The 288,358-nt window shown below is 45.2% G+C and overlaps 1 protein-coding gene across 1 annotated transcript; it reads right to left on the minus strand.

Moving 5' to 3' along the window:
• Positions 1–48,948: 48,948 nt before the first annotated feature.
• Positions 48,949–175,404, minus strand: LOC137375640 (organic cation/carnitine transporter 2-like). Its single transcript, XM_068043021.1, has 9 exons — positions 175,015–175,404; positions 166,219–166,322; positions 138,593–138,747; positions 128,964–129,135; positions 91,773–91,899; positions 85,171–85,271; positions 70,251–70,465; positions 63,824–64,006; positions 48,949–49,088 (listed from the first exon to the last, which is right to left on the minus strand). Exons 1-9 carry the CDS (start codon positions 175,402–175,404, stop codon positions 48,949–48,951), a joined length of 1,587 nt encoding a protein of 528 aa, XP_067899122.1.
• Positions 175,405–288,358: the final 112,954 nt, after the last annotated feature.

A 288,358-nucleotide genomic window follows, 5' to 3' on the forward strand; every position in this document is an offset into this window, starting at 1 on the left:
ACTGCTGGAATGTGCGTATGTGTGTGAATGTGAGGTAAGAACAAGACCAGACTTGACATAATGGATGAAAACATCACATGATGTGATACTTACCCATACAAAAGACTGATTTTTAATCTGTGCTGAATTAGTTGATTGGATAAAATTGGAACACATATAGTCGTTCAGAATATTGACCATTACTAGTTAATCATCTTCCCATCAGAACATTCCTGGGGAGTTGTAAGAAAGGGCATGGCAACCATTAACGTGAAGTGCTCTAAAATTTCCTGGATGTCCATGTGAAAAGTTGTGTGAATTATAGAATCATAGAAACAGTGCCTGTTTGGAAAAGCAGTCATGCTTAGTTCCATAACGCACTTTTTGTCCATACCCCTGAAAGTTCCTCATCCTCATATACCTGTCCAACTCCCATTTAAAATTATTTATGGAATCAGCTTCCACCACTTTTTCTGGTAGAGCATTCCAAATTCCAACAATTCTCTGAGTGAAAGAAATTCTCCTCATCTCGCCTCTCAATCTTTTGCCAATTATTTTAAATCTATGACTTCTGGTTTTTGACCTACTTGCCAGAGTGAATAATTTTTCTCTATCTACTCTGTCAGAACCTCTTGTTATACATTGGGAGAAACTAGTAAATAAAGACAGACAGCAAGACGGCCAGATCACTTGTTTAATGACATCATCACTCACTGGGCATGCTCGCAGTCATCATGTAATCTATAATGAACACTTTCAATTTTCCATCTATTCCTATTGTGAAGATTGCACCTCCACAGCCCACTTCATGTGACAAATGTGCAATGTGTCAGCAATAGCAGTCTCCTTTGAACTACAATATTCAATGTTGTAGTAGTTGTACTGTGAGAGAAAAATAATCCACCACTGAATCCTTGATGCTGCCATTATCAGCATTGCAGACTTTGGTCCCAGAATAGCTAATAGGGGTATATGATGGGTTACTGGCGCAAAGTTTCCACCCAACAAAAACAGGTGAAACTTTTTGATTCCGAAGATGATTCCATCTTCTGATTTTGGGGCATTGACTATAGCCCCTATCTTCTCTTTCACTGGCTGTATTCCTTTTTCATTGATTTTCAAGTCAAGGTACACTACCTCAGATCACACAAAAGCACACTTGCTCCTTTTCAACTTCACATTATGATCATTGAACCTTTTAAAACTTCATCCAATACTTGAAGATTCTCTTCATCTGTTGCGCTCGCGATCAACGCATCATCCTGATTACAGAAGCAATGCGGCACTTCTTGCAAAATCTTATCCATTGTAGCATGGAAGGTTTTGGAGATAATTTCCTACTTTAGGGCAGCTTTGTGTCGGAGTATAACCCCATGTGTGTTTATCGTGAGATACTATTGACTCAATCCACATTGAGCTGTGCATAATTATAGGACAAATCCAACTTCATGATGAGCTTGTATCCCATTAACTCCATTTACAAATCTTGAGAAGTCAGTAGTGGCTACTATTCATCATTCTCTGCCTGGTTGATTGTGTCTTTGTAGTTCGTACATAGTCTTATGGTTTTGTCTGACTTGGGTACTACTACAACTGCATACAGTTCTGGGCACCACACTATAGGAAGGATGTCATTGCACTGGAGAGGGTGCAGAGGAGATTCACCAGTATGTTGCCTGGGCTGGAGCGTTTCAGCTATGAAGAGAGACTGAAAAGGCTAGGGTTTTTACCTTAGAGCAGAGAAGGCTGAGGGGGGACATGATTGAGGTATACAAAATTATGAGGGGCATTGATAGATTAGATAAGAAGAAACTTTTTCCCTTAGCGGAGGGGTCAATAACCAGGGGATATAGATTTAATGTAAGGGGCAGGAAGTTTAGAGGGGATTTGAGGAAAAAAAATTTCACCCAGAGGGTGGTTGGAATATGGAACGCACTGCCTGAAGAGGTGGTAGAGGCAGGAACCCTCACAACATTTTAGAAGTATTTAGATGACCACTTGAAATGCCATAGCATACAAGGCTATGGACCAAGTGCTGGAAAATGGGATTAGAATAGGTAGGTGCTTGATGGCCGGCACAGACACGATGGGCCAAAGGGTCTGTTTCTGTGCTGTATGACTCTATGACAATAATGTCGCCCAATCACTGTGATCACTAGCACACCATTCCTCTCTAGCTTCTCTAATTCCTCTTCCTATGAGAGTGTAAAGAACTGGCCGAGCCTTGCAATATATTGGTCTTGCATCAGGCCTGATTTGGATGTGCACTTTCGCATCGATTATACCTTCATAACTATCCTCGAAAATGGTGCTGTAACTATTCAATAGTTGATCAAGCTTCTTGGTCGTCTCATCTTGGAAAACATACTCGCAGTCTAACTTCAGCTTGTGAAGCTAGTCTTTTCGATTAATGTTGGTTAGTAGACATATATACAACAATGAGTACTTGTCCTTATATTGGGCATTGCACTTCATTTGTCCACATGTTTCTAATACCTCACCAGAGTAGGTTTTCAACTGAATTGTGCTCTCAGAGCTATGTTGCTGAATTTGCTCTCATATGTATTTCCACTCATAATGGAGCCATTTGCAGCTGTATTGATGTGAATGTGGATGTACTGTTGATTTACCAACACCTTTAGACAAAAGTCTCCGGCTTGTGTGATTGCTAGTAGTATAAATGCCGTAAAACCCTAGCTCCTCTTTGCTTAAGCACTCTTGATTCACTTCAAGATTGTGAACTCCACCCTTATTACATCGCTGCTTTACATTACTACGAGAAAGAGTTACCTTTCCTGCTTTGGCCTTCACTCAGCAAGCAGTTCCAATATGGCCTTTCTTTTGGCAATTAAAGTATTTGGCATTTCTGTACTGACATACCTGTGCTGCGTGGGTGCCATTACAGTGATCACAAGTCACTAAACTTTTATCAACAGCACTCTCCTGATCAGGAATCCCCACTTTAATCTTGGGAGATGCCTTCTGACAGTGGGCAGAAGCTGTATTAGTCACTTGTAAAGGATGGCATTCCCCAGCATTCTTTGATGTCATCTCCATTGCAGATTTTGTGTATTTTGTAACTTTAACTGGATTCTTTAATCCACCAGTCCACATATGAAGCTGACTCGTAATCCACATCTAAGAATGTACCAAAGTTGTAATGTAATGATATATTCTTCAGTGGCACAATGTACCTGCCAATTGTTTCGAACTTTTCTGGTTTCTGGTTCCAAATTTGTAGCTTTCTGCTATCTCTTGTAGTTTAGGATTACAATTTGGTGATAATTATTTTGCCTTGCTGGGATCAAGACAATTTGTTAGCAGTCCATAAAAATGGGAGGTAGAGAGAAAACAGGGAATTATAGACCAGTCAGCCTGACGTCGGTAGTGGGGAAAATTCTAGAGTCCATTATCAGAAGTTTTATAGCAGAGCACTTGGAGAACAGTGGTAGAATCGGACAGAGTCAGCATGGATTTACAAAAGGGAAATCATGCTTGACAAATCTACTAGAATTCTTCGAGGATGTAACTAGTAGAGTTGATGAGGGGGAGCCAGTGGATGTGTTTTATTTTGACTTTCCGAAGGCTTTCAACAAAGTCCCACATAAGAGATTAGCATGTAAAATTAAAGCGCATGGGATTGGGGGTAGTGTATTGCGATAGATAGAAAATTGGTTGGCAAAAAGGAAACAAAGAGTAGGAATAAATGGGTCTTTTTCCGAATGGCAGGCAGTGACGAGTGGGGTATCGCAGGGATTGGTGCTAGGACCCCAGCTATTCACTATATACATTAATGATTTAGGTGAGGGAACTAAATGTAAAATCTCCAAATTTGCAGATGACACAAAACTGGGTGGGAGGGCGAGTTGTGAGGAGGATGCAGAGAGGCTTCAGGGTCATTTGTACAAGTTGAGTGAGTGGGCTAATGCATGGCAGATGCAGTATAATATGAATAAATGTGAGGTTATCCACTTTGGTAACAAAAACAGGAAGGCAGATTATTATCTGAATGGCTATAAACTGAGAGAGGGGAATATGCACTGAGACCTGGGTGTTCTCGTACACAAATCGCTGAAGGTAAGCATGCAGGTGCAACAGGCGGTAAAAAAGGCAAATGGTATGTTGGCCTTCATAGCGAGAGGATTCGAGTACAGGAGCAGGGATGTCTTGCTGCAATTATACAGGGCCTTGTTGAGGCCACACCTGGAATATTGTGTGCAGTTTTGGTCTCCTTATCTGAGGTAGGATGTTCTTGCTATAGAGGGAGTGCAGCGAAGGTTTACCAGACTGATTCCTGCGATGGCGGGACTGACGTATGAGGAGAGACTGAGTCGGTTAGGATTATATTTGCTCGAGTTCAGAAGAGTGAGGGGGGATCTCATAGAAACCTATAAAATTCTAACAGGACTTGATAGGGTAGATGCAGGAAGGATGTTCCCGATGGTGGGGGAGTCCAGAACCAGGGGTCATAGTCTAAGGATATGGGGTAAACCTTTCAGGACTGAGATGAGGAGAAATTACATCACCCAGAGAGTGCTGAGCCTGTGGAATTTGTTACCACAGAAAGCAGTTGAGGCCAAAACATTGAAGGTTTTCAAAAAGGAGTTAGATATAGCTCTTGGGTTTAAAGGGATCAAAGGGTATGGGGCGAAAGCTGGAACAGGCTACTGAGTTGGATGATCAGCCATGATCATAATGAATGGCGGAGCAGGCTCAAAGGGTCAAATGGCCTACTCCTGCTCCTATTTTCTATGTTTCGATATACTTCCAGGCATATCGTCGTTCCCAAAATTGCTTTCTTGCCCTCAAGAAATGCTTTATTCTGAGTCTGGGCCTCTTCACTTTCACCTTTGAGTTCTAATATATTATTAGTTCTGAAGAACATGTCCATTCTTTCAATGTATGAACAGAATGGTTCTCGAACTCTATCATACATTCCTAGCCTTCTGATGTACACTTTGGTTGCAGCTATTTTGTCCCATTTTCAAATGTAACAGTGACTCAGTAAACACATTACTATGGCTGTCTGTAACAGTGATACAGAAGCTCAGTCAGACTAATTAGAACGGACTCACCAAAGTCAGTGTAGTTGATGGTTGAATTAGATGGACACGAGGACCCTGCAGAATCTATTCAACTAAGTGCAACCACACGTTTTCAGAAGCAATGATGTGCAACATAATCTAGTTGAAAATCTTCACCATCCTCCCAGGGAGGTCACTGGGAGCTAGCTTATTTTGTTCATCATGATCTCTACTACCATTTGCTGAAAACTTTTGCTCTTTAATCCCATTTTGTCGCCAAAATCTGTCATCTACTGGGAGGAACTTGTAAAACAAAACAGGCACCAAGATGGCCAGATCACATGCTTAATGATGTCATCACTCGGTAGGCATGCTCATAATATAGGACTATATTACACCTCTCATTATCTTGAAAATCTCTATTAGGTCACGTCTGAGCTTTCTAATTTTTCCAAGTTCTCCTTATTGCTTAGTTCCTGGTAATATCCTGATAAACCTCCTTGTACCCTTTCTAAGGCCTTTACATCTTTCCTGAAGTGTGGTGCCCATAATTGTCCAAAACACTGCAGCTGAAGCTTAACTAATGATTCATAAAGTTTTAGCATGTTCTCAAGTAACCCATCTCCTTTTTTAAACACCTTATCCACTTGCCTCGCCACTTCTAAGAATTTGAGTATATGGACACTGAAGTCTTTCTGCTCATCAACACTTCTCAAAATGATGTCAGTTATGGAATACTAATTTCCATATTAATCCTCTCAAAGTACATCATTTCACACTTGTCTGCATTAAATTGCATCTGTCATGCTGCTGACCTTGCAGGGGAAGAGTGCCCACAGTTCCAGGAAGACATTGAGAACTGGGAGTAGCCCTGCAGTCATAGGCACCTTGACCACTTTGGAGGAGGAGATCTTCAGGCATTGGCGATCGGCAGAGTAGCAAGTTGCATGGCCTTTGGCATTGGAGAGATGGGCATTTCCCAAATACTGCTGACAGAATTAGAAATCACTCTGCCACTGAGCAAATAACAATCACTAATGTCGATTTGTTGTCACCAGTTACTGAAATGTGAACATCAGCACACTGGTGACTTTTTACCCTTTTCCCATGTAAGTTCTAATTCAGGCATTTCAACTCCCGCAGGTCAAACAAGAGTGACAGGAGGGTGGACACCTGCCTCATCAGCCTGGACCAGGAGAAGGCTTTTGACAGGATATCGCACACCTACATGATGGACGTGCTTTCCAAAATGGGGTTTGGGGAGGGAATCTGCAATTGGATCCAACTGCTCTACACAAACATCAGTAGCGCAGTCTCAATCAACGGGTGGGAATCTGAAAGTTTCCCGATCAAATCTGGAGTCAGACAGGGCTGTCCTCTGTCCCCGGTCTTGTTTGTTTGCTGTATTGAACCCTTTGCTGAGTCTATTAGGAAGGATGCGAGCATAAGAGGGGTGACAATCCCAGGCAGCGGAGGCACTCAGGTCAAAACCTCCCTGTACATGGATGACGTCGCCGTCTTCTGCTCGGATCCGCTGTCCGTGCGCAGACTGATGAGCATCTGCGACCAGTTCGAACTGGCCTCGGGAGCCAAAGTTAACCACGGCAAGAGCGAGGCCATGTTCTTTGGGAACTGGGCTGACCGATCCTTTGTCCCCTTCACCGTCAGGTCAGATTACCTGAAGGTGCTGGGGATATGGTTCGGAAGTGCCGGGGCGTGCACCAAAACATGGGAGGAGCGAGTAGCCAAGGTACGACAAAAGTTGGGCATGTGGGGGCAGCGATCTCTCTCCATTGTGGGTAAGAACCTGGTCATCAGGTGCGAGGCGCTCACGTTGTTGCTCTACGTGGCGCAGGTCTGGCCCATACCCCACTCCTGCGCCGTGGCAGTCACCCGAGCCATTTTCCGCTTCGTCTGGGGATCTAAAATGGACCGGGTCCGGAGGGACACGATGTTCAAATCTCTGGACAAGGGCGGGAAAAATGTACCCAACGTGGCCCTCATCCTGATGACCACCTTCGTGTGCGGCTGCATCAAGCTGTGTGTAGATCTCCAGTACGCAAACTCCAAGTGTCACTACGTGCTGAGGTTCTATCTGTCCCCGGTGTTGCGAAGGATGGGCCTGGTCACATTGCCGTGGAACGCTCCATGCAGTTGGGCCGTGCCGTACCACCTATCCTTCGTGGAGCAGTTTCTGCGGGAAAACACCTTCGACCACCGGTCCATCAGGCAGTGGTCTGCACGGAATGTCCTCAAGGCCCTACGGGTAAAGGAAACGGTGGATCCTGTCGGATGGTTCCCCGAGCAGACCGTCAGAGTCATTTGGCGGAATGCCTCATCACCAGAACTTTCAAACAAGCACTAAGACGTAGCTTGGCTGGTGGTGAGAAGGGCCCTCCCCGTCAGATCCTTCATGCACACCCGAAGTCTCGCCCCCTCCACACAGTGCCCCCGCGTTGGCTGTGGTGGGGAAGAGACGGTCGCCCACCTCCTCCTGGAATGTGCCTTTGCAAAGCAGGTGTGGAAAGAGATGCAGTGGTTTTTGTCAAGGTTCATCCCAAGCAGCTCTGTAACACAGGAGTCTGTGCTCTACGGGCTGTTCCCAGGGACGCACACCGAGACAAACATCAACTGCTGCTGGAGGACTATCAATTCGGTGAAAGACGCCCTTTGGTCTGCCCGAAACTTGCTGGTCTTCCAGCGCAAAGAGTTGTCCACCAACGAAGGTTGCAGACTGGCACATTCCAAGGTCCAGGACTACGTGCTGAGGGACGCACTAAAGCTTGGGGCAGCCGCAGCAAAGGCTCAATGGGGAAAGACCACAGTGTAAGGTTCCCCCACCAAGCTAGACTGAGGGGCTGGATCCATGGGAAACCCCTCGAACTGTATCGTTAATATTCTCAATTGATGCAAATGTAAAACTGTAATTGACATGACAATTGTGAAACAGAAGGGTTGGGAAGAAACTCATGACAGTATTGAAGGAAACTGATCTCCCTTGCAATGTTTGTATTTTCTGGTGCTGTTTGGAAAGTGTTTGGCAATGTAATTTTTACAGATTTTTATGAATAAAGTATATTTTGGAAAAAAAAACAAGAGTGACTCAGGAGCTGGAGCAGGAGGAAGGCAAGGAGTCCTCAAAGGAGGTTGAGCACTCTGAGGAAGCACTGTCACAGGACTCATGGGCACCCTCCACCAGCTCAGCTACACATACTGCCGGGGGGGTGGGGGTCTCCAAGAGGAGATCTAGGTTTTCGCATGTTGAGGCACACATTAAAAGTGAGCAGGAGCAGGTGCTGGAGATAGGGACAGCAGTGGAGAGACCCCATTGGAAGGTGCAGAACAGTCCAAGCTCTGTTCAGTTGGACGCAGATGCTGAACCTTGGGTGTCACCAACAAAGAAGGTAGTTCTAGAGCAGCAGCAGAAAATGTGCGAGACTCTATCGAAAGACCCAGTGGCAGTGCGCAACCTTCGAGAGAAATTGGAGGAGTTTGTGTCAAGCATGAGTACCATGATATCTCAGGTCTTTACACTGATGTCTACCTCCATAGAAAGAGTGGCCACCTGCAGGAAGCATCAGACACAGCAATCAACCTAGTGCATGCTTGCCATGATCAGTGGTCCTGCATACTTAGTCTGCCACTAACGACAGGTTGGAGGAAAACCTCACATTGGCCATTCAGTACCTCACTGAAGAGTAGTGAAGTATTTTCCAGCTCTTGGCCAACAGGGAAGTGTGGGTGGGGCATGAGAGGGAAGATGGAGAAGGGGAACATGGCAGTGGGGACTCTGCTTGAAGACGCTCCCACTTTTCATTCCTTGCCCTTCAGTCAGAGGCCGGCATGCCGCCTTCTGCTCCGATGACTGTCCCTGTACAGATGCAGGTGGTTAAGTCTTTGGTGGGGCCCTCATGACCCCCAAATCCCAGAGGCCATACACCATCGGTATCTCAGTTGGCAGGGAAATGAACAGCCTGCCTCTAGCTTTGTTGAAGCCAGAGGGTTAGAAGCACAGAGAAGTAATAGTTGCACAAGGGAATTCATTTGGATGATTATAAAAATGTCAGTGTTTTAATCTATTTCAAAATGTAAATGAATCCTGCACTTTATTTCAAGTCTCCATTGTCCAGTCATCTCAATTATTACTCCCACTTTATAAATGAACATTAACCTTCAGGAGAATCGTATAACCAGAGTGGAAGATGAGCAAAGGGTGTGATTGAGTTGGAGGGATTAATGACCATGGGATTGATTTGTGTTTGTTGGGGGTGGGGTTGGGGGCTGTGGGGGGGTGGGGGGGAGGAAGTGTATTCAGCATTGCTGTGCCGTAAGTGAACCAGGCCTGGATGAACTCATCGTGAGCTTCTCTTGCAGCTAGTTGAGTGACGACAGGTATCCCGGACACATTAGTCTCCTCTTTCTGCTCCTCTGAGGATGCACAGTGTATCCTCACCCTGCTCCAGCAGCTCTTTGCAGAACAATGTTGTGCACGGCACAGCAGACCACTCCCATGCTAGACACCATTGCTGGTGTACACTGAAGAACACCCCCAGACCTGTTCAGATGCCTGAATTGCATTTTCAGCAACCCAATGGCTTTCTCTAAGAGCACCCTTGTGTTCATGTAGCTCCATTTGTATTTTCCCTCTGCATCAGTTGTAAGGCTCCTCACTGGTGTGATCAGCCAGGTCCTGAGAGGGAAGCTCTCATCTCCAAAGAGCCAACTGCTGGCTCTGCTTGGCAGTCAAAGACATGTGGGAGATGTGGCCAGTACAGAATGAAGACATCATGGCATCTTCCACGATATTTTGCACAGACATGCATGAAAATTTCTAGTGGTCAATCGACGAAGACTATTGGTTGACCTCAGAGTGTCTTGATTCCCGTGCACGTGCAGTCTATGACTCCCCGTACCTGTGAGAATCCAGCCACTGCAGCAAATGCCAGAGCCCTCTGGTTCTGACTCGTTTCATCAATAGCCAATTGGACATAAGTGGCTGCCCTGGCGAACACGGCGTCAGTTACCTGGGAGTTGTGGTTGTAGGCAGCAGAATGTGAAATCCTGCAGGTGTTACCAGCAGATCCCTGGAAGTAATGAAAAGTGAAGAAATTCAGGGCTGCGGTGACTGTTATGGCCACTGGCAATGCGTAACCACCTGGCCCACTTATTCCAGGAGCATATAGATGTCAGCAATAACCTGTTATGAATACTCGAGCCTCCTGATGCACTGTTGCTCCATCATGTCGAGAAAGCTGGTCCTCTGCATGTATACCTTGTGCCAGGTGTATCACCTCCTTGAAGCTGGTGCTCTGTGTCCATCCCCTCTGTCCTGTGAAGCAACCTGTAGCTGAGGAAAAGCAGCTTCTCCTGCTGTTGGTGTTGTTCCTGCTGCAGCTGATGCTGATGATGTTGGTGCTGCTGCTCCTCTTGTTCCTCATTGGCAGTCCAAGATAGAGCTGCATAAACTGCTGCCATGCTGCAGTGACGATTGACAGCAGGGAAGTTCAGATCAAGGTGAGTAAAGAGCAAGATAGATGAAATTAGTTCCAAAAAGTTGGAAATCAACTGCAAAGTAGTGAAAGAACACTCTCAGAAGAAGTCCAGTGAGCACAAGCCTTTTCACATAGGCAGAGAACAGTTGCAGAGGATTGCTGAAGCACCATCCCAAAAAAAGTGGCAGTGATCCCAAAGAATATGAATATGCTGTCTTATCTTGTGATGACAGCATTCGTGCTCCCATTACTGCTACTCCACCATTCCAGACTGCTACTCCCCATGTCAAGGTGATGGAGTCGAAACCAAGCCTTCTAGGTCCAACGCTGCCCATGATGCAATGCCATCTACAGTCTTCCCGCTGAGTGTTAGCATCCTTCCACCTTGTTGTACCCAATGTGCAGCTGCACTAAGTGTAGAATTACACTGCATAGGAGCATTAGGACAGGCTATTCAAGAAAGGAGAAAGTGAGAGAAAGCAACGAACTACAAACCAGTTGTTCTGTCATCAGTCAGCAGGAAAATGCTGGAATCTATTATTAAGGAAGTCTTAACAATGCACTTAAAAAAAAGCACAGTATGATCAAACAAAGCCAACATTGTTTTACAAATGGGAAATAGTGTTTGAAAAATGTATTAGAGTTTTTTGAGGATGTGACTGATCGGGTAGATAAAGAGGAACCAGTAGATGCAGTGCATTTGGATTTTCAAAAGGCATTCGATAAGATGCCACACAAAAAGTTAATATGCAAGTTAAAGGCTCATGGAGTTGGAGGTAATATATTAGCGTGAATGGAGGATTGGTTATTGGACAAGAAGCAGAGAGTAGGAGTAAACGGGGTATTTTCAAGTTGGCAAGCTGGAACTAGTGCAGTGCGGCAAGAATCAGTGCTGGAGCCTCAGCTATTTACAATTTATATTGACTTAGATGAAGAGACCGAGAGTAATATATCTAAGTTCGCTGACATTACAAAGTTAGGTGGGAATGTAAGCTGTGAGGAGGACACAAAGATGCTGCAAAGAGATATAGACAGGTTAAGTGAATGGGCAACAAGATGTCAGGTGGAGTATAATGTGGGAAAGTTATTCACTTTGATAGTGAGAATAGGAAAGAGGAACATTTTTTAAAAGGTATGAAAACTTGTAAATATTGATGTTCAGAGAGATTTGGGTGTACTCAGATAAGGAACACAGAAAGTTAGCATGCAGGTACAGCAAGCAATTAGCAAATGGCATGTTGGCCTTTATTGCAATGGGATTGGAGTACAAGAGTAAGGAAGTCATGCTGCAATTGTACAGGGTTTTGGTGAGACCATGCTTGGAGTACTGTGCACAGTTTTGATCTCCATATCTAAGGAAGGATATACTTGCCTTGGAGGCAGTACAGTGAAGCTTCATTAGATTGATTCCTGGGATGAGAGTGTTGTCCTTTGATGAGAGGCTGAGTAAATTGGACGTATACTCTCTGGAGTTTAGAAGGATGAGAGGTGATCTCCATGAAACATACAGGATTCTGAAGGAGTTTGATAGAGTAGACACTGAGAGGTTGTTTCCCTTGGCTGGGGAATCTAGAACATCTGCCAGCGAATGAAGGCATCATGATTGCTGACAGCATACTAGGCATTGATCTGCATGATGTACACCAGCTGGACATTGAGGGGTGGAATCCTTTCCAGTTGTGGTATATCTCAAAATTTACATGTGACATCCGCAAAGTGGCATTTGTGTGCAATCAATAGCACTCTATACCATGGGGAAATCTACAATCCTAGTAAAGCTATGAACGCACACTACCTACTTGACTCTGGCAAGAGACAATGTTGTGTATTCAGCTCTCTTTTCATACAGAGTCTCAGTGACCTTTCTTATGCAAGAGTGGATTGCAAACTGTGAGATGTTGCAAACATTTCTGGCTCCAGCCTGGAAGGGCCACAGTCACCTTCATAGCCATTGACAATGCCGTCCTTGCCCTGCTCTGAGGCTGCAATCCGGGCTGTAACAGGTGGCAGATTTCAGTAAGTGCCTTATTGGTGAGGCAAGGGTGTCCAGTGCACAGTTCTTTGCTGAGGTTGCGATAGGAGACTTCATCCCTGAAGACTCTGGGTAGATATGGCTTCCTGCTGACAGCCCTTCTCTCCCTCTTGCTCCACCCTCTTTAAGCAGCTTGTCCTCCTCTGTGTCACCTCTGCTGATTCTCCCTGTTATGCTGCAGGTTAAAGGTGATAGAAATGACTGTACCCATGTCTGGGAGCAAGTGATCTGAATGGAACTCTTGAAGTCGGAACCAAGGCGTTCACAACCTACCAAATCACTCCCTGTAGACTTCAGTGACTCCAAATAGCAGTACAAACCACCAATCACTTTTGCTAACTCAGCAGCAGACAGTAGAAATCAATCAGCCACTAAGCTGTAAGGAGTTGATGAACCCTTTAAATAGCTCTGGTGGTGAGTTCTTGTTGCTCCTGAACACAATTTCAGCTGTGAAAGGTTAAGAGAGGGAATTAACTGGAGCGTTGAGAACAAAAATGGCTCCACTATAGTCTAATAAACTTTATATGGTGACTGATCTACCTACTCTGCTTACTTGCGATGCATGCTCCCTGCACCCATGCTAACGTCCTTACCAAAATGGTGTTGGTGTAGCCAGCACCAGAAGTAGACACACTCAGTGTGGACTCCATTTTGGACCCAAAATGACACCTGTAGTACTTAAAATAAGGGTGCTAAACAACCAAATTTTTCAGCCTATGTTTTTATCTCCTGAAACAATACAGCTAAAATTCTGCTCCTCTTGTCATAGCACCGAGGGAGTAGAAAATCGGGGACTGAGGATTTGTATTTATTCAAGGTTTTGTGATGTTCGTGCATTGTGAGAGTGAGAGGGTTCAGCTGCAAGGTGATGCAAGCCTCATTAGTACCTTTGCATTTGTGGAATTTGCAGGATGTTCTTGCTGCCTTGGAAGTTCCAATGCATTGCATCACTGGCACAATGCTAGCGCTGTGCATCTTTAAAACCTGAAGCAGAGCACAGTACTGCAGGTCCAGAGCCAATGGGAATACTCTTAAAAAAACTATACTTGCAAACCTTTTGCAGTAGTTTAGGAGAGATTGATTTTGGGTCTTCTACTTTTACTCTCACAATTTCACAACATGGGATCTTTTCTTCACACTGGATCTTTAACCTTTGTCACAGAACTGTATTTTTTCCTCCTCTGTTTGAAACAGTGTGCCACAGCTGCACTTGTTACCTCGGCAACAACAGGAGAGCGAGGAGGTCACATGGTAGAGACACCAGTGAAGCATGCTTATTGGAGGAAGGAGCTGCCTATTTCTCTCAGCAGAAATTCTACAATAAGCTACAGGCCATATTAATTACCAAAGGAGGAAAAAAACCCTTTGAAGAGACCATTTGTATTGCTGGAGTAAAGCTTCGACTGAGAAACTGCTGGTTTTAAAATCCAAGGGGACCCATTGCTATACTCCTTGTTTAAAAAACTGTGATGCTTGCTGCAGCCGAAGTGCTTTGAATGCCTATCTACTAAAAGACTGTTCATCAAATTCACATGGAGACTTTGAGTGGCATCTGATTATTTTCACACAAGAGTACCTCACCCATTAGGGACATAACCCACAAAGACTTTTAACCCAGTTATTTATTGATTCTTAAGGAACAGCTAAATTTTTTTAAAACATAATTTTTAAAAAACGGTTAACTGTTGATTTTTGAGTCTATGTGTGTGAATGGGGGAGTTAGGTTAAAATAAGAAGTTATAAGGTTTTTAGACATTATCTTAATAGTGTTTAAGATTTAGTTTTTATGAAATAGTTAATTAGTTGTTACCTAAAGATACCTGGTTTGGTCTGTTTTATTCTGGGGGCGGGGGTTGGGGGTGGGGTGGATGATTGCTCGAGTGGTTAATTTGGCTGTTTTCCGGTTGGGTGGGAAAACTTTAATAATATGCTGTGACCTGTGGAGTGATGGGACTGAATTGACAGTGCATTGCTCCCGCCTTGGTCATGACATTTTAATTGGGCATCTCGTCCAGGATCAGATTAATTGGAGGGCTTGCATTTGGATTCATATTCATTACTCATCTCTGGGATAACATATAAATTGGGGGTCTTGCATCTGGCATCATATTAATTGCTCTTGCATCTGGCATTGGGGTGCTTGATTGTTGGGATCCAACTCTAACGCCAATTACAAAAAAAATTAAAAGGAACCAGGTTTCATGTATGATAAGGTACAGTCTATACCATTGGAATGGCATTAGCAGTTGCTGAAGAGTTTCTGGGAAAGGAGAATGTGTCCCTCAGTGACTTGACAACTTTAACTAAGAATAAACTAAGAGAATTGGTGGCAAAATTGGGGTCAGAATTGAAATCAGGTGCCAAAAAAGCAGTGATAATTGACCTATCGCGAGGGTGAAGCAAATTCATTTTTGACCGTTGGATAAGGGGATTAAACCACAGATGAGAACCTTGGAGAATTGATTCTCTTGGGAGAGTTCAGAAATTCCATTCCTTCAATAGTGAGAACTCATGTAGATAACCTGAATGTTTTGAAAGCTAGGCAAGCAGTGGAAATTGGTGATGATTTTGAGCTTGTGAATAAGTCAAATGCTTTTATTTGTCACCCCCATAAACCCGAGAAGGATGGATAGTGGGAGAGTGAAAGGAAGGCAAGTAGCTGGAGACAAGAAGGAATAGCTGGGAATGCCCCAGATCACCTCCTCAGGCCAGAAAGGAAGGTGCTGAGGGGAGAAGAGAGGTTCGCAAGCCGAAGTGTTATCATTGCAACAAAACGGGTCATCTTCGTTCAGAGTGCTGGAAATTGTGAGGTAAACCCATAGGACTTGTTGGGGTACGCAAAGCTAATGCAGAGGAAATGACTCTGACTGAGAGTATAGCAGACCAGGCTATAGCTTTAATGGCAGCTCTAAAACCAGAAAAAAACTAAGGTGAGGATAGAGGTTAAGAATAAGATACCCAGAAGTTACAATGAATTTTTGTCAAAGGGGAAAGTAACTCCATATCCTTTAAGTGAGGCAGGAAAACCTATCATTATACTCAGGGATACAGGAGGAATCCAAACCCTCTTGCTGGGGAAAGATATGAAGTTTCCACCAGAGAGCACCTTGAACGCTAAAGTTTAGTTAATGGAATTGGCAGGGTGTATATACACGTACCTTTAGAGAAAGTACACCTAGAGAGTGAATTAATATCTGGGATGGTAACTGTAAGAGTTGTCCACAGTTTTCCAGCAGAGGAAATTGATCTACTCATAGGAAATAATTTGGCTGGATCAAAAGTATCAGTTTCTCCTATAGTTACAGAGGAACCAAGTGAAGTTAGGGAAATAGAACAATTACAGGAACAAGTTCTAGGAATACTTCTTGCGTGTGTAGTCACCCAAGCAATGGCTAAACAAGATCCATTGTCGGAGATAAAAGTGGCACCATAAACAGATAGCCGAGTATCTGAAACCTTATTTGGGAATTTAGATAATCCAAATAAGATGTTGAACAGATCTTCTATAATTGCAGCACAGCAAGTTGACCCAGAGATATACTGAATAGCACAGATGGCTCTGACAGAAGCAGAGGCGATAGGAGTTCCACAAGGTTATTGTCTGGCCAACGGGGATTTGAGGAGGAAATGGAGACCACCTCATAGACCTGTGGACGAAGACTGCACAGTTGTTAAACAAGTAGTGGTACCACCTAAATATCGCCAGGGATTATTAAGGATAGCACATGGCATTCCTTTTGCAGGACATAGGGGAATTCGGAAGACCAAATCACATATAAGCCAACATTATTACTGGCCAGGTCTTACAAAGGATGTGAGACAACTCTGTAGGACATGCCATACATGACAAATGGTGGGAAAACCGCAACCTACCATAACACAGACAGCACTAGTTCCCATACCAGTGATTGAGGAACCAATTAGCAGGGTATTGGTGGACTGTGTAGGATTCTTGCCAAAAACAAAAGCAGGACATCAATACATACTTTTATAAGTATAATAAGGGTAAGAGGAAAACTAGGGAAAGAGTAGGGCCCATTAGGGACCAAAGTGGCAATCTGTGTGTGGAGCCAGTGGATGTAGGAGAAGGGCAATGTAGGTGTAGAGATCAGGGAGGGGGATTGTGATATACTCGAACAAATTAGCATTGAAAGGGAGGAGGTATTAGTAGTTTTAGCGCGCTTAAAAGTGGATAAATCCACAGGCTTAGATGAGATGTAACCCAGGCTGTTATGTGAGGCAAGAGAGGAGGTAGCAGGGGCTCTGACACAAATTTTCAAATCCTCTCTGGCCACAGGAGAGGTGCCAGAGGACTGGAGGACAGCGAATGTGGTACCAATATACAAGAAGGGGAGCAGGGATAAACCAGGTAATTACAGGTTGGTGAGTCTAACAACAGTGGTTGGGAAACTATTGGAAAAAATTCTGAGGGACAGGATCAATCTCCACTTGGAGAGGCAGGGATTAGAGGAAGTGACTAGATGTGTAGATTAGGGTAAAGCAGTTGATGTAGTCTACATGGACTTCAGTAAGGCTTTTGATAAGGTCCTGCATCAGATATTGGCTAAGAAGGTAAGAGTCCAGGGCAATTTGGCAAATTGGATCCAAAATTGGCTCAGTGGCAGGAGGCAGAGGGTGATGATCAAGGGTAGTTTTTGTGATTGGAAGCCTGTGACCAGTGGTGTACCACAGGGATCGGTGCTGGGATCCTTGCTGTTTGTAGTGTACATTAATGATTTAGACATGAATATAGGCGGTACGATCAGTAAATTCGCAGCTGACACGAAAATTGGTGGTATCGTAAATAGTGAAGAGAAAAGCCTTAGATTACAGGACGATATAGATGGGCTGGTAAGATGGGCAGAGCAGTGGCAAATGGATTTTAATCCTGAGATGTGAGGTGATGCATTTTGGGAGGACTAACAAGGCAGAGGAATATACAATGGATGGTAGGACCATGGGAAATACAGAGGGTCAGAGGGACCTTGGTATACTTGTCTATAGATCACTGAAGGCAGCAGCACAGGTAGATAAGGTGATTAGGAAGGCATATGGGATATCTGCCTTTATTAGCTGAGGCATAGAATATAAGAGCATAGAGGTTATGATGGAACTGTATAAAACACTAGTTAGGCCACAGCTGGAGTACTGTGTACAGTTTTGGTCGCTACACTATAGGATGTGATTGCACTGGAGAGGGTGCAGAGGAGATTCACCAGGATATTGCCTGGGCTGGAGAATTTCAGCTATGAAGAGAGACTGGATATGCTAGGGTTGTTTGGCATACTTACTATCATGGATATGGCTACTCGATATCTAGAGGCCATTCCTTTGAGGACAATTACTGCTAAAATAGTAGTCGAAAAGTTAGCCCAATTCTTTATCAGATATGTGTTACCACTTGAAGTTCAATTGCATCAAGGTTCTAATTTCATGTCTAAGATATTTCAAGTAGTCATCGGCAATTTGGACATTAGACAGTTGAAATCTTCAGCATATCACCGACAGTCACAGGGAGCTTTAGAGAGATACCACCAAACTCTCAAAACAGTGATTAGAATATATTGTCATGAATATCTGCACAATTTTTACACAAGGATATCTCACCCATCAGGAACGGAACCCACAAAGATGTATAACCCAATTACATCACAGCTAATTTTTTAAGTATATCATTTAAAAAAAAATGGTTAACTATTGATTTTTGAGTGTACATGTGTGAATGGGGGAGTTAGGTTAAAATAAGAAATTATAAGGCCTTTAGACATAAGTTTATCTTAATGGTATTTAAGATTTAGTTTTTAATGAATAGTTAATTTGTTGTCTGAAGATACCTGGTTTGTTCCTTTAAATTCTGGAGGGACGGGGGTGGGGGCGGGGGCAGTTACAAGAGTGGTTAATTTGGCTGTTTTTCAGTTGGGTGGGATGACTTTAATAATATGCTGCGACCTGTGGGGTAATGGGACTGAATTGACTGTGCAATGCTCCTGCCTTATTCGTAACATTGATGCATTTTGAGTATTGCTGAAAATAGACAGGCTGTCAAAGCTTTTAGTCTTGCACTCATCAGGACCAACCGCAAGAATACCAATGTAAGGCAAAACAACAACATTATACTGTATGAGAAGAGAGTGCTGATTGGTTGGCAAGTGAGCTCTGATTGGTAGAGGCGTTGCCATGGAGAATGCACCAGTTTATGGTGACTGACAGTTAACTGCCAAGCTTTGTTTGAAATTTAAAGAAGGCAGCTTGACTCCGATTGTTCAAGGCATTGCCCTGAGGAATGAATCAGTGAATGGCTATCACCTATTTTGTTTAGCTGGAACAGGCACAATGTGTGTACATGTTCTTTCTGTCTACAAAGTGCAGGGCCCTGTGTATAAATATATGTAACTTCCAGTACATGCAAATGCGCCACACTGTGAGCCGTACTGACAATCTTAAATTGGTTGTCAGCGTAATTCTTAGTATACTGAGGATTATTTAGCAAATGTTGTCCAATCGCAGAATCACATCTCATGTCGAACACTGTGTTTTGAATTTTGCAATCATGGTCTGGTTGGTTATGGCCTGTACCTTGCCTGCTGCGAACAGCAGAAGGGACATATTGTTTGATATGATCCACCAGTCTTTGGGACGTACAGCCTATATACCTATCATCGTTGAATTGAATGAATTGAAATTTATATATCACATTACTCATTTGTGTGATAGGCAGGACATCTTTTTGGCTCGATGGCAGCATCCTGTTACTGGCGAACACCACATTGGTATACATTGACATTCTTGCAGATTGTCCTGATGAGTGCAAGATGAAAAGCTTCGACTGCGTATCTCTATTTTCAGCAATACTCGAGTTGATGCATTTATTTCTTAAAGTTTTTGCTTTCTTCCCTAGCATTTATGTTAGTTTGACAGAGCTAAGCACTAGCGCCTTGGGAATTGTATGTGCATTTCCCTGAGAATTCTCCTTGCCTTTTGGAATGTTTTTACTGCATTAAAGATGCTATATAAATATAAGTTGTTGTTCTGGTTGATGAAGGATGAGGAGTTTTATATCCATTTGCCTGACCCTTTTCTAATGTAAAACATGCAGTACTGGCCCATTGTGTCCACTGCCATTTCTTCCATGCATATCAAAGCTACTTTCAATCACAAAAACATTGTTGAGAAGCTAACTATTTCCTGAGGTTTGCCATAGCAATTGGCTACTCTGCTTCCCAAGTATAAAATGTAATGATTAAGCATATAAATGGGTTTTGAGGCCCTACCTTTCAGTGAAGGATTACTTGGGAGGCTGAAATGGCTAGTGGCTACTTACCTTAATCCTGTGTGTGGCATAACTAGCAAGAAAGAATCTGATTAAAAACAAATTGAATAAAGGCAAATGTGCTTATTTTATGTCAAAATGGTTCCTTTTTCTTTCTTGTCATATACAGAGCTTTACAGCCTTATTATTTTGATTTGAAGCTTGAGACAAACTCCCTGATTTGAATGATAACGGTTGATAAATATCTGAAAAAAAGGTGATCGGGATGAAGCAGATTTAAATACTTGTCTGTTAATTTCAAAAAAGCAGACAATGAAACACCTATTTGAACAAATCCAACGGGATGTTTGTATTCAAATTGAATGCCAACCTCTTCCTCTGGCACCAAGCACAAATAAACTGACTAAAACTTTAACAGTTCCATCAAATTAAGCTGAAACAAAAAAAGTATGAGCGAAGCTGCAGATTTTTAGCTCCATGTGTGCTGTGAGAATTAAAGAAGCCAATCCATGCTAGGTCTCAGGGTATAGGTTTCATTTTGTTATCGGGTTGGATAGAAAAGTAAAGAATGAGGTTGAATCTGTATAAAGAGGTGATTCTCATTTTGGGTTAACTAATTTCAACTAAGGAACCAAATTAATTTTCCCCTCTTCTGGCTCCATCTGATTCTCCATAAATGATGAGACCCGCCTTTGGGCCTGAAATTGATTGTCTGCCACCAGGGCAGCTGTCCCTATTAGGGATGTCCACCTGACCCGAGAGCTGCCGGCCAATTGGAGGGCTGGCAGCTTTGCTGCCTCAGCAGTACCACTGGGAACGGGGGCCACAGCTGGGACTGCACCTGGAAGAATAGGAAGCAATGTATGGATGGCACGCTCACAACCAGGTAAATGGGGTCTGGGGGTGATAGGGCCAGTCAGTCAGGCCCTGGCATGCAAGTGTTGGTGAGGGCAGACAGTACCATTGCTATGAGGGTGGCCATTGCTGCTAATGGGTCTCTCCGTGGGTCAAGGTGTGCCTGAATAGGGGGGCTATCTCCTCCCGAGACTGTTGGGAGACTGCCAGGTCGTACCTGGTAGTCTCCTCATGCAGTGGAGTGCCCCCCCCCATCACCTCCCCGCCACCTCACATCTGGTAAAACATCTGGGGCAATGGGACGAGGCCTGTAATTGGCCACTTAAGTGCTTCAATTGGACTCTGGGCAGGAGACCTGTCCACCACCTTCCTCATTACAGGCATGATGGCATGGGGGCAGGTCGATGAATGGGCACACTATCCCCACATTCCCATGCCATTTTACATGCCTCCACTGCCTTGCAACCTGTTCCCAGAGAGCTGGTAAAATCCAGCTCCAGATAAAGTAAACTGTAATAAGTTGTAGCGCAAGGTCTGTAAAGCCTCAGTCAAAGCTTTTGTGATGACAGCTACATCTGAGCTTCGGAAATCTGCAATGGAATACTTCACTGCAGAGAGCCGAAGAGTGGCTGTGCTCTCCATGGTAAATTATAGACTTAGATGATTCTTCGACTCATACTTTGATGTTCTGTCTAGTCCTCGTAATCACTAAGGTTCTTGAAACATTGCATTTACAGATTTATTAAGTACTATTTTAATTATTATTCTTAATTGTATATTGATTGTGTGTTTAATTGTATGCAGGTGCTGGCCATTAACTGGGAATTCACTTGTGTTCCTACACATAGGAACAGACTGAAATTGTGGTGTTTGGGCGAGGAGGTCCATGTTTGCAATGTGTTTCTCTGTAAATGGCAGCTTATAAAGATTAGGCTCAGTTCTATCCTTTACTGCCTGACTTAATTGAATAGAACATGGTAGCAGACGACGGTTGCCTGTAGGTGAAGGTTAGAAACTAAGAAAAATCTTTCAGATGTGAATCCTACTTGCCATTATGGAAAATGGCAGAAAGCAAGTGTAAATTGTTGGGGTATGATTACAACAACAACTTATATTTATATAGCACCTTTAATGTAATAAAACCTTCCAAAGCGCTTTACAGGAGCATTCTAAAGCAAAGTATGACACGGAGCCACAAAAGGAGATTTTATGTCAGATGACCAAAATCAATGAGTTAGATTTCAAGAGTGTCTTAAAGGAGGAAAGCAAGGTGGAGAGACGGAGGGGTGTAGAGTGGGTATTCCAAAGCTTGGAACCAAGGCACATGAAGGCTTGGCCACCAATGGCGGAGTGATTAAAATTAGGAATGCACAAAAGGTCAGAATTAGAGGAGCGGTTGTGAGGCTTGTAGGACGTGAGAGTCCCTTGCAGAGCCTCATTTAGGTTTGGGGCCGTACTCTGGACGTAACAGGAATGAGTGACTCAATATGTGTTAAAGAAATAATTTTTATTAAATAATTATTAAACAATTATTAATGATAAAAATAGGAAAGAAAGATAATTTTATTAAAAAGAAAGGAAGGAAAGGAGTATAGAAAGACAATAATCTTATAGCACAACTGCTATAACCCCAAATTAGCCTGTTCAAGCCAGCTCCCTAAAATGGTATCGTTACCCCTTGGTATGTACATCACCAAGTCTCCGGAGAACCTTGTGCAGGAGTGGACTCTCAGGTCAGTCCGTCAACATCCCTTCCTCCTTAGTCTTCAGTGGTTGACCAGTCCACTCCGGCTGCAGCCCCGAATGTTGGATGCTGTGCCCCTTTACATCCAATTTCTGGCTCCATTCCAGCTTTCTGAGGCCTCCATTAGACTTTATCAAAACAAGAGTCTGAGAGCCTTGAGTCCTTACCGAATTCTTCTCACAGGCATTGCAAAGCTGTTCAGGCTGTTTACACATCCTTTGATGGTGTCTCCCACCTGCCATCAATTAGGTTATACTGTCCATCAATTAAACTTCATCTTCTGACTTCTCACCGTAGTGGACCACCCCATGTGCAAGGCTATCCATTATCCTGCTTGTAGTTCAAGGGTCATCAAATATCATACGAATGGACTTTTGTTTAAACAATGGGAAACAACCATTATTTTCAAGAAGAGAAAAACAATAGTTTAGAAAAAAAACCCAGCTGTGAACATGGCCTGCTTTGACCAGCACGAAAACAAAAGGAAAAATTTCTTGGGGAAAAACAAGTTCACAGTTAATAATATTACTAAATCAATGTCTACAAAGTAACTTTTAAAAATTCACTAATTTTAATACAGGTTTTTTTTTAAAATCCAAAGGAAAGAAAAAGCAAAAACATAGTGGCTGCAGGCCTATGATTTTTTTGGAGACTGAACCAAATGATCAGTGGGAGAATGAAGTGAGTATGTAGAGATGAGTTATGACTCTACCAAACATAAAACAAGATATGGGGCTGAATTTTACCAGCCTCTCGATGCCGTGGGTCACGGTGGGGAGGCCCGTAGAATTCTGCAGGGAGAGGCCTGCCTCGATCCCCAAAGTCGAGAAGGGCCCACCACATATTACGGGCAGCAGGGGGACCTCGGTGCAGCTCCCCCACCCCACCACTGGGCGGCAGGGCCTTCATCTAAATATATAAATTAACAATAATAAGATATAAATTAACTCACCTGCAGGCGGCAGCCGTCCCATGCCGAATTTATGGCCACCGAACGCGGCTCGCGCGCCTTCGGAACTCCAAACGGAGTTGTCGGGGACAAGGCAGCCGCCCCCTCTACGGCAACAGGGGAGGTCACAGGGGATATCACGGGGGCTGTGCGGCGGCACTTTCATGTCGGAAGGCCGGCGAGTTCAAAATCCATCCCATAGCCTTGGCGTTGTCGGTTCCTACAAGGAGTAAAATCAGAAGTAAAGTATTTTATGATATGGATGCCTGTCAGTTGGATAATGATGATGTTTTGGAGCTTCTAATAGAGTTCTCGGATGAAATCCACAAGTAAGATAATCTGTTACTTGCCTATGAGGCATGGTCAGAATTTGACAGATTTCAGAAAACAATGGAAGAATATATCATGGACTTTGAAAAATTGTAGACAAGATTGGATTGACAAAGCTCAATTTTGGGATCCCTGGATCAGTATTAGCATTTAAATGACTGGATTGTGCTAAGGTGTCTCATACGAACAAGCAACTGGTTCTAATTCTCGGAGGAGGAAACTCTGTTGGATCAGATGTCAGCTGACTACAAATAATTCCTGGGGAAACTGTCTTTTCCTTCGGGCTTCGTGGATCAAATGAAACATTTGGCAGTGACACAATGAACAGAGGACTCAATGATTGCCAGTTTTCAAAACGTCCAGATACCAGATGCAGGCATCAATACATTGGAAGGGTTAATGACAGGCAGAATGAGGATGGAAGCACCTTTAGCAAATTTGGCTATTACAGCAGAAGACAAAATTAGGACAAGGATAATGGGCAAATGAATTCCAAGAATGTCTAAAGAACAGTGCTTCAGGTGTGTCTCAAAGGGCTGGATTTACCAAGCCCACAACGTCGGGCTCCGTGGTGGGGATGGGGAGGAGGTGGCCGGAAGATGGTGCCAGCAGCGGCCCGCCATGGAGGCTGATGCTGGGAGGGCCTGGAACGATCCTCCTAGCAGTGGCGAGGTTCCATGGCGGACCCCTGCCGCTGGGCGACGGGACCTAGATTTAAATATTTAAATTAATGACATACATAAATGTAAATCAACTTACCTTCACTCTTCTGGGCCCTCCCATACCTTCAAATGCCCGTCCGGGAAAGGCGACATGACATTAGTGGGGAGGAGGGTGGAGTTAAGGATTTTCAGTGCTGGGTGTGGGGGGGAAACGGGGTCAAATAAATGTGATGAGTGTAGGGGATGGAGGGAAGGAGTGAACTTTAAACTTTGTGCAGTCGGGGTGGGGGGGAAGGTAAGTGTTTTGGGGGCGGAAGGCAAATTGTTAATATAATTGCTATTGGGGAGTTGGAAAGGGCTATTAGAAATTTATTTGATAAATTTTGGGGGATATTGCTTTAAAAATTAAAATTGATTGGCAGGGCTGGCCGCCCTTTAAAAATGGTGTCACGGCTGTGCACAGGTAGCTGATGTTATTGCCGGCGACGGACAGCCCACGCCCTTCATGTGATTGGGGGGGGATGCGGGCTGTCACGTCTATTTAAATGAGCCGCCGCATGGGAGATTGTGGCAGCTCTTTGGCGTGCGGCCCGCCATTTCTTGAGCTCGCCAGCTCTTAAAATCCAGCCCAAAGCATCATCATGCAGTGAACTGCCCAAAGCAAAGAGGCTGGATTCTTGAAATGACACACGATGAACCAAATTCTGAAGAAGAGGATGAAGGTAATGTTGAATCTGAACAAATAATACTGGTCACAAGGAGATTTAGCCTTGTGATGTTAGTTGCAGACTCCTTTAATTGTGCAGTATTCGATAGTGCTTGGGTTTAACAGAGGTGGGACAGTTAAAATGGTATCTTGATTAGCTAAGTTGTGAAGGTCGATGCAAGGTGAAGGAATATAGAAGTACTGCTTGCCTTCACTTTGGTGATGACAACACCTTGAGGTCACAAAAGAGAGTTGTAATGCCATGTAAAATCAGCTGAAGCAAACCATTTTATAAGAATTGATGTAATTTCCAGTGATACCTATGCTGTTGAGTAAGCCTTCAATGAAAGAGATACAAATGAAACTTGAAATAGAGCATGATTTGACAAGGCAATTATTTTTGGAAAGTCAATTGATCTGCAGTTTACCCAGTCGGACTCTGAGCAGCTGATTGAGGTAAATTAGGCACTTTGTATCTCAAATGCTCATGGGCTTTGAGATGAAAGTCCTGAGGAACAGAATGCAGTAGATCAAAGGCTGGATAGTGGTAATGGGAGGCATGACAAAGCTATCACATCCACAGGAAAATTGCCCAGTGTGGTTACCCAGGATACATATATTCCAGAGGGCTCTAATAAATGGAGGGATGCGCCAATTGTGGGATGTGCAGGAAAAGCTACTGGCAACTTTTAATATTGGTTGAATGTTCAGGATGATGTCCAAGAAGCAAGGCCCATGGACTGGCAGAATGGGGTGAAAGAGTGGAGAGTAATAATGAGTACAGAAATGACCCTAATGTCAGAAACTAAACACGAGCCAAAGAAAGATCATCTGATTGAGAAATTTCAGTCGTAGCCTTGACAGATGTAAAAGTGGAAGTAGAGACCGTAGGTTGAATATATTAGATAACGAAATAAAGGCTACAGAACAGTCTTGTAACAGAACTAGATGGCTTCATAATCGTGAAGTTTTGGTAGTTGCTAATAAACTTGAGGATAAACTAATAAGAGAGGCAAAATAAAGGGTGTTAGATAGTTGGAGAGAGTTGGGAGTTTATTCTGAAGTACCAGATAAGTGGCAAGCAGCTGTGTAACATAGGTGGATTTGTACTGAAAAAGTCCTTGCAGATGGGACTTTGAAGGCTAAAGCGAGGCTAGTTGCTAGGGGTTTTGAAGAGAGTCTGGGTGATACAGATGTTAAAGTGGACTCTCCCATAACTGGAAAACTAATCTTAACAATCTTTTTATTACTTTTTGCCACAGAATCATGGGAGTGTAGGTCAATCGGCATAAAAGCTGTTTTTCTGAAGGGTGATACTTTTCGGAAAGAAGTGTTTTTGAAACTTCCTAAAGAGGCAGCAGATGCAGAAGGAAAACTGAAAATTAAACAAATATGTCCATGGTCTGAATGTTTCCTCCAGGGTGTGGTATTTTTTGGTGGTATCCATTTCTCTGAAAATAGGTTGTGTTCAACTGTAAGCAGATTCTGCAATATTTTATTGGTACCATAAAGGGAAATGCCAGGCAACTTCATGGTGCATGTTGATAATTTCTTATGAGATGGTACTGCAGAATTTGAGAAATGTGTTATTAATAAGATTAGAGAAGAATTTAAAATTGGGAGTCAGGCTTGTCGAGCATTTAAATATATTGGTTTAGATATTAAGCAAATTAGCTCTGGAATAACTTTGAATAAACAATCCTATTTAGAGAGTGTTACTCCCATCCCAATTAATCATACTAGGCCATCACAGAACGATGATATTATATCTAAAAATGAGAAAGAGCAATTGCAAAGTTTGATTGATCAGTTGAACTAGTGTGCACTCAGAGTAGACCAGATACTAGTTTTGATGTGTTGGAGTTAAGTGCAACAATGAAACACCCTAAAGTAGGGAAGATTTTAAGGGAAAATACAACATTACGAAAAGTGAATACAAAAAGTGTTGTAAATACTCAGCACATCTGGCAGCATGTGTGGAAAGACAAACAGAGTTAACATATAGAGTCGGGTATGACTTCTTCAGAACCAAAGGAAGGTGGAAATTTCCATCACATCAACTTTGTTTTTCTTTCCACAAATGCTGCCAGACCTGTAGAGTATTTCCAGCACTTGCTGTTTTTTTATTTCATATTTCCAGCATCCATATTAAGTAAATAAAGTAAACTTAAGTTACCATCCTTAGGTGACCCAAATAACTTGAAGCTAGTCATTTTTACCATAACTTCACATGCCATCTTCCTGATGGTTATTCTAGTGCAGCTGGTTTCATAATATTTCTGATGGGTGAGAATGTGAAATGTTGCCCTTTAGCTTGGGAAGGTAAGAAAATAAAAAGGGTTCTTAAAAGTACTCTGCCTGCTGCAACACCATCTCTTGGGGAAGCTGTGTATATGGAATTCTATTTGTCAAGAGCCCTTTCCTATCCTGAGTGGTGTGAAACAGGGCTATGTTCTCGCACCCACACTTTTTGGGATTTTCTTCTCCCTGCTGCTTTCACATGCGTTCAAATCCTCTGAAGAAGGAATTTTCCTCCACACAAGATCAGGGGGCAGGTTGTTCGACCTTGCCCATCTAAGAGCGAAGTCCAAAGTACGGAAAGTCCTCATCAGAGAACTCCTCTTTGCTGACGATGCTGCTTTAACATCTCACACTGAAGAGTGCCTGCAGAGTCTCATCGATAGGTTTGCGGCTGCCTGCAATGAATTTGGCCTAACCATCAGCCTCAAGAAAACGAACATCATGGGGCAGGACGTCAGAAATGCTCCATCCATCAATATTGGCGACCACGCTCTGGAAGTGGTTCAAGAGTTCACCTACCTAGGCTCAACTATCACCAGTAACCTGTCTCTAGATGCAGAAATCAACAAGCGCATGGGTAAGGCTTCCACTGCTATGTCCAGACTGGCCAAGAGAGTGTGGGAAAATGGCGCACTGACACGGAACACAAAAGTCCGAGTGTATCAGGCCTGTGTCCTCAGTACCTTGCTCGATGGCAGCGAGGCCTGGACAACGTATGCCAGCCAAGAGCGACATCTCAATTCATTCCATCTTCGCTGCCTTCGGAGAATACTTGGCATCAGGTGGCAGGACTATATCTCCAACACAGAAGTCCTTGAAGAGGCCAACACCCCCAGCTTATACACACTACTGAGTCAGCGGCGCATGAGATGGCTTGGCCATGTGAGCCGCATGGAAGATGGCAGGATCCCCAAAGACACATTGTACAGCGAGCTCGCCACTGGTATCAGACCCACCGGCCGTCCATGTCTCCGCTATAAAGACGTCTGCAAACGCGACATGAAATCGTGTGACATTGATCACAAGTTGTGGGAGTCAGTTGCCAGCATTCGCCAGAGCTTGCGGGCAACCATAAAGACAGGGCTAAATTGTGGCGAGTCGAAGAGCCTTAGTAGTTGGCAGGAAAAAAGACAGAGGCGCAAGGGGAGAGCCAACTGTGCAACAGCCCCGACAAACAAATTTCTCTGCAGCACCTGTGGAAGAGCCTGTCACTCCAGACTTGGCCTTTATAGCCACTCCAGGCGCTGCTTCACAAACCACTGACCACCTCCAGGCGCGTATCCATTGTCTCTCGAGATAAGGAGGCCCAAAAGAAAGAAAGAAAGAAAGAAAAGAATTTGTCAAATATTTTAACTGAGATTCTGTATGATGGCCAGAAAGAAATACAGGTGTGAAGAAATTGTTAGGAGTCCTGAGGATTGGCTGTTTGCAATGTAATGCTTTGTACAAAATATGGAAGTCTTTGACTTAACTTGTTTTGAAATTTTGGTTGTACAAAAAAGGTCTATTTTTTATTTGAGAGAAGGGAATCTGTTAATTGTATGTATTTGTGTGTTTAATTGTATGCCGGTGGTGGGCATTAACTGGAGATTCATTTGTGTTCCTACACAAAGAAACAGACTGAAACTTTAGGGGCTGGGTGAGGAGATGCATATTTGTAATGTGCATTTCTGTCAATAAAAGCTTATAAAGGTGTGTAAAGAGTAGACTCCAGTTCTATACTTCACCGCCTAGCTGACTGGAATAGAACAACTATTTAATCATGTAATACTGTTACTACTGAGGCGGGAGGAGTGCACTGTCTTTTCTAGTTTCATTTCTTCACAGGCCACAACATATATTTAAATATTTACCCAGTTACCGATACTGTCAACCATATATTCTACTCTTTATCACAGAATAAAATAAACCAACCAGGTTTCTTTAATAAACAACAAAATTATCAGTTTATTAGAAAACTAGGCTTATCCAGTAATGAAGCAAACCATTAACACACAATTGAAATATGAAAGTTCCCTTTTTAAATACTTGCACCTCCACTCTCCATGCCCAACACACACACACACACACACTGGTTAAAGAAAAATAAAGACATTTTCTCTGCAGAGCTCTTTTACAAAAAAAAAGACAAAAAGTAATACTTTGGCCAAATACTTGCTAATTCTTGAAGACGAAAAAGAAAATATGGAAGGATTTTGGTTGCCCCTTTTGGTCTGGTGTCTGGGAGTACGGAAACGGGTCACAGGGATCTTTTCAGAAGCAGTTCATTCTGGAGATGTTGAGAAATAGACTGATAGGCTTTCCAGGAGAAATATGGCATCAGAGGTTTCAGTTATCACACTCTGGATTCTCAGGGTTTTTCAAACAGGTAGAGAAAGAGGAACTAACACACTGGATTTCTCCGGGTCTCTTAGAGAGCTGCAGGAAAAATGAGCTGGGGGTTTCCTTTTATCAGGCTACAAAACCAACTGCTTTTCAACACTGTCCACACTCCAACTGAACCAAAACAATATCTCAGAAGCTAAACTAATTCCTGACCTTCATAAATCTTGACATGTCACTTCTCTGGAAACATCTCCCCCAAGTCACCAAGGTTTCTGTTCTTTATTTATCGTAAGGCATGTGATATCCAGTAATGGTTGTTTTCAAACACATCTCAAGTGTCCTTTCAGTGAATTTGCAACAACAAAACAAAGTCCAGCATCTATGAAATCTTCAGGCTTCCAGAATGAATCCATTTCCACAATTTAAACGTGAGCCCTCAAAAAATATTTAACAAAAAAATGGAAGCACTTTCATAGCAATACAGAACAATTGAAATCACACAAAGCCCCCAGAATGGGTTGCATTTTCTTCCCGGTCCAATGCCAGGTTCCATTGCAGGGGCCGGCGGGTGGGCCAGAGGATTGGAGTGGCAGCAGCTGCCATGGAAACCGATGCCGGGATTGCCGGGCTCAATCTTCCCTGTGGCAGGGAAGCTCCATTGTGGCCCCTCCAGCACTCTGTGATGGGACCTGTTAGAATATTTAAATTACATATTTTCATGAATTAAAATGCAAACTGCAGTGATCTTACCTTTAGTTCCCGATCTTCAGCATGATGTGCAGCACTCACGTGCCTTCACTTTCCTGTCCAAGGAAAGCTGGCTGCACCGAGGTGGGGAAGGGGTGAACTCTGCACTCTGATGGGGTATGGGGGGGGAAGGGATGAACTCTGCACTCTGTTGGGTATGGGGTGGGGAAAGGGTGAACACTGCACCCTGATGAATGGGGGAAAGTGGTGAACCCTGCAGTCTGGTGGGGTATGGGGAGATGAACTCTGCACTCTGATGGGTATAGAGGAAAGGGGTGAACTCTGCACTCTGATGGGTATGGGGAAGGGATGACCTCTGCACTCTGAAGGATATGGGGGGAAGGGGCGAACTCTGCTCTCTGATGGGTATGGGGGGAAAGTGTGAACTCTTCACTCTGATGGGTATGGGGGGAAGGGGTGAACTCTGCACTCTGATGGATATGGGGGGTAGGGGATGAACTCTGCACTCTGTTCAGTATGGGGTGGGGAAGGAGTAAACTCTGCATTCTGATGGGTGTGGTGGGGGGGGGGGGGGTGCGGTGAAGGGGTGAACTCGGTGTTATGGCATACTGTTTGCAGGGTTGGCAGCCTGTTAAAAATGGTGCCAACACCTGCTCCCTCAACAGATGGCGCTGTAAACGGCATCGTCAAGACCATTCCGCCACATGATTTGGTGGGGGGGGGGGGGGAAGGCCGCCATCAACATGTAAACTGGCTGTCGCATAATCATGGCAGCATGGGCCCCTTGGGGTACAGCAGCCATGTTCCGTGCCCGCTGCAGTTTCTGGTAGCGGGAGTACAAAATTCAGCCCAATATGTGGGATTTCAGCTAAAGTCTATAAACAGGGAGGAAATGTGATCCTTGATAGGCTTACAGTCTGTTTATAGCATGCTGGGAGAAAGGAATAGTGCCTCAGGGGCTTCAAATGCAGTGATTGTCTTCCTGCACAAAACCAAGGGAGAGAAATCTGACTGTTGTTATGATCCTCGTGGAGATCACCAACAAACCAAAAGAATCAAATCCACTGACTAAACCCAATTTAGGAAAAGAAACCACAAATCCACAAGACTTCACTTTTAAAAATTTTACTTTAACATTCAAACCAAAACCAGCATAAATTAAACATGAACTAGCAGTTAAGTCATGGTCTATAAATACATATATATATATATATATATATCTTAAAGGTTATATGTTAATAACAAAGATAGTTCTCACAATTCCTCTGGCCAGTCTTATCAGAAAGATGACAATGAACCGTCACAAGGTTCTTCAAAGTCAAGAACTTCCTCAAGTAGTTTTCCAAGTCCTGTCCTCCAGGGTGCCGACACAGAAATAATTATGCCCCATTGATGGAAAATGATGCAAACTTCCCTTAAATAGTTCAGTCTTGTCACCTCTTCAATAAACCTGGCATCACCCACAGCAGTCTTGATGGCATGATTCCACTGATAAGTCGTATTCGCCAATGGTCACCTCTCACCATCCAACTTCCTCAGTCTACAGCCTGTCTTTTTTTAAAACAACCTACAGCTCTCAGCTTGTCTTTGTTTCCACCCACTGTATTCTCCTAAACTGAAACCTGAGCTCCAGTCATATATCTCTGGTCAACCTTTGATCATAAGACTGTTTGTTTTAAACTGGTTAGAACCAGTTTTGTCTCCCCCAGAACCCTCTGGAGCTTTCAGTTTCCTTTCCCAGTAAATGACTGTCTCAGGAAAAATACAAGCTTTGAATCTAAAGTCATAGTACCTAAAGTTCATTTTACAAGTCATCTCTTCCATCACACTGTTCAAACTACAGAGGCATCACCTTACTCTCCATTGCATTCAAAATCTTGGCTGGTGTGCTTCTAAACAGACTTGTTCTGACAATTGCTTAAGAAAACCTCTCTGAAAGTCAGTGTAGTTTCAGACCCAACAGGGGAATTACAGAGATTACTTTTGTGCTGAGACAGATCCAGGAGAAACATAGAGAACAAAACTTGGGCCTGTACACTACTTTTGCAAGGTGTTTCACACAGTCAACTGGGATGGACTACTATCTAGATGGGGGTACCTCCAAAGTTCCTCATCATTTTCCGTCAACTGCATGAAGGCCAGGAAGGTCAGATCAAGCATAATGAAGCCCTCTCAGACAGCTTTCCTTTCTCCACTGGTGCTAAGCAAGCATGTGTTCTGGCACTAACTCTTTTCTCTATTTTCTTCAGTATGATGCTTCAAGAGGCAAAGGCAGGCTTGACAGAGGACACATACATCTGCTTCTGAACAGACAGCAGCCTTTTCAGCCTGAGATGACTACTGGCACGATAAGAAATGTGGATGCTGTCATTTTTACCAGCCTTTTTTGCATTTTATGTACTTTCATATATATGTTTTATATAAGCTTTTGGTAAATGAAAAGTTAATTTTAGCTGTGTACCTCACGAACAAAGTGCTGCCTAAACAGTTTGTGTCAATCAGAATTACATTGTGATGCAGACTAATAACAAACAGATAAAGGGAAAGAAAAGGAAAAATATTTAAAACTATATAACAAATTATGATCAAAATGGAACAGAAAAGCAGGATGGAACTCACTGGAAATGCAAGATCTAATGGACTTCAAGGTTACAATGGACTGTTTGTACACATTGCACATTAATCATGATCACATGTGCAAAACAAATGGAAGAGCTGACAAACGAAATGGCAGGATTAATCGAAACAGTGATATGTGTGAACCAATCAATAAGTGCACAGGAGGAGCCACTAGCTAGAAACAATAAAAGAACAGATCTGGAGGGGTTTGGTGCACAGATCTGAAGATGACAAAGGGAGAGACAAGAGATGAGGAGTTATGAGCCGTCTGTGCCACTACAGCCAGTGGACAGTAAAGGCCTACTGGACTAGGATTTCGACTGCCCTGGATTTGTTAAGTATTGCTTTTGGCCTTAATAAATCATCCTGATACCACTACATCAGGTGTCTTCTTGTATGAATTCTTATTGTCTGGACCAAGAACAAATTATAAGTAAAATAGCAAAACTACAGAACAGTTTATCGTGGAGCTTAAGTTTGCTGACTATTGTGCCCTTCTGGCACACATGGAGGAGGCAATGCAACTCATTGTAAACTCTTTCTTTGAGGCAGAAAATACCTTTTGCCTTACTATTAGCCAAAAGAAAACAGAAGTGCTGGACCAACCATGGCCCCAAGAAAATTACAGTCCACTGCAGATCAGCATTGACAGTAACAACCTCAATACAGTGGAACAGTTTACCTATCTAGGTAGCATTATCTCAAATGATGCCACTGTAAACAAGGACATAGATAATAGACTGTCCAAGGCCAACAGCTCCTTTGGCCACCTCTCAAAGCAGTTCTGGCGAAACCATTCACGACACATCTCTATCAAATTTCAGGTAAAAAGAGCGATTGTCATCACCACCCTCTTGTATGGGTCTCAATCATAGGTTCTGTACAGAAAATAAATGCGACTGCTGGAGCATTTCCATCAATGCTGTTTTCAATCCATCATGAACATCAGATGGCGGGACTACATCACAAACAATGAAGTCCTCAACAGAGCCAATCTTACCAGCATTGAATGCATTCTACTACAACACCAATTGTGCTGGACAGGACATGTGTCGCGCATGGAAAATTCCAGAATGCCAAAAGCAGTTTATGGTGAACTATGCTCCAGTAAGTGAGATCGTGGTGCAGCCTGCAAACTTTTCAAAGACCAGCTGAAAAGGCAACTCTCTCTGGCTAACATCGACCAATGGGTGTAGAAGTAGGAGGCTTCCAACAGAGATAGCTTAGCTGGCACACAACAACCAGTAAAGCAGCCTATAAGTTTGAAACAACAAGACACAAGGCTGTGGAAGAAAGGCACAGACTATGGAAGGAGTCTGTTTATACCAGAACCCTTCCAGACCAGGAGTTCTTGTGCCCCAACTGCTCAAGAGCCTGCCAATCAAGAATTGGCCTCTTCAGTCACCAACGATCATGCGAACTACCACAGAGACAAGCCTTCGCATGATCTTCACCTGTGAAGAATCTGCCATATCATCATTTACAATTACACCTGATGATTTGGGATTCAAACATGTTACAGTTCTGAGCTCAGTATTCAGGCAGATCAAACCTTTGAATCCAAGTCCTTGTTGCAATTTATTACTTTTTATATCTTAGTCTTACCCATCCTATGTGGCAGTCAGAATATCTCTACACAGAAAATTAAAAAATCTACACAAGAAACTAACAAGGAATTTAGATCTGATCAATAGCTCAGTCACCAAGTCTCTCACTAACTCGCTCCTTTCCACTGAGTTAACAAAATCTGTGCACCTCCTTATTTTTGTTATCTCATCACGTCTTTCTTTCCCTTTATGTTTAATGGCTGTTGAACCCTGATTTTAACTCGGGGACTGAACGTGGGGTGCAGAGGTCAAACTGGATGATGAACTGACTGGCTCCCCAAAACGTGAAGCTTTAACTCCAGAGACTCATTTGCATGCCTCAACACTAACTGTCGTCGGAAGCCAGCAGGAATTAAGTCAATCCAGGACAGTTGTAAGAGCTGTTGCATCCTTTATTTCACTCCTGACCCTTATAGCCTCCCAGTATGTTGTGTATTATGTGCCAGGAGCAGGAAGATATATAAATGAGGTGACCTTGCATTATAGCACAAGGCCACCTCATGGTAGTGCAGGTGCATGCAGCGTCTGAACAGCATTGGGACCACGATCAGAACAGGGGTTCAACACTAACAGCTTGGAAGATTCCCAAAGGTATGTTTGTCTATCAACAAATAGAGAATTGTATGGAAATGAATAAGGTGAGTGAGTGAGTGAGTGAGCGCACAGTTAACCAGCAACCTGAGCAATAACTTAGCATAGGTGGAATAAAGACAGAAATGTCACTGTGCAGAACTTAATTTCATTTGAATCAGAAGAGACTTCATTTATTAGTAAACCATATTTATTTGAATTGAACAGCATTTCAATTTCTATTCACACAGAAGGTAAATTCACTCACGACCTCATATTCACACAGATGATTTGGAGTGAACTGTATTTTGGTCATATGGGCCTGATAATATTGCTTCAAAATGATAATATGTTAGGAACAGGGCTAGGCAAAACAGCTCCTTGAACCTATTCTATCATTCAATTATATTGTGGCTGATCTGTATCTTACCTCCATTTACCCACGTTGGTTCCACATGCTTTAATAACCTCACCAAACAAAATTATATAAATCTCAGTTTTGAAATTTCAATTGCCCTAACCTCAACAGCATTTACTGGGAGGGGGGCAAGGGGTGGGGTGGGGAAATGTTGTAGATTTCCTCTACTTTTGTGTAAAGAAGTGCATCCTGATATCACCACTGAACAGCCTTGCTCTAATTTTAAGGTGATGCGCCCTTATTCTGGACTCCCCAGCCAGAAGAATTTGTTTCTTTCTGTCTATCCTATCAAATTATTTAGTCTTTTTGAACATCTCAATTTGATTACCCTCTTCATCTTCTGTATGTGAGGGAATGCAAGCCTAGGCTATGCAACCTGTCCTTATAATTTAACACTTGGTTCCTATATCATGGATCTGCACTCCATGCCCTCTAAGGCCCATATATACTTCCTGAGCTGTCCAGAAAGGAGCTCAGTCCTATAGATGGAGTCGAACCACAGGTTCATACAACCGTAGCATAGGTTCCACCACTTTGTAATACCAGCCTCCTTGGAATAAAAGCGAATATTCCATTTGTCTTTTTGATTATTTTTCTACCTGTCCACTCATTTTTTAAGTGTTTCTGTACTTGGAACCCTAAATTTCTTTGTTCCTCCACAGTTCTCACTGGCTTTTAGAAAATACTCTGATCAATCTCTCTTGGGTCGAAAGTGAATGATCTCACACTTTCACACACTGAACTACGTCTCTTTCATTTTTCCCACTCACGTAATATATCAATGTACCTTTGCAACTTTCTGCCCCCTTCTACAGTACTTACTGTGCCACATAACTTAGTGTCATTAGCCAAGTGGGACATATGGCTGTCTATTCCTTATAAACATGAAAAGGCTATTCGGCCCAAGAATCCTGCTCCATCATTTAGAGCTGCTTTGCACCAACTTGTGAATTATCTGACAGCATAAAATTAATAATTCTATGAGGTCTTCCATTAATTGTCATTAGCATGTTTTTGAAACCAGGTTAATAAAGGAAGTTAGATTCAAAATAAAATTAAGGGGTTTCAATTAATTCCATGAACACTCAGATCTAAATCCAACAATTTAGATTTACAGCCACAGCCCTCATTACAACCATATTATCCACATTCAATAATCCATAACTGTAGATTTAATAATCATGCTTCTTAACAAGCAAAATAATTGTAATCCTGAGATCAACAAGTAAAATGAATCATTTCAGGAAAATAATGTTGCAGTAGAACTGAACTGAACATCATCAATAACTGCATTGACAATTCATAATCAAACAATGATTGCAGACAAAAACAAGAAATGCTGGAATCACTCAGCAGGTCTGGCAGCATCTGTGGAAAGAGAAGCAGAGTTAACGTTTCGGGTCAGTGACCCTTCGGAACATTTCTTGTTTTTGTTTCAGATTTCCAGCATCCGCAGTATTTTGCTTTTATTTTAATGATTGCAGACATATGTTCACCTCTTGCTCCAGAGTATGATTTATGTTCAAAGAAGGCACCGTAAATACGTGATAAGAATTTGCACCATGTGTAAAACAATCCATAAATTTACACCCAAATGGAGGCTATATTATCATGCTTCCGCTCCACCAAAAGTCTTACCTACATTTCTTTAGTTACGAAAACAGTATTTTTATCACATTTTTTATCCTCTATTACTCCATTTGTCCAATATTGTGCGATTTAAAGGATAACTATCTCTCTCAAATTTAGTCCTGGCCCCCACTGCTGATTTTAAATCTTTTCTCCCTGTATCTATCCGAGGATCTATTTCTGATTTTATACCAGCAGTGGCAGTTTGGACTCAAGTTAGAGGAATGGAGTCGGGGTAACGGTTGACAGGAATAGCTAACAGTATCAGCTAAAAGGAAAGCAGTGGCCTGGTGCTGCAGTTTGTTTCATGGTCTTTGGAAAATTGCTCTCCTGGGAGAGAATTCACAGAGAGGATATGATTCATATAGGGTCAATTTTCACTTCTATTGCCAGGTACTAACAAGGTAGTGATGGCCTCAAAATGAGGTTTGTAGCTTTACTGCCCCATTAACACCAAAGAAGAAGCCAGAGATATTTTGAAATGATCTTATTATTGGGCGCCCAAATCTACTGCCTATTTTTGGCAGTAGGCTCCGCTTAATACATAAATCGGCAGCCTTAGGACCACGATTGCTATTTTGGGTTGGAACTGGTCAGAGCATGTGCTATGCTCATACAACCACCAGTTCCAGGTGAGATGGGAGCCAATGAGATACAGCCAAGGTAAGTCTGCCAATATTTTTGTCAGGTGTCCAGGAGCAGGAATACTCCTCCCGGTTCCAGAACAATAATCTGAGCTGCTACTGTGCTGGAACCCCACACTCTGTGATTGTGACCTTTGCTGCAGGTATGGGTGATTGGCCGGTCAGCACGCTTCATTGCTCTGTTGTCCAAATGTCAAAATCAACCCCATAATACACTTTTAACCCAAACTGTGACACAAAGTTTTGTGTTACATGAGAATACATTGTTGATTCAAAATGAAATTGTGAAAATGAAGAGAATATAAAATGGTGCAATATCCTGTTGATCTGAGTATTTGACAATGGTCCCTGAGTATCTTGGTTGCATTGCTAATTATATTTCAATAACGGATAATGTTAGTCTGTGACATAAACTGGAAAGAAATGACTGATTGTCCATTTCTCCATTACTGATGATCTGTGGCCAGGGCTGTGTTAACTTTCCTCCTTTTTATTGGCAACCATATTGTTTTCTCCAGTTGTTCCACTTTTATGAAATTGGATGTGATTTCTGTCCTTCCTTCTACATTTGAACCTACAATTGAATAAAAACAGCACCGTTATAAAGAATACACATTGACTGAATTTTTCCTGTCACATTTCATTGGATAGGTGCAGTCACTTATTTCATATCAATATTTCAATAATTCAAAAAGGTTTAGTGTCCGGTGATATAATAATGGAGTTTGTTAATGCACCAATGTATTACTGTGCCAAAGATTGTTAATAAAAGAACATGCTAGGATGCCAGGGAAGATGGTAATGCAAACTTTGTACGAGTGGGACTGGCACCTTTCAATCAAGCTCAGGTTGATAAGAAAAATCAATCTCAACTTAATGGGCAGGTGGCACAAGCACAAACTACCTACTTTCAATACTAAAATAAAAGCAAATTACTGCAGATTCTGGAAATCTGAAATAAAAACAAGAAATTCTGGAAATACTCAGCAGGTCTGGCAGCATCTGTGGAGAGAGAAGAGAGTTAACATTTCAGGTCAGTGACCCTTCTTCAGAATCCTGAAGAAGGGTCACTGACCTGAAACGTTAACTCTGCTTCTCTCTCCGCAGATACTGCCAGACCTGCTGAGTATTTCCAGCATTTCCTGTTTTTATTTTACTTTCAATACTAAATGTGCCAGCTACATATGGCGTGACCATGGACCTCTTGCTTGACATCACAGTCCCCTCCCTCATCCTAACCTTCCTCTCCTGATTTTATTCTTTCAGGCACCCAACAACTGCCACCTGTACAGTCACAGCACACCCAGGAGGAAGCCAGAGAGCAACCCCACATCAGTGCTGAGGATGCACTGTCACTTGGATCAGAAACTCGCAGACACCAGCTCAGATACTGGCACTGCATCCATCTTAGAAGCTAGTATAGAGTCGAGATTATGTGGTGAGTCATCGGGCATGAGTGGGCTGCAGTCAGAGCAGGGGGTAAGGGTAGCTCGTGTACCAGCTCCGCAGAAGGCAAGATCATAGATGAGTTCTGTTAGAGCAGACTCAGATGAGGACTTCTATGGGTCAGCATATGGGACAATGTTTCTGACGCTGCACACCGAGGTGCTTGGAGCATTGGTAGGACTGCCAGACAGCCTCCTCTCACTGTCAAGGAGCATAGAGGAATCTGGCTCCAACATGGCACAGGGCATCGTGCAGAGCCCATCCTTTCCACTGTAGAAGTGGTGGCCAACTCCATGACAGCACTGGCAGACCCACCTGTGATGGAGTGTCCAGTGACTGCTGCCTCAGCTTCAAATGCAGCACAGGTAGAAGGCATCCAATATCTCAACTGTCTGAGATGCACCATCACAGCGTCTCCTTGACTACCATCCAACCATAAGGCCACTCACAAAAACCTTCTCAATAACATTTTATCATACAAATAGGATGGCCACTGATGGAGCTCATGAATACAGGACACTCTCCTGCCAACCCCCACGCTATCTCTCTTCCAGGACGCGGCCCCTTTAAGATTGAGAAACTGACTTTTTTCTCCATTCCCATGATGTAAACTGGGGCAGGGCTTGTGTCGGGGTCAGAGTATGGGGCAGATTGGAGCTTCTCTCTGGCTCAGAGCGGGATGGCAGTGGCAACGGTGCTGGCATGTGGACTGAGGCTGATCCTGGGGCCAGGGCTGGGGCGAGGGCTCAGACAGGTACAGGTGTAGGCCAGGGGTTAATCAGTCATGGAGGGAATCACAATCACCAAGCTCAACAGCTATGGGAGAAATTCACCTCACTCCATAGGAGATAAATATTTGTGGCTCTAAGAGGCATTTCAAAATAAAAATACTGGACATAAAGGTGCCCAATGCTACACAGGTGACAGACCAGCTGGAATCAGGACTGTCCAGTCCAAAGCCGGAATAGCCACCCTACCAACAACATATCCAATTATACATGCCAAAATGAACAATTCATCTGTTGTACGTTCCGTTAGAGCCTGTCTAGTGGGTGCCCTTGCCTGGCCTTGTGCTTTTGTGCAGTGTTACCCCTGTGGCTGCAGCATGGCTGGTGAAAGGTTGCTGAATTTTACTGTTGGAAACTGCAGATAGCCTTGTTGGATGTGCTCGAGCACTGCAGCACAGGCAGAAGCCACTTATCATTATCATGCTGCAGTGGAAGCTCAGGCAGATGTCAACAGATCCAAGCTCACTGTCATCAGACTCAGATTGCTGCCGTCACGGCTGTGGCTCCATGCTCAAAGGGGAATGCAGGCTATCACAGCAGGCCAGCAACATGTCCTCTAATAGATTATAAGAATTACTGAAGCATCACCCGATGGGGATGGCAGTGGCTCCGTGTTCAATGAACCTGTTGTCCTCTCTCAGGATGACAGCATTCATGGTTCCATCACTGCCAGTGCTCTTGCAGTTGCCTCTCAGCCAGCCCAAACTGCTGCTGCCCATTCTGAGCTACCGCTGCCTGAAGCCAGGCCTTGTAGGCCCAGAGTTGCTCGAGGGCGTCCTGCAAGGCCATTTTCAGTGTCCCCGACTGAAAGTCAGCAGCCTTCCACCAACCATGCTGCAGCCACTGTAGATGCAATGTATAAGGAGCTCTAGGACAGGCAAGGGCACCCGCAAGATACACATTAAGGGAATAGGCAAGGGTTGAATAGTTCATTTTTGCTTGTATAATTGGATCTGTTGTTAGATAAAGATGTTAATGAGAAGGTTTTTGTATGTGACCTTTATTGTTGGATGATTGCCAAGGGGCTGTTTAGGGCATCTCAGATGGATGTGACAGTGGTGACTGGTGGATCCAAGGCAGTCAAAGAAAGCCATTTCATTGAAAGTGGTCAGGAGTGAAGGGGACCAGGATGCATCCTCCCTTCTTCCTCTTTCTCTTCCTTCTTCTCCTCCTCTTCCTCCTCCCAAGGTGTTCTTCAGATTCCTGGAGGCAATGGCTACGCTCTCAGGGACAATATTACCACAAACTTCGGAACCTGTTCTGGTGTATACTTTAGTTTTCCCCCAGGCAATCAAGGCAGCAGAACCATTACTTGAGCAGGCCAATTGTCTGCTCCATGATGTTTCTTGTGGTTCTCATTATAGGCCTGCTGTCCTCAAATGGTCAGGTGGCAGAGTGCAGTGGGTGGCGGGAGGCGGGAGGTGTTGGTGGTCATCTGCCACTTGTAGAGGGGTAGCCTTTGTCCCTGAGCAGCCAGCCTCGGTTCTCCATGGAGCCCCAAAGATGGTGGGTATGGCTGAATGGCGTAGGATAAATGTGCATCATGACTGCTTCCAGGATAGTGTGCTTTCGCCGATAGATAGAGGGAGTGGTCGCACAACAACTGCATGTTTATAGAATGGTAACCCTTGTGTTTCCTGTATCTTTCCATGTTGTCGTGGGGGGCGGTGGGGGGGGGGGGGGGGGCCTCACAGAGCCACGTGCATTCAGTTGATGGTGCATCATCAGGAATTCTGCTATCCAGGTGAAGCCACATGCCCTCTCATCTTGCTTGTCCCTGCCGAGGGAGAAGACAATACACTCGTCCTCTGGAAAAGATGGGCTCTGTGATCTCCCAGATGCTCCGATGGACAGAGTACTGGGATATGTTCAAGATGTTGCTCACTCGTACCTGGGAAGACCCAGAGGCATAAAAACTCAATGCCACTGTGACCTTGACAGCCATTAGAAGGGCTGTCCTCTTCCTGATGGGAGGCTTGAGATCTGGTCATAACTGAACAGTGTCACCTCCTTGTTGAACCTTAGTCACCTCAGGCATTGCTTCTGGGTAATTGCTGAGTCAATGAATAAACTCAAGACTATAGAGTTAACTAAAACTAAAAAACTAAAACTAAAAACTATAGAGGAGTCAAGGGCTATGGAGAACAGGTAGGAAAGTGGAGTTGAAGCCAGGATCAGATCAGCCATGATCTTATTGAATGGCAGAGCAGGATCAAGGGGCTGTATGGTCTACTCCTGCTCCAATTTCTTATGTTTTTATGTAAGGTTGAGGTAGAAGAAGTGCTTTCAAAACGCCCTTGATGGGTAGGGCCTTGTGAAGGGCCCTCTTCCTTCCCACATAGCTTTCCCTTTCTCCAGCCTTCGATCAATTTAATGGTCATTTTGCAGACCAAGAGGCATTGCAACCACAGCCCCCATACCTCAGTCACCAAATCCTGTGTCCTTGCTAATTTTAAAAACAAGCTCTCCAAAACAGTACTTCCAAAAAGTCAACCAAAGCAGAGGTAATTCAAAAGCACCTCAAAAGCAGTGGAAGCAGGACCATTGCATATATTCAAGGCTGAGTTAGACAGATTGTTGATCAACAAGGGAGTAAAGGGTTACATGGGGCAGGCAGGAAAGTGGAGTTAAGGCACAATCAGATCAGCCATGATCTTATTGAATGGAGAGCAGGCTCAAGGGGCCAAATGGCCTACTCCTGCTTCTATTTCTTGTGTTCTTGTGTTCTTATAGTCAGTGTCTGGCCCATTAGTTAATTCTAGTGGGGGGGCCCTTGTGCTGCTGCGAGTGATCAGCACAGGCATTTATTGGACATGCACAGATGAAGTTCCTGAAGCTAACATCAGATGAGCAGTGGATGGGGTGCCGATCAAGTGAGCTGCTTTGTTCCAGGTAGTATTGAGCTTCTTGAATGTTGTTGGTGAGTGAGGACGGTGGAGAGTATTCCATCACACTCCTGACTTATGCCTTGTAGATGGTGGACAGGCTTTGGGCAGTCAGGAGGTGAGTTACTCACTGCAGAATTCCCAGCCTCTGTAGGCACAGTATTTATACGGCTGGTCCAGTTAAGTTTCTGGCCAATGATAATCCCCAGGATGTTGATGGTGGAGCATTCAGCAATAGCAATGCCGTGGAATGTCAAGGAGAGAAGATTAGATTCTATTGTGTTGGCGATGGTCATTGCTGGCACTTGTGTGGCACGAATGTTACTTGCAATTTATCAGCTCAAGCCTGAATGTTGTCCAGCTCTTGCTGCATGCAGGTATGGACTGCTTCAGTATCTAAGTATTTGTGAATGGTACTGAACACTGTGCAAAAATCAGTGAACATCCCGCCATTCTTCTGACTCAGAGATGAGAGTGCTACCAACTGAGCCACATGTGACACTTTAAAAAAAATAATTATAAAAACATTGGAGACAGGGGTAAAAAGGCTGGTTGACTGAACAAGGCAGATGGAAGAAAAGGTGACATGATGAAACTTCCAGGAATACCTTTCACCAGAATTGGCACCTAGTGGTCCCTGGAAGGTGGTGTGAGAGAGAATGGTTTTGGGAATCTTGGTGGGGGAGGGGTGGGGGTAGCGGGTGTGTTGGTGGTCATGTGTGTGCATACAAACTCAGGGTCTCCACAGATCTCTGCTGCAAAGTGAGGTGTGGAACTTGAATGAGTCAAACATTCCATCATCACTCACTGTCTTGGTCACTTAACTCTGAAACTAGAGATAAAGAGTCATAGAGTCATTTATAGTATTAGAATGAGGCTATTCTTTCCATCGAGTCCTTGCAGGCTCTCTGCGGAGCAATCCAGTCAGTCACACTCCCCTGCTCGATCCCCGTAGTCCTGCAAGTTTGTTTCCTTCACATGCCCATCCAATTTCCTTTTGAAATCATTGATTGTCTTCACTTCTACCACCTTCGTGAGCAGTGAGTTCCAGGTCATTACTACTCGCTGTGTAAAAAAGTTCTTCCTCACATTCTCCCTGCATCACTTGCCTAAAACCTTCAATCTGTATTCTCCTAGTCCTTGCACTATCAGTTAATGGGAACTGTTTTCCTTGTCTAAATTATCTAAGCCTGTCATAATCTTGTACACTTCTATCAAATCTCCTCTCAATCTCCTTTTCTCGAAGGAAAACAACCACAGATTCTCCAACCTAATCTTGTAACTAAAATCCCCCATCCCTGGAACCATTTTGGTAAATCTCCTCTGTACCCTCTCAAGGACCTTCACATCCATCCTAAAGTGTGGTGACCAGACTAGAAGCAGTCCTCCAGTTGGGGCTTAACCAGAGCTTTATAAAGGTCCAGCATAACATCCCTGCTGAAGCCCAAGATTCCATATGTGTTGTTAACCACTCTCTCAATATGTGCTGCCACCTTCAAAGATCAATGCACGTGCACCCCAGGTCCCACTGTTCCATTACACTATTTAGAACTGCACCATTAAGTCTATATTGCCTCACCCTACCTCTTCTGCCAAAATGCATCACCTCACCCTTGTCTGTATTAAATTCCATCTGCCACTTGTCTGCCCATTCTGCTAGCCTATGGATGTCCTGTTCCAGCTGGTATGTATCATCCTCACCTTTTGCCGCTCCTCCAAGTTTGATATCATCTGCAAATTTTGAAATTGTACTCTGTATTCCAAGATCCAAATCATTTTTAAAAAAGCAGTGGTCTTAGCAATGACCCGTGGGGAACACCACTGTCTACCATCCTCCAGTCCGAAAAATAACCAATTACCACAACTTGCCATTTTCTGTCCTTAAGCCAATGATTTACTCCACTTAGATACTAACCTCCATGAGACTCAATTTTGGTAACCAGCCTTTTATGTAATAATTGATCAAACACTTTCTTAAAATCCATATAGACATCATATGCATTCCTTTTGTCAACCTTCTCTGTTACATCACTGAAAAATTCAATTATATTAGTTAAGCATGATCTGCATTTTACAAATCTGAGCTGGCTCTCCTTAATTAACTCAAACCTCTTCAAGTTGATTCTTTTGCCTGATTATTGTTTCTAAAGCCTTACCACCAGTGATCTTAAACTAAATGGCCTGTAGTTGCTAGGACTGTTCTTACACCCATTCTTGAATAAGGGTGTCACATTTGCCACTCTCCAAGCTTTTGGCAACTCCCCCGTATCCAGGGAAGATTGGAAGATTATTGCAAGCCCTTCCACTATCTCCACCCCCACTTCCTTTAGCAACTTATGCAAGCCATCCGGACCAGGTGACTTGTCTACCCTATGTATAGCCAGTCTTTCCAGTACCTCCTCCCTCTCAATTTTTACCCGATCCATTGCCTCTACTCTCTTTGCTTCCACCAATTTTTTTTCAGATTCCTCTTCCTCAGTAAACACTCGTACAAAGTACTCATGAATATTCTAGCCTTGCCCTGTGCCTCTATACATATATTACCCCCTTTGTCCCTAATCGGCCCCACTCCTCTCTTGCTTCCCAATTACTGGGCTGAATTTTTCCAACTCGCCTTCGATCTCAGTTGGCTCCTAGTTAATATGGAGCTACTTCCTCCTCTAGTACTGTCCAACACTCTCACATTATGCACCTTATTCCTCTTTCATACTTCTATATTCTGGTGCCCATTCCCTGCCAATTTAGCTTAAACCCCACCCCCCCAACTACACTAGAAAGAAAGACTGCATTTATATCGCACTTTTCATGACCACCAGCCATCTCAAAGCACTTTACAGCTAATGAAGTACTTTTGAAGTGTAGTCGCTGTTGCAATGTAGGAAATGCAGCAGCCAATTTGTGCATAACAAGTTCCCACAAACAGCATTGTGATAGGGACTAGAGAATCTGTTTTTGTGATGTTGATTAAGTGCTAAATATTGGTCAGGACACTGGGGATATCTCAAAATGGTGCCATGGGATCATTTACATCCACCTGAGAGAGCAGACAGGGCTTCAGTTTAATAGTTCATCCCAAAAACTGCACCCCCGACACTGCAGCACTCCTTTGGAGTGAGCCTTGATTTTTGTGCTCAAGTCCTGCAGGAGGACTTAAATCTACAGCCTTGTGATTCACAAGCAAGAGTGCTACCAACTGAGCCAGGCTGACACACAACCTATAGTCAAATGCGCTAACAGGAGTTAGAATGACATGGGTCTCACAGAGGCTTAGCCCTGCTGTAAGACCCATCTCCCCACTTCTTGATCATCTTTTCACTCTGCTTCTGATCACCACCTTTCCTGGCGCCAGTGCTTATCGACATTGTAATAGCTTGCTCTGTTCACATAATGCCCATTTAAAAACACCATCACAAAATACTGAGCTTTGATCTCTCTGTCTCCTCTCAACCCCTACTCAACTTCTGAGCTGGAAATCCCCTTGAATATGTCACCCTCATCCAGTAATAGTGGTCACCTTTCCCACAATTCCCTATTTGATTCCGTTCAGTATGTTTCTGTGCTACCCCCAGCATTATAAACACCCCGGTCAAAGGCATTGCCTCTGTGACTGTGATCATGGGGCATTATCCTTCCCTGTCCTCCTCGACCTCACTGCAGGAATTGACATGACGAATCATGTCATTTTCTTAATTATCTTCCCTCCATGTCCCACCTATGGTTCATTCTCCAGGGTTTGCACTCCTATCTGTCCTATCACAATCAATTCATCTTCACCTACCACACAGTCACCTTCAGAATTCATGAGAATGCAGCCTCAGCTCTCTCCTCTTCCTTATCAATAACTTTCCCTTCATTTGTATCTTCAAGAACATGGAATCAGCTTCCACGTGCATGTTGATAACATCCAGTTTTACTCCTCAACCATTTCTCATAGTCCTATGGCTTCTGCAATGCACTGTCATATTAAGTCCAATTATATACTGGGATGACTCAATCCATTGTTTCCATCTCCCAAAAATTTTGAGCTCCTGCCAACGAGTTCATTCCTCCTTGGCTACTTACTCAGGTTGAACCAGACCGCACTCAACTGAAACATAATTTAATGCTGAACCAAGTTTCCGATACTATAACCTGCCCATTATTAATGCAGGAGAAGCCTCTTTACCCAAAGAGTGGTAAGAATGCGGAACTCACTACCACAAGGAATAGTTGACGTGAATAGCATAGATGCATTTAATAGGAAGCTAGATAAACACAAGAGGGAGAAAGGTATAGAAGGATATGCCGATGGGGTTAGACGAAGAGGGGTGGGAGGAAGCTTATATGAATCATAAATGTCAGCATAGGGCTGAATGCCCTGCATCTGTGCTCTAGAGTACAGTTCTATGTGTGTGTATTTCCATCTTTTTTTTATTAATTCATGGGAGGTGGGCTTAGCTGGCTGGCCCAGCATTTATTGCCCATCCCAAATTCTCTTGAGAAGGTGGTGGTGAGCCGCCTTATTGAATCACTGCAGTCCATGTGGGGTAGGTACACCCACAGTGCTGTTAGGAAAGGAGTTCCAGGATTTTGACCCAGCAACAGTGAAGAAATTGCAATATAGTTCCAAGTCAGTGTGGTGTGTGACTTGGAGGGGAATTTGCAAGTGGTGGTGTTCCTATGCATCTGTTGTCCTTGTCCTTCTAGGTGGTAGACGTCACGGGTTTGGAAGATGCTGTCTAAGGAGCCTTGGAGTGTTGCTGCAGTGCATCTTGTAGACGGTACACACTGCTGCCACTGTGCGTGGAGGGAGTGAATGTTTGTGGATGGGGTGCCAATCAAGCTTGCTGCTTTGTCCTGGATGGTGTCGAGCTTCTTGAGTGTTGTTGGAGCTGCACCCATCCAGGAAAGTGGAGAGTGTTCCATCACACTCCTGATTTGTGCCTTGTAGAAGACGGACAGGGTTTGGAGAGTCAAGAGGTGAGTTACTCACTGCAGGATTCCCAGCATCTGACCTGCTTTTGTAGCCATGGTATTTATATGACTACTCCAGTTCAGTTTCTGGTCAATGGTAACCCCCCAGGATGTTGATAGTGGTGGATTCAGTTATCGTAATGCCATTGAATGTCAAGGGGAGATGGTTATATTCTCTCTTGTTTGAGATAGTTATTGCCTGGCAATTGTGTCGCATGAATGTTACTTGCCAGTTATCAGCCCAAGCCCGGATATTGTCCAGGTTTTGCTGCATGTTTACATGGACGGCTTTAGTATCTGAGGAGTCGTGAATGGTGCTGAACATTGTGCAATCAGTGAACATCCCTACTTCTGACCTTATGATTGAAGGAAGGTCATCTCCACAGCATTGTGTGCTTTCACCCATATTTCACGAATATAATTTTGTTTTTTCTACACTCGAGTTTCCCGATGCCCTCCTTGCCAGCCTTTCATCCTCCATAAACTCCAAATCATCTGAAGCTCTGTCATTCACATCTTGTCCTACACTAAATTCCATTCACCCAGCACCTCCCATCCTTGCCGAGCTCCTTGTCTCCCAATGGATTGGATGTAAAATTCTCATTCTTGTCCATAAATCTCTCCACAGCCTCAGTTCACCTTATCTCTGCAACATTCTCCAATCCATTGTCATTTTCTTCCTCTCCAGTCCTTTGAACCTGGCCTCCTCGACATTCCCCACACTCCCATGCTCCATCTTCTATGGCAGAGCCTTCAGCTACCACAATAGTGTTCTTCGGAATTCCATCTCCAAATAGCCCCACTCTCTGCCTCTCTCCCTATATTTAAAACATATCTTCTACCAGGCTTTTGATCACCTCTTTTAACTCTCTCAAAAAGGACAAATTGTTCCTCCTTTTCTCCTATGTGAAGCACCTTTGGCACACTTTCTACATTCGAAACATTATATAAATGTAAGTTGCTGTTCAGAGCAGAAAATTTTAAAACAATGAATCATAAAGATTCAACACACTTACCCTTTAATTTTCTGTATCTGTCCAATGGTTTCTGGGAGAGGAACATTCATTGTTTCGGGCAGAAACAAGACCACAATTGCTGAAAATACTAAAAAACTCCCCATCAGAATAAAAGGCAGAAACTCATGGTAAACATCTGTGAAAATAACAATATATGAAAAATAAATGATCTGTAATGTGAAGACCAGTACATCAACATAAAGCCACAGGCAGCACATATAACACAGGTCTTGTGGTCAAGAACCAACATAGATCGACTTGGAATTTATTTCATGATTGCAGGATTAAACCCATGATCTGTCATCTGTGTAACAGTGTAGTGGGCCACCAACATACTGTGCTATGGTTTCAGATATTTTGTGTTTATTACAGAATGCCCTACAAAACATGAGAAATGCAGCTTGAGCTCATCCAAAACTCTGTTATCCACAACTTAACTCACACCACATCCTGTTCTTAATTTCATTCTTGGAACAAAGTGAGGAACATCCAGAAACACATTGTCAGGTTGTCATGATGCCACCCAGGTCTACCTCGCCAGGTGGTGACAGAACCAACAAGAGGGAAAAACATACCTGACCTCATCCTCACCAATCTACTGTCAGAGATGCATCTGCCCATGACAATATTGGTCGGAGTGAACACTGCACAGACCTTGTGGAAATGAGGTCCTGTCTTTACACTGAAACACCATCCATCGTGTTGTTTCGTACTTGTTCTTTGGCCTCCTTATCTCGAGAGACAATGGGTATGCACCTGGAGGTGGTCAGTGGAGTGTGGAGCAGTGCCTGGAGTGGCTATAAAGGCCAATTCTAGAGTGACAGGCTCTTCCACAGGTGCTGCAGAAAAACTTGTTTGTTGGGGCTGTTACACAGTTGGCTCTCCCCTTGCGCTTCTGTCTTTTTTCCTGCCAACTGCCAAGTGTCTTCGACTTGCCACACTTTAGCCCCGCCTTTATGGCTGCCCGCCAGCTCGGGCGAACGCTGGCAACTGACTCCCACGACTTGTGATCAATGTCACAGGACTTCATGTCGCGTTTGCAGACGTCTTTAAAGCGGAGACATGGACGGCTGGTGGGTCTGATACCAGTGGCGAGCTCGCTGTACAATGTGTCTTTGGGGATCCTGCCATCTTCCATGCGGCTCACATGGCCAAGCCATCTCAAGCGCCGCTGACTCAGTAGTGCGTATAAGCTGGGAGTGTTGGCCGTCTCGAGGACTTCTGTGTTGGAAATACGGTCCTGCCACCTGATGCCAAGTATCCTCCGGAGGCAGCGAAGATGGAATGAGTTGAGACGTCGCTCTTGGCTGACATACGTTTTCCAGGCCTCATAGAGCAAGGTAGTGAGGACACAGGCTTGATACACTCGGACTTTTGTGTTCCGTGTCAGTGCGCCATTTTCCCACACTCTCTTGGCCGGTCTGGACATAGCAGTGGAAGCCTTTCCCATGCGCTTGTTGATTTCTGCATCTAGAGACAGGTTACTGGTGATAGTTGAGCCTAGGTAGGTGAACTCTTGAACCACTTCCAGAGCGTGGTCGCCAATATTGATGGATGGAGCATTTCTGACGTCCTGTCACATGATGTTCATTTTCTTGAGGCTGATGGTTAGGCCAAATTCGTTGCAGGCAGCCGCAAACCTGTCGATGAGACTCTGCAGACACTCTTCAGTGTGAGATGTTAAAGCAGCATCGTCAGCAAAGAGGAGTTCCCTGATGAGGACTTTCCGTACTTTGGACTTCGCTCTTAGATGGGCAAGGTTGAACAACCTGCCCCCTGATCTTGTGTGGAGGAAAATTCCTTCTTCTGAAGATTTGAACGCATGTGAGAGCAGCAGGGAGAAGAAAATCCCAAAGAGTGTGGGTGCGAGAACACAGCCCTGTTAGACGCCACTCAGGATAGGAAAGGGGTCTGATGAGGTGTCGCTATGTTGAATTGTGCCTTTCATATTGTCATGGAATGAGGTGATGATACTTACTAGCTTTGGTGGACATCCAATCTTATGGAGTAGTCTGAAGAGACCACGTCTGCTGACGAGGTCAAAGGCTTTGATGAGATCAATGAAAGCAATGTAGAGGGGCATCTGTCGTTCGCGGCATTTCTCCTGTATCTGAAGAAGAGAGAACAGCATGTCAATGGTCAATCTCTCTGCACGAAAGCCGCACTGTGCCTCAGGGTAGACGCACTCGGCCAGCTTCTGGAGCCTGTTTAAAGCGACTCGAGCAAAGACTTTCCCCACTATGCTGAGCAGGGAGATTCCACGGTAGTTGTTGCAGTCACCGCGGTCACCTTTGTTTTTATAGAGGGTGATGATATTGGCATTGCACATGTCCTGAGGTACAGCTCCCTCGTCTCAGCACAGGCATAGCAGTTCATGTCGTGCTGAGAGTATAGCAGGCTTGGCACTCTTGATTATTTCAGGGGTAATGATGTCCTTCCCAGGGGCTTTTCCGCTGGCAAGAGAATCAATGGCATCACTGAGTTCCGATTTTGTTGGCTGTATGTCCAGCTCATCCATGACTGGTAGAGGCTGGGCTGCATTGAGGGCAGTCTCAGTGACAACATTCTCCCTGGAGTACAGTTCTAGGTAGTGCTCAACCCAGTGGTCCATTTGCTTGCGTTGGTCAGTGATTATGCCCCCTGATTTAGATTTGAGGGGGGCGATCTTCTTGATGGTTGGCCCAAAAGCTCTCTTAATGCCATCATACATTCCTCTGATGTTTCCGGTGTCGGAAGCCAGCTGAATATGACTGCATAGGTGTTGCCAGTAGTCATTTGCACAGCGCCTGGCTGTTCTTTGTGCAGTGCTTCTGGCTGCTTTAAGTGCTATGGATGTTAACTCGCTGGGGGCTTTCTTGTAGTTCAAAAGTGCAATGCGCTTAGCGGCTATGACAGGTTCCAGCTCTTCATTATGAGATTGAAACCAGTCTGCATTTCTCTTCGCACGTTTGCCGTAGGTGGTCAAAGCTGACTCATAGATGGCGTCTCTGATGTGGGCCCACTTGGTTTCAGCATCCCCTGTGGGAGTGTATTGAAGGGCTGTTACAAGTGAATTTAGAAATTTTTGTAACAGCTGTGGATGAGAAATTCTGCTCGTGTTGATGCGCGGGTGGCCCTTCTGCTTGGGATGATGCAACTTCTTTGGTCTGAGTACTACCACAGTGCTAAATGGGATAGATTCAGACCTGATTGAGCAGCTCAAATCTGGACATCTATGAGGCCCTGTGGGCCATCAGCAGCAGCCGAATTTTATTCAACCACAATCTGTAACATCATGGCTCGACATATCCCCACTCTATTATTACCATCAAGTCAAGGACCAACTGTGGTTCAACAAGGAGTGCAGGGGAGCATGCAAGGAGCAGCACCAGGCATACCTAAAAATGAGATGTCAACATGGTGAAGGTACAACACAGGACATGCATGCTAATCAGTGGAAGTTGCATGCTATAGAAAGAGTTAAGTGATCCCACAACCAACGGATCAGATCAAATCTCATGAATGGTGGCAGACAATTTAAGCAATTAACGGGAGGTGGAGGTTTCACAAATATCCCCATCCTCAATGATGGTGGAGCCCAGCACATTAGTGCAAAAGCATTTGCAACCATCTTCAGCCAGAAGTGCCGAGTACATGATCCATCTTGGCTCCTCCTGAGGTCCCCAGCATCATAGATGCCAGTCTTCAGACAATTTGATTCACTCCGCCTGATATCGAGAAATGGCTGAAGGCACTGTATACAGCAGAGGCTATGAGGCATAACATCCCAGCTGCAGTATTGAAGACCAGTGCTCCAAAACTAGCCACATTCCTAGCCAGCTGTTCCAGTACTGCTATAACACTGGCATCTACCTGACAACGTGGAAAATTGCCCAGGTATGTGCTGCCCATAAAAACCAGGACAAATACAATCCAGCTGCTGAGGCAAATGAGGAGATTGCATGGGTTCTGACACAAATTTTCAAATTCTCTCTGGCCACAAGAGGAGTGCCAGAGGACTGGAGGACAAACGTGGTAACATTATTCATTGTGCCAGAAAAAACAACAGGCCTGAGGATTGGGACCAGTTTAGAATTCAACAAAGGAGGACCAAGGGATTGATTAAGATGGGGAAAATAGAGTACGAAAGTAAACTTGCGGGGAACATAAAAACTGACTGTAAAAGTTTCTGTAGGTATTGGTGAAGACAAATATAGGTCCCTTACAGTCAGAAACAGGGGAATTTATAATGGGGAACAAAGAAATGGCTGACCAACTAAATGCATGCTTTGGTTCTTTCTTCACAAAGGAGGACACAAATATCATATCAGAAATGTTGGGGAACACAGGGTTCAGTGAGAGAGAGGAACAGAAGGAAATCAGTGTTCGGAGAGAAATGGTGTTGGGAAAATTGATGGGATTGAAGGCCAATAAATCCCCAGGGTCTGATGGTATGCATCCCTGAGTACTTAAGGAAGTGGCCCGAGAAATGGTGGATGCATTGGCAGTCATCTTCCAAGATTCTAGACTCTGGAACAGTTCCTACAGATTGGAGGGTAGCTAATGTAACCCCACTATTTAAAAAGGGAGGTGGAGAGAAAACAGGAAATTATCGACCAGTCAGCCTGACGTCAGCAGTGGGAAAAATTCTAGAATCCATTATCAAAGATTTTATAGCAGAGCACTTGGAGAACAGTGGTAGAATCGGACAGAGTCAGCATGGATTTATGAAAGGGAAATCATGCTTGACAAATCTACTAGAATTCTTTGAGGATGTAACTAGTGGAGTTGATGAGGGGGAGCCAGTGGATGTGATTTGGTTGGACTTTCAGAAAGCTTTCGACAAAGTCCCACATAAGAGATTAGCATGTAAAATTAAAGCCCGTGGGATTGGGGGTCGTGTAGAAGAGTGAGGGGCGATCTCATAGAAACCTATAAAATTCAAACAGAACTTGACAGGGTAGATGCAGGAAGGATGTTCCCGATGGTGGGGGAGTCCAGAACCAGGGGTCATAGTCTATGGATATGGGGTAAACCTCTCAGTACTGAGATGAGGAGAAATTACATCACCCAGAGAGTGCTGAGCCTGTGGAATTTGTTACCACAGAAAGCAGTTGAGGCCAAAACATTGTATGTTTTCAAGAAGGAGCTAGAGATAGCTCTTGGGGCGAAAGGGATCAAAGGATATGGGGCGAAAGCAGGAATAGGCTACGGAGTTGGATGATCAGCCATAATTGTAATGAATGGCGGCGCAGGCTCGAAGGGCTGAATGGCCTACTCCTGCTCCTATTTTCTATGTTTCTATTCAAGAAGGTTTGTAAGGATAAACAGATAATTACAGGCCAGTGTGTCCAACATCAGTGGTAGGGAAACTATTGGAAAAAATTCTGAGGGACAGGATTAATCTCCACTTGGAGAAGCAGGGATTAATCAAGGATTGTCAGCATGGCTTTGTCAGGGGGAGATCATGTCTCACCAATTTGATTGAATTTTTCCAGGTGGTGACTGGATGTGTAGATAAGGGTAATGCAGTTGATGTAGTCTACATGGACTTCAGTAAGGCTTTTGATAAGTACCCGCATGGGAGATTGGTTAAGAAAGTAAGAGCCCATGGGATCCAGGGCAATTTGACAAATTGGATTCAAAAGTGGCCGAGTGACAGGAGGCAGAGGGTGATGGTCGAGGGTTGTTTTTGCGAGTGGAAGCCTGTGACCAGTGGTGTACCACAGGGATTGGTGATGGGACCCTTGCTGGTACCTTTGCTTTGTAGTGTTGTTTGTAGTGTACATTAATGATTTGGATGAGAATATAGGAGGTATGATCAGTAAATTCGCAGATGACATGAAAATTGGTGGTGTCAGAAATCGTGAGGAGGAAAGCCTTAGATCACAGGATGAAAAAGATGGGCTGGTAAGATGGGCAGAGCAGTGGCAAATGGAATTTAACACTGATAAATGTGAGATGATGCATTTTGGGAGGACTAACAAGGCAAGGGAATATACAATGGATGGTAGGATCACAGGAAGTACAGAGGGTCAGAGGGACCTTGGTGTACCTGTCCATAGATCACTGAAGGCAGCAGAACAGGTAGATAAGATGTTTAGGAAGGCATATGGGATACTTGCCTTTATTAGCCGAGGCACAGAATATAAGAGCAGAGAGGTTATGATGGAGCTGTACAAATCCCTAGTTAGTCACTGAAGTTGAACAATCTCCATCAGGAGAGAAATCAGAAAACTGCCTGGGTGATATCAATGATGCGATTCAGGCATTTTGGTCTGCAGATATATATGTCAACGGACATATCACCAATTTTAAACTAATCACTGGAGCAAGTGTAACAGTTTGATCAGACAATGAACCATGGTTATCAATGCATTACCTGCAACCAACAGAAACTCAGTTGCGTGGGCGAGGAGGGATTGAACTGAAAGTCAAGGGAAAGCTACAGGCAACACTCCAGTCCAAAGGAAAGCAGCTATTGAAAACACTATATATTCCACGGAATCAGAAACTCTCTCTCTTTTAAGTAGAAGAGCTTGTATTGACCTTCATCTTATAAAAAAAAGTGGAACAAGTTAAGCATCAAGAATCCAGGAGTCATGTCCAAAAAGAGTTTCCAGAATTATTTACTGGTCTAGGAAGACTTAAGACTGAATACATTACATTGAGAAAATATGCTAAACCTGTATGTCTTTTCATGCTTAGGAAGATACCACACCCCCGAATGACGCAAGTCCAACATTAGTTAGAAGAGATGATGAGGATGGAAGTCAGTTCTCCTGTCACTGACCATAAACAGTGGTGCACTGGAATGGTTCCAGCTCCTAAACCTAACAGTACTCTTTGCATCTGTCCAGACTTAACTGAATAAGACTGTGGCAAGAGAAGTGCATCCGATGTCCTCAGTAGATGAAAGCTTGGCAAAGTTATCCAAAAGTAACATGTTCACAAAGCTTAACACAAATGGTGGCTTTTGACAAGTTCCATTGGATAAGAAGTCAAGGTTATTGACAACTTCATTACTCTGTTTGGAAGATTTTCTTTTAATTGTTCACCATTTTGTATAATATTCCAAAAAACTATGTTGAACATTCTACAGGGCCTTAAAGGAGTAATATACAGAGACTTGGTTGAGGAAAGGACAGGATTGGCAGCTAAATGTTCCAGGATTAAGAAGCTTCAGGCGGGATAGAGGGGGATGTAAAAGGGGTGGGGGAGTTGCATTACTTGTTAAGGAGAATATCACAGCTGTACTGCAGGAGGACACCTCGGAGGGGTCGTGCAGCGAGGCAATATGGGTGGAGCTCAGGAATAGGAAGGGTGCAGTCACGATGTTGGGGGTTTACGACAGGCCTCCCAACAGCCAGCGGGAGTCAGAGGAGCAGGTTTGTAGACAGATTTTGGAAAGATGTAAAGGGAACAGGTTTGTAGTGATGGGTGATTTTAACTTCCCCTATATTGACTGGGACTCACTTAGTGCTAGGGGCTTGGATGGGGCAGAATTTGTAAGGAGCATCCAGGAGGGCTTCTTGAAACAATATGTAGATAGTTCAACTAGGGATAGGGCTGTACTGGACCTGGTATTGGGGAATGAGCCTGGCCAGGTGGTCGAAGTTTCAGTAGGGGAGAATTTCGGGAACAGTGACCATAATTCCGTAAGTTTTAAGATACTTGTGGATAAGGATAAGAGTAGTCCATGGGTGAAGGTGCTAAATTGGGGGAAGGCAAATTATAACAATATTAGGCAGGAACTGAAGAATTTAGATTGGGGGCGGCTGTTTGAGGCTAAATCAACATCTGACATGTGGGAGTCGTTCAAATGTCAGTTGATTAGAATCCAGGACCAGTATGTTCCTGTGAGGAAGAAGGATAAGTTTGGCAATTTTTGGGAACCTTAGATAACGCGGGATATTGTGAGCCTAGTCAAAAAGAAAAAGGAAGCATTCGTAAGGCTGGAAGGCTAGGAACAGACGAATCCCCTGAGGAATATAAAGACAGTCCGAAGGAACTTAAGCAAGGAGTCAGGAGGGCTAAAAAGGGTCATAAAAAGTCATTGGCAAACAGGATTAAGGAAAATCCCAAGGCTTTTTATACGTATGTAAAGAGCAAGAGGGTAACTAGGGAAAGGGTTGGCCCACTCAAGGACAGAGAAGGGAATCTACGTGTGGAGCCAGAGGAAGTGGGTGAGGTACTAAATGAGTACTTTGCATCAGTATTTACCAAAGAGAAGGACTTGGTGGATGATGAGCCTCGGGAAGGGAGTGTCGATAGTCTCAGTCATCTCAGTATCAAAAAGGAGGAGGTGTTGGGTGTCTTGCAAAGCATTAAGGTAGATAAGTCCCCAGGGCCTGATGGGATCTACCCCAGAATACTGAGGGAGGCAAGGGAAAAAATTGCTGGGGCCTTGTCAGAAATCTTTGCATCCTCATTGGCTACAGGTGAGGTCCCAGAGGACTGGAGAATAGCCAATGTTGTTCCTTTGTTTAAGAAGGGTAGCAAGGATAATCCAGGAAATTATAGGCCGGTGAGCCTTATGTCAGTGGTAGGGAAATTATTAGAGAGGATTCTTCGGGACAGGATTTACCCCCATTTGGAAACAAACAAATTTATTAGCGAGAGGCAGCATGGTTTTGTGAAGGGGAAGTCATGTCTAACTAATTTGATTGAGTTTTTTGAGGAAGTGACAAAGATGATTGATGATGGAAGGGCAGTGGATGTTATCTATATGGACTTCAGTAAAGCCTTTGACAAGGTCCCTCATGGCAGACTGGCACAAAAGGTGAAGTCACACGGGATCAGAGGTGAGCTGGCAAGATGGATACAGAACTGGCTCAGTCATAGAAGACAGAGGGTAGCAGTGGAAGGATGTTTTTCTGAATGGAGGGCTGTGACTAGTGGTGTTCCACAGGGATCAGTGCTGGGACCTTTGCTGTTTGTGGTATATATTAATGATTTGGAGGAAAATGTAGCTGGTCTGATTAGTAAGTTTGCGGACGACACAAAGGTTGGTGGAGTTGCGGATAGTGTTGAGGATTGTCAGAGGATACAGCAGGATATAAATCGGTTGGAGACTTGGGCGGAGAAATGGCAGATGGAGTTTAATCTGGACAAATGTGAGGTAATGCATTTTGGAAGGTCTAATGCAGATGGGAAGTATACAGTAAATGGCAGAACCCTTAGGAGTATTGACAGGCAGAGAGATCTGGGCGTACAGGTCCACAGGTCACTGAAAGTGGCAATGCAGGTGGATAAGGTAGTCAAGAAGGCATATGGCATGCTTGCCTTCATCGGTCGGGGCATAGAGTATAAAAATTGGCAAGTCATGCTGCAGCTGTACAGAACTTTAGTTCAGCCACACTTAGAATATTGTGTGCAATTCTGGTCGCCATACTCCCAGAAGGACGTGGAGGCTTTGGAGAGGGTACAGAAGAGGTTTACCAGGATGTTGACTGGTCTGGAGGGCATTAGCTATGAGGAGAGGTTGGATAAACTCGGATTGTTTTCACTGGAACGACGGAGGTGGAGGGGCGACATGATCGAGGTTTCCAAAGTTATGAGTGGCATGAACAGAGTGGATAGTCAGAAGCTTTTTCCCAGGGTGGAAGAGTCAGTTACTCGGGGACATAGGTTTAAGGTGAGAGGGGCAAAGTTTAGAGGGGATGTGCGAGGCAAATTCTTTACACGGAGGGTGGTGAGTGCCTGGAACTTGCTGCTGCGGGAGGTGGTGGAAGCAGGTACAATAGCAACGTTTAAGAGGTATCTTGACAAATACATGAATAGGATGGGAATACAGGGATACGGTTGCCGGAAGTGCAGAAGGTTTTAGTTTAGGCAGGCATCAAGATCGGTGCAGGCTTGGAGGGCCGAATGGCCTGTTCCTGTGTCGTACTGTTCTTTGTTCTTTATACCATTTGGACAACATCTTAGTCCATGGTGAGTTCATAGAAGAACATGACCTGTGGGTTACAGCGGTTTTGAATCATCTGCAAGAAGGGGGCCTGACACGTCATGAAAAGTGAGAATTCTCAAAAACGTCTATTCATTTCTTAGGACACATTTTATTTCATTTAGAGATACAACACTGAAACAGACCCTCCAGCCCACTGAGTCTGTGCCGACCACAACCACCCATTTATACTAACCCTACAGTAATCCCATATTCCCTACCACCTACCTACACTAGCGGCAATTTACAATGGCCAATTTACCTATTAACCTGCAAGTCTTTGGCTGTGGGAATAAACCGGAGCACCCAACGAAAACCCACACCGTCACAGGGAGAACTTGCAAACTCCGCACAGGCGGTACCCAGAATCAAACCCGGGTCCCTGGTGCTGTGAGGCTGCGGTGCTAACCACTGCGCCACTGTGCCTCCCTATTGGTAGCAATGGCATAATGGCAGATCCGCAAAAGACGAGAGCCATTGGTGAATTCCCGCTTCCTACCTCTGTTCAAGATCTTCAACGATTCCTTGGAATGGTTAATTAGTTGGCAACATTCTTCCCCATTCTAGCACACGTTACTGAACCTTTATGACAAATATTAAGGAAACTTCAAGCATGGGACTAGAATGCACCTCAGGAGCAAGCATATCAAAGAATGAAGGAGAAGCTGATTTCACCGGACATCTTAGCACATTATACCCCCTCACTGCCAACCAGAATTGCAGAAGATGCCTCATCTACAGGAATAGGGGCATTCCTTTTCCAAGAACAGCCAGGTGGATGTTGAAGACTGGTTTATTATGCATCACAAGCATTACTTGAGACTGAGACGAGGTATGTTGTCATAGAGAAAGAAGCTCTTGCAGTCACATGAGTTTGTGAGAAGTTCTCAGATTATATTATCAGCTTAAAGGTTGTCATAGAGACAGACCACAAACCCCTAGTTTCCTTACTTGATGAAAAGGTAATCGCTCGATGCTTCCATGAATCCAGAGATTCCAGTTGAGGCTAATGAGGTCCACGTATGAAACAGCATACATGCAGGGCAAGCAACAAATGACAACAGATGCATTGTCCAGAGCTTCTACTGACTATCCTACACAACAGGATGTTAACTTTAGTAATGAAATTGAGCCATATTTTCAGTGCACTGCATCACAATGGCTGACAAGTTCAAAAAAGCTCCAAGAAATTTGTCACAGACTCAAGATGAAGAATGCATCTATATCAACCAATATTGAAAGGCTGGCTGCAGCAGCATCCCAGTGGCAAGAGGATGAAACTCTTCCTCGAACACAGAAGACATTTTACGATTGTGGATGATTTGCTGGTATATGATGAGACGCTGGTGATTTGGGACTCAGAATCTTGGAGAAAATACATAAGGGCCACATGGGTATAATGAAATGTAGAGCACAGGCTCAGTTTTCCATGTGGTGACCAGGAATATTGAGAGATATCTGTTACGACCAGGTGAAATATGGGTCTAGGGTTTCCCTCTCAGCCTTTGCCCGGTCTAACCGTAACAGGGTTTAATTTTAAAACACCGTGTTTTTAGCTCCCCCTCAGTGAATCCTTGTTCACTGCTTTCCAATTGCAAGGAAAGAAATCAAATCAGACAGGTTTTCTTAGATTTAAACAAGAAAGATGGAAGTTTATTAATCTTAAATTCTTAATTCGGTTAACGCCTAGGAATACACGATGCGACCACGCTAGCATGCATACGTGATAAACACACACAGAGATAAAGACAGAAAAAGTAGAAAGAATAAAGGGGAAATGTTTGAGGCAATAGCTGGGTTGTAATTACAGTCCCTTGAGTTCAATGTGGAGTCTTTGATTGCTGGGAACTCTTGCTGTTCGTTGGGGCCCATGGCACGCTTTAACTTGTTTCGATGTAGGAGTCTTTTCTCTCTTGAGGTTTAAGCAACTTCAGTGGGTCTGGAGGTTTGTGAGAAAGTGAGAGAGAGACAGCCAGAAGAGAGGCTGTTGTGTTCCAGGTTCAGTTGCAATCTGCAGTCTGATCAAACTGTCCTGTGAGCACAATTCAAAACTCTATGTTGGCCAGTGGGTTAGTCATGTGACCAGTTAGTTTAACTACTCCAGCGTTATGGATTCTATCATCATAGCAGACCCTGGAATGTGAGCTTCCTTGCACCTTCAATGACTAGTGATAAAAATCCATTTGGGCTCATTGGACCAGGGAGTAGTTGCTTTGTCTCCACAAGGACTGTCTCTTAGTATGCAAATATCCTCCAGTCAAATGTCTGGTGATCTCTTTAAACAAGTCATTTCTTCACTCCAAATACAGCTTAAAATTAAAGTTCATATGGCCCCTTCCATCACTTTGCTGATGATCAGGAGTAGACTGATAGGGCAGTAATTGGCTGGGTTGGATTTGTCCTGATTTTTGTGCACAGGACATACCTGGGCAATTTTCCACATTGCCGAATAGATGCCAGTTTGTATCTGTACTTTAACAGCTTGGGTAGGGGTGCGGCGAGTTCTGGAGAGAAGTCTTCAGTACTGTTGCCAGAATGTTGTCAGAGCCCATAGCCTTTGCAGTATCCAGTGTCTTCAGCAGTTTCTTGATATCATGTGGAGTGAATCGGATTGGCTGAAGACTGACATCTGTGACGTTGGGGACCTCAGGAGGAGACAAAGATAGATCATCCACTCAACACCTCTGGCTGAAGATGGCTGCAAATGCTTCAGCCTTGTTTTTGCACTTGCAAGCTGGGCTCCCCTATCATTGAGGATGGGTATGTTCGTGGAGCCCCCTCCTCATGTCAGTTGTTTAATTGTCCACCATCATTTACGTCTGGATGCGGCAGGACCCCAGAGCTTAGATCTGATCCGTTGGTTGAGGGATCGCTTTGCTCTGTCTATTGCATGCTGCTTATGCTGTTTGACCTGCAAGTAGTGATGCGTTGTAGCTTCACCGGGCTGACACCTCATTTTTAGATATGCCTGTTGCCGCTCCTGGCATGTCCTCTTACACTCTTCATTGAATCAGTGTTGGTTCCCCAGCTCAATGGTAATGGTAGAGTGGGGGATATGCTGGGCCATAGATTGTGGTTGAATACAATTCTGCTGCTGCTGATGGCCCACAGTTTTGAGTTGCTAGATCTATTTGAAATCTATCCCATTTAGCATGGTGGTAGTGCCACACAACATGATGGAGGGTATCCTCAATGTGAAGGCAAGACTTTGTCTCCACAAGGACGGTGTGGTGGTCACTCCTATCAATACTGTCATGGACAGATGCATCTGTGACAGGTAGATTGGTGAGGACAAGGTCAAGTAAGTTCTTCCCTCTTGTTGGTTCCCTCACCACCTGCCGCAGATCCAGTCTATCAGCTCTGTCCTTTAGGACTCAGCCAGCTCTGTCAGTAGTGGTGCTACTGAGCCATGCTTGGTGATGGACATTGAAGTCCCCCACCCAGGGTACATTTTGTGCCCTTGTTACCCTCAGTGCTTCTTCCAATTGGTGTTCAACTTGGAGAAGCACTGATTCATCAGCTGAGGGGGTGGGGGGGTGGTGGTGGTGGCGGTGGAGGTAGTTGGTAATCAGCAGGTGATTTCCTTGCCCAAGGTTGATCTGATGTCATGAGACTTCATGGGGTCCGGAGTCAATGTTGAGGACTCCCAGGGCAACTCCCTCCCGACTGTATACCACTGTGCTATCCCCTCTGGTGGGTCTGTCCAGATGGTAGGACAGGACATACCCAGGGATGGTGATTGTGTTTGGGACATTGTCTGCAAGGTATGATTCTGTGAGTATGACTATGCCAGGCTGTTGCTTGCCTAGTCTGTGGGACCACTTTCCAAATTTTGGCACAAGCCCCCAGATGTTAGTAAGGAGGACTTGGCAGGGGCGACAGGGCTGTGTTTTCTGTTGTCATTTCTGTTTCTGATCTCATTTAGTACAAACTTCAGAAGGTACTATCAGAAGAAACTGGAGAAATCTAATTTCTGTTCATCAAAGACATCAATCATTCATACATTTGGAAGAACCAGATATTGAACTTGAAATTCAGAAAGCATTGAATACAAACCTCAGTGAAGGCCGTCCAAGACAAGAAACGACAGTTCAGAGAAAAAATACTGATCTTCCGAGTCGGACAACGACACAATCAGGGAGAGTTGTGAAGCCTCCTGACAGATTGAACCTATGATGTCAGAGTCTTGGGGGGAGATGGTGTAGTATGTAAAAACAAAATAAAAATTTAATGTGTATATATGGATAAAGACTTGGGGGGGGGGGGGGGGTGGGGGAGATGTAGTTAAAGGGTTTTAAAGAGTTAATGTTTGAGACAGTGTAAGGAATACCTCCCACCATGATGATGTAAGAGATCACATGTGAGAGAGATTGGAGGGAGATGCAGCATGGATTCAGAGAAGTTATGCAGACTTGTGTAAAGCTGTATATAGTTAGAATGTGATAAAAGAGGTAATGTTCAAATTACTGACGGCTCTCTCAGCTGGACTAACCAAATATACTGAGGTGGCAGCAGACTAACCAAACATACAACAATGACCTGCAGTATGGTGAATGGCTACATTCTTGAAACATCCTGATTAATTGAAATGACTCCTATTATTGCTTAGTCACTTCTTCTTAATTACAACATGAAGATACCATTTTAAATATTTCACCCAGGTTTCTCAGACATTCATCATGATAATACTTTCACTCAAACACCACCACCCTTGGTCTCAGACAGTGGGATAAAGAACATTGGATGGTGGGAGAGAGATAAGTGGCTCTGAGGAGGGAGGGTCTGGTTAGGTATCTTGTGCATATTTATTGCTTCATTCATCTCTTCATTTACACCATGTGAACATGAATGGTGTGGATTTGGTAATGGTCTTTGGGTGTCAGGATAATGCAAGAAATGTCGTTATATTCTACTTTCATACCGGAATTAAACTGTTATCTTACCAAGATGAAAAATGTAAGGTGAGATGATGCTGCCCAGCCTGGCACATGTTGAGCTCACTCCGACACCCATGTTTCTTACTGCAGTTGGATACAGCTCAGCAGTGTAAACATAAACTATTGAGAAGGCACATGATATCCCTAATTTTCCAATCATCACCAGCACTGTGGCAAGTACTGAAAGATCTAGAAAAAATACACAGAACCATAAACTTAGCGGAAGGTGCACTGGTTTACAAGCGTCCATCTGTATAATCCTGTTACACACTCAACACAAAGGTTTATTTTCCAAAAATGTGCTTCTAGCATGGCCCCTCACCAACTAGGAGCACATATTGGGAACTCATTGTGGTGCTCTCCATCCATCAAAATTAATAGATGGAAAAATATGCATCCACCATTTCCTGACATATATTCCTAATGGACGAGATTCTGCACTGTATACTGCAGCTGTGTGAAAGTTGAAAATTGCTGTCAAAATAACGGCAAGGCTATTTTACAGTGCAAATACCACAACAGCATCAGGTCAGGGCAGATACATGATTAAGTACAGAAATGAGAATTTGCTGTTGGACATGTGTCATTCCACTGTTAACTTTGCAAGAATGGTATCTCTCTGTCTGGCTCCAGATTCAAATGCATTGAACATCATCAAGATTTTTCCTTTGTCTTTCTGCCTCTTTATTTATCTCTGTTAATCCAGTTTTTCTTTCCCTTGCTTTATTTCTCTTTCTGCACCTAATTTGGCATTGAATTCATCATTCTTACACTTGCTTGTTCAGACCTTGCACTAGTCATTTCAGAATCCTTCAATCTGATTGGTGAAGGAGATACACAATTGTTCATTAAGGTTCCAGATGCCCTGGAGAGGTTGCTGCATCATTTAAGTCTCCCACTTACAGCAACTTGTACACAAAATATCATGAAGATTAAACGAGCAAGGGCTCGTCCAACTAATGGCAGGCTCTGTAAGCTAACAGGTTACAGCTGCTTATGGGCCAATAATCCATAATATTTTAAAACAGCTAATGAATGTTTTGGAATATCTGAACAGATGTTCTGTGTAAGAACGTAGCCTGTAGCAATAAGTAAGATGTTATAGAAATACCCTTGCAATTACTGAGGCTTGCAAGGCTCCTAGAGTTCAATGGCTTTCAGAAAGGGAAAGCATATATGTCAAAAGTACTTGATATTTACTAGTGCTGATTGTAAGGACATCAACAGCCAACTGTTCAGACCAGTGTAATAAGACTCATGTAAAAGCTGTGAAATAAAAGGGAGTTACAGCTGAGTTGTCACAAAGCAGTGATAAGAAATGGTATAAAGGGAAACAGTCCACAGCTTGATAGGAGTTTCAACAAATCGTTCACAGAAGAAGACAACCGTGGCTGGCGTAGCTCCTGAAACAAAGATAATTCCTGTATGCTGTTGGTAATTTTGCCCCATCGCACAAAATGTAGTGTCTTGCTCTCATACAGCTAAGGTCATGACGCTAATTTGCTGGTACTTGAAGTTGGTAATAAACAAAGGTGATTTTTAAAAATGTTTAGTCATGTCTTAATTCAATGGCAAAACTCATTTTAATTAATATCCCCTGGAGCTGGTTGACAGAGGAGAGGTGTTGGAGGAAGATGATGTGTTGACGTTGTCAAAGGTTTTTTTAAAATGCATTCATGGGATGTGAGCATTGCTGGCTAGGACAGCATTTATTGCCCATCCCTAATTGCCCTTGAGAAAGTGGTGGTGAGTGACCTACTTGAACCTCTGCAGTCCATGTGGGGTAGGTAAACCCACAGTGCTGTGAGGAAGGGAATTCCAGGATTTTGACCCAGTGACAGTGAAGGAACGGCGATATAATTTCAAGTCAGGATCATGTGTGGCTTGGAGGGTAACTTGCACGTGGTGGTCTTCCCATACAACTGGGTGGCACAGTGGCGCAGTGGTTAGCACCGCAGCCTCACAGCTCCTGCGACCCGGGTTCAATTCTGGGTACTGCCTATGTGGAGTTTGCAAGTTCTCCCTGTGTCTGCGTGGGTTTTCGCCGGGTACTCCGGTTTCCTCCCACCACAAAAAGACTTGCAGTTGATAGGTAAATTGGCCATTATAAATTGCCCCCAGTAGAGGGAGGTGGTAGGGAAATATAGGGACAGGTGGGGATGGTGTAGGAATATGGGAATAGTGTAGGATTAACATAAATGGGTGGTTGATGGTCGGCACAGACTCGGTGGGCCGAAGGGCCTGTTTCAGTGCTGTATCTCTAAATAAAAAAAAACTGGGTTTGTGGTTTGGAAGGTGCTGTCTAAGGAGCCTTGCTGCTTGGCTGCAGTGCATCTTGTAGATGGTACACACTGCTGCCACTGTGTGTCGGTGGTGGAGGAAGTGAATGTTTGTGGATAGGGTGCCAATTAAGTGGGCTACTTTGCCCTGGATGGTGTCGAGCTTCTTGAGTGTTGTTGGAGCTGCACCCATGCAGGTAAGTGGAGAGAATTCCATCACACTCCTGCCTTGTAGATGGTGGACAGGCTTTGGGGAGTCAGGAGGTGATTTACTCGCTGCAGGATTCCTAGCCTCTGACCTGCACTTGTAGCAACTGTACTTATAGGGCTCCTCCAATTCAGTTTCTGGTTCATGGTAACCCCCAGGATGTTGATAGTGGGGGTGTCAGCGATCATAATGCCATTGAATGTCAAGGGGAGATGGTTAGATTCTCTTTTGTTCGAGATAGTCATTGCCTGGTACTTGTGTGCGTGAATGTTACTTGCCACTTAACAGCCCAAGCCTGGATATTGTTCAGGTCTTGCTACATTTCTACATGGACTGCTTCAGTATCTGAGGAGTTACAAGTTGTGCTGAACATTGTGCAATCATTAGCGAACATCCCCAGTTCTTACCTTATGATGGAAGGAAGGTCACTGATGAAGCAGCTGAAGATGGTTGGGCCTAGGACACTACCCTGAGGAACTCCTGCAGTGATGTCCTGGAGCTGAGATGATTGACCTCCGACGATCACAACCATCTTCCTTTGTGCTAGGTATGACTCCAACCAGCGGAGAGTTTTCCCCCTGACTCCCATTGATTACAGTTTTGCTAGGGCTTCTTGATGCCAGACTCAGTCAAATTCTGCCTTGATGTCAAGGGCAGTCACTCTCACCTCACCTCTTGAGTTCAGCTCGTTCGTCCATGTTTAACCCAAGGCTGTAATGAGGTCAGGAGCTGAGTGGCCCTGGCAGAACCCAAACTGAGTGTCACTGAGCAGGTTATTGCTCAGCAAATGCCCCTTGATAGCACTGTCAATGACACCTTCCATCACTTTACTGTTGATCAAGAGTAGACTGATGGGGCAGTAATTGGCCAGGCTGGATTTACTGCTTTTTGTGTGCAAGACATACCTGGGCAATTTTCCACATTGCTGGGTAGATGCCAGTGTTGTAGCTGTACTGGAACAGCTTGGCCAGGGGTGCGGCAAGTACTGGAACACAGGTGTTCAGTGCTCTTGCTGGAAAGTTGTTACGGCCCATAGCCTTTGCAATCTCCAGTGCCTTCAGTTGTTTCTTGATATCACGTGAAGTGAATCGAATTGGCTGAAGACTGGCATCTGTGATGCTGAGACCTCAGGAGGAGGCCGAGATGAATCATCCACTCGGCACTTCTGGCTGAAGATTGTTGCAAATGCTTCAGTCTTATCTTTTGCACTGATATGCTGGGCTCCCCCATCATTGAGGATGGCCCCACCACCACTCACGACTAGATGTGGCAGGACTGCAGAGCTTAGATCTGATCTGTTGGTTATGGGATCGCTTCGCTCTGTCTATCGCATGCTGCTTATGCTGTTTGGCATGCAAGTAGTCCAGTATTATAGCTTCACCAGGTTGACAGCTCATTTTGAGGTATGCCTGGTGCTGCTCTTGGCATGTCCTCCTGTACTCTTCATTGAACCAGGGTTGATCCCTTGGCTTGATGGTAATGATAGAGTGGGGGATATGCCGAGCCATGAGGTTATGGATTGTGGTTGAGTACAATTCTGTGCTGCTGATGGCCCACAGCGCCTCATGTATGCCCAGTTTTGAATTGCTAGATCTTTTGGAAATCTATCTCTTTTAGCATGGTGGTAGTGCCACACAACATGTTGGAGGGTATCCTCAATGTGAAGATGGGACTTCGTCCTACGGGACTGTGTGGTGGTCACTCCCACTAATGCTGTCATGGACAGATGTATCTGCGAAAGGAAGATTGGTGAAGACAAGGTCAAATATGTTTTTCCCTCTTGGTTCCCTCACCACTTGTCACAGACCCAGTCTAGCAGCAATGTCCTTTAGGACTCGGCCAGCTCAGTCAGTAATGGTGCTACCGAGCCACTCTTGGTGACGGACATTGAAGTCGCCCACCCAGAGTACATTCTGCACCCTTACCACCCTCAGTGCTTCCTCTAAGTCGTGTTCAACATGGAGGAGTACTGATTCGTCAGCTGAGGGCGGGGGAGGGGGTGGTGTTGGCAGCAGGTGGTAATCAGCACGAGGTTTCCTTGTCCATGTTTGACCTGATGCCATGAGACTTCATGGGGTCCAGAGTCGATGTTGAGGACTCCCAGGGCAACTCCCTCACAACTGCAGACCACTGTGCCTCCACCTCTGCTCAGTGATGGTGAATGGGACATTGTCTTTAAGGATGACTATGTGGGGCTGTTGCTTGACTAGTCTGTGGGACAACTCTCCCAACTTTGGCACAAGCTCCCAGGTATTAGTAAGGAGGACTTTGCAGGGCCAGGTTTGTCGTTGTTGTTTCCAGTGCCATGTGTTCCATCCGGTTTCATTCCTTATTGACTTTGTAGTGATTTAATACAACTGAATGGCTTGCTAGGCCATTTCAAAGGTCATTTAAGAGTCAACCACATTGCTGTGGGTTTGGAGTCACATGTAGGCCAGACCAGGTAAGGAAAGCAGATTTCCTTCCCTAAAGGGAATTAGTGAAGCAGATAGGTTTTTATGACAATCGGCAATGGTTTCATGGCCATCATTAGATGAGTTTTTTTTCCTCTTAAATTCCAGATTTATTAATTGAATTCAAATTCCACCTTCTGCTGTGGTGGGATTCAAACCCATGTCCCCAGAGCTATACCCTAGGTCTCTGGGTTACTAATCCAGTGACAATACCATGACGCCACCACCACCCCTTGCATAGCTGTTGAGCAGGATGAGGAAGGATAATGCATCAGGGTCATAATCACATGAACGTTGGTCGTGACTTTGGTAAAGGCAGTTTTAGGCAGGGTGAAAGCTTTACTGGAGGGATTTAAACACAGCACAGCAGGAGAAATGGGCTTGGAACTGGAAGGCCACAATAAATTCAAAGATTTGGGGGAGGAAAGAGATTGAACATTGGGTGGAAATTTGATTGTGGGTATTTTTGATGTAGAGGATAATGATGGCAATTTTGAAGGGAAGAGGAACAGTGCTTAGTAAGGGGGAATAAAATCAGAAAATGTTGCAGCTACTCAGCAGGTCTGGCAGTATTGATGGAGAGTTAAAATTCAGATTTGTGACCTTTCCTCAATGTACCAGACCTGAAATGTTAACTCTCTCTCTCCACAGGTGCTGTCAGACATGCTGAGTATCTCCAGCATTTTCTGTTTTTATTGTCAATTTTGAGCATCTGCAGTATTTTACTTTTGTCTTACTGAGAAGGATCCACTTACAGTGTCAGCTGACATGGGGACCAAGATTCAAAGCTGGGTAATCAGGTCACTGTGTGTGAATTTATGACAGACAGGGCTTCTCACCAGTATTATACATCTCATGGCAGTGCCTGTGATTATGCATTGGCATTCTGACACTCAATGGAAACCAAAGCACATTGTGTGTGGGACTTTATTCTCCCAAGATAACAAATGCCACGACTACTTATTTATTATGAGTCAACAGCATGGGTTGGGCGGGGGTGGGGAGGGGCTGCGGGGTGGTCAGCTGTAGATTTGCCATTAAGTACATACTGGACAGATTTAATGCACAACATAATGTATTTCATATTCTAAGATTGTTTTTACTGGAATTGTGGCATTTGATTGCAATGAAATTAAAGTAAATTTCAGATGTTCCTGTTAAGGTTCTTGGGTAAGTAGGAATGAAAAGGTGTTTCGTCATTTAAGTTCTTCTGCCAATGCTCATGTTGAGTAAAGTATGAGGTATACAAGAGTAGCCTGTGGTGAGTTACCCACTAATTTTCCTTCTGTCACTGTTCTCCTCTCAGCACCTTATCCTTACAACAGAGCTAAGATCAGTGAAATTGTGATGGGGCTTTATAGTTGGTGGAACAGTGTGCCAAAATGCCAAAATCCATTACACCATATATATATTTTGATTTATCATGAAATGCTTCTTTAAAATGTTTAACAAAGACAAGTTATGATCATTTTAGTTGCACTGTAAAAATTTACTTGAAGGTATGAGCTGGATGAAGAAAAGGACTAATCCACCAAGAAAAAGTGTGCCTGACATGCTGAACCTGCGAGAACACCTCTCAAGAAAAAGCCAAGCTCCTGCATAGGCCGGAACTTCGATGGCAGCAGTGAAGAAACAGTTCAAATAGTCATCACCATGGAGATTGGGCGTGTTCAAGGACAAGCCAAAGTATCCAACTGCCAGAATAAACCTGCAACAAAATGATAAAATCTGCTTTTAAAACAATTTTTTAAACTTTACTCTCCCATCCCTCCTTTTCCATTTTAGTTTTACTCGGATTTCCTTTCTCTCTCACCTGTGTTCCTTGTTCAACCTATCATTTCCCATCAAGGGGACAGACAGCAGATCTGCTCTCCATACTCTGTATTAATGCCAAATATTATAAGATGGACAGGAACATTCCCTGCAGGCAATTAGCCACCTATATTTGCTCACCTCTCCATTGAGAAACAGCAACATCTGTACTGGAATTTGTTTGGGAAATCAAATGCTGTACAGAATATCTGTATGCATGATTCCATTCCATTATGATGGGTCACAATCAAGCACAACAGGGCAGGCCTACAGCATTTGAGTGCCATAGTCAAATGAGATAACAATGCAAGTTACAATTGTCTGCGATGTGGTATTGTTATCAGGAGAAACTTTACAGGGCCAAGTTGTGATGGCTCTTCATAGTTTGTGGAACAGTGTGTCAGAATGCTAAAATCTATTAAGGACTACACCATATGCATATTTCAATTTATTATGAAATGCTGCTTTAAAATGTTTAACAAAGACAGGTCATGATAACTTTAGCTACAATGTAAAAATTTACTTGAAGATATGAGCTGCATGAAGAAAAGAACAACTCCAAGAAAAAGTTTAAAAAAAAATCTGGGTTAAGTTAATTATCCAGTTATTGCAATGTGTTCTCATTTGTCATCATAATTGCCATTAGTTGCAATTTACCAATGAATACAAACAATTCTGACAAATCAGCTATTAATAATATGAACTATTCTAACCAAGCAATCGAACAGTCGGTAAAAAGAGGTTGAGCTTGCTTTGAGCTTCATTGGAACAGTGTTGGAGTCCACTGACAGAGAGATCAAAGTGTGATGGAAAATTAAAGTGGCAAGCGACCAGAAACTCAGGGTCACCCTTGCAGACTGAAGGGAGGGGTTCAGCAAGGTGATCACCCAATCTGTGTTTGGGGTGCTCAATTCATTGTGAGCAGCAAATAAAGTATAGTAAGTTGTAAGAAGTACAAGTGAATCACTATGTGTTCGGGGCTCTGGATAGTGGGGAGGGAGGAGCTGAAGGTGCAGATGTTGCATCTTCTGTGTTTGATTAGGAAGGAGTCGGAGGAAGGGGAATCACATAGTGATTCACTTGTACTTCTTATAACTTACTATACTTTATTTGCGGCTCACAATGAATTGAGAATCCCAAACACAGATTGGGTGATCGCCTTGTTGAACCCCTCTCTTCAAGCGTGACCCGGAGTTTCTGGTCGCTTGCCACTTTAATTTTCCATCACACTCTGATCTTTCTGTCCTTGGACTCCAACACTGTTCCAATGACGCTCAAGACAAGCTCAACCTCTTTTTACCGACTGTTCTACTGTTTGGTTAAATTGCGGACCCTTCATGCCTACAGATTGCTACAGGCAAAGACACCAGGGGAAGAGAGCCTCCTAGAAGTCTGCCTCCAAGAAAACCCTCAGCCAAGTGAGCCAGCCACAAAGTGTACTTTGACTTGCCAAAGACTTCAAGAATACAACCCCAGCCGGAAGACCACGGAATCATCCAACCTCACAGACTGTGCATTAATTTTTATGTATTCTGGACTCTAATCCAAGCACAAATTTATTTCTCACTCTGTAAACTATTTGTGTGTGTGATTCTCATGTGAGTATGTGCGTGAATGTGTAGTTTTTTTTATTGTTTTATTTAGATTAGGTTTAGATTGTTAAGTATAATAAATTCACCTCTTTCTTGTTTAAATTCAAGAAAACCTGTCCAATTGGTTCTTTCATGATCACAACAAAGGTAAAAGATAAAATACTTGCTGAGATGGTAAGCACATCCACTGTTTAAAAAGGAAAAAACTCTGTTGCAGTCAAATAAGAGGAAGGACAAGAGGGGAACCTGTTTCCCCCTCCTCACCTGGCCGTAACAGTAAAGCAAATAGCATTTGGCCTTTATTGCAAAGAGATTGGAGTACAAGAATAAGGAAGTCTTGCTACAATTGTACAGGGCTTTGGTGAGACCACACCTGGAGTAATGTGTACAGTTTTGGCTCCATATCTAAGGAAGGATAGACAGGCCTTGGAGGTGGTACAGCAAAGGTCCACTAGATTAGCTCCTGAGATAAGAGTGTTGTCCTATGATAAAAAATTGTGTAAATTGAGCTTATATTCTTTGGAGTTTAGAAGAATGAGAGGTGATCTCATTGAAACATACATAACTCTGAAAGAGCTTGACAGGGCAGATACTGAGAGGTTGTTTCCCCTGGCTGGGGAATCTAGAACACAGGGACACAGTCTCAGGATAAGGGGCCGATCATTTAGGACTGAGATGAGAAGAAGTTTTTTCACTCAATGTGTTGTGGATCTTTGGAATTCTCTACCCCAGAGAGTTGTGGATGCTCCATCATTAAATATACTTGAGGCTGAGAGAGACAGGCTTTTGGGCTCTCAGGGAATCAAGGGATATTGGGAACAGGCTGGAAAGTGAATTTGAGACAGAAGATCAGCCATGATCATATTGAATGGCAGAGCAGGCTCGAGGGGCCATATGGCCGCTCTGCACCTATTTCTTATGTTATGTACAGGCAGAGGCAAGTCCATGAAGCATTTGAAAACAGGGAGAATAATGTTAAATTGGATACATTGCTGGAACTGGGAGCCATGTACATATGAACATACGAACATATGAATTAGGAGCAGAAGTAAGCCGTTCAGCCCCTCTAGCCTGGTCCGCTATTCATTCAGATCATGGCTGATCTGTTTGTGTCTCGAATTCCACATTCCCACCTACCCCTGATAATCTTTGATACCCTTGCCTAACAAGAATCTATCTACCTCTGCCTTAAAAATATTCAATGACCCCGCCTCCACATTTTCTGAGGCAGAGAGTTCCAAAGTCACACAACCCTCTGATAGAAAAAAATTCTCCTCATCTCTGTCCTAAAAGGGTGACCCCTAATTTTAAAACAGTGCCCCCTAGTTCTGGACTCACACACAAGAGGAAACATCCTTTCCACGTCCACCTTGTCAAGACCATTCAGGATCTTATATACTTCAATCAAGTCTCCCCTCACTCTTCTAAACTCCAGCGAAAACCCACCCAGTCTGTCCAAACTTTCCTCATAAGACAACCTGCTCATTCCAGGTATCAATCTAGTAAACATCCTCTGAACCCCCTCCATTTACATCCTTCCTTAATTAAGGAGACCAAAACTGCACACAGTATTCAAGATGTGGTGTCACCAATGACTTGTATAACTGAAGCATAACATCCTTACTTTTATTTTCAATTCCTCTCGTAATAAAGGATAGCGTTCCATAGCATTTTTTATTACATGCTGTATCTGCATTCTAACTTTTTGTGACTCATGCACTGGAACACCGAGATCCCTCTGCACCTCGGAATTCTGCAGTCATTTTCCGTTTAAATAATACTCTGCTTTTTTATTCATCCTGCCAAAGTGAATAACTTCACATTTTTCCCACATTATACTCCATTTGCCAGATTTTTTCCCACTCACTCAACCTATTTATATCAGTCTGCAAACTCCTTATGTCCTCTTCAAAACATACTTTCCTAACTATCTGTCATCTGCATATTTAGCTACCATGCCATCACTCCCCTCCTCTCAGTCATTGTTATAAATTGTAAAAAGTTGAGGCCCCAGTGTTAGAGAAACTAATCAATTAACACCCAACACCTGTTCATCCTATTATCTTGAATTACCAGGTATTTATCATCGATCAACAGAACTTCAGACCCTAACAACCAGCACAGACCTCTGCGGGACTCCACTTGTCACATCCTGCCAATCTGAAAAGGACCCAGTTATACATACTCTCTGTTTTCTGCCAGCCAGCCAATCTTCTATCCATCCTAATATGTTACCCCCTACACCATGAGCTCCTGTACATCAGCGAGCAAAGGGAAATGGGTGAATAGGACTTGCACAAAACTCAGACAGTTGGCATCTTCTTATCATATTCATTTGTAGGATGTGGGCATCACTGGCAAGGCCAGGATGTATTGTCCATCCTTAATTGTCCGTGAACAGGTGATGGTAAGCTACCTTCATGAATACAACTTGAGTGGCTTGCTAGACCATTTAAGAGTCAGCCACATTGTTGTGGACCTGGAGTCATATATAGGCCAGACCAGGTAATGATGGTAGATTTCATTCCCGAAAGGATTTTAGGGAAACAGATGGGTTTTTACAATAATGCAGTTGTCATATGATCATCATTACTGATACTAACTTTCTATCCTAGATTTTTATTTAATTAATTGAATTTAAATTTCCCAGCTGCCATGATGGGATCTGAGTTCATGCCTCAGGAACCAGGCCTCTGAATTACTTGTTGAGTAACATAAACGCTATGCTACTGTACCCTACCTATCTACAATATAATGTCACTGAATGTTGTTGTTGGGAGTTCAGAAAGGAAGTATACCTTTTAGGCTACCTTCCTGTAAAAGAGATACAATCATATCTGACCTGTAGAAAAAGAGATGGATACTGCAGACCAGTTATGCCGCAAAACTTCTAATGGACTCATTAGATCAATTGCAGGCTCAGATTTATTTGATAAGCAAGTCTGAGGATTTTTCTCAGCCCACATGCCAAATGAAATTCCAGAGAAGTGTGAGGTGATACATTGTGGTAGGAAGAATCAGGAGAGCCAAGAAAATGTTATAATTTAAAGGGGGTGCAAGAACAGAGAGAGCTAGGGTGTTTGTACACAAATCTTTGAAGATTGCAGGAGAGCTTAACAAAGCATTTAATAAAACATGTTGTGTCCTGGGCTTTCTATAGATAAGGTGGACGTCAGTGCCTGTGGCAGGTTAAAACATCAAAAAATGTTGGTGTGTCAGTAAGCCAGTAGGAAACCACTAACTTCACATTTAACTGGAAAACATTCGTGAGTGCAAGTGAAACCCCCACTCAGAGCCAACTGGCTGCACCTTTAAACATGGATTCTGGCTTTAACTGCCAGTGCATGGGTTTCCCAGGATTCCTGGAATTCGCCAGGTTGAACAAGGTGAGAGGACAGTGGGGATTCATGGTGCTGGGCAAAAGACAGACTGGAAAGCCTTTAAATACAGACATAGGACAGCTGCTTCTTTGCAGGTGAAAGGCTTTTGCTCACAGAACTTGTTCTGAGAGTGTAATTTCACTACTTTGGAGGTGATTTCCAATACTTTGGAGGTAATTTCTGCAACCTTTTAGTTTTTTGGCTTTGATTTGCACTTCACAGCATCACAGAATTGTTACAGAACTGAAGGAGGCCATTTGGCCCATTGTGTCATCACTGGCTCTCTGAATGAGCAATTCATCTAGTGCCATTCCCTCTGCTCCCACCCCCACGCTCCGCCTTCACCCAGTAACCCTGCACATTTTCTTTTTCAGATAACCATCCAATTCTCTTTTGAATGCCTCGATTCAACCTGCCTCCGCCACAATCGCAGGCAGTGCATTCCAGACCATAACCACTCGCTGCATGAAAATGTTTTTCCTCATGTCATTTTTGCTTCCTTTGCCAATTACTTTAAATTTGTGCCTTCTCGTTCTCAAACATTTCATAAATGGGAACAGTTTCTCCCTATTTACTCTGTCCAGAGCCCTCATGATGTTGAATATTTCTATCAAGTCTCTTCTCAGACTTCTCTTCTCTAAGGAAAACAGTCCCAACTTCTCCAGTCTATCTTTATAACTAAAGCAACGCACCAAGGTTCCTTAGACAGCACCTTCCAAACTCATAACCTCTACCACCTAGAAGGATAAGGGCAGCTAATGCAAGGGAACACCACCACCTGCAAGTTCCCCTCCAAGCCACACACCATCTTGATCTGGAATTGTATCACCGTTCCTTCACTGTCGCTGGGTCAAAATCCTGGAACTCCTTTCCTAACAGCACTGTGTGTGTACCTACCCCACATTGTCGCAATACTGGTTTTTTTTTCTCTCTGGGAAATATGTGGTGTGTCTTTAAGACAGCAACAGATCAGTACTGACTTAAGATCCAGCAAGCCTCTGGAGACAGAGAAAGTGCATTTTGGTTGCCGTTAGATACAACCATATGGAGAAGGAAACAACCAGCTTCAAAGAATGCATCCTGGTTACCCGGCAACAGCCATTCAGAAACCCAGAACCAGGTATACAATGTTGCAATTATCTTTTGAAATGGATTTTTAGTTGAGACAGTCTGTTCTAACAGAGGACACAGACAGCCAGCTATGTGTTAGCACCTGAAAGAAGAGCTCTCAGACCATTTCAACTGAAGGAAGAGAATTTAGTCTGTTTATTTATTATCTCTCAAAATTCTAAAAAAGTCAAGCTAAAGCAGCGATCTCTGATAATTTAAACTGAAGGAAGGGAAGTTAGACTGTGATAATATTTTATCCCTCAAAAATTCTAAAGCCAAATTGATTCATTTAAAAAGTGTTTGCAAGTCGTTAATTGCTGAAACTCATCGCTGGAAAAGAAAAGCATCACTTACTGCTGGAATTAGACTACGGACTGTTCTACTGTTGAAGAACCATTTTTTCCCATCGGACAGCTGTGAGGACTTCAAGCAACATTGGACTGTAAATTTGCAAGGACTCTAATTTTGTTTTCTATTTTAAATGTTGTTTATGTCCTAGTAGTGCTTAAGAATTTAGTTTTTCTAATTAAACAGTTAATTTGTTGATTTAAAGACACCTGGTTTGGTTAGCCTCATTCGTGGGTTAATAGATGGTACAATTTGGCTGGGTCTTTCTTTAATTTGGAAAGTTTAAAATTATATGTTTGGCGATCTGTGGAGGGATGGGATTGAATTAACAGTGTATTTCTCCCACCACAATCAGAATCGTATATTTTGATTGGGGGCTTTGACTGGAGCGGTCAGTTATAACATATTAATTGGGGGCTCGTTTGAGACTTGAATCATATATTAATTGGGATTCTGGATTTGAATCATATTTAATTCAGTGGCTCGCTTCTGGGATCAGAATCAGTATAATTTGGTGGGCTCGCATTTGGAATCATATTAATTGCTCTCAAGTCTGGGATCATATCAATTGGAAACTCGATTGTTGGGATCTAAATTTAACACCAATTACAAAGAAATTAAAAGAACCAGGTCTCTTCTGCAATACAGTCTATACCATTGATATGGCATTAGTGGTTGTAGCAGAGTTTTTGGGAAAGAAGAATGTTTCCCTGAGTGACTTGATTACTTTAACTATCTACAAATTTAAATAATTGGCAGTAAAATTGGGGTTGGAATTGAAATTTGGTGCCAAAACAGCAGAGATAATTGACAATAGCCAAACATCTGGAATTAGTAGAAGATGATGATGATAATGATGCAGATGAAGGGTAATACGAGGAACAAGAAAGGGAATGCGAGGGACAAGAAGGTAGTAGGTGCAACAGTGATGCAGTGAAATTGGCCAGGATTCAGTTAGAAATGAAAAAAAAAACTGGAGTTTCAACAGGAAGAAGAATTAAGAAAACTTGAACTTGAAAAAGAAAGTAAAAGAGGAGAGTGAATTTAAGTTAAAAAGGATGGAACTAAGACAAAAGGGTAGTCTTGAATCCAGGGACAATTCAGGTCAGGAAGAATCTGAGTTTAGATCAGGACCCAGTGAGAGGTTGTTTAAATTTATACAGCTCTTCCTAAGTTCAAGGCATTTTTCATATCTTTTGAAAAAATAGCCAAACAGATGAGATGGCCGAAAGAAAGCTGGACATTGCTTATTCAGGGCACGCTGGCAGGTAGAGCTCATGAAGCTTATGCCATGCTTTCTGAAGAGGTTTCTGCAGATTATGAGATGGCAAAAAAGGCTATTTTCGCTGTATGAGTTAGTCCCTGAAGTTAACCATCAGAAGTTTAGGAATTTATGGAGATTGGCTGGGCAGACATATTTAGAATTTGAGAGGGTGAAGCAAATGACTTTTGACTGTTGCATAAGGGCATTAAAGATAGAAAGCACATATGGGAACCTTCGAGAAAAGATTCTCTTAGAAGAGTTTAAAAACCCCATTCCTTCAGTCGTGAGAACTCATAAAGATAACCTGAACATTTTGAAAGCTAGACAAGCAGCAGAAATTGCTGATAATTTTGAGCTTGTGAATAAGCCAACCTATTTTGTACATCACCCCCATAAATCTGAGAAGGACAGAAAGTGGGAGAGTGAAAGGAACGCAAGTAGCTGGGGACAAGGAGGAACTGCTGGAAATGCCCCAGGATCACCTCCTAAGGTCAGAAAGGAAGGTGGTGAGGGGAGAAGTGAGGTTCGCAAGCCAAAGTGTTATCATTGCAACAAAACAGGTTATCTTCGTTCAGAGTGCTGGAAATTGTGAGGGAAACCCATAAGACTTGTTGGGGTACGTAAAGTTAGTGCAGAGGAAAAGACTCTGACTGAGAGTATAGCAGACCAAGCTATAGCTTTAGCGACCGATGTGAATGTGAAACCAGATAGTAAAACTAAAAGGAGTGTCGAGGTTAAGAATAAAATACCTGAGAATTATAATGAATTTTTTGTCAAAGGGGAGAGTAACTCCGTATCCTGTAAGTGAGGCAGCAAAACCAATCATTATACTCAGAGACACAGGAGCAATCTAAACACTCTTGCTGGGGCAAGATATTAAGTTTCCACCAGAGAGCTCCTTGAATGCTAAAGTTTTAGCTAATGGAATTGGCGGGGTGTATATACCCATACCTTTGTATAAAGTACGCCTAGAGAGTGACTTAATATCTGGGATAGTAACTGTGTAGGTGTTGTCCACAGTTTACCAGTAAAGGGAATTGATCTACTCCTAGGAAATGATTTGGCTGGATCAAAAGTATCAGTTTCCCTGAGAGTTACAGAGGAATCAAGTGAAATTAAGGAAATGGAGAAATTACAGGAAGAAGTTCTGGGAATATTTCCTGCATATTTCCCACCCGAGCAATGGCTAAACAGGATCCATTGTCAGAGGTGAAAGGGGCACCACAAATAGATAGCCAGGCATCTGAAACCTTATTTGGGGATTTAGATAATCCAAATGAGATGTTTAACAAATCGTATATCGTTGCAGCACAGCAAGCTGATCCAGAGATATACCGAAAAGCACAGACTGCTCTGTTAGAAGCTAAGGCAAAAGGAATTCTGGAAGGCTATTATATGGCAAACGGGGTTTTGAGGAGGAAATGGAGATCTCGTTATAGACCTGCCGACGAAGACTGGACAGTTGTTGAACAGATAGTGGTAGCACCTAAATATTGACCAGGATTATTAAAGTTAGCACACGACATTCCTTTTTCAGGACATCGGGGAATTCAGAAGACCAAATCACACATAAGCAAACATTATTACTGGCCAGGTCTTACAAAGGATATGAGACAATTTTGTAGGGCATGCCATACCTGTCAAATGGTGGGAAAACCACAATCTACCATAAAACCAGGGGATAAAGTATTAGTGTTGTTACCATCACAAAGATGACCATTAAAAGCACGGTTCAGCGACCCATATAGAGTGATCAAAAGAGTGGGTAAGGTAGATTACTTGATTGACACCCCTGATCACCGGAAGAAGAACCAGTTGTGTCACATTAATATGCTCAAACAATATTACCGCAGGGAGGAGGAGAAGCCAGTGCAGGTATGTCAGGTAATCGGGACTGTTGGGAAGGAAAAGGATAGTGAGGGTGAGGCAGAAGCAGGCCCAGGAATTTCTCAGATTGAACCTCCAACTATCAGATCAGTAAATACAGAATGGCTAGGAAAGTTAAATAATAGGCTTTTACACTTAGGGGCAAAGCAGCGTGAAGTCCTAACCAGGGTTTTCACAACATTTCAAAATGTTTGTAGGGTTAAGCGGGATGTACAACCTTAGCCATGCATGATATGGGTATAGGAGGAGCCATTCCTTTAAAACAACATCCTTGTCGCTTAGGTCCAGACAGACAGGCCCAAGCGGAAGCAGAGGTCCAATGCATGCTGAAGGGCAGCTTAGTTGAACCTAGTCAGGACAGCTGGAATTCGCAGATGGTCTTGCTGTCTAAACCTGGTGGGTCGACTCAAACTTGCACAGACTCTAGAAAAGTCACTAAGATAAAGAAGGCAGACTCCAACCCAAATTCTCATTTAAAGGTCTGTAAAGATAGAGTAGGCAACACAATGTGTCTTAAAGAGACTGATCTGTTGGAAGGATACTGTCAAATTCCTTTGACACCCCAGGGTATGAAAAAATCAGCTTCTTTTACACTGGACAGGGTTTTCTAGTGTCAAGTGATGCCACACAGGTTAAGGGGTACTCGAGAAACTTCTCAGAGAATAGTAAACCCAGTAGTGGTCAGTGCTCCTAGCTGTGCAGTTCACCTGGCTGAGGTGATGGACAATAGGGACAATAGGAAGGAAAACACAAAACAATTGAAAGATTATGCTTGGAAATTTAAGAATGGGTTAATTGGGACAACCTTTTGAAAATTTAAAGCCAAAATGCTCTGGTGGAACTTGTTGCTGAAGTCTTAACATTCTTAGCAAAGTGTATGCCTGTAAATGCGAAAAAGAATTGTGGTCGTGTTTTTTCAATTTGCTTTATTTTGACCCATTGCCATGGAATGCATTTCAGGAATGGCATTTCATTCCGCTAGGGGCGGAGGTGTCATGATCCTGTTTTTTTTTTCTCTGGGAAATATGTGGTGTGTCTTGAAGACAGAAAAGGATCAAGACTGCCTTCAGAACCCAGAGTTAGAGAAAGTGCATTTTGGTTGCCATTGAATATGACCATATGGAGAGGGAACCAACCAGCTTCAAAGAATGCATCCTGGTTACCCAGCAACAGCCATTCAGAGACCTAGAACTGGATATACAATGTTGCAATTATCTTTTGAAATTGATTTTTAGTTGAGACAGTCTGTTCTAACAGAGGACACAAACAGCCAGCTGTGTGTTAGCACCTGAAAGAAGAGCTCTCAGACCATTTCAACTGAAGGAAGAGAATTTATTCTGTTTATTTATTATCGCTCAAAATTCTAAAAAGTCAAGCCTCAACAGTGATCTCCGATAATTTTAACTGAAGGGAGGGAAGTTAGACTGTGATAATATTTTATCCCTCAAAAATTCTAAAGCCAAATTGATTCATTTAAAAAGTGTTTGCAAGTTGTTAATTGTTGAAATTCATCACTGGAGAAGGAAAGCATCACTTACTGCTGGAATTAGACTACGGACTGTTCCACTGTTGAAGAACTTTTACTCCCCATCGGATGGCTGTGAGAACTTCAAGCAACATTGGACAGTTAATTTGCAAGGACTCTATTTTTTCAAATGTTGTTTATGTCTTAGTAGTGTTTAAGAATTTAGTTTTTCTAATTAAACAGCTAATTTGTTGATTTAAAGACATCTGGTTTGGTTAGCTGCATTTGGGGGTTAATAGATGGTACAATTTGGCTGGATCTTTCTTTAATTTGGAAAGTTTAAAAATGATATGTTAGGCAATCTGTGGAGGGACGGGATTGAATTAAAAGTGTGTTTCTCCCACCACAATCAGAATCATATATTTTGACTGAAGCAGTCGGTCATAACAACATGGACTGCAGCGGTTCAAGAAGGCATCTCAAGGCATCTCATCACCTTCTCAAGGGCAATTAGGGATGAGCAATAAATGCTGGCCTAGCCAGCAACCCCTACATCCTATGAACAAACAAAAAAGAGTTCCTCATCCCTGGAACCATTCTTGTGAATCTTCCCAACTGTTGGCCTTCAGATCAAAATGGGAGAAGTTTACGCAGCTGTACCTTGGACCTTTGATGAGGAACGGGAGGAGCAGCACCAGCAACACCACCAGCAGTAGGAGTAGCACTAGCAGGAGCAGCAGCAGCCTGCTCCTCAGCTACCTGCCACTCCACAGGACAGAGTGGATGGACACAGAGCTCCAGCTTGCTCCAAGAGGAGATATCCTGAGCACAGGATATACAGTCAGAGGATGGCCTTTCTGGACCTAACTGAGCATGAGGTTCAGACTCTCATGTCAGGTCATTGCTGACATTTACAGCCTCCTCGAAAAGTGGGCTAGGTGGGCTTGCATTGCCAGTGACAGTCAAGATAACCACAACCTTGATTTTCATTGCCTCTGGCTCCTTCCAGTGATCTCTTGGTGGCATCTGTAGAATCTCACAACCTGCTAGGCACAAGTGCATCTCCTAGCTGACCAATGCCGAGTTTTCCAGGACAGCTATTTGCATCCACTTTACTAACATAAGAAACAGGAGCAGGAGTAGACCATTTTCCCCTCAAGCCTGCTCCACCATTCAATAAGTTCATGGCTGATCTGATCATGGCCTTAACTCCACTTTCCTGCCTACCCCCATAAAGCCTTGATTCCCTTGTAGATCAAAAATCTGTCTAATTCGGCCTTGAATATATTCAATGACTCAGCCTGCACTGCTCTCTGGGGTAGAGAATTCCAAAGATTAACAACCTTCTGAGAGAAGAAATTCCTCCTCATTTCCATCCTAAACTGGTGAGCCCCTTATTCTGAAACTATGCTCCCTCATTCTAGATTCCCCCATGAAGGGAAAAATCCTCTCAGAATCTACCCCGTCAAGCCCCCTCAGAACCTTATATGTTTCAATTAGATCACCTCTCATTCTTCTAAATTCCAATAAGTGAATTCCAATTCCAATAAATGAGCACAACGTGCTTAACCTTTCCTCATAAGACAGCTCCTTCAACTCAGGAATCAACCGAGTGAACGTTCTCTGAACTGCCTCCAATGCAAGTATATTCTTCCTTAAATAAAGCCAGTCAGAATGAGTGTGTCCTCAGATTTGCTGTTCTGGCTGGATTCCCACAGGTACAGAGAGTCACAGATTGCACACATGTGGCAATTAAAATGCCTTCATATCAATCAGCAGTCTTCATCAATCGACAGGGATTCCATTCCCTTAACAATCAGCTGTATGTAACACTGAAATATTATCATGCATGTATGTGCAAAATACCAAGGAAACTGCCAGTCAAGTCTCCTACAGGTATCTGCATCTTGAAGCAGAATCAGAACTAAGGGCTATCCTCTACAGACATGGCTGATGACCTCTGTGAGCAGTCCTACCACTGATGCACAAGAAAGGTACAACAGAAGACACATGAACAGAAGTGTGATCAATGAGCAGGCCATCGAGATGCTGAAGATGCAAATCCAGTGCCTGGACAAATCTGGGACGCTTTTCAGTATGCCCCTGGAAGGATCTACAGAATGGTAGTGGTATGCTGCGCCTTTAACAACATCACACAGCAGCGAGGACTGGAGCTGCAGGAGGAGGAAGGTGATGATCAGTCTGCATGGGTGGAGGAGGAGAAGGAAGAAGAGGAGCCAAAGGGGAAGGAGGAGTAGCCTGATGTGGCCAAGGTTCCTGCAGCCTCAAACTAAGCTGCCAGGAATGCATGGAACAGATTCATACTGGCATGCTTCAGCAATGCTGAACCCACTGTGTCCATCCCCAGCACAAAGCAGGGCCACAGTTAACAACTCATTCCTCTCACCAACATCCATTGCTCCTCTTCTACTCTTGTCATAGCACTTACCGCTAGGCTGAACGCCACTGGGCAGGTGACAGGCAACAATAGCGATAACTGGACAATGGAATTTTGAAATAAAGTTTATGGTAAATAAGCATTGACAATAAAAGTGACAGTTTAATAAACTGAAACAACCAAGTAATTTCACTTGTGAAACTACAATGTCTTTCTCTTCCTTTTCCTATTACTCCTACTTGTTGTTGCACCTGCAACTTCAGCAGAGCTACAGGCAGAATGCTTGCATCCCTGCTCTGCCTGCTCAGGGGTTTGTGGCTGACGTACTCTCGGTTTTGGAGCCTGTGAGGCCCCACCGAAGACTGCTCCACTTGTACCTGTGCAGGGACAGAGTCTGCCATCAGGAGAGGCAACAAGTGGGGCTCTGTCTGTGGATGGGGCAGGTCAAGGGAGTGGGGAGGAATGGGAGTGATTTGAGCAGAGTGTCTATTTCTATGTCCCCTTTCTCCATCTTTGCTCTCATGGCCCATCTGCACTTTCCTGCTAGCCAAGAGCTGGAGAGAACTTTGTTGCACCTCAATGAGGTGCTGAATGGCCAAAGGGAGCCTTTTCTCTATCCTATTAAAACACTAGTTCAGCTCAAACTTGAGCATGGTTACCACACTTCATGAAGGACATGAAGGCTTTGGAAATGGTACAGAAGAGATTTACGAGGATAGTTCCAGGAATGAGGCAATTACAGTTATGTGAGTAAACTGGAGAAACTGGGATCATTTTCCTTCGAACAGAGAAGGCTCAGAGGGGGTTTAAGAGACGTTTATAAAATCAAGACAGGTTTAGATAGAGTAAATGAGGAAAACTGTTTCCAATGCCTGAAGGATTGATAACTAGAGGGCACAGATTTAAGGTGATTAGCAAAAGGAGATATGAGAAAGAACTATTTTATACAATGAGTGGTGAAGATTTGGAATGCACTGCCTGAGAGGCTTGTGGATGCTGATTAAGCTTTTAAAAGAGAATTAGATAAATATTTGAAGGAGAAAAAGTTGCAGGGATATGGTGAAAGAGCAGGGGTGCAGGAGAAACTGGATTGTTCTTCAAAGAGCTGTCGCAGAGTGGATAAGCTGTACAATTCTATGATTCTGTGAAGTACTCACCACACCAGAAGGTTTATGATAGTGATGGCTCGGATATTACGGGTTTTAACCAAGTGAATAAGTGCATGAGATTGTTCACTTTTAGTCTTCATATCTTTGAGCTGGAAGCAAAACAGGGAGGATTCAGTATTATCGCTAATTATTAGAAAATGTTGGTATTATTACCTATTTATTACTCTCAATTCAAATTGGGAATGGATGATCCAGAAAACTTATTTGAAAACAGTGCAGTATAAACGATCACATTTTCTGCTTCTTTCTTTCTCCTCCCTTGTCTCTTATTTTGTTGAGCCTGTACCACCTGCAGACAAGAAAAGTGGGGCTCAATGTAAACATAATAAAACCCCTTTTTATTGATGCAGTGCCATGTAACAGTTCATGAGATTGTCTAATTCCCAAAGAGGAATATTGCTCACATCATTACTCTCAGTCTGTGTTTGGATAGGTAAAATTATTTTGTGGATTAGGGGTATGCTTTGCATGATACATATATTTTTAAATAGAAATTGTAATGTTACAGCTCTTCCTCTAATCTCCTTCAGAGCTGAGTATGTGGAGAGTAGTGGGCAGGACTTAACATTTTGTGTATTTTAAGCACAATAAATTCTTCCATACTGCAATAAAAATAGGAATGTTTCAAACACTATGGCCTTGATTTTATGCTGGCGAGGGGGGGGGTTTGAGTGCAAAAAAAGCGACGCTGGGAACCCTGTATCGCCTTTTCTCTGGAAGGCCCGCCGAATCTAGTGCCAATCAAGCACTTAAGTGGACAGAGGCAGGCCTTCCAGGGGATCAAGGATCCTGGCGCCAGAAGTCCCACCTCAGAGAGCTGCTGGCCAATCAGACGCCGGTAGCTTATCCACTGAACAGTGCCACCGCAGAGGTGGTGGCTGCTGCTGTTGGAGCAACTATGTGAGGCCCAGGAGCAGTGCTAAACCCAGGCCACAGGTAGGTCAGGACAGGAGTACTCTCACGGGGTGGGGGTCACGGGGGAGGGGGCATCCAGAAGGGTTGCTAGCATGGGCAGTGAGGTGGTTCTCAGCAGCACCCCCCTTCCCGATGCCGGGCCCCTCCTTCAGGCACTAAGTGCTTTTTGACAAGGGACCCGGAGCTGGTTTTTCATGCTATGCTTCCTGTGCGATGACAGGGCTGCCCGCTGCATGGCTAATTGCAGTGGCGGCAGGATGAGGCCCTTAATTGGGGATTATTTTCCCAGTTAAGGGCCTCAATTGGCAATGAGACGGGAAGGCCATTCACAGGCTTTCCTGCCTCGGATTAAATTTTGGCGGAGGCGGGAAGGTGGCAGGTACCCCTCCCCCGCCACCCTCCCACCTGATTTTATGTTCTCCCCGCCTCCAAACCCGCCGTGGGGGAGAGCTTAAATATCCACCCTACGTTTGTTTAAAGTGTTCTGTTATTATGATATCTTTTCTAAGCGCTTAGCCAGAACTGTGTAAGATACAAGAATACAGTGGCAAGATCAGTGACACAAATGCAATAACATGTAACACTATGATTTTTTAAATGATAGTTTTCATAAAAATGGGGGAGGGAACACATTGCAAATGAATGTGGCAAGAAAGATATTGAAGCTGCTGACTTGCAGTGACAGCAACTTTGCAGCATTGTGTTCTTTGTGGACTGTTCAGCCATCAAACTGAAAAACTTCAGATCTGTCAATTTTTCTAAATGAACTAAAGAGGTTGAAATAAATATTAGATTACATTTTCTTGTCTTCTGTTTTTTAAAACCTCTATATAAAGCTCCTCAATGGCTATGTGCATAAATACAACACCAGGTGCAAGATTGAGACTCAAGGATTGAAAGTTTCATGGTTTTAAGTTGAATAAGGTGACCCACATAAATGGACTAGCACTCCGAAACTCTATGTTTTTATGACAGTATGTCAACAGAAATAGTACTAATTGCATCAAGTAACTTTCATCATGCTCATTGTTCTTAATGTTTATCTATTGTTGAATAAAACAGCTTGGGGGTAATTTTAACTTCTGGCAAAAGTGTAAAATGAATGATATTGAGTTAGTTGCTCATTTCACACTGGGCTTGTTTTTCCTGTCTGTTAATTTCAATGCAAATAAAAATCAAGAGAAGTGTAAAATGAATGGTTGATCCGAAATTACCCATGTTACACTATTGCAAAATTACCCATCTTATGTTTCAAGTCAAACTTTGAATTAACCTAATATTAATTCAGACCACCTTCAGAGAGATTAACAGAGTACACATGCATAAGAAATAAAAATCCTGACAGGATCACACAAGAGTTTTACTGTTGTACTCCAGGGAGCTGAACTTTACGGAGCCTGCAAGAACGGGCTGTGAGGCAGTGGGGGAGTTGGGCGGGTGGGCGGGGGATAGGGGTGTGGGGAGTGGAGTGCTTGTCGCCTTCCCGCTGCTAATGCATTTTACAAACAGTAGGGAAGGTGGAGGATGGACCCCTTCCCAGGGGCCAATTGAGCCACTTAAGTGGCCAATTAAGGGTTTCTTCCCACTGCCACTGGCATTTTATCAGCAGCAGGTGGGCCCTCCGCTGTGGGGAGATTGCCTGGTGAAACCTGGTAGCCTCCCTGTGGGCTCAGGAGAGTGGCCCTCCTTAGTGGGCACTTTATGGTCCACAGAGGGGCCCACAGTGGCAATGGTCCGCCCATGCAGCAACACCCTAACCCCCTCCCCTGCCCACATACCAAACACCACCACGCCCACCCCCTCCCCTCACCAGCCTGCCTGACTGGCCTCAGTGATTCCCGACTCCACCTTCTTTGATGTGAGGCTGGTGTTCATCGATGAGTCTCGCAGCTGGCTACAGTCCCTGCAGTGGATGCTGCTTCCAATGGGACTATTGGCACTGAACAGCTTCTGGCTCTCTGATTGACCAGCAGCTCTGGGAGGTGGGTGCCTGCCCTTAAAGGGACAGGAGCCTCAACAGCAGCTCATTAGCTGCTAGATTGGCAAAAAATCTGGCCGAGGCTCCCAAGAATGGCCCAAGCAGGGTTGTCCCCTGCTTTGCTGCCCGTCGTTGGGGCCACTGCCATCCCAACAAAATCCAGCCCCTGGAGCCCAATGCTGCACAAGCAGATCTATGGCAGTGGGAGTCAAGTTTCACAACAAATAGGCTCAGAATGTTTAAGGGAATGACTGACCCCATCAAACACAAGAAGGTATTCACAGCAGACCCATTATGTACAAATGAATCGAAGCTGTACCTTTCTCATTGCTTTTACATCTTTCCTATAAAAGGATGTCCAAAGCTACACGCAATACTTCAACTGGAGCCTAATTAAAGTCTTGTACAACATTACTCCCTTGCTCTTGTTTTCTATGCATCTCGATAGAAAACCAAGGATTCTATTTGTTTTTCTCAAGGTCTTCTCCACTTTTGCTGCCACCTTTAATGATCTATGTATCTGAACAGTAATACCTCTCCACCTCATCTATCACCTCTTGCAGTCTTTCTCACTATAATTTCCCATTTCTACCAACTTGGTCTTATCAGCAAATTTCAATATTGTTCCCAAAATTCCTATATTTGCATCATTTATGTACATATAGGCCCTGGAATATCACAGAAGTTTTCCCAATCTCCCACAACTCTTTTTATCGGCATATGCTATTTTTCTGTGGGTTCTTCTGCAGAAGTTACAGTGTGAAACTGGGAAAACCCTCATGGAATTTCAGGGCCAGAGTAAATAAAAGCAATCCCAACACAGAAACCTACAGAATATCACTTGCTACATCTTTCCAATATCTTTCACTCCGACCCTTTGTTTTTTGTCTTCTGACCATTTCATTGTCCACATGTTCAAATCCCCTTTATTTCATGTGCTTTCTTTTTGCCTCAAGCCTCTTACAGAGTACCTGGTACCTTAACAAATGGTTTTAGAAATCTATATAAGCTACTTGCACAGTATTTCATTCATTTCTTCAAAGAAAGATCAGTCAAGCACAACTGATCTTTAAGAAATCCATGCAAATTGTTTGTTATGATTCACATGTTTCCAAGTGCTCAGCAATTTCGTCCTGTATTAGTGACTATTAGTTTACCAACAATGAAACTGATTGGCCTACAATTTTCCTTGTTACCCCTGATTTGTTTTGAAGAAACATGACAAATTTGCCAACTAGCAGTTTCATTCTGAATTTTGTAAAATTATAAAGCGATGATTTCAATCCTGGCCATTTGAAAGGAACTGTGTGGGCAGGTAGTTAACTTCATGGTAGAGTATTTACTGACGCATTCCTGCCTTCCGCCATCTTTACCATACAGTTTTATGAAATGGCAGAGGCATCTCAAGCCTAAACAATATAGCAGCAGCTACTTGCATTTATATAGTGCCTTTAATATAGTGAAATGTCCCAAAGCATTTCACAGGAGTGTTATCAGACAAGATTTGGCACTGAGCCCCATAAACAGGTATTAAGACAGAGCACTATCACAAACAAAGCTGTTTATTTCCATTATTTTCATGGTGTACATTTCACTAATATCATGGATATTGAGGAAAAAGCCTAGAGGAAATTGCAAGAATTGAAGTGGAAGGAAAGAATAGTATAAACAAAGAACCTAATCATCATCAGGCGGTACTCTAATACATCTCTGGCATGGGGGTATGGGGAGAAATTGTTCAATGGTAGTTTTAAGGTCCAGTGTAAACATTTAACTATTTTTCTCTCATTTAAAAAAAAATTATTAACTTTTCATTGTGCTTGTGTGTAAAGAAAAATGGTTAGGATGCTTACTGGTGGATATTTGTTCTTCCTGTTCTATTTTCCAAATGCAAGAGCGTAGCCCAGGATGCACCAGCAAGTTTGTCCTGGAGGAATGGTCTCTGTGTCATTTGATCACCAACGACCCCTCAATCCACTCTTACAACTTTCTAGTGTGGGTGGGAGATCACCATGGAGAACTTATCCTTGTCCAAGCTATTTGGAACTGGCAGAGTTACCTGACGTAATGCACTGTCCAGGAAGAGGAGACCATCACCAGCACTAACCTGGTCTTTGGCCTGGAGAAGCGAGACAAGCTGTCGATGCTGGTGGTTTCCTGAGAGCACTAGTTTCCTGGCAGGAGATAGAGTTACGAGGTCTGGAGGCAGTGGCAGGGGTGGTCAACTGGGCCAGCCTGCTGACCTCAACCGTTGACCATGGGCTTTGGAAGATTCCCATATCTCCAGGCTGGCTTATCCAAGAATGGAGGATTGGCTTGTCTGCCCCTGCGTGGAGTATCTTATGCCCCAAGAGGAGCCTGCTTCCTTTGGGATCATGCTTGGCGAAGGATGCCGATGGGTTTACCAAGGCTCAGCATTGCGACCATTGCCTTTCCTGTTATATATAAATGGCCCTGGACTTTGTATGGCCTCCTTCTGTGCTGTAAGTTTTTATAATTCCAAGTGAGTGTTGTGTATGGCTGCCACTTTCATTTTTAACTGCCCTACCGCATGCCATACAAGAATAAAAGATAGTGAAAGGGTATTCCAATGGTCAGACCATTGACAACAATTCAAAAAACAGTGACTGAAAGAAGTTAAAGAGAAGGGAATTTTGGGGACTGGATGTGTGGCCTCAAGTGCAGAGGGGTAAGAGGGTTAACAAAAGTATTGTTCACCCAAGTGTGCAGTGAACAAAATAATTGTTATGCTTCAGCATTCAATTTACTGAGCAATCTAAGATTCAAGCTATCACCTATCATTCCAAAACTTTTGCGCCATTCCTGAACAAACAACCTCATCCTTCACATTAAAGGCAAGTAGCACTATTATGGCATTATTTAAGTTGTATATGTGTGTTCAAATCTATATATTTTATACAATGCTTGGGCATTAAAGGAGTTAAAATATTAAGCCTGTGTGCTGGTAAGGGTACTCGGGCAACTGGTAGCTCTGAAATTGGGTATGTAATAGGCAAAGTTTAGGAAGCTCTGCTCCAACATAATGCACATCTTTATGAACTGATGGAGCAATTCAAATGTGACCTCATTGCTAAATCCTTTAAAATTAAGAAAAGGTTCCCCACAAGATCAATGATTTTAACTAATCAGTTGTTGAGACATACAGTTCAACCCCAGGGCTAACCTGAATTAGTGGCAGTTGGAATAAAACAATTAGCTTCCATGAGAAAAAGAATGCAAAATGGCTTAATGAGTCAATGCAGCATGTACTGTGGTAATTCAGCCATATAAACCATGTTTGATTTCTTGTTTGTGCAGTTGGTAGTACTCCAGTTGTCTGAAGAATCCCAGAGAAACAAAACCACATCAGCCAGGATTCTCATCCCTAATTGTTATGCGATGAATCCTGCTGCAAACTGCATGTGGGTTTGTTTTTAGGCGAAGACAGAATCAGACATGGCTGTGAGATTCTTGGTGGCCAAATCACCTGATAACACTCACTATCTTGACTCCTATATGAAAAGGAATAGTCATTTGTCCAAGGAAGGTGACTGACATCCATGGAACCATACCAGAGGAAAAAGTCAATGCCTTCTGAAGAGAAGGGTGATGACAAAAATTGGCAACAGAAGAGCAGGCCTGTATTAAAGGGCTGAGCAACCACACAGGAAACAAATGCCATATTGTGTGCCAGTACCTCAAGATCATTGAAGATCGCCTCTGGTGGAGTGACACCATTTCTCTTTGCAATGTGTCGGAGTATTGCTTCAGCCTCCTGTACCCTTCCCTTTAACAGCAGCCAGCGTGGAGACTCGGGAATAAACCTGGGATTAAAAGTATTTTATTTTCAGTAAAGAGCACTAAAATCATACAAAGTAATTGAGCAGTTATTAATCATAAGAAAATACTCCTTAATGGCAGATAATAACATATAACCTTATTCAAATCAAGGAGTGGGTTCAGAAATGGCAATGGCAGAGGATGGTATGAGAGATGAAGTTTAATAAAAAATTTGACATGATGACGGAAATGCCTGGATTATGAGTGCCATTGGCAAAGATCTCTCACCTTGATATTGTGCATAATTCAAGGACACTTAAAGAGAAAGAAGAATACGGGATAGATGTTTGTCTTTATCATCATGCGGAATGGAAAATCTAGTGGGAAAGATAACTCATCTCTTCCTCTTCACAGATTTTCATTTCATTCATTTGACCAGAAGGAAAATCAGGTTATGTTCTGTATCCAGCATGCAATCTTCCCTGACAGATTTTCCTCTCTGCACTTTGCTCAGGCAATGTGTAATAACCCATGTTATAATGATGAACATCTGTCCCACTGATTTTAAAACAAATTCCTGTTGGAAATGAACATTACAACTGATTAGAAGAGCCACAGGAATGTTATTTTTTCCAAGGCAAACTAATAAAGTCATTAAGCTGTGTACTTGTTTTGTGAAATACTGCAATAAGTGATGGAGACAGATTCTGGAATATCTGATTAAACAATCATCATCAGAAAATCTAGCTGACACTTTTCAAACCATTTTAAGAGTGAATACAGTTTTTCGTATTGGTTCATGGGATGTGCGTGTTGCTGGCAATGCCAGCATTTATTGTTCATCCCTAATTGTCCTTGAGAAGGTGGTGGTGAGCCGCCTTCTTGAACAATTAAAGTCCATCTGGCGCAGGTACACTCACAATGCTTTTAGGGAGGGAGTTCCAGGAATTTGACCCAGCGACAGTGGAGGAACGGTGATATAGTTCCAATCAGGATGGTGTGTGATTTGGATGGGAACTTGCAGGTGGTGATATTCCCATGGGCTGGATTTTTCCTGCTTGCTGCCATTCTGAGCAGTGAGCTTCAAAGAAGGTGCGGCGCACGCACAAGATGTGTGCTGCGGAGCCGCTGCAATGCTTAGCGCGGTGGCTTATTTACATGGAGGCACCGGAGAGTCCACCCCCGATGACATAGAGGAGGCGGGAGCTCCATCCCCCGCCACGGTGTCCGGCGCCACTGCGCAAGCTTCGGCACCATTTTTAAAGGGCTGCAAAGGCCTTCAGTGAGATTTTAATTTTTAAAGGTCACGCTGTCCAAAAAATAAAAGTAAACTTTGAATTGCACCTTGAATCCCCTCTCCCACTCCCCCCCACAATGAGTAATCAATGTGTAAATTGCCCTATCGTCCCAAAAAAGACTTTGTCTCAGATCTCGAACTTCCCCCCCGAATTTTACTAACCTTGACCCTCTACACCTTCCCACCATCCCCGCAACCAATAGGAGGAGTTTTCCCCACACACCCCCCCCGCACCCGATGAAATTCACTCCTCCCTGATCCCCACCACTGTTATGCCTCGGATCTCTGAACAGAAATCCGAAGGCGCGGGAGTTCCAGCAACCGGCAGGAATATTGGTGCAGGACGGCCGTCGCTACAAGATGTCATTTATCATTAATTAACATTTATTTTAATATTTAAATTACATCTCTGTTGCCGTACAGGGGAGGGGGTGGGTGCCATGAGGCCTCGCCACCGGCAGCAAAATGGAACGGGACCTTCCCAGCATTGAGGCCTCTCCTGGAGGTATTCTCCGGGCCCCCGCGCCACGACCCCCAACGTCGGAGGGCTGGTAAAATCCAGCCCCATGTGTCTGCTGCCCTTGCCCTTTCAGGTGGTTGAGCTCGTGGGTTTGGAGGGTGCTGAAGAAACCTTGGCAAGTTGCTACAGTGCATCTTGTACATGGTACATATTGCTGCCACCGTGCATTGGTGGTGGACGGAGTGAATGTTTAAGGTGGATGATGGGGTGCTGATCAAGTGGGCTGCATGGTCCTGGAATGTCGAGCTTCTTGAGTGTTATTGGATCTGCACTCATCCGGGCAAGTGGAGAGTATTCCATCACAATCCTATCTTGCACCTTGTAGATGGTGGACAGGCTTTGGGGAGTGAGGAAGTGAATTACTCACTCCAGAACTCCCAGCCTTTAACCTGCTTGTATAGCCACAGTATTTATATGGCTGGTCCAGTTTCTGGTCAATGGTGCCCCCAGGATGTTGATGGTGGGTGACTCAGCAATGATAATGCCATTGACCATCAAGAGGAGATGGTTAGATTCTCTCTTGTTCAAGATGGTCATTGCCTGGCACTTGTGTGGTGCAAATGTTACTTCCCACTTATCAGCCCAAGCCTGAATGCTGTCCAGGTCTTGCTGTATGTTGTGAATATATTGAAAACTGTGCAAATCATCAGTGAACATTCTGACTTCTGACTTCATGATGGAGGGAAGACTGTTGATGAAGAGGCTGAAGATGGTTGGGCCTAGGACTCTACCCTGAGGAACAACTGAAGCAATGTCCTGGGGCTGAGATGATTTGTCTCCAACAGCCACAACCACCTTCCTTTGTGCTAGGCATGACTCCAACCAGTGCAGAGTTTTGCCTCGATTCCCATTGACTTCAATTTTGCTAGGGGTCCTTGCTTTCATACTTGGTCAAATGCTGTATTGACGTCAAGTGCAGTCGCTCTTACCTCACCTCTGGGGTCCATAATTAGACCAAAGGCCGTAATGAGGTCAGGAGCCGAGTAGCCCTGGCAGAACACAGGGCGGCACAGTGGCGCAGTGGTTAGCACTGCAGCCTCACAGCTCCAGCGACCCAGGTTCAATTCTGGGTCCTGCCTGTGTGGAGTTTGCAAGTTCTCCCTGTGTCTGTGTGGGTTTTCTCCGGGTGCTCCAGTTTCCTCCCACAAGCCAAAAGACTTGCAGGTTGGTAGGTAAATTGGTCTTTATAAATTGCCCCTAGCATAGGTAGGTGGTAGGGAAATATAGGGACAGGTGGGGATGTGGTAGGAATATGGGATTAGTGTAGGATTAGTATAAAATGGGTGGTTGATGGTCGGCACAGACTCAGTGGGCCGAAGGGCCTGTTTCAGTGCTGTATCTCTAAAACTAAAAACCCAAACTGAGCACCAGTGAGCAGGTTATTACTGTGTAAGTGCCACTTGATAGCACTGTCGCCAACTGCTTCCATCAGTTTGCTGATGATTGAGAGTAGACTGATGGGGCGGTAATTGCCCAGATTGGATTTTCCCTCTGTTTTTTGTGGACAGGACATACCTGGGCAATTCCCCACATTGCCTGGTAGATGCCAGTGTTGGAGCTGTACTGGAACAGCTTGGCTAGGGGTGCGACTAGTTCTGGAGCAAAGAGAGATCTTTGGCACTAGATCTGGGATGTTGTCAGTGCCCAAAGTGTTTTCTGTATCCAGGCTTGATGGTATTGCTAGAGTGAGGAATATATACACCCATGAGGTTGCAGAAGGTCTGAGGTTTAGGACTGAGATGAGAAGAACTTTCTTCACTCAAAGGATTGTGAATCTTTGCAATTCTGTACTCGCAAGAGTTGTGGATGCTCAATCATTGAGTATATTGATTGACAGTAGACTGATGGGGCAATAATTGGCTGGATTGAGATCAATATGTTTTTGGATGCTAAGTCAATCAACAGATATGAGGATTGGGCGTGAAGGTAGAGTTGAGGTAGATGATCAACCATGATCTTATTAAATGGCAGAGAAGGATCAAAGGGCAAATGGCCTACTCTGGCTCCTTATGTTTAGTCATAGAGTGATACAGCACTGAAACAGGCCCTTCGGCCCACCGAGTCTGTGCTGACTAACAACCACCCATTTATACTAATCCTACATTCATCCCATATTCCCACCATTCTCCTACAACATACCTACACTAGGGGCAATTTACAATGACCAATTTACCTATCAACCTGCAAGTCTTTGGCTGTGGGAGGAAACCAGATCACCCGGTGGAAACCATGCGGTCACAGGGAGAACTTGCAAACTCCACACAGGCAGTACCCAGAACCGAACCCGGGTCGCTGGAGCTGTGAGGCTGCAGTGCTAACCACTGCGCCGCCCCGTTTATTTTCTTATATCTTATTGTTGTGTGTGTACACCTTTAAGAGGTGTGGCTAAAAGATCATGTTAGTCATGATGTAACATACCATGGGCAGCACAGTGGTTAGCACCGCAGCCTCATAGCTCCAGTGACCTGGGTTCAGTTCTGGGTACTGCCGATGTGGAGTTTGCAAATTCTCCCTGTGACTGTGTGGGTTTCTTCCCACATGCCAAATACTTGCGGGTTGATAGGTAAATTGGCCATTGTAAAAATTGCCCCTAGTGTAGTTTGGTGGTAGGAGAATTGTGGGGATGTGGTAGGGAATGTGGGATTAGTGTAAATGGGTGGTTGATGGTTGGTATGGACTCGGTGGGCCAAAGGGCCTGTTTCAGTGCTGTAGCTCTCTAGTGATTCTCAATGTTAGTGAGTCTTTAAAGTACACCTGTACAGTAACTGATCCCATGTTGAGTGATCAGTCTTTGTGTACTGATCTTTGTACTTTGTGTACCTGTACTTTGTGTACAGTCTGTCTAAACATGAAGGGCTGGATTTTACCTTAGGCAGATGGGAATTCGCCAACAATGTGATAGTCAGTGGTGAACACGTTTCCACCTAGCCCGGGATCCGTCCTACATTTTATGGGTCCCCGGGCTTTAACTGTCCCGAGGTGGGACTTCCATCCACTTGAGGGAGGAGGTTCCGACTCAGTGAGCTGTCAGCCAATCAGTGGGCTGGCAGCTCTTAGTCCAGCAGCGTCACTGGGAGCGGTGGCCACTGCTGGGACTGCAGCCCAGCTGACGCCAGGGAGCCTGGAGGGAAGGTAAGTTGGGGAGCCTCACCAGGAGGATCAGTCCTTCCCTGGAGAGGCTGGAGTGGTCGTTTGGGGGGAGGTGGGTGCGTCATGGGTTCCGGGGATGGGTTGGGAGGCGGGGTAGCCCTCAATCGGGTACTCTGTGCCTGACTGCCATAACCCCCCCCCACCCCCCGGGGCCCGGAAAGGCTGGCAGCTATTGCTGGGCAGCCTTTCACGTCCCCAGCATGCCCGCTTGCCATGCGTAAAATACCCGTGAAGGCGGGCAAGGGCCCTTAAGTGGCCGTTAAGTGGGGCCGTTTCCCACCCCCACCCGATGCCGTAAACTTGACCGGAGGCGGAAGGGGCAGGATAGGCCTCCTGGAGCCTCCTGCTCAATTTTACGCTGCTCCCACGCCACCATCAAACACGCTGGGGCAGCGTAAAATTCAGCCCAAAGCTTCAAGGTGGGGCAAGGGGAGACCAAACAGGAGGCAGAGATTTGTAATGTTGCAATCTGTGAATAAACCAACCATCAAGAAAAGTATCTATGTAAAGCTTCATTCTTTACCATTTGCTTGGGATTCACTTAACATGGTAGCAGATGATGGTTGCCTAAAAGTGAAGATTGGAGATTAAGAAGTTTTTACCTGAGTTACTTTTGAAAAGAATGGCTGAAACCAAGTATAAAATGTTAGGGTATGATTTCCCACTGACGTTCTCTGAATCTAATCATTGTGACCTAAGGAAAAATGAAGCAGATAAATGGGCATGTGTTACCTCCTTACCGAAGAGAAAGCAAGGTATGGCCTTGGCACTTTCGTTTCCTAACAAAAGCAAGATCAGGTGCAAAGGACTTAGTGAGATGGATGCCCATCAGTTGGACACTGAGGAAGGTCTGTAGCAGCCTTGAGCTTAATGTGGGGCGGCACAGTGGCGCAGTGGTTAGCACTGCAGCCTCACAGCTCCAAGAACCCGGGTTCGATTCTGGGTACTGTCTGTGCGGAGTTTGCAAGTTCTCCCTGTGACCGTGTGGGTTTTTTGCCGGGTGCTCCGGTTTACTCCCACTGCCAAAGACTTGTAGGTGATTGGTAAATTGGCTGTTGTAAATTGCCCCTAGTGTAGGTAGGTGGTAGGGAATATGGGATTACTGTAGGGTTAGTATAAATGGGTGGTTGCTGGTCGGCACAGACTCGGTGGGCCGAAGGGCCTGTTTCAGTGCTGTATCTCTAAATAAAAAATAAAAAGATGATCTATTAAATGCATATGAGGCATGGTCAGCCTTTGATAAGTTTAGAAAAATGGATGATTATTCCACAGAGGAATATATCATGGAATTTAACACACTATATAAAAGACTGCAGAAACTGAAACAGGCCCTTCGGCCCACCGAGTCTGTGCCGACCAACAACCACCCATTTATACTAATCCTACATTAACCCAAAGTCAGAGGCTTGTGAGAAAGCGATGAGAGCAAACATGAGAGAGATCTTCTCAGTTCAGGAGCAAACAGACATAGAAACATCGAAAATAGGCACAGGAGTAGGCTATCCGGCCCTTCGGGCCTGCTCCGCCATGCAAAACAGGTCATGGCTGATTATCTAATTCAGAACCCTGTTCCTGCTTTCTTCCCATACTCCTTGATCCCTTTGGCATTAAGAACTATATCTATCTCCTTCTTGAATATATTCAATGACTTAGCCTCCACTGCCTTCTGCGGTAGAGAATTCCACAGGTTCACCCACCTTCTGAGTGAAGAAATTTCTCCTCATCTCAGTTCTAAATGGCATACCCCATATCCTGAGACTGTGAGCCCTGGTTCTGGACTCCCCAGCCATCGGGAACATCATTCCTGAATCTGGCCTGTCTAGTTCTGTTAGAATTTTATAGGTTTCTATGAGATCCCCTCTCATTCTTCTAAACTCTAGTTAATATAGGCCTAGTCGGCCCAATCTCTCCTCATACGTCAATCCTGCCATCCCAGGAATCAGCATAGTAAATCTTCTTTGCGCTCCCTCCATGGCAAGAACATCCTTCCTCAGATAAGGAGACCAAAACTACATACAATACTCCAGATGTGGTCTCACCAGGGCCCTATATAACTGCAGTAAGACATCCATGCTCTTGTACTCAAATCCTCTTGCACTGAAAGTCAACATACCATTCGCCTTCCTAACTGCTTACTGCACCTGAATGCTTGCTTTCAGCAACTGGTGTACAAGGACTCCCAGGTCTCGTTGCACCTCCTTCTTTCCCAAACTATCACCATTCAGATAACCTGACTTTCTGTTTTTACAACCAAAGTGGATAACCTCACATTTATCCATGTTATACTGCATCTGCCATGCATTTGCCCACTCACTCAACTTGTCCAAATCACATTGGAGCCTCTTTGCATCCTCTTCACAGCTCACATTCCACCCCCGCCCGCCCCCACCCAGCTTTGTGTTGTCTGCAAACTTGTAAATTTGACATTTTGTTGCATCACCTAAGTCATTAATATATATTGTGAATAGCCGGGGCCCAAGCACTGATCCCTGCAGTACCCCACTAGTCACTGCCTGCCACCCAGAGAAAGACCCATTTATTGCTACTCTGTTTCCTGTCTGTTAGCCAATTCTCTATCCGTGCCAGTATATTACCCCCAATTCCATGTGCTTTAATTTTGCACACTAACCTCTTATGTGGGATTTTCTCAAAAGCCTTCTGAAAACCCAAATACACCACGTCCACTGGTTCTCCCTTATCTATTCTACTAGTTACATCCTCAAAAAACTCCAGTAGATTTTTTAAGCATGATTTCCCTTTCGTAAACCCATGCTGACATTGTCCAAACCCATTTGTGTTTTCCAGGTGTTCTGCTATCACATCCTTTCTAATAGACTCTAGCATTTTCCCCACTACTGATGTAAGGCAGACTGGTCGGTAATTCCCTGTTTTTTCTCTCCCTCCTTTTTTAAATAGTGGGGTTACATTTGTCAGCCTTTAATCTGTAGGAACTGCTCCACAGTCTATAGAATTTTGGAAGATGACCACCAATGCATCCACTATTTCCAGGGCCACTTCCTTCAGTACTCTGGGATGTAGATTATCAGGCTCTGGGGATCTGTCTGCCTTTAACCCATTAATTTCCCTGGCACTAATTTTTTACTAATACTGATTTCTTTCGGTTCCTCCCTCTCATTAGACCCTTGATTTCCTAACATTTCTGGGAGGTTATCTGTGTCCTCCTTTGTGAGGACAGAACCAAAGTATGTGCTTACTTGTTCTGCCATTTCTTTGTTCCCCATTATAACTTCCCCGTTTCTGACTGCAAGGGACCTACATTTGTCTTCACTAATCTTTTTCTCTTCACATATTTATAGAAGCTTTTACAGTCAGTTTTTACGTTCCCCGCAAATTTACTCTCATACTCTATTTTCCTCTGTTTAATCAACCTCTTTGTCCTCCTTTGCTGAATTCTAAACAGCTCCCAATCCTCAGACTTGCTGCTTTTTCTGGAAATTTTATATGCTGCCTCTTTGGATCTAATACTATCCCTAATTTTATTTGTAAGCCATGGTTGAGCCACCTTTCCAGTTTTATTTTTGCGCCAGACAGGAATGAATAATTGTTGTATAACACTCTGCCCAAACTTTTTGTACAAATTCAAAAAATTCAGGTTGCCCAGCAGGTTAGTCATGTGACTAGCTGATTTGACCATGTCCGTTTGTGTATTCAGCCATCTTAGCAGTCAACCTGGAATGTGAGCACCCCCACCTTCAACATCTGGTGATCAAAGGGGAGGCGGTGACAAGTAACCCAGAGACCCAGGGTATTGCTCTGGGGACATGGCTTCAAATCCCACCACAGCAGAAGGTGGAATTTGAATTCAATTAATAAATCTGGAATTAAAAGCTAGTCTAATGATAGCCATGAAACCATTGTCGATTGTTGCAAAAACCCATCTGGTTCACTAATGTCCTTTAGCGAAGGAAATCCGCTGCCTTTACCTGGTCTGGCCTACATATGACTCCAGACCCACAGCAATGTGGTTGACTCTTACAGGCCCTCTGAAATGGCCTAGCAAGTCACTCAGTTGTATTGAACTGCTACAAACTCAATAAAAAAAAAAGAATGAAAGCGGACGGACCACTCGGCATCAACCTAGGCACAGAAAACGACAACGGCAAACCCAGCCCTGTTAATCCTGCAAAGTCCTCCTTACTAACATCTGGGGGCTTGCACCAAAGTTGGGAGAGCTGTCCCACAGACTAGTCAAGCAACAGCCTGACATAATCATACTCACGGAATCATACCTGACAATGTCCCAGACACTGCCATCACCATCCCTGCGTATGTCCTGTCCCACCAGCAGGACAGACCCAGCAGAGGTGGCGGCACAGTGGTATACAGTCGGGAGGGAGTTGCCCTGGGAGTCCTCAACATCGACTCTGGACCCCATGAAGTCTCATGTCATCAGGTCAAACACAGACAAGGAAACCTCCTGCTGATTACCACCTACCGCCTTCCCTCAGCTGATGAGTCAGTATTCCTCCAAGTTGAAAAACACTTGGAGGCAGCACTGAGGGTGGCAAGGGCACAGAATGTACTCTGGGTGGGGTATTTCAATGTCCATCACCAAGAGTGGCTCGGTAGCACCACTGCTGGCCGAGTCCTAAAGGACATAGCTGCTTGACTGTGTATGCAGCAGGTGGTGAGGGAACCAACAAGAGGGAAAAACAGACTTGACCTCGTCCTCACCAATCTGCCTGCCGCAGCACCAGGCATACCTCAAAATGAGGTGTCAACCTAGTGAAGCTACAACACAGGATTATGTGCGTGCCTAACTGCGTAAGCAGCATGCGATAGACAGAGCTAAGCAATCCCATAACCAAAGGATCAGATCTAAGTTCTGCAGTCCTGCCACATCCAGCCATGAATGGTGGTGGACAATTAAACAACTAACCGGAGGAGGTGGCTCCACAAATATCCCCATCCTCAATGATGGGGGAGCCCAGCACATCAGTGCAAAAGATAAGGCAGAAGCATTTGCAACAATCTTCAGCCAGAAGTGCCACCTCCTCCAGTTAGTTGTTTAATTGTATATCGCTGTCATGATATTCTATGTTGTTGGTAGTATAGTTATGGGGTTCTTCACAAAGTTCTCGCAGTCTCTTTAATTATATTTACATTCTGTTTACTCTCTCTATGAGGATCTCTAGCTAACACTTCTCATGGTGCTTCTAGCTCCTTCCAAGCCTACTGCCAATGTGACTACTACCATGTAATACTACAGTGGGAGGTGTTACTCTCAATGTCTCAACCATTAGCCCTTTCAGACCCTTATACTACATCTGTCTCTACCACCATTTCAGTCAGTGAGTTCCAGACTCCCAACATCCTCTGGGTGAAAAGATTTTTCCTCAACTCCTCCATAATCCTCCTGCCAATTACTTTAAATCTTGCCCCCTAGTTATTGACCTATTTGCTAAGGGAAACAGAAAATTCCTATCAACCCTTCTAGGCGCCTCATTATATTAAATACCTCAATAAAATCTCCCCTTAGCGTGCTCTATTCCAAAGAAAACAACCCCAGTCTATCTGATCTTTCCTCACAGCTAAATTTCACTTGTCCTGCAGTCCTGACCAGATCCTTTTAAATCTTCTTTGTATCCTCTCTAGTGGTATCACCTCCGTCCTGCAATGCAGTGACTAGAATTGTATGCAGTACTCTAACTGTGACCTAACAAGTATTCAACACATCCATCAACCATTATCCTTTGCCTCCTGCCACTGAGCCAATTTTGGATCCAACTTACCACTTTCCCTTGGATCTCATGGGCTTCTACTTTTCTGAGAACTATGTCATGTGGGATATTGTCAAAGGCCTTGCTAAAATCCACGTCGACTACATCAAATGTGCTACCCTCATCGATCCTCCTTGTTACCTCCTCAAAAAGTGGAATCAGGTTGGTCAGATACAATCTTTCCTTAATAAATCCATGCTGATTGTCCTTAATTAATTTGCACCTTATTAAATGATGATTTATGCTGTCCCTAATAACTTTTTTTCTAATAACTTTCCCACCCTGTAATTACTCAATTTAACCCTTCACCCTTTTTAAACAAGAATACAATACTAGAAGTGTCCTAGTCCTCCAGCACTATGCCTGTAGCCAGAGAGGATTAGAAAATAATGGTCAGAGACTCTGCTATTTCTACTCTTGCTTCCCTTAGCAGCCTGGGCTACATTTCATTCAGGCCTGGCAATCTATCTACTTTCAAAAATGCTAAGCTCATTAATATTTCCTCTCATGCTATATTTATCCAATCCAATATTTCACATATCTCCTCCTTAACTACAATGTCTATATCATTCCCCTCTTTTGTGAAGACAGAAACAAAGTATTCATTAAGAACCATACCCATGCCTCCTGTCTCCAAACATGGGTTTACTTTTTGGTCTCTAATGGTCCACATTCTTTCCTTAGTTATCCTCTTGGTCTTTAGATATTTATAAAGCACATTTGGGTTTTCCTTGATTTAACTTGCCATTTTTTATATCCTCTCTTTGCTGTCCTGATTCCCTTTCTTAATTTCCCTGCACTTTCTGTAGTTCTCTTGGCTTTCTGTAGTATTGAGCTCTCGGTATCTGACATAAACTTCCCTTTTTTGCCTTATCCTATCCTATCCAGGGGAGTTTAGATTTGGGAGTCTCAACCTCTTTCAGAGAAGATTTGGAGAGCTCTGAGGCATTGTATAAGACCATCAGAAGCAGAATTTAATTCCGGAGATCTATTATATGATGAAAGAGAGGGTCATAGGGAATGGAAAGGCCCTGGTAATTCAAGAACTGCTAAAAATAAAAAGGTCTGCTCATCAGGCTCACCTGGCTTAGCTGTCCAGTCAAGAGAAAAAGACAGCCTACCGTCAAGCATGCAGTACCCTTCAATGTAAACTGAAGAACATCCAAAATGACTGGTGGATTGCACTTGCAGAAAAAAACTCAACTGTACGCTGATACTGGCGACATAAGAAATTTCTATAAAGCACTAAAATCTGTCTATGGACCAGCATATCAAACCCAAAACCCCCTGAGGAGCGCCGATGGCAAGACTCTACACACCAACAAGGAGTCAGTCTTGGATCGCTGGTCGGAGCACTTTGAAACTCTCTTCAGCGCCAAGTGCACAGTACATGATACTGCCATCAATTGCATCCAACAACAGCCTGTCAAAGAAGAACTGGATGACAGCCAACTCTGGAGGAAACTGTGACCACCAGATGAACAGCGACAAAGCCCCTGAAGCCGATGGAATTCCACCCAAAGTCTTGAAGCATGGTGGCCCTGCCCTATACACTAAGCTCCATGAGTTTTTCTCTGCCTGCTGGGAACAGGGTTTTTTGTGATGCCATTATCATCACCTTGTACAAAAACAAAGCAGAAAAATCAAACTGCTTCAATACTTTTGAACATGCTTGTGCCTACCATTGCAGAAGAAAACCTCCCAGACAGCCAGTGTGGTTTCAGAGCAAACAGAGGCACTGCAGACATGATACTTGCACTCATACAATTACGAGAAAAGTGTTGTGAGCAAAACAAAACCAAGGCATTCGACACTGTGAGCAGAGATGGACTTTTGAAAATCCTTGAAAAACTTGGATACCCACCAAGGTTCCTGGCCATGGTGAAGTAGTTTCATGAAAATCAGTATGGACAAGTCAAGCAAAACAGCGACCTCTCAAGTCCCTTCTGTACCTCCAATGGCGGGAAGCAGGGATGTGTGCTGGCCCCGATCCTATTCGCCATCTTTTTCAGCATGATGCTGCAGTAGGCAACGGAAGACCTTAAGGAGGGAGTTTACTACACTTCTGGACTGATGGAGGCCTTCAACCTCAGGCATCTTCAGGCTCACACAAAGACACAAGAAAAACTCATCTGTGAACTTCTTTTTGCCGATGACTGTGCTCTCCTGTCCACAGTCAGTCAGACCTGCAACATATAACAACATATTTTTCCGAGGCGGTACAACTCTATGGACTGAAAAACAGTTTAAAGAAAACTGAAGTCCTGCATCAGCCTGCACCCCAAGAAGAATATAGACCACCAAGCATTATCATTGAGTGAACCAAGCTGAATGCCGTCAAGCAATTTACTTATTTGGGGACCGTCATCTCGTTTAATGCCATCATAGACAAGGAAGTGGACAACAGGCTTTCAAAAGCAAACAGAACATTCAGCAGACTGTACAATCATGTGTGGAGCAACCACAGCCTCCGAGCACAGACCAAATTCAAGGTGTAGAAAGCCACAGTCCTCACCACCCTTCTGTATGGCACTGAGTCATGGGTTCTATACTGCTGTCATGTATGTCTTCTGGAGCACTTCCATCAGCGCTGCCTCCACAGCATCCTCAAGATCGGCTGGCACGACTGCATCACAAACATTGAAGTCCTAGAAACAGCCAACCTCACCAGCATTGAGGCCATCCTCCTGCAAAGCCAACTGCGTTGGGCGGGTCACATTGCCTGAATGGACGACAGTCTCCTGCCCAAGATCATGTTGTATGGAGAGCTGACCACGAGTAAATGGAACAGAGGGGCCCCACTCCCTAAAGAAGTCCCTCTCTGTGTGCCACATCGACCATCACCAGTGAGAAGCACAGGCCATAGATCGTGATGCCTGGAGATGCTACATCAGGAGGGCTACAGCCACCTTTGAGACTGAGCGAAGAACCAGCATGAAAGAGAAAAGGAGAAGGATAGCTCCAATTGCTCCCAGCAGTGACTACACCTTCACTTGGATCCACTGTGGGAGAATTTGTCAGTCACAGATAGGCCTGACTAGCCACCAGTGAGCCTGCAACCAATGACTACAACCTTCCCAAAATCTTAGTCTGCGAAAAAATGCCAAGAGAGAGAGAATAGAAGTAAGGTAATAGGTCATAATGTTAAGATAGTACTTGTTAAACATGGCAATCAAACCACTAAGGTACATTCTCCATAATTAATCAGGATTAATTTCAAAATCGCAGACTCTGAGCAGCTGATAGAAGTAAACTAGGCACTTCGTGTACCTCAACTGCTCATGTGTTTTGTGATAAAGATCCTCAGGAACAGAATATAATATCAAGGGCTGGATAGTAGTAATGTGAGTTCCACGGCACACAGGACAGCACTATCACATCCAAAGGCTAAATTCCCAGAGTGGGTACTTGGGTGACATATATTCAACAGGGGTATAATGATTGAAGGGAAGGGATGTGGCAATTATGTGTCGTGAATGAAAAGCTACCAGCAAGTTTAAGTATTGGTTGAATGCTCAAGATAATGGCCACAATGCGAGGTCCAGGGACTGGCAGAATGGGGTGAAAGAGTGGAAAGTAAGAAAGCACAGTACAAGTTCTAACAGTGGGTGCTGAAGTGAATCTTGTGTCAAAAAATTATCACTAACTGGAGAAACACCCAATAGTCCGAGAGGGAGATCTCACTGCAATAGTTCCAACGGAAAGACATTTATTGCATACTAGCAGACAGTGTTGGAACAACGGAACCAGTCCATGCTCCCAATACACAGAACTGACGTGGTCAGACCAGTTTAGTCACATGAATAGCTGCCTGTTGCAGAGTTTTGAACCGAGAGTTTAAATTGGAGAAACTGTGTTTGAAGACAGAAAGCTCCTGGCTCCTGGATTGAGAACATCTCTCTCCTGTCGGCTTCCACCTCTTTCTCACCAGCTTCGGAGTCCATTGAAGACACATGAACCCCAAGAGAGAAAAGTCTCCTACAATGAACAAGGTTTAAGAAGAATACTGGGCCCCAACAAAAAGCAAGATCTACCTGCAAGCAAGGACTACAGCAAGCTCAAAGCACAGTAACAAAAACCCTCTTCAGAGATTGCCTCAAACCTTTCCACTTTATTTTTCTTCTGCACTTATCGGTCTCTATTTGCATGTGTGTATTGCGTATGCATGCCAGCATGGGTGCGGCATGTATCTGCAGGCGTTAACCAAATTAAAGTTTTAAGTTTAAGTTGAATAAAATTTCACATTTCTTCTTTAAACCTACGTCATAGAGTCATAGAGTTATACAGCACAGAAACAGGCCCTTCGGCCCATCGTGTCCATGCCAGCCATCAGGCACCTATCTATTCTAATCCCATTTTCCAGCAGTTGGCCTGTAGCCTTGTATGCTATGGCGTTTCAAGTGCTCATCTGGATACTTCTTAAATGTTGTGAGGGTTCCTGCCTCTACCACCCCTTTAGGCAGTGTGTTCCAGATTCCAACCACCCTCTGGGTGAAAACATTTTTCCTCAAATCGCCTCTAAACCTCCTGCCCCTTACCTTAAATCTATGCACCCTGGTTATTGACACATCTGCTAAGGGAAAAAGTTTCTTCCTTTCTACCCTATCTATGCCCCTCATAACTTTGTATACCTCAATCAGGTCTCTCCTCAGCCTTCTCTGTTCTCAGGAAAATAACTCTAGCCTATCCAGTCTCTCTTCATAGCTGTTTTTCAGATTGGAGGCCGGTGATCAGTGGTGTGCCGCAGGGATCGGTGCTGGGCCCTCTGTTTTTTGTCATATATATTAATGACTTGGCTGTGAATGTAAGGGGCATGATTAGTAAGTTTGCAGATGACACCAAAATTGGTGGCATAGTGGACAGTGAAGAAGGTTGTCTAAGGTTACAACAAGATATAGATCAACTGGGAAAGTGGGCAACGGATTGGCAAATGGAATTTAATGCAGACAAATGTGTAGTGATGCATTTTGGCAAGTTAAACCAGGGCAGGACATATACAGTGAATGGCAGGGCCTTGGGGAGTGTTGTTGAGCAGAGAGACCTTGGGTGCAGGTACATAGTTCCCTGAAAGTGGCAACACAGGTAGACAGGGTGGTGAAGAAGGCGTATGGCATGCTTGCCTTCATCGGCCGAGGCACTGAGTACAAGAGTTGGGACGTCATGTTACAGTTGTACATAACGTTGGTTAGGCTGCATTTGGAGTACTGTGTGCAGTTCTGGTCACCACACTACAGGAAAGAGGTGATTAAGCTAGAGAGGGTGCAGAAAAGATTCACAAGGATGTTGCCTGGTTTGGAGGGCTTGAGTTATAAAGAGAGATTGGATAGGCTGGGTCTGTTTTCCCTGGAGCGAAGGACGCTGAGAGGGGACATGATAGAGGTATATAAAATTATGAGAGGCATAGATAAGGTAGATAGCCAGAGTCTTTTTCCCATGGTAGGGGTGACTAAAACTGAAGGGCATAGAATTAAGGTGAGAGGGAGGAGATTTAAAGGGGATCAAAGGGGTAAATTTTTCACACAAAGAATAGTGGGTATCTGGAATGAGGTGGTGGAGGCAGGAACAGTAGCAACATTTAAGAGGCATCTGGACAGGTACTTGAATGAGCAAGGCATAGAGGGATATGGAATTAATGCAGGCAGGTGGGATTAGTATAGATAGGCATTATGGTCGGCATGGATGCAGTGGGCCGAAGGGCCTGTTTCTATGCTGTACGACTCTATGACTCTATAAATTAATTAATTAAATAGAATAGAGATGGCTGGGCAGGCTATGTGTTGCAGCTGTAGTATGTGGGAGCTGGTGGACGTCGGTGCAATCCACAGTGGCCACATCTGCAGCAAGTGTTTGCTGCTCGAGGACATTCGGTTCAGAATTGATGCGCTGGAGTCTGAGCTGCGGACACTGCGACACATCAGGGAGGGGGAGAGTTACCTGGACACTGTGTTTCAGGAGACAGTCACACCCCTTAGATTAATTGCATCAAATTTGGACCGTGGTCAGGGACAGGAGGGTTTGACTGCGAGTGAGGCAGGTATGGGGATCCTGAATTTAGCTTTGGAGGAGCCTCGGCCAGTGCACTTATCCAATAGGTACGATGTTCTTGCTCCCAGTGTGGACAAGGGCACAGGCTGCAGGGAGGATAAGCGAACTGACCACAGCACCGTGGTTCAGTGCACCAGTCAAGTGGGAGGAGAAAAGAGAAATGTAGTAGTAATAGGGGATAGCATAGTTCGGGGAATAGATACTGTTCTCTGAAGCAAAGACAGGGAGTCCCGAAGGCTGTGTTGCCTGCCTGGTGCCAAGATTGAGGACATTGGAGAGAAACCCGAGTCGGAGGGGAAGGATCCAGTTGTTGTGGTCCATGTAGGTACCAACGACATAGGTAGGACTAGGAAAGAGGTTCTGCTGAGGGACTATGAGCAGCTCGGGGCTAAATTAAAAAGCAGAACCACAAAAGTATTAATCTCTGGATTACTACACGAGCCACATTCAAATTGCCGTAGGGTAAATAAGATTAGAAAGGTAAACATGTGGCTCAAAGATTGGCGTGGGAGAAATGAGTTCTGATTCATGGGGCACTGGCACCAGTACTGGGGAAGAAGACAGCTGTTCCATTGGGACGGGCTCCATTTGAACCATACTGGGACCAGTGTCCTGGCGAATCATATAACTAGGTTTGTAGATAGGACTTTAAACTAATAATTGGTGGGGGGGGGGGTGCGGGGAGGGTGGCGTTCACATGAAGGGAAGTTTAAAAAATCAAAAAGAAACAAGAGAGCAAGAGGTGTTGGGTAGTGAAGAGGCGAATGGAAATCAAAGTGTGACAGGAAGGGGCAGAAAATATAAGCAGAAGACTGCAGCAGAAATTACAACCAGAATGAGTAATAATGGCAAAAAGTCAAAGTTTAAGGCTCTTTATCTGAGTGCACACAGCATTTGTAACAAGATAGATGAGTTGACGGCACAAACAGAAATTAATGAGTATGACTTGATAGCTATTACAGAGAAGTGGTTGCAGGGTGACCAAGACTGGGAACTCAATATTCAAGGGCATTCAACATTCTGGAAAAATAGGCAAAAAAGAAAAGGAGGTGGGATAGCTTTGTTAATAAAGGAAGATACCAGTGTGGTGGTGAGTAGTGATATGGGTGCAATAGATCGTGATGTGGAATCAGTTTGGGTGAAAATAAGGAATAGCAAGGGGAAGAAGTCACGGGTGGGAGTTGTCTATAGACCCCCGAAGAGTTGCCTCACTGTCGGACAAAGTATAAATCCGGAAATAATGGAGGCATGTAAGAAGGGCGCTACAATTGTCATGGGTGATTTTAATCTGCGTATTGACTGGACAACTCAAAATGGCAGAGGTAACATGGAAGACGAATTTATAGAGTGCATCAGGGATTTTTACTTAGAGCTATACATTGCAGAACCTACCAGGGAACAGGCTATTTTAGATCTAGTCATGTGTCATGAGGTAGGATTAATAAGAGAGATCGTAGTTAAGGATCCTCTAGCGGGTAGCGATCAGAACATGGTAGAATTTCAAATACAGTTTGAGGGCGAGCAACTCGGGTTTCAAACCAGTGTCCTCAACTTAAACAAGGGCAATTACAAAGGTATGAAGAAAGAGTTTCTAAAGCGGGCTGGGAAAATAGACTAAGGGGAAGGTTAGTGGATGAGCAGTGGCAGATATTTAAGCAGATATTTCATAACACTCAGCAAAAATTTATCCCGGTCAAAAAGGACTCGATGAGAAGGATGAACCACCCCTGGTTAACAAAGGTGGTCAAGGAGAGTGTCCAATCAAAAACTAAGACATACAAAGCGGTGAAAACTAGTAGTAGGCCAGAGGATTGGCATTTTTTTAAGAACCAGCAGCGGATGACTAAAAAGCTAATAAAGAGGGAGAAAGTTGATTATGAAAGTAAATTGGCAAGAAATATAAAAACAAACTGCAAAAGCTTCAATGGGTATATAAAAAAAGAGTAGCTAGAGTAAGCGTGGGACCCTTGGAGGATGCAACTGGAGAATTGATAACGAGGAACAGGGCAGATAATTTAAACCAATATTTCACATTGGGCTTCACGGTGGAAGATACTATAAACATCTCCCAGATATCAGATAAGCAAAGAGCTAATGGGAGGAAAGATCTTGTAACAATCTCTATCATGAGGGACAAAGTATTTGACAAACTAATGGGACTAAAGGCAGACAAGTCGCCAGGACCTGATGGCCTACATCCAAGGGTTTTAAAGGAAGTGGCTGCAGAGACAGCGGAGGCATTAGTCGAAATATTCCAGAACTTACTGGATTCCGGGAGGGTCCCAGCGGATTGGAAAACCGCTAATGTGATGCTCCTGTTTAAGAAGGGAGGGAGACAAAAAACAGGAAACTATAGGCCAGTCAGCCTGATATCAGTCATTGGGAAAATGCTAGAGTCTATTATTAAGGAAGAAACAGCAGGACATTTAGAAAAGCTTAATCCAATCAAACAGAGGCAACATGGTTTTGTGAAAGGGAAATCATGTTTAACAAGTTTGCTCGACTTCTTTGAGGATACAACAAGCAGAATTGATAAAGGGGAACTGGTAGATGTAGTGTATTTAGATTTCCAGAATGCATTGGATAAGGTGCCACACAAAAGATTATTGCACAAGATAGGAGCTCACGGTATTGGGGGTAATGTATTAGTATGGATTGAGGATTAGTTAACTCACAGAAGACAGAGAGTCGGGATTAATGGGTCTTTTTCAGATTGAAAAGACATAACTAGTGGAGTGCCACAAGGATCAGTCCTACGACCTCAATTATTTACGATCTATATTAATGACTTGGAGGAGGGGGCAGAGTGTAATATATCCAAATTTGTTGATGATACTAAAATAGGTGGGAGGGCATGTTGTGATAAGGACAGAAGGAATCTGCAAGGGGATATAGATTGGTTGAGTGAATGGGCAAAAACTTGGCAAATGGAATTTAATGTAGGAAAGTGTGAGGTCATGCACTTTGGTAGGAAGAATCAAAAGGCAGACTATTATTTAAATGGAGAGAGACTTCAAAAAAGTGCAGCACAGAGGGATCAGGGTGTTCTTGTGCATGAAACACAAAAAGCTAGCATGCAGGTGCAGCAAGTAATTAAGAAGGCAAATGGAACTTTGGCCTTTATTGCCAGGGGGTTGGAGTTTAAAAATAGGGAAGTCTTGTTACAACTATAGAGGGTGTTGGTATGGCTGCACCTGAAGTACTGTGTACAGTTTTGGTCCCCGTATTTAAGAAAGGATATTGGAGGCAGTTCAAAAGAGATTCACTCGGCTGATTTCTGGGATGAAGGGGTTGACTTATCAAGAATGGCTAAACAGGTTAGGCCTTTATTCATTAGAGTTTAGAAGAATGAGGGGGTGATCTTGTAGAAACATACAAGATTCTGAGGGGGCTTGAAAGGGTAGATGTTGAGAAGATATTTCCACTCGTGGGGGAATCTCGAACTAGGGGACATAGTTACAGAATAAGAGGACACTCATTTAAAACTGAGATAAGAAGGAATTTCTTCTCTCAGAGGATAGTGAATGTCTGGAATTCTCTCCCCAGAGGTTGTGGAGGCGAGATCACTGATCGTATTTAAAGAGGAGATGGATAGATTTTTGAAATATCGGGGAGTTGAGGGCTATGAGGAGTTGGCATGAAAGAGGAGTTGAGGTCTGGGGCAGATCAACCATGATCTTATTGAATGGCGGGGCAGGCATGAGGGGCCAAATGGCCTACTCCTGCTCCTATTTCTTATGTTCTTATCTTCATAGACAAACAGGAGAAATTGGAAGTAAGAAGCCAAATTGTTCCCAATCAAAAAAAGAGCAAGATTAATCCAGGTTTTCTTGTGGTTGTGTGTGATTGAATACTAACATGTCTGCACCTGAAGCTAGCAGGTCTCCAAGCCAGAGTGAAGTAACTAGGGATAAGTTAAAAGCACTGTCTATGGAGGAGTTGAGGAAAATGGCTGAGCAGTGTGGTATCACTGTACGTGGCAAGGCTAGGAAGTCTGAACTCCTTAGGCGAGTGGCCAACCATCTTTTCCTTGAATCTAAAGAGGCAGAAACAGTGTTAGAAGCAGACTCTGACAGGGTAGTGCTAGCAAAGATAAAATTGGAACAGAGGAAACCTGAATTTGAGGAACGAAAGAGGGAGAATGAGAGATCCTTCCAGAAGGAGAATGAAGAAAATTAAAGGCAGAAGAGAGAAAGACAGTAGAAGGAACGAGAGAGAGGGGAGAGAGAGAGAAAGAATATTCCAGAAAGAATCCAAAGAAAGAGAGCTGAAGTGGTTTGAGTTAACTCGGGGGCAACAGTGTAACCCCAGTGAAAGCATGGCCAATATGGAGGAGCATAATTCAGAGCAGGGTACAAAATTGCTAAAATGCACTCAACTAATTCCAAAATTCATTGAGGAAGATGTGGAGGCCTTTTTTGTGTCTTTTGAGAAACTGGCAAGGCACCCAAAATGGCCAGCTGAGACCTGGTCTGTTTTACTACAAAGCAAGCTAACTGGAAAAGCCCATGATGTTTATTCCCTATTGCCAGATGAGAGTTCATCATATTATGAACTGACCAAAAATGCTATCCTCGGGGCATATGAATTAGTACCCGAAGCCTATCGACAAAAGTTTAGAACCCTCAAAAAGCAAACTAATCAAACTTATCTGGAATTTGAAAGGAGTAAGCAGCTAGCTTTTGACCAGTGGATGAGGGCCCTCAAAGTACAGCTCAGCTATGAGAATCTCAGAGAAATAGTTCTGTTAGAGGAATTTAAAAACTCTCTCCCACTCTCAATAAAGACCCATGTAGAGGAGCAGCAGATCCAGAGAGCCCGGCAAGTGGCCGTTTTGGCCAATGAGTTTGCTTTAAATTAGAAGTCGGTTTCCCAGGGGAGACCCTTTCCTAATCACCCCCAGAAATCTGAAAGTGACAAAGGGTGAGAAGGTGATCTCTGCCCAGGCAGTCCTGGGAGAGAAAGGAAAGCAGGAGACACAGGGGGCCATCCTCTAACCAAAAAGGAAGGTGCTGTGAGCAAGAGTGGGACCCAGAGATCTGTGTGCTTCCATTGTAATAAAGCAGGGCATTTAAAAGATAACTGCTAGAGACTAAAGGGAAAACAGGTAGGGTTAATCAGGGCACACCCGCTCAGTGAAGATGGGACCCTGATGGAAAGCACAGCAGAACAAGCTGTGGCTTTAACTGCAGTCAGGTATAACCCAGGAAGCTTACTACGGCCAGTGCAGGAAAAGCTAATAGGATTCCTGAAGGTTATCAGGGTTTTGTGTTTGATGGGAAAGTAACCCCATGCTCCTCGAGTGGGGCCAGCAAGCCCATAGTGATTCTCAGGGTCCCAGGGGCCACTAAATCCCTTTTACTAGGAAAAGGCCTGGCCTTTCCCCCAGAGAGTGCAGTGAACACCAAAATGGTGGTGAATGGTATAGGAGGGCAGTGCATGCATGTACCTGTGTACTGGGTGCACCTGGAGTGTGACCTAGTTTCGGGACCGGTGACCGTTGGGATTGTTCCTAGGTTGCCTGTGGACGTGGTTGACCTGTTCCTAGGTGATGATCTGTCAGGAGACAAGATGGTAGCCCTCCAACAGAGAAAGAAAGACCGCAGGAGGTCCCTTGCAGTGGCAGGAGATGGTCTCCTGCAGTTTCCCTGAATGTGTAGTGGATCAGGCCATGATCAAAACCGCTCCCCCAGAGGAGACTGCATTGGCACTTCTGGCAGATGACCATGAGATCTGCCTGTCCAAGACTTTCTTTGGAAAGTTAGGAGGCCCAAGGAATGAGTTAAATGGATTTTACCTTGCTGCGGCCCGGCGAACCGACCCAGTATTGTGAGAGTTAGCACAGGCTGCCTAGTCTGAAAGTGAAGCCGAGGGAGTCCCTGATTGCTACTATTTAAAGAATGAGGTACTGATGAGAAAATGGAGCTCTCCGCAGAGACCTGAGAGCAAGGAGTGGACAGTAGCTCACTAGTTAGTGATGCTGCAGAGGTACCGGGGAGAAATATTTCGAGGGCCCACAAGACTACAGTGGCTGTATAAACCAGTATACAAAAGACCAAAGCCCACATAAAACATTACTTTTACTGACCAAAACTCCACAAGGATGTGGTGGAGTACTGCAGGAATTGCCACATGTGCCAGGTTGAGGGGAAACCCCAACCTACAGTGAAACCTGCACCCCTAAGTCCTGTACCAGTGTTAGAAGGTCCCCCCAGCAGAGGGCCGGTGAACTGTAAGGGAACCCCTGCCGAGAACAAAAGGGGACAGGCAGGCACAAGGCTGGCAAAAGTTTTGAAAGAGATGGGGAGAAAGTGACAAAGAGGGCAGGCTAAAGGAAATCTGGGAAGTATCCTGGATGAAAAACCATACTGTCCAGTCAGCCAACCCCGAAAAATTTGAAAAGTTAGACCCCACATCCTCCTATGTAAATACAGACACTAGAAGCACCCCACCAGAGTTGCTAACAGCATTTACAGGAACCTGCAGAGACAAAGAGAGACTTTTAGGGGGCACAGAAACCGTGAGGATGATGCCTCACCTAGTCAAAATGCCACAGGAGAGTGCAGTCAAGGCTGCACAAATATATACAGGTAGGGGTGTCCCAGAGAACAAAGGGGAGATTAACAAAGAATCCTCCCCCACAGTCAGAGAAAAAGGGAACCACCCATCCCCTGAAGTCAAAAGCCTTTGCATGACTCAGCAAAGCACTGAGAGTTCAGGATAGACACATCCACCACTAAGTCTTCTAAAAAAAAATTACCTCAGCAGGAACCAAGATCCTAGGCAGTCATGGCAATGGGCAAACTGAAGAAAAGCTTCCCCAAAGAACCACATGTTTACTGGGATGCTAAAAAGGGGGAATTAAAGCAGCACTAGAACCCAGAAAAGACAATTTTAATAAGCTTTAAGATTTACGAATGAATGGAAATTAATAAAAGAAATGCATGGTTTTCTGTATCTTGTATATACATTTCTCAAACCTTTTAATGAAATGCACCTTTTTTTCAAATCGCATTTCATTCACCTGGGTGTGGAGGTGGCAAGCAGTCCAGTCCCCCACCTGCCAAGAATGAGGCACATTAATTTCACCAAATGGACATTAAACTTCAAATTGTTGCTGGGAAGAAAAGAGGGGCTATTAAAAGGAATCGCCAGGCCCCTCGCCGGAAAGACATTTTTTGCTTACTAGCAGACAGTGTTGGAACAAAAGAACCAGTCCGTGCTCCCAATACACAGAATGGACGTAGTCAGACCAGTTTAGTCACATGATTAACTGGCTGTTGCAGAGTTTTGAACTGAGAGTTTAAATTGGAGAAACACTGTTTGAAGACAGAAAGCTCCTGGCTCCTGCATTGAGAACATTTCTCGCCTGTCGGCTTCCATCGCTTTCTCACCAGCTTCAGAATCCATTGAAGACACATGAACCCCAAGAGAGAAAGGTCTCCTAAAATGAACAAGGTTTAAGAAGAATACTGGGCCCCAACGAAAAGCAAGATCTACCTCTAGCAAGGACTACAGCAAGCTCAAAGCACAGTAACAAAAAACCCTCTTCAGAGATTGCCTCAAACATCTCCATTTTACTTTTCTTCTGCTCTTTTCTGTCTCCACTTGCATGTGTGTATTGCGTATGCATGCTAACGTGGGCATGGCATGTATCTGTCGGCATTAACCGAATTAGGGTTTTAAGTTTAAGTTTAATAAAATTTCACCTTTCTTCTTTAATCCTAAGAAAGCCTGTTTGTGCTGGTTTCTTTGCCTTATAATTAGAAAAAGGATTCACCAAGGGGGAGTTCAAAACATGGTGTGTTTGGAATTAAACCCTGTTACAGTAAGACCAGGTAAAGGCTGAGAGGGACCCCTAGACACCTTTCTCACCTGGTCATAACAAAAGGAATTAGTTAGTTGGACAGAGTTTGGAGCTTATTCTTGAGGTACCAAATAAGAGACAGTTAGTCTTGTCACATTGATGGATCTGTACTGAAAAAGCCCATGTAGATGGGACTTATAAGGCTAAAGCAAGGCTAGTTGCTCGGGGTTTTGAAGAGCAACTGGCTGATACAGATGTTGCAGTGGACTCTTCTACAGCTGCAAAATAATCATGGAAACCTATTTAGTTCCTTTGGTCACATATTCATGGGAGTGTAGATCAAGTGACATAATACTCACATTTCTGCAGGATGATAAATTTCAGAGAAACAGTGCTTATGAAACTGCCCAAAGAGGAAGCAGATGCAGAAGGAAAAGTATGGAAACTAAACAAATGTGTCTATGGCCTGAATGATGCTTCCAGGGTGTGGTTTTTTTGTCGGATCTGTTTTGTTGAAAATAGGTTGTGTTCAACTATAAAAGCAGAACCCTCAATGTTTTATTGGCATCATAAAGGGAACCTTTCAGATATTTTCATGAATAATGTTGATGATTTCTTATGGGGTGATACTGTTAAATTTGAGAAATGTGTTATTAATAAGATTAGAGTAGAATTTAAGATTGGGAGACAGGCTTCTGGGCTTTTAAATATATTGGTTTAGCTATCAAGCAGAGTAGGTTTGGAATAACTTTAATTCAGCAATCCTATTTCGAGAGTGTTACTCCCATCCTGATTATGCGAGGTCATCACAGAAAGATGATGCCCTTTCAAAGGGCAGCACAGTGGCACAGTGATCTCCCAGCTCCAGTGACCTAGGTTCGGTTCTGGGTACTGCCTGTGTGGAGTTTGTAAGTTCTCCTGTGACCACGTGGGTTTCTGCCGGGTGCTCCAGTTTCTTCCCACAGCCAAAGACTTGCAGGCTGATAGGTAAATTGGTCATTGTAAATTGCCCCTAGTGTAGGTAGGTGGTAGGAGAATTGAGGGAAGGTGGGGATGTGGTAGGGAATATGGGATTAATGTAGGATTAGTATAAATGGGTGGTTGATGGTCAGCACAGATTTGGTGGGCCAAAGGGCCTGTTTCAGTGTTGTATCACGCTATGTCTAAAGAGATAGAGCAATTGTGAAGTTTGATTGGTCAGTTGAACTGGTTGTGCACTCAGACTGGACCTGATGCGAGTTTTAATGTGTTGTTATTAAGTACTACAATTAAATACCATAAAGTTGAGAATGTTTTAAGGGCAAATAAAAGATCGAAAACATTAAATCTGGAGAAATGAGCACTTAAATTCCCATCCATAGATGACCCAAAGAAGATGAAACTCGTCATTTTTAGCACCACTTTACATACTAATCTTCTTGGTGGGTATTGCAACTTCATAGACATGGACAAAGAATTCATCTGTCAGATCATTGTGACCTGCCAATCACCAAGCCTAAGAAGACAAGCTCTTAGACAGGGCGAATCTTATAACCTTCAAAGGGTACTCGAAATTGGCAAAATGCTGGAAGCCTGTGAAAGACAAGTCAAAGTCTTAGAAGAGAAGAAGCAAATAATATAAGATGGGAATCCCCTGAGGCCAGGCCAGGATTGTTGACAGAATCCATGAATGGCACAAGAGGAAGGTTTCACCAGAGAAACACACAAAAAACAAAGGCACAGAGGAAACCCAGAGAAAGATCCAAGGCACATCAAGGAAGATCAAGACAGAGGACACATTCAGCTCACGTTCAAAAATGTAATCATTGTGGTGGTGCATATCCTCATGACCAAACTTGTCCTGCGAGGAGAAAGAAGTGTAAAGCCTGCAGAAAAATGGGACATTTCACAAGAGTATGTCGATCCAAGTCGTCATTAATAGAGTTGAATACCAGAAGGAAGATTACATCTTCACAGCACTTGAAAAGATCTTTGTTGCTTGTTACCACAAGTATCGACATCTGCCCATGTGTGGTGTGTTCAGAGGCAATTTGATAATCTCTGTAGTAATTGACTCAGGAGCAATGGTCAACATAATGGATGCCCCGATATTCTATGAGTTACAGAGAAAACAGAAACTGCAATTGAGCAAGCAGATACCTAAAATCTTCTTCTACGGTTCAGAATCCCCTCTACCAGTCCTAGGGATGATCCAAGTTACTCTCAAATCCTCTCATGTGTCCACATGTCAGACTGAGTTCCATGTTGTAGACTCAAGCAAGGGAAATCTGCTAAGTTTTGAAACTGCCAGCGAATTGAAGCTGTCCTTGATCAACCTCTTCAGAGAACTGAACTACTTGATGAAAGAAGACATCTTGTATAAGTATCACTGCCACAATTCACACCCACACAACCTTACACGCACACAATGGAAAGTTTGAGGGATAGAGATGGGAGTTAAAAACAAAGGCTAAAGACGCATGCAAACCGATGGATGCATGCAAAAGATAGCGAGATAAAAGAAGCCGACAAAATCCTGGTTCGGCAAGAGAAAACATCAAAACTTAGCTCACCATTTGACCCAAGAGTACTTATGGTAGTTCAGAGAAAAGGAAGCATGATCATAGAAAAAAAAAGAAACTACATTGTGAAGAGAAATGTAATGTTCTTCAAAACAGTCAATAACAAAACACTTCCAGAAGACAGTGACGAAGCCGACTTTGATGACTTCACGCCTGTAACAACTCAGAATGCAGCCCAGCCAAATCAAATGCAGCTGAGATTGATACCGCAAGATCCACAGAGAAGATCATCAAGACTTCATTGATTACCTGTCCAATTTAATGTCAATGTTGAAAGGAGTCAGCCGGAAAAAAGTTTGGTAATGAGAGTGATGTGCCTGAAACCTTTCCCTTCCAAGTTTTTCATACTTCACTCCAACTGAGTTATGTTCAATATAATTTTGCATGATCAAGCAGCGAGAGAGCAATTGATACTCTTTAAAGAAAGGGGGGAAACTTTAAAAATTTAAAAGGGGGTAATTAATGAAGTGTAGTAGTGACTTCACCCTTAAGAAACATCACCTTTAAAAGACCAGGCCACTGATGTAACTGATGACATCATTATACATATATAAGGAGGACACACCATTTTGAGACACACACTGCACACATCGCTGGCAGACAGAGCATGCACACCAGCGACCTGAGCAATATATATAGCTAATGGAATGTATATAAGTAAGACAATAAATAGCGTTTGTGTCGAATCTGAATATAAAGCCTGCAGCCATCGTTTCAGAAGACATAAAAAAAAACACAGCACAACACTACACACTCCTGGCTGGTTCCACGTTCTACCCTCCATAAACTTGAGGTCATCCAAAACTCTGCTGCCCATGTCTTAACTTGCACCAAGACCCATTTATCAATCACCGCTGTGCTCACTGACCTACGTTGACTTCTGGTCAAGCAACATCTTGAGTTTAAAATTCTTATGCTTGTTTTCAAATCTCACCATGGCCTCGCCTCTCCCTATTTTTGTACACTCCTCCAGCCCCACAACTCTCTGAGATATCTGCACTCTTCTAATCTTGGCCTCTTGAGCATCCATGATTTTAATCGCTCCACCACTGGTGGCTGCGCCTCAGTTGCTAGGTCCTAATCGCTGGAATACCCTCCAAACATCTCTTCACCTCTCTACCTCGCTTTTCTCCTTTAAGACATTCCTTAAAACCTACCTCTTTGACCAATCTTTTGGTGATCTGACATAATATCTCCTTATGTGGCTTGGTGTCATATTTTGTTTTAAAAATCTCCTGTGAGTGCCTTGGGACATTTTATTACATTGCAGGCGCTATCACCACCATCACCATCCCTGGGCCCACCAGCAGGTCAGACCACCAAAGGTGGTGGCACAGTGGTATACAGTCGGAAGGGAATTGTCCTGAGAGTCCTTAACATTGACTCCAGACCCCATGAGGTCTCATGGCATCAGGTCAAGCATGGGCATGGAAACCTTCTGCTCCCTCCCCCCCTCAGCTGATGAATCAGTACTCCTCCATGTTGAGCACCACTTCGGTAGCATCACTACTGAGATAGCTGGCCAAGTCCTAAAGGACAGAGCTGCTAGACTGGCAGGTGGTGAGGGAGCCAACAAGAGGGACAAACCTACTTGACCTCGTCCTCACCAATCTACCTGTCACAGATGCATCTGTCCATAACAGTATTGGTAGGAGTGACCACTGCTTGTCCTTGTGGAGACAAAGTCCTGTCTTCACATTGAGGATACCCTCCATCGTGTTGTGTGGCACTACCACCATGCTAAATGGAATAGATTTTGAACAGATCTAGCAACTCAAAACTGGACATCCATGAGATGCTGGGGGCCATCAGCAGTAGCAGAATTGTATTCAATCACAATCTGTAATGGCATGGCACAGCATATTCCCCCACTCTACCATTACCATCAAGCCAGTGGATCAACCCTGGTTCAATGAAAGGTGCAGGAGGGCATGCCATGGGCAGCACCACGCATACCTAAAAAATGAGGTGTCAACCTGGTGAAGCTTCAACACAGGACTACAAGCATGCCAAACAGTGGAAGAATCATGCAATAGACAGAACTAAGCGATCCCACAACCAATGGATCAGATCTAAGCTCTGCAGTCCCGCCATATCCAGTTGTGAATGGTGGTGGACAATTAAACAACCAACAAGAGGAGGAGGGTCCACAAATATCCCCATCCTCAATGATGGGGGAGCTCAGCACATCAGTGCAAAAGATAAGGCTGAAGCATTTGTAACATCTTCAGCCAGAAATACCAAGTGGATGATTCATCTTTGTCTCCTCTTGAAGTCCCCAGCATCACAGATGCCAGTCTTCAGCCAATTCAATTCACTTCACTGATATCAAGAAATGACTGAAGGTACTGGATACTGAAAAGGCTATGGGCCCTTACAACATTCTGGCAACAGTACGGAAGACTTGTGCTTCAGAACTTGTCGCGCCCCGAGCCAAGTATACCTACAACACTGGCATCTACCCAACAATGTGGAAATTTTCTCAGGTATGTCCTGTCCACAAGAAGCAGGAAAAATCCATCCTAGCTAATTACTGCCCCAGCAGACTAGTCTTGATCATCAGCAAAATGATGGAAGGTGTTGTCAACAGTGTTATCAAGTGGCACTTACTCAGCAATAACCTGCTCACTGACACTCAGTTTGGTTTCCACCAGGGCCACTTGGCTCCTGACCTCATTACAGTCTTGGTCCAAACATGGACAAAAGAGCTGAACTCAAGAGGTGAGGTGAGGCTGCCTTGACATCAAGGCAGCATTTAACCGAGTATGGCATCAAGGAGCCCTAGCAAAACAGGAATCAATGGAAATCGGGGAAAAACTCTTTGGTGGTTGGAGTCATATCTAGCACAATTGAAGATGGTTGTGGATGTTGGAGGTCAATCATATCAGTCCCAGGACATCATTGCAGGGGTTTCTCAGGGTAGTGTCCCAGGCCAAACCATCTTCAGCTGCTTGATCAAAGACCTGCCCTCCATCATAAGGTGAGAAGTGGTGATGTTCGCTGATGATTGCACGATGTTCAGAACCATTCATGACTCCTCAGATACTGAGACAGTCCGTATCCATATGCAGCAAGACCTGGATAACATTCAGGCTTGGGCAGATAAGAGGCAAGTAACATTCGTGCCACACAAGTACCAGGCAATGACCAACAGGAGAGAATCCAGCCATCTCCCCTTGTCATTCAATGGCATTCCCATCGCTGAATCCCCCACTATCAACATCCTGGGGGTTACCATTGACCAGAAACTAAACTGGACCAGCCATATAAGTAATGTGGCTACAATAGCAGGTCAGAGGCTGGGAATTCTGCGGCAAGTAGCTCACCTCCTGACTGCCCAAAGCCTGCGCACCAACTACAAGGCACAAGTCAGTGATGGAATACTCTTCATTTGCCTGGATCAGTGCAGGTCCAACAATACTCAAGAAGCTCGACACTATCCAGGACAAAGCAGCCTGCTTGACTGGCACCCCTTCCGCCACCTTCAACATTCACTCCCTCCACCAGCGACGCACAGTGGTAGCAGTGTGTACCATTTACAATATGCACTGCTGCAACTCACCAAGGCTCCTTCGATAGCACCTTCCAAACCCACGACCTCTACCACCTAGAAGGACAAGAGCAGCGGATGTATAGGAACACCACCACCTGCATGTTCCTCTCCAAGCTACACACAATCCTGACTTGGAACTATATCACTGTTCTTTCACTGTCGCTGGGTCAAAATCCTGGAACTCCCTCCCTAACAGCACATGGGTGTACCTACCCCTCATGGACTGCAGCAGTTCAAGAAGGCAGCTCACAACCACCTTCTCAAGGGCAATTAGGGATGGGCAATAAATGCTGTCCTAGGCAGCAATGGCCAAATTTCGTGAAAGAACAAAAAATTATAAGTTGCTGTTGTTGTTCCCTTGTACAGAGATTTTGTCCTCTTCCTCTGCTGTGAAAATGGATGCGAGCTACTCATTTAGCAAGTCTGCCACTTCCTTATTTTCAATTCCAGTATCACCTACTTTAATGGGTCTACATTCCCCTTTAGAATTTTTGTCTTAATATATTTATAGAAGTCTTTACTATTAGCTTTGATATTCCTTTCAAGCTTTTTCATATTTCCCTTTTTGCACTTCAGTATTTTTTATATTTCTGCCAATCTGTCAGATTATGACTGTTGTTGCATTTGTGTCAGCCCTTTCTTTTTAGATTGATCCTCTATACTTGAGAAAAGAAGAATCAAATTTTGCTTTTTCAAAGATACGTTTTCATGCCATTCTCTTGACAAAGGGGCTGTGGGGAATATGGGGGAGTGGAGAAGAAAAATCCTCTCTCTTGGGTAGTCACTAACATCTCTTCAAATGGCCCAACTCCACCAGATCTTCCTGCTTGTGCAGCTGCCAAAGCCAGGCCATGATTAGGGATCTCCCAGGAATTTTCCATAGCGTACTTTTTTAAGAAACTGCATTTAAACATTATATTTGCCTGTTCATTAAATGCCTCATCTATCCCCAGGGAAGTGGGGAGAATTCTACCACACAGTTGACTTGTGCTTTGTAGATGGTGGACAGGCTTTGGGGGAGTCAGGAGGTGACTACTCACCTCAGAATTCACAGCCTCTGACCTGCTCTTATAGCCACAATATTTATGTGGCTTGTTCAGTTAAGTTTCTGGTCAATAGTAACCCTTAGGATGTTTTTTGACAGTGGGGGAGGGGAATTCAGCAATGGTAATGCCATTTAATGTAAAGGGGACATGGTTAGATTCTCTCTTGTTGGAGATGGTCATTGCCTGGCACTTGTGTTTCAAATGTTACGTGACACTTATCAGCTCAAGCCTGAATGTTATCCAGATCTTACTGCATGTGGCATGGAGTGCTTCAGTATCTGAGGAATCTCTAATAGTATTGAACACTGTAAAATCATCAGCAAACATCCCCACTTCTGATCTTATGATGCACTGAAGAGCAATAATGAAGCAGTTAAAGATAGTTGGGCCTAGGACACTGCCCTGAAGAACTCTGAAAGTGATGTTCTGGGGCTGAGATGATTGGCCTCCAGCAACCACAACCATCTTCCTTTGTGCTAGTTATGAATCCAGCTCGTGGAGAGTTTTCCCCCGATCCCTATTGGCTTCAATTTTACTTGGGCTCCTTGATGCTACACTCAGTCAAATGCTATCTGATATCACGGGCAATCACTCTCACCTTATTCCTGGAATTCAATTCTTTTGTCAATGTTTCAATTACAATATCAGCTACTTTAATAAGTCTACATTCCCCTTTAGAATTTTGAGGAAAGGTTGGACAGACTGGGCTTGTTTACACTGGAGTTTAGAAGAGTGAGGGGAGACTTGATCGAAGTCTATAAGATCCTGACAAGATGGATGTGGAAAGGATGTTTCCTCTTGTGGGTGAGTCCAGAACTAGGGGGCAATGTTTTAAAATTAGGGGTTGCCCTTTTAGGACAGAGACGAGGACATTTTTTTTTTCTCAGAGGCTTGTGTGATTTTGGAATTCTTTGCCTCAGAAGGTGGTGGAGGTGTGGTCATTGAATATTTTTAAGGCGGAGGTAGATGGATTCTTGATAGGCAAGGGAATCAAAGGTTATCGGAAGTAGATGTGAGTGTGGAATTCGAGACAGAAACAGATCAGCCATGATCTTATTGAATGGCGGAGCAGGCTCAATGGGCCAAATGGCCTACTTCTGCTCCTAATTCACATGGTCATATGTTTGGGCCAAGGCTATAATGAGATCTGGAACTGTGTGATCCTGGCAGAAGCCAAATTGAGCATCAGTGAGCTGATTATTGCTGAGTAAGAGCCACTTGATAGCACTGTCAATGACACCTTCGGTCAATTTTCTGATGCTTGAGAACAGACTGATGAGGTGGTATTTGAATGGAACATATTTGTCCTGTTTTTGTGGACAGGACATACCTGGGAAATTTTCCACAATATTGCTTACATACATCTGGCTCATACAAATGAGGAGCCCTTCTGCTGATCTTACAAACTCCAGTGGGTCAGCCCTGGAAGGCATCATCAGGCAGGTATCACCTAGAACATTGTTGGATGTGTGGATCAAATTAATGGTAGGCATGCATTGCACGTTCCAAATAATTGCATATTGGACAGATGGAGTATTCGCAGAAAAGGACAGCACAGGAAATGAGACAGGTAACCAAGAATGAAGACAGGAACATGGCAATTTTTTTTTTATTCATTCATGGGATGTGGTCATCACTGGCTAGGCCAGCATTTATTGCTCATCCCTAATTGCCCTTGAGAAGGTGGTGGTGAGCTGCCTTCTTGAACTGCTGCAGTCCATGTGAGGTAGGTACACCCACAATGCTGTTAGGAAGGGAGTTCCAGGATTTTGACCCAGCGACAGTGAAGGAACGGCAATATAGTTCCAAGTCAGGATGGTGTGTGACATGGATGGGAACTTGCAAGTGGTGGTGTTCCCATGCATCTGCTGCTCTTGTCCTTCGAGGTGGTAAAGGTAGTGGGTTTGGAAGGTGCTGTCTAAGGAGCTTTGGTGCATTGCTACAATCACGCCAGCCAACTTTCTTTGCGAGCATTGTTCTGCACTTGTTTGTAACCTTTCACCTTCAACCCCTTCCCATCATCCTCTCCACCAATTGCAATGGTTTTCCCTGCTCCCCCCTGCCCTGAAAACTTACCTGCATCCCCCTCCCAGCCAGTGTTCCACCTTGTGCTCCGAACAGAGATCCGAAGGCACGGGAGCTCTGGCAACCGGCTGAAATATCGCAGTGGGACAGCCGGCGCGACGAGGTAAGTAATTATTAATTAATTTTAATACATTAACATATTTTGATGATGTTCCCATGGCTAAGCGGCGGGGGGTGGCGGGGGAACCATCACTGCCTGCCGGTAATATGGAGCGGGGCCTTCCCAGGGTCGGGCCCGTGGCGGCCCTCTCCCGGAGGTATTTTCCGGGCCCCCGCGCCATGACCCCTCCGTTGGGGGCTCAGTAAAATTCGGGCAATTATCTTCGACTAAATGAAGAAGGTTCTTTAATTGATAGTGGCAGGACCTTTGTGTTCTTGTTTTCAACAAAATAAACAGTTCTGGTGTGCAGGGCAAACACTTTCAGATTTGTGAACAGCTAGTTAAGGCAAGTTCATATTGCCTCTCCTCATTCTTCCTCCTTCTCCCCCAACCCTGAGTTCCTGCCCTTCACCACCCCCCTGCACCATGTTCCTGACTTTCTGACTTTCCTTGCGTGTTCATGACCTCCCTCCCCCAACTCCAAATTCATGACCTTCCCCTCCTGAGTTCCTGACCAACCTCCCAACCGAGTTACAGGTTCCTCCCACACAGAGTTACAGGCCTCCTCCCACCATAATTTCCATGCTTTCTCCCTGCCCCGAGCGCAAGGCTTGCTCCTGAACAATAGCAGGGATTTTCTACTTCAACATTCCCAATCCCCTCTCCTGCCATCCCCTAGCAGGCACCCTGGCAAAGGTGGAAATGCAGCCAGAAATATTTAAATTCGGATGAATACCAGAAGATTCGCTGGGTTCAGAGGTGTGATTCTAGGGTGGATGGAATTCTTGTCCTTCCACACGGTCTTTCACCATTGCTGTATAAGAAGAAAATTATAGGCCCAGCTATAATCTGTCTAATACAACAGTTTGTAAATTTGACTGGTCCTGTTGACAGGAAGGTGCCATCTAACTATCCATTATGATGGGATAAAACATTGATTAAAATTCTAACTTTAGCCAACAAACTCAACAAAACAATCAGCTGGGAGCCAGGATCTGCTGACAAAATTCTTTCCTCTTCATTGCCGTGGAGTTTTATAAATACCACCACCATCAGATGAGGTGTCAATTGACATTGACATTGCAGTGACTTATTCTCCAGTTAGTTGCTTCTCACTCCAGGTTTCAAGTTTACACACAATGCCAGGAAAACATCCACAAATTCAAAATTAATTAGCATTTGAAAGTTTTTACAACTTAAAATTTCAGGCAATACACACAAGAGCAGTCGGCAAGTGAAAATGCCATCTCTTTTTTAATTGGTTGCACGAGAATTCTGTGCAAATTGTTTTAGTTCAGAAAAAGGATTTATTCTCAAGGGGCAGTCATTTGTAACTATGGCAACATAACTTAATAAATTAGAGAAAGCAATTACCGCTGTTTAAAAGCTCACTGCTGCAAAAACCATTGATCTATTTTTAACAGAGCAATGTGATTCCTTATATCTCTGCTGCTCCATTCCAATAGCAGAGTTTCTAATTTATTTCTGGTTTAATTTCCAGGATTTGTGTTATGTGAACACATGATACTGACATCAGAAAATTCCAATATGGAATATTATCATTCAAATGTCCAGCAAGTAGCGAATTTATACTCGTAATGGTAAGTTTAGAACATATGGTCATGTGATTTTATTGTATTCGCTCCCTATCTCCCTTCATGACTGTTCCTCTCTCCCTCCTTCATCAATTCTGCTTCATTCTGTTCCTCCTCACTCATTTCTGTTTCTCTTTACATTAATTTATGTTTTTCTCTCCTCCTCCACCACTATTCCCTCTCTCTTTTCACTTCTGTTTTTCTTCCTCTGCACCTTAATTCCTGCCTCACAATCCTCTTGTTTTTCTCTCTCCTCCACTTTTGCCTCTCTTCCTTAAGTTATATGTTTCTCTTCTCAATTTCTATCTCTATTTCCTTTGCTTTCCTATCTCATCCTACACTCCTATCTTATGCTCTTTGACTTCTATTTGTTTATTTTCTCCTCTCATGTATCTTTTCCACTTTCCCTTTCTCTTGTCTCACTTTGCTCTTTTACATCTTATCACTTTTGATTTCTTTCCTTCCTTCCGTCTTCCATTTTTAAACTTACCTTTCCCAACTGTCTCTGCAACACTTTTTAACACCTATTTTCTGTGGCATTCACACAACTACACAGGGAAACTGGTGCAAAGAGGCAGAAAACTTGTTGTTATAAGTGAACTATTTTTAATTGCCTCGGAACGATCCTACTTAATCTTATGAAGTAATGGGTAAAGCCTGGCTCGGGTATAAAATTAAAACCCGACCCGACTACAGCCAACTCAAACCCGAACTGAGCCCTTTAGTTTTTTTTCACGCCCAACCTGCCTCGACACGAATCTCCTTCATCTGTTCTGGCAGCAGGCTATTCCTGCAGCTGGAGTTGTAGGGAATCATGGGTAAGCCTGATCTCGTGACTTCCCAGAAGCAGTGTCCAGCCCAACCCGACCCGAGCCTGAATGCTGGACTCAGAATTTCGACCCGACCCGAACCCAACACATGTTGTCGGGTCTAGTTGGGTTCGGGTTGGGTAGCCAGGCTTTAGTAATGGGTATCAAAACTGTCTAAAAATATCCAAAAACACTTTGATAGTATTGTTTTACAATATACGTGTAATGGCATAAAAAGTAGTGATTTTCATGATTGTTGTGGACACTATCCAATTGAAAGGCACCATTTAAAGGGCAGTGCATTAACACATTGACAATCCAGACCTGACCATAGGCCAATGAGTTGAATGGATACGACAGTAATATACTGATTATTCACAAGTTATTACAAGTCAATGAGTTACAATTCACTTGAGGTAATGTTCACTTTCACCATCTGGGCAGTAATCTGATGGAGCAGGTCATCTGGTTATTGTAGAACCCACCTGATTTTCAACCCACTGATTTCAATCTGGTTAAATTGGGTGGTTATTACCATAGGTTGTGATCGATTCCACTTGATTACCTCCTAGGTAATGAAGATGAAAATTACCCCTACTGACCATTCAGCCTCTCATCACAGTCAAAGGAGACATTACTACACCTCTTAAATACACAGCCAATGCTAATCTTCAACCCTACCCTCATCCAAGAAGGACTCTCATTTTCTTTATCTTGATGGGAATCAGTGGCGGAAGTTAACAGCAATAAAAGTTCTTACCTACTGATGAGATAGGTTAAGGTTCTCATTCCTACTTACCACCACAAAGGAATACAGAGCAGGCTAGTGAGAGACAGGGCCAAATTCAACATCCGCCAGCTTCTTATGAAGTATGCAACCAAAGGCAGGAACATATAGCCGAATGCATAAAAAACGCCAATTCCCATTGTAGAGAAGCTTAGCCGAATGGATTTCCCAAGAATTTCTGATCCTGTAAGAAGAGAATAATCACGTTTAAGGACAGCAGTGAATGTGATTTATTTCCTAATTTGATTTCACTGCCTATTATGGCCACATTGAAAGAAATTTTACTTTTTGCTCAGTTAAAAAAAGCTTTCAGAAATTCTCCAAACATAATCCACAAACCAATCTGTGTGAAGGATCCTGACTGCAGATATGTAGCCTTAGCCCATCTTATGCACCTCCCAGAGGCCAGTGATTGAGTAACATAAACAACGGAGTGGAATACATTTGAAAAGCAATTAAAAACTTAAGTAAAATTGAAAAAGGAAAAAAGAAATCAGTAACATTGGGACTGGAGATTATGGGCTGGATTTTACCAAGCTCCCGACATCGGGCTCCGCGGCTGGGGGGCGGGGGCCAGAAGGCCAGAAGATCATTTTTGCAGAGGCCTGCTACGGAGCCCGATGCCAGGAGGGCCAGGCCCGATTCTCCTGGCTGTGGCGAGGCTCCATGGTGGACCCCAAGCCGCTGGGTGACGGGACCTGCATCTACATATGTAAATGAATAAAATGAATACAATTAGATACACTCATCTTGAATGTTCTCAGCCTGCTGCGATCCTCGGTACAGCGGTCGGCACTCTGGCACCTTCACTTCCCCATCTGGAGAAAGCAGGTGTGACACTGGTGGGGAAGGGGTGGTGTTAAGATTTTTAGTGCAGCGGTGGAAATGGGGTCAAATAATCATAATGAGTGTAGGGGATGGTGGGAAGGGGTGAACTTTAAACTTTCAACGTGGCCATAATAGGCAGTGAAACTTTTAACTTTGTACAGTCTGCGGGGGAAAGGTCACATTTCAAAGGTAAGTGTTTTGGGAGGGGAAGGGCAAATACTTAATGTAATTGTTATTGGGGGTGTGAAAGGGGCATTATAATTTTATTTGATACATTTTGGGGCAGATAATTCTTTAAAAATTCAAATTGACCAGTGGGGCTAGCTGCCCTTTAAAAATGGTGCCAACGCACAGGCAGCTGACGCCATTGCTGGCGTCGGACAGTCCGCCCCCCCTCCAAATGTTTGGCGGAGTGGGCCGACCCAGGTATTGAGATGAGCCGCCAAGCGGGAGATCATGGCAGCTCTGTGGCGTGCGGCGCGCACCATTTTTTTTTTACCACTACTGGGCGTGGCAGCGGGCTCTTAAAATCCAGCCCAATGACAGTCTCTAAATGCAAGAACAGCCAGAGATGACAACAGACCATCAGCCCATGAAAGCTTATCACTCTAGTATTCTGACTCTCATCCTCTCCAGTTTGAACAACCCTAATATTTTTGTCTTTTCTATCCCACCTGGCAGCGATTTCAAACATAGGTCATTACTTCAGTAAAGGCGCTCTTCATGAATTATCTAGTTATGTTCTCTGGCTTTACCTTCCAGGATTTTTTTGAAATAATAGTCTATGTGTGCATTATCACTTATCATTCAAGATTTTAGATATAACAGGAGATCCCTTCATAATAGCCTTCTTTCCAAACTCTAAAAGGAAAGTTGGCTAACCTTTCCTTTTTTTATTTGTTCATGGGACGTGAGCGTCACTGGCAAGGTCAGTATTTGTTGCCACATCCCTAATTACATACATACGAACCCTCGGAACAGGAGTAGGCCATTTAGCCCCTTGAGCCTGCTCCATCATTCTGTAAGATCATGGCTGATCTGTTTGTGGACTCAATTCCACTTTCCTGCTTACCCCCAATACTCTGTGACTCCCTTTTTGTCAAGAATCTGTCTACCTCTGCCTTAAAAACATTCAATGACCCTGCCTCCACCGCTGTCTGGGAAAGAGAGGTCCACAGACTCACGAGAGTAAAGAATTTCTCCTCATCTCTGTCTTAAATGGAAGCCCCCTTATTTTTGAACTGTGTCCCCTAGTTTTAGTCTCTCCCACAAGGGAAAACATTCTTTTAACATCCACCCTATCAAGTCCCCTCAGGATCTTACATGTTTCAATAAGATCACCTCACATAGTTCTAAACTCCAATGAATACAAACCCAACCTGTCCAACCTTTCCTCATAAGATAACCCTCTCATCCCAGGAATCAGTCGAGTGAACCTTCTCTGAAATGTTTCCAATGCAATTATATACTTTCTTAAGTAAGGAGACCAAAACTGTACAGAACACTCTAGATGTGGTGTCACCAAAGCCCCGTACAACTGTAGCAAAACATCTCTACTTTTATATTCCATTCCCCTTGCAATAAATTACAACATTGCTTTTGCCTTCTTCATCACTTGCTGTACCTGCAAACTAACTTTTTGTGATTCGTGTACTGGAACACCCAGATCCGTCCGCATCAGAGTTCTGCAATCTATCTCTATTTAAATAATATGTTGCTTTTCTATTTTTCTGGCCAAAGTGGACAAGTTCACACTTTCCCACATTATACTCTATCTGCCAAAGCTTTTCCCACTCACTTAACCTATCTATATCTGTTTGTAGACTCCTTATGTCATCTTCACAACTTACTCTCCTACCTATCTTTGTGTCATCAGCAAATTTAGCAACCACACATTCAGTCCCTTCTTCCAAGTTGTATATAGATTGTAAATAGTTGAGGCCCAGCACCAATCTCTGTGGCACTCCACTATTTATATTTGCCAACCTGAAAATGACCCATTTATGCCTATTCTCTGTTTCTTGTTAGCCAACCAATCCTCTATCCATGTTAATATGTTACCCCCTACACCATGGTATTTTATTTTGTTTAGTAACCTTTGATGTGGCACCTTGCCAAATGCCTTCTGGAAATCCAAGTACACCACACCCACCGGTTTCCACTTTATCCACATTTCTTGTTACTTCCTCAAAGAACTCTGTTGAATTAGTCAAACACGATTTCCCTTTCACAAAACCTTGTTGACTCTGCTTGATTGCACTGCGATTTTCTAAATGACCTACTATAATGTCCTTAGTAATAGATTCCTGCATTTTCCCTGTGACAGAAGTTAAGCTAACTGGCCTGTAGTTTCCTCTTTTCTGTTTTCCCCGTTTCTTGAATAGCAGAGTTACATTTGCTATTTTCCAATCCGATGGGATCTTTCCAGAATCTAGGGAATTTTGGAAAATTGAAATCAATGCTTCTTTTAAGACCTTAGGATGAAGTCTATCAGGACCTGGGGGCTTGGCAGCTTTTAGTTCTAATACTTTTCTCAGTACCTTTTCACTGGTAATGATAATTGTTTTAAGTTTCTCCCTTCCTTTCAACTCTTGATTCATGATTATTTCTAGGATGTTATTTGTATCCTCTACAGTGAAAACAGCTGCAAAAGATCTGTTCAATTCCTCTGCCATTTCTTTATTTTCCATTATTAACTCACCAGACTCACTCTCTAGAGGACCAACATTCACTTTACTTACTGTTTTCCTTTTTAAATACCTGTAGAAACTCTTACGATCCATTTTTATATTTCTAGCTAGCTTTCTGTTGTACTCTAATTTCTCTCATTATTATTTTAGTCATTCTTTGCTGTTTTTTATATTCTGTCCAAACTTCTGACCTGCCACTACTCTTTGGTGAATTGTACTCTTTTTCTTTCAATTTGATACTATTTTTAACTTGCTTCGTTAGCTACAGATGGTGAGACCTTCCATTGGAGTCTTTTCTTTCTCACTGGAATGTAGCTTTGCTGAATGTTATGAAATATCTCCTTAAATGTCTGCCACTGCATCTGCCACTGACCTATTCCTTGACCTTATTTCCCAGTTTACAGCTCTGTCTTCAAACCTTCATAATTACCCTTATTAAAGTTTAAAACACAAGTCTTAGATCCACACCTCTCACCCTCAAACTGAAAGTCAATCATGTTGTGATCACTGCTACCTAGGGTGCCTTTATTATGAGGTCATTAATTAATCCTGTCTCGTTACACATTACCAGATCTAGAGTAGCCTGCTCTCTGGTTGGCTCTAGAACGTGCTGCTCTAAGAAACTATACCGAAAACATTCCATGAACTCATCATCCAGGTTACCTTTGCCAATCAGATTTGTCCAATCTATCTGTAGATTAAAATTACCCATGATTATCACCGTACCTTTCTCACAAGCCCCTATTATTTCTTCCTGTATACCTTGTCCTATAGTGTGGTGACTATTAGGGACCTATAAACTACTCCCACAAGTGACTTTCTACCTTAACTATTTCTTATCTCTACCCAAACTGATTCTACATCTTGATTTTTGGAACTAAGGTCACCTCTCTCTATCGTAATAATGTCATCCTTAATTAACAGAGCTACCCCTCCACCTTTTCCTAGTTTCCTGTCCTTCCAAAATGTCATGTACCCTTGAATATTCAGTTCTCAGCCTTTGTCATCTTGCAGCCATGTCTCTGTAATGGCGATCAGATCATACATATTTATTTCTATTTGAGCTATTAATTCATTTGTTTTGTTATGAATGCTACGTGCATTCAGATACAGAGCCTTTAGTTCTGTCTTTTTACTATTTATGCAAACTCTAGCCTTGGCTGCTTGCACACTCTTACTTTTGTACATTCTGTCCCTTCCTGCCACACTCTGATTATTATTTCCCTTATTGCTACCTTGCTGTCTTGCCTTGTCCTCTCGTTTTAACTTATCATATCTTCTCTCACTTGATCCCTCACCCCCACAATTTAGTTTAAAGCCCTCTCCACTGCCCTAGTTATACGACTCACCAGAACACTGGTTGCAGAATGGTTCAAGTGAAGACCATCCCAACGGTACAGCTCCCACTTTTCCCAATACTGGTGCCAGGGTCCCATGAATCGAAACCCATTTCTCCCATACCAATCTTTCAGCCACAGATTTAACCCTAATCCAATTTGTTCGTGCCTCAGGTAATAATCCAGAGTTTATTACCTTTGAGGTTCTGCTTTTTAATTTAGCCCCTAGGTGCTCATACCCTCTATGCAGAAGCTCTTTCCTAGTCCTATCTATGTCAGTGGTACCCATGTGGACCACAACAACTGGATCCTCCCCCTCCCACTGCAAGTTCCTTTCTAGCCCGAAGCAGATATCCCAATCCTTGGTACCGGGCAGGCAACACAGCCTTCTGGACTCTTGATCTTGGCTGCAGAGAGCGCTATTTATTCCCCTGACTGTACTGTCCCCTACTACCACTCCATTCCTATTTACTCCCTCTGCCCTGTTTCCTGTACCACGGTGCCATAGTCAGTTTGCACATCCATCCTGCAGCCTCCGCTCTCATCCATACAAGCTGAAAGAACCTCAAACCTGTTGGACAGTTGCAAGGGCTGAGGCTCCTCCACTTCTGCCTTCTTGATTCCCATACCTGCCTCACTTGTTGTCATGTCCGCCTGTCCCTGACCATTGACCAAATCAGAATACCTTCTGAAACAAAGTGAACAGGTAACTTTCCCCCTCCCTGATGCATCATAGTGTCTGTAACTCAGCTTCCAGCTCATCTACTTTGAGACAAAGCTCGTCAAGCTGTAAACACTTACTACACCCCTGGTTGCTGTGAATCATACTGGTGTCATAGAACCATAGAAAAATTATGGCACAGAAAGAGGCCATTCAGCCCATCGTGTCTGTGCTGGCTGAAAAAACTAGATGTCCATTCTAATCCCACCTTCCAGCACCTGGTCCATAGTCTTGCAGGTTAACAGACTTGCAGGTGTCCCTGAGCTCCCACATACTGCAGCTGCAACACGTCACCTGCCCTGTCATCCTTATTATGTTTTAAAAAGCTAATTAATTACTTACTTAATACATTTTTTAATTAATGCCTCTCTTCAATACTGCATTAATTTAAACCTTGGTAATACAATAAACCTTACCGCTTAAGAATAAAAAAGAACAGTAGACTCACCAGCTTCTTACTTCCCTTCTGCTTGCCTGTCATAATTAATTATAAGATAGCTACATAAATTTTAATTGAACATTTTTCTAATTTCCAGCTATTTACACACACACCCTATTAGTAGTGTACTAACCTAGCTATTTACAGATACTCCCTAACAGCAGTTACTCACCAGCCAATGACCTTACAGCTTTCCTGTGATGTCACTGTTTGAATTTTTTTTCAAACTCAGTCAGCGCGCACCAACTCCTGAAGCTGTTTAGCTGCTCCCACACAGGTTCGGCTCCTCCACTCTCCCTGAAGGTAAGTGAAGGCCCCGAGCCTCACGCTGTATTTATCCGCTCCCCCTTTTAGGTGCTCCCATGCAGATCCGGCTCCTGTCCTCTCCCAGAATGTTTTCAGAGATAGTTCCTGTGCTTCCAGCACTACTCACTTTTTCTCAACATTGCTGGCAAGCTCTGCACGCAGCAGCATGCTCCACCAGTGTTGTTTGCTGATCACGTGGTACAGGCAGCCTGCTCTTCTTAAAGGCCAGCTACTTCTTAAAGGGAAGCTGGACAAAAAGATTGCTACAAGGTAAATTTATATAAACTGAACACCGGGGAGACAGAGGAATCCAGACTGATGGATTTGACACTGGAGGCATTAGTAGAGCAGGTGAGCATGAGGAGAGACACCATGGTCCTACAGGAGCCTGGAGGCCCTCATGACCCACCTTCAGAAGCGAGTGGGAGCAGAAGGTCTGGTAGGTCAACTCCCGAAGTCTGAATTCAAGGCTCTGCCTCATGCAGCTGGTCAACATCAGTGAATGCACCTTCACATGACATCTCCTACCTGCCGTTCCACCACCCTCACGTGGACCGCTTCCTTCCCACGCTACACCCTTTCTTTCATACCAACCTTCCCCTCTGAGCTCGTGCTTTCAGACACCCGAGAACTACTGTCTGGCCAGCCACAATACACCCAGTAACAGGAAATCACTTGATCTGACGCTCGCAGCCACCAGTTCAGAGACTGGCACTGCACTTAACTTGGAGGCTAGCACACAGTCGGGACAGTGAGTCACCAGGAATGAGTGGGTTGCAACCAGACCAGGATCATTTGTTTGCCAGCTCACCAGAGGGCAAGGGGGAAGACAAGTACTACAGCAGAGGACTCAGATGAGGACCTCAATGAGTGCTGAAAGCACATGCATACTGAGATGCTCGGTACATTGGCATGCTTGCCAGATAACCTTCTGACACTATCAAAGAGTCCAGCAGAGGGCATGATGGGGAGCTTGCCCTCTCTACAGCCTCTGCTTCATCTCCCTGTCATGCTGCAGACCCAGAAGCACTGGCACTGCTGCCCCAATCCCCCACCCACCCTCCCCCAACATCTTTGTGCCTTTGTGTGCTCAAATTACCCAGTCCTCTGCGTCCCTTTGACAATGCAGCAACACCTTCTGGCAAATACACCAAAATACCTCCAAAAACAGTTGAGTAATTTTGGATATTTTACAATAAAAAGGTCCAAAAATTTAACTTATCTGCAGTTAGGATGCCTGACCCTTTAAATAACGCTACTACATGACCCACCTTGTTGTTTCATGCTTCTTTTTTTCAGGAATGGATAACAGAAGCATTGCCAGGACCTGCGTTGCCCAAATCTGGAATTCTGGCATCTCATCATTCAGCTCGGCTGTGTGACATTAGGATAGCACCAATTAAACATATTCAGGCACACGCAGGTACATCCCCTGAGTGGTACCATATCAATGGAGAATTCTGCATGGGCCACGCAGGTAACGGCCTGCAGTGCCGTCTGCTTCTGGAGAAGCAAGGCAGACATTCACAGTGCTGCTTCTATGATTCATTTTCGCACCGCATGAGTTTTACAAGGGTTAAATGTCATGCAATGAAGGAGCAATTATAGCAGATAAAATTATAGAAATCATTCAACAATATTTCAGTAAAGTCAAGCACATCTTTAAAATAATAGTCCTAAATACTGCAGGATAAATTTATTGCCACAAACAATGTGCTCAATGATGCAAACACAACGTGAATTGAATTAACAGTAGTATTTAACATAAAATAAAGACGAAAAACTGTTTGTAAAAATCCTGCAGGAGGGAAAAATGCACAGGGATTAATACTTAAAAATGCAGCGATATGTTAAAAGGTTGATCAGAGGCACAAACAGAGATCTGGAAAAAGGTTCAGCATCTGAGCCTAAGGATAACAAGAAAAAATAATTTCAATGCCACAACAGCAACAGGGCAGTCAGATAAAAGGTGAAACAATAATAAAAGCAAAACGTGCTGGAAATAATCAGCAGGTCTGGCAGCATCTGTGGAGAGAGCAGCAGAGATAATGTTTCAGATCAGTGACCTGGCAAATGTTAGAAATGTAATAGGTTTTAAGCAAATAATGCAGCAGTGGGGCAAAAGAGAAGAAAAGGGCAGATATTGATAGGAAAAAGGAAAGAATAACTGGAAAGGAAGTCATGGGGCAAAGGCAAAGGCAAAGAGAGTGTGTTAATGATGTAGTGAAAGACAAAGTGTTCGTGTAGAGAGGGTGTTAAATGACAGAATAATGAAAGCCCTAGCCAAACCGATTAGGCACGCTACAGCCTACCAGAGTGAACATTGTGTTCAATAATTTCAGAGCATGACTGGTCCCTCTTTTTTATTTTTAGTTTTATTTTTTATTTTATTTTCTTTCAGTTTTTCACCGTGTGCCTGCCCACTGTTTTTTTCATGTTTGTGCTTTTGGCTAGGGCTTTCATTATTCTGTCACTTAACACCCTCTCTACATTAACACTTTGACTTTCACTACACTTTTAACCCATTCTCTTTGCCTTTGCCTTTGCCCCATGACCTCCTTTTCAATTATTCTCTGTGAGCCTCTGACCTAGCAACACCTTCCCATTTGTTCTCTTTTGCCCCACGCCCAACTTTATTTGCTTAAAACCTATTACATTTCTAACCCTTGCCAGTTCTGATAAAAAAATCACTGACCTGAAACGTTAACTCCGCTTCTCTCTCCACAGATGCTGCCAGACTTGCTGAGTATTTCCAGCACTTTTTGCTTTTATTTCAGATTTCCAGCATCTGCAGTATTTTGCTTTTGTAATAAAATATGTAAATGGGTTTGAAATGAACAATGAGCACAAAGCAGTAAACATTCTGAATAACTCCAAGACATGAGAAAAATACTTAGAAACTTCTGTTCTAGGATAGGACCCAGTGTAACTATGTCTCAACTGAGTTTGCACCCTTCCACTGCATTCCTGCCAGAGATACAGCATGTGTGTCAGAAGCGCCAAGAATTTTCAGGTGCCTGGTTTGTAATACTTAGGATTATTTTTGTGGTTTTGTTGTCATACTAAATTTTTTGAATCATAGCAATCGTCTGGTTCACACTTCCTGTCTTGTTGCCTGGGCATGTTTCAGAATTTTTTTGAACATTTTTCCACAGTAAGGAATTGGAAAGAAGTGAGGCCTCAAAATTTACATGGGTCCTCTACCAGTCTTCAGGGCCATCATGTAATGGCCAGAACTTAGTGTCATACTGATAGCCACAGAATCATCAAATGTAGTGAGGAAAGGGCTAATAAAATTACTAAATGGTGTAGGGACTTACCAAGAACAAAGGAAGTCACATGATTTGAAATCTGTCCAAGACCCATCAAGAAATTCAGAAAGCAAAATATTTCCCAGTTTGGTGAGAACATTTGAAGAATGCTGAAAACAGTCCGTACAACCATAGTTCCAAGCAGAACTAGCTTCCTCCCAGACCTTCAAAGCAGAAGTAAATGAAAGTTGATACACTATATATACTATATACACTACTACATACTTACTAACATAAAAATAATCTCATGCATGTAGTCATACACATGCTAAATCATGTACACATTTGTAAATACATCTACATGTACACTGGTGTACATGCCATATCTATGTTCTTTCAGTTACATAGCAGTCATATACATAAACACAGACTTCTCCACTTACACTCAGATTCACATAAAAATCACATGGAGATCGAAAATCTGTGATTCAGCTGGCACGCAACTGCCATAACTTTGGTGAGGTTGCACCAGAAGAGTTAGAAATTAAGTTGGGTCCCAGAATATGTAAGATCACACTCTTACCTCTGGGATTGTGGGATGGGTTGTTGGGGGGTCTAACCTCTGCTTGCTTCAAAAAATAGCTACTGGTATGAGAGAGAGAAAGCCTGGAGTTGGAGTCAGGAGTTCTCACATCTCTGGCCCTCAAAAAGACCCAGTGTAAGATCAGTAGAGACACGTTTGGTGAGATCATGCATACCTACCTGCCAATCAGTGGAGCTGGGACTCACCTGTGGAGAGGGAATTCTTGTTTGTACTGTGAAGAAAAGGATTTCCAATTTTTTTTTTAAATGCTCTGTGTCCCTTTAAAAGGGGACCACGGCAGCAATAGGAATTTTTTTTTACTTCGTCAGAGCCCAGAGCCGCTCCCTAACCAACCACTTCAGGTAGAAAGAGGGATGAGGGCCTGCAGGCAGAGTTAGGGAGCTAGGGAAGAAAGTAGCAAGCAGCAGCTCAAAGGTAGTAATCTCCAGATTACTCCCAGTACCATGCACTTGTGAATATAGAAATAGGAGGATATAGCTGATAAATGAGTGCCTGGAGAGATCATACTGGAGGGAAGGCTTTAGGTTCCTGGGACACGGGACCAGTTCTGGGTAGATGGGACCTGTATATGCTAGACGGGTTGTACCTAAACAGAGAGAGGATCAATGTCCTTACGGGTCAATTGGGCAGGGTTTAAACTAACTTGGCAGAGGTATGGGAACCAGAAGGCAATATGAGAGGAAAACACAGATGCACAGAGAATTGGGAGAGACAGATGGCACTGCAGTAGAAAAAAGTAAGGTATTAGGTGGGGTCAGAGTAAGAGGGAATGTAATAAGTTCTAGGTTAGGTTTAATGTGCATGTATATGAACGCACAAAGTGTGATAAATAAGGTAGGTGAGCTGCAGACACAGATAGCTATGTGGAAATATGATGTTGTGGCGATAACAGAGACCTGGTTCAGAAAAGGGCAGGACTGGGCACTAAATATTCCTGGATACAACGTGTTCAGGAAACATAGGGAAGGAAGGGCTGGGGGAGTAGTAGCAGTATTAATTAAAGAGAACATTACAGTGCTGGAGAGAGACAGAGGATTTCCTAGAGGGGGCAAGGATAGAATTCATTTAGTTCGAGCTAAGAAACAAAAGAAGTACCATTACATTGCTGGGGGTATTCTATAGGCCACCAACTAGTGGCAAGGATATAGAGGAATAAATTTGCAAGGAAATTACAGAGGTGCAAAAATTAAAGTGTAGTTATAATGGGGGACCTTAATTATCCAAATATAGACTGGGGTAGTAATAGTGTAAAGGGCAGAGAGGGGAAAGAGTTTCTAGAGCATGTTCAGGAGAATTTTCTATGCTAGTATGTTTCCAGTCCAACGAGGAAGGAGAAATTTAAATAAAAGCAAAATACTGTGGAAACTGGAAATCTTAAATAAAATCATAAAGTATTGGAAATACTCAGCAGGTCTGGCAACATGTATGGAGTGAGAAACAGAGTTAATATTTTAGGTCTGTGACCTCTCATCAGAACTTCATCAAAAAGGTCAATGAGACCTTTCATGAGGAAGGAGGCGTTATAGAGTCATACAGCACAGAAACAGGCCCTTTGGCCCATCGTGTCTGTGCTGGACATCAAGCACCTACCTATTCTAATCCCATTTTCCAGAACTTGGCCCGCAGCCTTGTATTCTATTGCGTTTCAAGTGCTCATCTAAATACTTCTTAAATGTTGTGATGGCTCCTGCCTCTGCCGCCTCTTCAGGCAGTGTGTTCCAGATTCCAACCACCCACTGGGTGAGAACATTTTTCCTCAAATCCCCTCTAAACCTCCTGCCCCTTACCTTAAATCTATGTCCCCTGGTTATTGATCCCTCCGCTGAGGGAAATGTTTCTTCCTATCTAATCTATCAGTGCCCCTCATAATTTTGTATACCTCAATCATGTCCCCCCTCAGCCTTCTCTGCTCTAAGGAAAACAACCCTAGCCTATTCAGTCTCTCTTCATAGCTGAAACACTCCAGCCCAGGTAACATCCTGGTGAATCTCCTCTGCACCCTCTCCAGTGCAATCACATCCTTCCCACAGTGTTGTGCCCAGAACTATACACAGTACTCCAGCTGTGGCCTCACTAGTGTTTTATACAGCTCCATCATAACCTTCCTGCTCTTATATTCTATGCCTCAGCTAATAAAGGCAAGTATCCTATATGCTTTCATAACCATCTTATCTACCCGTGCTGCTGCCTTCAGTGATCTATGGACTAGTACACCAAGGTCCCTATGACCTTCTGTACTTCCTAGGGTCCTACCATCCATTGTATATTCCCTTGCTTTGTTAGTTCACCCAAAATGCATCACCTCACACTTCTCAGGATTAAATTCCATTTGCAACTCCTCCGTCCATCTTACCAGCCCATCTATATCATCCTGTAATCTAAGACTTTCCTCCTCACTATTTACGACACCACCAATTTTCGTGTCATCTGCGAACTTACTGATCATACCTCCTATATTCATGTCTAAATCATTAATGTACACTACAAACAGCAAGGGTTCCAGCACCGATCCCTGCGATACACCACTGGTCACAGGCTTCCACTCGCAAAATCAACCCTCGGCCATCACCCTCTGCCTCCTGCCACTAGGCCAATTTTGGATCCAATTTGCCAAATTGCCCTGGATTCCATGGGCTCTGACCTTCTTAACCAATCTCCCATGCCGGACCTTATCAAAAGCCTTACTGAAGTCCATGTAGACTACATCAACTGCTTTCCCCTCATCTAGTCACCTCCTTGAAAAGTTCAATCAAGTTAGTTAGACATGATCTCCCTCGACAAAGCCATGCTGACTATCCCATTGCTTGATTTGGTTCTGGGGAATGAGGTGGATCATATGAATCAAGTGACAGTAGGGAAGCATTTAGGGGACAGTGACCATCACATCATAAGGTTTAGGTTAGCTATGGAAAAGGACAAGGAACAATCCAGGATAAGAATAATAAACTGGAGGAAAGCCAACTTCAAAAATGTGGTAAGAATGGATCTGACCCAGATAAATTGGAAACAAAGATTGGCGCGCAAAATTTTATCTGAACAATGGGCTGCCGTTAAGGGAGAGATAGTTCTGCCACAGTCAAGGCATATTCCCACGAAAGGGAAAGGTAAGGCAAAAAAATACAGAGCTCCCTGGATGACGAAAGAGATAGAGATTAAGATGAAGACGAAAATGTGTGCAAGTGACAGATGTCAGGTGAATAACACAATGGAGAACTAGGTGGAATATAAAAGGTTCAGCGGGGACCTAAAAGGGGATTTTTGCATGGAATCAGGGGACATGGTTGAGGTACTGAATGAGTACTTTTCATCTGTTTTTACTGAAGAAGAAGGTGCTGCCTAAGTCCTGGTGAAGCAGGAGTTAGTAGACACTGGATGGGCTAAAAATTGATAAAGAGGAGCTACTAGAAAGGTTGGCTTTATTAAAAACTGATAAATCACCAGGACCGCATGAGATGCATCCAATGACACTGAAAGAAGTAAGGGTAGAAATTGCAGAAGCACTGGTCATAATCTTCCAATCCTCCTTAGATACACGGATGGTGCCAGAGGAATAGAAAACTGCAAATGTTATACCTTTGTTCAAAAAAGGGTGTAAGGACAAGCCCAGCAACTACAGGCCAGTCAGTTTAACCTCGGTGGTGGGAAAGCTTTTAGAAACAATAATTCAGGACAAAATTAACAGTCATTTGGACAAATGTGGATAAATTAAGGAAAGACAGCATGGATTTGTTAAGGGCAAATCATGTTTATCTAACTTGTTGGAGTTTTTGATGAGGTACAGAGTGGGTTGATGAGGGTAATGTGGTTGATGTGGTGTGCATGGACTTCCAAAAGGCATTTGATAAAGTGCCGCATAACTGACTTGTCAGCAAAGTTGAAGCCCATGAAATAAAAAGGACAGTAGCAACATGAATACATAATTGGCTGAGTGACAGGAAACAGAGAGTAGTGGTGAACGATTGTTTTTCAGACTGGAGGAAGGGGTTCCCCAGGGGTCAGTGCTTGGATGCCTGCTTTTCTTAATATATATTAATGACCTATACTTGGGTGTACAGGGCAGAGTTTCAACATTTGTGGATGACACAGAACTTGGAAGTATTGTGAACTGTGAGGAGGATAGCGATAAACTTCAAGAAGACATAGATAGGCTGGTGGAATGGGCAAACGAGTGGCAGATGAAACTTAATGCAAAAAAGTGTAAAGTGACACATTTTGGTAGGAAGAATGAGGAGATGCAATATAAATTAAAGGGTACAATTCTAAAGGGGGTGCAGGAACAGAGGTACCTAGCGGTATATGTACACAGACCATTGAAGGTTGCAGGGCAGGTTGCGAAAGCGGTTAATAAAGCATACATATCCTGGTCTTTATTAATAGGGGCATAGAGAACAAGGAAACTATGATAAATCTTTATTAAACACTGGTTCAGCCTCAACTAGAGTATTGTGTCCAGTTCTGGACATCACACTTTAAGAAGGATGTTAAGGCATAAGAGAGAGTGCAGAAAGGATTCTCGGGAATTTTTCCAATGACTAGGAACCTCAGTTACATGGACAGGTTGGACAGGCTGGGCCTATTCTCCTTGGAAAAGAGAAGATTAAGTGCAGATTTAATAGAGATGTTCAAAATCATGAGGGGTCAGGACAGAATAGATAGGGAGAAACTGTTCCCATTGGCTGAAGGATCCAGAACCAAAGGACACCGATTTAAGGTAATTGACAAAAGTGCCAGGGGTGACATGAGAAAAAACAGCAATCTTGTTTCCCAAGAACTTCAGAAGGAACGATATGAAGAAACAAAAGGAATCTTATTTCCTTACATCAAAGATGTCAATTAGTCATATATATGGATGAATCAGATGTTGAAGCAAGTGGTTAGGATCTGGAATGATCTGCTTGAGATTGTGGTGGAGGCAGATTCAATTGAGGCCTTCAAAAGAGAATTGGACTATTATCTGAAGAGTAAAAAATTGTAGGGTTAGGGAAAAAGGCTGAGTAGCGGGATTAGTTGCAGAAAGCCAGCACAGACACAGCGGGCCAATGGCCTCCTGTGCTGTAACCATTCTATGACTCTAAAGTGTCAGATAATGATGAGCTGGAACAAGAGAAAACCCAAGCATTTTCCCTTGAGCTCGTGCTGGTGTTGCAGTGTGAGCCCCGTTATTAACATCTTGACAGCAACCATTGATCAGAGGTTTAAGTGAACTGGTCATGTCAACACCGTGGCTACAAGCCGAACAGAGCTTGGGTATTCTATGATAAGTTGCTCACCTTCTAACGTCTCAAAACCTTTCAATAAGTCTCAAGTCAGGAGTAAGATGGAATACTCATCGCTTACCTGGATGGATGCATCCCCAACAACACTATAGAAGCTCAACAACATTCAGGCAGAACAGCTCCTTTGATTAGCATCAATGGACTGTACCCACTGTATATATGATCACCATCACTGGTGTACTGTAGCTGCAGTATGTATGATGTATAAGATGCACTCCAGCAACTCAAGAAGGTTATTTTAACAGCTTCTCCCTCCCCTTCAACCTCTACCATCAAGAAGAACAAAAGCAATAATGTCGTAGGAATGCCATCACCTCCAAATTCTCCAAATAACATGCCTAATTTGGATATATATTGTAATATTACTTGTTCCCTTGGTATGTGAACTATTATAAGATTCACAGGACTGCATATAATATCCAAAGAAAACATAGGTTTTTATTATAATGTGGCGCAGTGGTTAGCACCGCAGCCTCACAGCTCCAGTGACTCGGGTTCAATTCCGGGTACTGCCTGTGTGGAGTTTGCAGGTTCTCCCTGTGTTTGCGTGGGTTTCCTCCGGGTGCTCCGGTTTCCTCCCACATGCCAAAGACTTGCAGGTTGATAGGTAAATTGGCCATTAGCAATTGCCCCTAGTATAGGTAGGTGGTAGGGAAATATAAGGACAGGTGGGGATGTGGTAGGAATATAGCATTAGTGTAGGATTAGTATAAATGGGTGGTTGATGGTCGGCATAGACTCGGTGGGCCGAAGGGCCTGTTTCAGTGCTGTATCTCTAAAACTAAAACTAAACTGAAACTAGACAGTTACTGCATGAGCCACAACTTAACAGTCCTGACAACTCCTGGGTCATGTGTGACACAACATCACAGAATAAGGGTCTGAAATGGTTAATCTTGAGAAAGTATAAAAGATCAAAGTGGGAGCGACTTGAAGCTAGATGCAGCATGGCTTTGGAGGAGTTACAGACTTGTGTGAAGATGTACATAGTTCTATTGTAATAAATGTTAATATTCTAACTACTCCAGACTAAATTATCTCTCCAAGCTGGACTAACTAAGGTGGCAGTGTACCAACAAACATACAATATGGTGGCAGTGGTGGGATCGAGAACAAAGGGGGTTCTTACCATGCTACACCCAGAAAAAGAATTTGAAGAGGGTTGACCTGACAAAAGTGCCAAAACTACAGGACTTGAGAGGAGGCTGTAGAAAAGTTCTAGAGGTCCAGACACAGAGAGTCGTGAAATCGGTGGTAGAAATCCGGTCCGGCGAGTGCAGACTTCGAGTTGGAGAACCAAGCAAAGTTTGAGGATCTGGTGAGCAACCCTGAAAGAGGGTTAAATATCCGTCCCTAATGGCAGGCAGCACCGGGAAAATCCTTAGTGAGGGCTGATCTGAGATCGGTGCCATTACATGCGGCACCCGGAGCAAAAAAAGAAGCAAGCAATGAGGCTGCAAATACTCAATTCTCTATGAGAAGGGTGTTAAAGCAGTATAGCAGTAACACTATAAAACAGAGGAAAGTAATCCTTAGTCTAGCGGTGAGATTTTAAAGGCAGTATCGTTGGCCATAGCAGGAATCAGCGCAAAGCTGAAAAAGCATGGGAAACTTCCGATACTGGAGGGAAAAACCCAAAAGTGAAAGTAAAACAAATTGAAGCAATGGAGGTTAAATTCCCAATTTCAGAGAGCTTTGGGCATATGGAGGAACAAATCAAATCCAAAATTGGTGACTCTGGTGAAAAAGATTTCTCAGATGCAGAATTGTTTCCAAATTAGACAGCCAGTCTGAAACAGAGCAAATTAACGCTTTATTATATTTTATTGGGGATATTATAGGTGATGTTATTTCAATACAAGGTCTTAATGAGACATTGCCAAATTCGATGATGTTTTAAAAGCTTTTGATTCTTATTTCAACTTGTGGAGCAATAAGATTTTATAAAGAGCAAGATTCAACAGAAGGGTCCAGAAACCAAGCAAAACAGTTGATGCTTTCAATGACCTATACAAGCTTGCTGTAGGATGTGAATATGGAGACTTTAAAGCAGAATTGATAAGACACTGAATTCTAGTAGGTATTGCTGATGAATCCCTATCAGATTTATTGCAGTCTGAAGAAGACCTTACCCTGGACAAAGCTATTCAGCTGGTGAGACAAGCAGAGGTCCATAAGGACAACAGAGCAATCCTGAGAGGTGAAGAAAGAGCTTGGTTCAGGAAACCTCCAGCGACTGTATAGTTCCTTAAACTAGAGGGCTGTGAAAGAGGCACAAGAAACAAAGGTACTGGGAGGTGGGGGGATCAGTGGGGGAGGGGGAAACGAAAGACGCCATTAAACCCTGCCAGCAATATGACACCAAAAGCACCCACTGGCGCAAACAGTATTCTGCAAACAAAGCAGAATGCTTCCACTGTAAGAAAATAGGGCATTTTGACAAAAAGTGCCAAAGTAAAATCTCTACTCCCACAAGTTCAAAATAAAAGCATTCAAGCATAGAGTGGTTAATGAAGTTAAACAACCTTCTTCAGAAGAGCAACCAAAACACTTCCTTGGTGAGATCAATGATCATAATCAGGCATTTTGGTCTGCAGATATATATGTCAATGGACAAATCACTAATTTTAAACTGGACACCGCAGCAAGTATAACAATCTTATTAGACAAAGAGCCGTGGTGATCAACACATTTTCTGCAACCAACAGAAACCCAGTTTTGTGACCCAGGAGGGGTTGAACTCAAAGTAAAGGGGAAGCTACAGGCAATGCTCCAGTACAAGGGAAAGCAAGAAATAGAAACACTGTTTGTTCGAAGGAATCAGAAATTCTCTCTCTTTAGCAGAAGAGCTTGTAATGATTTTCATCTTATAAAGAAAGTAGAAGAAGCTAAGCAACAAGAATCTGGGAGTTACTTCCAAGAGGAATTTCCAAAATTGTTTTCTGGTCTAGGCAGACTGAAGACCGAATATAGTATGACATTGTGGAATATGATAAACCAGTTTGTCTTTTCATGCCTCGGAAGATTCCACACCCAATAATGACGCAAGTCCAACATCAGTTGGAAAACATGACCAGGAAGGGAGTCATTTCTCCTGTTACTGAACCTACAGAGTGGTGTTCGGGAATGGTTTGAGTTCCTAAACCTAATGGTGATCTTTGCATTTGTGTAGACTAACTCAACTTAATAAGGCTGTGGCATGAGAAGTCCATCCGATGTCCTCAGTGGATGAAAGCTTGGCAAAGTTATCCAAATGTACTGTGTTCATAAGGCTTGACATGAATAGAGGCTTTTGGCAAGTTCTATTGGAGAAGGAGTCAAGGTTACAGACAACCTTCATTACTCCCTTTGGAAGATTTTGTTTAACCGTCCACCATTTGGTATCATATCAGCACTGGAAATATTCCAGAGAACTATGTTGAATTTTCTACAGGACCTTGAAGTTGTAATATGACATATGGATGACATCTTAGTTCATGGAGAGTCCATTGGAAAACATAACCTGAGGGTTACAGCAGTTTTGAATTGCCTGCAGGACGAAGGCCTAACACTCAATGAGAAGTGTGAGTTTTCAAAAATATCCATTCGTTTTTTAGGACACATTGTCAGCAGTAGCGGCATAATGGCAGACCTGGAAAAGATGAGAGCCATTAGTGAATTTCCATTTCCCATTTCGGTCCAACAAATACATCAGGCACAGATGCAAGATGAAGAATGCATCTATGTCCGCCAATATTGAAAGCAAGATTGGCCGCAACAGAGTCCCTGTGGTAAGAGGATGAAATTCTTCTTCGAGCACAGAAGACACTTCACCAGAGTGGATGATTTGTTGGTATATGACGAGAGACTGGTGATTCCAGAGTCACTCCAGGTAGATATCTTGGAGAAAATACACCAGGATCATATGGGCATAACTAAATGTAAAACACGGGCTCAGTTGTCCTTGTGGTGGCCAACATTTTCAAAGAATATAGGAGAAATGATTTCACATTGTCATGTGTGTGGAATTCATAAACAGGATCAGAGAGAACCTCTTATCTCGACCCAATTCCCAACCAGACTTGGCAACATTTGGCGATGGACCCATTCAACTTTGATGGAAAATCCTGTCTAATTGTAATAGATTACATTCAAGGTGGATTGAGGTTCAACTCATATACACAACAACTGCAGCAGTCATTTGAGTGTAACAAGAAATCTTCACAACACATGGTATACCTGATTAGATAGTGTCTGATAATGGACCACAATTTTCAAATGATTACTCCAAAAACTTTGCAGAAATCAGCTGATTAGTGCATATAACAAGTTCCCCTAAGTATCTAAAATCTAATGGAGAAGTGACCGAGGAATCAGAACTACTAAAGCACTGCTAAAGAAAAAGGTTGCATTTGCTGACAGTGCAACAACTAGGTGGCGCAGTACTGGCACATAAGCAAATGCAGCCTCATCCAGTGAAACGCCACTGTCTGCAATGTTTCAGGCAGCTACCAGTAATAAAAATGGCGCTGCTCAATTTGTCACAAGAAATTAATTAAGCTCAAGCCACCTCAATGGCTGCGATTGCCGCCTCCATCCCACCCTCAACAGTATGCCACTCCCTCCTGCCTTCATGCTTTTCTTTGCCGCTCCCTCCTGTGCCCATCTTCTCGCTGCTCGCTCCCCGCCTCGGCCACTCGCTCCCCGCCTCACTGCTGCTTCCCCTCAGCCATTCACTCCCTACTTCCCGCGTCCCCCCCACCCCCGGCCGCTCGCTCCCTGCCTTGCCACTTCGGCCAATCGTTCCTCACCTCGCTGCTTCACCCCTCACAGCTGCTTGCTCCCTGCATTGCCCCGTTACCCTTCAGCCATTCACTCCATCATCTGTGGCTCAGTCCCCACCGCTTCTCCAGACGATGAGGTGGGGAGCGATTGGCCGAAGAGAGGAAGCAGTGAAGTCAGGAGCGAGCAGCCGGGGATTGCTGGGGGGTGGGGTGGGGGAGTGCAGGGAAGCAGCAAGGCAGGGAATGGGGTACTGTTTGGAGGGATTGGAGGCGGCGATTGCAGCCATTAAGGGGTGAGGCAACGTTCGAACGTCATTACGCCTGATGTCATTGCGTCGTGAGGTATGGGCGCGCACACGTAGAGTCATTCTGGCAAGCAGGTAAATGTTTGGATGCACTAATGACAGCAGCAATCACTCTACGCAGGCTCTGCCTTGCCAGGAGACTCTTCGAAAGAAAAATCAATAATTCCAATTAGCACTTCTGAATTACAAAACTACTCCATTGTAGCACCATCCAAAATGTTAATGGGAAGAAAACTTAGGATGCAACTTCCAATTTTACCTAAAAAACTACTTCCAGGGATACAAATCCAGGGTTATCAGAGATTTCAAGACAGAGAAAAGTCTTACTGGAAGAAACAAGCCCATAATTATAACAGGAAATACCGTACCAGGAACCTACCGATGTTGTCAGAAGGGCAAAAGGTACGGGTACAAGAACAAAGCAGAGAAGGAGTAATTCTCTGGTGAGAGGAGAATCAGCAGCAATCTTATTTACCAAGAACTTCAGAAGGAACTATCTGAAGAAACAGAAGGAATCTTATTCCTTTACATCAAAACATGAATCGGTCATACATTTGGATGCATCAGATGTTGATCTTGAAATTCAGAAAGCTCAGGATACTACAGACCGCAATGAAAGCCATCCAAGTCAAAAAACAAGAGCTTAGAGAAAGACTATCAATTTTCCCCATCTAACAACAAGAAGATCAGGGAGAGTTGTGAAGACTTGGGGGAGATGCAGTGCAAGGGTTTCAAAGGATTAATCTTGAGAGAGTGTAAAGAATACCTCCCACCATGATGATGTAAGAGAGTATGTGAAAGTGACTTGAAGCTGGATGCAGCGTGGCTTTGGAGGAGTCATAGACTAGTGTGAAGATGTACACTGTTATAATGAAATACATGTTAATGTTATCACTACTCCAGACAAAAGAATCTCTCTAAGCCAGACTAACTAAGGTGACAGTGTACCAACAAACATACAGCAATCACTTCCTCCGGTGAGCTTCACTTACAGCTTCTTAAGGTGGGCTGCTCTTAAGGTCGTCCCACAACATCCCCTTTTCTCAAAAGATAAAAACATATGTACAACAAACAATGGTTGTAGTTCAGACTAACTTTTCATGATTAAAACAAAATTCCATTTACAAGTGAGTAAGTTTAAAATGTAGAAGGGATTTGCTTATTCGTCCTGATCTTGAATTGGTAGACCTCTTCTAGAGCTGAGTGAGTCTTGATGACTCTGATGTCTCAGAACTTTGATTGGCATGTTCTTCCTTTGTGCTCATAGCCTCTCTACGTTTACCTTCAGTCTTTGTCTTTGAATGTGTCCGCGATGTCCCATGGTTGTCGCATGTAGTGTTATCATATAGCACTCTGAGTTGAATTCAGTTCCATCTGAGAATCACACCACTGGGTGTCTGGACCTCATACAATCTGGAATGATCACATATCCTTGCAACCTCTGCAGGATACCAAGTTCCCAATGCATGCTTGAGGACTCAGACCTTCTATCCTACTCGCAATCAAGCTAACTCTGGTCCTGCTTGCCTGTGATGCGATGCCTCCATCTTCCCTTGTTTAAAAGCTTAGAAAAATGATGGCCGGCAACATCACCAATCATCAGCAATCCCTCTGGCCTTTGGGTACTTGCTGAATGAAGTGAAGCCCAAGGCGAGACTCCGGTCATTTCACCTCTTTGTGTCACGACTCCCAGTCTTTGTGTCCTCCTTTACATGGGCTGAGACCCGATACACTCAACCTGGGTAATAAAAGCAAAATACTGCGGATGCTGGAAATCTGAAATAAAAACAAGAAATGCTGGAACCACTCAGCAGTTCTGGCAGCATCTGTGGAAAGAGAAGCAGAGTTAACGTTTCGGGTCACTGACCCGAAACGTTAACTCTGCTTCTCTTTCCACAGATGCTGCCAGACCTGCTGAGTGGTTCCAGCATTTCTTGTTTTTACACTCAACCTGAGTATTTCCTGCCATCTCCCGTGCATTACTGAATTCATGAATTGTGACAATTCGTAGACCTCGACATACTGGAAATCCTGCAACAGCTGGTATATTTGCGTCCACAATATAAAATATCTGTGCTGGCAATTGGGGCTCCCACAGCTGCACTGTAAGGTTATCATTCCAATGGACTTGATTGGAGGACCATTGTAGGAAATCAGCCTAGCCGTGGTGTGGTGTGTTGTATCATAGATTCCCATTTCTTTTAGTACATGTCCTTTAGTATACAGATGGGTAGAATATTTGCACGCTCCCGTGTCGATTTTCACTCTGAGCTTATACTTGCCACTCTTCTGCGGACATATAATCCTGATCATGACAAATGCAACAGATTGCATAACAGCATTGGCATGTTGATCCAAATGAACCATGTGAAATAGAAACAAAGAAAAATAGGAGCAGTAGTAGGCCATTCAGCCCTTCGAGCCTGCACCATCATTCAATACGATCATGGGTGATCATCCAAACTCAGTACCCTGTTCCCACTTTCTCCCCGTATCCCTTTGTCCCTTTAGTCTTTCTTGAATATATTTAATGATTTGGCCTCAGCTGCTTTCTGTGGTCGAGAATTCCACAGGTTCACCACTCTCCAGGTGAAGAAATCCCTCCTCATCTCAGTCCTAAATGGCTTACCTCTTATCCTCAGACTGTGACCCCTGGTCCTGGACTCCCCCGCCATCAGGAACACCCTCCCTGCAACGAGTCTGTCCAATCCTGCTTGTTCAGTATTCGCATGAGTGAATTTTTTATTCTTTCATGGATGTGGATGCTGCTGGTAAGGCCAGAATTGATTGCCCATCCCTAATTGCCCTTGAAAAGGTGGTGGTGAGCCGCCTTCTTGAACTGCTGCAGTCGATGTGGTGTCGGCACATCCATAGTGCTGTTGGGAAGTGAGTTCCAGGATTTTGATCCAGCAACAGTGAAGGAACGACAATATAGTTCCAAGTCAGGATGCTGTGTGGCTTGGGGGAGAACTTGCAGATGGTGGTGTTCCCATGCATCTGCTGCCCTTGTCCTTCTAGTTGGTAGGGATTGCAGGCTTGGAAGATGCTGTCGAAAAAGCCGTGGTGAGTTGCTGCAGTGCATCTTGTAGATGGTGCACACGGTTCCCACTGTGGGATGGCGGTGGGGGGAGTGAACGCTGCAGGTTGTGGATGGGGTGCCAATCAAGCGGGCTGCTTTGTGCTGGATGGTGTTGAGCTTCTTGAGTGTTTTTGGAGCTGTACTGATCCAGGTAAGTGGAGAGTATTCCATCACACACCTGACTTGGGCCTTGTGGACAGAGGACAGGCTTTGGGGAGTCAGGAGGTGAGTTACTCACCGCAGAATTTCTAGCCTTTGACCTGCTCTTTTAGCCACAGTATTTATGTGGCTGCTCCAGTTCAGTTTCTGGTTCATGGTAACCCCCATGATGTAGATAGTGGGGGATTCAGTGATTGTAATGCCATTAAATATCAAAGGGAGATGGTTAGATGCACTCTTAATGGAGATGGTCATTGCCTGGCACTTGTGTGGCATGAATGTGACTTGCCACTTATCAGCCCAGCCTAAATGTTGTTTAGGTCTTGCTCCATATGGACACAGACTGCCTCAGTGTCTCAGGGTTTGCGAATGGTGCAATATATTGCACAATCATCAGCGAATATCGCCACATCTGAACTTATGATGGAGGGACGGTCATTGATGAAGTAGCTGAAGATGGTTGGGCCTAGGACCTCATGCAGTAATGTCCTGGGATTGAGATAATTGACAACGAACAAAGAACAGTACAGCACAGGAACAGGCCATTCGGCCCTCCAAGCCTGCGCCGATCTTGATGCCTGCCTAAACTAACACCTTCTGCACTTCCGGGGCCCATATCCCTCTATTCCCTTCCTATTCATGTATTTATCAAGATGTCTCTGAAACGTCACTATCGTATCTGCTTCCACCACCTCCCCTGGCAGCAAGTTCCAGGCACTCACCACCCTCTGTGTAAAAAATTTGCCTCGCACATCCCCTCTAAACTTTGCCCCTCGCACCTTAAACCTATGTCCCCTAGTAACTGACTCTTCCACCCTGGGAAAAAGCTTCTGACTATCCACTCTGTCCATGCCGCTCATAACTTTGTAAACCTCTATCATGTCGCCCCTCCACCTCCGTCGTTCCAGTGAAAACAATCCGAGTTTTTCCAACCTCACCTCATAGCTAATGCCCTCCAGTCCAGGCAACATCCTGGTAAACCTCCTCTGTACCCTCTCCAAAGCCTCCACGTCCTTCTGGTAGTGTGGCCACCAGAATTGCACGCAATATTCCAAGTATGGCCTAACTAAGGTTCTGTACAGCTGCAACATGACTTGCCAATTTTTATACTCTATGCCCCGATCAATGAAGGTAAGCATGCCGTATGCCTTCTTGACTACCTTATCCACCTGCATTGCCACTTTCAGTGACCTGTGGACCTGTACGCCCAGATCTCTCTGCCTGTCAATACTCCTAAAGGTTCTGCCATTTACTGTATACCTCCCACCTGCATTAGACCTTCCAAAATGCATTATCTCACATTTGTCCAGATTAAACTCCATCTGCCATTTCTCTGCCCAAGTCTCCAACCGATCTATATGCTGCTGTATCCTCTGACAATCCTCATCATTATCTGCAACTCCAACCTTTGTGTTGTCCGCAAACTTACTAATCAGACCAGCTACATTTTCCTCCAAATCATTTATATATACTACAAACAGCAAAGGTCCCAGCACTGATCCCTGCGGAACACCACTAGTCACATCCCTCCATTCAGAAAAACACCCATCCACTGATACCCTCTGTCTTCTATGACCGAGCCAGTTCTGTATCCATCTTGCCAGCTCACCTCTGATCCCGTGTGACTTCACCTTTTGTACCAGTCTGCCATGTGGGACCTTGTCAAAGCCTTTACTGAAGTCCATATAGATAACATCCACTGCCCTTCCTTCATCAATCATCTTCGTCACTTCCTCAAAAAACTCAATCAAATTAGTAAGACACGACCTCCCCTTCACAAAACCATGCTGTCTCTCGCTAATAAGTCCATTTGTTTCTAAATGGGAGTAAATCCTGTCCCGAATAATCCTCTCTAATAGTTTCCCTACCACTGAAGTAAGGCTCACTGGCCTATAATTTCCTGGATTATCCTTGCCACCCTTCTTAAACAACATTGGCTATTCTCCAGTCCTCTGGGACCTCACCGGTAGTCAATGAGGATGCAAAGATTTCTGTCAAGGCCCCAGCAATTTCTTCCCTTGCCTCCCTCAGTATTCCAGGGTAGATACCATCAGGCCCTGGGGACTTATCTACCTTAATGCTTTGCAAGACACCCAACACCTCCTCCTTATTGATAATGAGATGACTGAGACTATCTGCACTCCCTTCCCTAGGCTCATCATCCACCAAATCCTTCTCTTTGGTGAATACTGATGCAAAGTACTCATTTAGTACCTCGCCCATTTCCTCTGACTCCACACATAGATTCCCATCTCTGTCCTTGAGTGGGCCAACCCTTTCCCTGGTTACCCTCTTGCTCTTTATATATGTGTAAAAAGCCTTGGGATTTTCCTTAATCCTGTTTGCCAATGACTTTTCATGACCCCTTTTAGCCCTCCTAACCCCTTGCTTAACTTCCTTCCCACTGTCTTTATATTCCTCAAGTGCTTCATCTGTTCCTTGCCTTCCAGCCCTTACAAATGCTTCCTTTTTCTTTTTGACTAGGCTCACAATATCCCGTGTAATCCAAACTTCCCGAAACTTGCCAAACTTGTTTTTCTTCCCCACAGGAACATGCTGGTCCTGGATTCTAATCAGCTGACGTTTGAAAGGCTCCCACATGTCAGATGTTGATTTACCCTCAAACAGCCGCCCCCAATCTACATTCTTCAGATCCTGCCTAATATTGTTATAATTAGCCTTCCCCCAATTTAGCACCTTCACCCAAGGACTACTCTTATCCTTGTCCACAAGTACCTTAAAACTTATGGAATTATGGTCACTGTTCCCGAAATGCTCCCCCACTGAAACTTCGACCACCTGGCCGGGCTCATTCCCCAATACCAGGTCCAGAATGGCCCCATCCCTAGTTGGACTATCTACATACTGTTTCAAGAAGCCCTCCTGGATGCTCCTCAAAAATTCTGCCCCATCCAAGCTCCTAGCACTAAGCGAGTCCCAGTCAATATTGGGGAAGTTAAAATCACCCACCACCACAACCCTGTTACCTTTACATCTTTCCAAAATCTGTCTACATATCTGCTCCTCTACCTCCCGCTGGCTGTTGGGAGGCCTGTCGTAAACCCCCAACATCGTGACCGCACCCTTCCTATTCTTGAGCTCCACCCATATTGCCTCGCTGCATGACCCCTCTGAGTTGTCCTCCCGCAGTACAGCTGTGATATTCTCCTTAACCAGTAATGCAACTCCCCCACCCCTTTTACATCCCCCTCTATCCCGCCTGAAGCTTCTAATGCCTGGAACATTTAGCTGCCAATCCTGCCCTTCCCTCAACCAAGTCTCTGTAATAGCAGCAACATCATATTTCCAAGTAATAATCCAAGCTCTAAGTTCATCTGCAACAACCACAAAAATCTTCCTTTGTGCTAGGTAAGACTTCAACCTGTGGAGAGTTTTCCCTCTGATTTCCATTGACTCCAGTTTTGCTTGTGGTCCTTGATGCCATACTCAGTCAAATGCTGCCTTGATGTCATGGGCAGTTATTCTCACCTCACCTCTGGAGTTCAGCTCTTTTGTCCATGTTTGGGCCAAGGCTGTAATCAGGTCAGCAGCTGAGTGGCCCTTGCGGAACCCAAGCTGAGCATCAGTGAGCAGGTTATTTCTGAGTAAGTGCTGCTTGATAACAGTATTGATAGCACCTTCCATCACTTTGCTGATGATCAAGAGTAGACTGATGGGACAGTAATTGGCTGGGTTGGATTTGTCCCGCTTTTTGTGTACAATTTTCCACATTGCCGTGTAGATGCCCATGTTGTCGCTGTTCTGGAACAGCTTGGCTAGGGGTGCGGCAGTTCTGAAGCACTATTGCCGGAATGTTGTCAGGGCCCATTGCCTTTGCACTATCCAGTGCCTTCAGCCATTTCTTGATATCACGTGATGTGTTGATCCATGTCCTTCTGGAAATCTGCCTCTCTGCTGACCTGATGTACCTATTTGGGCTTTTGTTGTGTGTTGGCGTAACTTTTGTTGTGCTTGTCATCCAGTCTTGCAGACCTTCTCTCTGCATGTGACCTTCGAGCATTCCTGACTGAAGTACCTGAAGTGCCTTCTGCACTGCCTTGCCCAATGTCCCCACATGCCACAAGCTTTGCACTGGTCCTGGTACACCGAATTGGGTGAGTCAAGCCACATTTGTCACATGGTTTAGCAGACGTCTGATCCTTCGTTGCCATATCAATTGCCATAGCCACCCTCAACGCTTGTAACTGTTGGCACCCAGCCATGATGGCTTCAAATTTCCTTCCATCATTGGTGTGCCTTTGCTTCTTTTCTAACAGATTTTTTGAAAGGCTTCTAGTGGGATAGACACGATTACTAGGTCTATAATTTGTTCTGAAAATTTGATATCTGCGAAGTCACAATATTGAGCTGTCTCAGCATCTTGCAACAAACTGGTCAATGGACTCATCTTTCCTTTGCCGGTAGGTCATAAGCTCAAGCCAATGTACTCGGCAATTTACCTTCACCTTGCGTTGCTGCTCCAGGAATGTACATAGCTTGCTAGGATCCTTCTGATACTCAGCTGACAATCTTGATGTATTGGTAAATTGTAGGCCCTTGTTGCCCAGCGCAATCTTAATTTTGATAACTTATTTCTCTGATTTGCTTACTTCTTGATTCAGGAAGCATAGTTCAATTTACTATCAAAACAGTTTAAATTCAAATGCTATGTTCAACACCTTCCAATCTATAACTGGATATCTGAAAGTCAATGTCTTAACCATCCTGCTTTTTTTATAAATATATGACTTTTTACAAGTTTTCTTTATCAGAGGCACACTTCTTTTTTGTTGTTTAGGCAGATTCATTTTCTGCAGGCCTGCCACTTTAAAAGTGAGACCCACAGCTGCTTTCTGTTTGCATAGCATATTTTTAACAATAAGGTAGCTTTGTTCTCTTAATCCAGTTGCAGCTTACAGTACCAGCAGCTGCCACAACCAGCCTTTACTTTGTGTTGGACCTCCAGTGACACTGTTGGGTTCTTGCTGCTCTTTCAGGCTTATTCCCTGCCTATGAAGCAAAAAACGAACAGGAAAACTAAAACAGTAATGGCTTCAGCTACTTTTTTTTCAATTTTTTTCAACCCATTGTCAGACAAGTTGAAAGCTCTGATACTCTTGCAAATTGCCTGCTGTACTCACAGAGTTTCAGAACCTCCCGGGGTCCTGTCTGTGGTCTTAGCTCACTGCACTGTTGTGAAGTCTCCTGGATTTTCAGACACTTACTGTTCTTTGTTCTCTCTTAGTGTGTTCTGCAGAAACATAATCAAACATTGCCACCGTGTAATATTTGGTGGTCTTCAGAAAAAATATATCCCCCCACCTGCCAAGATTGATGCACACAGGATTTCGCCACATGAACATTAAAACTTAAAATTGCAAGCCCCTGACCAGAAAGACATTTCCATGGTAACCAACAGTGTTGGAACAAGGGACAAAGGGCCATGCCCTGACTCATTCAACCAACAATAAACTTTTGATTACCAGACATTGAAGGTGGGGGGAGCTTGCATTCCAGAGACTGCTAAGGTACAATCCACAAACCTCGCAGGACAGACTGTTCCATATAAGGAGCTAGTCACATGACTAACCTACTGGGCAACCTGATAGTTTTTTGAATTTCAAATCCCAACAAAGGAATTGGCTCAGATAGAACGTCATGTTCTCATGGACTGAGAACATCTCCTCTTCTGTCTGCCTGCTTCCATCTCCTTCCCACGGAACTGAATATTGTGAAAACACATGACACTCAAAGAGAGAAAGGTTTTCTGCACGAACAAGGTTTTTAAGAAGACTACTGGGCCCCAATGAAAAGCAAGACTACTTACAAAAGGACTACAGTGAGCTCGAAGCAACCTAAGAAGATATTGCCTCAAACTGTTATGCCTTATTTTTTCTTCTCTTTTCTGTCCCTATTACATCATGTGTGCATGCTAGCGAGGGTGCGTTGTATATTCATAGGCGTGAATCGTATTAGAATTTAAGTTTTAATAAAATTTCATCTTTCTTCTTTAAAACACAGAAAGTCTGTTTGCGCTAATTTCTTTGCCTTATAGTTGGAAAGTTGTGAGCAAGGATTCACAAAGGGGGAGCCCAAAACACAGTGTGTTTAAAATTAAACCCTGTTACAATAAGGCTATGTGAAGATAGTAACAGACCCCTAGATACGTTTCGCATCACGTCATATATATACATATATACAGTTACTGCACAAGCCACATCTAAACACATCTCACTTTGTTGGATCATACCGACAACTCCCAGATCATATGTGACACGCCATCACTTCCTCCGATGACCTTTACTTACAGCTTCATAGAGTCATAGAGTTATACAGCACAGAAACAGGCCCTTCGGCCCATCGTGTCCGTGCCGGCCATTGAACACCTAACTATTCTAATCCCATTTTCCAGCACGTGGCCCATAGCCTGTATGCTATGGCTTTTCAAGTGCTCATCTAAACACTTTTTAAAAGCTGTGAGGGTTCCTGCCTCTACTACCTCTTCAGGCAGTGCGTTCCAGATTCCAATCACCCTCTGTGTGAAAAGACTTTTCCTCAAATCCCCTCTAAACCTCCTACCCCTTACCTTAAATCTATGCCCCCTGGTTATTAAACCCTCCGCTAAGGGAAAAAGTTTCTTCCTATCTACCCTATCAATGCCCCTCATAATTTTGTATACTTCAATCATATCTCCCCTCAGCCTTCTTTGCTCTAAGGAAAATGACCCTAGCCTTTTCAGTCTCTCTTCATAGCTGAAATGCTCCAGCCCAGGCAACATCCTGGTGAATCTCCTCTGCACCCTCTCCAGTGCAATCACATCCTTGCTGTAGTGTGGTGCTCAGAACTGTACATAGTACACCAACTGTGGCCTAGCTATAGTTTTATTCAGCTCCTTCATAACCTCCCTGCTCTTATATTCTATGCCTCGGCTAATAAAGGCAAGTATCCCATATGCTTTCCTAACCATCTTATCTACCTGTGCTACTGCCTTCAATGATCTATGGACACCAAGGTCCCTCTGACCCTCTGTACTTCCTCGGGTCCTACCATCCATTGTATATTCTCATGCCTTGTTATTCCTCCCAAAATGTATCGCCTCATGCTTCTCAGGATTAAATTCCATTTGCCACGGCTCCGCCCATCTTACCAGCCCATCTATATCGTCCTGTAATCTAAGGCTTTCCTCCTCACTATTGACAACAGCACCAATTTTCGTGTCATCTGCAAACTTACTGATCATATCTCCTGTATTCACGTCTAAATCATTAATGTACACTGCAAACAGCAAGGGTCCCAGCACCGATCCCTGCGGCACACCACTGGTTACAGGCTTCCACTCACAAAAACAACCCTCAACCATCACCCTCTGCCTCCTGCCACTAAGCCATTTTTAGATCCAATTTGCCAAATTGCCCTGGATCCCATGGGCTCTTACCTTCTTAACCAATCTCCCATGCAGGACCTTATCAAAAGCCTTACTGAAGTCCATGTAGACTAAATCAACTGCATTACCCTCATCTACATATCTAGTCACCGCCTTGAAAAATTCAATCAAGTTAGTTAGACATGATCTCCCCTTGACAAAGCCATGCTGACTATCCCTGATTAATTCCTGCCTCTCCAAGTGGAGATTAATCCTGTCCCTCAGAATTTTTTCCAATAGTTTCCCAACCACTGATGATAGACTCACTGGCCTGTAATTACCTGGTTTATCCCTGCTACCCTTTTTGAATAATGGTACCACATTCGCTGTCCTCCAGTCCTCTGGTACCTCTCCTGTGGCCAGAGAGGGTTTGAAAATTTGTGACAGAGCCCCTGCTATCTCCTCCCTTGCCTCACATAACAGCCTGGTCCGCTCTTAAATTTGTCCCAAAACATTATCACCAATCCTTCTTCATCACTGGTCAATATCCTGAAATTTCTTATATGCCATTGTGGAAACACCATCACCATAAGAACCAGAACAGTTCAAGGAGAAATCACACAACCATCTTCTCAGGGCAATAAATGTGGCTCACTGTTGCCCACGCCTCCAAAATTTTTCATCAAATAAAAATACCTACTCATGCACCTTAAGTAATACATATATGCATCCAGGATTGTACACACATAAATCCTCACAAACATTCACTTGAAAATCCATATCCACAAGATCAGAGGGCAGGTTGTTCAACCGTCTAAGAGCGAAGTCCAAAGTACGGAAAGTCCTCATCAGGGAACTCCTCTTTGCTGACGATGCTGCTTTAACATCTCACACTGAAGAGTGCCTGCAGAGTCTCATCGACAGGTTTGCGGCTGCCTGCAATGAATTTGGCCTAACCATCAGCCTCAAGAAAACGAACATCATGGGGCAGGATGTCAGAAATGCTCCATCCATCAATATTGGCGACCACGCTCTGAAAGTGGTTCAAGAGTTCACCTACCTAGGCTCAACTATCACCAGTAACCTGTCTCTAGATGCAGAAATCAACAAGCGCATGGGAAAGGCTTCCACTGCTATGTCCAGACTAGCCAAGAGAGTGTGGGAAAATGGCGCACTGACACGGAACACAAAAGTCCGAGTGTATCAAGCCTGTGTCCTCAGTACCTTGCTCTATGGCAGCGAGGCCTGGACAACGTATGTCAGCCAAGAGCGACGTCTCAATTCATTCCATCTTCGCTGCCTCCGGAGAATACTTGGCATCAGGTGGCAGGACCGTATCTCCAACACAGAAGTCCTCGAGGCGGCCAACATCCCCAGCTTGTACACACTACTGAGTCAGCGGCGCTTGAGATGGCTTGGCCATGTGAGCCGCATGGAAGATGGCAGGATCCCCAAAGACACATTGTGCAGCGAGCTCGCCACTGGTATCAGACCCACCGGCCGTCCACGTCTCCGCTTTAAAGACGTCTGCAAACGCGACATGAAATCCTGTGACATTGATCACAAGTCGTGGGAGTCAGTTGCCAGCGTTCGCCAGAGCTGGCGGGCAGCCATAAAGACAGGGCTAAAATGTGGCAAGTCGAAGAGACTTAGTAGTTGGCAGGAAAAAAGACAGAGGCGCAAGGGGAGAGCCAACTGTGCAACAGCCCCGACAAACAAATTTCTCTGCAGCACCTGTGGAAGAGCCTGTCACTCTAGAATTGGCCTTTATAGCCACTCCAGGCGCTGCTTCACAAACCACTGACCACCTCCAGGCGCGTATCCATTGTCTCTCGAGATAAGGAGGCCCAAAAGATGAAAAAAGATATGCATCCAGGATTGTACACACATAAATCCTCACAAACATTCACTTGAAAATCCATGTCCAGAAAATCTGATCATTAGAGACCTGAAAATAAAATGCCTTTTACAAATAGTCACTGTCCTTTTATTCTTATATACAAATTAATTTTCATGTGGCAAAGTGAAACACAAAGGACAAGAATTAAGGGGATGAAGTCACACTTCGCAACAGCAACAAAAAGGTTAACACATTTGGTAAAACACTGGAGATAAGCATATATGATTTTATTCGTACAAAGTGATTAACATTTACAGAATGTTAATCTGTAACCTGGGAATTTGTGCAACAGGTTTTAAATGCTGATATCAGACAATCATCCATTTTAATACATTTGGCCTATAAGTTCAATAAGGCCTGTTAACAGGCCCAAGAATCACAATGCACGATTACCCCGAGCCTGGTCGAGGTGATGCAAGCAGCATGCAAAATTTGTGCTGCTTGCTTATCAGCATGATTGTGATATGAAGCCCTGTTCTAAAGACACTGTTGACTGGCTGCATGCTCAGCATGGAGCTCAGGTGCATTCGAGGCTCACACGAGTTGTAGCTAGGTTGCAGTTCTTAAAGGGGAGGTGTATTCAGACTGCAGCAGATGGTGGAACTTTGTTCAAAAGTGTTTCAAAGAACGAATAAGACACCCAATGGAGGTGACGGACAGCGAGAGAAGGCTTCCATGTTTTCTAATGTGACGCTGGAGGGCTTAGTCCAGGAGTTGGAAAGGAGTGGAGAAGTCAACTTTCTGCAGAGGGTCTGAAGGCCCTCATGTCACACACTGGGAATGGGAGCAGGTGACCACGGGGGTCAATTCAAGGACGATGGCCCTGAGGAACTGGCTGCAGTGTCATAAAAATTTCAATGATCTTACATGAGCTTTCATGCAGTGAGTGCAACTTCAAATGACATCTCCTATCCAATGCACCACCAACCTCTCCTGCTGCTCAACACACCACACCTCCATCACTCACCAATCAGCAGTCAGGACTCATGCCTAACATTCAGATGCTCCACCTCACCCTCACACTTAACAATGCTGCCAGCCTCACACCCATCTCTCACAGCTTCCACATACTTCCAGCTATTCAGCTACAGCAGGCACATCACCAAAACACCTTGCATCACTCACTGACAGTCTCCCCTTTCTCTTGCAGGACAAGGCCACATAAAGCATCTCCTGAGTCCCTTGGAGGAGATGGTGCTGCAAATTATTGGGAAAGCAGAGACTGAGGCCATTGCAATCAGCATTGCCAAAACCATCAGGATGATGGTATGTTGCTGCCTTATAAACCTTCGCAAATCCCACTTCAACCTCATCCCGCTATCTGGTATGAAGTGCAAGCTGAAGATATATGACCATGGACCTCTTGCTTTCCAACCAACCTCCTTTCCATCAAACCAACATTCCCCTTTTTGATTTCCTGCTTTCAGACATTCAAGAACTGCCTCCTGTCCATCCAGTGCAGTCTCACCATGAAAGATGCAAGCAAGGACAGATGTCTGATGAAGAAGCACTGTCACTTGACCTAACACACGCAGACACAGGCTCAAGTATTGACACTGCACGTACTTTAGAGGGTGGTATAGAGGCAGGATCAACACATGTTGAGCAACTGCCATGAGTGGGCTGCAGCCAGGCCGGGGGAAAGGATAGTGCATGTGCCAGCTCCCTGGACAGGGAGGTTGCAGACGGGTTCTGTTGCAGAGGACTCAGATGAGGACTTTGATGGGCTGGCATACAGGAAAAGGCTGATGAACATGCACACAGAGATGCTTGATGCATTGGCAGGCCTGCCACAGAGCCGATTGGCACTGTCACGGAGCATGGAAAAGTCCAGCTCCAACTTAGCACAGGGCTTTACACAGAGCTTTCAGCGAATTCCTTTCAGCATGCAAGTTGTGACCAACTCCATGACAGCACTAGCAGATCCAACCTTGATACAGCGTCTCGTGGCCAATGTCTTGGCTTCCATTGCAACACAGACAGAAGCCACCAAAAGCCTCAGTGCTGCATCAGAAGCTCAGATTGTTGCCATGCAAGCAGGGCTTGGTGTTGTGCAGGTTCAAACTGCTGCCATCATGGCTGTGGATACCAATGCTCAAAGGGGCTTGTAGGCTCTCACAGCAGTCAAACAACCTGTGCTTCAGCAGATTACGAGGATTGCTGAGGCACTGCCCCAGGGGAGTGGCAGTGACTCTGTGGTGCACAAAACTGCTGTCCTTTTAGAGGAGGACAGAATCTGTGCTCTCACCAGCTAGCCAGCCCTGACTGCTGTTGCCCATGCCAAAGTAATGCAATCCGAAGCCATGTCCTCGAAACCCATAGCTGCTCGAGGGCGTCTTGCAAAGCCGTCTGTAATCTCCTCAACTGAAAGTCAGCAGCCTTCCACCAGCCGTGCTGCAGCCATTGAGGTAGCACTGTATTGGAGCACGAGACCAGTCAAAGGCACCTGCAAAACAGGCCCTAAGGCAAAGCATAAGAGTGAATAGTTGAGTATAGTATGTAATTTTTGGAAGTGCGTTTGGATAATGGCTTGCCTGAAAAGGTTGGTTTGTGGTCTCTTTTATTTCAGGATTTCACCCAAGAGGACACTTTAATGGTCCATCATAGAGGAATGGAAATTTGGGGGCAGGTGGGCGGGGGGAGGTGCGGATGTTCTCATGGAAACCAAAATCTGATGGGAAGCTCGCAGACAGCCCATCCAGGGCGCTGATTTCCCGAATGCCTTCTCCCTTCCTCCTTCTCTTACCCTTCCCTCTTCTCCTCCTCCTCCTGCTCCATCAGTGAGCAGCTCCTGCTCTCTGATGTCTCTGCTCCATCTGCCGGTGATGCTGCAGCCCAAGATGAACTGCAACTCAACTATGATCCAATAACATGGAGCACCTGGTGGACTCAGAGGACTTTCTTAACCATAGCACTCCTGCCAATGGTCCAGCACCACTCCAATCTGACTAGAACAAGTTCTGTCACCTCTTGCAGCAACACCATGTCGCCACTATGCAGCAGCAAAGAGAATGTTAAAATTACCTCACCAGAAAGTTGAGTGTTGATGCCTTTAAATTGCACTGGTCAGGGTCCTTGGTGCAGCTAAATGCATGTTAAGAGACGGTGTTAACAGGACCAATGAGGTCCGAAATGGCAGGTCATGCACGAATGCAGCACTAGACCCTGACTAATGTCACACTATATGCCCACACTGCTTGCTCCTGATGCACACAAAGCACGCCATCGATCTTCCAAGCATGGCAATTAGCGTGGGTTGTGCCAGAAGTGGCCAGAAGCAGATCAACTACCATTTTCAGCCTCTCCAGGCTCCCACTGCACAAAAACCAGTGGCACCATGGAGTCCAGATTTGTGCCCTTGGTGTAGAACCTAGTCATTTTTTCACCTCTGTCTCTTAACTCATGTTATCTGCACTTTATGTGTCCCTAGCAGAGAGGTACAAAATTAGAAGGCAATAATTAAATAATTTCTACAATAAATAACAGCCCCAAATTAAATTAGGGCATGTATGTGATGTGGTGGGGTAGGTGGGTAGTGGGAGCAGCAGGGAGGACGCTGAAGTTGGAGGTACTGAAAAGCTTGCATGATCAAAGCAAGATTCATGGACCATTTTAACCAGCTGGCTTTATCACTATATTCCAAGATTGACGCCCATGTGAGCCCCAAGGAAGGACGAGAAGGTCGGTTGGCAGAAGCAAAATTTTGGGCTTTGGCAGGTCACCATGGGGAGTCTAAGAGAATGGTCCTCAGCATGGCGGTAGATCATGATCAGGAGAGGCAGGAAGAAATCAGGGACAGGGAAAGCCCAAAGTTTCCTTGTGGGACCTGGAGAAGCACTCATGCTCCTCCTGGCCTTCAAAGAATCCATTAAAATTGTCAATAAAGTTATCTTGCTGTGCCTTTTCTGGTCCTGGATCCAGTCAGCAACAACTATCCCTGTGCAATTAGTTTTGTGCACAATTCGTGTGACCCAAGGTGAAAATCATATTGACTTCTGAATCATACCCGGAATTTTGAATATACTATGGGGACCCCACCTGCCTTCAGCAAGAGCCACACATGTCTCCTGAAACCCAGGCATGAAAATAGTGGCCTTTGGGCATGCAGCACAATAGTGAGGTAATTACTCAGCCCCTATTTTAACAATGCCCCCTCCCCCACAAGACAAGTTTTTGTCAGGTGCAGGAGGCTCAAAATTGGGCTAAAAACTCTTTCTGGCAGAACTGAATAAAGGAAATAACTCACCGATCAGATAACTGTCCAGTAATAAAGGAACCGACCAGCACTCCCATGAAGAATACTGATTTAGAAAACTGACCTTTCCAGTCATTGTTACACACCAAATCCCACTGAAATACAAAAAGAAGTTAAAAATTCCATATATATGGCTTGGGGAAAATTATCGACAAGCTATTTTACGGCACTGGATGCAAGAATGGGTGGAAACAGAATATGAGAAAAATCCATTTGGTCCAACAAGCCCACTACGATGTTAGCCTAGGCTCAGTGACGGCGCTTACCCTTCTAAACTAGAACAATGTGGGGTCAAATCCCACTTCTGAGGCTTGAGCACATAATCTAAGCTGACATTTCAGTTCAGTACTGAGAGGGTGCTGCAGTTTGGATGTGATGTTAAACTGTAATCTCATCTGCCACCTTGGGCAAATGTAAAACATTCCATGGCACGATTTGAAGAAGAGCAGGATAGCTTTCCAGCCAACATTACCGAAACAGATTATCTGGTTGCTCATCTCATTGTTGTTTATGGGACGTTGCTCTCATATTTGTCTGTTACGGCATGAGTACTTCACTGTATGTGAAGTGATTTGGAACATATTAAGGACAAGAAAAGATGTCTAAATAGAAGTTCTTTCTAATTCCAACGGACATGGAATCTTCCGTTGTCATGGAATCTTCCAAACCTATTTAGTTGGTTGAGGGAAATTTCGAATTTCCAAGGCAGAGCTATGAATTTTCTTTTTACACAGCCTATAAATAATTGAACAGAACTCTCGAATGTCAACATTGATCAACTTTGCTTTCTCCAACCTGCCCTAGCACCTTCATTGATTTATATGCACTGTTACAACCAGGTGAGAAAGAGGTCTAGGATTCCCTTTCAGCCTTCACCTGGTCTTACTGTAACAGGGTTTTATTTTAAACACACCGCGTTTTTAGCTTCCACTTGGTGAATCCTTGTTCACCACTTTCCAATTATAAGGCAAAGAAACCAGCACAAACAGGTCTTCTTAGGTTTAACGAAGAAAGATTGAAATGTATTAAACTTAAACTTTAATTTGGTGAATGCCTACGGATACACGATGCGCCCATGCTAGCATGCATATGCAATACACACATGCAGATAGGGACAGAAAAGAGCAGAAGAAAAATAAAGTGGAAAGTTTTGAGGCAATATCTGAAGAGTTTTTGTTATGGGTCTTCAAGCTCACAGTATAGTCCTTGTTTGCAGGTAGATCTTGCTTTTCATTGGGGTCCAATATTCTTCTTGAACGTTGTTCACTGTAGGAGACTTCTCTCTCTTGGGATTCATGTGTCTTCAGTCGGTTTTTGGAGTTCTGTGAGAAAGAGATGGGTGCAAACAGACAGGCAGGAGAGGATGTGGCGAGCCAGCAAGGAGAGCTCTTCTCAGTCCAGGAGCAAAAAGCTTTCTGCCAGTTCATACATTGTCTCTATAATTTAAAACTCCCCAAGTTAGCCAGCAGGGTAGTCATGTGACTGGCTGGTATCACCACTTCTGGCTTTGTGAATTGTCTTGTCCTTTCAAGCACCGTCTGATAATAGCAAATGCCTTTTTTTCCAGCCAACGTCTGGCAGTCCTTGTAACAGGTCTTCTCTTCTTCCCAGGAACATTTTGAAATTTAATTTCCATGTGGCAAAATTAATATACCTCATTCTTGGCAGGTGGAGGCCTGCATGACATGCACATATACCCCAGATCTCTCTGTTCTTGTGCCCCCTTTAGAGTTGTAACCTTTAGCTTATATTGTCTCGCCTCTCCCTACCAAAATGTATCATTTTGGACTGCTCTGCATTAAATTTCATCTGCCATGTGTCCCCCAGCTTGTCTATGTGCTCTTGAAAGCCATCACCATCCTGTTCACTGTTCACTATGCTTCCAATTTTGTGTCATCTGCAAATTTTGAAATTTTTCTGCCCTGTACCCCCAAGTCTAACTCATTATTATACTTCATAAAGAACAGTAGTCCTAGTGCCAACTCCTGGGGAACATCACTGAATACCTTCCTCCAGTCTAATAAATAACCATTCACCACTATTCTCTGCCATTTAACCAATTTTGTATCCATATTGCCACTACCCTTTTTATTCCTTCAACTTTGCTGACAATTCAATTATATGGCAAATATCTATGAGAAGTGGAAAGAACATATATTTTTAAATACAAATTTGAAAAACTGGTTCACTGCTCACTGAAGGTAGGATTGATGTATATCAAAATAAATTAAATGCAATGATTAACTTCTTTTAGAAAGAAGTCATCTTTGATGACACTATTATTAAGTGCACTATTCTGTGTAGGATTGAACTGAGCACACCAGATGTCTATATGTTGGCATATCCTGTCAACGTTGAGGTACGGTAGCATAGTGGCTATGCTATTGGACTATTAACTGAAAGCCTTTGGCTACTAATGCAGAAACCATGAATTCCAGATCTTCCATGGTGCTTTGAGAATGTGAAATCAGATTTTAAAAAGTATCAATAACACTAACCATGAAGCTCTTGGATTGTCTTAAAAACGCCAACTTTGATTCAATGATATCTGTCAGGGAATGAAACTAGTTGTTTTTATCCATTCTGGCCTATATGTGACTCCAGTCCGACGTCAACTCCCTTGTGAAGTCACCGAACAAGCCACTCCGTTGTATCAATTGGCTCTGCAGCAGTTCAATGGGGCCCACAACCTTCTCAGGTCAACTGAGACTGGGCAATAAATGCAGCCTTTCCAGAGACACCCACGTCCCAAGAATGGATAATAATAAAAAAAGTTATTTATTTATTACTGTCGTAAAGATATGAATCTGTCAGTATTCTGGCTCCTGATTGCTATTCAGTGATTCTGCTGTGCAAAGTGTACGTGATAACAGAGAGACATCTGGGGCTTGAATTTAGGGTCCCAATGCCAAAATCAGGCGAAAACAATGGCAGCCCATGGAGCCGCTGCAATATTAAGTGTGGCGGCTCATTTAAATAGCTGGAGCGGACCGCACCTTCCCCCCGGGGGCGGGCTGTCCGTCCCTGGCAATGGCGTCAGCTGCCCTTGCACAGGTACTGATGCCATTTTTAAAGGGCTTCAAGCCCTACATTTCAATTTAATTATTTAAAGAAAAATTGAAGGAAAAAAATGTAAAAAAATTATTTCACCCCTTTCCCCCACCTCCATAACCATATAATTAATTACTTGCCCTCTCCCTCCCCCAAAACACTTACCTTGTCCGCTTGATCGTCCCCCCACAAAGTGCATAAACTTTAAACTATAACTCTTCACACTATCTCCTACACCAATGATACCACTTTGATCCCACTACCCCACTCACGCACTGAGAACCTTAGTTGATCGCCACTCCCCACTAGTGTTCTGCCTCAGTTCCCCGAACGGGGATCTGACGGCGCGGGAGTGCAGGCCAGTGGCACAAAGATCGCAGCGGGACCGACGGCGGGAGCGTAACGGTAATCAATTCATTTATTTACATCAATTTAAAAGTTTAAATTGTGTTCCCGTCACCAAACGGTGGGGTGGGGGGGGTGCCCGCCACGAGGCCACCAGCAATATCGGGCGGGCCTGCCCGGCATCGAGGTCCATGGCAGCTCTTTCCCAGAGGCATTTTCTGGGACCACCCCCCCCCCCCCCCCACCCACACCGTCATAACTCACGACGCAGGGGTCTGTAAAATTCTGCCCCTGGTGTGTTGAGTTCAATCCTGCACAGAATAGTGCACTTAGCAACTGTGCCATCAAAAGCACACCCATTTCTTTCTAAAAGAAGTTAATCATCATTGCATTTAAATTTATTTTGATTGGAAACTGTTCCAGAACACTGCATGTCTGTGGCCAGAAAAAATGTTGGTTAAAACTTGAAGCTTGCCTCTCAACGTTTTAAAGAGCGAGATCCGTTCCTAGCTTGTAATTCTTTTCACCATTGAAAACAAGTTCAGGGCTTGAATAACTATTTCATAACTTGAATTGTGCATACATTATAAATATTGATAAAACTATGTCCAAATTAATGTTGTGTCTTTATTATGTACAATCTGTTTGCATGACAGAGAACAAACAATAATTCGGGCAAGAGGTTCATTTGGTATACAGAACACCAAGTTTCAATTACTATCTTAGAGGGCACCTGCAAGAAAAAAAAATTAAAAAGTTTAAAAATATGTGAAGTTTTTTAATAATCTAGAAATCTGACATCTCACAAGTATAAAAGTGGTTTCTCGGAGTGTCTCCTGACAATGCAGAGCATGCACAGAGTGATCACTGACGTCATCAGTGCGTCCGAACATTTGCCAGCTTGACAGTATGAATCTGTGCATGCGCTCACCCATATCACCATGCAATGATGCCAGACGTAATACAAAGTAATTCATGACAACGCTTCTTCATCGGACACGTCATCAGGATGTGTCGCGATGCGCACATGCGCAGACGGTCTCATGCCCCCTGCGCATGCGCTGCGGTCCAGCTTACCAGGACCGCTTTGCGCAGATGACACGGTATGCGCATGCGCACACAGTCTCTTCATCACTGCGCATGCGCTGCGGTCCGACCAGCCAGGACCGCTGTGCGCATGCGCCGATGACGTCATCGCGTTATTTCGTCTTCCTCGCCGACGCGCCTGTTTGGCCTCTGCGCATGCGTCAAAGCTTCGGCGCAACTTTTTGAAAGTGGAAGGAGGGTAGGTTTCGTCGGGCATTTTCTAGCATTTTATCTGAATTATTTATTCGTTTTGGAGACTTGCTTCGTTTTTATTTGACACAGGAGATTGTTCCAAGGTAAGTTGCTCTGCCTTTGTAAGTTGCTCTGAAAACATTTCCATTGTCTGGGCCACCGCATGTAGCAGGATGAAGGCACAGTGACTGTGATTTCTGGCGCCAAACAGTACACACTGCAGATACATGATGGCCAGGCTACCTGCAGCTGCATCTTCTCCATTCAGACTTTGTTGCCCTGCAAACATGCTGTTGTTGTGCAGAGGCATCTGGGTCTGCCTTTGGACAGACTCGCCCCCAATTGCCGCTGGCGTGCATCTCAGACACCAACGACGACAGGCATGGCTGCTGCCATTGTGATTACAGAGGAACAGCCAAGGCCCCTCAGCCACAATGAAAAATACCGCTTGCTTTCAGATCAATTGTACCAGCTACAACAGGCCGTTCTGCAGAGTGGAACGGCAGCATTCATGAGGAGACTGGACTGGCTGCGGCAATAGACTCTCCGCTGGCAGCAAGGACTGGCTGATGAGATGGAGCCATTTACTATGCCCAACAATTGCCCGGAAGCACCTTCGGATGGAGGTGGCCGCGCGCTGGACATCAGTCACGTGTCACAAACCCTGGATCCTGAGCATCTCACCCCCTGGCCTAATGATCTGATGGACCATACGTATGCCTGCCTGTTCAAATCTCCACTTCCCCTACCTGCGGTACCCTCTCCTTGCTGCTCAGTTACACAGTCACCTGTTCCTACACCCATCAGGGCAGTGCACATGGACACACAGTTACCTGCTCCTACACCCATCAGGGCTGTGCTCATGGGCACACAGTTACCTGCTCCTACACCCATCAGGGCAGTGCTCATGGGCACACAGTTACCTGCTCCTACACCCATCAGGGCAGTGCTCATGGACACACAGCCACCTGTTTCCCCATCCGACGTTGAAACAACCATGCAGAGCCTTGTGAGACTCCGCAATTGCCAGTTGCTGCCTGTCAAGCAGAGAGGGCGTCCAAATGGGTCAAGCACTTGGGGAACATTCAGCAAGAAGAGACTGAGCACTAAAAGAAACAAGCATGCCGTGTCCAGTGGTAGCAGAAATGTGAATGCTCTTGCTGTGAACACAACTGGTGATAGTAGTAGGCAGGATTAAATGGGAATGGATGGAAAGACGCACGAGTAACATAACCACTGGCAGGGAACTGCTGGGCTAAATGGCCAGCTTTATGTTCATAGCCCAAAAGAAATGTGCTTCTTTTCCAGCACCCTCACATCATTCATGTTTTCCCTGAGAGCAGCATTGAACCATCACGAGATAGGGGCAGTAACATCATCCTGCCTCCTACAGCTGAGGTGGGTACTAAGTGATTCATTGGCGGTGTTATCAGTACATGCCTTTACCGCAGAACACAAAGCATTCTCAACAGTAATTTCATTGGAGGGAGGGAAGCTCTGACACTGATGTTCTTTCCTTATTTTCTTTCATGTAAAACGTGCCCTCGAGAAAACAATCCTTGAGACTTAAGGTCAGCATTCAAGCAACGAAGGCAACTAGACCATGCTGTGGAGCTCATCACGATGTGGAAAGGAACACTGAATTTATGGATGAATTGGGAATGCACATTGGGATGCGCTTGGGGAACATTCACCAAGAATAGACTGAGCTCAGACTCTTGTGACTTTGCCTTCTTCACATGGACAATACAGTAGTGGAATAGAGGGCCAAGCGTTTATTCACCACAAGGCTCTCCAGGAACAATCTCTTTAGCTGTGCAAAGCAGAGACTCGGCCTGTCTGTCTAACGGGAATGCTGGACACAACACTCATGTATCCATGCACAGCAGTTCCTCGGATACTTAATGAACTTAATAAAACTTTTCAATAATTAAACCCAGAATTGTTGAGGTTTTGTTTTGCATGCTATTTCCCCGACTTTGCAACTGCACTTCAGATATTCAACTATGGTGGGGGGGGTAGAGGGAGGGGTGGGTGAAGAGGGGGAGGGGTGGGGAGAGCGGGGAGGGGTGGGGAGAGGGAGCATGCAAAATGCAGGGACCAAACAGTCGCAATGCCTGAAGTACTGTGGAGAAGTAGAGAAAGCAACTGGGTAGGGGAGAAAGCAACTGGATTGGGCATCCGCAGCTGGAGGGAACGGCTGAATGGAGAGGGCCGGAAGCGAGAGGCCGTAGAGAGCTGCGGGGAGCGAGCGTGCGAAGACCTTGGTGTCACCGGGTCCAAGGACTGGCCAGTAAGTCTTTTGCTGTTGTGTTTATGGCGCATGCACAGAAAAAGGCACTCCTCTTCCGTTCCGCTGCTCCCCCCCCTCCCCCACTCTCTCCCCTTCCTCCCTCTCCCCCAGCTCTCTCCCTCCCCCCTTCCTTACCCCTCCCTCTCCCTCTTTCTCCCCCCTCTCCCTCTTTCTCTCCCCCTCTTTCTCTCCCCCTCCCCCTCTTTCTCTCCCTCTCCCTCTTTCTCTCCCTCTTTCTCCCCCTCTCCCCCTCCCTCTTTCTCCCCTCCCTCTCCCTCTTTCTCCCCCTCCCCCTTCCTTACCCCTCCATCTCCCTCTTTCTCCCCCTCTCGCTCTTTCTCCCCCTCCCCCTTCCTTACCCCTCCCTCTCCCTCTTTCTCCCCCTCTCCCTCTCCCCCTCCCTCTTTCTCCCCCCCTCCCTCTCCCCCTGGCACCGCTACCACTGGTCTCCCCGCGCTGCTCTCCCCGGCCCCCGCGCTGCTGTTCCCGGCCCCCGCGCTGCTCTCCCCGGCCCCCGCGCTGCTGTCCCTGGCCCCCGCGCTACTGTCCCCGGCCCCCGCGCTGCTCTCCCCGGCCCCTGCGCTGCTCTCCCCGGCCCCCGCGCTGCTCTCCCCGGCCCGCTCCACTCTCTCACTCCGGCCATTGTATTCTGCCACGTGTTTGTCAGGTTTCAACTCTGTGATTCTTTGAGCAGCGCCATCTTTCGTCCTGGCAGCTGCTGCAGTCGCAAGCTGTGACGTTTTCGTGGCACAGGCTGTATTTGCGCATGTGCCAAAACTGCGCCACCTACCCATCGCGTTGTCAACAATTGCGGTCGACGTAATAATGTCCAAGCATTGCCTCACCCCTTAATGGTTGCAATCGCCACCTCCATTCCCGCCTAACAGTCGCCCGCTTCCGCCCCTCACTCCCCACCACACCGCCTCCCCCCTCAGCCGTTCGCTCCCAGCCTTGCCGCTTTGGTCCCTCACTCCCACTTTGCTGCTGTCCGCCCCCCCACCCCCTGCCACCGGCCACTCGCTCGCTCGCTCCCCGCCTCAGCCACTCCCTCCCCACCTCACTGCTTCTCCCCCCCAATGCCCAAGGAAGCAGCGGGGAACGAGCCGTTGAGGGTGGAGCAAGTGACCAAGGGGTGATGGGGTGATGCGGGAAGCAAGTGGCTGAGAGTGGGGATGTGGGGAAGCCGGCAGTGAGTGGCTGGGGAGGAGGGGAGGGCGGGGAGTGAGCAGCTGAGGGGGGGAAATGGAAAGGCGGGGAGCAAGTGGCCAAGGGTGAGAAGTGGCAAGGCAGGGAGCAAGCGGCCGAGGAGTGGGGGGAAATGGCAAGGCGGGGAGGGAGCAGCTGAGCAGGGGAAGTGGCGAGGCAGGAAGCGAGCCGCCAAGGGGTGTGGGGAGGGCAGGGAGCGAGTGCCCAAGGGTGGGAAGTGGCGAGGCGAGGAGCAAGCGGCTAGCTGGGGAAGCAGCTTGGCAGGGTGCGAGCGGGTGGAAGGCTTAAACTAATTGAGGTTTGGGTTGGAAAACTTTAATTGAAGTAAATTAGACAAATCTTTTAGGGCTGGAGAAGGAGCAAGAATGCGTTGTCAGGGGAACAAAGAGACAGGACCTAAAATTCGAACGTCTAATACTCACAAAACAAATGCTAATTATTAAAATTTATCTGACTCGAGGTCATGCAAGATAAAGAATTGCAGTTGCCTGTTCATGTTTGGATTCAAATGCATCTGCTCCTTTTATTGAAAAAAAATCTAAATATTTACCTTTACAAACTATTCTCAGGTTAACTATTGCCAGTGTGCCCGCTGTATTCCTTCAGCCACATACCTCGCTGACGATGGTGGAGATGTACTGATCCTTACTGTACTCCCATCCATCCAAACAGGGCTCCTGTTCTACCTCAGACATATTGAAGGAATTTGGGTCGGGAAACGTCTCGGAAAGATTCATTATCACGTCCACCCGGTACCGTCTACATTTGCTGTACTGGAGTTTGTCTCCTTCTCGCACAAGAGGGATAGTCCGATTCCTCCACGCTTCACTCAGATTGAGATTCCCGGGAACTAAGCAGCGATGCTCTGGAATATCCCCGACAAAAACTATGGACAGTCCACAGAAACCATTGGGGAAGACAATGAGGCTCAAAAGGAAGAAGATAATTTTCTGGTAGGGGCCCCATTCTCCGAGAAAAGCGGTAATTTCATCGTAATCCCGCATGTTACAGCGATTTTCACCAGTAAAACTGCAGCAATCGGCCGATGGAGGGCAAACAGGAATGACAGCCTTCAGTTATTTCAAACTCTGGTTAAATCTCAGTTGTTTCCATTTATAAATACCGATCTAATCTTCATCCGGCACTGATAGCTCCTCCCAATGCCACTGTATTCGAGGGGAATTTTTAAATAAATAACTTGTTTGCCACCACTGAAGTCTTTTAATAATTCATGAGATGTGGGCTTGGCTGGCTAGGCCAGCACTTATTGCCCAACCCTATTGCCCTTGCGAAGGTGGTGGTGAGCTGCCTTCTTGAACCGCTGTAGTGCATGTGGTGCAGGTACACCCACAGTGTTGTTAGGAAGGGAGTTCCAGGAATTTGACCCAGTGACAATGAAGGAATGGCGATATAGATCCAAGTTAGGATGGTGTGTGGCTTGGAGGGGAACTTGGAGATGCTGGTGTTCCCATGCATCTGCTGCCCTTATCCTTCTAGGTGTTAGAGGTCGCGGGTTTGGAAGGAGCCTTGGTACGTTGCTCCAGTGCATCTTGTAGATGGTACACACTGCTGCCACTGTATGTTGCTGCTGGAGGGAGTTAATGTTTGTAGGTGGGGTGCCAATCAAGCGGGCTGCTTTGTCCTGGATAGTGCCAAGCTTCTTGAGTGTTGTTGGAGCTGCACCCATCCAGGCAAGTGGAGAGTATTCCATCATACTCCTAGCATGTGCCTTGTAGATGGTGGACAGGCTTTGGGGAGTCAGGAAGTGAGTTACTTGCTGCAGGATTCCTAGCCTCTGACCTATTCTTGTAACCACGGTATTTATATGGCTATTCCAGTTCAGTTTCTGGTCAATGGTAACCCCCTAGGATGTTGATAGTGGGGGATTCAGCAATGGTAATGCCATTGAATGACAAGGTGAGATGGTTAGATTCTCTCTTGTTGGAGATGGTCATTGCCTGGCACTTGTGTGGCATGAATGCTACTTGCCACTTATCAGCCCAAGCCTAAATATTATCCAGGTCTTGCTGCATTTCTACATGGACTGCTTCAGTATCTGAGGACTCATGACTGCGGCTGAACATTGTGCAATCATCAGTGGATATCCCCACTTCTGACCTTACGATTGAAGGAAAGTCATTGATGAAGCAGCTGAAGATGGTTGGGCCTAGGACACCCCTGCAGTGATGTCCTGGAGCTAAGATGATTGACCTCCAATGACCACAATCATCTTTCTTTGTGCGAGGTATATCTCCAACCAGCAGAAAGTTTTCCCCCGATTACCATCGACTCCAGTTTTGCTAGGGCTCCTTGATGCCATGTATTGGTCAAATGTTGCCTTGATGTCAAGGGCAGTCACTTTCATCTCACCTCTTGAGTTCAGCTGTTTTGTCCATGTTTGAACCAAGGCTGTAATGAGGTCAGGAGCTGAGTAACCCTGGCGGAACCCAAACTGAGCGTCACTGAGCAGGTTATTGCTCAGCAAGTGCCGCTTGATGGCACTGTTGATGACACCTTCCATCACTTTACTGATGATTGAGAGTAGACTCATGGGGCGGTAAGTGGCCAGGTTGAACTTGTCCTGCTTTTTGTGTACAGGACATATCTGGGCAATTTTCCACATTACTGGCTGGATGCCAGTGTTGTAGCTGTACTGGAACAGCTTGGCTAGGAGCACAGCAAGTTCTGGAGCACAGGTCCTCAGTACTATTGCCGGAATGTTATCAAGATCCATAGCCTTTGAGGTATCCTGTGCCTTCAATCATTTCTTGATATCACGTGGAGTGAATCGAATTGGCTGAAGACTGGCATCTGTGATGCTGGGGACTTCAGGAGGAGGACGAGATGGATCATCAATTTGGCACTTCTGGCTGAAGATTGTTGCAAATGCTTCAGCCTTATTTTTTGCACTGATGGGCTGGGCTCCCCCATCATTGAGGATCGGGATATTTGTGGAGCTACCTCCTCCAGTTAGTTGTTCCATTGCCCACCACCATTCGTGACTGGATGTGGCAAGCCTTTAGAGCTAAAATCTGATCCTTTGGTTGTGGGATGGCTTAGCTCTGACTATCACTTGCTGCTTATGCTGTTTGGCATGCAAGTAGTCCTGGGTTGTAGCTTCACCAGGTTGACACCTCATTTTGAGGTATACCAGGTGCTGCATCTGGCATGTCCTCCTGCACTATTCATTGAACCAGGGTTGGTCTCCTGGCTTGATGGTAATGGCAGATGGGATATGCCAGCCCATGATGTTATAGATTGTGGTTGAGTACAATTCTGCTGCTGCTGATGGCCCATAGTGCCACATGGATGTCCAGTTTTGCATTGCTAGATCGGTTCGAAATCTATCCCATTTAGCACGGTGGTAGTGCCACACAACATGATGGAGGGTATCCTCAATGTGAAGACGGGACTTTGTCTCCATGAGGACTATGCAGTGGTCACTCCTACTAAGACTGTCATGGACAGATGCATCTGTGGCAGGCAGATTGATGAGGACAAGATCAAGTATGTTTTTCCCTCGTATTGGCTCCCTCACCACCTGACTCAGACCCAGTCTAGCAGCTATGTCATTTAGGATTCAGTCAGCTCAGTCAGTAGTGGTGCAACTGATTCACTCTTGGTAATGCACGTTGAAGAGGCCCACCTGGCTAGCACGACGTATAGCTAGCATACAATTCTTAAAGGCAGCCTGCCCCTCTTAAATGGGAAGTGAATTCAGGGGAACTGTTTCTGAAAGTCTTTGTAGGAAGGAAGAAAACTGCCAATGGAGCAACATGCCAGGGTGATGGGGTTCTCTGATGCAGTGCTGGTGGCCTTAGTCCTGGAGGTCGAGAGGAGGAGAGAGGTTGTGTTTCTTCCGGGAGCTAAGAGGCCCTCAGCACATACCCTGTGAAGGGAATTGGAGCAGATGGCCAGGGAGGTGAATTCCCCTGAGTCTGGCCCTGATGACCTGGCAGCAGTGCTGGAAGAAATTCAGTGCACTCACATGAATAGTCAAAGTCAGGGAATGTATCTTCAAATGACATCGCCTACCCTCTGCACCACAGCCCCATCACTGGTGCAGCAGCAATCAGGACGCATGCCTAACATTCAGGTGCTCCACCTCACCCTCACACAGCCAACAATGGCGCCAACCTCACACCCACATCTTGCTGCTTTCACATACCTCCAGCTATTCAGCTGTGGCAGGCACATCACCCAAACACATTGGAACAGACTTACTGACACTCTTCCCTCTGTCTTGCAGGACAAGGTCGCACATAACAGGAGGGAGCAGCAGACATGCTCCTGAGCTCTTTGCGGGACAGGTGCTCTGCTTTATGGGGACGACAGTGACCGAAGCCATTGTATCTGGCATCGTCGAGACCATTCAGGGTGAAGGTATGTTCCTGCCTTATTTACCTTCTCAGTCCTGCTTCATCTTCATCCTGCTATCTAGCATAAAGTGCAAGCTGTAGATGATGTGATCTTAAACCTCTTACCTTCGGCCCCACCCACTTTCTGTCCTCCCCTTTTGCATTTCTCTTTTCAGATACCCAAGAACTACTGCCTGACCAGCCACTGCAGCCTCACTATGAAGGGCACGAGCAAGAGCAGACATCTGAAGAAGAAGTCGCATTAAAGTTTCACCAGAGGTGCCACTGCAAGATCCTCCAAATCCCATGGCATGAAAGGTGATCCAACAAAAGCGTCCTCTCCCAAGCCAACCTGCCCAGCAGTGGGGCACTAAGTACTTAAAACGAGCTCCGCTGGGCAGGACATTTTGTTTGCATGTCTGACACCAGATCCCCGAAGCAGCTGTTCTACTCAGAACTTGGTTGCAGTAGGAGACCCCCAGGAGGAAAGCAGAAACGCTTTAGAAACGTCCTCAAAGCATCCCTGAAGAGTTCAAACATCTCTTTCGACTCTGGGAGTTCCTGGCTCGGAACCATCATAGATGGAGAAAGTTCATTCAGGAAGGCATCGTACACCTCAAAGGGCTTTGGCGGGAACATGTGGAGGCAACGTAAAGACCTCAGAGGGAGCGCACAAACCTCCAAATTACTCATCAACCTGATCCTTCAAGCACCACCTGCCCCTCGTGTAGCATAGGCTGCAGATCACGCTTTGGTCTTATCAGCCATCTCAGAACCCATTGATCCAGAGTGGAAGCAAGTCATCCTCGATCCCAAGTTGCTGCCTAAGATGGAGAAGAAGGAATTATGTGATCTGACACTCACAGCCATCAGCTCAGATCGTGGCACTGCATGTACTTTGGAAAGTAGTTTAGAGTCGAGATCAGAATGTGATGACTCACCCACCACAAGTAGGTTGCAGCCAGGACAAAAGGAAGGGATTGCACATGCACCAGCTCACCAGAGAATGAAGTCACGGATGAATTCTGCAGCAGATGACTCAGATAAGATGTTCAATGGGGCAGTGTACAGGGGAAAACAGATGGGCATGCACACAGAGCTGCCTGGTGCATTGGCAGTCCTGCCAAAGAACCTCTTGCCGCTATCAAGGAGCATAGAGGAGTCCAGCTTCAATGTGGCACAGGGCATCACACATAGCTTAGAGCCTATCATTTCCAGCATGGAATTGACAGTACTTGGTGACTCAGCTGTGACACAGTGTCCAGTGACTACTGTCTCAGCTTCCATGTAGCACAGTCAGAAGCCACACAAAGTCTCACTGTTGCAGTGGAAGCTCTGATGGAGGTCATGAGATCTTTGCTTGCAGCATGGCAAGCTCAGACTCCTGCCATCATGGCTGCAGATCTCAGTGCACAAAGGGGCATGCAGGCTCATACAGCAGCCCAACAGTCTGTGTTCCAACCGATTTCTAGGATTGCTGAAATGCCGCATTGGGGGAGTGACAGTTTCTTTGTGACTTGCACTTTCTTTCTGACTTTCATTTGGGACGCAAGGAATTTGAACTCTAGGAGGTTTCTCATGCTGTCCCTTTGTCAGATTTCTTCTTTCAAGCAAATGATCTACATGACACTGATAGAGTCTCCTCAGTCTTTACTAGATATGTGAATGCACCTAGTCTTTTTACAACTCCAAGCACTTACTTTTCCTTATCACCTCAGGAGTTTTTCACCATGACATTCTGACCAGCACTGAACTCTCTAAGTTTCATGCCTCATGTATCATGACTCATCTTCATTCTGTCTTGCTTTTCTCTTACTTTGCTATTGATGTCAGGATTAAGTAAATTAAATCTTGTCCTAGAAACATGTTTAAACACTAGCTCATAAGTTGAGCAACCTGTTGTAGACTGTGGGGTTATTTATTTTTTTTATTTCGAGATACAGCACTGAAACAGGCCCTTCAGCCCACCGAGTCTGTGCCATCCAACAACCACCCATTTACACTAACCCTACAGTAATCCCATATTCACTACCACCTACGTACACTAGGAGCAATTTACAATGGCCAATTTTCTTATCACCTGCAAGTCTTTGGCTGTGGGAGGAAACCGGAGCACCCAGCGAAAACCCACGCGGTCACAGGGAGAACTTGCAAACTCCGCACAGACAGTACCCAGAATTGAACCCGGGTCGCTGGAGCTGTGAGGCTGCAGTGCTAACCACTGTGCCGCTGTGGCTATTCACTAAGAGAACAAAAAATTGTCTAGCCTGTGTCGAAAAGAAACATGGAAATTATTGCCCAGCTTGTCACCTAGCAATACTTCTGCAAAGACCTCTTCACAATTTGTTACTTCCTTCTGCAGCACCATTCAATGCTGGGTGATATGCTGGTATTAGAGTGTGTTTGACTCCATTCTTACTCAGAAATATTTCAAACTCTTCTAAAATAAACTGTGGACCGTTATCTGACACTAACACCTCTGGCAACCCATAAATTGCAAACAGCTTCTCAAAATCTCTATAATTTTGGCACATGTGATATTGGACATAGACTCAACATTTATCCACTTGCAGTAGCTATTGACCAAAACAAAATCGGGTCATAGAGAAATACAGCACTGAAACAGGCCCTTCGGCCCACCGAGTCTATACTGACCTTAAACCACCCATTTATTCCAATCCTACATTTTTACAATGGCCAATTTACCTATCAACCCACTAGTCTTTAGCATATGGGAGGAAACTGGAGCACCCAGAGGAAACACACGCAGACTCAAAGAGAACTTGCAAATCGGCACAGGTAGTACCCAGAACCAAACCTGGGTTGCTGGAGCTGTGAGGCTGTGGTGCTAACCACTGCATCACTGTGGTGTTCCAGAGTGGCGCAGTGGTTAGCACTGCAGCCTCACAACTCCAGCGACCTGGGTTTGGTTCTGGGTATTGCCTGTGCGGAGCTTGCAAGTTCTTCCTGTGACTGTGTGGGTTTCTGCCGGGTGCTCTGGTTTCCTCCTACAGCCAAAGACCTGCAGGTTGATAGGTAAATTGGCCATTGTAAATTGCCCCTAGTGTAAGTAGGTGGTAGGAGAATTGTGGGGATGTGGTAGGGAATATGGGATTAATGTAGGATTAGTATAAATGGGTGGTTGATGGTCGGCACAGACTTGGTGGGCCGAAGGGCCTGTTTCAGTACTGTATCTATCTAAAATGCTCTTTTCCTTCCACTTCAAAGAAATTGATATGTACTCATTCCCATGGTTTTCTTGTGTTTGACCATGGAATGAAAGGAACCTTGGTTGGGTTATTTCTCATCCTGAGACACACTTGACAACTTTTCGCCAACTCTTCAATATCTCTATCTATCTTTGGATACCAAAGATAGCAGTCTTGCTACTGCTTTCACATGGGCTATCCCTGTGTGCTCTTGATGAATTTCTCTCTAAATCTTGGCAGAATAATGACTCTCAAGCCCCATAGGAGACAGCTTTGATCTAAACTCAGTTCATTTCTACGTGTGAAATAATCCTGAAATTTCTCATCATCACACACTTTAGGCCAGCCATCCATGACATAATTGGGCACTTTACTGAGCACCACATCCTTGAGAGTTTCTTCCCTAATTTATTTGGCAGACTCTGGCATGTCATTTGTTTATGTAAAGTTATTCACAATAACTCATTGGCTAAAAATGAATCAGTCTTCATGGAAAATCTCGAAAGAAGATCTGAATTTGCATGATCTGCTGACTTACGATATTTAATATCATACTCATGGGCCATCAAAATCAATATCCATATCTGAAGTCATGCAGCTGCTAGAGATGGTACTCTCTTCTTTGAAGAAATATGATGGTCAGAGCTTGGTGGTCAGTTAACAAGGTGAACTTTCTACCGTACTGGTATTTATGGAACTTTGTAATGCCCTATATGATTGCTAATGCCTCTTTCCCAACTTGTGAGTAATTTTGCTCTGACTTTGTTAAAGCATGTGAAGCATATGCTATAGGCTTCTTCACATCATCTTCCATTATGTGAGATAACACCACACCTAACCCCTATGCTGAAATATCGCACACTAAAACCCATGGTTTTGTGGGATCCGAGTGGGTCAAAACAGTATCACAAGTGAGTACTTCCTTCACTTCTTCAAATGTTTTCTGACATTCCGTAGACCACTCCCAATCTATTCCATCTTTGAGTAATTGATACAATGGAGCGAATGTATCAGCGAAGTTGGGGATGAAGTTAGAATAATACACAACAATTCCTATGAATGTACTAAGTTCCTCTTTGCTCTCTGGTCTGTTTGCTTTCAAAAGTCCCTCAACCTTCTCCTGTGTTGGGTGGATAGCTTCACCATCTATTTGGTGATGCAGATATGTTATACTTGATACCATGAAGCAACACTTGTGCTTTTTAACTTTGCTGCTATACTCTTGAAATCAATCTAGGACTTTGTTCAGCCTTACTCTTTCTCTGTCTTACTGCTAATTAAAATATCATCCAAGAAGCAGCACACTCCTTTCATCCCACTTCGTACCTGATCCATGATGCTTTGGAACACTGCGGGAGCAATCAACACCCCAAATGGTAACCTTTCATGCTGGTACAACCCTTTGTGTATGAATGGTAAGAAATTCCTTGCTCTTGTCAGTTAATTCTAATTTCATATATGCATTTGACAGATCTATCTTACTGAACACCTACTCATTTGCTAAATTAGAGAACAAATCATTACTAGTAAGTAGTGGGTAAATATCATTTTAATCACCTTTTTTACTGTTTGTTTATAATCTCCACAAATCCAAATGGAGTGGTCTGCTTTTTGAACTCCCACAATGGTTGCGGTCCATTCACTAGCCTTCACCTTCTTAATTGCCCCTGTTCTTTCTAATCTATCCAGCTGTTTTCTTACTGCTTCAAAATGTGCATAAGGCACTAGCCTAGCTTTGCAAAATGTCGGCTGAACATTGTCCTTCATCTCGACTTTGGCCTTGTAATGCCTAATTTTATCATTTGGTGCTCCTTGCTCAAAGGCCACTTTGTGCTCCCTTAGTACTTCCTTAATGTCGTACTCTTACTGATCCCTACTGTAAATAAATCAGCCCAGTTTAACCGCATTTTCTTAAGCCAGTTACTGCCTATCAGGGAGACTTTGTTCCATCCTACTACTACCAATGGAAAGTAATAGGATTCATCATTGTATTCCACTATAAGAATAACTTCACCTAACACTGGAATACTGTTATTGGAATAACTAGTCAGTTTCACACCAGTTTTGCACAAAGGAATGTGACTTATGACTTCTTATACTTTCCTTCTGAGATAATAGACATTGCTGCAGCTGTATCAACAATGAAAATAAGTTGTGCATCTCCAACTTTCTTTTTTACTGTGTGCGCTGTAATTATATCTTCAGCCCTTGAAGCTGATATGGAAGGAGGCCTGCGATGAGGTCACAGTGCTCACGTGCTGCTTTTCTTGCTGTCTGACTGAGTACAACTCTTGGTCTTCCTGCATGATAACATCATCTTCTGTTTCCATATCTATCATATGCGCATTCGAGAACTTCCAGGATCCTGAGCTAGCTTTAGGTCTACCATGACCTTGACCTGGTGCATGGCTGTGACCTGGAGCTTTACTGTGACCTGGTGCATTATTGTTTCTTCTACTCCTGCATGCCGTCTGGATATGACCAACTTTTCCACAGGCATAGCACTTTGACTGGAAATGGGGGCATTTAGATGGTTGGTGGCTACTATGGCAATGGTAGCATCTAAATTTCTGACTCTGAGTCTGTGAACTTGGCTGCTGTGGCCTGGTTTCTGCTGAAATCCATTGGACTTCCCCTGCCAGCTCAGGAAAAGAACTTTCTTGCAAACTGCAACTATCTTTTCTTGCCATTTCCATGACTGTGACCTCATCGCAGGCCTCCTTCCATATCAGCTTATTGCCTTTACTCAAAAACTTGGTCTGGATTTTACTGTTCTTCAGAACTCCAACAAATGAGTCTTTAAAGTTGACTTCTAAGTTTGCGCCATACCCCCTGTGACAAGAGAGTTTCTTTAATTCGAGAATGTGACCTGCCATAGTCTCACTTGGCAATTGTTTCCTTTCATGGAATGCAACTCTCAGTGAAATTTCATTTTTGGTTATGCCATAATATCAGTGCAGAATATCATTAATTTCAGAATAGTCCACAGTACTGGGGTCTGATGGACAACATTGGTTAGACACCACCTCAAAATCATCTGGCCTCACCTTGGTGAGAAAAACATTTACTTTATCCTCATCTTCTATTTTATTTGTTTTCAGCCAAATGTGCAACCTTCATTTGTAATTACACCAGTCCTCTTTAGTTGGATTGAATTCCCCCATTGTCCCAAAATATGTCTCCAGTGCCATTTTTTCAATTACGTACCATACTAACTCAGTGAGTAGTACTTGAACACGATGTGCACCCACATGGAGCAATATTTCAAATTGCCCCACTTCCTCAAAAGCAACTCGGGAGGTCCAAACAGTGTGTCACAATTTTCTACAGGCCGTAATTTCTGAAATGAAAAGCAAAGAAGAATTCAATCCCAACTCGTCGTCATCTTTCTGCTGTGTATTTCACAGCAAGCAGCCATTATTGAACTAACTTTATTTATACCTCCCCAAAAGAGAGGGCAGTACAACAAAATTCTCAGCAATCAAAATATGCTACACTTACAAAATCTTAAAAAAATTATTTGCATTTTATCAAAATATTTCTCTCTTATTAAGAAAGATTCTGTAGCTATCTACCAGCCTCTGACAGATACAGGACAGTGTGGGCCTATTATCTCTACCAAGGACATGATTCCATGACTCTAGCACAGGCTCTGAAACAAGACATTGCTAAAGTTGATAAGATGGAGCCTTGTACCCTCTCCAGACAAGTGTCTGGTAGAAGGTTACAAACGATGCCAAGCACAAGATAACGTAAAAGGTGATTTTTGGGGGCAGAGTGATGGACATGGGAGGTATTTACTTTTAGTACCTGTCCCTCGGTGACTTGGCATTTGGAATCGAACAAGTGATTGACATTGGATAAACTACTATCCTCTAGGAATAAAATATATCAACAGGTGCTCGGGAGGGAAACAGTCTTCCTCGGACAGAAGAAGAGAATTGGGGTTGTGTTTACTGGCACTGCAATCATATGAGTTGATCATGGACTACCCAGGATGAAAGGGTATGTGTTTGCTGCCTCATCCCTTCCTCCTCTTCCTCCTCCTCCTCCTCGTCAGCCACTTGCTGTATACCTGGTGATAAGGGTTGTGCCCTCATGATGGCAAGGTCATGCAGGATTCAGAAGGCCACAACAAATTGTGACATGGCAAGTACTATATGGCTCCTCCAGAGCAGCTTAGGCAGTGGAAGTGTTACTTGAGCACTCCAATGATCTAATGGATGACATTCCGTGAGGTAGCATGGCTCTTGTCATATTGACCTGAGTCATGAGCCAAGTGATCAGCGGATAGCCCTTGTCACCTAGTAGCCACCCACGGGTTTAATGTGGTGTTCCACATACTGATGGTACAGTAGACTGGCACAGAACAAAGGCATTTTGACTGCTGCCAGGATACAGGCATTGACCTGCATGATGAGCTGAGCACGTGCGCACACCAACTGTACATTCAGAGAGTGGAACCCTTTGCAGTTGCAGTACAGCTCTGCATTCAGATGTGGCGCCCGCAAAACAACATGTGTGCAGTCAATGGCACCCTGCACCATGGAAAAGCCTGCTATTCTGGCAAAGTCAACTTGTACATTCCACCTGCTTCTCCATGGCCAGAGTGAATACAATTCTGCTCTCCTGGCGCAAATAGTGTCAGTGACCTCTCTGATACAAGAAACTGCATGATGTTAGAGATGTTGCCAGCTTCAGCCTGGAAGCATCCCGACACAAAAATGTTCATGGCTGCAGTCACCTTCACAGCCACTGGAAGCACATCTTTGTCCTGATCTGAGGTTGCAGGTCTGCCTGCAAAAATAACAGATTTCAATGTGAGCATCTCCTTCGTAAAATGAGGTAACACACATACTGTTTATTGCTGAGTTAGTTTAGTTTAGAGATACAGCACTGAAACAGGCCCTTCGGCCCACCGAGTCTGTGCCGACCATCAACCACCCATTTATACTAATCCTACACTAATTCCATATTCCTACCACATCCCCACCTGTCCCTATATTTCCCTACCACCTACCTATACTAGGGGCAATTTATAATGGTCAATTTACCTATCAACCGGCAAGTCTTTGGCATGTGGGAGGAAACCGGAGCACCCGGAGAAAACCCACGCAGACACAGGGAGAACTTGCAAACTCCGCACAGGCAGCACCCAGAATTGAACCCGGGTCGCTGGAACTGTGAGGCTGCGGTGCTAACCACTGCGCCACTGTGCTGCCGGTAAGTGAGTTGCTGTCTGAAGATCTTGGGTGGACATGGCCACCTGTTGAGAGCCCTTCTCCCCTTCCTCCTTCTCCCTCTTCAAACAGCTTCTCCTCCTCTGTGTTGTATCTGCTTAATTTTGTCATGCTAAGGGGGATGGAAACTACAGCACCCATACATGGGAGCAAGTGATCTGAGAAGTACCCAGGAAGTCCAGAACAAGAGCTTCAGCACGTGCAACACCACTTCCTGCAGACTTCACCAACTTTAAATAGCTGTACAAACTACCAAATACTTCTACTAACTGTGTCCAGGATAGTTTTCTGAAGCAGTATATGGATGGCCCGAGTAGAGAAGGGGCTACACTCGACCTCCTCTTAGGAAATGAGGCTGGGCAGGTGGTTGATGTGTTACTGGGGGAACACTTTGGGACCAGTGACCATAAGTCTATTAGCTTCAAGACAGTTATGGAAAAGGATAGGACTGGTGCAAAAGTTGAAGTCCTAAATTGGGGGAAGGCTAATTTCGATGGCATCAGACAGGAACTCTCAAAAGTTGAATGGGAGAGGCTGTTTACAGGTAAAGGGACGTCTATCAAGTGGGAGGCTTTTAAAAGTGAGATAGGAAGAGTTCAGGGCCGGCATGTTCCTGTTAGATTGAAGAGCAAGGCTGGCAAATTTAGGGAACCTTGGTTGATGAGGGATAGTGAGGGTCTGGTCAGGACAAAGAAGGAGACATATGTCAGGTATAGGCAGCTGGGACTTAGCGGGTCCCTCGAGGAGTATAGGGGGTGTAGGAGTACACTTAAGAAGGAAAGTAGGAGGGCGCAAAGGGGCCATGAGATTTCCCTGGCAGATAAGATAAAGGAGAACCATAAAAGATTCAAAAAGCATATGAAGAGTAAAAAGGCAGCTAGGGAGAGAGTAGGTCCCCTTAAGGATCAGTGTGGCAATCTATGTGTGGAGCCACGGGAAATGGGTGAGGTCTTAAATGAATACTTCTCGTCTGTATTTACCGTGGAGAAGGTCATGGAAGCTAGTGAGTTCAAGAGAGGGAACAGCAATATCCTGGAGCATATCAACATTACAAAGGAGAAGGTGTTGGAGGTTTTGAAGCGCGTTAAGGTGGATAAATCCCGAGGGCCTGACCAGGTGTATCCTAGATGCTATGAGAAACAAGGGAGGAAATTGCTGGGGTCCTGGCAGCGATTTTTGTATCATCGTTAGCCATGGGTGAGGTACCGGAAGACTGGAGGATAGCTAATTTATTTAAGAAGGGCAGCAGGGATAAGCCAGGGGACTACAGGCCGGTGAGCCTTACATCAGTTGTGGGAAAGTTATCGGAAGGGATTCTGAGAGACAGGATTTATATGCATTTGGAAAGGCAAGGTCTGATTAGGGATAGTCAGCATGGCTTTGTGTGTGGGAAATCATGTCTCATGAATTTGAATGAGTTTTTTGAGGAGGTGACCAAGAGGACTGATGTGGGCAGGGCGATGGACGTTGTCTACATGGACTTTAGCAAGGCCTTTGACAAGGTCCTGCATGGTAGGCTGGTTCAGAAGGTTCGAACACATGGAATCCAGGGTGAGCTAGCCAATTGGATGTAAAATTGGCTTGGTGATAGGAAGCAGAAGGTGGTAGTGGAGGATTGTTTTTCACGTTGGAGGCCGGTGACCAGTGGTGTGCTGCAGGGATCGGCGCTGGGCCCTCTGTTGCTTGTCATATATATTAATGACTTGGATGTGAATGTAGGGGGCATGATTAGTAAGTTTGCAGATGACACCAAAATTGGTGGTATAGTGGACAGTGAAGAAGGTTGTCTAAGGTTACAACAGGATATAGATCAACTGGGAAAGTGGGCAACGGATTGGCAAATGGAATTTAACGCCGACAAGTGCGAAGTGATGCATTTTGGGAAGTTAAACCAGGGCAGGACATATACAGTGAATGACAGGGCCCTGGGGAGTGTTGTTGAGCAGAGAGACCTTGGGGTGCAAGTACATAGTTCCCTGAAAGTGTCAACACAGGTAGACAGGGTGGTGAAGAAGGCGTATGGCATGCTTGCCTTCATCGGCCGAGGCATTGAGCACAAGAGTTGGGACATCATGTTGCAGTTGTACATAACATTGGTTAGGCTGCATTTGGAGTACTGTGTGCAGTTTTGGTCGCCGCACTACAGGAAAGATGTGATTAAGCTAGAGAGGGTGCAGAAAAGATTCACAAGGATGTTGCCTGGTTTGGAGGGCTTGAGTTATAAAGAGAAATTGGATAGGCTGGGTCTGTTTTCCCTGGAGTGAAGGAGGCTGAGAGGGTACATGATAGAGGTACATAAAATTCTGAGAGGCATAGATAGGGAGATAGCCAGAGTCTGTTTCCCATGGTAGGAGTGACTAAAACTAGAGGGTATAGATTTACGGTGAGAGGGAGGAGGTTTAAAGGGGATCAATGGGTACATTTTTCACACAAAGAATAGTGAGTATCTGGAACGAGCTGCCAGAGGACGTGGTGGAGGCAGGAACAGTAGCAACATTTAAGAGGCATCTGGACAGGTACTTGAATGAGCAAGGCATAGAGGGATATGGAATTAATGCAGGCAGGTGGGATTAGTATAGATAGGCATTATGGTCGGCATGGACGCGGTGGGCCGAAGGGCCTGTTTCTATGCTGTACGACTCCATGACTCTATAACTCAGCAGCAGAGAGTAGAAATCAATCAGCAACGGTAGTTGATGATCCCTTTAAATCATGCTGGGGGTGCTTTCTGCTGCTGATCGCATGTTCATCTGTGCAATATTAAGAGAGGGCATTAGCTGAAGGGTTGCGATCAAGAATGGCACCGCTGGAGAGAATTTTTATTTTGGTTCATTCATGGAATGTGGGCATCGCTGGCTAGGCCAGCACTTATTGCCCATCCCTAATTGCCTTGAGAAGGTGGTGGTGAGCTGCATTCTTGAACCGCTGCAGTCCATTTGGGGTAGGTATACCCACAGTGCTGTTAGGAAGGGAGTTCCAGGATTTGACCCAGCGAAGGAACGGCGATATAGTTCCGAGTCAGGGTGGTGTGTGACTTGAAGGGGATCTTGCAGGTGGTGGTGTTCCCATGCATTTGCTGTCCTTGTCCCTCTAGTTGGTCGAGGTCGCGGGTTTGGAAGGTGCTGTCTAAGGAGCCTTGGTGCATTGCTGCAGTGCATCTTGCAGATGGTACACACTGCTGCCCTGTGCGTCGGTGATGGAGGGAGTGAATGTTTGTAGATGGGGTGCCAACCAAGCAGGCTGCTTTGTCCTGGACGGTGTCGAGCTTCCTGAGTGTTGTTGGAACTGCACCCATCCAGGGACGTGGAGAGTATTCTATCACACTCCTGACTTGTGCCTTGTAGATGGTGGACAGGCTTTGGAGAGTCAGGAGATGAGTTACTTGCCATAGGATTCCTAACCTCTGACTTGCTCTTGTAGCCATGGTATTTATATGGCTACTCCAGTTCAGTTTCTGGTCAATGGTAGCCCCTAGGATGTTGATAGTGGGGGATTCAGCGATGGTAATGCCATTGAATATCAAGGGGAGACGGTTAGATTCTCTCTTGTTGGAGACGGTCATTGCCTGGCACTTGTGTGGCGCGAATGTTACTTGCCACTTATCAGCCCAAGCCTGGGTATTGTCCAAGTCTTGCTGCATTTCTACACGGACTGCTTCAGTATCTGAGGAGTCACAAATGGTGCTGAACATTGTGCAATCATCAGCGAACATCCCCACTTCTGACCTTATGTTGAAGGAACGTCATTGATGAAGCAGCTGAAGATGGTTGGGCCTAGGACACTACCCTGAGGAACTCCTGCAGTGATGTCCTGGAGCTCAGCTGATTGACCTCCAACAACTACAACCATCTTCCCTTGCGCTAGGTATGACTCCAGCCAGCGGAGGGTTTTCCCCCCGATTCCCATTGACCTTAGTTTTGCTCGGGCTCCTTGATGCCATACTCAGTCAAATGCTGCCTTGATGTCAAGAGCAGTCACTCTCACCTCACCTCTTGAGTTCAGCTCTTTTGTCCATGTTTGAACCAAGGCTGTAATGAGGTCAGGAGCTGAGTGGCCCTAGCGGAACCCAGACTGAGCGTCACTGAGCAGGTTATTGCTAAGCAAGTGTCGCTTGATGGCACTGTTGATGACACCTTCCATCACTTTACTGATGATTGAGAGTAGGCTGATGGGGCGGTAATTGGCTGGGTTGGACTTGTCCAGCTTTTTGTGTACAGGACATATCTGGGCAATTTTCCACATTGCTGGGTAGATGCCAGTGTTGTAGCTGTACTGGAACAGCTTGGCTAGTTCTGGAGCACAGGTCTTCAGTACTATTGCCGGAATATTGTCAGGGCCCATAGCCTTTGCAGTATCCAGTGCCTTCAGTCGTTTCTTGATATCACGTGGAGTGAATTGAATTGGCTGAAGTCTAGCATCTGTGATGCTGGGGACTTCAGGAGGAGGCCGAGATGGATCATCAACTTGGCACTTCTGGCTGAAAATTGTTGCAAATGCTTCAACCTTATCTTTCGCACTGATGTGCTGGACACCCCCATCATTGAGGATTTGTGGAGCCACCTCCTCCAGTTAGTTGTTTAATTGTCCAACTCCTTTCACGGCTGGATGTGGCAGGACTGCAGAGCTTAGATCTGATCCGTTGGTTATGGGATTGCTTAGCTCTGTCTATCGCATGCTGCCTTCGCAGTTTGGCACGCAGATATTTCTGTCTAGTAGCTTCACCATGTTGACACCTCATTTTTAGGTATGCCTGGTGCTGCTCCTGGCATGCCCTCCTGCACTCTTCATTGAACCAGGGTTGGTCTCCTGGCTTGATGGTAATGGTAGAGTGGGGGATATGGCTGACCATGAGGTTACAGATTGTGGTTGAGTATAATTCTGCTGCTGCTGATGGCCCACCTCGCCTCATGGATGCGTAGTTTTGCATTGCTAGATCTGTTCGAAATCTATCCCATTTAGCACGGCGAAAGGGCCACTCAACATGAAGGAGGGTATCCTCAATGTGAAGGCAGGATTTCATCTCCACAATGACTGCGCGGTGGTCACTCCTGCCAATACTGTCATGGACAGATGCATCTGCGGCAGGCAGATTGGTGAGGACGAGTTCAAGTATGTTTTCTCCTCTTGTTGGTTCCCTCACCACCTGCCGCATATCCAGTCTAGCGACTATGTCCTATCGGACTCGGCCAGCTCGGTCAGTAGTGGTGCTACCGAGCCACTCTTGGTGATGGACATTGAAGTCCCCCACCCAGAGCACTTTCTGTGCCCTTGCCACCCTCAGTGCTTCCTCCAAGTGCTGTTCAACATGGAGGAGTACTGACTCATCAGCTGAGTGAGGGCGGTAGGTGGTAATCAGCAGGAGGTTTCCTTATCCATGTTTGACCTGATGCCATGAGACTTCATGGAGTCCAGAGTCGATGTTGAGGACTCCCAGGGCAACTCCCTCCCTACTGTATACCACTGTGCCGCCACCTCTGCTGGGTCTGTCCTGCCGGTGGGACAGGACATACCCAGGGATGGTGATGGCACTGTCTGGGGCATTGTTTGTCAGGTCTGATTCTGTGAGTATGACTGTCAGGCTGTTGCTTGACTAGTCTGTGGGACAGCTCTCCTAACTTTGACATAAGCCCCCAGATGTTAGTAAGGAGGACTTTGCAGGTTCGAGACGGCTGGGTTTGCCGTAGTCTTTTCTGGTGCCTAGGTCGATGCCGGGTGGTCTGCCCGGTTTCATTCCTATTTTTTCCGCTACTCTGTTTACTTCTGCTTACTGCTTAGTCCTAATGTCTGCAATAACACCCTCACCAAAATGACATCTAGGGTGGCCTGCACCAGAAGCTTGCCTGAGTGGTGCAGATGCCATTTTGCACTCAAATGGTACCCACAGTGCCAAAGAAAAGTGTTATGGAGTTGAATTTTGTGGCCTCCATCTTTATCCATTTAGGGAATTTTAGTTTTGCCCTTTTCCCTTGTGGAAATGTATCCAGTCTGCACCCAAACTATTTCCTCTTTGAAGGTCTTCCATGAGTCATTTGCTGTTTTACCTGACAATCTTTGATTCCGATCCACCCAGGCCAGATCCTTTTACAACACAGAAAAGGTCTATATTGATTGTTTCACATTTCACCTTTCGAAACCCTCTTCTTCTCAAATGTTGTGATTTGAAAATATAAATGTTAATTTCTAATGTTCTTCACATCAGAAATATTGGCATTATTGTATTTGTGCAGTCATTGGATTAATTTCTTTATGTTCACAAAACTTTTGATTAAGCCTTTTTCGGATAATCTATAAATCTGTGTAAGCAAAGCAATTTTGCAGACTGTCTGTTGAAAGTGGCCTCTGTTGAATATTGTCCACCTTCAGCTGAGATTGCTTAAAATTTAAATAAAAGCAAAATACTGCAGATGCTGGAAATCTGAAATGAAAACAGAAAGTGCTGAAAATACTAAGCAGATCTGGTAGCATCTGTGTCGAGAGAAACAGAGTTAATGTTTCAGGTCTGTGATCTTTCATCAGAACTGGCAAAAGTTAGAAATGTAACAGGCTTTGAGCAAGTGAAAGGGGGCGGGGGAAGAAGAGCAAAAGGGAAGTGTGTGATCGGGTAGAGGGCAGATGAGATTAAATGACAGAGATGTTACAGAACACAGGACAAAGGGAGTGCTAATAGTTTTAGTAAAAGACAAAGCATTAGTCCAGAGAGACTGTTAATGGCAGAATAATGAACAGCTCTGTCCAAAAGCCAAAACATGAAAAACATGTTTAAGACAGGCACATGGTCAAAAAAATAAATAAATTAAAGGAAAAAGGCAATCATACTCTGAAATCATTGAACTCTATGTTGAGTCCAGAAGGCTGTAGGTACCTAATCAGAAGAAATGCTGTTCCTCGAGCTTGTGTTGAGCTTCACTGGAACACTGCAGCAGGCCAAGGACAGAAATGTGGCCGTGAGAGCAGGGTGGTGAATTAAAATGTCAAACAACCAGAAGCTCGGAGTCATGCTTGTAGACTGAGCGGAGGTGTTCTGGAAAGCGATCACCCAATCTGTGTTTGGTCTCCCCAGTGTAGAGGAGACTGCTTTGTGAGCAGCGAATACAGTATACAAAATTGAAAGAAGTACAAGTAAATTGTCCTTTCACTTGGAAGGAGTGTTTGGGGCCATGGATGGTGAGGAGAGAGGAGTTAAAAGGGAAGGTATTACATCTCCTGTGATTGCATGGAAGATGCCAAAGAAAGGGACGAGGTGTCGGGGGTGATGGAGGAGTGGACCAGGATGTTGCGGAGGGAATGGTCCCTTCAGAACGCTGGTGGGGGGAGAGGACAAGATGTATTTGGTGCTGGCATCACGCTGGAGGTGGCGGAAATGGCAAAAGATGATCCATTGTTTGGATGTGAAGGCTGGTGGGGTGGAAAGTGAGGACAAGGGGAACCCTGTCGTGGTTCTGGGATGGAGGGGATGGGGTGAGAACAGAAGTGCGAAAATGGGTTGGACATGGTCGAGGACCCTGTCAACCACAGTGGGGGTGGGGTTGCTTATAATGAATATTAGTAGACAGCCTATCCCCAACGATGGAGACAGAGAAGTCAAGGAAGGGAAAGGAAGTGTCAGAGATGGATCAGGCAAAGGTGAGTGAAGAGTAGAAATTGGAAGCAAAGTTGTTGAAGTTTTCCAGTTCGGGGCGAGAACAGGAAACAGCACTGCTACAGTCATCAAGGTACCGGAAAAAATGTTGGGGGAGGGGGCCTGAGTCGGACTGGAGCAAGGAATGTTCAACATACCCCACAGAAAGACAGGCATCACTCAGATCCATGTTGTACCCATAGCAACAGCTTTTATTTGGAGGAAGTGAGTGGAGTTAAAGGAGAAGTTGTTCATTGTGAGAAAAGGTTCAGCCAGTTCGAGGAGGGTGGTGGTGGATGGGAACTGGTTGGGACTCTGTTCAATGAATCTTAAATCTGGATATACTAGTGCATCCTCAATGTGTTCATGTCATGAGTCACCCTGTCTCTATATTGTTTTCTCACGTTTATGAGTTGGTGGCTTATGAAGTGTTATTATCTGTTTCTAACCTTGTTGTAGAATCTGTGGGAGAAATCAGATGGGCGCTGGGCTTGAAACAGTTGTAAGATCTCACATTGTAGATCTTCTATTGTAAATCTCTGGAAGAAAGACACGGCACGACCTTCTGGATTGCTGCTGTACACTGAAACTTTGTTATCTATTCCCTCTAGGGGCACACAGTGCCATATTGTATCAATTTAACTGTGTGTGAAGACTGGCTAGAACTGGTTTGAACTGGTAGATTGGCAAACGCATGCTCTCTTGAAGGAAGGAAGGATTTGCCTCTCTCAGCAGAAAATCTACATTGGTCTACAGGCTGTGTTTCATCTAAAGAGGAAAAGATCCCTGGAAAGGAATATTTGCATTGTTGGAGGTAGCAAATTCCTTTTTACTTCCAGTCTCTGAGAAGTCTCTGCTTCAGGAGTGACTTGCTGTTGTCTTTTGCGTTTCTGGGAGTTCTGGAAACTCAGTAGAGTTTCTACTGATAGACTGCTAATTCAAAAATTTAGATAGACCTGTTGTTATACTCCTTGTTGAAAGATCTGTGTGACGCCTTCTGCAGCCAAAGTACCGTGAATGCCTTTCCATCACAGACTATTCATCAAACTCGCCTGGAGACTTTGAGTGGCATCTGACTATTCCACTCTCGGAGAACTCACTGAATCAAGAACATAATCCACCAAGACGTATGACCCAGTTGTTTTATTATTCCTAAGAAAGAGTTCTAATTTAAAACATCATTTTAGAACCACTTAACCATTGGTTACTGATTGCATGTATGTATGCATGAGGGTTAAAAGGAGTAAGAAGTTATAAAATTTTGTCAGACATAGATTTATCTCAGTATTGTTTAAGATTTAGTTTATTAATAATAGTTAATTTGTTGTTGTTTAAAGATACCTAGTTTGACATTTTATTAAATTGGGGGTTAATAAAGTATTTAATTTGGCTAAATTCCAGTTGGTGGGAAACTTTAATTATATGCTCTGATTTGTGGAGTAGTGGGACTGAATTGACAGTGCATTACTCCCACCTCGGTCGTAACAGCAGTCTTGAAGAAACCTGTACAATAACCATCTCAATGTACTAGCTGCTCTCTCAATACTTAATAAAGAACCCACAATATTGCGTTACTGATCTCATATGGAATGGTCAGTCTTTGTGTGAAGTTTCTACTAACAGAGGTTTTAAGAAAATGCAACACATTACAAACCCTCCCCTTCTTGGCAAATTAAAGTTTCAATTGTTTGCTTACATTGTTCTATTTGGACATTACTTCAGTTTTGAACATACTTGTTCAAGTATGGCAGATGTTTCCGCTCACGAGTAGGATATCGGAGAACATAGAAAATAGGTGCAGGACCAGGCCATTTGGCCCTTTGGGACTGCTCCACCATTCAAAAAGATCATGGCTGATCATCTAATTCAGTACGCTGTTCCCGCTTTCTCCCCATATCCCTTGATCCCTTTGGAATTAAGAAATATATCTATCTCCTTCTTGAATATATTTAATGACTTGGCCTCCACTGCCTTCTGCGGTAGAGAATTCCATAGGTTCACCACCCTCTGAGTAAAGAAATTAACCTTTATCTCGGGTCTAAATGGCATACCCCATATCCTGAGACTGTGACCCCTGGTTCTGGACTCCCCAGCCATCAGGAACATCCTCTCTGCATCTAGCCTGTTTCGTCCTGTTAGAATTTTATAGGTTTCTATGAGATCCCCTCTCATTCTTCTAAACTTTAGTGAATATAGGCCTAGTTGACCCAATCTCTCCTCATACATAAATCCTGCCATCCCAGGAATCAGCCTAGTAAATCTTCTTTGCACTCCCTCCATGGCAGGAATATCCTTCCTCAGATAAGGAGACCAAAACTGCACACCATACTCCAGATGTGGTCTCACCAAGGCCCCGTATAACTGCAGTAAAACATCTTTGTTCCTGTACTCAAATCCTCTTGCAATGAAGGCCAACATACCATTTGCCTTCCTCACTGCTTGCTGCACCTGAATGCTTGCTTTCAGCGACTGATGTACAAGGACATCCAGGTCTCGTTGCACCTCCCCCCTTCCCAATCTATTACTATTCAGATAATATTCTGCCTTTCTATTATCCACAACCAAAGTGGATAACTTCACATTTATCCACATTATACTGCATCTACCATGCATTTGCTCACTCACCCAACTTGTCTAAATCACATTGGAGCCTCTTTGTATCCTCCTCACAGCTCACATTCCATCCCCCTCCCCCAAGTTTTGTGTCGTCTGCAAACTTGGAAATGTTACATTTAGTTCCCTCACCCAAGTCATTAATATATATTGTGAATAGCTGGGGCCCAAGCACTGATCCCTGCGGTACCCCACTCGTCTCTGCCTGCCACCCGAAAAAGACGCGTTTATTTCTGCTCTCTGTTTCCTGTCTGTCAACCAATTCTCAATCCATGCCAGTATATTACCCCCAACCCCATGTGCTTTAATTTTGCACACTAACCTCTTATGTGGGACCTTATCAAAAGCCTTCTGAAAATCCAAATACACCACATCCACTGGTTCTCCCTTATCTATTGTACTAGTTACATCCTCAAAAAACTCCAGTCAATTTGTTAAGCATAATTTCCCTTTCGTAAACTGATGCTGACTTTGTCCAATCCCGTTTATGCTTTCTCAGTGTTCTGCTATCACATCCTTTATAATAGACTCTAGCATTTTCCCCACTACTAATGTAAGGCTAACAGGTCTGTCATTCCCTGTTTTTTCTCTCCCTCCTTTTTTAAATAGTGGGGTTACATTTGCCACCCATCTGCAGGAACTGCTCCAGAGTCTATAGAATTTTGGAAGATGACCACCAATGCATCCATTATTTCCAGGGCCACTTCCTTTAGTACTCTGGGATGTAGATTATCAGACCCTGGGGATGTGTCTGCCTTTAACCCCATTAATTTCCCTAGCACTTTTTTTACTAATACTGATTTCCTTCAGTTCCTCCCTCTCATTAGACCCTTGGTTTCCTAACATTTCTGGGAAGTTATTTGTGTCCTCATTTGTGAAGACAGAACCAAAGTATGTGTTTAATTGTTCCACCATTTCTTTGTTCCCCATTATAACTTCCCCCGTTTCTGATTGTAAGAGACGTACATTTCTCTTCACTAATCTTTTTCTCTTCACATATTTATAGAAGCTTTTACAGCCAGTTTTTATGTTCCCTGCAAGTTTACTCTCGTACTCTATTTTCCCCTGCTTAATCAACCCCTTTGTCCTTCTTTGCTGAATTCTGAACTGCTCCCTATCCTCAGACTTGCTGCTTTTTCTGGCAATTTTTTATGCCTCCTCTTTGGATTTAATACTATCCCTAATTTCTTTTGTAAGCCATGGTTGAGCCACCTTTCCAGTTTTATTTTTGCGCCAGACAGGAATGAATAATTGTTGTAATTCATGCACACATTCTTTAAATATTATCGATTGCCTATCCACCATCAACCCTTTTAGTAAAGTTCCCCTATCTACCATAGCCAAATCGTGCCTCATACCTTCGTAGTTTCCTTTATTTAGATTCAGGACCATAGTTTCGCATTCAGCTACTTCGCTCTCCATCTTAATGAAGAATTCTATCCTGTTATGGCTGCTCCTCCCCAATGGACCCCGCACAACAAGATTGTTAATTATTCCTTTCTCATTGCACAATACTCAGTCTAGGATAGCCTGTTCTCTGGTTGGTTCCTCAACGTATTGGTTTAAAAAATCATCACGTACACACTCCAGGAAATCCTCCAACACAGTATTATTGCTAATTTGGTTTGACCAATCTATATGTAGATTAAATTCCCCCATGATTACAGTTGTAACCTTATTGCATGTGTCTCTAATTTCCTGTTGAATGCCATCCCTTACATCTCCACTACTGTTTGGGGGCCTATAGACAACCCCCACCAACGTTTTCTGTCCCTTAGCTCCACCCATGCAGATTCTACATCATGATTTTCCGAGCCAATGTCCTTCCTCACTATTGCATTGATTTCCTCCTTTACTAACAATGCTACCCCTCTTCCTTTCCATTTTTGCCTGTCCTTCCTAAATATTGAATACCCCTGGATGTTCAGTTCCTATTCTTGGTCACCCTGCAGCCATGTCTCTGTAATCACAACTATATCAGAACTGTTTATATCTATTTGTGCTGTTAATTCATCTACCTTATTGCAAATGCTCCATACGTTAAGAAACAATGCCTTTAGACTTGTCTTTTTAGTCATCTTAGCTTTATTTTGCACAATGGCCCCATTTGTCTCTCACCCTTGTTTTCTCTGCCTTCCACTTTTGCTTTTTACCTTTCTGTATTTAATTTCTATCCTTGTTTCCCCCTCCTCTGTCTCCCTGCTTAGATTACCATCCCCCTGCCATTCTAGTTTAAACCCTCCCCGACAGTACTAGCAAACACCAACCCCCCACCCCCCCACCGTGAGGAAATTGGTCCCAGTCCTGCCCAGATGCAACCCGTCCAGCTGTACAGGTCCCACCATCCCCAGAACCGATCCCAATGTCCCAGGAATCTGAATCCGTCCCCCCTACATCATTTCTCCAGCCACATATTCATCTGATATATCTTGCTATTTCTGCTCTCGCTAGCATGTGGCACTGGTAGTAATCCTGAGATTACTACCTTTGAGGTCCTACTTTTTAATTTATGTCCTAATTCCCTATATTCAGTTTGTAGGACCTCATCCTTTTTTTTTACCTATGTTGTTGGTACTGATATGTACCACGACAACTGGCTGCTCGCCCTCTCCCCTAAGAATGCCCTGCAGCCACTCAGAGACATCCTTGACACTGGCGCCAGAGAGGCAACATACCATCCTGGAGTCTCTTCTGCGGCCACAGAAACGCCTGTCTGTTCCCCTTACAATTGAATCCTCTATCACTATTGCCCTGCCACTCTTCTTCCTCCCCTCCTATGCAGCAGAGCCACCCATGGTGCCATGAAGCTGGCTCTTGCTGCTTTCTCCTGAGCCATCTGCCCCAACAATATCCAAAGTGGTGTATCTGTTAGAGAGTGGCATGGTCACAGGGGACTCCTGCACTATCTACCTTCCTCTACTCTGCCTGCTGGTCACCCATTCACTTTCTGCCTTTGCAACATTTGCCTGCAGTGTGACCTCACTAAACGTGCTATCCACAACGATCTTAGCATCACGGATGCTCCACAGTGAATCCACCCGCAGCTCCAGCTCCGTAATGCGGGTAGCCACAACCTGCAGATGGATGCACTTCCTGCACACATGGTCGTCAGGGACACTGGAAGCATCCCTGATTTCCCACATGGCGCAGGAGGAGCATGTCATGGGTGCAAGCTCTCCTGCCATGAGTTACCTTTAGATTACTTAGTTAGTCCCTTTAATTAAAAAATACTAATTACACTCGGGGCTTTGTTCTGCCCAAACACTACCCACTACAATCTAAAGTCCTTACCTTTACTTTTGAAGCTACTGATAAATTCTACTAAAAATCAGTACAGTTCACTCGTTAAAATAAACCTTACTCAATGAAAAGCTATTCAGTTGTTCCTTATTATTAAGCTATTTACACATGCACCCTAACACTGGTGTACTAACTCAGCTATTTAGAGTTATTCCCTAACAGCAGTTACTCACCAACCAATCACCTTGCAGCTTTCCTGTTTCGTCACTGATCACTTTGTTTTCAAACTCTGACGCACCTGGACTCCTCTCCGCTGCTCTCCCGGAAGGTAAGTGATCTAGGCCGCGATCATCGGGCTGCATTTATCCGCTCTTCGCTCTGTGTTCTTCCCGCAGGTCCGCTCCTCTCCGCTGCTCTCCCGGAAAGTCGATGTGCGACATCAAGGTGTTGTCTCAGTTAACATATGTGTTTCATCTGAAGTGTCAATCTGAAGTGTCAATCAGACGCACCACTTGTGGATGCTGTTTGTGACACTTTGAAAAATGACACGTTCTGTGTGATGATTTGCGAACCATGCTTAGCAGTGATCAATGATCCTATTGTGTTGATCACAACAAATGGCTGGATGTCATGGGGGAGTTGTTTGCTTTCCAACATAACCATCACATTTTACAAATACTTTGTCTCCTGACTTTAGCGGTGTAATTCTGAATTTCATGTTTTGTTTTGCATTTGCTTTCATGCGATCTTTCTGTCCTTGATTACACTCAGGTATGCGTTGCTCATTAGCTTTGCGGGGTAACTCAGGAAGACGTGTGCACATAAGATGTGTGAAGATGAGCATAGCTGGAAGCTTTCCAGTGCTTGAGTGAGGAGTTGCTCTGTAATTGCAAAGAAAATGATAGAACTTCAGTTTGCACAACCTGCTCTCAGCAGTAGTTGTAAGGATCACTTTTTTCAAGGTACGCATGAATCTGTCAACGTCTCCATTAGCTCTTAGCCAACAAGGTGTGATTTTTCAGTGAGTGAAGCCCAGGTAATTCGAGAATTTACTGAATTCATTGCTGTAATGTCGTTGTTTTGTCGTATTGCTTTGTTTGCTGTACACGAAGATACCAGACGATTGGTATGAACAAAAGATAGGTTTGTATTATTTGAGAACTTGAACTACTTCTTCTTCTTTGGCCTCCTTGTCTCGAGAGACAATGGGTAAGCGCCTGGAGGTGGTCAGTGGTGTGTGGAGCAGCGCCTGGAGTGGCTATAAAGGCCAATTCTAGAGTGACAGACTCTTCCACAGGTGCTGCAGAAAAATTTGTTTGTCGGGGCTGTTACACAGTTGGCTCTCTCCTTGCGCCTCTGTCTTTTTTCCTGCCAACTGCTAAGTCTCTTCGACTCGCCACACTTTAGCCCCACCTTTATGGCTGCCCGCCAGCTCTGGCAAACGCTGGCAACTGACTTCCACGACTTGTAATCAATGTCATAGGACTTCATGTCGCGTTTGCAGACGTCTTTAAAGCGGAGACATGGACGGCCGGTGGGTCTGATACCAGTGGCGAGCTCGCTGTACAATGTGTCTTTGGGGATCCTGCCATCTTCCATGCGGCTCACATGGCCAAGCCATCTCAAGCGCCGCTGACTCAGTAGTGCGTATAAGCTGGGGATGTTGGCCGCCTCGAGGACTTCTGTGTTGGAGATACGGTCCTGCCACCTGATGCCAAGTATTCTCCGGAGGCAGCGAAGATGGAATGAATTGAGACATCGCTCTTGGCTGACAGACGTTGTCAAGGCCTCGCTGCCATAGAGCAAGGTACTGAGGACACAGGCTTGATACACTCGGACTTTTGTGTTCCGTGTCAGTGCGCCATTTTCCCACACTCTCTTGGCCAGTCTGGACATGGCAGTAGAAGCCTTTGCCATGCGCTTGTTGATTTCTGCATCTAGAGACAGGTTACTGGTGATAGTTGAGCCTAGCTAGGTGAACTCTTGAACCACTTCCACAGCGTGGTCGCCAATATTGATGGATGGAGCATTTCTAACGTCCTGCCCCATGATGTTCGTTTTCTTGAGGCTGATGGTTAGGCCAAATTCATTACAGGCAGCCGCAAACCTGTCGATGAGACTCTGCAGGCACTCTTCAGTGTGAGATGTTAAAGCAGCATCGTCAGCAAAGAGGAGTTCCCTGATGAGGACTTTCCGCACTTTGGACTTCGCTCTTAGATGGGCAAGGTTGAACAACCTGCCCCCTGATCTCGTGTGGAGGAAAATTCCTTCTTCAGAGGACTTGAACGCATGTGAAAGCAGCAGGGAGAAGAAAATCCCAAAAAGTGTGGGTGCGAGAACACAGCCCTGTTTCACGCCACTCAGGATAGGAAAGGGCTCTGATGAGGAGCCACCATGTTGAATTGTGCCTTTCATATTGTCATGGAATGAGGTGATGATACTTAGTAGCTTTGGTGGACATCCAATCTTTTCTAGTAGTCTGAAGAGACCACGTCTGCTGACGAGGTCAAAGGCTTTGGTGAGATCAATGAATTCAATGTAGAGGGGCATCTGTTGTTCGCGGCATTTCTCCTGTATCTGACGAAGGGAGAACAGCATGTCGACGGTCGATCTCTCTGCACGAAAGCCACACTGTGCCTCAGGGTAGACGCACTCGGCCAGCTTCTGGAGCCTGTTTAGAGCGACTCGAGCAAAGACTTTCCCCACTATGCTGAGCAGGGAGATTCCACGGTAGTTGTTGCAGTCACCGCGGTCACCTTTGTCTTTATCGAGGGTGATGATATTGGCATCGCGCATGTCCTGAGGTACTGCTCCCTCGTCCCAGCACAGGCATAGCAGTTCATGTAGTGCTGAGAGTATAGTAGGCTTGGCACTCTTGATTATTTCAGGGGTAATGCTGTCCTTCCCAGGGGCTTTTCCGCTGGCTAGAGAATCAATGACATCACTGAGTTCCGATTTTGTTGGCTGTATGTCCAGCTTATCCATACTGATAGAGGCTGGGCTGCATTGAGGGCGGTCTCAGTGACAACATTCTCCCTGGAGTACAGTTCTAGGTAGTGCTCCACCCAGCGGTCCATTTGTTTGCGTTGGTCAGTGATTATGTCCCCTGATTTAGATTTGAGGGGGGCGATCTTCTTGATGTTTGGCCCAAGGGCTCTCTTAATGCCATCGTACATTCCTCTGATGTTTCCGGTGTCTGAGGCCAGCTGAATATGACTGCATAGGTGTTGCCAGTAGTCGTTTGCGCAGCGCCTGGCTGTTCTTTGTGCAGTGCTTCTGGCTGCTTTAAGAGCTACAGATGTTAACTTGCTGGGGGCTTTCTTGTAGTTCAACAGTGCAGTGTGCTTAGCGGCTGTGACAGGTTCCAGCTCTTCATTATGAGATTGAAACCAGTCTGCATTTCTCTTCGCACTTTTGCCATAGGTGGTCAAAGCTGACTCATAAATGGTGTCTCTGAGGTGGGCCCACTTGGTCTTAGCATCCCCTGTGGGAGTGTTTTGAAGGGCTGTTACAAATGAATTTAGGAATTTTTGTAACAGCTGTGGGTGAGAAATTTTGCTTGTGTTGATGCGCGGGTGGCCCTTCTGCTTGGAATGATGCAACTTCTTTGGTCTGAGTCTAACCTTGCTGCACACCAGGGTGTGGTCGGTGTCGCAGTCCGCACTGTGGAAGCTGCATGTGATTTGAACACTGTTGAAGGCGGCTCGCCTTGTGACAATGAGGTCTAGCTGGTGCCAACGACGCGACCTTGGGTGCCTCCATGAAACCTGGTGACAGGGTTTAGTGTGAAAGAACGAGTTGGTGATGCAGAGGTTATTATAGGTACACAACTCAAGCAGTCTCTGCCCATTATCATTCATCCTTCCAACGCCATAGCGCCCAAGGCAGGAGGGCCATGAGTCATGGTCGGCCCCAACCCTGGCATTAAAGTCCCCCTGCAGGAATAGGTGTTCGGTGTTGGGGATGCTGCTAATGATGTTATGGAGTTCCTCGTAGAACTGATCTTTAGCTTCAGGTGGGGAGCAGAGTGTTGGAGCATAGATGCTGAGTAGGTGTACTGGACCAGAGGTGGTGAGCAGTCGGATGGACAGTATGCGTTCCGAGCCATTTGAGGGAGGCTCTATCATGCTGAGCAAGGAGTTCCTAATGGCGAAGCCCACTCCATGCTGTCTTGGTTCTTCAGCATCCATGCCCTGCCAGAAGAAGGTGTAGTCTTGCTCTGCGAGAGATCCACTCGCAGGGAGGCGTGTCTCCTGAAGTGCTGCAATGTCTACATTGAGTCTTCTGAGCTCGTTGTTAATGATGGCGGTCTTCCGAGAATCGTTGATTTGTGTAAGGTCTTCCAACAGGCTAGGACACATAGAACAAAAGATAGGTTTGTTTTATTTGAGAACTTGAACTACTACAGATATATTATAACTATATTACAGAACGCTCACAAACCCTTGCACTGTCCTTATTTGACAATCTGCATTACCTGGAGTGCGCGACTGACAGCACAGCGAAATGTAGCTGGGTATAAAGTAAATGTGGATTCCGTCTTCGTAGCCATTGTAAGATCTCACATTGTAGATCTGGTATTGTAAATCTCTGGAAAAAACACACAGCACTACCTTCTGGATTAAAGCCTGGCTCGGGTATAAAATTAAAACCCTACCCAGGCCCAACCCGACCACAGCCAACTCGAACCTGGCCCGAGCCCTTTAATTTTTTTTTACGCCTTACACCGACCCGACCCGACACGAATCTCCTTCATCTGTTCTGGCAGCAGGCTATTCCTGCAGCTGGAGTTGTGGGGAATCATGGGTCAGCCTGATTCCGTGCCTTCCCGGAAGCAGTTTCCAGCCCGATCCGATCTGAGCCTGAATGCTGGACTCGGAATTTCGACTCGACCCAACCCGAACCCGACACATGTAGTCGGGTCTAGTTGGGCTCAGGTCAGGTAGCCAGGCTTTATTCTGGATTGCTGCTGTGAACTGAAATTTTATTATCAACTCCCTCTAGTGGCACACTGCATATACTACACCAAGCATGTCCAGTGGCCTCAAATGAACAATAAAATGAGCAATACACTACAAAAGTGAAACTGACTGCCAAACAGACACAAAGCATGCCCAAGGTCCTGAGACAGCTGATAACATATAAATTGAGATTAGAGTGAATGGACTGGACTGTTGATGTTGGTAGCAAGGTCTTTTGACTCTGATCACCTCGGAACCTTGTCAGTGTAAGGTTGCATCTCAACGTCGTGTTTAGAATGTTACAATTGTCCTATCATACCTTTATTTCTTGTATTGTAGCTCCTTAGTAAAACCTTAATACTTTGGACCAAAAACGCCTTCCATCTTCTTTGTTTAAAGACTGAACTGATTATACAATATAAAATATACAAATCCTGAAATTAATTCATGCACATTAATGTAGGCTTTAGATATACTGATTTACATCAAATCATCTTAGACTCTTATTGCATGTTTGATATAATTTAGAACACTGTAATGTATGTGCAATACGCAGCCAATCATTCTTCACAATCACCTGCAGTACTAGTAAAAGCTGGGGGAGTTATACATCTTTCAATATTCACCCCTTTAAGACCTCTACGCTCTTAAAATTCAGAGTAAATGATAAAAGACAAGTGATAAGTTAAAGATATTCCAAGGACTCAGAAGGCAAATATACCACATGGTGCAGAGCCAGACAGCTCAAGAACATTTCAGGTTTGAATCGTGGATTCTCTTGAGTTTTCTCATCTCAGTCATGTTAATGATAGAGTATTACAATTAGTACAGCATTAGGTGTCAGCCTTTGGCTTAGTGTTCGTGCTGTTGCCACTGAGTCAGGAGGTGATGCATTCAAGCCCCACACCAGAAGTTTAAACATAGAATCCAGCGGACAGTGCAGTGTTTCCAGATGAGTGGTGAAACTGAGATCCTGTCTCCTCTCAGGTGGGCATAAAGGATCCCTTACGCTATTTGAAGAAGAACAGGGAAGTTCTCCTGGTCTCAGGCATTTTCCCTCAACAATATCACTTTTTTAAAAATTTGTCTTTATGGGATCTTGCTGTGCACAGATTAGCTGCCACTTCTCCACGTTACAACAGTGACTACACTTCAAAAATTCGTCATTGGCTTTCAAGTGCTTTTGGATGTCCTGAGGTTGTGAAAGGTGCTATATAAATGCAAGTTCTTTCTTACTTACTGGGCTAAGGAAGAGATAAAGGAGCCAGTATTCTGACTGCTGATTGCTAATCAGTGACTCGACTGGAAAGTGTGTGCATGAACCCTGATTGAGGACAGACTTATCTGTGATATCTGCCCCAAAGCTTCCTTGCTACTAGACATTATCTAGACCCAAATATCAAAAATATCCACTTGGATAAAGACTCTGAAATTTCAAGAAACTGTATTCGCCTGACTGTACATTACACCATCTGCCTCACTCACACCACCATGGTGGCAGCACTCTCCTTATCACCAAATTTCACCTTGGTTTATACCCGACTCCTCTGACACAGACTACTATCTATACACAGTATGTATAGTACTATACATACTACCAACTTATTGCAACCCTCTTAACTCTCCTGTAAAATCCTTGGTCACCGCATCCAATGAAGCACCATGCCAAGTTTCTCACCAATATATCCTTACTCCTTTACTCCCACAGTCTCTGAGCTAGCTAAGTGATTTCTTATTATTGGTGATTGTAACCTCCATTTAACTTGCCTTGCCCTCGCTCCTCTGACTTCACTGCTATCCTGTCCTTCCTTAACCTCTCCTTCATAACAAAGTATCCTGCACAGACCTACATCCAGGCTTTTGAGCTTGCCATCTCCTGTGGCCTCTCTATTCCTATCCTTTAATCACAGACAAGGCCACCTCTGATCATTTCTTTGTAAACCTCACCACTCACATTCCCCTTCCAACTCAACTTCCTTCAGCATCTGATCCTGGAAAAAAATCTCCCAGAAGTTATTTACAATGGCAGTTGCAATCTTCGTATCCTCTGGCCTTTCACCCTCCATTGAGGTAATTCTATAACCTTTCACCCTTCATTCTGTCAAGTTTGGTGAGAAGGAGTTTTAAAGGTTAATTTCTATTGAAAGTCTAGTTTTTTCTTCAATTTAGCAGCTCACTAAAAATTACTCCTTGAATTAAGAGGAGTTACGTTTTATTCCAGCCTCAAAACAAGGATATGCAAGCTCTCTGGGAGCAGCTGCAGCTAATTACTTAGGAACTGGCTTAAACTGATTTTCAGAAGCTTGAATCAGTTGTTTTTCAGAAAGTATAACAATAGGGCTTCCTCAGTGCTGCTTCATCTGTACTGAGTGCTGCTTTGAGTGTACAGAGTGTAAAGTGGGAGTTTGGTGAGTGAGGGAGTTCAGTGAGTGATGTGCTTCTTTCTTTCTTTCCTTTACCTTTTTTTAGCCTCCAGTAGTGGCTTTCTCTTTGGTACAGGGGACGAAGTTGAGTGGTGAGTAACAGGTAGGTTATTCTACTTATTCTAATTGTTAGGAATAGTTTTTAAAGTTACAGTGCGGCAAGGCTACTCAGCAAAGTGGAATGTACATCCTGCGATATGTGGGAAGTCATGGACGCACCATGTGTCCTAGAAGGACACATCTGCAGGAAGTGTCACCAGCTGCAGAAGCTTGGGCTCCGGGTTTTGGAATCTGAACGGCAGCTGGAGTCACCTTTGTGCATCCGTAAGGCAGAGGACTACGTGATAGCTTGTTTAAGGAGGTGGTCACACTGCAGGTTAGGAGCATGCAGGCAGAGAGGGAATGGGTGACTGCCAGGCAGTCTAAGAGAACCAGGCAGGCAGTGCAGGAGTCCCCTGAGTCTATCTTGCTTGCGAATTGGTTTTCCATTTTGGATACTGGTGAGGGCAATGGTTCCTCAGGGGATTGCAGCCAGAGCCAAGACCGGTGGCACCACAGGTGGCTCAGCTGCATAGGAGGGGAGGAAGAAGAGTGGAAGAGCAATAGTGATAGGGGATTCGATAGTCAGGGGATCAGGTAGCAGTAAACGTGACTCCAGGATGGTGTGTTGCCTTCCTGGTGTCAGGATCAAGGATGGCATGGAGCGGCTGCAGGACATCCTTCTGGGGAAGGGTGAACAGCCAGAGGTTGTGGTCCACCTTGGTATCAATGACATAGGAAGGAAGAGGGATGTTAGGAAGGAAATTAAAAAACAGGATCTCAAGAGCAGTAATCTCAGGATTACTCCCAGTGCCATGTGCTAGTGAGCATAGAAATAGGAAGATTGATTGATTGAACACATGGCTGGAGAATTGGTGTAGGAAGGAGGGCATCAGATTTCTGAGGCATTGGGACCGGTTCTGGGGCAGGTGTGACCTGTACAAGATGCATGGGCTACACCTTAACAGGACCAGAGCTAATATCCTCGCAGGGAGATTTGCTAGTGCTGTTGGGGAAGGTTTAAACTAGCTTGTCAGGGGGATGGGAACCTGAGGGGTAGTTCAAATTGGAAGGAGGTAAAGCTGGTAACAGGAGATAGAAAAGTAGCAAGTGACATTAGAAGGCAGGTGAAATAAAGTCGAGCATCAACTCGGCTTAGAATGCAGAATATGAAGAAGACAAGGTTAAGGGCACTCTACCTGAATGCACACAGCATTCGTAACAAGCTGGATGATTTAAAGGCACAAATTGGCGCAGTGGCCAGCACTGCAGCTTCAGGGACCCGGGTTCAATTCTGGGTACTATTATTTGTTTATCTTTTATTTAGAGATACAGCACTGAAACAGGCCCTTCGGCCCACCGAGTCTGTGCCGACCATCAACCACCCATTTATACTAATCCTACACTAATCCCATATTCCTACCACATCCCACCTGTCCCTATATTCCCCTACCACCTACCTATACTAGGGGCAATTTATAATGGTCAATTTACCTATCAATCTGCAAGTCTTTTGGTGGTGGGAGGAAACCGGAGTACCTGGCGAAAACCCACGCAACAAAGGGAGAACTTGCAAACTCCACACAGGCAGTACCCAGAATTGAACCCGGGTCGCTGGAGCTGTGAGGCTGCGGTGCTAACCACTGCGCCACTGTGCCACCCATACTGCCTGCGTGGAGTTTGCAAGTTCTCCCTGTGACCGTGTGGGTTTTCACTGGGTGCTCCGGTTTCCTCCCACTGCTAAAGACTTGCAGGTGATAGGTAAATTGGCCATTGTAAGTTGCCCCTAGTGCAGGTAGGGAATATGGGATTACTGTAGGGTTAGTATAAATGGGTGGTTCTTGGTCGGCACAGACTCGGTGAGCCGAAGGGCCTGTTTCAGTGCTGTATCTCTAAATAAATAAATAGAGGTCAATGGATATGATCTAATTGCCATTACAGAAACGTGGCTACAGAGTGACCAAGACTGGGAACTGAATGTTCAAGGATATTCGACATTTAGGAAGGACAGGTGAAAAGGAAGTGGTGTTGTACTGATAATAAGGGATAGAATCATTAGTAAGGGAGGATCTCAGATTGGAAGTGCAAAATATGGAATCTGTTTGGGTGGAGCTAAGAAACAGCAAGGGGCAGCAAACATTGGTAGGAGTTGTTTATAGGTCACCAAACAGTAGTAGTGTGGGGCATGGTATTAATCAGGAGATTAGAGAAGCATGTAGCATGGGTAATACAGTCATCATGGGTGATTTCAATTTGCTTATAGACTGGGTAAACCTAATGAGCACGAATGCTTGGAGGACGAGTTTCTGGAGTATGTTAGGGATGGTTTTCTAAAGCAGTATGTTGAGGAACCGACTATTAAATATACAATGGCTGGTAGGACCCTAGGAAGGTCAGAGGGACCTTGGTGTACTTGTCCATAGATCCCTGAGGCAGCAGCACAGGTAGATAAGGTGGCTCGGAAAGTATATGGGATACTTGCCTTTATTAGCCGAGGCATCGAATATCAGAACAGGGAGGTTATGATGGAGCTGTATAAAATGCTAGTTAGGCCACAGCTGAAGTGCTGTGTACATTTCTGGGCACCACACTATATGAAGGATGTGATTGCACTGGAGAGGGTGCAGAGGAGATTCACCAAGATGATTACTTTATGTCTGTCTTCACTGAGGAAGATACAAGAAATGTCCCAGAATTAGAGATCCAAGGGACTAGGGAGAATGAGGAATTGAAGGAAATTAGTATTAGTAAGAAGGTTCTATTGGGGAAATTAATGGGGCTGAAAGTTGATAAGTCCCCCGCACCTGATATTCTACATCCCAGAATGTTGAAAGAGGTAGCTATGGAGATAATAGATGGATTGGTGATCATCTTCCAAAATTAGATAGATTCTGGCATGATTAAAAGGTAGGCTTTCAAAAATATTCAGCACAGAAGGCTTCACATTGGTCTTACATCAGGTGTGCAGCAAAAAAGGTTTCAATTCTCACACGTTCGATGCAAAGTTTCTTCAAAGATGCAAGGTTTCAGCAAACATGCAGGATTTCTTCAAATATAGGTGGCAACAGTACAACATGATGCAGGAATTCTTTTGAAAGGCAAGGATTCTTCAAAGAGAGAGAGATATCAGCTGTCTTCTGTTCTCCTGGCAGGTCAAGAAGCAAACTTCTTTCTGTTTTTGGCCAAGCACCCTCTGGCCTTTTTTAACAGCTTCAAATGAAACAAAAACCTTTCCAGAGGGTTAAGCATGTCGTGCACCTTCTAACAGAATGGGATGAGCCACAAATCCCAGCAAAGAGAGCGGGACGAACATTCCTACAATTCTGTTTAATATTACATCAACTGAGGTAGCAGCTGTTGGATTACTTTCTTATTCTAATTAATTTTGTTACTTTAAACACCAACGTGTGCACACACGCAGTTGTAACAATGCAGAGAGAGGTCATTATATTGAGACATCACTCTTCACGATCCAGTAAGAGTACAGCATGTAAAGTCTCATTCATATTTCTTATACTAATTCTATCTTTAATCTCTACAATCCATGCATATAGCAATAAATGCATAAGGCAGCACAGTGGCGCAGTGGTTAGCACCGGACCTCACAGCTCCAGCGACCCGGGTTCAATTCTGGGTACTGCCTGTGCGGAGTTTGCAAGTTCTCCCTGTGACTGCGTGGGTTTTTGCCGGGTGCTCCGGTTTCTTCCCACAACCAAAGACTTGCAAGTTGATAGGTAAATTGGCCATTATAAATTGCCCCTAGTATAGGTAGGGGAATTGTGGGGATGTGGTAGGAATATGGGATTAATGTAGGATTAGTATAAATGGGTGGTTGATGGTCAGCACAGACTCGGTGGGCCGAAGGGCCCGTTTCAGTGCTGTATCTCTAAAATAAAAATATAAATCATACTACATCAAAAATACACAAATGTGGTATCAGAATAACAATATGGAGCCAAAAAAATGCATATAGCCTTGTTCAATTGCTTCTAATCATTTTATTATCATGGTTGTATTGCTCTGTTACGTTTTCTGGACATATTGCCCTCATTAGGTTGTCCCATCATTTTCTTACTGTAAGCACAAATGACCAGATCACCAACATGATGGGCTTGTGAGTCAGTCTTCAGATGTGGAAATACATTTGCCTTTTAGCTATGATCCAAAAGATGTTTTAACACATTGGCCGGAACTTTTCAGCTCCCGGCGACTCCGGGCAGGCGAGGCGGAAGCGACCGAGTAACCAAAATTTGCTCCGCGCCATCCACCCACTGGCATCACGTGCGGGGTAGCCAATTAGCGACCCCTTGGCGTATTCAGCACCCGAAAGGGCGCACGGGCGAGGCAATCACCAGATTTGGGGGTGGGGCAAAATCCGCAAATGGATGCTGTAAGCCCTTCAAAAAGGCCTACAGCATTGCAATTGACCAGCTGCGTAGGGCAGTACACCGGAGGAGGAGTTTCAACTGTAACTGTGGGAAGCTTCGAGGTGACCAAATGACTGTAAAATCAAGAAGTTAAGGAAGACTGACAGGGCAAAGCGGCACGAAAGCAGAAAAGATTTGCACAGGCTGCAGAACAAATCCGGATAGATGGAGAGGAGAAGTTTCATCACAGCCCCCAGACTCTCGGAGGAATCTCTGCAGGTCCTCCTCCAGGCGGTGGACGCGAGGCGTGCTGTTATATTCAATGCTGATGGTAGAAGAAGGCCCTCACATGTGACCAAGAGGGCCTGGCTGGAGGTTGCAGAGGAGGTCAGCAGCCGCGGTGTGCTACAGAAGACATGGCTCCAATGCTGCAAGTGGGCCAATGACCTGCTCCGCTCTGCCCGGGTAAGGGGTACTCCTCATTAATCTTATCTTGAATGTGTCAGGGAAGGGTCTGTCTGTCCTAACGATGCAAGATGGAAACCAGTAATGAACAGAAGGGATCGTTCCCTCCGCGACACCCTGGTCCACTCCTCCATTACCCCCACCACCTCGTCCCCATCCCATGGCACCTTCCCCTGCAATCGCAGGAGGTGTAATACCTGCCCATTTACCTCCTCTCTCCTCACTATCCCAGACCCCAAACACTCCTTTCAGGTGAAGCAGCGATTTACTTGTACTTCTTTCAATGTAGTATACTGTATTCGCTGCTCACAATGTGGTCTTCTCTACATTGGGGAAACCAAGCGCAGACTGGGTGACCGCTTTGCGGAATACCTCCGCTCAGTCCGCAAGCAGGACCCTGAGCTTCCGGTTGCTTGCCATTTCAACACTCCCCCCTGCTCTCATGCTCACATTTCTGTCCTGGGATTGCTGCAGTGTTCCAGTGAACATCAACGCAAGCTCGAGGAACAGCATCTCATCTACCGATTAGGCATACTACAGCCTATCGGACTGAACATTGAGTTCAATAATTTCAGAGCATGACAGCCCCCCATTTTGCTTTTATTTTTAGTTATTTTTTCTTTTTTACATTTTTTACAATCTTTTTTTTTGCATTTATTTCATTTCATCTTAGTTTGTTCAGTTTGCTTACCCACTGTTTTTTTTTCATGTTTGCACTTGCTGCTGTTCAATCTTCAGTCCGTTAACACCTTATCTGTACTAATGCTTTGTCTTTCAACACACCATTAACATATTGTTTGCCTTTGCTCCATGACCTTTTGGTCAGCTATGTGGCCTTGTCCAATCTACACCTTCTCCTTTGTTATCTCTTGCCCTACCCCCACCTCACTTGCTTATAACCTGTGACATTTCTAATATTTGTCAGTTCCGAAGAAGGGTCACTGACCCGAAACATTAACTCTGCTTCTCTTTCCACAGATGCTGCCAGACCTACTGAGTGGTTCCAGCATTTCTTGTTTTTATTATGAGCAGTCCTTGCCTTCTGCAATGTATTGGGACGCAAGATAGGCATGTCTGGGATACATTGTGATCCATATGTGTTCAAATTGGGCACTGCATTGCAGTAGCAGTGAAATGCAGCAGCAAACCCAATGGGTGAGTGTATGAGATACCAAATCATATGTCTAAACCAGGTGTGTTTGTTTCATTAGGAGAAGAGGGCACATAATTCCTGAGAGAGGTCCCGGACCAGTGGTGGCGTTGGCAATCAGGCATACCTGATCAGGATGGAGTAGGATGCCTTGATGCTGGCAGGGGAGGACGGAGGACGCGTCGTGGCAGATGGCAAGGTTGGCGGAAGTGGCCGTCACAGTGAGTGACCCATCATGTGGTGGGAGGGGGGCGGTTGTTGGTGGTGGGGGGGCAGTTGAAGTGGTGATGGTCTCATGCACTGAAGTGTGCTAATAAAAGTTGATTCACACAAATGTGATCAAAATGCAGTAAGGGACAGGTCCTTAAATCTGTGGTGCTGATCAAACTGATTTTCCCTGCAGGTGAAACACATCAGCAGCCAGGAGGGGTCTCGGGGGCTCACCAGTCCACCTCTGAGGATGAGGAGATTGCCTCAGAGGGTGCACCGTAACATCATCGCACCTCACCAAGTGTTAGCGCAGAGACTTCCACCACAGTTGGGATTAGTGTCTGCATGGAAACAATGTCACTTATGGGTGTCAGCACAGCACAGTCGCCGGACCAGCCACCAGAGGTAGAACCGGTCGATGCCTCACACACTCAGAGGAGCCTCTGGTGAGTCTGGTGGCGAGGGATCATCCACACGCAAGAGCACTTGCAAACATTTTAAGAAATCACTGTAACATCACATCTGGTTCACTGGGTTATCTTCCAATTATTTATTTGAATTGTACATGAGATTACTGTAAATAACTTTGTGGTTTGAACATTTAACTTTGCAATTGTCATCCATGAGGTTGCATCAGACATGGTTGCATGGCTCAAGCGGTTATGTATGAGATGTCACACACTTGGGTTGGGTTCATCGTGACATGATGTTGTTTTTAATCTGATCATCTCTTCCCTTGGATGTGCGGGTCTTTCCCCTCTCGCAATCCCACAATGGCGTATTGCATGCCACAATGTCACACCTTTGCATGCAGCAATCCTCTCAAGAGAAACGCCTGCCTATTAGGGCATCCTGGGTCTCTCTTGCTCCTAATTCCAGAGGACATTCTGCTTCTTCTACCATGCCATCATGTGGGTGTTGCCCATTGTCCTCATCAGAAACTCCATCTTCATCTGATGAAGCCTCACGATTACCTTGAACCTCCTCAATGGCGTCTCCCTTTTCCATCGCCAGGTTATGCAAGGTGCAGCAAACGACAATAATCATGGATGCCCGTGCTGGCACCTACTGCAGTGATCCTCCTGAGCGGTCCAGACACCTAAATCTCATCTTTAACAGGTCAATCGTTTGATCGATTGTCACTCTGGTGGCCGCATGGCTCTTATTGAAGCGTTTCTGAGAGTTTCTGCGGATGAATGCATCGTGGCAACTCCCTGGGTACCGTGCACAAACCTGCATAATTCTCTTCTGATGATCGTATACAAGCTGAATATTCAATGCATGGAAGCCTTTTCAGTTAATGAATGCCCCTGAATGACCTGCTGGTGATCTAATTGCCACAAGAGTCCAGTCTATCACGCCCTGAACCATTGGGAGCCCAGCTATTGCGTCAAATCCTCTTGCTCTTTCAGCATGGCTGGTATTGTCCATTGTGAAAGATATGAAATTGTTAGCATGTCTGAACAGTGCATCAGTCACAACCTTTACGCAGAGGTGCGCAGCTGCCTGTGAGACTCCGCACAAGTCTGTCATAGAGTCATAGAGTCATAGAGATATTCAGCACAGAAACAGGCCCTTTGGCCCATCGTGTCCATGCCGGCCATCAAGCCTATCTATTCTAATCCCATTTTCCAGCACTTGGCCCATAGTCTTGTATGCTATGGCATTTCAAGTGCTCATCTAAATACTTCTTAAATGTTGTGAGGGTTCCTGCCTCTTCCACTACTTCAGGCAGTGTGTTCCAGATTCCAACCACCCTCTGGGTGAAAATATTTTTCCTCAAATCCGGAAAGAGCCACACGCATAAAAGTTAAGAGTGCCCGTCACCTTTAGAGCGAGCAGCATTGGATGGCCACCGAGGCAGTTTGAGGTTACATCCACTGCCAGCATCTCACAAAGAAATGTTACAGTCTCACGTGACAACTGCAGTCTTCTTCTGCGCTGGCGTTCTGACAGGTGCACGTAGTTCAGACGCGGGCGGTGTATCCTGCCTGTTGGGTAGGCGGGTCTCCTGACATGTGTTCGCTCTCGGCCGACTCTGCCACCTGCTCTCCCTCCCACATAACGAGGAGACACTTGACCAGCTGCTTGCGCATGCCCGTGCCCAGCTGACCTGCTGTCCCTGATTGGGGCATGGCCCTCCTCCTCTGAAGAGCTGCCTCCAGAATGCACAATCCTCATTGTTGGATTGGTTACCAGATTCAATAACAAAATCTCTTAAGTTCCAGCTATCAGGACATGCACACACAATCCCTTTCCTTGCACTCACTGAGTCAGACCAGATAAGTCCTGAGCTGCAGTGAGTCAGACTCAGTTGGACCCCTCTGCACAAGCTACAAATGTCTACAATTTATATAACACACAAAAACTCTCACAGCTAAGAAAGACCAAAATCTGTACCTGCAACACCCACATCGATTGTCTGCCAGTCGCCCTTTTAAAGTTGCCGGGTCCCCAACACGATCAATGACCCGATTTACAGCCGTAAAATCGGGCGGCCCGCATAAATTTACAGTCAATTGAGTTTCCAAGTACTTTAACTGCCTTCAAATTACTTGCTGTCGGGCGGCGAGCGGTGACTCGATCTCGCCCGACTTCCCGGGTCGTGAAATGGTGTCTGTGCATGATGATGCCGGGGACCTGACCCGACGTCATCGGGCGCCATTTTACCACCCGGACGCCTCCGACTTCACCCGATTTCGGTAGGTAAAATTCCGGCCCATTGTATGCTAATTCCACAGAAATCACAGGACAACAAAATACAAAGGCAGAGTGATCTCTCATTCCCAGAGCAGAGTCGGTCGCTTTGGCATGTCAAGATGGTGCTGTATTAATAACAATGTGGCTGAGGCAAATGGAGAAGACCAGAGTGTCTCCTGATTTCATAAGTCCTGGAGCTGGGTGTGGGATGAATACAATATCACAATCTGTAAACACATTATGAATGTAAAATTCTGCATCATCCACAAGGTGGTTAGTAAGTATATTTCACAGGGGTCATAATTTTTTTTATCATACTGTAATCAAATCTGAAATCATTGTTCCTGTTACCATTTTAATTGTGGCAATGAGTCAAAGCTAAGAGATTAAATTCCGTTTACCATGGCCCAAAATGTAGGAACCATGGGAATACCCCCACCTGCAATTTCCCCGCCAAACTACACACCATCCTGACTTGGAACTACATCGCCGTTGCTTCACTGTCGCTGGGTCAAAATCCTGGAACTCCCTTCCTAACAGCACTGTGGGTGTACCTTTACTACTAGGACTGCAGCGGTTCAAGAAGGCAGCTCAGCACAAGCTTCTCAGAGGCAATTAAGGATGGGCAGCCAGTGACGCTCATATCTCGTGAATGAATAAAAACAAAGTCCCCAACCCTCCTGGGTTGTTGTGATAGTGGGGAACGTGGGCTCTTCAACTGCAGCCACAGGTTTCTCGAGTGTATTTTTCAGCATATGGAGTGCAAAATTCATCCAGCCTTCCCTTTTTAAAGGTACAGAACCCGTAAAAGGGAAGTTGCAGCAATGTACTGCAGGCTCCTGGATAATTAATTTTGGCCAACGATAGAGAGCTCTGTCACATCAAGGGAAGGAGAGGGTTTCTGGATTCAGCACCCCCACCCTGATTTCACTCTGCCAAGAGGATGAAGCCAGGAAGGAGGCCATGTTTCCGGCTGGGGGCAAGAATCCTCCAGAGTGACTCTGAGAAGGGGGTAGTTGCATGTGGCAAGGCTTACGAATGCCCAGAGTGTGGCACCACTGAGCTGGCAGCAGCGCTAAAAGAGGTTTAATGACCTCACTCAGGTGATCAAAGTGAGTGAGTGTGTCTACAAATCACGTCTCACACCCATCACACCACACAGCCCTTGCACTGCTCAATGCACCACACCCCCTTCACTCACCCAGCACCACACCCTTACACTCAGAATTCACCCCTAGCATCCTTACACTACACCACACACACACAACTTCAAAGTACAGCAGCTGCACATACACTTCTCATTGCACCACATGCCTCCAGCTATTCACCTATGGCAGGCATCATCAAAATACACTGACACACATGTTGTGGGACAATCAATCACCACACGAGGAGATTCAGGTACAGGTTCAATCGATTTATTCAAGCGTATGCAGGGAGAGACACCACCTCGGGTATTCCGAGGTAATACTCTAACTTTACATTCAGGAGTACAAACATATATACTGCTCTTATCAATGTACAACCAATGGATGATTGCTATGATTAATTATACTTCTTCTTCTTCTTTGGCCTCCTTGTCTCGAGAGACAATGGGTAAGCGCCTAGAGATGGTCAGTGGTTTGTGAAGCAGCGCCTGGAGTGGCTATAAAGGCCAATTCTAGAGACAGACTCCTTGCGCTTCTGTCTTTTTTCCTGCCAACAGCTCAGTCTCTTCAACTCGCCGCTCTTTAGCCCCGCCTTTATGGCTGTGCCCCAGCTCTGGCGATCACTGGCAACTGACTCCCACGACTTGTGGTCAATGACACAGGACTCCATGTCACGTTTGCAGACGTCTTTAAAGCGGAGACATGGGCAGCTGGTGGGTCTGATACCAGTGACGATCTCGCTGTACAATGCGTCCTTGGGGATCCTGCCATCTTCCATGCGGCTCACATGGCCAAGCCATCTCATGCGCCACTGGCTCAGTAGGGTGCATATGCTGGGGATGATGGCCGCCTCGAGGACTTTTGTGTTGGAGATACGGTCCTGCCACCTGTTGCCAAGGATTCTCCGGAGGCAGCGAAGATGGAATGAATTGAGATGTCACTCTTGGCTGACATATGTTGTGCAGGCCTCGCTACCGTAGAGCAAGGTACTGAGGACACAGGCTTGATACACTCGCACTTTCGAGTTCCGTGTCAGTGCGCCATTTTCCCACATATTTTATTACAGTGATAATTTAGGAATGCTCTGGATCAGAAGGTGGTGCTATTCCAGCCAACATTAGCAGCATCCAGGTCTTGGAACACAATGTACATCCTGTCTGGAGAAATGTGCAGATGCTTGTTGACCAGCTTGAACAGAATTTTGGAGTATGTTTTGTTCCGCTTGCTGCCAATTTTGCCAGTCTGGACAGAGCAATGGTCGTCTTTCCCATGCGCTTGTTGATTTCTGCATCAAGAGACAGGGTGCTGGTGATAGTTGAGCCTAGGTAGGTGAACTCTTGAACCACTTCCAGAGAGTGGTCGCCGATATTGATGGATGGAGCATTTCTGATGTCTTGTCCCATGTTGTTCGTTTTCTTGAGGCTGATGGTTAGGCCAAATTCATTGCAGGCAGCCGCAATCCTGTCGATGAGTCTCTGCAGACACTCTTCTGTGTGGGATGTTAGTGCAGCATCGTCAGCAAGGAGGAGTTCCCTGATGAGGATCTTCTGTACTTTTGTCTTTGCTCTAAGACGGGCAAGGTTGAACAATCTGCCATCTGATTTTGTGTGGAGGAAAATTCCTTCTTCTGAAGATTTGAATGCATGTGAGAGCAGCAGGGAGAAGAAGATCCCAAACAGTGTAGGTGTGAGAACATAGCCCTGTTTCACGCCACTCAGGATAGAAAAGGGGTCTGATGAGGCACCGCTATGCTGAATTGTGCCTTTCATATTGTCATGGAATGAGGTGATGATACTTAGTAGCTTTGGTGGACATCCAATCTTTGCTAGTAGTCTGAAGAGACCATGTCTGCTGACGAGGTCAAAGGCTTAGGTGAGATCTATGAAAGCAACATAGAGGGGCATCTGTCGTTCACGGAATTTCTCCTGTAGCTGGCAAAGGGAGAACAGCATGTCAGTGGTGTATCTCTCTGCTCGAAAGCCACACTGTGCCTCAGGGCAGACAGGCTCAGCCAGCTTCTGGAGTCTGTTTAAAATGACTTGAGCGAAGACTTTCCCCACTATGCTGAGTAGGGAGATTCCACGGTAGTTGTTGCAGTCATCGCGGTCACCTTTGTTCTTATAGAGGGTGATGATACTGGCATCGCGCATGTCCGGTGGTACTGCTCCCTCATCCCAACACAGGCAAAGCAGTTCATGGAGTGCTGAGAGTATAGCAGGCTTGGCACTCTTGATTATTTCAGGGGTAATGCCATCCTTCCCGGGGGCTTTTCCACTGGCTAGTCAATCAACGGCATTACTGAGTTCCGATTTTGTTGGCTGTTCGTCCAGCTCATCCATGACTGGCTGAGACTGGGCTGCATTGAGGGCGGACGCAGTGACAACATTTTCCCTGGAGTACAGTTCTAGGTAGTGCTCCACCCAGCGGTCCATTTGCTTGCATTGGTCAGTGATCGTGTCCCCTGATTTAGACCTGAGGGGGGCGATCTTCTTGATGGTTGGCCCAAAAGCTCTCTTAATGCCATCATACATTCTTCTGATGTTTCTGGTGTCGAATGCCAGCTGAATACGACTGCATAGGTGTTGCCAGTAGTCATTTGCACAGCGTCTGGCTGTTCTTTGTGCAGCGCTTCTGGCTACTTTAAGTGCTACAGATGTTAATTCGCTGGGGGCTTTCTTGTAGTTCAACAGTGCGATGCGCTGAGTGGCTACGACAGGTTCCAGCTCTTCAAAGTGAGATTGAAACCAGTCTGCATTCTGCTTCTCAAGTTTGCCGTAGGTGGTCATTGCTGAGTCATAGATGGCGTCTCTGATGTGGGCCCACTTGGTCTCTGCATCCCCTGTAGGAGTGTTTTGAAGGGCTTTTTCAAGTGAATTTAGAAACTTATGTTACAGCTGTGGAAGAGAAATTCTGTTAGTGTTGATGCGGGGGCGGCCCTTCTGCTTGGAGTGATGCAGCTTCTTTGGTTTGAGTCTAACTTTGCTGCACACCAGGGAGTGGTCGGTGTCACAGTCCGCACTGTGGAAGCTGCGTGTGATTTGAACTCTGTTTAAAGAGGCTTGCCTTATGACGATGAGGTCCAGCTGGTGCCAACGACATGATCTTGGGTGCCTCCATGAAACCTGGTGACGAGTTGGTGATGCAGAGGTTGTGATAGGTACACAACTCCAGCAGTCTCTGTCCATATTCATTCATCCTTCCAATGTCATAGCGCCCAAGGCAGGAGGGCCATGAGTCATGGTCGGCCCCAACCCTGGCGTTAAAGACCCCAAAAGGAACAAATGTTCGGTATTGGGAATGCTACTGATGCTATTATGGAGTTCCTCATAGGACTGGTCTTTAACTTCAGGTGGGGAGCAGAGTGTTGGAGCATAGATGCTGAGTAGGTGTACTGGACCAGAGGCGGTGAGCAGTCGGATGGACAATATGCGTTCTGAGCCATTTGAAGGTGGCTCTATCATGCTGAGCAAAGAGTTTCTGATGGCGAAGCACACTCCATGCTATCTTGGTTCTTCAGGATCCCTACCCTGCCAGAAGAAGGTGTAGTCTTGCTCTCTTAGAGATCTGCTCGCAGGGAGGCATGTCTCCTGAAGTGCTGCAATGTCCACATTGAGTCTACTGAGCTTGTTGTTAATGATGGCGGTCTTCCGAGAATCGTTGATTTGTGTAAGGTCATCCGACAGGCCAGGACACATTGTTCTCATGTTCCAGCTCGCAAAACGAAGGGCTGGTACCTTCTTTCCCTTTTTTGTCATGCTGTTTGGTGCGGTGTTACAGTCCACTTGTTGGGTAATGACCCTGAGCATCAAGCACCCATTGAAGCAGCTGGAGTGTGGAATGGACAGAACCTTACTGACCGGGGGCTGCCTGGTTTGAGGCGGGCGGTAGCTGTCCAGTGAGATGCGACAACCTCTCCCCCAGACAAAGGCAACCCGTGGCACCCAATCTCTACGCCAATTGAGCTGGACTTATAACCCGTAATTGCTGCCTTCCGTGTTGTTTTGGTCACTGTGAGGCGACTACGGAGTGACCTCTCCATGGCGCATGCCTGGGCGGATGTATGGAGGTTGTGAGTTGCCCAAGCGTCAAAACCCCCTCTCGGCCTTCCTGGTGGGGTCCAAAGGACTGCAGAGCACGACGTTTGGCATCGGTATGGCTGCAGGAACTGCCGGAAACATGCCAAAGGTGACACATGACTGCCTTTGGGGTTCCGCTCCGAATTTTCTGTTAGGGTTTACTCCCTTAGCCTTGGTCTCTCCCGAGACGCCCACAAGGCAGTGGGGTTGTTAGCTCCTATCCCTGAGCAGGGACCCTAACAAGTAAGCTGTGTGATTTCATGGAGGGAGAGGGAAGGGGGGACGGGGTGCGGGGGGAAGGGGGTGCGGGGGGAAGGGGGTGCGGGGGATGCCAGGGGGAGGGGGTGTGGGGAAGTGGGTGAGAGGGGAGAGGGGGTGCGAGGGGAGGGGGTGCGAGGGGGGAGCTGGAAAGGGGGTGCAGGGGGGAGGGGAGGGGGTGCAGCGGAAGGGGGTGTGAGGGGGTGGGGGAAAGGGGGTGCAGGGGAGGGGGTGCAAGGGGGGTGGGGGTTCGGGAGGGAGTGGGAGAAGGGAGTGCAAGGGAGAAGGGGGTGGGGGGAGGGGTGCTAGGGGGGACGGTGTGCTGAGGGGAAAGGAGGGAGGGGTCCGGCAGGGGTCACGACCCTGGCGAGGGGGCCAGCCCACAGCATGCACGGCCTCCTCGATGTCGGCGTTCTCCAGGCTGACGCTGCTCTCGTGGTCGCCATCTAGCTCACGGTGGAACTTCTTTCCCGGCTCCCAGCTGTGACGGCAGAAGGGCGACCGAGGCTGGATTGAGGCCCTGAGTCTCGATGACCGCCTCATGGGCACTTGGGTTACCTTTCACGTCCTTGGCCAACGCCTTCCCGGTGGGCACGTAGCTCACACAGTGGCCGCACCAAGACAAGTAGAACTCCACAACCCAGGCGGACTCAAATTATCCATCACTGAGTGTCAAGCATCATGTGTAATTTGCAGTCTGTTTTTTAAAGCTTGCTCTGAACTATACACTGAACAGTTGCAGAAGTGGGTCTTGTATCATACACTTTAATTAAAACAATGGTAATTGTTTACACATCCCTATGAGCACACTTCCTCAGCCTTATCAAAATACATACCAGATGGCTGCAAACCGTTGTCTTTTATCTCTTTGTTTCCCCCTTATACCAACATGCCACATAAACAGTTGATTGCATGGCCTCAAGGCCCTCAGCTCCAGCCTTTGCTCCTTTATCCTGACCTTCGCTCTAGAAGCTTGTTTGTTCTATTCTCAACCTGATCATTAAATTCTGCTGAGATACCTTTCTAAAACTTAGCTTGTTTCTACTTAACCCTTTCAGTCCCCCCTTTTGGCCCTTGGCCCGGCCCAATATGGCCAACAGACCTGAACAGTGATGTGCTCTACTCTCATTGCGCTCTGCCACTCTTTGATACTGGCCAGGTATCGAGCTTCGGGTTGCAGAGACAATTGACTACACCGTCTGTATGGGTCGGTCCTGCAGTAGGGGCTCATGAACAACCTTTTTAATCCCTGAGTTCTCGTGTCCGCATGCTACTAGCCTCACCATGTGCGTCCATCTGACCCTGTGGACCAAGCACATCAAATATACAACCATCACTACTTGGGCAATAGCCAAGATGTGGGAGACGATCCTGAACCAAGGAGGTATCCGTATGTTCAAACCCCAATTCCATAAATCCTCCCACCATGTGGTATCATCGATCTGTTCAATCTCCTCTTCCAGTGCTTCGGTCTGTTGTTGTAAGGTGTAATACACCCTATGTACCTGCGTAACCCCTCACCGATGGCTCTGAGGTGTGTGGGTAATGGTGGGATAGGATATGAGAATTGTCTTAAGTACTGCGTGAGGTTTTCCTTTATGCTCTCGGTAACCTGTAGGTTGACAGTTTCCCTTTTATATATCTCCACCACTTCTCACTGGTGCTTGTGGGTGTATACAAACCAGGCGATTATTTATCGGACAGGGTCAGTTGTGTCTGTACTGATATTCTTCTTGTGTCATAGTAAGACAATATCTCCCTTTTCTCACATATGCCACATGGGTCAGTTCCATTACTGCCCGTATTGCTTCCATTGTGCAATTGACTGCTGCATTAAACCCACATTGGGCCTCCTCGATCACATATATTGGATGCGGACACACTACGGCTGAGACTCTTATACTACATCTATCTAAAGTAGTACCTACCATTTTTCCTTCTAATTCTATTGCATATGGCAGCATATTATGATATTTTACGCAATAATCTTCCCTTATTACCCTAATGTTCTCTACTTTGTATAGGGTTTTACTGTGTATTGAGTCTGGTATTACTGGAATTGCCAAGACCACACCTATCAATAGGCTGTTGTTGTCAATACATTTCTCATCAGCTTTATACATGTGTTAAACCTCTGAGCTGGCACCTGGTTCTGGTGACAGGCCCAGTTAGACAAGAGGGTGTTTGATATCCACAGGGGAACCTCACCTTCATGGAGCATCAAGCTCTCCCGAGTCTGCTCAAGCATCCAAGATTTTTAAGTGCTGCAAACATCGTTCCTAACTGTATCATCTGAGATGTTATGCCCTTCGCTAATTAATTCATTAATAGTCCACGCGTGACTCTCAAGTACTGTAACAAAATCCTGAGCTAACCGCGTCAGTTTTCATCTGTACCAAGCTATCCGCTTTGGATCCTTTGTCCCTGTCTGAGGATCGCTTTAACCTTTATTACTGCCGCATCCAGAGGCAGCTTTTCCCGAGGTGACATACCCCTGTCGGCTCCAGGCTACCATGTAGTCATGTACTACCCCAAGGGTACATCTACTGTCAGTGTAAACAATGGCCCTCTTCCCTTCTGTCATTCATAAGGCCTCTCTTAGGGCAATCAGTTCTGCCACTTGAGCTGAAAGGTCTCCTGGTAACCTTCCACTGCCGACAATACTTCTCCTTCGTTGACAACTGCCCATTCATATATCTGCGGGACCCGTCTGCAAACAGGGTCATATCTACTCCTTTAATCTCTTCCTGCTTTAATGTCCCAGGTATCCCTTCCTTCAACTCGTGCAGGCAACTGTGCTCCTCCTCTTCCTGCAGCATGCTCTCTGCTGGAGTAACCCTACTGTCCCAGACTATCACTACGACTTATCCCTCAGTAACAGCACTGCTTCCCAGGTTGCCCGTCTACTGTCAGATATCGTCCTGAGTTTTCCTAAATTTAGCAGTTCCACAATTGTATGTTTCATATGGAGAACTACCTTCCCTGTCATTATTGTAGGTTCACAGACCTTCGCTGCCCATGCTGCACAATCAAGTGGCTGCCATGCAGTGGGGCATACCACTCAAGACAGGGGACTGTTTGGTTGAGAAATATCCTATTGGTCTCATGTGATCTCCATGCTCTTGGGTTAGCACCGCACTATAGAAACTGCCCTCCTTGTGGGTGTACAGGTGGTATGGTTTTCCCAATCAAGTAATCCCAGAGCCGGTGCGTGCACGAGTGCCTGTTTTAATGCAATATATGCTTGTTCCTGTTCCTTGCCCCATACTGTATTGCCCTGAGATGCTCTCCCCCCTTTAATCAGATTCTGTAGGGGTGCTGTGATCCTTGCAAAATCCTGCACAAAGATCCGACAATAGTTGAAGAGCCCCAAAACCTTCCTTTCTCCTTTGGCGCCCACCGGCCTGGACATCCCATTTATGGCCTCCTTCCTACTCTGGGGGAGCTCTCGGGTTACCCTGCCTGATTCGGTATCCTAGGTATTGGACCTCCCGTTGCCCCAACTGCGCTTTCTTCGGGCTTATCTTAAACCCTGCCATCTCCAGTAATTCCAGAATGCTCAGTCGAGCATATACATGCCACTCAGAGGTTTTTGAGGCAATCAAAATATCATCTACATATTGGACTATGGTGTTGTCCTCGCTTATGTTTGCCTGACTCAGGGTGGTGCACATGACCTGTTGAAAGATCGCTGGGCTGTTGTGAAACTCCTGGGGTAAGCGCATCCATGTGTTTTGTTGGTGCCCTACCGTGAATGCAAACTTATCCTAGGATTCCTCATGCAGTGGAATAGCCCAAAATCCATTCGCTATATCTAGCACGGAAAAGATGGCATAGTCTGGTCCCAGGCCATTAAATATAGTAGCCGGGCTAGCTACTATTAGGTGTTGTCTGGGGGTTACTTCATTCAGGGCTGTGTAATCTGTTGTCAGTCGCTATGATTCGTCAGGCTTCCCGACTGGCCAAACGGGGGAATTTGTGGGAGACTGTGTCCTCCTCACTATTCCTCCGTGCTCCAGGCTCTGTACTATATCCCACATAGCCGCCTGCGCTTCCCGTCTGATGGGGTATTGTTTCCTTGGGGAATGCTCTGGTCCCGGTATATAGCTGGGTGTCATGTTAACCCTTCCACAGTCATGTTTGTGCTGTGCCCAGACTCCAGTGACTTGCTGGCACAGTATTCCCCAGGGACCATGGCATTCCCATGGGTCTGAGTTAGCCTCTGTCGCCACAGCCACATTGCAAGCGATCATAGGGGTTTTCCCCCCTTTGAGCGGACCCCACATCGGTATCTAATGATCTCCTGGGTGAATCAGAGCTCCCAACTCTACTAGGAGATCTATTCCCAAGATACTCTTTTCCATGGTTTTACATACCCATATCTGGACGGGGATCATTAATCCACCTACTTCTAGGGGAATAGTTTTGCTGCATTTTGCTTCGATGTCCATCCTCCCTATCCTAGATAAGGTTACCGTTTGTGTTGTTACTGGTAAATCCAGGTCCGTGATTGATACAGATGCCCGTGTGTCTATTAACATACTGCGCTGCCGGTCCCCTATCAGCACGTCAACAAACATCCGGGGTTCCCCAGTCCTGGACGCGAGGGCCGATAAACCTTATGCGTTGTTCCCAGCCATATCCCTGAACAATTGCCTAGCCTCATCAGCTGTCAAGTACTGTTGCCTTGATCCGCCTGCCACCAGTGGTCTGCCTCGGCCCTTGTCCTTCCTTTCCACCCCCAAGCACCCAGCTGTCATTCCGGTTATGGCCTGGCTTTCTGCAGTTTGTGCACCAGTTGTTAGATGGTGTCTGTCCTCTCTTTGACTCCTTACAGTCTTTTGCCATGTGATCTTGTTTGCCATAATTATGGCATCCCTTTTGTGTGGTTACTGCTGCTACAGCTCCTATTTTATTTCCCTGCTGGTCTAAGCTGATAACCCATCGCATGATATTTATGTAGGTTCCCCCTACTGACAGACCACTTTTAAGACTTTCTGGTGTTCCTGGCTGAATCTTTCCTTCAGCAATTTTAAAACTATCTCTTCATCCTGGCGCGAGCTGGGGCGGCCACTATACTGACCACAGTGGCGCAGTGGTTAGCACCGCAGCCTCACAGCTCCAGCGACCTGGGTTCAATTCTGGGTACTGCCTGTGTGGAGTTTGCAAGTTCTCCCTGTGTCTGCGTGGGTTTCCTCCGGGTGCTCCGGTTTCCTCCCACATGCCAAAGACTTGCAGGCTGATAGATTAATTGGCCATTGTAAATTGCCCCCAGTGTAGGTATGTGGTAGGGAAATATAGGGACAGGTGGGGATGTGGTAGGAATATGGAATTAGTGTAGGATTAGTAAAAATGGGTGGTTGATGGTCAGCACAGACTCGGTGGGCCGAAGGGCTTGTTTCAGTGCTGTATCTCTAAACTAAACTAAATCTAAACTAAACATATGTGTCCCATTTCCGTTCTGCGTAGTCCACTACCGATTTGCCCCTTTTCTGGGCTATCAAAGGTATATAGCCCCAGTTAGATTCCCCTGGCCCAAACTGGAGCTGGACAGCCGCTTTAAAGTGCTTATGCAGTTCCTCTATATCTTTGCGGCTCGTCCCCTTTTCGGTATCCATCCATATTCTGGTTTTATGCCGTTCATCTAACTTCTCCCAGATATCCCCGGGGCATTTAGCCTTTACCAAGGCATGGGAATCTTTTGGGTGCATGGAGTGGAATTCCTGCATTTCCCCAAGTTTGGTCCAGAATTCCCTATTGTCATTACGGGTCTTCAGATGAGGCAGTTCCTTAAGTAACATCTGTTTTTCCCCTGGACTGAAAGGGATGTGTATTATTTTCTCAGTTACTTCCTGTGATTCTAGGTCCTTACCCTGTTCATCTTTTACTTTTCTTTTGGAGGTTTTGGTTTGTACTGTCATAGGGGCCATTTTGGGAACTTCAAGAGGGGTTGCCGTGGCGATTACCTCTGCTCCCTCATACAGGGGTGGGTGTTCTCCGTATTTGATTGCCTCTTCTACTGAATCTCTTCAGTCCTTGGTCGCTTTATCGGGGGTGGGGGATACCGCTGCCACCTGATGGTCCTTAGCCACTATCCATTGTATATGTTCATTCACTCGCCTGCATAATTGCAAGTATAATGTGGCTAATGTAACGGCACATTTCTGTTCTTTATCCTTATTCTGCTTTATTCACCAATTTTTCTGCTTCTCAGGTATTTCCTCTGGATCCCACCCATCCTTCTGCATCTTTTTAATAATTTTTTAATGCCGTTCTTCTGTGAACTGGGTCATGGAGCACTCTGGCCCCCCCGTCAAAAGGTATCTCATTGCTCATTTTTTAATCTGACATAATGCTGTCTTCCTAACTTCACTCAGCATGGTCCCCTATCCCCCATATCTCTCCTGACCAGCAAGGCTCTACGTTTGGTATACCTTACAGTAAGTGGTTCTGACCTGTGTGCGGCTTCAGACTTACTGTCCTGCCAGCGCGGTTCCGCCTCCTTACCCAGCGCACCCCCTGTCTTGCGTCCTCCTTCAGATTCGTTGAATACTCGACCGGACCGTTACTCTGGTAGGCTTACTGCCCTAACTTATGGGTGGTAAATGAATATACTCACCGATTTGCAGTGCTGCTTCCAATGGTCCGCTACGAGTATCCTGCCGACTACGCCAAACTCTTGTGGGACAATTCAATTACCACACAAGGAGACTCAGGTACAGGTTCAATCAATTTATTCAAGCGCATGCAAGGAGAGGCATCACCTCGGGTATTCTGAGGTAATACTCTAACTTTACATTCAGGAGCACAAACATATATACTGTTCTTATCATACAATGTGTTCAACCAATGGATGATTGATATGATTGATCATGCACTTTCATTAAAATCATGGTGATTGATTAAACATTCCGATGAGCACACTTCCCCAGCCTTATCAATACACAGACCAGACGGCTCCAAGCTTGTCTTTTATCTCTTTGTTTCCCCTGATACCAACATTCCACATAAACAGTTGATTGCATGGTCTCGAGGCCCTCGGCTCCAGCCTTCGCTCCTTTATCCTGACCTTCGCTCTAGCAGCTTGTTTGTTCTGTTCTCAACCTGATCACTAAATTCTGCTGAGATGTCTTTCTAAAACTCAGCTTGTTTCTACTTAACCCTTTCAGCAAGATGATACACATCACATGGGAAAGCCAAAGGACCAGAGCAGGAAAAGAATGAATGCGTCTCCTCAGGGGTGATGATCCTGTGGATCATGGGCAGCAGCGCTACAGAGCCAGTGGCATCTGGTGCAGCAGAAGCCACCCTGGATGACAGTAATATGCTGTCTTATGTACCTTCTCCACTCACACCTGAAACTCATCCTGAATTGTGCCTTGAAATGGAAACTACAGATTGAGTGACCATGGATCATTTAATTTCTTCTCCACCTTCCCTTACCCCTCCCCTTACACTATAGTTTAGTGTTGGGATCAGCATGTGGTGATCAGGCATGAATGGGCAGCAACCAGGCTGGGTTTTAACTCCCTGGAGGGCAAGGCTTCAGCCGTGTTCTGTTGCAAGGGCCTCAGTTGAGGGCCTCGTTTAGGTGGATCAGAGAGCACTGATGAACATGCACACCGAGATGCTTGGTACATTGGCAGGCCTGCCAGATAGCCTCTAGTCACTGGTTTGGAAGATGAAGCAGTTCAGTTCCACCGTGGTACAGAGTATTGCACTGAGCTTTGGAGTCCATCCTTTCCACCATGGAAGTGGTAACCACCTCTATGGCAGCACTGCCAGATCGACCAATGATGGAGCGTCTGCTGGCTGCTGCCTGAGCTTCCACTGCTGCCCGGGCAGAGGCTTCCCAATGTAACAGTGCTCAGTGGAAGCTCAGACTGAGGTCATGAGAACCATGGCTGCAGCCATCCAGTCTGTGATTGCTGCTATTGTGGATATGGATATCAGTGCTCAACAGGACACTCAGGCTCTCACAGCAGTCCAGCAATCTGTGCTCCAGCAGATGATGAGGATTGCTGAGGTACCTCCCTGTGGGAGTGGCAGTGGCTCCGTGGTGTACAAACCCATTGATTTCTCTTAGGATAACAGCATTCATGCTCTCACCATTGTCATTCTGCTCATGCCCTTGTTGTTGCCTCTCAGCCAACCAGTCTAGACAGCTAAAATAAAAGCGGATGCTGGAAATCTGAAACAAAAACAAGAAATGCTGGAATCACTCAGCAGGTCTGGCAGCATCTGTGGAAAGAGAAGCAGAGTTAACGTTTCGGGTCAGTGACCCTTCTTCGGAACTGACAAATATTAGAAAAGTCACAGATTATAAACAAGTGAGGTGGGGGTGGGGCAAGAGATATCTCTTGCCAGGCAAGGGTACCTGCAAGATAGGTATTAAGGGAATGCACAAAGGTGAATAGTTCTTTTTTGTTGTATGATTGATGTGTTGCTGGATAAAGTTGTTGAGTGAAGGTTTTTGCTATTGCCCTTTATTGACTGACGTTGCCCAAGAGGACTTTGACATGTGGAGTCTGAAATTGATATATTGTAAGGGAATAGTGGGTCCATGTTGGGGGTCAGCGATTTACTTTCAACTAAAGCAAAACATCGCTATGCAGTCCCTCTCATTCTGTCCAGTTGCAGGTAATGAATGTGGTCTCCTTCTTTCCTCTTCCTTCTCTTCTTCCTCCCCCTCTGCCTCCTCATCCTCCTCCTCCCCATAAGATGGCCTCCAGATCCCAAGGGGTAGTGGCTGGGCCTTCATGATTGTGAGGTTGTGGAGGATGCAACACACTCCCAGAAACATGGAGACCCTCTCTGCGTGTGCTGATGGGGATGAGATCCCCGAATGATCCAGGCAGTGAAATCCCCGCTTTAGCAGACTGATGACTTGCGCTGCAGTGTAATGTATGGCTCCATTTGATAGATCTGCACTCACATCAGATAAACACTTTTTTTGTTTCGAGGCATTAAATACTAAATTACACTTTAATGTTAAAATTGCACAGTAAGGGCTGAATTTAGTGAGCCTGCCGCCAGTCTTGGTGGAGGGCTCGAAAATGGGTGCCATTCCCAACTGTCACGTAGGTTGCTGCCTCACTGTGATCATGCAACAGCCGGCCATTCTGCATGCTGGAGGTACAGGGACCCCCAATCACAGGGCAGGGTGGGAGGCAAGATGCCAAATACATCAGTTGACTCTGGAACAAGTGCTGGCGCCATATTTAAAGGCCTGTCAATAAAGTCAAATTAAAGGTTTAAAAGAGTGCCTTCCTGAGTGCTCTCTGCTGCCCCAGGGCCCCTTCTGGTGCCTCTGTGGCCTGATGGGCAAGGAGCTGAACCCGAACCTTTAGCGACCATGGCTGAAGGAAGACACTGGGTGGTCTGACGATTTAGCCTAGCCTCCCTCGAGATTCTCCTCCGGGCTGCAAGGGAAAGACGGGAGGACCACTTCTCAAATGATGGCAAGAACCATCTTCCTTTGTGATCGGTGTAACTCCAACCAGCGGAGAGTTTTCCTCCTGATTCCCATTGAGTCTAGTTTTGTTCGGGCTCCTTGATGCTATCCTCGGTCAAATGCTGCCTTGATGTCAAGGACAGTCACTCTCACCTCACCTCTTGAGTTCAGCTCTTTTTTCCATGTTTGGACCAAGGCTGTAATGAGGTCAGGAGCTGAGTGGCCCATGCGGAACCAAACTGAGCGTCACCGAGCAGATTATTGCTGAGCAAGTGCCGCTTGATGGCACAGTCAACGACACCTTCCATCACTTTACTGATGATTGAGAGTAGGCTGATGGGATGTTAATTGGCCGGGTTGGATTTGTCCTGCTTTTTGTGCACAGGACATACCTGGGCAATTTTCCACATTGCTGGGTAGATGCCAGTGTTGTAGCTGTACTGGAACAGTTTGGCTAGGGGCGCGGCTGGTTCTAGAGCACAAGTCTTCAGTACTATTGCCAGACAGAATGTTGTCAGGGCCCATAGTCTTTGCAGAATCCAGTGCATTCAGCCGTTTCTTGATATTACGTGGACTGAATTGGATTGGCTGAAGACTGGCATCTGTGATGCTGGGGACCTCAGGAGGAGGCTGAGATGAATCATCAACTAGGCACTTCTGGCTGAAGATGGGTGCAAATGCTTCAGCCTTGTCTTCTGCACTGATGTGCTGCACTCCCCCATTGTTGGGGATGGGGATGTTTGTGCAGCCTCCTCCTCCTGTCAGTTGTTTAGTTGTCCACCACCATTCACGACGAAATGTGGCAGGACTGCAGAGCTTGGATTTGATCCGCTGGTAGTGGGATCGTTTAGCCCAGTCTATTGCATGCTGCTTAGTAGTCCTACTCCTGGCATGCCCTCCTGCACTCTTCATTGAACCAGGACTGATTCCCCAGGATTCATGGTAGTAGTAGAGTGGAGGGTATGCCAGACCATGAGGTTATAGATTGTGGTTGAATACAATTCTGCTGCTGTTGATGGCCAACAGCGCCTCATGGATGCCCACTTCTGAGTTTCTAGATCTGTTCTAAATCTATCCCATTTAGCACGGTGGGAATGCCACATAACACGATTGTGGGTACCCTCAGTGTGAAGATGGGATTTTGTCTCCACAAGGATTGTGCAGTGGCCACTCCTACCAATACGGCAATGCACAGATGCATCTGCGACAGGTAGATTGGTGAGGAGGAGGTCAAGTGGGTTTTCCCTCTTGTTGGTTCCCTCACTACCTGCTGCAGACCCAGTCTAGCAGCTATGCCTTTTCGGACTCAGCCAGCTCGGTCAATAATGGTGCTACTGAGCCACTGTTGGTGATAGACATTGAAGTCCCCCACCCAGAGTACATTCTGTGCCCTTGCTCCCCTCAGTGCTTCTTCCAGTTGGGGTTCAACATGGAAAAGCACTGATTCATTAGCCAAGGGGGTTGGTAGCTGGTAATCCGCAGGAGGTTTCCTTGCCCATGTTTGACCTGATATGAGACTTCATGGGATCCAGACGGAATGTTGAGGCAACTTTCTCCCGACTGTATCCCACTGTGCCACCACCTCTGCTGAGTATGTCCTTTTCCACCGGGACAGGGATGGTGATATTGGTATCTGGGACATTGTCTGCAAACTATGATTCCATGAGTAGTCTGACTAGTCTGTGGGACAGCTCTCCCAATTATGGCACAAGCCCCCAGATGTTAGTAAAGAGGACTTTGCAGGGTCGCCTGGGTTGTGTTTGCCGTTGTCGTTTCCAGTGCCTAGGTCGATGCCGGGTGGTCCATCCAGTTTCATTCCTTTTCTTTGACTTTGTAGCAGTTTGATATCACTGAGTGGCTTTCTAGGCCATTTCAAAGAGCATTCACGAGTCATCCCCATTGCTGTGCGTCTGAAATCACATGTAGGCCAGACCAGACCAGGTAAGAACGGCAGATATCCTTTCTTGAAGGACATTAGTGAACCAGATGGGTTTTTACAGCAATTGGCAATGGTTTCATGATCACCACTAGATTCGCTTTTTTTTAATTCCAGATTTATGAATTAAATTTAAATTCCACAATCTGCCATGGTGGATGTTCCCAGAGCATTAGACTGTGGCTGTGGGTTAAGGGAGAAACATAGGGTAGATAGGAAGAAACTTACTCCCTTAGCAGAGCTGTCAATAACCAGGGGGCATAGATTTAAGGTAAGAGGCAGGAGGTTTAGAGGGGATTTAAGGAAAAACATTTTGGAATCTGGAACACACTGCCTGAAGGGGTGGTAGAGGCAGGTACCCTCGCAACATTTAAGAAGTATTTAAATGAGCGCTTGAAACGCCATAGCATACAAGGCCATGGGCCAAGTGCTGGAAAATGGGATTAGAATAGATAGGTGCTTAATGGCTGGCACAGACACGGTGGGCTGTATAACTATGACTCTATGACATTACCACTACACTACTGCCTCTCTGTCTGACATCTGACATGTAATGATTAATATAAAGTTCTTTTGTTCAAGTAATTAAGAATCATTGTGTAAAAGTGATTATTCTATCATTGCCTAATTGTGAGCTACTGACTTCACACTTCATCCTTAGTGGAAAGCTAATATAACCACAGCCCTCATTTGAATATAATCTCCCATCGGCACTAGCGTGGTTTGCAGCTGGGCACAAGTCAGGGAACATAAATGGAAAGGAGGAGATAGATTACATGCATTGAGGTCAGTCTTTATTGGTTTCTCTGTGAGTGGGCTTCAGGGAGGCTGAAAACAGGTGATTATGAGATTGTCTGTTTGGCATGTCACTCAATCTGCCACGCCTCCAGCACAAGGCCTTCACCATCCAGTGCTCCTTGCTCATCTCCCTCCATTGCGTCCTCCTCCTCGAAGGAGTGTAGCTCAGGTATTTTACCATCATGCAAGGCCTCCCCCCTCTGCAGTGCAAAATTATGCAGAGCACAGCAGATCATTACAAGATGTGAAACCCTCGCTGGGTCATACTGCAGGGCTCCACCAGATCAATCTAGACAATGGAATCTCAGCTTCAGCAGCGCCATGGCCTGCTTATTGGTTGCTCGGGTGGAACCGTGGCAAGTGGTTCTACTTCTCCTCTGCTGCATTGTGAAGGTACCTCGCAGGTGTCAGTAGCCATGTCTTCAATGGGTAGCCCTTGTCCCCGAGAATCCATTCCTGAAGGTGAGGGAGGCCGGAAAAGCTGTGGCACCTGGGACTGTCGAAGTCTGTCGGCATCGTGGCTGCTTCCCGGGAAGCGGGCACGTATCTGCAGAAAGCACTTTCAGTGGTTGCAGTCCAGTTGAACGTTGATTGTATGGAGACCTTTTCTGTTGATGAAGGCAGCTGGATAGTCCGTGGGAACCTTGATGGCCAAATGCATAAAATCTATCACACCTTGCACCTGGGGAAATCCAGCAATGGCCCCAAATTTGATGGCCCTCTCGGCCTGACTGGCAGGGTCGGTCCAGCACCACACATAGTCTCTGGCTCTCTTGAACAGGGCATTGGTCATCTCCTTAATACAGCAGTGGGCTGCTACCTAGGAAACACCGCACATGTCCCCGGTGGATCCTTGAAATGATCCAGATGAGTAAAAGTTTAGTGCCACGGTGATCTTCAGGGCCACTGGCATAAGTCACAATTTGTCCTGAACAGGGCACATAAGTCAGCAACAACCTCCCTGGAGAGCCGTAGTCTTCATCGGCAATGCCGCTCGGACACTTATAGGTAGCTGAGTTGAGTCTTGTACACTCTCTGACTCAAGTGCCCCCTTCTTGGCATGGCCAGCTGCTGCTGCTCTTGTCGTGGAACATCACAGACAGGCACAGCTGCCTTTTGACCCTCGGAGGTGGCGCATCACGCCATGGAGGTCCAAAAAAGACAGGGTGTATGAGACCCGTGCCAAGTAGCCAGTGGGCCTCCAAGAGCTGTCGATGTGGAGACAAACCTGCCTTGGCAGGTAAGGTTTTGACTCCCTGATGGCCCTCAGTGCCTACCCTTGTTCATAGCCGACCCTCTCCTCCAGCAATATGGGTGACCAAACATCTCACACAACAGTTTGGTCACCCAAATAAGGCAACCAAGCACTGCTCTCCCCCCCGCCCTCGCAGGGCAACCAAGACCCCGACACTCCTGTCAGAGACCCCGAGAACCCAACTCCCCTGTCAGAGACCCCGAGAACCCAACTCCCCTGTCAGAGACCTTGACCACCTCCCCCCCCGTCAAGAGACCCTGACCTCCCTGTCAGAGCCCCCGAGAACCCAACCCCCCTGTCAGAGACCCTGAGACTCTGCGGTTAGAAATGAAACTCTGACCCCTCCCCCAACAGACACCCCGAGAACCCAACCCCCCCTGTCAGAGACCCTGAGACCCCGAACCCCTGTCAGAGACCTCAAGAACCTGACCCCGGTCAGAGACCCTGAGTTCCTGTCAGAGACCCTGAGACCCTAACCCCACCCCCCCCATCAGAGACCCTGAAACCCCCCCCAGTCAGACTCTGAGACCCCACCCCCCATCAGAGACTCTGAGACCCTGACCCCCCACCCCTGTCAGAGACCCTGACGCCTCTGTCGGAGACCCTGAGACCCCCAACCCCCTGTCAGAGACCCAAGAACCCAACACCCCATGCAGAGCACTCAACAACACAGTCCAACAATGGCCTCCGCACCCCCCACCCCCCTTCACCAATGCAGCACTGTTCATGGCTGCCTCATCGTCATAGCACTGAAACCTCTGCCGCCAGCTTTGAGCAGCTATGAGTCTGAAGGCACTTGAGTGCCGCCCACCATCCACTAAATCACAAACCCACACTTAAGTCAAAGTGATTAGATGCAAATGCATTGCAATCATCTGCTCAGCAATTTAAATTAGATTCCTGTTGCACAGGGCAGCAATGCCACTTTGGTGCTTTCTGACCTCTGACAAAATCCAGAACGGACATCATGACACCGGATTTCTGGGCAGATGGTTCTGATTCAATTCTCCGTCCCCCCATACTACCATACCTGCTTTAAAAGGCTGCATTAAATTCTGCCCTAAGAACCATTGTCAAGGATCTTGTTGCAGGAACAAGCCACAACAAAGCTGGGCTTAAAAAATATCAAAATAAAAGATGAGAAACAGTTTTGCTCCAGAGCACAATCAGGTGAGCCAACACTTTAGGCATACTCCTAAACAGAAAAATAAACCTAATACCTCAGAGATCAGTTGGACGAAGATTGACTATTTTAGTGCTGAATGTAAATAGTTTGGATCTTGTGCCACATTGTCATGAAGTTGAGATTATTTTCTTAACAGCCAGAGGTCGAATGAGAGGTGCAGATCATAGAAATGCAAAGCTTGCGTCAGCATCCAACTTGTCTTCAAAGAACATTTTATTGGTCTGGATTTTGAGGTCAGTGGCGAAGTGACAGGACTCACCTCTGATCTCGAAGCAAACTGCCCAGAAAGATTTAGCGACCTCTGTGGTATGGATTTCACTTTTCTCAATGTTAGTTTGAACTTGGCGCCAAATCAAGGGGATCTCCAGATGTCCAGTAACAGTTATGTTATCAAGCAGGGTAAGCAGTCAGCCATTTTGAAGTATTCTCACAGGCAACAAACTAGGAAGTAAAATGCACTGAATCCACCACACTTAATTAAATTTTACAGACAGTGAAATAATTATAACTATATCGCCGTTCCTTCACCGTCGCTGGGTCAAAATCCTGGAAATCCCTTCCTAACAGCACTGTGGGCGTACCTACCCCACATGGACTGCAGAGGTTTAAGAAGGTGGCTCACCACCACCTTCTCAAGGGCAATTCAGGATGGACAATAAATGCTGGCCTAGCCAGTGACACCCACATACCATGAACAAATTTTTAAAAAATGATCTGAAAATATAAATGGGATTAAGGTAGAAACTGAAATATTCAAAACAAACTTTCAAAAAATATTTTTAAAACAAGTGAATTTTTTAACATAGAGGAATTTCACATTCTACAATATAACATTAGTTTTTCAGGGACAGTGAGACTACTGAACAGTAATTATGAACTTAGGACGCTATCAAAAATCCAGTTACATCTCATTTGACAAGGTGTAACTTTTTCAAGGATTTTTACAGCAAGACTAATAGTGTAAAAGGACAAGTTTTTGCCAATTCAGTGATTTCTACCTGATTGCACTGTTGAATTCCCCCAAGCCTGAAATCTGGGAAGTGTTGAATCACTGGCAGGAACTTCTGGAATTTCGTGTTTAGCTGAGCATGTGCATAGTCAAGAAGTTGCTGTCAGTTTCAGATAAGTAATGATGGCAAACACTGGCAGCTTCATTGTCATTGCTACCACAAATGACCGACTTTAATCTGCTTCTTCTTGTTCATCATATAGGCTGCCAACTAAAGGGGAATTGGCCATGGATTGGTTCTTTACCACTGTGTCAAGGTGAAGTGAATAAACTAGAGACTGAAATGTTAAACGTTGCTCCTTGTGAGATCTTTATAGCTGCAGTTCCTGGGTGAGTCACTGGGTGACAGCACCAAGCTGGGTCTGATCACTGATAAAAAGCACCAGTTTGATTTCGTCTAAACCTTGATTGGTGGATCCATTGAAACTTTCTTGCAGTGAACCCCAGGTTGAGAATCCCTGTGATAGGTTACAGCTTCAAAGTGGACAATGTACAAACCTACAAAGTTGTGAAATTAAACTCCAACGTGGTAAAAGTAAACTATCCCACAGGTCCTGTGAACAAAGCCTTTCACACAAAGCAAGGAACCAGCTGTAAAGCTTTAAAAAAAAGACCGCAATTGTTGACAACGCGATCGGTAGGTGGCGCTGTTTTGGCACATGCGCAAATACAGAATGTGCCACGAAAACGTCACAGCTTGCGACTGTTGCAGCTGCCAGGACTAAAGATGGCGCTGCTCAAAAAATCACAGAGATGAAACCTAACAAACACGTGGCAGAATACAATGGCCGGAGTGAGAGAGTGGAGCGGGCCGGGGAGAGCAGCGCGGGGGGCGGGGAGAGCAGCGCGGGGGCCGTGGAGATCAGCGCGGGGGCCGGGGAGATCAGCGCGGGGGCCGGGGACAGCAGCGCGGGGGCCGGGGAGATCAGCGCGGGGGCCGGGGAGAGCAGCGCGGGGAGACCAGCGGTAGCGGTGCCGGGGAGGGGGGGGAGAAAGAGGGAGAGGGAGGGGGGGAGAAAGAGGGAGGGGAGGAGAAAGAGGGAGGGGGAGAGGGAGGGGAGAGGGGGAGAAAGAGGGAGGGGAGAGGGGGAGAAAGAGGCAGGGGAGAGGGGGAGAAAGAGGGAGAGGTCAGGAAGGGGGGAGGGGGAGAAAGAGGGAGAGGGAGGGGGGAGAGAGAGGGAGGGGGGGAGAAAGAGGGAGAGGGGAGAAAGAGGGAGAGGGGGAGAAAGAGGGAGAGAAAGGGGGAGGGGGGGTGAAAGAGGGAGAGGGAGGGGTAAGGAAGGGGGGAGGGGAGAGCTGGGGGGAGAGAGTGGGGGGGGGAGCAGCGGAACGGAAGAGGAGTGCCTTTTTCTGTGCATGCGCCATAAACACAACAGCAAAAGACTTACTGGCCAGTCCCTGGACCCGGTGACACCAAGGTCTTCGCACGCTCGCTCCCCGCGGCTCTCTACGGCCTCTCGCTTCCGGCCCTCTCCATTCAGCCGTTCCCTCCAGCTGCGGATGCCCAATCCAGTTGCTTTCTCCCCTACCCAGTTGCTTTCTCTACTTCTCCTCAGTACTTCAGGCATTGCAACTGTTTGGTCCCTGCATTTTGCATGCTCCCTCTCCCCACCCCTCCCCGCACTCCCCTCCCCTTCCCCTCTTCAAACACCCCTCCCTCTACCCCCCCACCATAGTTGAATATCTGAAGTGCAGTTGCAAAGTCGGGGAAATAGCATGCAAAACAAAACCTCAACAATTCTGGGTTTAATTATTGAAATGTTTTATTAAGTTCATTAAGTATCCGAGGAACTGCTGTGCATGGATACATGAGTGTTGTGTCCAGCATTCCCGTTGGACAGACAGGCCAAGTCTCTGCTATGCACAGCTAAAGAGATTGTTCCTGGAGAGCCTTGTGGTGAATAAAAGCTTGGCTCTCTATTCCACTACTGTATTGTCCATGTGAAGAAGGCAAAGTCACAAGAGTCTGAGCTCAGTCTATTCTTGGTGAATGTTCCCCAAGCGCATCCCAATGTGCATTCCCAATTCATCCATAAATGCAATGTTCCTTTCCACATCGTGATGAGCTCCGCAGCATGATCTAGTTGCCTTCGTTGCTTGAATGCTGACCTTAAGTCTCAAGGATTGTTTTCTCGACGGCATGTTTTACATGAAAAGAAATAAAGCAAATCAGAGTCAGAGCGTGCCTCCCTCCATCCACTGAAATTACTGTTGTGCACACCTTTTTAAGTTCTGCAGTGAAGGCACCAATTGATAACGTCGCCAATGAAGCACTTATTACCCACCTCAGATGCAGGAATCAGCACATCCTTGCGTCCTCTCCCGCACTGCCTCCTTTGCTTGAATGCCGTCCTTAAGTGTCAAGGATTGTTTTCTCAAGGGCACATTTTACATGAAAGAAAATAAGGAAAGAAATCATTGTCAGAGCTTCCCTCCCTCCAATGAAATTACTGTTGAGAATGCTTTGTGTTCTGCGGTAATGGCATGTACTGATAACACCGCCAATGAATCACTTAGTACCCACCTCAGCTGTAGGAGGCAGGATGATGTTACTGCTCCTATCTCATGATGGTTCAATGCTGCTCTCAGGGAAAACATGAATGATGTGAGGGTGCTGGAAAAGAAGCACATTTCTTTTGGGCTATGAACATAAAGCTGGCCATTTAGCCCAGCAGTTCCCTGCCAGTGGTTATGTTACTCGTGCGTCTTTCCATCCATTCCCATTTAATCCTGCCTACTACTATCACCAGTTGTGTTCACAGCAAGAGCATTCACATTTCTGCAACCACTGGACACGGCATGCTTGTTTCTTTTAGGGCTCAGTCTCTTCTTGCTGAATGTTCCCCAAGTGCTTGACCCCTTTGGACGCCCTCTCTGCTTGACAGGCAGCAACTGGCAATTGCGGAGTCTCACAAGGCTCTGCATGGTTGTTTCAACGTCGGATGGGGTAACAGGTGGCTGTGTGTCCATGAGCACTGCCCTGATGGGTGTAGGAGCAGGTAACTGTGTGCCCATGAGCACTGCCCTGATGGGTGTAGGAGCAGGTAACTGTGTGTCCATGTGCACTGCCCTGATGGGTGTAGGAGCAGGTAACTGTGTGTCCATGTGCACTGCCCTGATGGGTGTAGGAGCAGGTAACTGTGTGTCCATGTGCACTGCCCTGATGGGTGTAGGAGCAGGTAACTGTGTGTCCATGTGCACTGCCCTGATGGGTGTAGGAGCAGGTGACTGTGTAACTGAGCAGCAAGGAGAGGGTACTGCAGGTAGGGGAAGTGGAGATTTGAACAGGTAGGCATATGTACGGTCCATCAGATCATTAGGGCAGGGGGTGAGACGTTCAGGATCCAGGGTTTGTGACACGTGACTCATGTCCAGCGCGCGGCCACCTCCATCCGAAGGTGCTTCCGGGCAATTGTTGGGCATAGTAAATGGCTCCATCTCATCAGCCAGTCCTTGCTGCCAGCGGAGAGTCTGTTGCCGCAGCCAGTCCAGTCTCCTCATGAATGCTGCCGTTCCACTCTGCAGAACGGCCTGTTGTAGCTGGTACAATTGATCTGAAAGCAAGCGGAATTTTTCACTGTGGCTGAGGGGCCTTGGCTGTTCCTCTGTAATCACAATGGCAGCAGCCATGCCTGTCGTCGTTGGTGTCTGAGATGCACGCCAGCGACAATTGGGGGCGAGCCTGTCCAAAGGCAGACCCAGATGCCTCTGCACAACAACAGCATGTTTGCAGGGCAACAAAGTCTGAATGGAGAAGATGCAGCTGCAGGTAGCCTGGCCATCATGTATCTGCAGTGTGTACTGTTTGGCGCCAGAAATCACAGTCACTGTGCCTTCATCCTGCTACATGCGGTGGCCCAGACAATGGAAATGTTTTCAGAGCAACTCACAACAGGGACTGGAGAACATGCGGTGGCCCAGACAATGGAAATGTTTTCAGAGCAACTTACAAAGGCAGAGCAACTTACCTTGGAACAATCTCCTGTGTCAAATAAAAATGAAGCAAGTCTCCAAAACGAATAAATAATTCAGATAAAATGCCCGACGAAACCACCCCTCCTTCCACTTTCAAAAAGTCGCGCCGAAGCTTTGACGCATGCGCAGAGGCCAAACAGGCGCGTCGGCGAGGAAGACGAAATAACGTGATGACGTCATCTGCGCATGCGCATAACCTTACCGGCAGGTCGGACCGCAGCGCATGCGCAGAGATGAAGAGACTGTGTGCGCATGCGCGTACCGCGTCGTCTGCGCAATGCGGTCCTGGTAAGTTGGACCGCAGCGCATGCGCAGGGGGCATGAGACCGTCTGCGCATGTGCGCACTGCGGCGCATCCTGATGACGTTCTCCGATGAAGTAGCGTTGTCATGAATTACTTTGTAAAAAAAAACTACAAGAAAAGCTTTTATTTATATAACTTCACAGCAGCATTATATCACAGAACATGACACCGAGCAAGATAAGGAGGTATTTGGGCAGATGACTGAAAGCTTGGTCAAAGAGGTTAGATTTAAGGAGCATCTAAAAGGCCCAAAACGAGGTGGAGAGGCAGAGAGGTTTAGGGAGGGAATTCGAGAGCTTAGAGCCCCAGCAACTGAAGGCATGGCTACCAATGGTGGTAAAATCGGGGAGGCTCAAGAGGCTAGAATTAGAGGAGCACAGATATCGCAGAGGGTTGTGTGGCTTGAGGAGATTACAGAGATAGGAAGGGAGAGGCCATGGAAGGATTTGAAAACAAGGATGGGAATTTTTAAATCGAGGTGTTGTTTAACTAGGAGCCAAAGTAGATCAGTGAATACAGGGGTGATGGGTGAATGGGACTTAGTGTGGGTTAGGAATTGGGCAGCAGAGTTTTCAATGATGTGAAGTAGAAAGTGGAATGCTGGCCAGGAGTGCATTGGAATGTCAAGTCCAGAGGTAACAAAAACATGAATGAGTGTTTCAGCAGCAAATGAGCTAAGGTCGGGGCAAAGTTGGGCAATGTTACAGAGGTAGAATTCTGCAGCCATAGTGATGGCACAGATATGCGATTGGAAGCTCATCTCAAATATAACACCAAGGCTATGAACAGTCTGGTTCAGCCTCAGACAGTTGCCATGGAGCGGGATGGACTTGGCAGCAGAGTTGATGCTGAGGGCCAAAGACAATGACTTTGGTCTCCCCAATACCTAATTTCTGCTCATCCAGTACTGGATGTCGGACAAGCAGTGTGATAATTTAGCAACAGTGGATGAATCGAGAGGTGGTGGTGAGGTAGAGCTGGGTGTCATCAGTGTACATGTGAAAACTCACACTGTGTTTTTGGATGATATTGCAGAGGGGCAGCATGTAGATGAAAAATAGGAGGGTGTCCCTTGGGGACACCAAATGTAACTGTGCAGGAATGGAAAGAGAAGCCATTGCAGGTAATTTTCTTGCTACGATTAGATAGGCAGGAATAGAACCAGGTGAGAGCAGTCCCACCCAGCTAGATGAGAATAGAGGCGCGTTGGAGGAAGATGGTGTAATCAACCATGTCAAAGGTTGCAGACAGGATGAGCAGGGATAGTTTACATTTGTCACAGTCACATAAGAAGTCATTTGTAACTTTGATAAGTCTCAGTTCAATCCTGAGGTAGGGGAGGAAAACTGATTGGAGGACTTCAAACATGGAGTTCCTGGAAAGATGGGCAGGGATTTGGAAGGTGTTATTTCCATTTTGTGCTTTCAGCCTCCTCAAATGCTGCTGTGTTCTAGCCTTGCTTTCACTGGCAAGTTCCAGGAAGCCTGGGAAACCTTTTCATCCACAGTTACATCCCAAAAGCCATGTTAATAATACTGGTAATGGGCAAATAACATGTTGAACTTGACAACCCGCTTCTCCTGAGGGTTTTGTTTTTAATTCATTCATGGGATGTGGGCGACGCTGGCCAGTCCAGCATTTATTGCCCATCCCTAATTGCCCTTGAGAAGGTGGTGGTGAGCTGCCTTCTTGAACCGCTGTACTCCATTTGGGGCAGGTATACCCACAGTGCTGTTAGGAAGGGAGTTCCAGGATTTTGACCCAACGACAGTGAAGGAACAGCGATATAATTCCAAGTCAGAATGGTGTGTGACTTGGAGGGGAACTTGCAGGTGGTGGTGTTCCCATGTATTTGCTGCCCTTGTTCTTCTAGTTGGTAGAGGTCGTGGGTTTGGAAGGTGCTGTCTAAGGAGCCTTGGTGCATTGCTGCAGTGCATCTTGTAGATGGCACACACTGCTGCCACTATGCGTCGATGGTGGAGGGAGTGAATGTTTGTAGATGGGGTGCCAATCAAGCAGGCTGCATTGTCCTGGATGGTGTCGAGCTTCTTGAGTGTTGTTGGAGCTGCACCCATCCAGGCAAGTGGAGAGTATTCCATCACACTCCTGACTTGTGCCTTGTAGATGGTGGACAGGCTTTGGGGAGTCAGGAGGTGAGTTACTCGCCTCAGGATTCCTAGCCTCTGACCTGCTCTTGTAGCCATGGTATTTATATGGCTATTCCAGTTCAGTTTCTGGTCAATGGTAACCCCCTAGGATGTTGATAGTGGGGGATTCAGCGGTGGTAATGCTGTTGAATGTCAATGGGAGGTGGTTAGATTCTCTCTTGTTGGAGATGGTCATTGCCTGGCACTTGTGTGGCGCGAATGTTACTTGCCACTTATCAGCCCAAGCCTGGGTCTTGTCCAGGTCTTGCTGCATTTCGACACGGACTGCTTCAGTATCTGAGGAGTCACGAATGGTGCTGAACATTGTGCAATCATCAGCGAACATCCCCACTTCTGACCTTATGATTGAAGGAAGGCCATTGATGAAGCAGCTGAAGATGGTTGGGCCTAGGACACTACCCTGAGGAACTCTTGCAGTGATGTCCTGGAGCTCAGATGATTGACCTCCAACAACCACAACCAACTTCCTTAAGCTAGGTATGACTCCAGCCAGCAGAGGGTTTTTCCCCTGATTCCCATTGATCTCAGTTTTGCTAGGGCTCCTTGATGCCATACTCGGTCAAATGCTGCCTTGATGTCAAGGGCAGTCAATCTCACCTCACCCCTTGAGTTCAGCCCTTTTGTCCATGTTTGAACCAAGGCTGTAATGAGGTCAGGAGCTGAGTGGCCCTGGTGGAACCCAAACTGAGCGTCACTGAGCAGGTTATTGCTAAGCAAGTGCTGCTTGATTGCACTGTTGATGACACCTTCCATCACTTTACTGATGATTGAGAGTAGGCTGATGGGGCGGTAATTGGCCGGGTTGGATTTGTCCTGCCTTTTGTGTACAGGACATACCTGGGCAATTTTCCACATTGCAGGGCAGATGCCAATGTTGTAGCTGTACTGGAACAGCTTGGCTAGGGGCGCGGCAAGTTCTGGAGCACAGGTCTTCAGTACTATTGCCGGAATATTGTCAGGGCCCATAGCTTTTGTAGTGTCCAGTGCCTTCAGTCATTTCTTGATATCACGCAGAGTGAATTGAATTGGCTGAAGTCTGGCATCTGTGATGCTGGGGACTTCAGGAGGAGGCCGAGATGGATCATCAACTCGGCACTTCTAGCTGAAGATTGTTGCAAATGCTTCTGCCTTATGGGCGGCACAGTGTCGCAGTGGTTAGCACCGCAGCCTCACAGCTCCAGTGACCTGGGTTCAATTCTGGGTACTGCCTGTGTGGAGTTTGCAAGTTCTCCCTGTGTCTGCGTGGGTTTCCTCCGGGTGCTCCGGTTTCCTCCCACAGCCAAAAGACTTGCAGGTTGATAGGTAAATTGGCCATTATAAATTACCCCTAGTATAAGTAGGTGGTAGGGGAATATAGGGACAGGTGGGGATGTGGTTGCAATATTGGATTAGTGTAGGATTAGTATAAATGGGTGGTTAATGGTCGGCACAGACTTGGTGGGCCGAAGGGCCTGTTTCAGTGCTGTGTCTCTAAATCTAAAATCTTTCGCACTGATGTGCTGGGCTCTCCCACCATTGAGGATGGGGATATTTGTGGTTGTTTAATTGTCCACCACCATTCACGACTGGATGTGGCAGGGCTGCAGAGCTTAGATCTGATCCGTTGGTTATGGGATCGCTTAGCTCTGTCTATCGCATGCTGCTTACGCAGTTTGGCACGCAGATAGTCCTGTGTTGTAGCTTCACCAGGTTGACACCTCATTTTGAGGTATGCCTGGTGCTGCTCCTGGCATGCCTTCCTGCACTCTTCATTGAACCAGGGTTGGTCTCCTAGTTTGATGGTAATGGTAGAGTGGGGGATATGCCGGGCCATGAGGTTACAGATTGTGGTTGAGTACAATTCTGCTGCTGCTGATGGCCCACAGCGCCTCATGGATGCCCAGTTTTGCATTGCTAGATCTGTTCGAAATCTATCCCATTTAGCACAGTGATAGTGCCATACAACACGATGGATGGTCTCCTCTATGTGAAGGCAGGACTTCGTCGCCACAAGGACTGTGCGGTGGTCACTCCTAGCAATACAGTCATGGACAGAAGCATCTGCAGCAGGCAGCTTGATGAGGACGAGGTCAAGTTTGCTCACACACAGTCAAATGTACTGGTGTTAAATGTGGAAGTCGGTGGCTTGGAGCTGGTTTCCCATTGGTTCAATTTCAGAACTTTAAATCCCCCACCTGCTCCTAAACCCACTCACGTAAATTTGGTGCTGCCTTCACATCACCATGATTGTACATAGAGCCAAGTCTCTGCCTTGCTGTCAGCTGCCTCTGTGCCCAGCAGAGGCCCGAGTAACGTTGTGCTGATAACACAAGGTGCAGCCAGCCTTCTGTTCTTTTAGGCAGTCTGTCCTTCTTAAAGGGAGGTTGCACTGAGTAATACTGCTGCAATTTAAAACATGGATAATGAAACACTAGAACAGAGAGTGGGCTCCAGGGCCACGATTGCAACTCTGGTGGCATCAGTTATCGAGGTGGGCAGAAGGAGAAATACCATTGTTCCACAGGGTCCAGGAGGCCCACAAGTACCAATCTCTTAAGGGATTGAGAATAGATGTGGTTGACTTATAAATACCCTCTGAGATGGCGTAGCAAGCCACTCAGTTCAAAGGCAATTAGGGATGGGCAATAAATGCTGGCCAAGCCAGCGACGCCCACATCTCATGAATGAATTAAAGAAAAAGATGGCCAGGGAGGTCAGTTCCTGGCATCTTACCCCATGAACAAGGCGGCAGTGCCACAAGAAGTCTAATGATCTGAAACAGACCGTCCAGGTCAGTGCATGCATCTTCACATGATATCTTCTACCCACTGCTCCACCAGCCTCTTACGTGCTCAATGCCCCACACCCCCACCATTCACCCATCAATACCCCTGGCACTCAGGATCATGCCTAACATACAGATACTCCACCTCACCCTCACACATCTACCTCACACCTGCTTCTTGCTACCTCCACATACTTCCAGCTGTTCAGTTATGGTACGCACATCACCCAAGCACAGTGCTACACAATCACTGATGTTCTGCTTTCTTTCTTGCAGGAAAAGGTAGCACACAACAGAAGGGAACAGAGCAGAAATGGCAGGGGGCTAGGCTGCCTACATCTCCTGAGCTCTACCGTGGAGATGGCACTCAGCATCATGGGATTGGCTGCTGCAGAGACAGGATCATCCTGCATTGCTGAGAAAATTGAGGATGATGTTATTTCCTGCCTTCTGCCCCTTCTCAACTTTTCTCAGAGGGAGTGCTATCACCACTTGACAGGTGATTGCCAATGGCTTGGAAGGCACTTCACTTGTCTAACACTTCACTCAGTTTCAGCTGCACTTCCCTGCTGCCAACCTTCAGCACCGCATGGGAGGAGCATATGCAGCTGCACATTCCACCACTAATGAGGGGCAAGAGCAGAAGCAACACCAGCAGCAGTACCTTCTCCAGCTGCCTTCTCCTTGGTCACATGCCCCTCCACAGGGCTGAGGGGATGGACATCGAGATCTCATGATTTTGTATGCTGACATCTGCAGCCTCCTGAAACGAGACATAAAGGCACAAGTTTAGTGAATAAGGTTGGTGAGCTACAAGCACAAATAGCCGTGTGGGAATATGATGTAATGGCAGTAACAGAAATAAGAACATAAGAACTAGGAGCAGGAGTAGGCAATTCAACCCCTCAAGCCTGCTCTGCCATTCAATACGATCATGGCTGATCTCATCTCGGTCTCAACTCCACCTTCCTGCGTGTTCTCCATAACCCTTCAACCCATTATTAATTAAAAATCTCTCTATCTCCTCCTTAAATTTACTCAATGTCCAGGCATCCACCGCACTTTGGGGTAGTGAATTCCACAGACTCACAACCCTTTGAGAGAAGCAATTTCTCCTCATCTCTGTTTTAAATCTGCTACCCCTTATCCTAAAACTATGACCTCTTGTTCTCGATTGCCCCACAAGAGGAAACATCCTCTCTACATCTACTTTGTCAATCCCCTTAATCACCTTATATACCTCAATTAGATCTCCTCTCATTCTTCTAAACTCCAGAGAGTAAAGGCCTAAACTGCTCAATCTCCCTTCATAAGACAAACCCCTCATCCCTGGAATCAATCTAGTGAACCTCCTCTGAACTGCCTCCAATGCAACTACATCCCTCCTCAAGTAAGGGGACCAAAACCATACTGAATACTCCAGGTGCAGTGTCACTAATGCCTTGTACAGTTGCAGCAACACCTCCCTAATTTTATATTTTATTCCTTTAGCAATAAATGCCAAAATTCCATTTGCCTTCCTTATTACCTGCTGTACTTGCATACTACCTTTCTGCGATTCATGCACGAGGACACCCAGATCCCTCTGCACCGAAGCACTCTGAAGTTTCTCTCCATTTAAATAATAATTTGCCTTTCTAGTCTTCTGACCAAAATGGATAACCTGACACTTATCCACATTAAACTCCATTTGCCAAATTTTGGCCCATTCACCTAACCTATTCATGTCCATTTGTAAATTTCTTATTTCTTTATTGTAACATACTATTGCACCTATTTTAGTGTCATCTGCAAATTTGGCTATAGTACCTTCTATCCCAGCATCCAAGTCATTAATATAGATTGTAAATAGTTTGGGCCTGAGGACCAAACCCTGTGGCACCCCATTAGTTACATCTTGCCAACCAGAAAAAGACCCATTTATCCCGACTCTCTGTTTTCTGTTGGTTAGCCAATCCTCTATCCAAGCTAATAAATTGCCCCTAACCCCGTCTGATCTTACCTTGTGCATTAGCCTTTTGTGCGGCACCTTATCAAATCCTTTCTGGAAGTCCAGATATACTATATCTACAGGATCCCCATTATCCACTTTGCTTGTCACAGCTTTGAAGAGCTCGAGCAAATTAGTCAAACATGATTTACCCTTCATAAAACCACGCTGACTCTGATGGATTGTGTTTTGACTTTCTAAATGTCCTGTTATTACTTCCTTAATAATGGATTCTAACAATTTCCCAACGACAGATGTTAAACTAACTGGTCTATAGTTTCCTACTTTCTGCCTCCCTCCCTTTTTGAATAACGGCGTTATATTAGCTTTTTTCCAATCCACTGGAACCTTTCCCGCATCCAGGGAATTTTGGAATATTATAACCAATGGATCCACTATCACTGCTGCCACTTCCTTTAAGACCCTAGGATGTAGGCCATCAGGCCCTGGGGACTTGTATGCCTTCAATCCCAATAGTTTGCTCAGTATTTTTTCCCTAGTGATGATTTTTCTAAGTTCCTCTCTTTCTCTAACCTCTGCATTACCTGTTACTATTGGGACGGTACTAGTTTCCTGCACCATGAAAACTGAAGCAAAATACTGATTTAGTGTCTCTGCCATTTCTGTGTTCCCCTCTACTAACTCCCCAGTCTCATCCTCCAAGGGACCAACATTCACTTTAGCTACTCTCTTCCTTTTCATATACTTATAGAAGCTTTTGCTATCCGTTATTATATTTTGTACTAGTTTTCTTTCATAATTTACCTTTGCTCCTTTTATTACTTTTTTAGTAACCATTTGTTGATCTTTAAAAGTTTCCCAATCTTCCAGCCTGCCACTGGCCTTTGCAATATGGTATGCCTTAGTTTTTGTCTTTATGTTATCCTTAATTTCTTTGCTTCGCCATGGATATTTTTTCCCCCTCTTAGAATCTTTCTTCCTCTCTGGAATATATTTTAGTTGGGAGGAATTGAATATCTCCTTGAACATCTGCCACTGCTCATCAACCTTTTAGTCTTCCTGCCCAGTCCACTGGGGCCAAATCTATCCTCATGCCTATGTAATTACCTTTGTTTAACTCCAGAACACTAGTGTGGGACTCCAGTTTCTCACCCTCAAACTGAATTTGAAATTCTAACATGCTATGATCACTCTTCCCTGGAGGATCCTTAACTATGAGGTCATTAATTAATTCCACCTCATTACACAATACCAAATCTAGAATATTGCTCCAAAAAACAATCTCTAATACATTCAATGAACTCTCCCTCGAGGCTACCTTTGCCAATTTGATTAATCTATATGCATATTAAAATCATCCATGATTACTGCTGTACCTTTCTTACAAGCCCCCAGTATTTCCTGGTTTATACTGTGCCCCACTACAGAACTACTGTTTGGGGACCTATAGATTACTCCCACCAGGGACTTCTTTCCCTTGCTATTTCTTATTTCTACCCAGACTGATTCTATGTCTTGATCTCCAGTGCCTATATCATTTCTCACTACAGCACTGATCTCTTCCTTTACTAACAAAGCTACACCTCCTCCTTTTCCTTCCTGCCTATCCTTCTGAAATATTGAGTACCCTTGGATATTCAATTCCCAAACTTGGTTTCCCTGCAACCACGTCTCAGTAATTGCCACTAAATCATACCCATTCATCTCTATTTATGCAGTTAACTAATTTATTTTATTCCGAATGTTTCATGCATTCAGATACAAAGCCTTTAAGTTTGTTCTATTATAAAATTTCCCTACTCTTGCATGATTCCTTGGTGCAATATGACATTCACACGTTCTGTCACTTCCTTTTATTTTCTGATAACAATCAGCTTCATCACTAACCTGCACTCCTACATTCTCTTTAACTTTGACTTCCTAATTTTCCATGCAACTGAACCCTCACTCCCACTATTTAGTCTGAAACCCTATCTACAGCCCTAGTTATGCGATTCGCCAGGACTCTGGTCCCAGCATGATTCAGGTGGAACCCATCCCATTGGAACAGTTCCCTTCTTCCCCGGTACTGATGCCAATGTCCCATGAATTTGAACCCATTTCTCCCACACCAATCTTTGAGCCACGCATTTACCTCTTTAACAGCACTTTCCACAGTGGCACAGTGGCGCGCACCGCAGCCTCACAGCTCCAGCGACCAGGGTTCAATTGTGGGTACTGCCTGTGTGGAGTTTGCAAGTTCTCCCTGTGTCTGCGTGGGTTTTCTCCGGGTCCATAAAAGGCTTCATGGCTGAGAAAAGCATTCAGCCATTGGCACACGTGCCATTGGGCGAGCAGAGTTACCGGAGCAACTGGCATTTGCGTGCTTGGGCAATGGAGGGGAGTGACCCTCCAGGGCTCATGATGAAATAAGAGTGGGCATTGGTGACAATAACCTGTTTGCAAGCAAGGCAACAGCTGGACATGGGATTAAGGTACTTGGAATGGAGTTGAGTAGCACTGAGGAACAACATTCTCAGGAGCAGATGCAGAGCCCTGGGCATGAGGAGAGCAAAGGAGAGGAATGAGGGACAGGAAGGCAAGATCAGCATACCTTCAGCCTCAAGTATACCACTGAAGAAGAAGCTACCTGGACATATTAGAGACTCAGTGACGTAGGAGACTGTGCCTAACTAGGCAGATGGTCACTGATATTTGTGCCCTCGTTGAGGAGGACCTCAGACCTCATAGTACTGCTCACCAGGCCCTGCCAATAGCTGTCAAACTGTGGCCTTGAACTTCTTTGCCTCTGGTCCCTTCCAAGGATCAGGACCTTCATGGCATTACTGAAGCAGTAGCAGCCCATTGAGAGCTGGACAATGCATAAAATTTCAAACAGATGGTGCCTCGGAGGCACAAAAGGCAGTGGGATTTGCCTCCATCACTGGCTTCCTGCATGTGCAGGGCATCATCGATTACACCCATGTGGTCATCAAGGTGCCAGTGAGCTTCATCAACAGGAAGGAATTCCATTCCCTCAACGTTCAGTTGGTCTGTGACCACAACAAGAGCTTCATGCATCTGTGCACCCGCTATCCTGGCAGCTGCCATGATGCCTTCATCCTCCGGCAGTCCAGTGTGCCACAGCTCCTCATGCAATCACCCAAACTCAGTGGATGGATCCTAGGGGATAAGAGATATCCCTTAAAGAGATGGATATTCAACATTTTATGTGACCCCAAGACGGTGGCATAGAGTGACTGCAGCTGAAGCCACCTGTTCACAATCTTTTCTTTTGGGCCTCCTTATCTCGAGAGACAATGGATACGCGCCTGGAGGTGGTCAGTGGTTTGTGAAGCAGCGCCTGGAGTGGCTATAAAGGCCAATTCTGGAGTGACAGGCTCTTCCACAGGTGCTGCAGAGAAATTTGTTTGTTGGGGCTGTTGCACAGTTGGCTCTCCCCTTGCGCCTCTGTCTTTTTTCCTGCCAACTACTAAGTCTCTTCGACTCGCCACAATTTAGCCCTGTCTTTATGGCTGCCCGCCAGCTCTGGCGAATGCTGGCAACTGACTCCCACGACTTGTGATCAATGTCACACGATTTCATGTCGCGTTTGCAGACGTCTTTATAACGGAGACATGGACGGCCGGTGGGTCTGATACCAGTGGCGAGCTCGCTGTACAATGTGTCTTTGGGGATCCTGCCATCTTCCATGCGGCTCACATGGCCAAGCCATCTCAAGCGCCGCTGACTCAGTAGTGTGTATAAGCTGGGGATGTTGGCCGCTTCAAGGACTTCTGTGTTGGAGATATAGTCCTGCCACCTGATGCCAAGTATTCTCCGAAGGCAGCGAAGATGGAATGAATTGAGACGTCGCTCTTGGCTGGCATACGTTGTCCAGGCCTCGCTGCCGTAGAGCAAGGTACTGAGGACACAGGCCTGATACACTTGGACTTTTGTGTTCCGTGTCAGTGCGCCATTTTCCCACACTCTCTTGGCCAGTCTGAACATAGCAGTGGAAGCCTTACCCATGCGCTTGTTGATTTCTGCATCTAGAGACAGGTTACTGGTGATAGTTGAGCCTAGGTAGGTGAACTCTTGAACCACTTCCAGAGCGTGGTCGCCAATATTGATGGATGGAGCATTTCTGACATCCTGCCCCATGATGTTCATTTTCTTGAGGCTGATGGTTAGGCCAAATTCATTGCAGGCAGACGCAAACCTGTCGATGAGACTCTGCAGGCATTCTTCAGTGTGAGATGTTAAAGCAGCATCGTCAGCAAAGAGGAGTTCTCTGATGAGGACTTTCCGTACTTTGGACTTCGCTCTTAGACGGGCAAGGTTGAACAACCTGCCCCCTGATCTTGTGTGGAGGAAAATTCCTTCTTCAGAGGATTTGAACGCATGTGAAAGCAGCAGGGAGAAGAAAATCCCAAAAAGTGTGGGTGCGAGAACACAGCCCTGTTTCACACCACTCAGGATAGGAAAGGGCTCTGATGAGGAGCCACCATGTTGAATTGTGCCTTTCATATTGTCATGGAATGAGGTGATGATACTTAGTAGCTTTGGTGGACATCCGATCTTTTCTAGTAGTCTGAAGAGACCACGTCTGCTGACGAGGTCAAAGGCTTTGGTGAGATCAATGAAAGCAATGTAGAGGGGCATCTGTTGTTCACGGCATTTCTCCTGTATCTGACGAAGGGAGGACAGCATGTCAATAGTCGATCTCTCTGCACGAAAGCCACACTGTGCCTCAGGGTAGACGCGCTCGGCCAGCTTCTGGAGCCTGTTCAGAGCGACTCGAGCAAAGACTTTCCCCACTATGCTGAGCAGGGAGATTCCACGGTAGTTGTTGCAGTCACCGCGGTCACCTTTGTTTTTATAGAGGGTGATGATGTTGGCATCGCGCATGTCCTGGGGTACTGCTCCCTCGTCCCAGCACAGGCATAGCAGTTCATGTAGTGCTGAGAGTATAGCAGGCTTGGCACTCTTGATTATTTCAGGGGTAATGCTGTCCTTCCCAGGGGCTTTTCCGCTGGCTAGGGAATCAATGGCATCACTGAGTTCCGATTTGGTTGGCTGTATGTCCAGCTCATCCATGACTGGTAGAGGCTGGGCTGCATTGAGGGCAGTCTCAGTGACAGCATTCTCCCTGGAGTACAGTTCTAGGTAGTGCTCAACCCAGCGGTCCATCTGTTTGCGTTGGTCAGTGATTATGTCCCCCGATTTAGATTTGAGGGGGGTGATCTTCTTGATGGTTGGCCCAAGAGCTCTCTTCATGCCATCATACATTCCTCTTATGTTTCCGGTGTCTGAGGCCAGCTGAATATGACTGCATAGGTGTTGCCAGTAGTCGTTTGCGCAACGCCTAGCTGTTCTTTGTGCAGTACTTCTGGCTGCTTTAAGTGCTGCGGATGTTAAATCGCTGGGGGCTTTCTTGTAGTTCAAAAGTGCAATGCGCTTAGCGGCTATGACAGGTTCCAGCTCTTCATTATGAGATTGAAACCAGTCTGCATTTCTCTTCGCACTTTTGCCGTAGGTGGTCAAAGCTGACTCATAGATGGCGTCTCTGATGTGGGCCCACTTTGTCTCAGCATCCCCTGTGGGAGTGTTTTGAAGGGCTGTTACAAGTGAATTTAGAAATTTTTGTAACAGCTGTGGGTGAGAAATTCTGCTCGTGTTGATGCGCGGGTGGCCCTTCTGCTTGGAATGATGCAACTTCTTTGGTCTGAGTCTAACCTTGCTGCACACCAGGGAGTGGTCGGTGTCGCAGTCCGCACTGTGGAAGCTGCGTGTGATTTGAACACTGTTTAAGGCGGCTCGCCTTGTGACAATGAGGTCTAGCTGGTGCCAACGACGTGATCTTGGGTGCCTCCATGAAACCTGGTGACAGGGTTTAGTGTGAAAGAACGAGTTGGTGATGCAGAGGTTATGATAGGTACACAACTCAAGCAGTCTCTGCCCGTTCTCATTCATCCTTCCAACGCCATAGCGCCCAAGGCAGGAGGGCCATGAGTCATGGTCGGCCCCAACCCTGGCATTAAAGTCCCCCAGCAGGAATAGGTGTTCGGTGTTGGGGATGCTGCTAATGATGTTATGGAGTTGTTCATAGAACTGGTCTTTAGCTTCAGGTGCGGAACAGAGTGTTGGAGCATAGATGCTGAGTAGGTGTACTGGACCAGAGGTGGTGAGCAGTCGGATGGACAGTATGCGTTCCGAGCCATTTGAGGGAGGCTCTATCATGCTGAGCAAGGAGTTTCTGATGGCGAAGCCCACTCCATGCTGTCTTGGTTCTTCAGGATCCCTGCCCTGCCAGAAGAAGGTGTAGTCTTGCTCTGCTAGAGAGCCACTCGCGGGGAGGCGAGTCTCCTGAAGTGCTGCAATGTCCACATTGAGTCTACTGAGCTCGTTGTTAATGATGGCGGTCTTCCGAGAATCGTTGATTTGTGTAAGGTCTTCCGACAGGCCAGGACACATAGTTCTGACGTTCCAGCTTGCAAAGCGAAGGGCTGGTACCTTCTTTCCTTTTTTCATGTTGTTTGGTGCGGTGTATCAGTCCACCTTTCGGGCAATGACCCTGAGCTCCAAGCACCCATTGAAGCAGGCAGACTGTGGCGGGACAGAACCTTATTGACCGGGGGCTGCCCGGTTTGAGGCGGGCGGTAGCTGTCCAGTGAGGTGCAATGACCTCTCCCACCGACAAAGGCAACCCGTGGCGCCCAGTTTCTACGCCAATTTATCTGGACTTATAACCCGTAACTGCTGCCTTCCGTGTTGTTTCAGTCGCTGTGAGGCAACTATGGAGTGACCTCTCCATGGCGCATGTCTGGGCAAATTTATGGAGGTTGAGAGTTGCCCAGTCGTCAAAACCCCCCTCTCGGCCTTTCTGGTGGGGTCCAAAGGAGTGCAGGACACGACGTTTGGCACCAGTATGGCTGCAGGAACTGCCGGAAACATGCCAAAGGTGACACATGACCGCCTACGGGGTTCCGCTCCGGATTTTCACAACCCCACTGCCTTGTGGGCGTCTCGGGAGAGACCAAGGCTAAGGGAGTAAACCCTAACAGAAAATGTTCACAATGACCACCACTGAATAGGCCGTCTGGTGCAGGTCTGGTGCCCAGACCGGTCAAGTGGTGCCCTACAGTACACTCCTGCAAGGGTCTTGTGCATTGTGGTCTGCTGCTGCACTCTTCATAACATAGCATTCCAGAGAGGTGTGGACCTTGAAGAGGGCGAGGCACTGGATTGACACAGCTCACCAGAGGAGCAGGATTTGGAAGAGGAGCAGGAAGAGGAGGAGGAGGAGGAAGCTGCAGAACAGAGAGGTGCCCATGCTGAGCAGGGAGGTGACCGGGGCTGGCTCAGGAGTCTAAGCTCTCATCAGATGGTGTGAACGCCAGGGCACATCTGATCCAAGCACATCTCACGTGAGCACTTGTCATCCAGCAGGATTACATGCCCTGGAACTCACCTTGATTTGCCTGTGAGAACACTTTCATTGAAGACACAACCTTGAATAAATTCACTCTAAGTACCAATGCATGGTACACTTCTGTCCAACTTTCACAGTGTCCCTGATCAAAGACCACGACTTCCCCTCACCACTTCATCTTTCTTTGCCGGTCTTGCCATTAAAGAATGAAAGTTTACACATCTGGGACCATCTTTCAACATTTGCAGTGTTAACAATAAACTACAAAATACACATTTACAAGTGAAATAAACCCCAGTGAAGCCTGTAACAATCACACTCTCCATTTGATCAAGATGATCAGGACAAAGTTAAGTGATATTGAAGCCTCCCGGCATTGATGGTGTCACATGTTGGGCGAATGGATGCCAGAAAGAGGCTGGAAAAAGAAAAATGCAGGTGATCCTTCTTAAAGTAACACCTACACTTCCTATTTGCTACATGTAACTTCATTTTACTTCTGCTGAGAATTCTGTGAGATAAACAGGGAAACTACAGGCCAGTCAGCCTAACATCAGTGAAGAAGAAGTTATTGGAAACAATTATCAAGGGCAAAATAAACTTTCATTTGAAAAGGCGTAGGCTAGTCAAGAAGAACGAGAATTGATTTGTTAAAGGTAAATACTGTCTGACTCGCACGACTGAATTCTTTGATGGAGTAATAGAAAAGGCTGATCAATGTAATGCAGTAAATGTTTCATATATACAGACTTTCGGAAGGCATTTGACAAAGTGCCACATTGTAGGCGCATTAAAAAGATGGAAACCCATGGTATTGGGGGAAAGTGCTAGTATGGGTATCAAATTGGCTCAGTGGAAGAAGCAAATGCTGATGGTGGATGGATATTTTCAGACTGGCAGATGGTTTTCAGAGATCTTGGCTCAGGGGCAGTTTTGGATTCATTGCTCTTTGCAATTTTTATAAACAATTTAGACTTGGGTGTAGGGAGCAGCATTATAAAGTTTTCGAAATATACAAAACTTGGGAAAGTAGTAGATCATGATGTGGATAATTACAGGCTTCAGGAAATGGACAGGACCATGGCAGATGGAGTTGATTGTGGAGATGCATTTTGGGAGGACTAATATCGAAGCAAAGTATATGATAAAAGGCACAATTTTATAAAGTGTAGATGAGCAAAGACATCTTGGTGTGCATATCGATAAATCCTGAAAGGTGGCAGGGCAAGTTGATAAGGTGGTTAAAAAATATGGGTCACTTGTCTTTATGAACAGAGGAATAGAATCAGCAAAGAGATCATACTTGAAATTTATAAATCACTGGCTAGGCCTTAGCTGGAGTATGTGGACACCACACTTTGGGAAAGATATGAAAGCATCAGAAAGTGTACAGAGGAGTTTTACCAGGGTGTTACCAGGGATGAAGGACTTCAGTTATGAGGAATAATTAAGAAGTTAGGAAATTCTCCTTGAAACACAATGAGGGTTTTTAAGGAAAAAATATTTCCTCTGTCAAGTGGGTTAAAAATGAAATTTCATGGATTTAAAATCATTAGCAAAAGACCTAGATGACCACATCCTCCTTCCACGTCCCAACCCTAATTTCTTCTTTGTCTGTCTCTGGAAAAAACCATCACCCAATTCACTTATAACTGCACTTTCAAAGTCCCAACTGTCTAGCTCTATTCACCATGACCTATTCTGCAGCTACTGATCTGCTTAACTGCACCCTCACCTCCACCTTTGATGTCAAAGTCCCCACTAAAATCATTACTCTCTCTCACTCTGCTTGTTCCCCCAATACAGCCCTCATCTCTCCACCCTTAAATCCAAGGGACACAGTCTTGAAAGGAGATGGTGGACAACTGGGTTTGCTATTCACTGTCAGATCTGACGGATGACAAAAAGCATCATCAGGTCCTGTGCTCATTTGCTAAAAGTGTTCACTATTCCAGGATCATCGTGGAATGCAGAGCTAGCCCCTGGCTTCTTTTCTCGATTATAAACTGTCTTCTTAAAGTCCTCTCACATGTCTCCTTGCACAATGTGAGATGAGCTCATGAATTTCTTTGTCACTAAAATTGAAACCATCCAATCAGCTGCCTCTGCCACTTCTCTCCCTTCCCTATGCCCACTGGGCCAAGATTACTCTAAAGATCCCCCTAAACTCACCCTGAACTGACATCTTTCATTGGTTTCTTCCTATTTTCCTTCATGTCCTCTCCGAGCTCATCTTGTCCATGAGCCCACTTCCTGGTGCCTCAACTCTATTCTCGCTAAATGGCTGACCAGCCAACTTCCCTTCCTGGTCTCCATGTTAGCTGATATTGCTAATGGTTCTCTTCCTTCTGGTACTGTCCCTTTGTCCTTCAAAACTGCCACCATCACGCCTCTCCTCAAAAATACTCCTTGCTGCCTCCCCAATCAGTGCTCATCTATCCTGGAACCTCACTTCTGAATTCCTACGCTCAGGCTTCCTCCCTGCCACAGTATCGAAACAGCACTTATCAAAATTCTATATTCTGTGACAAAGGTGACCTATCCCTCCTCATCCTTCTTGACCTGTCTGCAGCCTTTGACACAGTTGACCACAGCATCATCCGCTGACGGCTCTGCACCATCGTCTCACCTGATTCCATTCTTAAGGATTTAATCATAGTCAGAGAATCACTTGCAATGGCTTGTCTTCCTGCACCAACACCTTCAGGTGTGTCCCAAGGATCTGTTCTTGGCCCGCTCCTATTTCTAAAGTTTCCTCTCATGAGCATCATCTGAAAGCACAGCATTAGTTTTTACATGTCATAGAGTTATACAGCACAGAAACAGGCTCTTCGGCCCATGTGCGCTGACAACACCCAGATATAGCTCACCATTACCTCTCTTCACTCCTCCACTGTCATTAAATTATCAAACTGCTTGCCTGATATCCAGTACTGGATGAGCAGAAATTTCCTCTAATTAGATATTGGGAAGACCGAAGCCATTGCCTTCAGTCCCCACCACTGACTCCATCCCTCTCTCTGGCAACTGTTTGAAGCTGAACCAGACTGTTCACAAACTTGCAGTCACATTTGGCCCCGAATTGAACTTCTGACCACATATTTGCGCGAACACTAAGACTGCCTGAGTCCAGCCCTGCCTCAGCTCATCTGCTGCTGAAACCCTCAGATGTTTCCCTTACCTCTCGACCTGTCTATTCCACCACATTCTTGGTTGGTCTTCCACATTCTACCCTCCAAAAGCTTGATGTAATCCAAAGTTCTGCTGCCCGTATCCATACTCACATCACTCCCGTTCACCCAATACTCTTGTGCTCATTGACCGACATGGACTACCAGTTAAGCAACACCTCGATTTTAAAATTCCCATCCTTGTTTTCAAACCCCTCATTGCCTCCCCCTCCCTATCTCTGTAATTTCCTTCAGCCTCACAACCCTCTGAGATATCGGAGCTCATCTAATTCTGGCCTCTTGAGCATCTCCGTTTTTAATTGCTTCATCATTGGTGGCCGTGCCTTCAGTTGCTTAGGCCCTTAACTCTGGAATTCCCTCCCGAAACCTCTCCACCTCTTTGCCTCTCTTCCCTCCTTTAAGACACTTTTTAAAACTTACCTCTTTGACCAAGTTTTTGGCAGTCTGCACTGATATTGCCTTATCTGGTTTGGTGTCAAAATTTACTTCATGATGTTCCTGTGAAGCACCTTGGTACATTTTATGATATTATAGTCAGAAATTTTGTTGTAGAGGGGAGAGGAAGTGAAGTTTCTGCAGAGGGGTGAGATTGTATCCATGTCTTTTCTGACGGTGAAACCAGAAGTGGACAGCACTTCTGCTCCTCCCCTTTTTGTCAGTTCCCACACGATTATAATTAAAAATCAAAGCACCGGCAGCTGGCATGGGAGGTAGGAGAGATCATGTGGTGGGAAACACTTTTCATTGGAGGAACTCACCATTATTCAGCAAAGCATTATGTACAGCAGGGCTACAAACAATCCTTCAGTACAATCATGGAGGCTCTTCAGCATGACTGTTTGTCTCTTGGGACAGTATTCTACCTTTTTCACCTTAAATTAGTATAATATTTTACCCACCTCTACCGTCTTTACACCTCTCCAATGCCATCACCACCCCCGCTTTGTAATCGTCTGGATTTTGTCCTCACCAACACCACACCATGTCTTCTAGTAGGCAAAGACCGGCCCCACGGTTCAGTGATGCCTCCCTGCATGTTCTCTTCCAGGCTGTCAGAGAAAGATGGGATGTCCTCTTTCCTGCAGATCATCAGAAGAGCCTCCCACCTGACTATGGTGGCCTGAACGGAGATGGCAAAGGATGTGTCAAACTGTGGAGTTCAACAAAGAACCTGGGTGCAGTGTAGGAAACGTGTCAATGACCTGCTCAGATCAGAGAGGGTAAGTGACGCAGCCGAATCTTAACAAATGGCATCTCGTGGGGTCCTTAAACCTTTATGTCTATCATGGGCATCCATGCCATGTGGGTAAATGCGTGATCAACCTTGGTGCCACTTAGCAATTGTGGCCAGAGAATGTGGAAGTCTGGATTCTGGTTGCGCATGGATGCCACGCGCAACTGGCAGGCCATAATGATTGATGGGGGTGCATGTGGACAAGGGGGGTTTAGGTATCACTTGACATGTCGTTAATTGAGAACTTTCTCAAATCTGTGGGAGTGGAGCAAGACAGAGGGTGGTGTTCCAGATCTTAGACACCTGAACCCAGCAGACGGGAAAATGGTTCAGATAGCAGGAGTGGCAGGAGGCATTGCGGACGGTGAGGCTGGATCGTCTAGGTGTAAGGAAGAAGAAGCAACCTCACAGTTGATGCTATATGGGCACACAGGAGGACCACATGAAAAGGTGATGCTGTGATGCTGCTTAATGTAGTTCTGTTTATTTTCCACTGCAGGTGCTCGCAATCGCACAAGGACAATGACAATGACAAGCCATCAAACTGTTGACTTCACCTCTGGGGAACGATGGTAACAATGCCCCATCTATCTCTTCTGTATCCTCCACCAACGCTGTTTCATCCACACAGCTGCAGGGTGGATTAGGGAGAGGGGAGTGGTTTGCACGTAGAATCTGAGTCATAATCTGATGGGCACAACACAGACATCACCCAGCAGATTAGAGAGAATAGTGCAGCTGGGTCCCTGACATTTGGAGGTCTGCTGGGGACCAAGCCCCTGCCGCGCCTCACGCTGATGATAGTCCTCTGGTCAAAGTCTGTTGGAAATGAGTGAACTTTTGGGGAACATACGTCGGAGATGCCAGGGGTTATGTGTACCTTTGCGCAGGAGCTGGAGGAATCAATGCAAGCATGACGTCTGCCATATCCCAGGCACGTGAGCACATGGCTTCCTCCATGGATAGGGTGGTGACTACCATGGAATGTCAGATTGAGCAATCGACCCATATGCACTCTGATCTACATTCCATTGCTATAGCCATGAGCTTTCTGCAGCAGACATGGATAGGGGGGGGATGCGAGGCACCCGGACCTTCCCCTTAGGGAGAAAGGCACGTGCGAGCTGCCCAGGGGACTTCCGTGGAGGGCACTTCAGGGTGAGCGGCATCTCTCCCTCATCCCTCCCAACATTGATGCCTTACTTCCAGCAGGTGAGGTCAAGACATGTGCCGCTGCACCAGTGCAGGAGTGTCCAAGTAGGATAGAGTCCTTAAGGCCTCCAGAGGACACCAGCCACAGTCATCCACAGCAACAACCAGAGCAATGAGCAGACTGCCTCTACCTCAGATGTTGATGTCAGGGTTGGACAAAGTCAGAGTGAGATGAAGGATAAACTTAAGGAATTATGAGCACGATGGTGGCAGGGGGTGTCAAATTAACAATATGACATGCGTAAATATTTCACAATGTATTTTTTCAGATTTGTTACATTGGTCACTTTTGTCATTTCTTGTACCTTGCCTGGTTAGAGTGCTAAATGTCACGACATGCCTCATGTCTTGCATGATTTGATGATTACGCAGGAATAACATTGATTAATAACATTAATGAATAACATTATCATTGAAAATTTATTGCTTGTGCAGTCATACTTCACTGACATTTGAGTTTGCCGTTTTGCACTCATCAATCTGTTGGACATAGATTCATATGGAGGCCCAGCTGGCCCTCCCTTCTATGCCTTGTAAAAGTATTTGTCCGAGTCTACTCACAACTCGGAGATGTAAGTTGCTGCAGGTGCACTCAAAGTCATATTATGGGGGTGCTGGCTCTGATTGAGCGGTCATGGTCGGATGATGGGCATAGGTCTAAGTATGGAATAAAAACAAGAAATGTTGGAAATACTCAGCAGGTCTGGCAGCATCTGTGGAAAGAGAAGCAGAGTTAACGTTTCAGGTCAGTGACCCTTCTTCGGAACTGTCTAAGTATGGCACAGGTTTCTTCAGATTCATTATTCAGTACTGAGTGCGTTTAGCAAAGCTCCACACAGCTGTAGATGGCTGAGGATGCTAGGGAGGCTGGCAGGCATAGGTCAACATCTCAGGAAGGCAGTGGAGTTCCGGCATTGGAACAATAATCATGTAGGTGGCTCACTCTTGGCTGAAACGTGCGATCATAACATTGTCTTTGCTATCCTGTGCATGTCTCTCCATGGCCCTGGTATCCATTAAAAGCTCATTCACATTCATGGCGTCCACCTCAGGCTCATCCAAATCATCCTCATCTGAGGAGCAGTGGTGCTCCTCCCATTCCTCCTGCTGCAAAAGATGTCTGGGTTGCAATGCCAGGTTGCGCAGTGCACAGCAGGCTACAACTATTCATAAAATCTTATGTGGTGTGTACTGCAGGTCCCCTCCAGACTGTTCAAGGCAGCGGAAATGCATTTTCAGCAAGCCAATAGCTTCTTCAATGATGGAGACATGAGCTGCATTGTATCGCTCTTCAGCTGTGTTTTGGGAATGCCTCACGGGCATCAAGAACCATGTGCGAAGTGGTAACCTTGACACCCAGGACCCAGACATCAGCTTGAGCTGGTACTTCCAAAAATCCCGGGAGTTGTGAGTTTCGCAAAATATGTTCATTGTGCCAGTGTTATGAAAGTTCTGTTAAAAATAATTTTTAAAAAAAGGAATTTATAGTTAAGCTGGATAAATGCTTTTTAAACAAGGGGGCAATGAGGACAAGATTAGCAACAGTGTTACTGTTTGTCACTTGGTTCGAGCTAGGTTATGAGCAGAAACCATGGCAACAGGAGCAGAAAATTGGCAACTCTCCTTTGATTGGACGAGCCCAGTAGCAGGCACACAACATCTGGCTGGAAAACGGCCAAGCTGTTCGACTGTTAGTCAGAGTGTGCATGTGTGAAGCCTGGAGGAGAAGTAAAAAAAAAACAGAAGGCCACAACACAGCTTCATTTTCCAATATTTCAGACGGATCCTGTGAAGTCCACTGTAAATTTGTCATGCTTTCTGCATTTCAAAAAGGCCTGCTAAATGCTTTCCAACGCCACATGGAAATGAATTGTTTTTAAAATGACTAGTCTATGTACTCAGAAGTGAAACTGCATGCTACTTTGGAACAATATATCTCATCTGCAGTTTCCTTCAAAAACCGAGCAAGTCATTAACATGAATGTTTTTTGACTGTCACCAAGTTAGGCATAGGAATATATATATATGTTTGTGTGAGTGAAGGGACTAAGGTTAAAAAGGGACTTTAAAAATTGGTAAGGTAGAAAAGAGGACTATTAAAAAATTAGTGTTGGATATTTAAAAACTTGATCTATGTGCTATTGTTTTACTTCGTTACTTATTAAGACTTGTTTTATAATAAACTGTTAATTTTGTTGTTCAGTAAAGAAACCTGGATTAGTATATTCTATTCCGGGGAGAAAAACAGTAGTATCCGATTGACTTACTACAGGCCTCCCAACAACCAGTGGGAGGTAGAGGAGCAGATATGTCGACAGAAAGATGTAAAGGTAACAGGGTTGTAGTGGTGGGTGATTTTAACTTCCCCTATATTGACTGGGACTCACTTAGTGCGAGGGGCTTGGATGGGGCAGAATTTGTAAGGAGCATCCAGGAGGGCTTCTTGAAACAACTGAAACATGCTGAGTGAGGTAAATCAACATCTGACATGTGGGAATCTTTCAAACGTCAGTTGATTAGAATCCAGGACCAGCATGTTCCTGTGAGGAAGAAGGATAAGTTTGGCAGGTTTCGGGACCTTGGAGATATTGTGAGCCTCGTCAAAAAGGGCTGGAAGGCTAACAGGATTAAGGGGAATCCCAAGGCTTTTTATACTTATATAAAGAGCAAGAGGGTAACCAGGGAAAGGTTTGGCCCATTCAAGGACAGCGAAGGGAATCTATGTGTGGAGCCAGAGGAAATGGGCGAGGTACTAAATGAGTACTTTGCATCAGTATTCACCAAGGAGAAGGACTTGGTAGATGATGAGCCAAGGGAAGGGAGTGTAGATAGACTCAGTCATCACAGTATCAAAAAGGAGGAGGTGTTGGGTGTCTTGCAAAGCATTAAGGTAGATAAGTCCCCAGGGCCTGATGGGATCTACCCCAGAATACTGAGGGAGGCAAGGGAAGAAATTGCTGGGGCCTTGACAGAAATCTTTGCATCCTCATTGGCGACAGGTGAGGTCCCAGAGGACTGGAGAATAGCCAATGTTGTTCCTTTGTTTAAGAAGGGTAGCAAGGATAATCCAGGAAATTATAGGCTGGTGAGCCTTACGTCAGTGGTAGGGAAATTATTAGAGAGGATTCTTCGGGACAGGATTTACTCCCATTTGGAAACAAATGGACTTTTTCACGAGAGGCAGCATGGTTTTGTGACGGGGAGGTCGTGTCTCACTAATTTGGTTGAGTTTTTTGAGGAAGTGACGAAGATGATTGATGAAGGAAGGGCAGTGGATGTTATCTATATGGACTTCAGTAAAGCCTTTGACAAGGTCGCTCATGGCAGACTGATACAAAAGGTGAAGTCACATGGGATCAGAGGGGAGCTGGCAAGATGGATACAGAACTAGCTCGGTCATAGAAGACAGAGGGTAGCAGTGGAAGGGTGCTTTTCTGAATGGAGGGATGTGACTAGTGGTGTTCCACAGGGATCAGTGCTGGGACCTTTGCTGTTTGTAGTATATATAAGTGATTTGGAGGAAAATGTAGCTGGTCTGATGAGTAAGTTTGCGGACGACACAAAGGTTGGTGGAGTTGCGGACAGTGATGAGGATTGTCAGAGGATACAGCAGGATATAGATCGGTTGGAGACTTGGGCGGAGAAATGGCAGATGGAGTTTAACCTGGACAAATGTGAGGTAATGCATTTTGGAAGGTCTAATGCAGGTGGGAAGTATACAGTAAATGGCAGAACCCTTAGGAGTATTTACAGGCAGAGAGATCTGGGCGGACAGGTCCACAGGTCACTGAAAGTGGCAACGCAGGTGGATAAGGTAGTCAAGAAGGCATAGGGCATGCTTGCCTTCATCGGTCGGGGCATAGAGTATAAAAATTGGAAAGTCATGCTGCAGCTGTACAGAACTTTAGTTAGGCCACACTTAGAATATTGCGTGCAATTCTGGTCGCCACACTTCCAGAAGGACGTGGAGGGTTTGGAAAGGGTACAGAAGAGGTTTACCAAGATGTTGCCTGGTCTGGAGGGCATTCGCTATGAGGAGAGGTTGGATAAACTCGGATTGTTTGCACTGGAACGAAGGAGGTGGAGGGGCGACATGATAGAGGTCGACATGATAGAGGTTTACAAAGTTATAAGCGGCATGGACAGAGTGGATAGTCAGAAGCTTTTTCCCAGGGTGGAAGAGTCAGTTACTTGGGGACATAGGTTTAAGGTGCGAGGGGCAAAGTTTAGAGGGGATGTGCGAGGCAAGTTCTTTACACAGAGGGTGATGAGTGCCTGGAACTTGTTGCCAGGGGAGATGGTGGAAACAGGTACCAGAGAGACCTTTAAGAGGTATCTTGACAAATACATGAATAGGATGGGAATAGAAGGATACGAACCCCGGATGTGCAGAAGGTTTTAGATTAGGCAGGCATCAAATTCGGCGCAGGCTTTGAGGGCCGAATGGCCAGTTCCTGTGCTGCACTGTTCTTTCTTTGACTGTTTCAACAAGTGGAAAATTTCAAGAATATGTTGTGACTTGTGGAGAAGTGGGATTGAATTAACAGTGCACTCCTCCCACCTTAGTTGCAACAGCACCTCCCTGGGAAACGAGCACAAAACTACATGATTTTGCACCTGTGGTCGCAAAGCAGTTGTCCGTTCAAAGAGTGAAAGCCTTGACAATCCACAAATGCAGCTGGTTGGTCGCAGGGAGTGCTAATGGCCATATGAGTGCAGTCGATGACACAAAATCACTCGAGGGAAATGAGTGATAGTGCCAAATAGTGATCGCCTTGCTGCCTGGCTGTCCTCATCCACTGAGAAATAAATTAAATCATTGGCACAAGGGAAGAGGGCATTGGTCACTTCCTTTATGCACGCATGAGTGGCAGCCTGTGAGATGCCACATATGTCACCATTGAGCCCTGGAAAGCACCGCTAGCAAAAAAATTGAACGCTGCGGTCTCCTTGAAGGCAACTGGCATGGGGTTCCCACCAAAACCTCGTGGTTGAAGGTCTTGCTGAACAATCCCACAAAAGTCTGTGACCATTTCATGTGACATCCTCAGACATCTCTGGCATTGCCTTTCCGACATCTGAAGGTAGATAGTCCTTGTACTGAGGACCCGTTGATGCGCCAGTGCCCATCTTCGATGATGCTGTAAAATGAGAACAGAAAGTGCTGCAAATACTCAGCAGGTCTGGCAACATCTGTGGAGAAAGAAACAGAGTTAACGTTTCAGGTCTGTGACCTTTCATCAAAACTGGCAAAGATTAGAATAGAAAAGATTAGGAACTGTCTTTGAGCAAGTGAAAGGGGGGAGGGGGGAAGTAGAACAAAAGGGAATGTGTGTGATAGGATGGAGGGCAAAAGAGATTAAATGACAAAGATGTCATGGGACAAAAGGCAAACAGGGTGCTAAACAGTTGTGCTAAAAGACAAAGCATTTGTCCAGAGGGAGTGCTAATGGTGGAATAATGAACAATGCTGTCCGAAAGCAAAAACACGAAACACAAGTTTAAGACTAGCACATGGTTAAAAAAAAAAATTAAATAAATAAATAATGGGGCTCATGGCCTGACATTATTGAACTTAATATTGAGTCCAGAAGGCTGTAGAGTACCGAATCGCAGATGAGGTGCTGTTCCTCGAGCTTGCATTGAGCTTCACTGGACCAATGCAGAATGCCAAGGACAGAAATGTGGGCGTGAGAGCAGGGCGGTGAATTAAAATGGCAAGCAACCGGAAGCTTGGGTTCATACTTGCAGACCAAGCAGAGGTGTTCCACAAAGCGGTCACCCAATATGCATTTGGTCTCCTCAGTGTAGAGCCATCCACGTTGTGAGCAGTGAATATGGTATACTAAATTGGAAGAAGTACAAGTAAATCGCTGCTTAACATGAAAGGAGTGTATGGGGCCTTTGATGTTGAGGAGCTGTCTGACCTGCTGAGTATTTCCGGCACTTTCTGTTTCTGTTTCTCAGATAGGTTTACTGCAACACCCATTGTGCACAGCCACAGCTCCACCCAACCACCATTGGCCTCCTCCTACTTCAATCCGTACTCCTGGCATGCCTACGTGGGTTTTCGTCTCATTTTGCAAAATGGTACACGTCCAATTCCAGGCAATATCCTCCACCTTCCACCCTCCTCCTGCCACCTTCCAGCATGCCCCCATCACCCTTGACCCACACAACATTACCTTGCACCTTCCCTCTATGACCCTTGAACTTCTCCCCATTACACTGGCCCACATAATTATCAACGTCTACATGCCGAATGACCTCCGTCTGTGCTGTTTGTTTGATTCTATGATCCTTGATATCAACCAGTTCACATAGAGGAGGGAGGACTATTCCCTCTTTTGAGAAAATCTGGGATGTCATGCTGAGTGAGGTAAAGACAAGGACTGTTGCCAATTTTGACTGTAGTGAGGGCAAAGGGCTGGATTTTTCCACAGTTTTTGGGACCTGATGTCAGGACCAAATGGGGGTCCTGAGCCCCAACTTGCCGGCTGTGAGACTGGCATCGCAATCTTCTGGAAGACAGCCTCCTAATTGGCCTCCTCCCTCCACTTTTGCTGTTCTATTAAGGACAGTGGGAAGGTCCCCGAGGCTGGTGGCCCAATCAGGGGGCCGGCAGTTCTGGAACCTCGACAGCCCACTGGGAGAGGAAGCTGCTGCAGAGTCAGGTCAAGAACCATGATGTTGAAGTGCCCTTGCTGGCTTCACAGAGGGTTGCACTGAAGACTCCATGATAGGGACATCGGGATGGAGCAGAAACCCAGCAGTAGAATTGGATACTGCAATGATTAAGGGCTTTCATCCACACAGCCCTTTCACTGGGACACAGAGTTTCTGGCTCTGATGGCTCCCCAAGCCTGCCACAGGAATACTGCCTCCAATGAGCTGGGGGTCTTTACACATAGCAGGAGTGGGGGTGTGGTGGGGGGGGGGGTGGTGATGTTAGTTTGCTCCCCTGGTGGGAAAGTTCTGGCGACGCAGCCAAATTACCCCTTAATGGGGCCTTAACCACCCTAATTGCAACAGGCAGCTGATCTTGTTACTAGCTTGCTCCTGGGAAAGTTTCCTGATGGCGGGAAGTTTTGGAGGGCTGTGCCAACACGGTTCCCCTCTATTTTCCTGGCTTCTCCCCCCACCGCCACCTCCAACCCCGAAGACTCTCTGGGAGGTGATGTCAGAACAGGTGAATTCAGTTTCTGCAATAAAGATGTTATCATCCAAGCTGGGGAAGAGTATTCATGTGGAATGTTTCCTTATCATAGTCTCCTTTGTTATCTCCAATGTGAGGAGAAGAACTGTAAAAAATTACTATTTTACAAGCTTATCAGTAGAAATAGACCTTTAGATTCGAAGTTGTTATTGTTAGCAGTTTATGTAACTGTCCTTGTATGCATACATCAGGAGACATTACTTGTACTGCAGTTATCTTATGTTCATGGGATCATAGCATGGGAATTCTGAGGAGTCTGCTTGGCTTGGGGATGCATTGCAATCTATCAACACACAGGCTCAAGTTCCCATGATATATATCAATGTTTTAATGAATATTGTTATGAAGATGCTCCATTCTTAAAATGTTTTGAGGACTTGCATTAAAGATTATTGACATTGGTTCGTTCATCTGGAAAACTGAAAAGAATCCATGGATATGTTTGTTATAAGGGTCACTGGGAGGACACTTGAGTTTTTGTTTGAAAACAAACCTTTAATGGATGTCACATGCCTTAAGCTAAATAAACAACAGAAGCCTTGGTGACTTGGGAGAGTTGTTTACAGAGAAATGACATGACAAGATTTATGATGGTCAAGAGTTGGTTTCCCTTTTTGGTTCAGTTGGGGTGTGGACTGTCTTTGAAGGCATTTAGAAGTCAGTCTTCCAAGACAGAAACACCCAGCTCACCTCTTTCATCCTGTCTCTAAGACCCTGCTCTCCAGTGTAATCTCTGAAACACCTGATGCCACTCTTCTCTTGGAAAGCCTACCAGACTAATTCTCGACAACTCTAGAATGAACTGCTTCGAAAAAGATCCCAACACCTGTCTCCGTGTACTTGAATGCCAGACCAAAGGACAACTGAGATCCTTCTATATCTTCTCCTTTTTCTTCAGGAATTAACAAGTATTTGGCCAAAGTATTTTTTGTCTTTTTTGTAAAGTGAATCTCGGCAGAGTAAACTTTTTTTTAATCCAACCGGTGTGTCTGTGCACGTGTGTTGGGTATCGATAAGGGACTATCTATTTACATTCATATTTCAAACTATGTGTTAATGATTTGCATCATGGATAAGTCTTGTTTTATAATAAGCTGATAATTTTGTTGTTTCTTAAAGAAACTTGATTGGTGTATTTTATTCAGAAATAAAAAATAGAGTATATGATTGGCCGTATCAGTAACTGGATAAACATTTCATGGTATGTTGGCCTTCATAGCGAGAGGATTCAAGTACAGGAGCAGGGATGTCTTGCTACGATTATACAAGGCCTTGGTGAGGCCACACCTGGAATATTGTTTGCAGTTTTGGTCTCCTTATCTGAGGAAGGATGTTCTTGCTATAGAGGGAGTGCAGTGAAGGTTTACCAGACTGTTTCCTGGGATGGTGGGACTGACGTATGAGGAGAGATTGATTCGGTTACGATTATATTCGCTGGAGTTCAGAAAGGAGAGGGGGGATCTCATAGAAACCTATAAAATTCTAACAGGACTTGACAGGGTAGATGCAGGAAGGGTGTTCCCGATGGTGGGGGATTCCAGGACCAGGGGGCATAGTCCAAGGATACGGGGCAAGCCTCTCAGGTTTGAGATTAGGAGAAATTTCTTCACCCGGAGAGTACTGAGCCTATGGAATTTGCTGCCACAGAAAGCAGTTGAGGCCAAAACATTGTATGTTTTCAAGAAGGAGTTAGATATAGCTCTTGGGTCTAACGGGATCAAAGGGTATGGGGTGAAAGTGGGAACAGGCTACTGAGTTGGATGATTAGCCATAATGAATGGCGGAGCAGGCTCGAAGGGCCGAATGACCTACTCCTGCTCCAATTTTCTATGTTTCTATGTTAAATAGATATTGTGGAGAATTGGAACTAGAGAAAGACAGCGCACTCCTCCCACCTTGGTTATAACAATATCAGGCAGATTTCAAGCATAGAATATTATAATGTTCTTGGAGTGAACTGGACACACTCACATTTTACCACAAAGTCATTTGAGATCAATCACCTCAAGACCCTGTAGATGTTGACAGGTTGTATCTTTCTTACTTTACGACACTATGGTATAATCTTTATAGTTTAACACTTCTTGTACTGCAGCTTTTTTAATAATTGTATTAATATAGGTTGCAAAATTTGGATCTGTAGTGCCACTGGGGATGGTGCAATGGAAGCCAGAGGCCCTCCAACTGGGGCACGCAGCACCTCTAGCTACTTGTGGCATGGCCCATAAGGCACCCCATGCGGGTCAGGACACTTGCACAGGTATCCAACGCGTGTGCCGGAAGCCTCCAAACTGCTGCTGCCATACCAGCTGATCTGACACTATATTTACAAACTTGGACCCTGCAGTTCCATTCAATGTATTCACTTGTCACTCACCAAAGAACGTTCTTCAACTGCAAGAGGGGCCCAGCACTAGCATTATTTAAAGGGTCAAGCATCCGACCTGCAGGTAAGGTATTTCAGAATAGCTTCTCTGACTGCAAAGACTCTGGAAATACCGAGGAGTGTTTCTGGAGCTGTTTTGGGGAGTTTTTGGATTTGGCAGGGGGTGTTGCTGTATCTTGCCAGGGAGGGCAGAGGCTTCAACAGGTATGGGAGCACCCCAGTGTGAATTTTCATCACTGTCCCCCGTATCTGCCCCATCGAGGTACTCAGCTGAGTCCCCTATAGCAGGACTTGTCTACGACCTCGCCCTCCGATGAGTCAGCACATGAGGTATTCTTTTCCCCTGGCCTGGCAGTAGCCCACTCGTACCTGGTGACACACCACAGGCAGATCCCAACTCTGCATGTCATCAATATTTCATATTCGCCGAAAATGAAGCCACAATAGAAGGGAGTGAGCACCCCAAAGCTAAAACCCACCCTAGACTGTGTGGGCTGTCTCTCCATGGCCCTCATTAGAGAGGGGCATGCAGCTGGCAAACCTGAACCTGCAGGTTACTACTCATTAATTCCTTGAAGGAAGAGAAAGATGGAAAAAAATCATTCCTTTGTGTATTTCATCAGTAGGGAACTAGACGAGCACTACTAAATCAGGTCGCAACATATAATGGTTACTGAAATGTGCTGCAGAGTGTCTTGCTGTATCTGCTGTTTCACATTTTTTCTGTAGGGCTGCCTGAGATGCAGCTGTTTGGAGGGACAGAAGTAGAAGGCCCAAAAATGGGTATAAAGACTGCTTCAATTAACGTGCATAGCATTAAATCCATGTGATGTGTTTCAATTTTGGACTACCTCGTCAAGGTCAAAGCCGACCTACTGTTTCTGCAGGAGTGTGGAATACTACACCTCAGCACCTACAGGCAATGGTTGCGATGGTGGTCCCATGGGCCATCGATCTGGTCAGGGGGTAATGATTCCCGTTCCTCCGACGTGGGTATTCTGCTGCGGAGAAGTAACTTCACCATCTCTGAAGTTAAGGAGGTGGTAGGCGGTCGCCTCCTCGTAGCAGATGTAATGTACAACAATGCTCCGCTCCAGTTGATCAAGGTGTACGCCCCGGTTCAATGCAGCGAGCGGCTGACCGTCTTCCTGCAGCTCCCACTGCTGCTGGCGACGTCCAGGCTGGTCATTCACGGCAGTGACTTCAACTGCATCATCGATGCAGCTGGACGATCCGGCAGTCATGACAGCAAACTGGACACTACGTCCAGATTCCTAATGGAAACAGTAAAAGATGCCAAGCTGTACGACGTCTTCAGCAAACCTGCAGAAGGAGCGCAGCGCAGATACACCTGGTCAAGACTGGAGGGGTCTGCCTGTTCCAGGATTGACTTCCTGTTTGTGTCCCGTGCTGTCACCGTCAGATCCACCAATGCCAAGCTGGTGTTCATCTCTGACCATTGCCTCTTACTGGCCGACTGTCACCTGCAGGAGAACCAGCAGGTTGGCAAGGGGACATGGAAGCTCAATGCTGCACTGCTAACTCCAGAGAACTTTGAGGAACTCAAAAGGGATTGCAAAGGTTGGAGAACCGTGAAACCCCTCTTTGAGTCTCCAGTTCAGGAGGCGGTCAAGGAGACCATCAAGAGGTTCATCAAGAAGTGGTGCAGTGGTTAGCACCACAGCCTTACAGCTCCAGCGACCCGGGTTCGGTTCGGGGTACTGCCTGTGTGGAGTTTGCAAGTTCTCCCTGTGACCGCGTGGGTTTCCTACGGGTGCTCCTGTTTCCTCCCACATGCCAAAGACTTGCGAGTGGTTAGGTAAATTGGCCATTGTAAATTGTCCCTTGTGTATGTCGGTGGTCAGAGAATTAAGGGAAGATGGGGATGTGAGAGGGAAATGGGATTAATGTAGGATTAGCATAGATGGGTGGCTGATGGTCACTGCAGACTCAGTGGGTTGAAGGGCCTGTTTCAGTGCTGTATCACTCTAAAATCTCTATCTCCAGAGGGCAAGAGAAACAGAGGGAAATGTCCTGACTCCAGCAAAGAATGCATAATCTGCTCTGGCTGCAGTCAATGGGGGTTGAGGTCAAGGAGGATTTCCAAGAGGTGAAGAGCCAGCAAGCCTTGCTCTTTGCCACAGAGGCCTCCAAGATCATCTTCCAGTCCAGAGTCTGCTCCGTTGAGCAGGGTGAGACATACTTGTGTTACTTCTTCCAAAAGGTACACACAGAGAGTTCTAAGATCAGCAGCCTGAAGGAAGAGGATGGTTCGGTAACATACTAAGGATCAGCAAATCCTTTTATGCTGGGCTGTACGACGTGAAGTCCATGGACAGCACAGGTTCCCAGTCCTTCCTGTCATCTATCACGGAGGTCTTAGATGACAGCATGAGGGAGAGACTGGACAAATCGCTAACTCTGGATGAGCTGACAAACGCTGTCAGGTCCTTTGAGAAGACTAGAACTCCCGGAAGCGATGGCTTACCGGTTGAGTTGTATTCGGCTCTGTGGGACTGGGTCGGTCCAGACCTGCAAGAAGTACACAAGAGTATACTTCTGGCCGGCAGCATGTCAGAATCCATGAGGAATGGCATCATCACCCTCATCTGCAAGGGGAAGGGGGAGAGGGCGGAAATCAGTGCAAAGAGTTGTCCATGATCGAGTGTTGCAGACTGGCACATTCCAAGTTCCAGGACTACGTGCTGAGGGGCTGAGGGATGCACTAAAGCTTGGGACAGCCGCTGCAAAGGCTCAATGGGGAAAGGACACTATGTAAGGTCCTCCAGCCATAGTGAACTGAGGGGCTGACCCATGGATAACATCTCGGGCTGTGTACACCAGATATGGGTTTGCTGTAAAATGTACATGGCATGTAAAATAGAATGGAAGGGTTGTGAGGCAACTCACTCCTGTATTGAAGAGAACTGATTTCCTTTGCACTTTTTGGAATGTCAACTTGGTGCTGTTTTGAACTGTTTTATAATGCATTTTTTACAGATTTTAATGAATAAAGTATATTTTTGGAAAAAAAAAGAAGGCGGCCCATTCACTTCATATCACACTCTGTCAGAGGTTGGCTGCCTCTGGTGCCTTGCCTCACAGCTCCAGCGACCCGGGTTCAATTCTGGGTACTGTCTGTACAGAGTTTGTAAGTTCTCCCTGTGACCGCGTGGGTTTTCGTCGGGTGCTCCGGCTTCCTCCCACAGCCAAAGACTTGCAGGTTGATAGGTAAATTGGCCATTATAAATTGCCCCCAGTATAGATAGGTAGTAGGGGAATATAGGGGCAGGTGGGAATGTGGTAGGAATATGGGATTAGTGTAGGATTAGTATAAATGGGTGGTTGATGGTCGGCACAGACGCGGTGGGCTGAAGGGCCTGTTTCAGTGCTGTATCTCTAAAAAAAAATGGCTACTCTTGATCTATCAGTCTAAACATTAAGGGGGATATTCAGGGCAAACATGCATTGAAATTGGGGGCGGGATCTAATTGCAGTGTGTCACTATCCTGCATAACACCGACTGACGTTTCAAGTGGGCGCATGCAGATCTGGAATATTCACTTGAGTAATGTAATCCAGGATAGATAATGACTAGCCTTTCAACAGAGGAGGGGGAAAAACAGAAAACTATTATTACAATAGCAGGATGTTCATGGAGATCAAAAACAATAAGATTGTTAAAATGAATAAAGTACCTTTTGGACTTTGAAAATTGATATGGATACACACTCGAACACCCCACCTCCACATATAGAACCTTTGTGCCCGAACTTCAAATATATGCTTGATAAGGAACGTAGTTGTATAAAAATTGCGATAATAACAAAGGTAAAGGTCCACCTAATTTGCCTTTTAACAGGAGTCAGCTGACACACAGATAATGAGTTTTTAACCGATCAGAACATTTATTTGGTATCAATCAATCGAGATGAGACACGGACAAGACAGAAGTTGTGATGTGTTAAGAATCTTAACTGAATGATAGATACGAAAATAGAAAAGCACAGCTTCAATAATGTGTCCACCATTTTAAGACCAAGTTTAAATACAGGAATTTCTTAACATTGTAATTCATTCAAGATTTATTGCTTTTAGGTTAATGAATGTCTAAAATGACTTTAAAAAGTTAACCATAGAGAAATATATAAACTAATTACACAGGTCAAGAAAGAAGTCTTTATCCTTTCTTTCTTAATAACTCTCAGTAATGCACTATGAAGCTTAAGTGCAGCCAAACAGAAAGTCCAAATTTTTGTTGGGCACTCATCAGCAAATGAATTAGTTCTAACCGCAGAAAGGAAAAACATGATCATTGAAGCATGGTGAGCAACCAATGCTGGGGGCTGACATGAGTAGAAATGGAAGAGTAATGCTATCTGCCTGACTGCAAAATGGAGCTGCATAGAGTGGAAATGTAATGATGGTCAGACAGAGCTGTAACAACAAAAGTGACTTTGTATCTTTTTTCTTTGCTTCTTTTTCTTTTTCCATTAATTTCATGATTTTCTTCTGTTTCTCACATCCTGCTTATATTATGCTGTTGTTTCTTTTCAGGAAGAATGTGGTGTGCCTTTAAGGCTGGGAAAAGGAGCCGTACAGCTGTAAAACAGTAGGCTGCAGAAGCCGAGTCAAAGAATGCATTTTTGTTGCCCCAGGATGTAGCCATTTGGAGACTGCGATTCAAATGGTGCAGTCTCGTTGCCTTGGATACAGCCACTTGGACTGTGCTTCGTGGAATGAAGAGCTAGCCCCTAGCTTCTTTTCTCTACTATAAACTGTCTTCTTAAAGCCCTCTCACCTGTCTCCTTGAAAAATAAGTGAGATGAGCTCATGGACTTCTTTGTCACGAAAATTGCCTCTCCCACTTCTCTCCATTCCCTTAGCCCATTCGGCCAAGATTTCTCTAACGATCCCCCTAAACCCACCCTGAACTGACATCTTTCATTGGTTTCTTCCTATTTTCCCTCATGTCCTCTCCGAGCTCATCTTGTCCATGAGCCCACTTCCTGGTGTCTCAACTCTATTCTCGCAAAATGGCTGATCACCCAACTTCCTTTCCTGGTCTCCATGTTAGCTGATATTGTTAACAGTTCTTTCCCTCTTGTACTGTCCCTCTGTCCTTCAAAACTGCCACCATCACGCCTTTCCTCAAAAATACTCCTTGCTGCCTCCCCAATCAGTGCTCATCTATCCCGGAACTTCACCTTTGAATTCCTCTTCTCAGGTTCCCCCCCTGCCACAGTATCAAAACAGCACTTCTCAAAGTCACAAATGACATTCTATGTTCTGTGACAAAGGTGACCTATCCCTCCTCATCCTTCTTGACCTGTCTGCAGCCTTTGACACAGTTGACCACAGCATCCTCCTCTGCACCATCGTCTCACCTGGTTCCATTCTTAAGTATTTAATCATAGTCAGAGAATCACTTGCAATGGCTTGTCTTCCTGCATCAACACCTTCAGGTGTGTCCCAAGGATCTGTTCTTGGCCCCCTCCTATTTCTAATCTACCAGTTTCCCAACATAAGCATTATCTGAAGGCACAGTGTTAGTTTTTACATGGCATAAAGTCATAGAATCATGAGAGTTATACAGCACAGAAACAGGCTCTTCGGCCCACTTGCGCTGACAACACCCAGATATAGCTCACCATTACCTCTCTTCACTCCTCCACTATTATTAAATTATCAAACTGCTTGCCTGATATCCAGTACTGGATGAGCAGAAATTTCCTCTAATTAAATATGGGGAAGACCGAAGCCAGTGTCTTCAGTCCCCGGCACAGACTCCATTCCTTAGCCACCGACTCCATCCCTCTCTCTGGCAACTGTTTGAAGCTGAACCAGACTGTTCACAAACTTGCTGTCATATTTGGCCCCGAATTGAACTTCTGACCACATATTTGCGCGAACACTAAGACTGCCTGAGTCCAGTCCTGCCTCAGCTCATCTGCTGCTGAAACCCTCAGATATCTCTCTTACCTCTCGACCTGACTATTCCACCACACTCTTGGCTATTCTTCCACATTCTACCCTCCGTAAACTTGATGTCATCCAAAGTTCTGCTGCCCGTATCTGTACTCACATCACTTCCGTTCACCCAACAGTCTTGTGCTCATTGACCTACATGGACTACCAGTTAAGCAACACCTCAATTTTAAAATTCCCATCCTTGTTTTCAAACCCCTCATTGCCTCCCCCTCCCTATCTCTGTAATTTCCTTCAGCCTCACAACCCTCTGAGATATCGGAGCTCATCTCATTCTGGCCTCTTGAGCATCTCCGTTTTTAATTGCTTCATCATTGGTGGCCGTGCCTTCAGTTGCTTAGGCCCTTAACTCTGGAATTCCCTCCCGAAACCTCTCGCCTCGCTATCTCTCTTCCGTTCTTTAAGACACTTTTTAAAACTTACCACTTTGACTAAGTTTTTGGCAGTCTGCACTGATATTGCCTTATCTGGTTTGGTGTCAAAATTTGCTTCATGATGTTCCTGTGAAGCACCTTGGGACATTTTATGATATTATAGTCAGAAATTTTGTTGTAGAGGGGAGAGGAAGTGAAGTTTCTGCAGAGGGGTGAGATTGTATCCATGTCTTTTCTGACGGCGGAACCAGAAGTGGACAGCAGTTCCGCTCCTTCCCTTTTTGTCAGTTCCCACACGATACTAATTAAAAATCAAAGCGCCGGCAGCTGGCATGGGAGGTAGGAGAGATCATGTGGTGGGAAACACTTTTCATTGGAGGAACTCGCCATCATTCAGCAAAGCATTATGTACAGCAGGGCTATAAACAATCCTTCAGGACAATCATGGAGGCTCTTCAGCATGACTGTTTGTCTCTAGGGACAGTATTCTACCTTTTCCACCTTAAATTAGTATAATATTTTACCCACCTCTACCGTCTTTCCACCTCTCCAATGCCATCACCACCCCGCTTTGTAATCGTCTGGATTTTTTCCTCACCAACACCACACCATGTCTTCTAGTAGGCAAAGACCAGCCCCACGGTTCAGTGATGCCTCCCTGCAGGTTCTCTTCCAGGCTGTCAGAGAAAGATGGGATGTCCTCTTTCCTGCAGATCATCAGAAGAGCCTCCCACCTGACTATGGTGGCCTGAACGGAGGTGGCAAAGGATGTGTCAAACGAAGAACCTGGGTGCAGTGTAGCAAACGTGTAAATGACCTGCTCAGATCAGAGAGGGTAAGTGACACAGCCGAATCTTAACAAATGGCATCTCGTGGGGTCCTTAAACATTTATGTCTATCATGGGCATCCATGCCATGTGGGTAAATGCGTGATCAACCTTGGTGCCACTTAGCAATTGTGGCCAGAGAATGTGGAAGTCTGGATTCTGGTTGCGCATGGATGCCACGCGCAACTGGCAGGCCATAATGATTGATGGGGGTGCATGTGGACAAGGGGGGTTTAGGTATCACTTGACATGTCGTTAATTGAGAACTTTCTCAAATCTGTGGGAGTGCAGCAAGACAGAGGGTGGTGTTCCAGATCTTAGACACCTGACGCCAGCAGAAGAGAAGATGGTTCAGATAGCAGGAGTGGCGGGAGGATGAACCATTGCAGACGGTGAGGCTGGATCATCTAGGCGTAAGGAAGAAGAGGCAACCTCACAGTTGATGCTATATGGGCACACAGGAGGACCACATGAAAAGGTGATGCTGTGATGCTGCTTAATGTAGCTCTGTTTATTTTCCACTGCAGGTGCTCGCAATCGCACGATAAGGACAATGACAATGACAAGCCAGCAAACTTGACTCCACCTTTGGGGACCGATGATAACAATGTCCCATCTATCTCTTCTTTATCCTCTGCCAACATCGTTACACCCGCACAGCTGCAGAGCGGATGAGGGGGAGGGGAGTGGTTTGCACGTAGAATCTGAGTCATAATCTGATGGGCACAACACAGACATGACCCAGCAGATGAGGGAGAATGTTACAGCTGGGTCCTGACATTTGGAGGTCTGCTGGGGACCAGGCCCCTGCCGCGCCTCACGCTGATGATGGTCCTCTGGTCGAAGTCTGCTGGAAATGAGTGAACTTTTGGGGAACATACTTCGGTGATGCCAGGGGTTATGTGTACCTTTGCGCAGGAGCCAGAGGAAATGGGCGAGGTACTAAATGAGTACTTTAGTTTAGTTGAGAGATAAAGCACTGAAACAGGGCCTTTGGCCCACCGAGTCTGTGCCGACCATCAACCACCCATATATACTAATCCTACACTAATCCCATATTCCTACCACATCCCCACCTGTCCCTATATTTCCCTACCACCTACCTCCTAGGGGCAATTTATAACAGCCAATTTACCGACCAACCTGCAAGTCTTTTGGCTTGTGGGAGGAAACCGGAGCACCCGGAGAAAACCCACGCAGACACAGGGAGAACTTGCAAACTCCACACAGGCAGTACCCAGAATTGTACCCGGATCGCTGGAGCTGTGAGGCTGCGGTGCTAACCACTGCGCCACTGTGCCGCCCTTTGCATCAGTATTCACCAAGGAGAAGGACTTGGTGGATGATGAGCCGAGGGAAGGGAGTTGAGATAGTCTCAGACATCTCATTATCAAAAAGGAGGAGGTGTTGGGTGTCCTGAAAAGCATTAAGGTAGATAAGTCCCCAGGGCCTGATGGGATCTACCCCAGAATACTGAGGGAGGCAAGGGAAGAAATTGCTGGGGCCTTGACAGAAATCTTTGCATCCTCATTGGCGACAGGTGAGGTCCCAGAGGACTGGAGAATAGCCAAAGTTGTTCCTTTGTTTAAGAGGGGTAGCAAGGATAATCCAGGAAATTATAGGCTGGTGAGCTTTACGTCAGTGGTAGGCAAATTATTAGAGAGGATTCTTCGGGACAAGATTTACTCCCATTTGGAAACAAATGGACTTATTCACGAGAGGCAGCATGGTTTTGCGACGGGGAGGTCGTGTCTCACTAATTTGGTTGAGTTTTTTGAGGAAGTGACGAAGATGATTGATGAAGGAAGGGCAGTGGATGTTATCTATATGGACTTCAGTAAAGCCTTTGACAAGGTCCCTCATGGCAGACCGGTACAAAAGGTGGAGTCACATGGGATCAGAGGTGAGCTGGCAAGATGGATACAGAACTGGCTCGGTCATAGAAGACAGAGGGTATCAGTGGATGGGTGCTTTTCTGAATGGAGGGCTGTGACTAGTGGTGTTCCGCAGGGATCAGTGCTGGGACCTTTGCTGTTTGTGTTATACATAAATGATTTGGAGGAAAATGTAGCCGGTCTGATTAGTAAGTTTGCGGACGACACAAAGGTTGGTGGAGTTGCGGACAGTGATGAGGATTGTCAGAGGATACAGCAGGATATACTTCGGTTGGAGAATTGGGCGGAGAAATGGCAGATGGAGTTTAATCCGGACAAATGTGAGGTAATGCATTTTGGAAGGTCTAATGTGTGCAACAGCCCCAACAAACAAATTTCTCTGCAGCACCTGTGGAAGAGCCTGTCACTCCAGAATTGGCCTTTATAGCCACTCCAGGCGCTGCTTCACAAACCACTGACCACCTCCAGGCGCGTATCCATTGTCTCTCGAGATAAGGAGGCCCAAAAGAAAGAAATGCAGGTGGGAAGTATACAGTAAATGGCAGAACCCTTAGGAGTATTGACAGGCAGAGAGATCTGGGCGTACAGGTCCACAGGTCACTAAAAGTGGCAACGCAGGTGGATAAGGTAGTCAAGAAGGCATACGGCATGCTTGCCTTCATCGGTCAGGGCATAGAGTATAAAAATTGGAAAGTCATGCTGCAGCTGTACAGAACTTTAATTAGGCCACACTTAGAATATTGCGTGCAATTCTGGTCGCCACACTTCCAGAAGGACGTGGAGGGTTTGGAGAGGGTACAGAAGAGGTTTACCAGGATGTTGCCTGGTCTGGAGGGCATTAGCTATGAGGAGAGGTTGTATAAACTCGGATTGTTTGCACTGGAACGACGGAGATGGAGGGGCGACATGATCGAGGTCGACATGATAGAGGTTTACAAAGTTCTAAGCGGCATGGACAGAGTGGATAGTCAGAAGCTTTTTCCCAGGGTGGAAGAGTCAGTTACTTGGGGACGTAGGTTTAAGGTGCGAGGGGCAAAGTTTAGAGGGGATGTGCGAGGCAAGTTCCTTACACAGAGGGTGGTGAGTGCCTGGAACTTGTTGCCAGGGGAGATGGTGGAAGCAGGTACCATAGAGACCTTTAAGAGGTATCGTGACAAACACATGAATAGGATGGGAATAGAAGGATATGGACCCGGATGTGCAGAAGGTTTTAGTTTAGGCAGGCATCAAATTCGGCGCAGGCTTTGAGGGCCGAATGGCCAGTTCCTGTGCTGTACTGTTCTTTCTTTGACTGTTTCAACAAGTGGAAAATTTCAAGAATATGTTGTGACTTGTGGAGAAGTGGGATTGAATTAACAGTGCACTCCTCCCACCTTAGTTGTAACAGCACCTCCCTGGGAAACGAGCACAAAACTACATGATTTTGCACCTGTGGTCGCAAAGCAGTTGTCCGTTCAAAGAGTGAAAGCCTTTACAATCCACAAATGCAGCTGGTTGGTCGCAGGGAGTGCTAATGGCCATATGAGTGCAGTAGATGACACAAAATCACTCTAGGGAAATGAGTGATAGTGCCAAATAGTGATCGCCTTGCTGCCTGGCTGTCCTCATCCACTGAGAAATAAATTAAATCATTGGCACAAGGGAAGAGGGCATTGGTCACTTCCTTTATGCACGCATGAGTGGCAGCCTGTGAGATGCCACATATGTCACCATTGAGCCCTGGAAAGCACCGCTAGCAAAAAAATTGAACGCTGCGGTCTCCTTGAAGGCAACTGGCATGGGGTTCCCACCAAAACCTCGTGGTTGAAGGTCTTGCTGAACAATCCCACAAAAGTCTGTGACCATTTCATGTGACATCCTCAGACATCTCTGGCATTGCCTTTCCGACATCTGAAGGTAGATAGTCCTTGTACTGAGGACCCGTTGATGCGCCAGTGCCCATCTTCTATGATGCTTTAAAATGAGAACAGAAAGTGCTGCAAATACTCAGCAGGTCTGGCAATATCTGTGGAGAAAGAAACAGAGTTAACGTTTCAGGTCTGTGACCTTTCATCAAAACTGGCAAAGATTAGAATAGAAAAGATTAGGAACTGTCTTTGAGCAAGTGAAAGAGGGGAGGGGGGAAGTAGAACAAAAGGGAATGTGTGTGATAGGATGGAGGGCAAAAGAGATTAAATGACAAAGATGTCATGGGACAAAAGGCAAACAGGGTGCTAAACAGTTGTGCTAAAAGACAAAGCATTTGTCCAGAGGGAGTGCTAATGGTGGAATAATGAACAATGCTGTCCGAAAGCAAAAACACGAAACACAAGTTTAAGACTAGCACATGGTTAAAAATAAATAAATAAATAATGGGGCTCATGGCCTGACATTATTGAACTTAATATTGAGTCCAGAAGGCTGTAGAGTACCGAATCGGCAGATGAGGTGCTGTTCCTCGAGCTTGCATTGAGCTTCACTGGACCAATGCAGAATGCCAAGGACAGAAATGTGGGCGTGAGAGCAGGGCGGTGAATTAAAATGGCAAGCAACCGGAAGCTTGGTTTCATACTTGCAGACCAAGCAGAGGTGTTCCACAAAGCGGTCACCCAATATGCATTTGGTCTCCTCAGTGTAGAGCCATCCACGTTGTGAGCAGTGAATATGGTATACTAAATTGGAAGAAGTACAAGTAAATCGCTGCTTAACATGAAAGGAGTGTATGGGGCCTTTGATGTTGAGGAGCTGTCTGACCTGCTGAGTATTTCCGGCACTTTCTGTTTCTGTTTCTCAGATAGGTTTACTGCAACACCCATTGTGCACAGCTACAGCTCCACCCAACCACCATTGGCCTCCTCCTACTTCAATCCGTACTCCTGGCATGCCTATGTGGGTTTTCGTCTCATTTTGCAAAATGGTACACGTCCAATTCCAGGCAATATCCTCCACCTTCCACCCTCCTCCTGCCACCTTCCAGCATGCCCCCATCACCCTTGACCCACACAACATTACCTTGCACCTTCCCTCTATGACCCTTGAACTTCTCCCCATTACACTGGCCCACATAATTATCAACGTCTACATGCCGAATGACCTCCGTCTGTGCTGTTTGTTTGATTCTATGATCCTTGATATCAACCAGTTCACATAGAGGAGGGAGGACTATTCCCTCTTTTGAGAAAATCTGGGATGTCATGCTGAGTGAGGTAAAGACAAGGACTGTTGCCAATTTCGACTGTAGTGAGGGCAAAGGGCTGGATTTTTCCACAGGTTTTGGGACCTGATGTCAGGACCAAATGGGGGTCCTGAGCCCCAACTTGCCGGCTGTGAGACTGGCATCGCAATCTTCTGGAAGGCAGCCTCCTAATTGGCCTCCTCCCTCCACTTTTGCTGTTCTATTAAGGACAGTGGGAAGGTCCCCGAGGCTGGTGGCCCAATCAGGGGGCCGGCAGTTCTGGAACCTCGACAGCCCACTGGGAGAGGAAGCTGCTGCAGAGTCAGGTCAAGAACCATGATGTTGAAGTGCCCTTGCTGGCTTCACAGAGGGTTGCACTGAAGACTCCATGATAGGGACATCGGGATGGAGCAGAAACCCAGCAGTAGAATTGGATACTGCAATGATTAAGGGCTTTCATCCACACAGCCCTATCACTGGGGCACAGAGTTTCTGGCTCTGATGGCTCCCCAAGCCTGCCACAGGAATACTGCCTCCAATGAGCTGGGGGTCTTCACACATAGCAGGAGTGGGGTGTGGTGGGGGGGGGTGGTGGTGATGTTAGTTTGCTCCCCTGGTGGGAAAGTTCTGGCGACGCAGCCAAATTACCCCTTAATGGGGCCTGAACCACCCTAATTGCAACAGGCAGCTGATCTTGTTACTGGCTTGCTCCTGGGAAAGTTTCCTGATGGCGGGAAGTTTTGGAGGGCTGTGCCAACACGGTTCCCCTCTATTTTCCTGGCTTCTCCCCCCACCGCCACCTCCAACCCCGAAGACTCTCTGGGAGGTGATGTCAGAACAGGTGAATTCAGTTTCTGCAATAAAGATGTTATCATCCAAGCTGGGGAAGAGTATTCATGTGGAATGTTTCCTTATCATAGTCTCCTTTGTTATCTCCAATGTGAGGAGAAGAACTGTAAAAAATTACTATTTTACAAGCTTATCAGTAGAAATAGACCTTTAGATTCGAAGTTGTTATTGTTAGCAGTTTATGTAACTGTCCTTGTATGCATACATCAGGAGACATTACTTGTACTGCAGTTATCTTATGTTCATGGGATCATAGCATGGGAATTCTGAGGAGTCTGCTTGGCTTGGGGATGCATTGCAATCTATCAACACACAGGCTCAAGTTCCCATGATATATATCAATGTTTTAATGAATATTGTTATGAAGATGCTCCATTCTTAAAATGTTTTGAGGACTTGCATTAAAGATTATTGACATTGGTTCGTTCATCTGGAAAACTGAAAAGAATCCATGGATATGTTTGTTATAAGGGTCACTGGGAGGACACTTGAGTTTTTGTTTGAAAACAAACCTTTAATGGATGTCACATGCCTTAAGCTAAATAAACAACAGAAGCCTTGGTGACTTGGGAGAGTTGTTTACAGAGAAATGACATGACAAGATTTATGATGGTCAAGAGTTGGTTTCCCTTTTTGGTTCAGTTGGGGTGTGGACTGTCTTTGAAGGCATTTAGAAGTCAGTCTTCCAAGACAGAAACACCCAGCTCACCTCTTTCATCCTGTCTCTAAGACCCTGCTCTCCAGTGTAATCTCTGAAACACCTGATGCCACACTTCTCTTGGAAAGCCTACCAGACTAATTCTCGACAAATCTAGAATGAACTGCTTCGAAAAAGATCCCAGCACCTGTCTCCGTGTACCTGAATGCCAGACCAAAGGACAACTGAGATCCTTCTATATCCTCTCCTTTCTCTTCAGGAATTAACAAGTATTTGGCCAAAGTATTTTTTGTCTTTTTTGTAAAGTGAATCTCAGCAGAGAAAACTTTTTTTTAATCCAACCGGTGTGTCTGTGCACGTGTGTTGGGTATCGATAAGGGACTATCTATTTACATTCATATTTCAAACTATGTGTTAATGATTTGCATCATGGATAAGTCTTGTTTTATAATAAGCTGATAATTTTGTTGTTTCTTAAAGAAACTTGATTGGTGTATTTTATTCAGAAATAAAAAATAGAGTATATGATTGGCCGTATCAGTAACTGGATAAACATTTCATGGTATGTTGGCCTTCATAGCGAGAGGATTCAAGTACAGGAGCAGGGATGTCTTGCTACGATTATACAAGGCCTTGGTGAGGCCACACCTGGAATATTGTTTGCAGTTTTGGTCTCCTTATCTGAGGAAGGATGTTCTTGCTATAGAGGCAGTGCAGTGAAGGTTTACCAGACTGTTTCCTGGGATGGTGGGACTGACGTATGAGGAGAGATTGATTCGGTTACGATTATATTCGCTGGGGTTCAGAAAGGAGAGGGGGGATTTCATAGAAACCTATAAAATTCTAACAGGACTTGACAGGGTAGATGCAGGAAGGATGTTCCCGATGGTGGGGGAGTCCAGAACCAGGGGTCATAGTCCAAGGATACGGGGCAAGCCTTTCAGGTTCGAGATTAGGAGAAATTTCTTCACCCGGAGAGTACTGAGCCTATGGAATTTGCTGCCACAGAAAGCAGTTGAGGCCAAAACATTGTATGTTTTCAAGAAGGAGTTAGATATAGCTCTTGGGTCTAACGGGATCAAAGGGTATGGGGTGAACGTGGGAACAGGCTACTGAGTTGGATGATTAGCCATAATGAATGGCGGAGCAGGCTCGAAGGGCCGAATGACCTACTCCTGCTCCAATTTTCTATGTTTCTATGTTAAATAGATATTGTGGAGAATTGGAACTAGAGAAAGACAGTGCACTCCTCCCACCTTGGTTGTAACAATATCAGGCAGATTTCAAGCATAGAATATTATAATGTTCTTGGAGTGAACTGGACACACTCACATTTTACCACAAAGTCATTTGAGATCAATCACCTCAAGACCTTGCAGATGTTGACAGGTTGTATCTTTCTTACTTTATGACACTATAGTATAATCTTTATAGTTTAACACTTTACTTCCAGTATTGCAGCTTTTTTAATAATTGTATTAATATAGGTTGCAAAATTTGGATCTGTAGTGCCACTGGGGATGGTGCAATGGAAGCCAGAGGCCCTCCAACTGGGGCACGCAGCACCTCTAGCTACTTGTGGCATGGCCCATAAGGCACCCCATGCGGGTCAGGACACTTGCACAGGTATCCAACGCGTGTGCCGGAAGCCTCCAAACTGCTGCTGCCATACCAGCTGATCTGACACTATATTTACAAACTTTGACCCTGCAGTTCCATTCAATGTATTCACTTGTCACTCACCAAAGAACGTTCTTCAACTGCAAGAGGGGCCCAGCACTAGCATTATTTAAAGGGTCAAGCATCCGACCTGCAGGTAAGGTATTTCAGAATAGCTTCTCTGACTGCAAAGACTCTGGAAATACCGAGGAGTGTTTCTGGAGCTGTTTTGGGGAGTTTTTGGATTTGGCAGGGGGTGTTGCTGTATCTTGCCAGGGAGGGAAGAGGCTTCAACAGGTATGGGAGCACCCCAGTGTGGATTTTCATCACTGTCCCCCGTATCTGCCCCATCGAGGTACTCAGCTGAGTCCCCTATAGCAGGACTTGTCTACGACCTCGCCCTCCGATGAGTCAGCACATGAGGTATTCTTTTCCCCTGGCCTGGCAGTAGCCCACTCGTACCTGGTGACACACCACAGGCAGATCCCAACTCTGCATGTCATCAATATTTCATATTCGCCGAAAATGAAGCCACAATAGAAGGGAGTGAGCACCCCAAAGCTAAAACCCACCCTCGACTGTGTGGGCTGTCTCTCCATGGCCCTCATTAGAGAGGGGCATGCAGCTGGCAAACCTGAACCTGCAGGTTACTACTCATTAATTCCTTGAAGGAAGAGAAAGATGGAAAAAAATCATTCCTTTGTGTATTTCATCAGTAGGGAACTAGACGAGCACTACTAAATCAGGTCGCAACATATAATGGTTACTGAAATATGCTGCAGAGTGTCTTGCTGTATCTGCTGTTTCACATTTTTTCTGTAGGGCTGCCTGAGATGCAGCTGTTTGGAGGGACAGAAGTAGAAGGCCCAAAAATGGGTATAAAGACTGCTTCAATTAACGTGCATAGCATTAAATCCATGTGATGTGTTTCAACCTTGGACTACCTCGTCAAGGTCAAAGCCGACCTACTGTTTCTGCAGGAGTGTGGAATACTACACCTCAGCACCTACAGGCAATGGTTGCGAT

The sequence above is a fragment of the Heterodontus francisci genome, chromosome 12 (assembly GCF_036365525.1).
Source record: "Heterodontus francisci isolate sHetFra1 chromosome 12, sHetFra1.hap1, whole genome shotgun sequence".
NCBI classification, from domain to species: Eukaryota; Metazoa; Chordata; class Chondrichthyes; order Heterodontiformes; family Heterodontidae; genus Heterodontus; species Heterodontus francisci.

Excerpts from the sequence above, each read along its gene's own strand:
- LOC137375640 (XM_068043021.1), bottom strand. The coding sequence starts at position 175,404 with ATGCGGGATTACGATGAAATTACCGCTTTTCTCGGAGAATGGGGCCCC. Across the intron at positions 166,323-175,014 it reads TCTCCACCATCGTCAGCGAG|TGGGATTTGGTGTGTAACAA; the intron begins GTATGTGGCTGA and ends TTTGTATTTCAG. Across the intron at positions 91,900-128,963 it reads CTCTGTATTCCTTTGTGGTG|GTTTATTCCCGAGTCTCCAC; the intron begins GTAAGTAGGAAT and ends TTTTAATCCCAG.